This window comes from Cydia splendana, unplaced genomic scaffold (genome assembly GCF_910591565.1).
Source record: "Cydia splendana unplaced genomic scaffold, ilCydSple1.2 scaffold_42_ctg1, whole genome shotgun sequence".
NCBI classification, from domain to species: domain Eukaryota; kingdom Metazoa; phylum Arthropoda; class Insecta; order Lepidoptera; family Tortricidae; genus Cydia; species Cydia splendana.
The window spans coordinates 275,585-563,942 of record NW_026946887.1 but is presented as its reverse complement, the minus strand read 5'-3'; the positions used below and the strand labels follow the sequence as shown (position 1 = coordinate 563,942).

General features: G+C 41.7%; 4 protein-coding genes across 5 annotated transcripts in view; 2 read left to right on the top strand and 2 right to left on the bottom strand.

Moving 5' to 3' along the window:
• Positions 1-60,211: 60,211 nt before the first annotated feature.
• On the bottom strand, positions 60,212-237,490 carry LOC134805569 (uncharacterized). The gene is made up of 2 exons (XM_063778844.1): positions 237,369-237,490; positions 60,212-63,391 (listed from the first exon to the last, which is right to left on the bottom strand). The coding sequence occupies exons 1-2, from the start codon at positions 237,383-237,385 to the stop codon at positions 60,409-60,411; spliced, it is 3,000 nt and encodes a 999-aa protein (XP_063634914.1). The 5' UTR covers positions 237,386-237,490; the 3' UTR covers positions 60,212-60,408.
• LOC134805556 (uncharacterized) lies at positions 151,269-162,905 on the bottom strand. The gene is made up of 5 exons (XM_063778833.1): positions 162,715-162,905; positions 159,862-162,032; positions 157,920-158,112; positions 156,624-156,719; positions 151,269-151,450 (listed from the first exon to the last, which is right to left on the bottom strand). The coding sequence occupies exons 2-5, from the start codon at positions 161,815-161,817 to the stop codon at positions 151,269-151,271; spliced, it is 2,427 nt and encodes an 808-aa protein (XP_063634903.1). The 5' UTR covers positions 161,818-162,032; positions 162,715-162,905.
• LOC134805574 (uncharacterized protein K02A2.6-like) lies at positions 180,365-184,822 on the top strand. Of its 2 annotated transcripts, none has more exons than XM_063778850.1 (2): positions 180,365-181,545; positions 181,914-182,052. In XM_063778850.1, exons 1-2 carry the CDS (start codon positions 180,565-180,567, stop codon positions 181,917-181,919), a joined length of 987 nt encoding a protein of 328 aa, XP_063634920.1. In that variant the 5' UTR covers positions 180,365-180,564; the 3' UTR covers positions 181,920-182,052. The 2 variants fall into 2 exon arrangements, with proteins under 2 accessions (XP_063634920.1, XP_063634919.1); XM_063778849.1 differs by having other exon boundaries at positions 181,416-181,545; positions 181,914-184,822.
• A 48,399-nt stretch (positions 237,491-285,889) lies between the features above and the next one.
• The window catches only part of LOC134805572 (uncharacterized), a 5,681-nt gene continuing 3,212 nt past the window's right edge, over positions 285,890-288,358 (top strand). The window contains exon 1 of the mRNA XM_063778848.1: positions 285,890-286,671. Within this exon, the coding sequence (XP_063634918.1) occupies positions 286,320-286,671 (352 nt within the window). The 5' untranslated portion in view covers positions 285,890-286,319. The remainder of the gene's footprint in view (positions 286,672-288,358) is intronic.

Sequence of the window (288,358 nt, the reverse complement as noted above, 5' to 3'; positions counted from 1 at the left end):
CATTCCAAACTTGCGAACCCTAACGATTAATAAAAGACTTTTTAATAACGAAAATATCACCAAGTTCCGAAATGAAATTCAAAATATTAATTGGAATACACTATTTTCATACGACAATAACGCCAACGAAAACTACAACAAATTTCATAAAATACTAGAACTAGCTCTTAATAAATGTATTCCTAAAAAAATCACGAAAATTAAACTAAAACCTAAAAACACATTTTTAACCCCGGGGATAAGAATCTCATGTAAAAACAAAAGATTGTTAAAACTCCTTGTATCTCAAACCAAAAGTGAGGTACTTCGCTGCCACTATAAGCAATATTGTAAAGTATTAAAAAAAGTTATAAGCAAATCAAAAAAAATAAACAATAAAAATAAACTAGAAAAGTCGAGTAACAAATCACAAACTATGTGGAAAATCGTCAACTGTGTAACGAATAAAAACAGACCACAAAGGAAAAATAATCTCCAAATAAAGAGCCCAGATGAAACAGCAGCAATAAATGAACCAACACAGATAGCTAACACCTTCAATAACTACTTCTCGACCATGGGAAACATTCAATCAACAGCTAAAAACAGAGCGCCGTTAACGAATGCAATAAATAAATCATTCTTTCTCAGCCCGACAGAACCTAAAGAAATACAGTCAATAATAAAAAATCTAAAAAATAAGACCTCATTTGGCATAGATGAACTTCCCTCCTCCTTGATTAAATCGTGCGCGGATATTTTAACTCACCCACTGACATGGCTTATAAATCAATCATTTTCGGAAGGAATTTTTCCTGATGTTCTTAAAACCTCAGTAGTAAAACCTATTCATAAAAAAGGTGACAAACAAGACATAAATAACTATAGGCCCATTGCGCTTCTCTCGACAGTAGCAAAAATATTTGAAACAGCAATGATAAAACGACTCTACTCTTATTATGAAAAATTTAAAATACTGCATGATAACCAAGATGGATTTAGAGAAAACCGTTCTACTACTTTGGCTATTTACAAATATGTTCAGGGTATTATAAATGAAATAAACAATAAAAAATACGCTGTGGGACTCCTGCTCGACATGAGCAAAGCTTACGATAGAGTTAGATACGACATTTTATTAGATAAATTGTACAGCACCGGAATCAGAGGAGTGGCTCATAAATGGTTCAAGTCCTACCTTAGCAACCGCGTTCAATTAGTCCAAATAGAACATACAGACTTCGAAACTGGCCGCATACAAAATTACAGATCCGATAGAGTCACCCAGACGGGCTCGATCCCCCAAGGTAGTGTCTTGGGATGTATTTTATTCTTAATCTATATAAACGACTTACCAAATGCAATAGAAGACCAATGCGCTCTCTTCGCAGATGACGTTTCGGTGTTATTCTCGTGTTCTGATAAAAATGAAGCTGAAAATAAACTGACTATAACAATGGAAAAAATTGAAAGCTGGTTGGATATACATAATCTTCAACTAAATCTAGAAAAAACCAAAATAATCCAATTTAAACCCCACCAAAAATCAGCATTACCAATCACTTTTAATTACAATAATACAACATTAGAATCTGTTAATTCAGCTACCGTACTGGGTATCGATCTAGACACTAACATGAACTGGAAATCACACATCCAGAGACTGTCAAAAAAGCTGTCCTCCTTTTTATACGCACTACAACACATCAAACGGGCGACAGACTTCCAAACTGCCCTCTCTGTATACTATGCATACGCGTATTCAAGAATGACTTACGGTCTCGTTTTATGGGGGAATAGCACTGACATGGATAAGATCTTCATTCTCCAAAAGAGATGTGTTAGAATATTAACAAATACTGATCAAATGGAGTCGTGCAGACCTCTCTTTAAGAAACTCCAAATACTTACTCTACCGTCAATGTACATCCTCGAGTCAAGTAAATTTGTTAGGAAACATACAGAGTTGTTTACTCCGACAGCACCAAAAATCAAAAGGAACAATCGAAACTTAAATAAACTTCAATTACCCCTCTCAACACTAAAAATAGTCGCATCCAGCCCTCACTACATGCTAATTAAAATATACAACCACCTACCGAACTCCCTAAAAAATATTCAAAAACAGCCGATATTTAATAAACACTTAAAAACATTCTTAGTCGACAAATGTTACTACAATGTGAATGATTTTTTTAACGATAAACACGATTAATAATGTTAATCTATATGCATGTTAGTCTTAAGTATTGCTGTGCCCTTGCAGGGTGTCACATGTAAACTCACCTACTTATAAGCTCCACCTAATAATGTGTAATGTGATTTGCAATAAACATTTTGAATTTGAATTTGAATTTGAATTTGAATTAAAAAAAAAACGGGCAGGCTGCATCAGCATTGCAGTCGTCGTGGAGTAGGTACAGTCAACGGTAAAAATATGGGTGTACAAATCATCTCAAAAATATGTCCCATAACTCTTATGTCAGTGAATTAAGAACTATGGGACATATTTCTGAGTAAGTTGTCTACACCCATCTTTTTACCGTTAACTGTACCTACATGAAACTTTTATACGTGTACATGTACCCATCTAATAACGAAGGGTCGTAGGGATCAAGTAAGAGAGTGAGGGTACGTAAGAACATCTCCAACGTAGGCTTTCGATTTGACCTAACGCGGAGGCCCTTAAAGTCATGGAAAAAAATCTTGCTTTCGGGCTTGCGGCCAGCCGATTTTTTCGACATAGGTTACTGATTTTATAGCGAATTTTGCTCTCTTGCACGCCAGATTTGTCGGCCAAGCCGAGTTGCTCCTTAGCCGCGATCCTGAGACCTAACTGTCAAAGTGTTATAAGGGGCCCCGTGAAGGCCGAAAACTAAAAGCATCCTATCAAGTAGCGCTTTCGAGTGAAGCCAAAGAGCGAGCAGTAGAAGAGTCGTGATCACATGCATAGATTCTATTTCAAGCCACTCTTTTGCAGTTCGGCGTAAGGTCTTATGCGAGGTCTTCTGCCTTATGGAAAAGTTGATCTTCTGCCTTAATTACACTTGGGCGTGGATCCAAATCCAAGCTTTCCTCTTTCGCAGCTGGGCGTTCTGCCTTGCTCACACTTCACATTCACTTGGTCAATTCCAAGCTCTGCTTTCTTGTATCTTTTCTGTATGAAAACAACCTCGCTGAGACCCTTAAATATCGAGCCCTATGCGAAGCTAGGCTGATAGAAAACTGTCCCATCCCTTCTCTGTATGAAATCCTGGATTCGCGCCTGGTTGGGACTAAAAGCAAAATGTACAACTGTCTATCAAATTGCGTTTTTTATATCGAAAAATTTTCGCGCTCGCTTCGCTCGCGTTTACAATTACATTATGAGATATGATAAAGGTGACATTCGGGTGGCGACTGCAGCAGCATTACTCTGTTGCAACGTTACTGCTGCAGCACTGTCAATTTTCGTGATAAAATTGTGTGACTGATTTCCATACTAAAAGACAAAATGTACAACTGTCTATCAAATTGCGTTTTTATATCGAAAAATTTTCGCGTTTGCTTCGCTCGCGTTTTCAATAACTTTCTAAGATATGGCGACTGCAGCAGCATTACTCTGTTGCAACATTACTGCTGCAGCACTGCCAATTTTCGTAATAAAATGATGTGACTGATTTCCATACTGAAAGTAGAAATGTACAACTGTCTATCAAATTGCGTTTTTATATCGAAACATTTTCGCGTTTGCTTCGCTCGCGTTTTCAATAACTTTCTAAGATATGGCGACTGCAGCAGCATTACTCTGTAGCAACGTTACTGCTGCAGCACTCTCAATTTTCGTGATAAAATTATGTGATTGATTTCCATACTAATAGAAAAAATGTACAACTGTCTATCAAATTGCGTTTTTATATCGAAAAATTTTCGCGCTCGCTTCGCTCGCGTTTTCAAAAACTTTCTAAGATATGGCGACTACAGCAGCATTACTCTGTTGCAACATTACTGCTGCATCACTGTAAATTTTCGTGATAAAATTATGAGACTGATTTCCATACTAAACGTAAAAATGTACAACTGTCAATCAAATTGCGTTTTTATATCAAAAAATTTTCGCGCTCGCTTCGCTCGCGTTTTCAAAAACTTTCTAAGATATGGCGACTACAGCAGCATTACTCTGTTGCAACATTACTGCTGCAGCACTGTAAATTTTCGTGATAAAATTATGAGACTGATTTCCATACTAAACGTAAAAATGTACAACTGTCTATCAAATTGCGTTTTTATATCGAAAAATTTTCGCGCTCGCTTCGCTCGCGTTTTCAAAAATTTTCTAAGATATGGCGACTACAGCAGCATTACTCTGTTGCAACATTACTGCTGCAGCACTGTAAATTTTCGTGATAAAATTATGAGACTGATTTCCATACTAAACGTAAAAATGTACAACTGTCTATCAAATTGCGTTTTTATATCGAAAAATTTTCGCGCTCGCTTCGCTCGCGTTTTCTAAACTTTCTAAGATATGGCGACTACAGCAGCATTACTCTGTTGCAACAGTACTGCTGCAGCACTGTTAATTTTCGTGATAAAATTATGTGACTGATTTCCATACTAAAAGTAAAAATGTACAACTGTCTATCACATTGCGTTTTTATATCGAAAAAATTTCGCGTTTTCATTCACTTTCTATGATATGGCGACTACAGCAGCATTACTCTGTTGCAATGTTACTGCTGCAGCACTGTCAATTTTCGTGATAAAATGATGTGACTGATTTCCATTCTCAGCTGTAATGCGGCAATGAACGTCACTCAACTTACCAAAAAAAATCAATGTAATCTCGATGACCCTAGGGAGAGGGGGCACCATGGTCTAGAAATGCTTAGGGCATCAAAATATCTTAATCCGGCACTGGTCGTTTGCGGAGTCAAACGATTTGGGACTCGCATTTTATACGCGTTACCATGCCTTCCCGAAAAAAATCGAATCATTCGCGAAAGTCTCGCAATGCATTGGCTTACAAGGGGCACGTGGTCTTCCTCAGGAGTCTGAAGAAGACCACGGTGAGTGGGTGGCGCTCTAGCCAGGCAGGCCGCTTCGCTTTCGCTCGCGCGCGTATACCTTACTGTATCGTCCGATATACAACTACTTACTACTCTGTCGTTTAAATCACGTGTAAAATTTGAATAAGGGCGAAAAAAAATATTGATTTTGGAGTGTAGTTTTATTTAGTGGTACCTAATTGTAAAATATTTTATCTGGACTACAGTCCTCTAGCATATCCATCTGTCAACTTTACTTCAAGTTCCGCCTCCAGGGGAGAGGGAGAGAAATTAGGATTAGAAATTAGCCGCTTACTGACACAGACCGAATTCCACGCGGGCGGAGCCGCGGGCACAGCTAGTTAGAAATAAGTATGTATACATACAATTTAAGCAACTGTTTTTTTTTGTAGATTCTGATTGCTAGACCAAGATCTACAACTACAAGCATAGTTTAACTGATAACCTTAACTTCATATATATGGGTCAATTCTTGACTGTGAAATATGTGATCTTAGAAAAGGGTATAGCCGGATAAGCACGGCCGTTTGCCCGTAGCGAAATAATTAATTTCCTTTTACTGGATTATTAACCTATATATATATATATATATATATATATATATATATATATATATATATATATATATATAGGACTCTCACCAAAAAGTAAGCTTCAAATGCTTCAGGTTTAAAAAAATAGCAAAAAAAGAAAAAACATTTTTATTTTATTACAGCCAAAGTACTAATTCGATTTCTTTGTAATTTGGGTATGTTGTATATACAATTTAGGTCGCTTTCTAAAAAAATAAATATTGAATTATCACTTGAAGAAGTAGTAAAAAATTGAGTTGAATTTTTAGAAAAATAAAAAAAAATTACGTGCTAGATTGCGACAGTTGCCAAAGGTCATTGGGCGTTTTTGACCCGCTTCACGAATTTTCGCGTACAGAGACCAAACTGGTTTTAAAATAGAGAATTTAATCTCACTTTTCTAAATATGTTTTTTTTTTTATGTATCACCCGGCAGAAAAAAGTTATTCAACAGTACGAGATAGTGTTATTAATGTTTTTTCTTTCAGCATTGTGCAAAAGTGTGGTTCATGCAGCATGATAAACGTTTTATAGCACAATGGCAAATGAAATGTTGTCAATTGCGGCTGTTGCCGGGGTGGTCTCCTCTGCAGTTTTTGCAGGTGGCCTTCTGGTCTAGAGGGGGCGTGCATTGGCTGGCCCAGTGTGGTTCGGCGCAGCGAACGCAGGCGAGCTGTCTGTGACATCCATGTGATGAGTGCCGGAAGCCCTAGCAGCAGTGACATTGCGCGTGCCCCTTCTTTCCGCGCCATGCCTCCACCTTGACACTCCCTCATGTGGAGAAGCTCCGACATCCCGTAGATGCCCATGTGCAGCCCGGGCGGCCCCGTCTTGCGTCTATCCGTTTGGCGTGTGGCCCAGCTTCTCCAGGGTTTTCTTGATATCTTTAATCGGTGTGAAGGAGGGGAGACCCCTGCGGTACTCCGCCTCGGAGCGGGGCTCGAAGAGTATCCCAGCCCCCAGCGGTGTGGTGAATGGTGATTCCCCCTTTATTTCGCGCCTGCTGCCGTTTTAGACGAATTAACAATTGATTTTGATCAAGCAGAATAAAAATATTGTTTTTTTAGAACTGGATTTTATTTTTTTTTCCCTTTGGTATTAAACAATATAACATTCCTCTTGATGTTAAACAATATAACAACAGCAGCGCAATATAACAGCAGCTATTCAAAGTATTTCTGAAATAATTCCAATAGTTCTGACTTAATTCATTGCAAAAATGCTATAAGGATAAGAAATGATTTTTATTTTTTTCTCAATTCTCCCATGGCTTGCAAGAATGCGACTCATACCACTGTGTAGCAGATACATTTACCTACATACCTAGCCCTATTTCGTTTGTGTACGCTGTGGGTCATATATCCGAACAAAACGCCCAATGACCTTTACATAGATATTTCATGTAGAATTTAATAATGTTTAACATACTTATATTTTTTTCAAAACTTAAAATCTGGATTAACAGTGTGAAAAACTCGAATTTGTAACATCCCATAATACTTTCTCTTCATACAAGCAAAGCTAATTGTAAGTAGGCTAATCAACGAATAAAGTATATTGTGAACGCAATCTTTTCGAATTTGAATTTAGAATGTGACGTATACCTTTCCATACAAAAAAAAAAAAATTTGTACAAAAAATGAAAATGTTATGTAATTTTTTGTGACAATTATAGATGTTACAAATCGGCTACAAATAGTATTATCTATGAAAAGGGACCTTATTGTCGATTGCGCTTACGACACTAACATCGATGAGCACAAAACGTAGTAGTTTAAAATTGGGGATTCTGGCCCAGTTTAGTTATTTTGATTTCCAATTTTGCAATTAAGTTTCTTTGATTACTGGAACATTCAATGTTGCTGTCTATCCAATGCGGAGGTCAATTTTGGTTATGTGACGCTGATGAACTTATCAGTCATCGGGTTTAAAGGTCCCTTTGTAGTTTTTTATAAATAACTCGTAAACGGTGACCTGTAGCAAAAATGTTCTGATACATAAGTAATCTGCGTAAAATTGTCTACATTAAATATTCTATACACTTTTTCGCTAGGATCAGTATTTAAAAAAATATTTAAGGTAAAAAGTTAAATATGATCAATTGTTAATATTTTTTGTAAATAACTCGTAAACGGTGGCCTGTACCAAAAAATGTTCTGATACATAAGTAATCTACTTAAAATCTACTCACACCAGAGGATGCTGAAGACCGGACGCTTAGCTAAAACGCTAGGTTGAAGGAGAAGAAGATTGATCCTAGCGAAAAAGTGTATAGAATATTTAAGGCGCTCTTATACTCGAGTTTTACGTTTTCAAGGGGGTGAAGCAGACGAGTGGTAGAACGGGCAGGCGGGCGCCCCGCGCGGCGCACCGCACCATTCCCGCGCAGCACGTCTACGTCCTTATTCTGACGACATCGGTATTCTGAATCGTCAGTTCCGGGATTTTTAGTTCGGCAATTAATATTGAAAAAGATTTATTAGTAAATTCGAATTTTGATGAGTACTTAATGAAATTAAAAACCGGACAAGCGCGAGTCGGACTCGCCCACTGAGCCCACCGAGGGTTCCGTACTTTTTAGTATTTGTTGTTATAGCGGCAACAGAAATACATCTGTGAAAATTTCAACTGTCTAGCTATCACGGTTCGTGAGATACAGCCTGCTGACAGACGGACGGACGAACGGACGGACAGCGGAGTCTTACTAATAGGGTTCCGTTTTACCCTTTGGGTAGGGAACCCTAAAAATGGTAGGTAAGACGGTGAGGTCGGTGAGTGTACCTAAATAATTATTAATTATATGTATACAATATGAGTGTATACTTGACTGATCATGTTTTTGTAAAAATCGATTTCGACTGGCAAAACATATTAACCGGGCAACCGGGTTTTTTAACCTAATTAGACCCCGCTGAATCCGAAATTGCCGGTTGATTGATCGAATTCTTGACTGGAAGTGAGATAGTTGATATTAAAGGTCCCTTTTTTTTAGTTTTTCGTAAATAACTCTTAAACGGTGGCGCATAGCTAAAATTTTCTTAAACATAAGTAACCTGCATAAAATTGCCTACAAGAAAGATTCCGTACAATTGTTCGCTAGGATCAATATTCAAAGAGATATTAAGGCGGGAAAGTTAATTATAATCAATTTTTGAAGGTCTCTTTTTTTAGTTTTTCGTAAATAACTCGTTAACGGTGGCCAATATAAAAAAAAATGTTAAACGTTAATAATCGACACAACATTTTCAATAAAAAAGATTTAGTACATTTTTAGCAGGGATCAATATTTAAAAAGATAATAAAGAGGGAAAGTTAATTATAATAAATTCTAAGGTTCCTTGTTTTTATTTTTTCGTTAATAATTTGAAAAGTATGACTCATAGCAAAAACAAATTTTACACAAATAATAAACATAAAATTTCCTACAAGAAACATGTAGAACACTTTTCGCTAGGATCAATATTTAAAAAGACAAAGCATCCGGTAAGTCAATTATAATCAATTTTAAAGTCCCTTTTTAGTTTTTTGTAAATAACTCGTAAACGGTGTCCCATAGCACAATAGGTTTTTATGAATAAATAATTTCCATAAAATTTTCTGCAAAAAACATCTGAACACTTTTCTCTAGGATCCATATTTAAAACGATATTAAAGGAAGAAAGTTAATCACATTCAGTTCACAGGTCGCTTTTTTTTCGTAAATAACTCGTAAACGGTTGCAACGGGGGCAGTTGTAAAAAATATTATACGTAAATATTGAACATAAAATTGTCCACAAAAAAGGTTTTGTACACTTTTTCGCTACGATCAATATTTAATGAGGTATTAAAGGGGGTAAGTTAATTATAATCAATTTCCAGGTCCCTATTTTAAGTTTTTCGTAAATGACTCGTAAACGGTGGCCCATAGCAAAATAGGTTCTTAATTTAATGTTAACTTAACGTAAACGTAACCCCTTGGCTAAAAAGTGGCCTCCATGTTTAAAATTCATTTGTTTACGTAAGATGTCCGTCTTTGGGTCACGAATTTACATGTGTGTACCAAATTTCAACTTAATTGGTCCAGTACTTTTGAAGAAAATGGGCTGTGACAGACGGACAGACAGACAGACAGTCGCACGAGTGATCCTATAAGGGTTCCGTTTTTTCCTTTTGAGGTACGGGACCCTAAAAACTAAAAAAAGTGACATGTGAATTGATTGTAATGAACTTTCTTCCTTTAATATCGTTTTAAATATTGATCCTAGAGAAAAGTGTTCAGATGTTTTTTGCAGGAATTTTTATGTAGATTATTTATTCATAAAACCTATTTTGCTATGGGACACCGTTTACGAGTTATTTACAAAAAACTAAAAAGGGACTTTAAAATTGATTGTAATTAACTTATCGGCTGCTTTGTCTTTTTAAATATTGATCCTAGCGAAAAGTGTTCTACATGTTTCTTGTAGGAAATTTTATGTTTATTATTTATGTGTGATCAACAGGGTAAAGACCGGTAGTGATCACCGAATCGTAAGAGGCACACTGAATATCAATATTAAACTTGAAAGGTCCAGCCTGATGAAGTCTACGCTCCGACCTACTCGAGCCCATGTTCAAAACCCCGAAAGCTTTCAACTCGAGCTCTCTAACCGCTTTGCTTGCCTAGAGAACTTGGCTTCAGTGGACGAAATCAACGACGGGCTAGTGGAAACTGTCCACACAGTAGGGTCTAAGTTTTTTAGACCCCGCCGTAAAGATAGACCTCAGAAATTGACCGAGCAAACCTTAAACCTCATGGCTGAACGACGCTCGCTACAGTTGCAGTCTCCCGATGACGCGGAGTCATATAGGCAGCTCAATAGACGTATGTCTAAGTCCTTGCGACATGATCTGCGTCTCTTTAATACTAACCGTATTAAAGAGACTATTGAGCGAAACCAAGGCTCCAAAGTGTTCGCAAAGGACAAAGCAACGCAAGCAAAGCAAGGGTCTATTGGGCAAAGCCAGCTGACAAAGCTGAAACGGGAAGATGGCAGCATAGCGTCGAGCAAAGCGGAGGTTTTAGGTGAGATCGAGAGGTTCTATGGACAGTTATACACTTCGATCGCAAAGCCCGTTGACAGCTTGGTAGGAGGTCCAAGAGCCAAGCTGTCCCGACATTATACCGAAGATATCCCGGACATCAGTCTGTACGAGATTAGGATGGCCCTGAAGCAGCTTAAGAACAACAAGGCGCCGGGCAAAGACGAAATCACTTCAGAGCTTCTGAGAGCGGGTGGAACACCGGTACTTAAAGTCCTCCAGAAGCTCTTTAATTCCGCCTTGTCCGAGGGCATAACGTTAACGCCTGAAACATGGAATAGAGGCGAGGTGGTGTTGTTCTTCAAAAAAGGTGATAACAACCTATTGAAGAACTACAGACCCATCACGCTTCTGAGCCATGTCTATAAGCTGTTTTCAAGGGTCATCACGAACCGTCTCGAACACAGACTTGATGACTTCCAGCCTCCCGAACAAGCCGGTTTCCGAAAAGGCTATAGTACCATAGACCACATCCATACGCTGCTGCAAGTTATACAGAAGACCGAAGAGTATAACTTGCCATTATGCTTAGCGTTTGTGGACTATGAGAAAGCCTTCGATTCGGTGGAAACATGGGCGGTGCTTGTCTCTTCAGCGATGCCATACTGACTATCGGTAGTTCGGTACATCGAAGTGTTGAAGTGTTTGTATAATAACGCCACCATGTCGGTCCGAGTACAGGAGCAGAGCACGAGGGCGATTCCATTGCAAAGAGGCGTAAGGCAGGGAGACGTTATCTCTCCGAAACTGTTTACTGCCGTAATGGAAGACGCCTTCAAGCTCCTGGAATGGGAAGGACTTGGCATCAACATCAACGGCGAATACATCACTCACCTTCGGTTTGCCGACGATATCGTAGTCATGGCAAAGTCGATGGAGGAACTCAGCATGATGCTCGATGACCTCAACCGAGTTTCACAACGGGTGGGCTTGAAAATGAACATGGACAAGACGAAACTTATGTCAAATGCCAATGTTGTGCCCATCCCAGTCTCTGTTGGGAACTCGGTACTCGAAGTTGTTGACTCGTACATCTACCTAGGACAAGTAGTCCAATTAGGTAGGTCCAACTTCGAGAAAGAGGTCAACCGCCGAATCCAACTCGGTTGGGCAGCATTCGGGAAACTACGTAATGTCTTTTCGTCCGACATACCTCAGTGCCTCAAGACGAAAGTCTTTAATCAATGTGTGTTACCAGTGATGACTTACGGCTCCGAAACGTGGTCTTTCACTACCGGCCTCATCTCAAAACTCAAAGTCGCTCAACGAGCTATGGAGAGGGCTATGCTCGGAGTTTCTCTACGTGATCGAATCAGAAATTAAGAGATCCGTAGACGAACTAAAGTCACCGACATAGCCCACCGGATTAGCAAGCTGAAGTGGCAATGGGCAGGCCACATTGCACGCAGAGAAGATGGCCGATGGGGTCGAAATGTGCTCGAGTAGAGACCACGGACTAGCAAGCGCAGCGTAGGACGTCCACCCACAAGATGGACAGACGATCTTGTTAAGGTCGCCGGAAGACGCTGGATGCGGGTCGCTTCCAACCGGCACGTATGGAGGTCCAAGGGGGAGGCCTATGTTCAGCAGTGGACGTCTTATGGCTGAGATGATGATGATGATGATGATTTATGTGTAAGATTTGTTTTTGCTATGAGTCATACTTTTCAAATTATTAACGAAAAAATAAAAACAAGGAACCTTAGAATTTATTATAATTAACTTTCCCTCTTTATTATCTTTTTAAATATTGATCCCTGCTAAAAATGTACTGAATCTTTTTTATTGAAAATTTTGTGTAGATTATTAGTTCATTTTTTTTATATTGGCCACCGTTTACGAGTTATTTACGAAAAACTAAAAAAAGGGACCTTTAATATCACATATCTCACTTCCAGTCAAGAATTCGATCAAGCAACCGGCAAATTCGGATTCAGCGGGGTCTAATTAGGTTAAAAAACCCGGTTGCCAAAAAGTAATATGTTTTGCCAGTAGAAATCGATTTTTACAAAAATGTGACCAGTCTAAATTATTCAATTTGATTAATTTTATAGCCTTTTAAAATATGTTTACACAATTTATCAATCGTGACTGAATTCCGGATTGGTTAGATGGGTGTGTGCCTTTGCTGCCCAACTTGTTATAAAATGACAATATGACGGACGAATGTCTGAAATGTCACCGTATTTAAGAATTATTTTGCTTTTCTTCGTAAGTATGTTGAAAAACATTGTGTGTATAACATATTTGCATATTTATACTGTGATTACCCATTTTATGAAACGTCCGCTAAACTAGCACAGGTCCGACGCTGACAGTGGTCACGGGCGTACTGGCGTGAGGAATAGGCGCAAGGTATTGCCGCGTAGGGTGTAATTTAGTAGGCAAAATGTTGAATTCATCAAATGATGAATGAAAAAATTAACGTATCAATAAAAGGACAAGCAATAATGAAGATTTACTTAAAAGCTATCGACTGAAGTAAGTTTCATATACATTTTCGTCCTAGTACTTCTAACATAAGGAAATAAAGACAGTGTTAGGCATGTTTTCAACTTAAGATTCTATCGAGAAAATAATGAGCCGTCGTGTTTCTGACAAGCAATAACGTAGTTCAAGGACTTATACATGCCCGATACCCCGTCGTTAGATCATAACATCGTGATGCATAATGATAGCTACAAATCCGCAAACTATGTGCATATCAATCTTATTACACCCCGCGACGTTGAAACGGCTTTAAAGAAACTTAAAGCTCAAAGCTCAGTTGGACCGGATAATATTCCACCTTATATACTAAAAGGATGTAAAAATCACTTACTACAGCCAATACTGTACATTTTTAACTTATCAATTGCGACTGGTGTGTATCCTAAACGGTGGAAGCTCTCTCGAGTAACTCCAATTCCTAAATCTAGTAACACTTCAAGTGTAGAAAACTACCGGCCCATAGCCATACTATCATCATTAGCGAAGCTGTTTGAATCTGTCCTGAAGGCATTGATTTCTCCACAGCTAAAACCATTCCTTTGTGACGCACAGCACGGCTTTAGGTCGAAACGATCAGTGGACTCCAACCTTTTGACGGCTACCAACATAATTTCAGAACACTTAGATAGAGGGACACAGGTTGATGTCCTCTATTTTGACTTCAAGAAAGCCTTTGATCAAGTCGATAATGACATTTTACTTGGAAAGTTGTGTGCCATTGGTTTTTCACCTCGATTGTTAAAATTGTTTGCCAGTTACATGCGCGGCAGGCAACAATTCGTAAAACATGGTTGTTTTGTTTCATCCACGTACTCTACGCAATCCGGAGTCAGTCAAGGATCTATTCTTGGCCCTCTGCTATTTGGCATCATGATCAATGATCTCGAGTCAGGTTTGAAACAGAATACTACGTGCCTTTTGTACGCAGACGACTTAAAGCTCATGCATGGTGTCAAACAAATGGCGGATTGTGATGCGATGCAAAGAGACATCAATGCGGTTTTGCAATGGAGTATTTCGAATAAACTGCAATTCAACGTATCCAAATGTTGTGCGATGTCCTTCACTCGCTCCCCAAAGCCTTTAATTGCACAGTATGTACTTGGATCAGAAGTCATAGCCCGCGTAACAACTGTCAAAGACCTGGGTGTTACCTTTGATGTCTCTCTTACCTTTCATGAACACATAAAAGGATTAGCTGCCGATTGTTATAAGCGACTTGGTTTCGTTATCAGAAATGCGCGCGAATTTAATGATCCTAGAGCTATCAAACTGCTCTACACGGCTCTTGTGAGAAGTAAGCTTGAAGCGGCAAGTATTGTTTGGAACCCAGCTGAAAGCACATACGCCCTTCTCGTAGAAAAAGTACAAAAAACATTCCTTAGGTTCTTATATAAAAAGTTGTACACTTATTATCCATTTTTATATCCGACCAAGTACTTATTAGGATCCCTAGGTTTTAACTCCTTAGCAGTAAGGCGGAATAACAATCTCCTAGTGACAGCATGCGGAATTTTACGGGGCGATACAGACTGTCCTGAGCTGATAGGAAGAGTTGTTAGACTCGCTGTTCCATTTGTGCCCAAAAATCTCCTTAGACCGCGAATTCACAACCTTTTGGCAGTACCAACTACACGCACTGTAGCTCATAAAAACTCACCAGCTGTGCGGGCTCTAAGGCTGTTGAACTCGCTTCTGTCATGGGCACCAGAATGTGATATGTTTGCAAGTCGATGGATGATTGTGTGTCAGATGTGTCTGCGGTACTGTGAGATGATGGACGAAAGTTGATTGTGATATTTGTGATCTGATTTTCCTAAATTGTGTAAATACATTATGTATTCTGTAATCTGATGTGTACAGTGATTTGGTCTCGACTGTAATGCTGTATATTATGTTTTCAAATAAATAATAATAATAAATAATAATACATACTAGAAAATAATGCATGAAATCCTTGTAAAAGTCTGTAAATATGGTGGTGGTAATCAAAGAAACTTAATTGCTAAATTGGAAATCAAAATAACTAAAATGGGCCAGAATCACCAATTTTAAACTACTACGTTTAGTGCTCATCGATGTTAGTGTCGTAAGCGCCATCGACAATAAGGTCCCTTTTCATAGATAATACCATTATTGAAGCAAAAACGTTAAGCGCAACGACACCATAAGTCATTTTGTTGAAGTGTTTAGTTAAATGGTTGTACATGATCTTTTATATATTAATGCGAGAAAGATGTTTGGGAATGCAAGTTTATTGACATTATATATATACATTATCTAAGAAATTTTCAGTGCGCCACGAAAATAATCAGTATTTATTTAAATTAATGATATAAATAAGCTATGTGTAAAAACTATTTCAGTGGTTTGGACAGAATTATGAGATAAAAAGTTAATAATACGTGATAGGACGTACTAAACTAATGATTTAGGTTAAGAACTCAGGCACAAAACCTTATTGTTACCCTTAAAAGTTGGAAAAGCAATTTCAATTTTGTAGGTTATATACAATAAAATGGCGGTCAATGTTAAAAAGCAACGTGAACCGTTAAAATTCTTATATGCAGCATACGACTATTATATATCTGTTCAAGTTAATTAATATACGATTGGATGTTTACGCCATCTACTATGTAATCACAATAATTTTAAAGTCTTAATTTTGCATGTGAACCGTTGAACATATCAATCTTATGTATTAAAACTCATTACTGCGAATAGATGGCGTTACGGGTCCTAAAAATCATCAAGCATAGTTGTTTACTTTAATAAATTGTCTTGCACTACCTATCTGCATGAACGCTGCATTTTTAATTCTCCCACACCTCTCATCGACCGGTACAAAAGTGGTCCTTACCGAACGGATATAAGAACTATATTAGTGTGACATCGAAATTAACCTCAAATGCTGTTTACGTTTTTACAAATTTAAATGGTTTTAAGTAGAAATTAAAGTGAAAAAACTGTATAATAAGTGATAAATAGACTTGATAAGTGTATACAAACGTTGGTGTGTGTATATCTTCACTATGGAAGACTATATAAAGGAACAAGAAAACGTGTACGCGTTGTTGACGAAAACTATTTCAAATTATAAGAAATCACCGAAACAAAGATTAACTAGTGGTTATGTACAGTTACGGATGGAAATATTGACCGAATATTGGAATCAGTTTCACAACAATCATATGGAAATGTTGAAATTGGTACCTAAACAAGATCGCGGACAGTATGAATATTTCACAAAAGATTAGTGGTATTATCTATGAAAAGGGACCTTATTGTCGATGGCGCTTACGACACTAACATCGATGAGCACTAAACGTAGTAGTTTAAAATTGGTGATTCTGGCCCATTTTAGTTATTTTGATTTCCAATTTAGCAATTAAGTTTCTTTGATTACCACCACCATATTTACAGACTTTTACAAGGATTTCATGCATTATTTTCTAGTATGTATAAGTCCTTGAACTACGTTATTGCTTGTCAGAAACACGACGGCTTATTATTTTCTCGATAGAATCTTAAGTTGAAAACATGCCTAACACTGTCTTTATTTCCTTATGTTAGAAGTACTAGGACGAAAATGTATATGAAACTTACTTCAGTCGATAGCTTTTAAGTAAATCTTCATTATTGCTTGTCCTTTTATCGATACGTTAATTTTTTCATTCATCATTTGATGAATTCAACATTTTGCCTACTAAATTACACCCTACGCGGCAATACCTTGCGCCTATTCCTTACGCCAGTACGCCCGTGACCACTGTGTAATCAAATTGAATAATTTAGACTGGTCACATTTTTGTAAAAATCGATTTCTACTGGCAAAACATATTACTTTTTGGCAACCGGGTTTTTTAACCTAATTAGACCCCGCTGAATCCGAATTTGCCGGTTGCTTGATCGAATTCTTGACTGGAAGTGAGATATGTGATATTAAAGGTCCCTTTTTTTAGTTTTTCGTAAATAACTCGTAAACGGTGGCCAATATAAAAAAAATGAACTAATAATCTACACAAAATTTTCAATAAAAAAGATTCAGTACATTTTTAGCAGGGATCAATATTTAAAAAGATAATAAAGAGGGAAAGTTAATTATAATAAATTCTAAGGTTCCTTGTTTTTATTTTTTCGTTAATAATTTGAAAAGTATGACTCATAGCAAAAACAAATCTTACACATAAATCATCATCATCATTATCATCTCAGCCATAAGACGTCCACTGCTGAACATAGGCCTCCCCCTTGGACCTCCATACGTGCCGGTTGGAAGCGACCCGCATCCAGCGTCTTCCGGCGACCTTAACAAGATCGTCTGTCCATCTTGTGGGTGGACGTCCTACGCTGCGCTTGCTAGTCCGTGGTCTCTACTCGAGCACATTTCGACCCCATTGTAACACGGCTGTTTTGAAAGGGGGTAAAATAATAAATGAAAAGCTCCGGCTTGTGGAAAATGGAAACAGCCATGTTAACAAAATAAAATTAAATCAAAATTAAATTAAATAGACTAAACGGAAACCTTGCTGCAGGAAAGCTAGGAGGAGAAACAATTAAACAAATTTATATCTAACAAACTTTATTAATCTAATCATTTACTGTTAAATGCTCAGTGGTAAGCTGGGTCGCTTCACAGGTTCTAGTTATAAGGGATTACACCCATTAATTAAAAACTAAAAACTAAATTTCGAAATACCTAAGTTTTATGCACCAGAACTTTCAAAACTTCAAACTGAATAAAATTAAATTATAATTAACCATTTTAAATTTGTAGTTGGTGGCGGATGCCACTCAAAAGTTATGCAACAGACCGACCTCAAAAACTGCTGCTGGAACTGCAGCAGCGGGGAGCGAACTCGCCTTTCCCCGGGAAGCTGGCTGCTAACCTGGTTGGAGCCGGCCGCTGCAGATGGCGTGGTACAGATCCCACAGCCTCATTTTACAACTTCTAAACATCTTCAAATGAATTCCAAAAGAAATCGAAAGCTCTTCCAAAAAAATTCACAAGCTCCCGGCTCCTGTAAACCGAGAAATGGATACATTAGCCGACGCCTTAATCGCCGCTAAAGAAAATATGAAACAATTGGAAATTTAGCTCACCGCACTGGAAGCTGTTAGGACTTCTGGCGGAGCACTCCCAACCCTCGAGCAGGAGTCAACTCTGTAAAGAACCAAAAACCTGGTTAAGGACGAACCCACAACGTTTCGCGCCATTGTGGAGTTGATCACACCTAAATTCCATTTGTACTTACTCAGTGGAGCACACCGAAGGACTCGAGCTGCTTCCAGCATTTCGACCAACATGGCGAATGTGTGGTCTCCCCACAAATAGTACTCATGCGAGCGTGCGTCCCCGGAGGGGTCCACACATCAAAAGTGCATGTCATCTCAAAATGACCTCCTCATATGTTGAGTACAAAAGGCCAAAACAAAAGTAGGGTGCCAATCCCTTGAAGACACAAATCCTACGAAAATTCTGACTGATTTATTTAACAATTCACTCCTGAGCCTAAGAAATATATTTTACCAATAAATCTAATAAAGTTTCATTTCAGAGCAGATTTTTTGGAGTCTGTAATTCCTATGTTTTATTTAACATCTAAATTCTCTCTTACCTAAAAAACATATCTAAATCATACAAAGTTTTCCTGGAGTGACAACCTAAATATCTCAAGTTTTAATTATTTTTACTCGTATGACAACCCCAACAACAGATAAGCATAAAGAGGTGCATCTGAATGCAACAGATTATGCAAATAAGTGCAACCAATCGAGTTAGTTTGGGATATTGTTAAAATCATCGAAATAAGAAAAGGAATTCAACCCAAAAATATTAATTTAAAATTTAAGAAAATGTCTACGTTACACCATCGGCCATCTTCTCTGCGTGCAATGTGGCCTGCCCATTGCCACTTCAGCTTGCTAATCCGGTGGGCTATGTCGGTGACTTTAGTTCGTCTACGGATCTCTTAATTTCTGATTCGATCACGTAGAGAAACTCCGAGCATAGCCCTCTCCATAGCTCGTTGAGCGACTTTGAGTTTTGAGATGAGGCCGGTAGTGAAAGACCACGTTTCGGAGCCGTAAGTCATCACTGGTAACACACATTGATTAAAGACTTTCGTCTTGAGGCACTGAGGTATGTCGGACGAAAAGACATTACGTAGTTTCCCGAACGCTGCCCAACCGAGTTGGATTCGGCGGTTGACCTCTTTCTCGAAGTTGGACCTACCTAATTGGACTACTTGTCCTAGGTAGATGTACGAGTCAACAACTTCGAGTACCGAGTTCCCAACAGAGACTGGGATGGGCACAACATTGGCATTTGACATAAGTTTCGTCTTGTCCATGTTCATTTTCAAGCCCACCCGTTGTGAAACTCGGTTGAGGTCATCGAGCATCATGCTGAGTTCCTCCATCGACTTTGCCATGACTACGATATCGTCGGCAAACCGAAGGTGAGTGATGTATTCGCCGTTGATGTTGATGCCAAGTCCTTCCCATTCCAGGAGCTTGAAGGCGTCTTCCATTACGGCAGTAAACAGTTTCGGAGAGATAACGTCTCCCTGCCTTACGCTTCTTTGCAATGGAATCGCCCTCGTGCTCTGCTCCTGTACTCGGACCGACATGGTGGCGTTATTATACAAACACTTCAACACTTCGATGTACCGATAGTCAATATGGCATCGCTGAAGAGACAAGCACCGCCCATGTTTCCACCGAATCGAAGGCTTTCTCATAGTCCACAAACGCTAAGCATAATGGCAAGTTATACTCTTCGGTCTTCTGTATAACTTGCAGCAGCGTATGGATGTGGTCTATGGTACTATAGCCTTTTCGGAAACCGGCTTGTTCGGGAGGCTGGAAGTCATCAAGTCTGTGTTCGAGACGGTTCGTGATGACCCTTGAAAACAGCTTATAGACATGGCTCAGAAGCGTGATGGGTCTGTAGTTCTTCAATAGGTTGTTATCACCTTTTTTGAAGAACAACACCACCTCGCCTATATTCCATGTTTCAGGCGTTATGCCCTCGGACAAGGCGGAATTAAAGAGTTTCTGGAGGACTTTAAGTACCGGTGTTCCACCCGCTCTCAGAAGCTCTGAAGTGATTTCGTCTTTGCCCGGCGCCTTGTTGTTCTTAAGCTGCTTCAGGGCCATCCTAATCTCGTACAGACTGATGTCCGGGATATCTTCGGTATAATGTCGGGACAGCTTGGCTCTTGGACCTCCTACCAAGCTGTCAACGGGCTTTGCGATCGAAGTGTATAACTGTCCATAGAACCTCTCGATCTCACCTAAAACCTCCGCTTTGCTCGACGCTATGCTGCCATCTTCCCGTTTCAGCTTTGTCAGCTGGCTTTGCCCAATAGACCCTTGCTTTGCTTGCGTTGCTTTGTCCTTTGCGAACACTTTGGAGCCTTGGTTTCGCTCAATAGTCTCTTTAATACGGTTAGTATTAAAGAGACGCAGATCATGTCGCAAGGACTTAGATATACGTCTATTGAGCTGCCTTTATGACTCCGCGTCATCGGGAGACTGCAACTGTAGCGAGCGTCGTTCAGCCATGAGGTTTAAGGTTTGCTCGGTCAATTTCTGAGGTCTATCTTTACGGCGGGGTCTAAAAAACTTAGACCCTACTGTGTGGACAGTTTCCACTAGCCCGTCGTTGATTTCGTCCACTGAAGCCAAGTTCTCTAGGCAAGCAAAGCGGTTAGAGAGCTCGAGTTGAAAGCTTTCGGGGTTTTAAACATGAGCTCGAGTAGGTCGGAGCGTAGACTTCATCAGGCTGGACCTTTCAAGTTTAATATTGATATTCAGTGTGCCTCTTACGATTCGGTGATCACTACCGGTCTTTACCCTGTTGATCACACATAAATAATAAACATAAAATTTCCTACAAGAAACATGTAGAACACTTTTCGCTAGGATCAATATTTAAAAAGACAAAGCAGCCGGTAAGTTAATTACAATCAATTTTAAAGTCCCTTTTTAGTTTTTTGTAAATAACTCGTAAACGGTGTCCCATAGCAAAATAGGTTTTATGAATAAATAATCTACATAAAATTTCCTGCAAAAAACATCTGAACACTTTTCTCTAGGATCAATATTTAAAACGATATCAAAGGAAGAAAGTTCATTACAATCAATTCACATGTCACTTTTTTTAGTTTTTAGGGTCCCGTACCTCAAAAGGAAAAAACGGAACCCTTATAGGATCACTCGTGCGACTGTCTGTCTGTCTGTCCTTCTGTCACAGCCCATTTTCTTCAAAAGTACTGGACCAATTAAGTTGAAATTTGGTACACACATGTAAATTCGTGACCCAAAGACGGACATCTTACGTAAACAAATGAATTTTAAACATGGAGGCCACTTTTTAGCCAAGGGGGGTTAGTTAACATTAAGAACCTATTTTGCTATGGACCACCGTTTACGAGTCATTTACGAAAAACTTAAAATAGGGACCTGGAAATTGATTATAATTAACTTACCCCCTTTAATACCTCATTAAATATTGATCGTAGCGAAAAAGTGTACAAAACCTTTTTTGTGGACAATTTTATGTTCAATATTTACGTATAATATTTTTTACAACTGCCCCCGTTGCAACCGTTTACGAGTTATTTACGAAAAAAAAGCGACCTGTGAACTGAATGTGATTAACTTTCTTCCTTTAATATCGTTTTAAATATGGATCCTAGAGAAAAGTGTTCAGATGTTTTTTGCAGAAAATTTTATGGAGATTATTTATTCATAAAAACCTATTGTGCTATGGGACACCGTTTACGAGTTATTTACAAAAAACTAAAAAGGGACTTTAAAATTGATTATAATTGACTTACCGGATGCTTTGTCTTTTTAAATATTGATCCTAGCGAAAAGTGTTCTACATGTTTCTTGTAGGAAATTTTATGTTTATTATTTGTGTAAAATTTGTTTTTGCTATGAGTCATACTTTTCAAATTATTAACGAAAAAATAAAAACAAGGAACCTTAGAATTTATTATAATTAACTTTCCCTCTTTATTATCTTTTTAAATATTGATCCCTGCTAAAAATGTACTAAATCTTTTTTTATTGAAAATGTGTCGATTATTAACGTTTAACATTTTTTTTTATTGGCCACCGTTTACGAGTTATTTACGAAAAACTAAAAAAAGAGACCTTCAAAAATTGATTATAATTAACTTTCCCGCCTTAATATCTCTTTGAATATTGATCCTAGCGAACAATTGTACGGAATCTTTCTTGTAGGCAATTTTATGCAGGTTACTTATGTTTAAGAAAATTTTAGCTATGCGCCACCGTTTAAGAGTTATTTACGAAAAACTAAAAAAAAGGGACCTTTAATATCAACTATCTCACTTCCAGTCAAGAATTCGATCAATCAACCGGCAATTTCGGATTCAGCGGGGTCTAATTAGGTTAAAAAACCCGGTTGCCCGGTTAATATGTTTTGCCAGTCGAAATCGATTTTTACAAAAACATGATCAGTCAAGTATACACTCATATTGTATAACATATAATTAATAATTGTTTAGGTACACTCACCGACCTCACCGTCTTACCTACCATTTTTAGGGTTCCCTACCCAAAGGGTAAAACTAGGGCTTGCAAATATTCGAAACTTCCAGGTATTCGAATATTCGACTTTTACTGACGAGATATTCGAATATTCGAATAATTATTCGAATATTTAAAAAAAATAAGAAAAGGAACGAAAAATCGGTTTATTATAGTTTTATTCAAAAGCTTTTTTCACATATTGCTAAAATTAATGATATTTTGCAGAAATCCACTTATTGACTAGATTTTATCATCCTACTCTGAAATACCCACGTTTATAAAAGCAAGTAAGTACCTAAAACGCAAAAATTAGACATTTCCAATATTTCTTGATAAAACTTTTTATTATAAATGCGTCGTTGCGTGAATTAATATAACTTTAACCATCCAAACACGTATGTAAGAGAGAAAACATTTTAGTAGGTAATCACTAATCATTTTCTGATTTAAATTAACTTCTTGTCGTTAAGAAGCCTGTAAAATGGCCTTTAATTCCATTGTATTTTGAATCTTTATTGACTTTATTAGTCTTGGCAAGTTTAGTTTTGATTCCTAATGGTCGGCTGTTATATAATAAGTTATATAATTGGTATTGGAATATTTAAGGGAAAAAGTTGGCTGACTACGGGGTGGATTATTCGTTAGCTAAAGGTGCATGGTTAGATTACCTAGTTCGGTAGGTTTGGTATGATCAAATTTGTGAATTGCGATAAAGGGCAAGGTTTAGACTTCGAATATTCGCTTAAGGTACGCTTTTATTCAATAAACAAAATTATCCTTTATCTTAAAACTTACGTAAAGTTACTTGTACCTAGAAAAAGCATTAGCCGCACCGTAATAAAACATACTTTTTGATTTCGTTTCCTTTTGAAATTGAGTTAGGTTCTTAGGTTTAACTGTATTCACGAAGCCTATTGAGAGAAATACAGTAAAAACATTATTTCCTTCGCATTTGGGTACCTACGGTTCCTCATTCACTGTTAATACCCGGCAAAATACACAGAAACTGTAACTATAACGGATGAAAATAGATTTTACCTAGTAATAAAAAATATTCGAATATTCGAAACCTGAGCGGCCGAATATTCGAATATCAAAACAGGTCGAATATTCGACATATTCGAATATTCGAATATTCGAATATTCGAATTGCAAGCCCTAGGTAAAACGGAACCCTATTAGTAAGACTCCGCTGTCCGTCCGTTCGTCCGTCCGTCTGTCAGCAGGCTGTATCTCACGAACCGTGATAGCTAGACAGTTGAAATTTTCACAGATGATGTATTTCTGTTGCCGCTATAACAACAAATACTAAAAAGTACGGAACCCTCGGTGGGCTCAGTGGGCGAGTCCGACTCGCGCTTGTCCGGTTTTTAATTTCATTAAGTACTCATCAAAATTCGAATTTACTAATAAATCTTTTTCAATATTAATTGCCGAACTAAAAATCCCGGAACTGACGATTCAGAATACCGATGTCGTCAGAATAAGGACGTAGACGTGCTGCGCGGGAATGGTGCGGTGCGCCGTGCGGGGCGCCCGCCTGCCCGTTCTACCACTCGTCTGCTTCACCCCCTTGAAAACGTAAAACTCGAGTATAAGAGCGCCTTAAATATTCTATACACTTTTTCGCTAGGATCAATCTTCTTCTCCTTCAACCTAGCGTTTTAGCTAAGCGTCCGGTCTTCAGCATCCTCTGGTGTGAGTAGATTTTAAGTAGATTACTTATGTATCAGAACATTTTTTGGTACAGGCCACCGTTTACGAGTTATTTACAAAAAATATTAACAATTGATCATATTTAACTTTTTACCTTAAATATTTTTTTTAATACTGATCCTAGCGAAAAAGTGTATAGAATATTTAATGTAGACAATTTTACGCAGATTACTTATGTATCAGAACATTTTTGCTACAGGTCACCGTTTACGAGTTATTTATAAAAAACTACAAAGGGACCTTTAAACCCGATGACTGATAAGTTCATCAGCGTCACATAACATAAATTGACCTCCGCATTGGATAGACAGCAACATTGAATGTTCCAGTAATCAAAGAAACTTAATTGCTAAATTGGAAATCAAAATAACTAAACTGGGCCAGAATCCCCAATTTTAAACTACTACGTTTTGTGCTCATCGATGTTAGTGTCGTAAGCGCCATCGACAATAAGGTCCCTTTTCATAGATAATACCACATATTTGGTAATGAACGCGTCTACACGTGTTAAGGATTGACAGGAATTGTGCCACAGCATCGCCCGCGCGTGGCGGTGCTGGCGCAGCACTTGAGATTAGATGACATCATGAGATGATGTGGTTTGTGCCACTGCAATGGTATAATGCCAAGAACTTACTGGTTCGGACCATATACAAATAATAATAATGTTTTAATTTGTCTGGGTGTTACGAAAGTTCCGCAATTGGTTTCAAAAGGTTGCACTACAATTTAAAGTGGATAGGTCCACCTCCTCTACTCTTACTCAAAGAGTCTTTCATCGTCAGTCAAGAGGTTTTTACACTCTTATTAGAAGATCGTGTGTATAAGTACGAAAGCATTAAAAACTCACAAATCGTGCTAAGTCTAACAATAAAGCACAATCCATTACCAGCGCGCGAACCATAAAATCTTCAGTTTGGGAATCAGCTTGCCACCAGAAAGAGTGAACATTAAACAACCTACAATTACTAACCTTTATTATAATTAGCCTAAAAATTATAGGTGAAGGCATTTTAATTATTCAAAGATTAAAAATCTTCTAAAATATCCTACTTGGTAGACGGATTTTTAGTCTACGCACAACATCATGGTGAGATGCCATCCACAACAACTGGAGTTGTCAGCATCACTTTAAATTCATAATCATCGCCTCCATACGATTGTCACCTGCGTGTCAGTGATTCTGTTCATTCGTTACATTCGCTTGCATGACTGACAAGCATATAATATAAGCTTGGTTGACCCGGCACCAGCTTAATTGGCAAGTTTTCAGTTATCTGTGGGGAGTAGTAAATTTAGCAGAATAATTGACACTTAAAATAGGTAGGAGCCTACCATTTCATATAAGAATAAATTAAATATCTATTCAGGACATATTAATAGTATAATATGGTTGTTTTTAAAGCAACCCTCACCTGAAACTAATCAGTAAGGAAAGATGTATTATCGGCTCAGTTGAAACTACTGCTAGGTTGTTGAGAGTTGTTACTAGTTAGTAACGCATACATTAAATCATGAAGTGTTGTATTTTCTTCTTCACTTTCTGACGCTACTTTCAGGCAGAGGAGTACTCGATTCGAAATACATCTCAATTGCTTCCACAAATAAGAACATCATGTTTATAATTTTTAGGACTTTTTTTTACGGAACATGTTGTCCTTATGTAATGATAGCTCATTAACAAATAAACCTGGTATACCTAGTCAAGAACTATTAATATCTAAATAATGTCAATATCGTATTCTAGTGGGTACCTATACAAACATTTGGTTATATGTCCACATTAAAAGTCATATTACATTACATCTGGCCTATGATGTAACTTACCAATTTACATTAAGTTGTTGGAAAATACAATAAATCAGAGAGGACCCAAGCTTTTCCAATTAGTTACAAATTTTAAACAGTGTATGGGCCGGTAGTGCTATATTTGTGTTAAGCAGTAAATAAGTATAGTAGTAATATCATTACATCATATAACAAAACCTTTTTATCACCTAGTGGGCTATTGTAAGGAAAGCATCAGGTAGTTTAGATGGGTTTAATGTAAACTCACTCGAGGAGGTTCACGTTACACGCATCAGAGCTACTACTTCAGATAGTGGTTACACTTAAATTTGTACGACCTACAAGTACCTACTTATGTCTTTAATTATGATTTTAGGGACAGTCTTTCAACTAATAGTCACACAGTTGTGTTTCTTAAAAGTTAAGTAGTTTTATAGTCGCAATGGATAACTTATGTTGCCAGTCAGTGCTAACAATGGTCTCTTCTATCGGTAATTACAAATAAGGAAAATCTAGTTAAGGTTTGACGCAAACAATCCTTTAGTATATCAATACGGAATAAATTTGAAGCCCATATTCTTATCATGTGATTTTTGCATAAATTTAAATATTATCAGTCACAGTACGCCCGGGCCAGCGCCGGCAGATTTTTAAACACGTCTCATAATGTGGTTCAAGCGAAGGCACGGACACCTAAATAGAACCGTTTTTCCCCCGAAGGGTAAAAAACGGATATTTAGGTTCCTGCCGAAGCTTGAACCACACCTAAGGGCCTTGCCGGCTTATGTGGTACTGAAGAGAAAGCAGCCGAGCGCTGGCAACCGGGCAACATTAGTACTCGGGTAATTCATAATTCATAATTCATAATAATTCATAATTTATTGCATAATAATCATGTGGTACAAGACAGATATTACATTAGGGTAAGTTCACACATGAACCCTGTTAGGGCACAGCAAATGTTTCTTAAAACTAAACTATAACTAGGACGTGCAGTGCAGGCACATATATGTACATAGTTTAAAATAAACGCATTTTGATACTTATGTTCAAGGCATAAGAATAAAAGCTAATATTTATTATTTTATACTTATGTTATTACATTAGTTACCTACCATTGATTTATTATTATTAATTTGTTTTTAAATACACTCCCATAGTATCATTAATAAATTAGCATTAAGAATATTTAATTCAATTCATCATTCATTAATAAATCAGCATTAAATATATTCAATTCATCAATTTATCATTCATTCAATAATATTATAGGTAAGTATATTCAATTTAAATTATCATTATAAGTTATTATTTATTTAATTATTTAGGTATATTTAATTTAAATTATCAATATAAGTTATTATTATTTCATTATTTATTTAATTTAAGTTATTATTATTTTATTTAGGCAAAGATTCATCATTCAGGTACTCGTCTATGGAATAATAGCATTTATTTAGCAGCAAATTTTTTAGTTCCCTTTTGAACACGTTGTCTTGAATTTCGTTTATAATTTTTTCGGGTAGTTTGTTTGCTACAAGTATGCATCGATAGTAAGGGCCTTTTTTAAACATTTCTAATTTTGTTGGGGGTAGTTGTATTTCAATTTTATAATTTTGCCTTCTTTGCGAGTTAACAACTTTTTTAGTGAAAAAATGGGAATTGTTCCTAACAAAGAGTGCCGCTTCCATAATATATATAGAGGGCAGCGTGAGAATGTTTAATGCAGCGAAGTGCGGTCGACAACTGTCTGGTATCTGCGTGTTGGTAAGTATGCGAATACATTTCTTCTGCATCAGGAATAGTTGATTGGCATCAGTGCTGGCCCCCCACAGAATCACACCGTACTGGAGCCTTGCGTGCGCAAAAGCGAAATATGCTGACATCGCGGTTTCCAAGTCAGTGTTGACCTTTAGCACACTTAACGCGTATATAAAGCTCGATATTTTTGATTTTATATTTTGAATATGTGATTTCCAATTTAAATTTGTATCTATTTTAATTCCTAGTAATTTAAATTCTTTTACTTCCTCTATATTTTCGTTTTTTGTTTGTAATGACATTTGCAGTGGTTTTTTTTGAAAAGGCCGAAATTGGATTATTTTAGTTTTCTTTAAATTAATTTCAAGATTGTGGTCTGTAAGCCACTCCGTTATGGTTTCTGTAATTTGTGGGAGGCGCTCGTTACACTCGGTACTATCTGCGCAATTTAACAGCAAGGAGACGTCATCCGCAAACATCACACATTTGCGCGATAGATGGCGCTACTAGTTGATGAATTCACTAGATTAGGGCTGAGTTACAAGGGTGTTATCTCATAATGTGGTTCAAGCTTCGGCAGGAACCTAAATATCCGTTTTTTACCCTTCGGGGGAAAAACGGTTCTATTTATGCCCTTGTTGTACACTCTGCTTTTCACTTCGATTGCGAGGAAAATATACAAAAAATCAAATATTTTAGGTTGTTTTAACGTATTTATTCAAGACTAAAGAAAATTGTTCTTGGGCCGGTCGGAGGCGCGGGGCACGCCGATCGGGAGAGCGCCGGTCGAGGGCGCGCCGGCAGGGCTGGCAGTTTGTATGGCAGAATTTGGACTTTATTGCTAAGTCAATAAGGGTCGTAATAGATGATTTTACTTTATGCTCTGGAGCATAAAATGCGATTTTATGTCGTCTACGCACGACATAAAGGTGCACTTTTTGAGCATGAGAAGTTGTAACAGCAGTGTTACAGGGTTAGGATAGGTTTCTTAAAAGAGCTAGTATTTTAATGCGGAACTCTAAAAATATATTCACACGTCGCAAGTTCTTTGAAATCGACCTAATATAAACACAAAATCATAGGTTTGGTTTCATGTTGCACTTTTTCGGCGCGCCGCTCTTAGGATATTTGATTCTTATCATAAGTACGTTAACTAAAACAAAGAGTTCTGTTGCAAGTGCGTATTAAAAGGGCGTAGGTTAATTATAATAAGGTGACACATACGTCGTCTAGTTAAAATCTTTTACTAATCGAACTCATAAATGACGTATGTTAATGCAAAATGTATGTACATAATGTCTTTCTGTTACGTTAACTAATTCGTGTGAATATTATTGTTTTAAAAAATAGACCTCTAGGAGGGCAGCCGGGATTTGAAGCTCGAAAGGACTGGCTGAATACGCGTCGTGACATTTAGCCAGAAATTAATTAAATTGTGCGATTCAGTAGTTAAATATTTGCTAGGTAAAATTTTCATATCTAGAATAGGTAAAGTTCTAAAAGTGGTTTATAATGACAATAAACTCTGTGTAAAGATTTTAAGTGTTAAAACTCTATTTCTTTTATAAGGTGTTTTTATTTTATAATAGAGTAAAGTGTATTTATTGTCTAATAGAGTCAGTGAAGTCAGGAAGTGTTTATATTTATCTATAATTTAGTTATTAAGAGTAATTTAATCCTTTTATCCCCTTAGGTCGTCACGTCATGTGTTCGTTGTATTTTTTAGCTGAGTACAGCGTGTTTCAAAGGGTTAGGGAAGTCGTCATGCAGTGGACGATTTGTACGTAGGACATAATAGATCTCTTCTGCAATGTTCCTGAGCTGAGCGAGCGAGCGAACGAGAAGAAGATTATAGGGAGCCCTTCTGGCTACATTCGTATCTCTTTATTTAGATAGTATTTATTACATTTGGTATGAAAGCGGATAAAACACTCATAAAATCACTTTTATCATGATCTGCTTGCATGAATTGAATGTTGGCATTGCAGTGAAGTTGTTTTGAAGGAAGAGCTTAATTTAACACCATATACCATACAATACAATCCATAATTTGGCTCTTTCCGACAGAATGACGAAATTGTAGTGTCACGCATTTGATTGCTTCTTTGATCCTATTATTTGTGATGAGATAGTGAACCACAATAAAAAACTATTTAACACACATCATGTATTTTGTGCATCACACACACAGAAAACATGTACACACACTCGAAACACACCACATTACACTAACACATACACAGCTGACACACCACACGTTTAGTCTATCTGCATACACACATTTAGGTACACTCGGAATAAGGTCGGTGGCTGAGAGTAGCTCCTGCCGGCTGGACGCCGAAACTGGCTTTGGCCTGAAGTATCTGACGTGTCAGTGCTTCAGAAGTCCGAAGCCTCTACACCACACACTAGGTACACAACCAAGGCCTGAGTTGTTTATATTTTCTGTAACATATCGCTCTGTGGGTTCTGGGATGTAATCACTCGATTATACGGACCTTCGGCATCTGCGTCGATTAGTGGAAGTAGAGTGACAATGCAGGCCAATTTAAGGGATCCGCAGTACAGTGAATGTTGTAGAGTATAAATGATATTCAGAGCACCTTGTACAGATCAACACACTCACTAGCTTTGTCACAAATACGCGAGCTTCATGCCGTTTTAGGGAAGCGTAAATACCGCAGCGCGTAGATTGCTTAGCGTAATTTAAAATTGCATTGTGCGTAATAGTACATTATTGTCGAGGCTCGGAAGTATCTACTTGCAGGCTGAGGATTCGTTTTAAACGGACGACCTTGGGAGTCCGTTTAACTGAATCCGAAGCCAGCAAGTAGCCTTCCAGCCGAGTCATATATAGTGCTTTTCTCAAAAATGGTGCAAGAAATATAAATATAATAGAAATATTTTACAGAAGCAACATTCTTACGTATAGTTGGTCAAGCAGATCTTGTCAGTAGAAAAAGGCGGCAAATTTGAAAAATGTAGGCGCGAAGGGATATCATCTCATAGAAAATTTGAATTTCGCGCCTTTTTCTACTGACAAGATTTGCTTGACCATCTATATATATTTTCACAGAAAAAAGTAGAAAGAATTGAAAAAGATTGCTTTGCCACCTTTTTATTTTTTAAATTTAAAAATAGAAGTGTATTTTTCTGCCGAAAATACGCCAACCTATTTGAGACAGCTAAATAGTCGCGGTACCAACATTATAATAATAAGTACTAATCATCTGTTTGGCTGTTTAATGGGCCTGTGCCTTCATTTGATATGGCAAGACAAGACTGCGCCACACCCAGCCGGGGACATGCCCGCTCCAGTCTAACCGGCATACCAGGGGACGAAATTTGTGAGGAGTGACACGCTCTGGGATGGGAGAGGGATAGAATCAGCCGGCTATGCAGCCTCAAGCCAATATTGGAATGTAAGAGGGGTAGGTTATGTCGTCCAAGGAGAGCGTTGGTGACATGCTGCGCGTCGTTTCCGCTTCGGTCTTCGAGATATCTTGTATCAAGTAGGGTCGATGTCGTCTTGAGGTGCCGTTTGCTCGCTGTCGATTTCGTCCAGTTGATATATTTCTCTTGCTGCTTTGATGAATTCGCCTTTGTCGTCTGCCATGTTGATCCACTCACATGTGCGTCCACCGTCATACAAGTTTGTTCCTAGGCCACTGGCAGTGAATGCATTAATAGCACTCGACACAATAAACTTAATATAAAATAATAATAACGCACACGCACTCAACACTTTCAACGTAGCAATTAACACATTAAATTGTTTACATTATTTTAGACAATTACAGCATCAGATGTCGACAGTAGTTTAATCACGCTAGGGCACGCTAGGACACATAAAACCGCAAAAACACATCGAGATTGCACACGGACATACAAATTTACTTCAAGCATAAGAAACTTGCACTATCACTTTAATTTAAAAAACACGAATTCAATAAAAAATAGAGAAAAATATTTTAATAGAGTGTCACTTGGATTGACTGTTATTTGAATGTGATTTGGTAGTTAGGGCTAAAGACCCATGACACCCTCTTCCCGTTCCGGTACCTATCTTATCCATTTACGGTCATACTTGGTATCTCTTTGTTTGCAACTCGTATCGATATTATAAAACAATTGTTTGGTATTATTTGAAGTCTCTACCAGCATCTCTATAATATTCCTTGCGCCCCGGCGTGGTGAAAGTAGCCGCGCCGCGTACCCTTTTTTTGCATTTATTGCAACTGCACATGTTGTGATGGGCTAAGACCCTTTAAGCGGTGACCGCTTTGACTTTTGCGGGGCTTTGTATTTTGATTCGTTTGTTTGAGCCGACTCTCTTCCGTATTTTGCTCGCCTTTTACAACCCTTTACAATCGCCCAATGTGCCTCACACTCGTTGTATTATACATTGAGATCAGTGGGTTCCGTAAGAGGTCCCTTCGTTCCCTTACTCAATGGCCTCTATCCTAACCCAGTCAAGTACGAGTAGGGAGGAATAAAATAAGGTTGCCGCTATATACATCACGCACATGAGACCGCCACAACAGTATCTAAAGTAACAACTTCCACCAACCAAACTTGTGCGAAGGAAAATAATTCGTGTACTGAACCCACCGAGCTTGTCCCAGATATGCACCGTCCCTCGTGACTCGTGAGAGCCCTATAAATCGTTAATTTAGAATAAAATTAGGATGGTATTTTAACGACGAAATTAACATAGAGTTCGTTTATTAACCTGCGTCTTTCGGTAGACTAATAGTTGCCTGTTTTTGGGCAAGGGTAAAGATAGTTATCTACATTTGCTCGTTGAAAGACAGCATATTATAGGTACTCAACATAGTTCAAACACTGCTTCTACTACCTGCTTAAAACAAACATATGCAATTATGCAGACTCGAACCACATGACCATGTTATTTAGAGGTAAAATGGAAAGCTCTCACCAGGTAACTTGTACTCTTGTCTTGACTTCGCTGAGGTTTAACTTCGGCGTATGCGCAGGGATTTTACACATTTTAAAATCATTATACTTCAAACCGGCATTTCTCGGGATAAGATATTTTAATAGAATCGAAACCGAAACAAACGAAACCCGCGCGGTCAGTTAAATAAAAAAAGAAACACGGTCCGGCCCGCACATCTGGCGACAAAATGGTATTGCACCGTACACCATTGAAAAACCTTCCCGGGACGCGTCCGACCTCGGTGACGGTCAAAACAGAACTCTGGGCCTGTGCCTTCATTTGATATGGCCATATAAACTTTTAAAAACTTTGGAATTCGACAAATAATGGAATTTGTATGCAACATTGCAGTCCCAAAATCAAGACTGCAATGTTTTTAACTTTTTAATTTTCGACTGACCATAAACTCCGCACTTCGCGACCTATTTTTTAAACGGCAAAGTTGACTTTGCCGTCCATTTTTGAGAAAATATATTTTAAGAACGTCAGGAAAGCGAAGAATGAAGAAGTATGAGTAGGTGTGATGGTTTGGTTGTTATTTGGTTTAGCTAGGTTTGTTTCCTGACGGTTTTGAAGGGCGCGTAGACGGGCATGTTCCATTCTCAACGTTACGCGAGGCAGGGGTGTAGGATGGCAGGGAGCCCTGGACATTCAAAAATAAAGTAATAACTTAGGTTCCCCATTCTAGACCTATGGTCTGTTTCACAAGGTCCCTTTGAAGTCGGGCTTTTATTTCAGATTGTTGTTGCTTTGCTGTGTGACGGGCTTATATTTAAGTTAGAAGTAAGTTACTAGTTATTAAATTACAACATTGTAAATCTACATGTAAAGTCAGGTAATTAAATCAACTAATTAATTTTATTCCTTAGCCATGCTGTTTTCGGTGAGTTGCATGTTCATTTATGTAGTTAGATTTTATTCTCTTATTTCTTTTGAGCTTACGGGTAATTTATTTTTTTACGTTTACTTCGTTTTGTTTATTTACGTACAAATTTATTGAAATACGGATGATCTTTCAATTAAGTATGGATGGTTAATACTGACGGTTTATTTTGCGTCAGTATAAACATTTTTTTATGCAATATTTATTATTATTATTATTACGTACTTGCGATTACATTTTTATAAACGGATGTCTATTGCGACAATTTTATTTTATTTAACGGTTGTTTCATTTTTTTAAATTTGTTGTTCTTCATTCGTTTTATTTATAGAAAATTAAATAGTTATTTGTTTTACAAGGGGGCAAAGTTGTTGTTTAACCGCTCGTGCTAATATTGATACCCGAGCAAGCGAAAGATTCCAAAATTGAACCACGAGCGTAGCGAGTGGTTCGAAAATGGAATCTTGAGCGTTGCGAGTGTTTCAAAGCACGAGGGTTAAACAAAATTTGCCCCCGAGTGAAACACAACATTTTTCACCACACCAATCCGAAGCAAATATTAAATGTAAAATATCAAACAAAATCAAATCCAAATGAATGTTTTTAAATATTTATCATCCAAAATCATCATTTAAAAGTCAATTCTACCAGCAAACATAAGAAAACAACCCAACATTTGCATTTGATTACTTTGCCTCACATGTGAATAAAATGCAACTTTGCTATCAGTTTTTGAAGTGCAAAGTAAGCCTTTCCGAGCTGGTGTGGAGAAAATCAATTTATTTCAATTTTAATTATACGTCGATTTCATAAAGATATTTTATCACAACGTAGAGGGTCCTACATTTTGAACTAGACGATCACTAATATTTATGGATGGCCAATATTTAATTAAATTATTTCCTTGAAGCATTAGGGTTAGTGCTTTTACAAAGTGAAAATACTTTTTTCAATGATGGTCGGCCGCCATCTTTTCCTCTCTTTTTCGACCCGTTTCCCTCTCCATAAAACCAGTGAATTCGTATTCTGCAGACCACGAGAAACAAATCCATACCAGTTTTAGGTATTTAGAAGAGATGTCGACGACGCGGGGGCGGGGGCGGGGGCGGGGTGCCCCCACCCTCGCCCTCGCCGCCGGGGGCGGGAACCGGCCCAACGGCCGAACGAGAGACTCATTCACAATTCAAACGACTTCCCGGCGTCTCATCCTCCGCACGAGCCCCCACCGCCGCCCGTACTTTTTTCAACCGACGAAAAAACGGAGGAGGTTCTCAAGTCGACGCGTATATATATTTTTTTTTTTTTTTTTTTTTTTATGTATGACCACGCATAACTTTTTACAGAGATGTTCGATTTTGATAATTATTTTTTTATTGGAAAGGGTATACCCCGAAGTTGGTCCCATATAAATTTGGAAAAAAAAATCCACCCTTAAGGGTAGGAAAATAGGGGATGATTGATTTTTTTTTCACTCACCGATTGTAACGTATGACCACGCATAACCTTTTACAGAGTAGTCGTAATAATAATAAAAAATTGGAAAAAAATCCTACCCTAAGGGTGGGAAAATAGGGGTAATTTATTTATATTACAGAACAAAATAATAGTTAAAGTAGGATTATTAATATAACAGTTAATAGCTAAAGCAAGGTAGGTAGCTATTTTAAAAGTAATCAAAAATTAAGCATGTAAAAACTCCAAAAATAACAGATTGTAAATATATAAATACGCAGATTTGTGTGATTGATTTCAGAAGTATGTATATACATAGTTCATAGGTATTCACTTGCGTTATTGAAGACAAAATAATTATTTTTTTCTTTTCAGTGTGCTATTGTTTTTGTTGGTCGACTCGTTTCGTGTTAGTGCCGGTTTTTTTATTTCCTTTTAGTTTTTTTTCGGCGGTTATTTTTAAACAGACAACTAGGTTTCTCGACCTTTTTAGAGCACCGTACAAAACTTTGTTCACGGTGCTCTTATGGGATCACTTCCGTCTTGCAAATCAGTTAAATGCGTTTTTCACTTCTCATGCTCAAAAAGTGCACCTTTATGTCGTGCGTAGACGACATAAAATCGCATTTTATGCTCTAGAGCATAAAGTAAAATCATCTATTACGACCCTTATTGACTTAGCAATAAAGTCCAAATTCTGCCATACAAACTGCCAGCCCTGCCGGCGCGCCCCCGACCGGCGCTCTCCCGATCGGCGTGCCCCGCGCCTCCGACCGGCCCAAGAACAATTTTCTTTAGTCTTGAATAAATACGTTAAAATAACCTAAAATATTTGATTTTTTGTATATTTTCCTCGCAATCGAAGTGAAAAACAGAGTGTACAACAAGGGCATAAATGTCCATTTTTACCCTCGTCTACTATTTTGGTCTACGCTTCGCTTAGACCAAAAAATTGCCTCGGGTAAAAATAGGTCACTTTATGCCCTTGTTGTACAATCTACTATTTCTCAAAGACCGTTTTATGTAGGTACCTAACATTTGGAATAGTTATGGCAATTACCATCACTAACACTGTGAATAAGTCAAAACTGCTTATTTCTGATTTTAGGGGGAAATTTAGGGGGTTAGAGGGGTAGGCTGAATTTTATTTTCAATTTTAAGAATCGTCTGAGGTACCATTAGAAAGCTTGCAAAAAATTGAGTCGATGGACTGATTTTGACTTCATTTTAGAGTGCAGTAGTTTCGATAAAAAATGCATTTAAAGTTGCAAGTTTTCATACAAAATTTTTCACCCCTGTCCTGGCGATTTTCGCGAAAACTATAGCTATCAGGCAGCTGACCAGTCAATATCCAACCAAAGCAAGCATGGAGACGGCGGGAAAATTATCATTTTAACTTTATTAGTTTTTCAACTGCAGCCTGATCTTTGGTTGCTTAGGGCTAGCAAACTCATGCTTACACTGGTCATTCATATTAGGAAGTAGTTTTAGCGAGAAAGAACCTTACTTAAAACTTTGGCATTGAAATTTATGACTTATGTCGTCAAGAATTATTCTAAATCTTTTAAGATGTTGTGTGTCGCCGCTAAAGCCGATTATTTGTCTAAAAAGATCCTAAATTCCAGCGATAAAGTCAAAACTGTATGGCAAGTTATCAGCAATGAAACTGGAAAACGTAAACTGAAGGATCCGCACTACAACCTACGAATTGCTGACACTTTAGTAAGTTCCGACCGTGAAGTGGCAGATCATTTTGATCGGTTTTTCTCGAATATCCCGGTAGAAACAACAAGATCCCTTAATTCATCGCCAGACGTCGCTGAAGAAATTTTGAAGATAAAAGTGGCAGAATGTACAGAAATCTTCAAATTTTCGTATGTCTCTCCGAATATAGTTCTTAAGACTTTTAGGTCTTGATGGTTCCGGCCATACCTATCTAGTTTAGTTTTATTTGTTAGTTTTTTGATACATGTCATTTCTATATATCGTAAAATGGAACGCATTAATTAGCGACAGTACGTAGGGTAGTTTTTTCGAATATTTTGACGTTTATAAAAGCCAGTTGAAGGTAGATCGATTTGATGGCTGCTCATTACCGTATGCGCAAGCTCGTTCGTCGTGATAAATCAAAATTACGCTAAAACTGTCGATTTTGTGTGCTAAAAACCCTCGCCCCAGCTGCTCCAGCATCAGCTCGCCAATGGAGAGTGTCGGTACCGACCAGCAGTTCGGCGTGCAGAGACGGGGTGAGTTGGCTTTCGATTGATTCGCTTTCACTGGCATTAGATCGTTTAATTTCTCGTCAAATACAATTTCCCTGCTCGAGGGCGATTGTACATTTGGTCCTTCGAACCGGATCCTCCTAAAACTGAGAACAGCTCACCTGTCTCGGGGCCAGGAGTGACGCTGAACCACTTTCGTTTCGTTAGAACTGTCGCTAATTTCGTCTCGTTACCATATCGTTAATTTTCGTTTCGCTTTTCGTATACATACATTACATCGCACAATACATAGTTACATTCTTGTACAAATAATCTTAGTAATTGTTTAAATATCGCAAAGGTAATAAGCATCGAACTCGAAGCCATTATTCCTCCAAAGTACAATAATAAGCAATCGTTTAGCTGCCTACAGATATAGTTGCTTTAAAACGCCTAAAATCCTATAGAAATACAGTTATTTTATCATATTACATTGAAATTATCGAATTTTAACCGATCGAATTGATGATGCAATCATATTACACGACCAAATTAAATAGGTATTGAATTAATATTGACACCGTCGGAATAGAATACATCTAAATTTAGTCGGATAATATTTGCACCGCGTGCCATTTCTGATTGCGTAATATTATAACCTATACCTGAGTATACAATAGTGTTGATTTGGAGACTAAGAATAGCGATAATTACATTTAGTTATTGTTATTTTATAAAGTGAATATAATACCTAAGATAAATTAGTAATATTTTGCCTACGTATTTAGTCTATACAAATATCGTGCATTATTATTGAATAATGTCCACAGATAGTTGTCCATTGATATTCACATAAATCACATAGTTAATCCTAATTAATACTTCACTTGTTACTTTCTGCTAAAATACTTGCCTACTTACGTTACGTACTCATAATTCGCGCAAAGTATTCACGAACTTATTTATAGTTACTTAAGGTCTATTTTCCAACGGCAACACAACACGGTGCTAACTGTATTGTTATTGTAAGTGGTTACTTACCTATTAGTATTTTCGTTTCGTCTCCTCCATTCGTAATCATTCGAAAAATAGTTAAATTGCAAGTCTTACTTCTAATCGTTTAACCATTTATTCTTATACTAGCTGTGCCCGCGGCTCCGCCCGCGTGGAATTCGGTCTGTGTCAGTAAGCGGCTAATTTCTAATCCTAATTTCTCTCCCTCTCCCCTGGAGGCGGAACTTGAAGTAAAGTTGACAGATGGATATGCTAGAGGACTGTATCCACTGTGTCCCGATAAAATATTTTACAATTACCTTATTAAGCCCCAAGAGCCTAGGCTCTTAAATAGAATTAGGCTCGGGGGCTAAAGAGCTAAATAGCCTTTTAGCCTTTTAGGCGTCAAGAGATGAGGCGAGCCCTAAAAAAAGAGCTAAAAGGCTCGAGTCCTTTGGATCACTACCTTTATCATATGTTAGAAAGTCATTGAAAAGGCGAGCGAAGCGAGCGCGACAATTTTTCGATGTAAAAAAACGCAATTCGATAGACAGTTGTACATGTTTACTTTTAGTATGGAAATCAGTCACATCATTATATCACGAAAATTGAATGTCACCTTTATGATATCTTAGAAAGTTATTGAAACCGCGAGCGAAGCGAGCGCGAAAATTTTTCAATATAAAAAAACGCAATTTGATAGACAGTTGTACATTTTTACTTTTAGTACGGAAATTAGTCACATCATTTTATCACGAAAATTTACAGTGCCGCAACAGTTACGTTGCAACAGAGTACCTAATGCTGCTGCAGTCGCCACCCGAATGTCACCTTTATCATATCTTAGAAAGTTATTGAAAACGCGAGCGAAGCGAGCGCGACAAATTTTCGATTTAAGAAAACGCAATTGGATAGACAGTTGTACATGTTTACTTTTAGTATGGAAATCAGTCACATCATTATATCACGAAAATTGAATGTCACCTTTATCATATGTCAGAAAGTTATTGAAAACGCGAGCGAAGCGAGCGCGAAAATTTTTCGATATAATAAACGCATTTTGATAGACAGTTGTACATTTTTACTTTTAGTATGGAAATCAGTCACATCATTTTATCACGAAAATTGACAGTGCCGCAGCAGTAACGTTGCAACAGAGTAATGCTGCTGCAGTCCCTGACCGAATATCACCTTTATCATATCTTAGAAAGTTATTGAAAACGCGAGCGAAGCGAGCGCCAAAATTTTTCGATATAAAAAAACGCAATTTGATGGACAGTTGTACATTTTTACTTTTAGTACGGAAATCAGTCACATCATTTTATCACGAAAATTGACAGTGCCGCAACAGTAACGTTGCAACAGAGTACCTAATGCTGCTGCAGTCGCTACCCGAATGTCACCTTTATCATATGTCAGAAAGTTATTGAAAACGCGAGCGAAGCGAGCGCGAAAATTTTTCGATATAAAAAACGCATTTTGATAGACAGTTGTACATTTTTACTTTTAGTATGGAAATCAGTCACATCATTTTATCACGAAAATTTACAGTGCCGCAGCAGTAACGTTGCAACAGAGTTCCTAATGCTGTTGCAGTCGCCACCCGGATGTCACCTTTATCATATCTTAGAAAGTTATTGAAAACGCGAGCGAAGCGAGCGCGAAAATTTTTCGATATAAAAAAACGCAATTTGATAGACAGTTGTACATTTTTTCTTTTAGTACGGAAATCAGTCACATCATTTTATCACGAAAATGGACAGTGCCGCAGCAGTAACGTTGCAACAGAGTAATGCTGCTGCAGTCCCTGACTGAATATCACCTTTATCATATCTTAGAAAGGTATTGAAAACGCGAGCGAAGCGAGCGCCAAAATTTTTCGATATAAAAAAACGCAATTTGATGGACAGTTGTACATTTTTACTTTTAGTACGGAAATCAGTCACATCATTTTATCACGAAAATTGACAGTGCCGCAACAGTAACGTTGCAACAGAGTACCTAATGCTGCTGCAGTCGCTACCCGAATGTCACCTTTATCATATGTTAGGAAGTCATTGAAAACGCGAGCGAAGCGAGCGCGAAAATTTTTTGATGTAAAAAACTTATTTTGATAGACAGTTGTACATTTTTACTTTTAGTACGGAAATTAGTCACATCATTTTATCACGAAAATTGACAGTGCCGCAGCAATAACGTTGCAACAGAGTACCTAATGCTGCTGCAGTCACTACCCGAATGTCACCTTTATCATATCTTAGAAAGTTATTGAAAACGCGAGCGAAGCGAGCGCGACAATTTTTCGATATAAAAAAAACGCAATTCGATAGACAGTTGTACATCTTTACTTTTAGTATGGAAATCAGTCACATCATTATATCACGAAAATTGACAGTGCCGCACCACTAACGTTGCAACAGATTACCTAAACGTGCTGCAGTCGCCACCCGAATGTCACCTTTATCATATGTTAGGAAGTCATTGAAAACGCGAGCGAAGCGAGCGCGAAAATGTTTTGATCATTGATATAGAATAAGAACTGGATACCCAATCAGCCGCAAAAAATGGCCCCGCAAAAGTAACGTTTAAACAGATCACGCGTTACTTTTTCGTTTAGTCTTGTATAGACCGCTCAAATGTGAAGTTGTCAACAATGTCGTAAAATGGTCGTCAAAATATGCAAAAATAACAATGATAAAATAAGGAAAAAGCTTGGAATGTATTTCTTTCGGTTAGTTCTTTGGATAGCATTACATAATTTATGTAATCTGGTGGTAATTTCATGGTTTTGTATAAATTATTTTGTTAGTACCAAAGAAGGGATGTGAAGGAACAAAAATCTAATGAGTCGATGTGAGGTCAATACTTTTTTTATTTTTATATGGAATTCGTAAGATATAATATTATGTTTAAATTCAAGATTTCCAAGAAAACCTATGCGACGTGCTGAGTGTACTGCTATTATAGCAAGAGATAGGGGTGATGCAGTTTTAAACAAGGCAAAACGGCACTTGTGTGTTCGGCGCATTTCCCTGTTTCCGACATATACACGACCAATAAGGGCTTACATCGACTAACTGTAAATGTTAAACCTGTCTGAACACAGTGACAACCACAGGAATTTCTTGATAAAGACCATAACCAATCAGTACCAGTAGCGACCTGAATATCCCCGTGCACTATATTGCAAAGAACGAAAGTGCGAAGATTATGTAGATCTAAAATACACAGTTATTTAATAAGTTGAATTTGTTTCAAGGAAAATAGTATTTAAAGACGTACCTATATATACTTACTTATTAAAAATAAATTTGTTTTATGTAACTTAAACGGGTTGTTACCATGAATTAATTTTATTTGAACTCCCGATCAAATTAAATTGATTCATTTATTACTTTGGTTTTTCTGTACAGTAATACCTATTAAAATGTACCAAAGGGACTCCATTCGTTCATTATTCTCATTTGACGTTGTTTGACGTAAATACAAAGGTGAAGTTACGTTTAGTGCCATCGGACTTAAAGTTTTAACAGTGTTGGTACTAATGTTTACAAATTTGACACTTAATGCTTACGACAGTAAGTTCTTTTCCGTACAAAACATTTATCTTGACTCAAAATTTACGTAAGCGTTTTTATCATCAATGCAAATTTGCCGCTACTGTCATTCTGACCCACATTTTGTTGACGTTTTTGTTCCGCTCTGTGTGTCTATTTCTAATATTAAGTCAGTGGTTTTGATATAAAAAACGCATTTTGATAGACAGTTGTACATTTTTACTTTTAGTATGGAAATCAGTCACATCATTTTATCACGAAAATTGTCAGTGCCGCACCAGTAACGTTGCAACAGATTACCTAATGGTGCTGCAGTCGCCACCCGAATGTCACCTTTATCATATGTTAGGAAGTCATTGAAAACGCGAGCGAAGCGAGCGCGAAAATTATTTGATGTAAAAAACGCATTTTGATAGACAGTTGTACATTTTTACTTTTAGTATGGAAATCAGTCACATCATTAGATCACGAAAATTGAATGTCACCTTTATGATATGTTAGAAAGTTATTGAAAACGCGAGCGAAGCGACAATTTTTCGATATAAAAAAAACGCAATTTGATAGACAGGTGTACATTTTTACTTTTAGTGTGGACACATTATTTTATCACGAAAATTGACAGTCCTGCAGCAGTAACGTTGCAGCAGAGTAATGCTGCTGCAGTTGCCAACCGAATGTCACATCTATACATATAATAAAGCTGAAGAGGGTCGAAAGTCTGTACATGGAAGATATTTGAAAAAAAGTTGGCTGGGGAGACTTAGAATTGATAACAGAACACGTTCCAACAGTTTTTAGAATTTTTGTCTGTTTGTCTGTTTATCTGTTTATCTGTTTGTCTGTTTATTTGAACGCGCATCACGTGAAAACGGCTGAACGGATTTTGATGAAAACTTTACTAATCTGTCGAGAAAATCCCCGGCCAGGTTATAGGCTATAAAAATTCAACCCCTAAAAGGGGGGGTAGCCACAACACTCGATTGACTTAAGTTTGCCCCTAAATCGTATGGCGCTACTTAGGAAGGAGGGGCAAACTTTTTTCAAATATGTGCTAACACTATAGAGTACCCTGGTAAACTACCAGATGGCGCTGAATTTAATACGATGTGACATAAATAAGTCACCGAGGAAGGATTTTGCCAAATTAACTCTAAGTTTAGAAGACCCCTTTTCTAAAATTTCAATCAATCGTACGGATATCAACAAATTTAATTGAATAATTGTGTTGATTTAATAATACAACAAAATTAAACGACAGTAAATTAATTGCCCCTCATTGCACAGTGCCATCTTTTGGGGAGCTGAGTAAACATTAAGTAACCAAGAAAACTAAAAATGAGTTTACATAGTTACGTAGTGGTAAAATAAACACACATATCAACACGCGTATAATTGCATAAAATTATTTATTTTCTCCGTCATGAATTATACCTAATTGTAATTATATCGCATCCATATCAAATCCATATTCATACGTATCGCCTCCTTAAGCACTTAATAATGGCCACGAAGTTGGGTACTTTGAAAAAAAAAACATTGACCTCTGTCATTTGCAGTGCCGGATTTTCTTTTAAGCAAAATAAGCACTTGCTTAGGGCACCATTGTCTAGGGGCACCAAAAATTATCGAAAAATTTACGCGTTCGCTTCGCTCGCGTTTTCAATAACTTTCTAAGATATGATAAATGTGACATTCGGTTGGCAACTGCAGCAGCATTACTCTGCTGCAACGTTACTGCTGCAGGACTGTCAATTTTCGTGATAAAATAATGTGTCCACACTAAAAGTAAAAATGTACACCTGTCTATCAAATTGCGTTTTTTTTATATCGAAAAATTGTCGCTTCGCTCGCGTTTTCAATAACTTTCTAACATATCATAAAGGTGACATTCAATTTTCGTGATCTAATGATGTGACTGATTTCCATACTAAAAGTAAAAATGTACAACTGTCTATCAAAATGCGTTTTTTACATCAAATAATTTTCGCGCTCGCTTCGCTCGCGTTTTCAATGACTTCCTAACATATGATAAAGGTGACATTCGGGTGGCGACTGCAGCACCATTAGGTAATCTGTTGCAACGTTACTGGTGCGGCACTGACAATTTTCGTGATAAAATGATGTGACTGATTTCCATACTAAAAGTAAAAATGTACAACTGTCTATCAAAATGCGTTTTTTATATCAAAACATTTTCGCGCTCGCTTCGCTCGCGTTTTCAATGACTTCCTAACATATGATAAAGGTGACATTCGGGTGGCGACTGCAGCACGTTTAGGTAATCTGTTGCAACGTTAGTGGTGCGGCACTGTCAATTTTCGTGATATAATGATGTGACTGATTTCCATACTAAAAGTAAAGATGTACAACTGTCTATCGAATTGCGTTTTTTTTATATCGAAAAAGTGTCGCGCTCGCTTCGCTCGCGTTTTCAATAACTTTCTAAGATATGATAAAGGTGACATTCGGGTAGTGACTGCAGCAGCATTAGGTACTCTGTTGCAACGTTATTGCTGCGGCACTGTCAATTTTCGTGATAAAATGATGTGACTAATTTCCGTACTAAAAGTAAAAATGTACAACTGTCTATCAAAATAAGTTTTTTACATCAAAAAATTTTCGCGCTCGCTTCGCTCGCGTTTTCAATGACTTCCTAACATATGATAAAGGTGACATTCGGGTAGCGACTGCAGCAGCATTAGGTACTCTGTTGCAACGTTACTGTTGCGGCACTGTCAATTTTCGTGATAAAATGATGTGACTGATTTCCGTACTAAAAGTAAAAATGTACAACTGTCCATCAAATTGCGTTTTTTTATATCGAAAAATTTTGGCGCTCGCTTCGCTCGCGTTTTCAATACCTTTCTAAGATATGATAAAGGTGATATTCAGTCAGGGACTGCAGCAGCATTACTCTGTTGCAACGTTACTGCTGCGGCACTGTCCATTTTCGTGATAAAATGATGTGACTGATTTCCGTACTAAAAGAAAAAATGTACAACTGTCTATCAAATTGCGTTTTTTTATATCGAAAAATTTTCGCGCTCGCTTCGCTCGCGTTTTCAATAACTTTCTAAGATATGATAAAGGTGACATCCGGGTGGCGACTGCAACAGCATTAGGAACTCTGTTGCAACGTTACTGCTGCGGCACTGTAAATTTTCGTGATAAAATGATGTGACTGATTTCCATACTAAAAGTAAAAATGTACAACTGTCTATCAAAATGCGTTTTTTATATCGAAAAATTTTCGCGCTCGCTTCGCTCGCGTTTTCAATAACTTTCTGACATATGATAAAGGTGACATTCGGGTAGCGACTGCAGCAGCATTAGGTACTCTGTTGCAACGTTACTGTTGCGGCACTGTCAATTTTCGTGATAAAATGATGTGACTGATTTCCATACTAAAAGTAAAAATGTACAACTGTCCATCAAATTGCGTTTTTTTATATCGAAAAATTTTGGCGCTCGCTTCGCTCGCGTTTTCAATAACTTTCTAAGATATGATAAAGGTGATATTCGGTCAGGGACTGCAGCAGCATTACTCTGTTGCAACGTTACTGCTGCGGCACTGTCAATTTTCGTGATAAAATGATGTGACTGATTTCCATACTAAAAGTAAAAATGTACAACTGTCTATCAAAATGCGTTTATTATATCGAAAAATTTTCGCGCTCGCTTCGCTCGCGTTTTCAATAACTTTCTGACATATGATAAAGGTGACATTCAATTTTCGTGATATAATGATGTGACTGATTTCCATACTAAAAGTAAACATGTACAACTGTCTATCCAATTGCGTTTTCTTAAATCGAAAATTTGTCGCGCTCGCTTCGCTCGCGTTTTCAATAACTTTCTAAGATATGATAAAGGTGACATTCGGGTGGCGACTGCAGCAGCATTAGGTACTCTGTTGCAACGTAACTGTTGCGGCACTGTAAATTTTCGTGATAAAATGATGTGACTAATTTCCGTACTAAAAGTAAAAATGTACAACTGTCTATCAAATTGCGTTTTTTTATATTGAAAAATTTTCGCGCTCGCTTCGCTCGCGGTTTCAATAACTTTCTAAGATATCATAAAGGTGACATTCAATTTTCGTGATATAATGATGTGACTGATTTCCATACTAAAAGTAAACATGTACAACTGTCTATCGAATTGCGTTTTTTTACATCGAAAAATTGTCGCGCTCGCTTCGCTCGCCTTTTCAATGACTTTCTAACATATGATAAAGGTAGTGATCCAAAGGACTCGAGCCTTTTAGCTCTTTTTTTAGGGCTCGCCTCATCTCTTGACGCCTAAAAGGCTAAAAGGCTATTTAGCTCTTTAGCCCCCGAGCCTAATTCTATTTAAGAGCCTAGGCTCTTGGGGCTTAATAAGGTAATTGTAAAATATTTTATCGGGACACAGTGGATACAGTCCTCTAGCATATCCATCTGTCAACTTTACTTCAAGTTCCGCCTCCAGGGGAGAGGGAGAGAAATTAGGATTAGAAATTAGCCGCTTACTGACACAGACCGAATTCCACGCGGGCGGAGCCGCGGGCACAGCTAGTTTATCATATCTTAGAAAGTTATTGAAAACGCGAGCGAAGCGAACGCGTAAATTTTTCGATAATTTTTGGTGCCCCTAGACAATGGTGCCCTAAGCAAGTGCTTATTTTGCTTAAAAGAAAATCCGGCACTGCAAATGACAGAGGTCAATGTTTTTTTTTTCAAAGTACCTAACTTCGTGGCCATTATTAAGTGCTTAAGGAGGCGATACGTATGAATATGGATTTGATATGGATGCGATATAATTACAATTAGGTATAATTCATGACGGAGAAAATAAATAATTTTATGCAATTATACGCGTGTTGATATGTGTGTTTATTTTACCACTACGTAACTATGTAAACTCATTTTTAGTTTTCTTGGTTACTTAATGTTTACTCAGCTCCCCAAAAGATGGCACTGTGCAATGAGGGGCAATTAATTTACTGTCGTTTAATTTTGTTGTATTATTAAATCAACACAATTATTCAATTAAATTTGTTGATATCCGTACGATTGATTGAAATTTTAGAAAAGGGGTCTTCTAAACTTAGAGTTAATTTGGCAAAATCCTTCCTCGGTGACTTATTTATGTCACATCGTATTAAATTCAGCGCCATCTGGTAGTTTACCAGGGTACTCTATAGTGTTAGCACATATTTGAAAAAAGTTTGCCCCTCCTTCCTAAGTAGCGCCATACGATTTAGGGGCAAACTTAAGTCAATCGAGTGTTGTGGCTACCCCCCCTTTTAGGGGTTGAATTTTTATAGCCTATAACCTGGCCGGGGATTTTCTCGACAGATTAGTAAAGTTTTCATCAAAATCCGTTCAGCCGTTTTCACGTGATGCGCGTTCAAATAAACAGACAAACAGATAAACAGACAAACAGACAAAAATTCTAAAAACTGTTGGAACGTGTTCTGTTATCAATTCTAAGTCTCCCCAGCCAACTTTTTTTCAAATATCTTCCATGTACAGACTTTCGACCCTCTTCAGCTTTATTATATGTATAGAAGATTAATTCTCACAAGAATTACTTTCGCACCTGTTGTAGTCAGATAAATTATTCTTCGCAAATATTATTTAATATTTTTAAGTTAAGTTGCGTATTCGATAGTATAGTGTCGGGTGGACCTTATATCATAGTACATAAGGTTGAAATTTGTTTGTTCTACTTATCGATTTATATCTCAACCATGGTATAATAATATACTCCGCCTGGTACTCCATTCCGAGATTCGCGTATGACCTAACTGACACGCGCCTACGTCATCATGCTGTTTACAGGTTCTCAAACTTTGAAATGTGGGAGAATTTTAACCAACGGTAAAAATTATTTTAACGGCATTAATTTTAAGTTATTCATGTAGAAACATAGTAAAATAAAACAAATCTAATGTATTAAATTAAACTTTATTTGTCTATACAAGACAAACGTTTAAAAAACTAATTCACAGTTACACATTAATTACCAAGCTTACGACGTGAAAAGTTTGGAAAACACTGCGACTGCTAACACTGAGCGAGAAGGAAATAACAATTAACACGCGTTCGACAAGGATGACGGTCAGGGCATGAAGTTATCTAGATCCGAATTGTCAAATGTGCACAGCGCTATCCTGTGTTGCCACTTAACATAAACATAACATAACATAAATCTTTATTTGCAATAGATATAGTATTTTACAGATCTTAGGCTAATACAGATATACAGGTCCATATATCTAGACTTAAATAAGTCATGCAAATCTTACTTTTTTACTCGCTAAAATAACCTAGATGTTAAGTACTTTATTATTTATTAAAATATTCAGTGGTACTATAAAAACATTTGTTAACCAGCCAAGTAAATAATTTGTACCTTAATTTTTTGAGGGGTAGTTCTCTTAATTGCTCTGGTAAATTATTAAATATTTTAATGCACATGGCGTAACAATTTCTACCCCTCATTGCAGTGTGCATTTTTGGGAGCACGAGTCTATCCGGATATCGTGTGTTGATGTGTGTTACCTCTCTTTTCTTTGTGAACATTTCATTGTGTAGCTTAACAAATATACATACTTCATAAATATACATTGAGTGTACTGTTAGTAAGTTTAAGCTAACAAAATATTCCTTGCAGGATGTTGGTATGTGAATGTTGGCAATTGCTCTTACACATTGTTTTTGCGCTAGAAAAGTACGATGAATGTGTACAGAATTTCCCCATATCAATATCCCATATCGCAAGTTGGACGCTACAAAACCATGGTATGCTCTTAAGGCGGTGTTTTTATCCGCTACTCTTGTTAGTCGCCATAGGACATATGCAAACCGATTAATTTTAGAGCAAACCTTGTCAACATGCTGTTTCCAACTACAATGATCATCTAGGACGAAGCCAAGAAAAGTAGTACTATCGCATTCTTTTAAATTGTGCCCATTATAAGAAACAGTGAGATTCATCTTTCTCCCCCTTTGGTTGATAAATTGAATATATTTGGTTTTTTCCAGGTTCACTTGCAGATTATTAGCTTTAAGCCATTGTATTATGTCGATAATGCCAGTAGTATAAACAGAATTACCCGAAAGTCTGAAATTTCTTTCGTGAATCGGAAGATATTGCTAACGAGTAATTAAAAATGACGTGTTATTGTAAAATTTAAGCTAAAATACATATAAATGAAAATTATAAAATTATAAAGAAATATTTTAACTTATTAACCATAGGTACTTATGTACCCATGTAACATGTTATGTTGAAATAAAGTGGCAATGTTATTGTGACGTAGGCCCGTGTCACTCTGGGAATGGAAGACCATGTTTTATTAGACCATGATCTCAACTAATCATGTCTAAAGCACTTGCTCGTCGCAATTTGCAATTAAAACGCGAAATATCGATCAAACGGATCGATGAATGTTTAGCGGCCGGGTTGCAAGCTAAGGTGGATTCCTCGCGATTACCGTTGTTTATGTCTAGATTTAGCAAAATAGATGGCTATTGTTCTAGCTTTGAAACCCACCACTTGAAACTCATTTCGGAAATAACAGATGTGAACGAGTTAGATCAGGAAGATGACGTACGTCAAGAATTTGACGACAAATATTTACAAATAATCGAAATTCATACTTAGTTGTCAACCGCGACTACTATCGAGGGCGAGACAAATAGAACCGATTTGTCCGTTAAGTTGCCGCGTTTGAATCTTGTCCATTTTGATGGCAACATTAAATCATGGGGAACATTTTACGACATGTTCAACACAATGGTACATCAAAACAAACGATTGTCAAATATTGAGCGGTTTTCGATTTTGATTTCACTCCTTTCGGGTGAACCATTGCAGTTATTGAAAGGGTTTCCTTTATCGGATAACAATTATTTAGACGCGTACGCGGCTTTGATCGATCGATATAACAATAAACGAAAATTAGCCTTCCGTCATTGGGAAGAAATTCAGAACGCCTCGTTGAAATCTAATTCGCCTAGCGAGTTGCGCCGACTCGTAGACACTTTCAAAGAAAACATCGCGGTTTTGAGAAACCTGAAATTTCCCGTCAACGATTGGGATTTTCCATTGTTTTATTTATTGATCAATAAATTGGATCAGGATACCCGTCGTCGTTTTGAACTGCAGAACGACAACAAGGACGTACCGTCATTCGACTCGTTGTTGGAATACGTGAGTAAGGCCGGTCAAGCGTTAGAGCTCGCCGACCTCACAGAGAGCGCCGCCGCCCCCGCGGCACCCGGGCGCGCCGCGCGCGCTCCCGCCGCGCCGCGCACCGCTGCCTGGCGCCCGGCGCAGGACCGCGCATGGTATAATAATATACTCCGCCTGGTACTCTATTCCGAGATTCGCGTATGACCTAACTGACACGGGCCTACGTCATCATGCTGTTTACAGGTTCTCAAACTTCAAAATGTGGGAGAATTTTAACCAACGGTGAAAATTATTTTAACGGCATTAATTTTAAGTTATTCATGTAGAAACATAGTAAAATAAAACAAATCTAATGTATTAAATTAAACTTTATTTATCTATACAAGACAAACGTTTGAAAAACTAATTCACAGTTACACATTAATTACAAAGCTTACGGCGTGAAAAGTTTGGAAAACACTGCGACTGCTGACACTGAGCGAGAAGGAAATAACAATTAACACGCGTTCGACAAGGATGACGGTCAGGGCATGAAGTTATCTAGATCCGAATTGTCAAATGTGACAGAGCTATCCTGTGTTGTCAGTAGTGTAAACAGAATTACCCGAACGTCTGAAATTTCTGTCGTGAATCGGAAGATATTGCTAACGAATAATTAAAAATGACGTGTTATTGTAAAATTTAAGATAAAATACATATAAATGAAAATTGTAAAATTATAAACAAATATTTTAACTTATTAACCATAGGTATAATGTACCCATGTAACATGTTATGTTGAAATAAAGTGGCAATGTTATTGTGACGTAGGCCCGTGTCACTCTGGGAATAGAAGACCATGTTTTATTAGACCATGGGACCGCGCACCTGCGGGCGCAGCCTATAAAACGCTAGTCACCACTAGCGCCACCTCGATTGAACCGTCTTGCGTGTTATGCAAGTCGAATCATGATCTTGCTAAATGTCTTGAATATCGGAACAAGACGCCTCACGAGCGCTTTTCTGTTGTCAAGGACAATCGGCTTTGTGTTAACTGCTTACGTTCTGGATACGTAGTTAAAACTTGCCCCTCGAAGTCTCGTTGTCAAAAGTGTAATGTCGCCATCACACTACCATTCATTTCGATGTCGATAGCGGTAATTCCAAGGTCAGCGTCGGTACTTCGTCCGCGACCAACGCTGGCGCCGTATAAGTTCGGTAGTTATCAAAAAATTCGTATTGTCATCGACAATTGCAGTCAGCCAAACCTTATTACGCGACGTTGCGCGCAGCGGCTTGGACTTCCGATACGACAAAAAAATACATCTATCGAGGGTGTATGTGAAGTATCAACGATGTCAACTTCTTGTACCACTCTTAACATTCGCAGCATGAAATCTGATTTCGAAGTGTGCGTCGAAGCCTTTGTTACACCCAAAATCTGCAGCAATCAGCCTGCAGTAAAAATTGACATAGACCGGTTGTCATGCGTCAACGCATTCGAACTCGCCGACTCAAATTTTGATAAACCTGGTAGCATTGACGCCTTATTGGGTGTGGATGTATTTTGTCAAATATTTTTGGGTAATCGCCACGATTGTGACGATGGACCCACAATCTTTGAGACCAAACTTGGCTGGGTTGTCATGGGAAAGGCCCCTTGCGCAACTTCCCATTCCCAAACTTCATTGTTTTGCTCAATGGATTCGCTCGATACCCAAATTCGAAAATTTTGGGAAATTGAAAGTCTCCCTAACTCATCGCTCTTGACCGACGATGAAGTCATGTGCGAGAAAATATTCGCCTCGACTCACGCACGTGACTCGAACGGGAGATATATCGTACATTTGCCGTTTCGAACCGTCGATCCTCGTTTTGGCGACTCGCGCGCCCTCGCCGAACGTCGCCTGCTCTCCCTCGAAAAGAGACTCTCTCGTGAACCGGAACTCCGGAGAGAATACAATGACTTCATGCGTGATTATCCCGATGCTGGTCACATGGACCCAGTTGCACCCCAATCAGACGGGCGTGCTTATCACTTAGCACATTTCTGCGTGCTCAAGCCCAGCAGCGCCACTACCAAATTAAGGGTCGTCTTTGATGGTACTGCTCAGCCTGCTGGAGGCCCTTCGTTAAATGATCAGTTGCTCGTTGGACCAAAACTACAATCTGATCTCGTTTCGATATTACTTCGTTTTCGTTTACATGCGGTTGTTTTCACAGCCGACATTCGTCAAATATATCGACAAATCTTAGTCTCTCTTCCCGATCGAGACTTTCAACGCATCTTGTTCAGGTTCTCGCTCGATGAACCTATCCTAGAATTTCGTCTGAACACCGTGGCCTACGGTATGTCTTCGTCCAGTTTCCTCGCAATTCGAGCCCTGATTCAATTGGCCATTGATGAAGGCAAAGATTACCCTCGTGCAGTTGACGTCCTCAAACGAGACATTTACGTCGATGACGTGGTGACAGGCGCTGAGTCTGTCGAATCAGCTCTCGATCTTAAGTCACAGGTTGTCAAAATCCTAGAGAAAGGATGTTTTGAACTCCGCAAGTGGTCGAGTAATTGTCCCCGTCTGCTCGAGAATCTCGACCCAACCCATTGTCATAATAAGACGCTCTCTTTTGATTCGGAACCGACATCCCCTCTTAAAGTGCTCGGTATGGAATGGAACCCGTCCAGTGACGCGTTCACTTTCACAGTCAACGCGCTTCATGAAAAGTGCACAAAACGAAATATTCTTTCGGAATTGGCGCGCATCTTCGATCCTCTTGGGTTTCTTACACCCTTGACACTCTCGTTCAAGCGCATAATTCAAGACCTCTGGACGCTTGGTTTAGATTGGGATGTGGTAGCACCCCCCAACATCAGCCAAAATTGGCTTCGTTATCGTTTAGATCTCGACTTATTGTCGTCTCTCGAAATACCTCGATTCGTTCCAACCACAAAGTCTTGCAGTGTTCAGCTGCATGGCTTCTGTGACGCTTCGGAGGCGGGATATTCTGCTGTCATTTATTTTCGCATTCGACATGGCGATGATAGCATCACCATACATTTGATAATGTCACGCTGCAAGGTCTCACCTTTGAAACGCACTTCTATTCCCCGATTGGAACTGTGCGCTGCAGTTTTGCTGACAGACCTCGTTGAACACGTGAAGGAAATCTACGGCGGAGACGTCAAATTTGAGGATATATTCTGTTGGTCCGATTCCACTGTGACACTCTCTTGGTTACGTTCGCCATCACATCGCTGGAAGACTTACGTCACCAACCGCGTAAGTTACATACAAGACAAAATACCCGCTGGTCATTGGCGCCATGTCACGTCAGAAACCAATCCGGCCGATTGTGCCTCTCGCGGTGTCACCGTTCGAGAACTCGTGAAAGTCGTGAATCATCCTTTATGGTGGACAGGTCCCGATTGGTTGGCGCTTGACAGTAGCTGTTGGCCAAGGTCACCGTTGTCTATCGAAGTACAATCGGATTTGTTGGAAGAACAAAGGGTTCCCAAACAGACCGTATTGTTCACTGCCGTCAACCAACTTGACGACTTCTTAGCTAGACATTCGAGTCTCAATAAGGCTAAGCGTATTGTTCACTGCCGTCAACCAACTTGACGACTTCTTAGCTAGACATTCGAGTCTCAATAAGGCTAAGCGTATTGTCGCTTACGTTCATCGTTTCGTACATAACTGTCGTAACCCTGACAAAAGACGTTTCGGCCCACTTGTTCAATCAGAACTCGATGGTACCCTTACTAGTTTAGTAAAGTTAACTCAAGAAAAGTCATTTTCGAATGAGATTAAATCTCTAAAGGAAGGTAAAAAATTGCCTAAACTATTCAGAAAACTCAGTGTTTTTATCGATAAATCCGGTTTGTTGAGGGTGGGCGGTAGGCTGGTTCACTCTGAACTCGATTATGATTGCAAGCACCCTTTACTGCTGCCCAGTCAGGATCGCATGACACAGCTCGTCATCGATCAAGTACACAATGATAATCAATATCCGGGGTTACGCACGCTAAATTTCTTGATTGCACAAAACTTTTGGATCCTCGCTTCTAAGCGCGTGGTTAGTTCTTGCCTATCGAAATGTGTGAAATGTTTCCGCTCTAATCCAAAACCCTTGATGCCCCGTATGGCAGACCTCCCAAAAACTCGAATTTCGCAAGTAAAGCCTTTCTCGTGTATCGGTATCGATTTTGCGGGTCCTTTTCCCACATACATTAAACGCTATCGTGGAGCCAGGCCTTTTAAAACACACGTGTGTTTATTTATATGTTTTGCGACCAAAGCGTCACATATAGAGCTTGTTATAGGACTGACCACCGAAGCTTTTCTCGCTGCCTTGCGTCGATTTATCGCTCGCCGTGGCCGTTGCCAACGCATACATTGTGACCGGGGTACGCATTTCGTAGGCGCTTATAACGCATTACTACCTCTCATGCAAGACGCAGCATCTCGCGAGAGTATCGAATTTTCTTTCAATCCACCAGCCGCATCCCACTTCGGCGGCCTGTGGGAAGCCAACATTAAATCGTTTAAAACACATCTTGCTCGCGTTGTAGGGAATCAAATCCTAACTTATGAGGAATTTCTTACGGTGACCGCCCAAATTGAGTCGGCCCTTAATTCGCGGCCACTCTGTGAGATGAGTTCCGATCCAAACGACATGTCGGTGTTAACACCCGGACATTTTCTCACTTTAGAGCCCTTGACATCACTTGTAGATACTTCGACTAGCGATACAAACACTTCCATTTCGAGTCGTTGGCAGCTTGTACAGAAACTCCATCGTGATTTCTGGAAGCGATGGCATTTGGAATACTTGCATACGTTGAATCAGCGCGCGAAATGGCACTCGGATATTGATGAACCCAAGGTGGGCACATTAGTATTGATTAAAGATGAACAACTGAAGCCACTTCATTGGTCTCTTGGTCGTATAGTATCTTTGCATCCGGGCAAAGACGGGATCTCCCGTGTAGCTACGGTTCGAACACAATCAGGTCTAATGCAAAGACCTCTGGTAAAGTTGTATCCTTTACCTATAGACTAGTTTATTCGTAAAATACTTCGTATATTGGTGGGCGGAATGATGGTTCCGGACACCATACCTATCTAGTTTAGTTTTATTTGTTAGTTTATTGATACATGTCATTTCTATATATCGTAAAATGGAACGCATTAATTAACGACAGTAGGTAGGGTAGTTTTATCGAATATTTTGACGTTTATAAAAGCCAGTTGAAGGTAGATCGATTTGATGGCTGGTCATGACCGTATGCGCAAGCTCGTTCGTCGTGATTAATCAAAATTACGCTAAAACTGTCGATTTTGTGTGCTAAAAACCCTCGCCCCAGCTGCTCCAGCATCAGCTCGCCAATGGAGAGTGTCGGTACCGACCAGCAGTTCGGCGTGCAGAGACGGGGTGAGTTGGCTTTCGATTGATTCGCTTTCACTGGCATTAGATCGTTTAATTTTTCGCCAAATACAATTTCCCTGCTCGAGGGCGATTGTACAGGTCTTTAAATTTAAAGAAAACAGAAGATCTTTGGGGCCTGTCTGTCAAAGTATTAGATTCCATTATTGAGTCAATTACACCATACTTAGCTGAGATTTTCAACAGATGCATTGATGCTGGAATTTTTCCAGATATTATGAAACATAGCAAAATTATTCCTCTGTTTAAATCAGGAACAAGAACAGACCCCACGAACTTTAGACCGATTTCAATACTACCGGCATTAAGCAAAGTGTTCGAGAAACTTATTCTGAATCAACTATTGTCACATTTCAACAGAAACAAACTGCTTGATAGCAATCAATTTGGTTTCACCAAAGGTCGATCAACTACTGACGCCGGTGCGGTACTTCTAAAACACATATTTGATGCCTGGGAAAAAGCTCAAGATGCTGTTGGAATTTTCTGTGATCTGTCAAAGGCATTTGATTGCGTTGATCACGAAAATTTAAAGAGAAAATTAAGCCGCTATGGGATAAAAGCTAGTGCCCTTGACCTGGTCTCATCGTACCTTTCGGATAGAACTAAGCGAGTAGTTATTAATGGAACTCAATCGGCGGGGTCCCCGGTAGCCCTCGGAGTGCCTCAAGGTTCAATTCTTGGTCCCTTCCTGTTTTTGGTATACATTAATGACTTACCAAAAGTTGTGCAAGATAGACATGATATAGTGTTATTTGCAGATGACACTTCCCTTATATTTAAAGTGGACAGAAAGGAAAATAGCTTCGAGAGCATTCATGACGCGCTATCTACCATAGTAAACTGGTTTACGGCAAACAATTTGCTTTTGAACGCCAAGAAAACCAAATGCATCAAGTTTACGCTACCTAACGTCAAGCAGGTAAATAACAGCAAGATTAAAATAAAAGGTGATACGCTGGAATTTGAGGATCGAACTGTTTTCCTGGGAGTCACTCTAGACTCCAAACTGCAATGGCATGCACATATAGGCACTCTAGCCGGAAAACTTAGTTCAGCAGCCTATGCAGTGAGGAGAATCAAACAGCTAACAAACGTAGAGACGGCCAGGCTGGTGTACTTTAGTTACTTCCATAGTGTTATGTCGTATGGAATTCTGTTGTGGGGAAAAGCGGCAAACATTCAGACAATATTTGTGCTGCAAAAACGAGCTGTACGTTCCATCTATGGACTGGGCGCTCGAGTATCCCTAACAGAGAAATTCAAAGAAGTTAACATTCTTACCGTTGCATCTCAATACATACTAGAGAATATTATGTATGTTCGGAAAAACATCCACGAATTCAAGGTTAACAGTGATATCCATAACTATAAATCATAATAATCATAATCATAATCTTTATTGCTTGTGAGAAATGGGTTACATTGCCAGTAATTACTATTGTAACAATATTTCACGGAATCACCAAGACTCTACCTTTACAGGTGTACAAACAAATATTTCCTATGTTACCTACATAACAAATGATGTCAAGTATTAATACAATCATAAATCACAATCTTAAGTCTTATTAACAACACTAGAAACAAACATAAACTTGCTGTGCCCGCCCACCGCCTCCGTAAGGTTAGTACGTCTTTCGTCGGGAACTGTACACGTTTTTATAACAAAGTCCCCACTGATGTAGTGAATTTACCACTTCACAAATTTAAGTCGCACATTAAGCGCTTCTTGTTAAGTAAGGCGTACTACACTGTAAATGATTTTATAAACGATAGAGATGCCTTTAAGCCGGTAGCTTGATTTCATTAGTATAATAAAAGCTAAATAAATATTGATTTTTTTTTACATTGTGAATTAAATATGCTAGTGTCCAGTAGAATTGACACATGAGACAATCATGTTCTCGCTTGATTAAATTGTTTAATTTAATTTTAGTTTTGGACACTTGGAGACCTTATACATCTCTAAGTATTTATTTATATATTTTATTTTTATTTTTGATTGTACATACCTATATTTTTAATGTTTCTGACACTTAGAGACCTTTACATCTCTAAGTCAACTTAGGCTAGTAATTATGTGAAGCTATACTGTCTTTTTATGTAACATGTAACATACGAGCACAAAATGCCGTGTCTTACAGCTACATGTGGGCGTTTTCACTAAATCGTGCACCAGATTGAAAATTACGACTTAAAAAAAAAACATGTTTTTATGCTGAATGTTCTAATCTATAATGAAGTTTATTTTCTAAAGTTACTAAAACTGTGATGAGTCCCACATAAATACGCTTAGTTTTTTAATTATTGATAAACTAACCTGACAGTGTAGTCCAAACTGGTCAGTTTTGTAACAATCTAATTTTTGTTGACACGCTTTAACTACAAAAGTAATTAGCAATATTTTGCATTTCTTTTGCTGCAAATGACTTATATTTTTATATAAACAGGTCGTTTCATAAAACAAACAGTTATTATTGCCTGAAAATAAATTTTATTGTCAGTTTTGTAACGATTGATACCATTATGTTATTTATTTTGTTTATTTCGATAAATATTCTGAAAAAATCGTTCATAGTTGCATTTCTTTTAATGTATATTTTTAGGTAGTTCTCTATAAAACAAAACTTTGGGTTAAAAGCTTAATAGAAAACGAAATAGAGACCAAACAAAGCAACTGAGCAAGTGGGACAGTTACAAAACTGACAAGCTCAAAATTCTTAGGCTGGGATTACATGATGCGGTAAGGTAATGAGAAACTGTAAATATATTAATTCGTTTTATTATAGGACAATGCGATAATTATTTAAGAACATAATCAGTCTTACGTACCTACATAGTATACGTACTTTGAATTGGTTAAGTATGTTATACTTAGCATTACTAATGATTAATACTGCAATTTACTTATTTAGGTACAGTTTCTAAAAAAATAATCTCACTATTAACGACAGTCATACTTTAGATGTCAGTCATATTCTTAATATTAGATGAGAAAACTGCAAATATATTAATTCGTTTTATTATAGGACAGTGCGGTAATTATTTAAGAACATAATCAGTCTTACGTACATAAAAATACTTCGAATTGGTTAAGTATGTTATACTTAGCATTACTAATGATTAATACTGCAATTTACTTATTTAGGTACAGTTTCAAAAAAAATAATCTCACTATTAACGACAGTCATATGTTAGATGTCAGTCATATTCTTAATATTTTACTCTTAGTATAAATCTCACTTTTTTATATAAATTAGTTAACCAATTATTGTAATCAGTCTTTATTTGAGCTACATTTGACACATATAAGTTACCACAAAAGTAATAGTCTAAATCAACAATTAAAAAAACATTCAGATTCTGTCGAAAGTATCGAGTATTGCTTTACTTTCCAGTATGAAAAATCAAATGTTACATAATATCGACAATACTGTCAACATTTCTCCGTAGCAAAAATATACGTATTTTTAAAACACAAAACTATAAACTCTTAGAAAAATCAATACTAAAAGAGCACTTTTAGATGCCTACACTTCACCTCAATATATACTAGCGTGAGTATTCAAATTCGTAGATGATCAACTCAGAAAAACTTTAAACAAAATACACAGCAGTAATTTAGGTATACTGATATACAATGATATAACAAAAATAAACATTTTTTATAGAAATAACCAAAAAAATCGTAGAAGGCAAGAAGTTGTATCTTAGGAACCAACATTTCAAAATAATATTTTGTGTCTTTTTCACCCCTGGCAAAGGTCCGTATCAAAAAAGTTTGTACTTTGTTAAGTAGAACTCAACGTATTAAGAGGAAATGGATAATAAAGATTTTTAAATTGTGTTTAACAGATAAAGCATAATGACATAGTATTAGAAGCTCTTTTGAAATGGACCCTATCGTACCTACTAAGTTAAATAATCTCTGATAACAAGCACCTATTAACATGGAACATTGTTATACCTACAATGTGCTATAAACTTTCTTCGTACAATCAAAAGATCATTAAACGTTATTTAAACTCTTATGGCGTTATTCATAAATCCTAAACGTCTGTCAAAGTTAACACGTTGATGATCGTCGTTTGCCCCCATCTTTCGCTTTGATATAAAGAGGGACAAACGACGATCATGAACGTACTAACTTTGACAAACGTTTATGAATAACGCCATTAATATATATACTTAGTTAAAACACAAATACATATCAGTCAAATTATGCCTTGTATATAAATTAGTAATTTAATTAGTACTTATGAGAATTAAAATAATCACTATTATGACTCAATTATTTTTTAACACACACACAAAAAATTATTCATTACAAACCTCACATTCATCGCTTGTAAAATGGTCATAAACACAATAATTACAGAAATGGCACCAAAAGTATGAGCTCAGTAATAAATACACAATGTCCGCTTGGTTCATATACAAAGTGAAATGTCTGGGCCATACAGTGTTCATTAATTCTCTTCGACATCCGAAACACTTCTCAGCAAGTGTGAAGTGAGTAATGGGCCAAGGCCATTTTATGTCATTAATATATATCTCCTCTAAGTCGGCCATAGTTAGAATTTTGTCCACGTCACAAAAGATTACCATATTGATGTACAACAGTGTTGTATGGACAATCGTCGATACCTATTCGATTTGGTACGAGGTATTAACCTGAAACAAAGAAACATATGATGTAATATTTTTTCGTTCTGTTGATAACTAGTAAATACTAATACTGCTATTACTCAATACATGCAACTAAATTGCTAACTCACCTTCCAGACATGAATCACATATATAATCAATGCCAAAGTTGCCATCAATACAGTCAGTACAGTACCATTTTTGGCAAACTATACATTTTCCTTTTTGTCCCAAGATAGAGGTGAGACATTTGTTACAATCAAGAAAACTAGTCAGCAACCGCTGCGGACGTTTTCTGCTACTGGTATTTTCAGTAACTTGTTTACATTTCATTGATTCCTGGGTTGTTTTATTTGTGCTTGTAACGACTTTTTCTACAGCCTGTAAAGCGGCTGACTGATCCTTTTTAATTCTACGTTTGTCGGGTATTTGTTTTTCTTCACTGGGTGACTTCAATTCTCTTTTAATGTTCTGATTTTTTTTAGTTAATCGTGTCTCTACAATTTCTACTCTCTGATGTAAAAACTGTTTTCTGGTTCTATTTTTGCTAACATGTTTCTCAAGCTCTTGTGTTTCTTCAGTGTGTTTAGTATTGTCCAGTAGTGGGGTCTTTTGTTTCAGATTTTTTTTAGCTGAACGTGTAGTTACTTTTTCTACGGCCTGATGCAAAATCTTTTTTTGCGGATGACATCTACTTCTACAGCGTTTGTCAGGTTCGTTTTTGACGTGTACGGTAATGTCAGGTATCGGACTTTTCCTGTTTGATATTGTTTCAGCCATTGATGTCTTGTCTGTTTCCAGGATATTAACTGAAATTTCGTCAATAGATATTAAGTCAACCTCTGGTGTCTGTTTCGCTAGTTCTGCCATGTCTTCACGGACCGGTTCTATCTCTACAGGTAGACTTTCATGATTTTCTTCGACATAAATGACTGGTATGTCGTCGATGGTGTTACGTTGGCATTGATAATTACTATCCTGATTATTCCGAAGCAAAACATTGTTTTCGTGTCCCAAAGGAAATACGGCATGGTCAATCAATTCTGGTGTATCATCAGTAAAAGGTTTAACACAAATATCTACCAAGTCCAAGGGTAGATCAGGCTCTGGTACATTGTCATGCTGGTTATCAAGTGTTATTGTTTCACTTATGTCGTCAGTCAGGTTTTGTTCAGGGATCACTCCCGAAGCACAAGACAGACTACTAGACATTGCCGTCTTAGCAATTAAGACGTCAGACGTAGTCACGGAATGTGGTTGTGGTGAAAAACAGCCACATTGTCCCTTCATATCCCCACAGAAGCAACTAATATGCCTGTATTTTATTTTAAACGGTACGCCATTGTCGCTGGTCATAATTTGATGCAACTGCATAGTTCCTTTTAGCACTGGCAATGTAGCAGGTAAAATATTCGATATGCGGTCGATTTCGCAATCGTCAATGAGAAATACTTTGGTGATTCTTAAACTTTGCTTCAACAAATGGTGCGCGTCTTTTGCATCGACAACATCATTACCGCAACAAACCTTTTTGTCCAGAGTACGTTTTACAGACCCTCCGATTCCGTCTGCAACGTTTTTGCCATGACCAGCCTCATAAAATGACCATGTCGTATATTTGAGGCCATATTTAGCTGTAAAGTAAGCTAATAAATAAAAATTTTTTTTTTGACGGTATTGTGATGATGGCCCGTCCGAGAAAAAATGGATTACTGTCGTATCCGGGGTTTTTTGCTTGATCATATCAATTATAGGAATTAAGTGTGCCCAAATTGCTCCTGGCTGATGACTCGTGTTATCCGATATGGTGCAAAAAGATTGCGAGTAGTCTTTCCAGAATACCATGCCTGTATGCAAGGATATTTGACGATTAGACGCTCCATAATGCATAGATTGGACTTCGTTCGCCAGCTTAGCATCGTAGTTTTCGGAAAAATCACAAACAATTAGGGCTTCATTTTGTTTTAATCCTGTTATAGCCTTTTGGTACTGTGCTTGCTGGTGAATCATATTAAAGTGATGTTTCTTAAACAATACCAAGTCTTTTTCGTACTGATTTTTCAAGTCATTTAAGGTTCCAGTTTTCGTAACCTTTGCTGTTTTTTTAGTACGCATTTCTTTAGTAGTTTCGCCATCATTTTTCTGATAGATATGATCTACTCTTTCCCACTGTGACCATTCGACTGGTTGATCCAATTTGTCATCACTGGTTACTTCATAGACAACATTTATGTCTTTGCATTGTCGGCATTTATTCCACATGCAATTGTAATTGTTAGTGTCACAAGATACTTTGCTCATAATTTCTTTAATGCCACCAGTGACTAATCCATGTTTGACCATTGCAGTGTGCAAGAAACCGAAGTTACTATGCTTGATGCACAAGCACGTATTTCTTGAGCTTAAACCAGGCGACAGGACATAAAATGGTTTGTGCTTGTAAAATGTCGTGAAACCATAACGCCCACCTTCACTTTTATATTTTTTGAACGTATTAACCAGTGTATCCAATAAATAACGTATCTGAACCTTTTCTTTGTTTTTAGTCCGTGTTTCTTTTTTCCCTGCCGTATTACGGCTGACGTCGTCTTTCAAGTAGAATTGCGTAATTTCTTTTATATCAATTCGTCGTATTTTTTTTGGCTTAGCTCTGGGTTTAAACTTCAGTCCTAGCATTTTCGAGACTAAGTTTTTGTTTTCCGAATTCCTTACTAACTTTTGCATAACTGTTTTTTCGTTCTTGCTACAGTTACTCTGATATGTTTTTTTTATTGTGCTTTCTAAAATTTCTTGTCTTGCTTTCAATTTTTCTAACTGTAAGTTTAGATTATCGATGGTTTTTTGCATTTCTTTTTTGGCCCTTTGATATTTTTTTCTATTAGTTTCCTTCTGAGTGATAATAATACTGTTATAGGCTGTGATACGCCTACATTTGTTTGATAAAAGTTTACATTTCTTTCGCAATCTTTTAAGCATCTTTTTGTTGGCAGGTTGTCTACTCGTGCCATGAGACGTACTACAATTTTCATTCGGGTCTAAATTCTCATCTTGTACAGTTTCAGTAACCATTTTATTCTTTTTTTTCATCCGACTTGCCCTTTGATATTTCTTCCAGTTCTCTCTTCTTTTTTCAGCTTCCTCTATCGTTAATTGTGCAATTTTCTTTTTGGTGAACCTAATTCGATCTACATTTTTTTTTGTTACTGATTCTAACTTTTCAGGGTCTTGTTTTAATCGTTCTCTATACCTCCGAGCTCTTTCTGCACCACTAAGAGGCATGGTGAGTCCGGAAAACCTAAAATATACAAAACCGTGTTATGGGCGTTTGAATGAAAAAAAAATCGATCAAGTACGAGTCAAACTCGCACTGGAAGGGTTTTGTACAGGGTGGTCAAATAACAGGTATACACTTTAGTTTTGTAATTTTATTCTATGAAATATAAAAAATATTAAGTATTAAATGTCGTTACGTTTTTTTTATTCTGTAATAAAAAATAGATAGTAAATATAAATAACAGTTACTAAACGTGACATTATACATGAAATAATTATAACACGGATCGTTCACGTACTAAGTCGAAAATGCGTAAGTACGTGAGTGATCCGTTTTATATATGTAATAAGTATGTCTCAACCTCACGGTAGTTTTGTTAATACAACTGACATTTTATATTAGACTGACTGTTTTGTGATACCAAAAAGAATAGATAGTATAGAGGGGTCCTGTCATTGTAAATTTTGTAGTCACTGTAAATTTACTGCCATCTATCGACACACGACTAAAACTCAAAATGAAAACGTATAAAGTTATCAAAAAATGTATATATATGGATAAATAATTTTATAATTTTTATATCATTTTGATCCATGTTCATTCACTGATATCTATGTGTTAAAATTGTTAAATATGAAACGGTGTCGTCACGCCATCTAGCCGAGGATAGGCTAAAGGTGTGTGCGCCACCTATTCGAGAATGACTTTTACTTGAATTCCGAGGCACGTTTTTTCCTTAGACTTTATTCGTCTTATACGAAGTTACATATGTCTTTGGTGATACTAATCCAGTTTGTTTGATGACAGTTTGTGTTTGTGACAGTATTAAATACGGTGACATTTCAAAAATACGTCCGCTAAATTGTCACTAAACCTTCACATTCAGCCACGATTGAACATTTTGTGTAAAAATATTTAAAACGCCAATTAAATTAATCAAATTAAATATTTTTAAGCATAAACAAAAATATTAAATAATAAAGGTAAAAGGTAAAGGTAAAAGTTAAAATCCTTTTTACCATGACTTTAAACAAAGTATTTTACTTATAACTTACATGGTTCTTACGATATAGTGACATAATTAAAACAAAAAAGCTATAACTCCCATGGGAGTTAAAGCTTTTTTTTCACAATCCATAACTCCCGCGGGAACAATAATAGGCCTTTGTCCTTCAATACACCTGCATGAAATAAGGTATTTTTCGAGCAAGTGTGCATGATGAAAAAACATTAGATGTTCGCGATGGTGGTTCTACAATCAACATACTGTATTGTTTTGTTTGTCGTCTTTACTGGAAATAACTGTACCTACTACGACGATTCTAACTACATACTACCAAAGACATATGTAACTTCGTATAAGATGAACAGGAAATCAAGAAATAGTCATTCTCGCATAGATGGCGCACACACCTTTAGCCTATGTTCGGGTAGATGGCGTGACGACACCGTTTCATATTTAACAATTTTAACACATAGATATCAGTGGATGAACATGGATCAAAATGATATAAAAATAATAAAAGCATTTATCCATATATATACATTTTTTTGATAATTTTATACGTTTTCATTTTGAGTTTTAGTCGTGTGTCGATAAATGGCAGTAAATTTACTGTGACTACAAAATTTACAACGACAGGACCCCTCTATACAATCTACCTATACTTTTTGCTACTACTAAACAATTATCAATAATCGTCAATATTTTGATAAAATCTCGTATTCATGACCAAAATATCAAACTTTATATAAAAATTAAAGTTAAAACGCCCTAATAGTATGTATTCAACTCATGCGTTGTTACTACATTTTCATTCTGTGTTATTTTTTCAAATTACTGACGATATTGAGATTTCGAATGGAACGCCCATGTAATACCACCCTATAGACGTCAGTTTTGTAACATTGTCGGTCAGCCTATACGTAACGGAGCGATTTGTTACAAACCTGACGTCACGTTTTTCTACTTTACTACAATCATAATTTAACACTGAACTCATCTTAGATACTATATTTATGTTTTTATAAAAAAAACAGTTGCGAGATTATCAATTTCCATCTATAATATATGAGCATTATGTAAAAGCTAATATTATTAAAGAAAATTGATCACAAACCTGACTGACGAAACGTGTACGGTCTGCAGTCCACTGACACAAGCTCACTTTACAACTTCCTGTCGCGTACTGGCGGTTTAAAATTGTTTGCGGTCTGATCACGTGTTATTAATGTTGCCATTCCCAAATTTTAATGTGGATTAGTAGAAATTTAAATGTAGTTTTGATCGTTACAAACCTGATGTGTCAGGTGGCATAACTTTCAAGTAATGTTAATTTGATTTAGTTTTTAATTCAAAAGCAGCAAGGTTCAATTCAAAACTTTGTTCATGTCCCCCGTAAGACTCTTTAGATTCTAGGTAACATATAAACTCGACAGCTTTAGTAGAAAAAAATTGCACGATGTGACTTGCAAAACCTTCAAGTTAGGGTGGGACACGTCAAAAACCGTTATTTTAACTGTTTAAAAAATATATTATAATTACATTATGCTTATCTTAACTAAAACTATTGACGAAACCATTAGTTAAATATGTGTTCTATGGGTATAAATTATTAAAGTCAGGAAAAAAGAATACATAACGGAGTAAAATATTTATGAACACGCGGGACATCATAAAAACGGGGGGTGTCCCTAAAAGTGAAAACGCCCATGTTATTACTATTTTAATATTAATATAGGCCGGTAGCTTGAACATGTCATGCTCGCTTAAAAGTCTTTGCTTACGGTGGCGTCGTTGATCGGGTCGCCACTTTCCCGAATGAAGGTTGAGGGAGGCGATGGCTGAGATACGCGTCATACTCGTGAACGGGTGCTGTTTGTGGAGACTGGTCTGTTTAAGCTAACACAAGCTATTATACTTAGTAACTTTATTTTTATTAATTAATTACAGTGAGACGCCTCATTCTGCTCTCGTATGTTTCTTTTCTCATAATGAATGTACTAATTATACAGGATATTGACTCTTGGAGACCCTATACATCTCTAAGGATAACTTGATAAACTATATAATCTTATAGTTCTGACACCTAGAGACATTTACACCTCTAAATATTATAGTTTTTTTTTGTGTTTTGTATCTGTATTTTGTATGTAATTCGACATTAAGAGACCATATACATCTCTTAGTAATTGTAATACGTTAGATTGAATTGTTAGTTTTATTTTATAAAATTGTTGATGTTATTATTTTTGCTTGTATGTAAATTCAATGTTGACGTGTAAAAGTGCCCTTGTGGCCTATTTGCTGAATAAATGTTGATGTTTGATGTTTGATGTTTGATACAAAGTTTAATTCTACTTACTTACTTTTGTGGGATATTTCATTTTTTTTCTGAATAGCCTACTATAAGTATGAAAGAGAAAAAGATCTACAAAATACAACCTTGTTATAATGCAAATAAGTTTAAATTTCGAACGGGCTTTCCAACCAATGGACTATCTCAGTGTGCTCAGTAAGAATCATATTTATTATTGGAGTTTATCTGTAAAAATTTAAATTAAGAATTCCGTTCTTCACTGTCGTTGTGTTTTTTTTTTCACAATAGAGCACATAGAGTTATTAAGCGTATAGAGATAATAAAGTCATTTAATATTTATTAACAGCTATGGCCTATCTATAAATTTTACTGAGAGTATCTGATTCATCGAAACAATATTCCTTTTCATTAAGTAGGTACCATTACATTTATGTATTAATTGTATACAGTGTGTATTAATTATTGTATACAGTATGTATAATTGTATATTTTTGAACGGATCGGTGAGAGCAGCAACCAGATCCCGTTCTGAATGAATGAATGAATGTTTCTTTATTCAGGCAATACTTATACCTGTTAGTTCTGATAGTAGTAGTTTTGTTCTGTTAGTTCTGTGACGAAAAAATAATTTTGGATGACCGGTATAGTATATGACAGTTAAAATTCAGTTTTTGGGAACAAAGGTAAAGTTGACGAAATATAAAGTAGGCCGATCTCAATGATCACACTTGTTTGAGAGATCGGCTAACTTTATAAGTTTATATTTCGTCAACCTTACAGCCAGCGACAAAAATGTCAGTTAAGATTTGGTATTATGGTAGAACTGGGATTCATGAGTACTGTGGTGTATGTGTACTTATGTACTTATTCTTATTATATAAGCTATGTATCAATCATGTAATCGAGTTAGTCTGTAAGTTGTGTTTGACCAATAAACACATGTAATCAATATTCTATTTTATTTATTAAAACGTCCATCCGTACATGGCGACCCTTAGCCAGTCGCCACGCGCCGCGCGTGTTTCCTTAGAAAGTCAGTGATCGGACCATATACAGCGTCGCGCGTGTTACCCTTAAAAGTCAGTGATCGGACTAAATATGTGCACCACGAGTGATCAGATATTGAGACGATTTGCAGCCTCATTAGAACAATTCATATTTTCGGCGATATTTAGTGGAACATCGGCAGCGTCACTTTATAGACTGTGTTCAGGGTTATCGTCGCAAATACAAACTGTTCAGCGTACTATTGAAGATGGGCTCTTCGACTTCGACGGATAAAAAAGAGGAAGTAATTATTGCCCAAAACGCAGCAGGGGGCAGCAATAATGCCGATTTGGAACAGTTAAAATTTCACGCCTGTACCACCAACATTATACTAGCCATCATATTGTTAATTGCATTGTTGGTGATGCTATACGGAATTTACAAAATTTATCGAAAATGTCATAAGAAGATGATTCAACGAGAAGTGAACCACCATGTCATGTTCCGGAGGTCTTTAAGGAGAGACAAGCGATCAGCCGACGACGGTGTTTAAGGACAGCAGCGCCCACCCGCCCCGATTGCAGTGATTATGCAGGTGATGGTGTCATAACAGTGAGTGAGTGATCAATTTATATTAGTGCCTCAATTAAAAATCTAATCGGACTAGTGAATCAATATTTTTTTTTTACAATACAAAAAATAAACTAATGTTATGTAATGGTCGATGAACTTTCTGGTGTGTACGAGAGTTTAAAAAAAATTAAGGACAATACTTCAAAGTTAGCAAAGGACAAAAGAACATTTAAAACATTACAGAAGTATTTAACAAGTGCCACTGAGTTGTATAAAACATACCTTATATGTTCTGAGACTGTAGATAAACAAATATCAAAAAATTTAATAAAGGGCAGTGATATAATTCTGATTAAAGAAATATGTATTAGAATAGAAAACTTATATTATAAAATAGAAGAATTTTGTACGAAACAGGGTATTGAAAGCGAAAACACGATGGAGAAATTTAATCTTAAAACAGCGGTGTCTTTGTTGCCTGAAATAACAGACGACGAGGACAGCGTTAAAAAGTTAATCGATTCCATAGAATTATACAGTGAAATGATTGACGCAGACAGTCAATCACATTTAATTAAATTCATTTTAAAGACTCGGCTCACAGAAAGCGCAAAATTACGTTTATCGTCTTCATATACTTCATGTAAGGACCTCGTAGCTGACATAAAAGTGCATCTATTGACAAAGAAATCCCCAACCGCGCTTCACTCTCAACTTACTAAAGAAAGGCAGGGGACCAGTACTATGATGAGTAGTAGATGAGTATGGTAAGAGAGTAGAAAAAATATTTGTAGATCTAACAATATCGCAGGCCGACGGCGACAGCAATGCCTACAGCGTCTTGAAACCAATTAATGAAAAATTAGCTATTAGATGCTTCACTGACGGCCTGAGATCACGTAATTTAAGTCTCATATTAACAGCTCGCGACTACACATCCCTAAAGGACACCATAAGAGCTGCCAAGGACGAGGAGTTGTCAACTTCACGGGCGCAGCCACAGGAGGAGATGTTTTTGGGAGGCCGAGGAAGACCACCAGGTGAGTATTACACTCGTCCATTTACAGGCCGCGGCAGGAACACATGGCACAATCAAATAAGTAGGGGTCAACCAGGGTACGCCTACTCACACATAACTCGAAATGATTCGAGTGCGACAAATAGTACGGGCAGCCGCGGGCGTCCGCACTATCGAGGACACGTGTACCGAGGCAATCGCTACTCGCGTGGCATCTATCGCGGTAATTATAGGCAGCCTGCCGTGAATTATATTGAAGACAACAATCCGCCTACTTTAGGCGAGACTACAAATAATTCCGCGCAAGAAAATACTTCAGAATTTTACAACAGACAGTAACTATTATGAATCCCAGTTCTACTAAAATATGTTTTCTTTTAATAACTGATTTACAATAAGTACAAAATTGTGCGGTAAAGTAGGTTTATATTCAAATTATACGCAATTCTTTGTAGCAACTCCGCCAAGTGGACGAAAACAGGTACTGGACGGTAAACTGACGCAATTACCCTACTTGTACTAAAACTTAGACATTTATTATTACTTATTTCTGTGACTTATATGAAACATGAGCAAATTGATTAGGTAATACTTTACGTTAATTACATTTTGTATCAGAAACAAGCCTAAACATCAAAAACCGAGAAATGCCGAATCACACACTTAATTGAAATATTATTCCTTTTTGAGTCGTGCCTGCCCAGTCTACAAGTTTAAAATACAACAATTGCGACTATATCAAAGATTATCATGAGGTTGTATGTATACATTTTTGACGGATTTAGTTTTTCATGCTCGAAGTTGCTTGTCAACTCTGACGTATATTAAATTTTCTACTATTTTGGTGTTTGAAAGAATCAATAATCATCATATATATAAAATCGAAAAACCAGAACGGGATAAAAAACGAGGGAAGAAGCGAGATGGCGCCTTACAAATTTCTAAAAAAGTTTTTGACACGTTTCTCAAATACGACGCACGTATGATAAGAAAAAACTGTTTCAATCTATTATCTAAATATGGGAATAGACTAGAGCATAAAAACTATCGCTTTCGATACGTATTTAATTTACAATAAGCTAAAGAAATTTTCATAACAATCTTTATTTTACTTATTTTACGACGATCGGCCGTTTCTCGGCAACTCTTTCTCGTTTCGTTTCTGTGGTGCTACAGACTAGACCAAATTATTCGTAAGTTAAAGTAACCTAAATTATGTTTGTCATGTTGGTATACAGTTATTTCGGCGTTTTTTTACACGAAGTAAAATAAAAAGTGCCGTCAACCTCAACCTTAGTCTATAGCCTAATATACGAGTGACTTATGCCATATATGACTTATCATTATCAATCAAATAATATTATCATATTATTAATAATTTGTATTTTGTTCTTTTAAATTTCTTTTTAAGTTATGTTATTCAGATTGACTTTCACTTGCTATTCGTCCGGGGAACGGGCTGCCGAGATGGGCCAAAAATACAAAGTTGTTAGTAAGTTATAATGTAGGCAGATAAAGAAAGATTCAGATATTTTTGAGCGACCTGATGAAAATAAGCAAATGTAAAGTCAGCAGTCAGCCAAATATCTTAATATAACTTTGTTGCCATAGAAACAAGGATGTGTTCCGATATAGTGGCGAAATATTGAGAGACCAAAGCTAGCCGCTTTAGTGGCTCGGAAACTTCGAGAGAATGGGAGAGGATCGTGCCGTGAAGAGAGCGTACTTGGGACAACAAAATGGGAGACGCCCGAGTGGACGTCCTAGGTACCGCTGAAACGACGTAGTTGCTCAAGACCTGCTCAACCTCAACCATGGCGTTGGCGACTGGCGAGAGCTATCGCAAGACCGAGAAACATGGCGTGATCTGGTGTCGGAGGCCAGGACTCACTTTGGGTCGTTGCGTCACCGTAGCCGTAGTAAGTAATGTTAATATCCAGAAAGGGGAATGGGGACTACCTACGTTTGTATGAAAAGGCGATTTATGATCGGTGGTCGTCCATATTCGTCTTAAGGCGGAAATTAATCTAATTAACGTTTTTGCAACTAGGCTTATAAAAATAAATAATAATTTTATGTTGAAACAAGTTTTAAATAAATACCTACGTAGATGAAAAAATACAATCTTGCCTTTTATCAAATCACATAATTTTTTGAGAAATTTGCGAATTAAGTTATCCAAATAACGGCTACAAATAAGAAATCCCTATCACAGTTATACTTAAACCCTGGCAGGGTTGAATACATAATAATGTCGGTATTTAAACATAAGACAAACTTTTTATTTCATTTACGCGAGCGGAGCTGCGGGCCCGTCTAGTCATCATCATCATCCTGGCGTCAATCCCGGCTGTGCCCCCGCGCGGGGCGCGAGGACCCGGGGTCCGCCTTCCGACTCCTTCGTGTCCACTTTGCCCAATCTTCGGCGTCCCTGGTGGTGAGTCCGTTGGCACGCATGTCCTCTTAACGACATCAAGCCATCGCTTCTTGGGCCGGCCTCTTCTTCCCGTACCGGGAGGAGGCGGCATGGCCAGGCATTTGTTACCCACGTAACTTGCCGGTCTGCGCGAGACGTGGCCATACCACCGAAGGCGGCACTCTTGCAGTTTGTCTGCGATGTCACGGACGCCAAGACTACCCCGAATTTCGGACGCGATCCTTGCGTGAAACTCCGCACATCCACCGTAGCATCTTCATTTCCGTGACACGCAGTTCCTGCTTGTGTTTGTGCGGGCCCGTCTAGTATCAGATAATATTGAAAATGTTCAGACAAGTGGAAGAATATACTTCAATATGTTATGGATGCTAGCAAGATGTAAAAACAACAGTTTAGCGGAATGTCAGCTTACGAAATGGTTTGTACAAATTACAGAGAAATTCAGAATAATTTGTTTCTACTAGAAATGTGCCTTCACCGAACGTTTTAGATAAACGGTAGACCTATTATATTATATAAACGTTCTTGACTTCGGTTGGCCGAAATGGGACTCTTACGATTTTTTCTCATTTTACCTCCAAGATGAGGTTGATCATTAGTGCTGGAAAGCCGTAATTTGGTATGGATATATAAATCAATCAACCCGACAAGGTGGTAAATAAAATCTCTAATCTCTAAAAAATATATCTAAGGTAGAAGCTTTATAATTATAACTTCTACATTACCTATATATACCATACCTAGCCCAGAGGCCTTTAATAACAATCCAAACTCCAAGGTCCCAGAGCTCCCAGACATTACTTATTTCCACGTGAATAAAATGTATGGGATCAATTAGTATTAGTATCCAAACTTAAAACCGCCTAGGGATTCGTGGTACGGTGCTCTGAACACCGTAGTCTTGACTTCGTGCTTGGCCAATTATTTATTTCTGGAGACACGGGAATTCTCAACCAGGATTTCTCGAGTTTCTCGAGAAATCTTGAAAGTTTCAAAAAACACCATGTTACTTTATAGTACATTACTATAGAGGCCGGGAAACGAAGGGTTGCAAGCCAAGTAGATATAGACGGATAGGGATACGCGGCCGGCAACCCTGTTTCTCGCAGAGATTTGTATAATGCTTGTATGGGCTGCTAGTGCCACATACACCATGTCGTATATAGCTCTTAATCATGTATGTTTTGTATTAATTTTAAGTGTTTTTATATTTCTACTTTGTGTGCCCATTTAATTATTGCACTAATGTGTGTCTATTTTTATCACTGTAACTTGTGTTGATGTGCCTAATTTTAAGTCAATCATTGTTCCTAATAAATCATATTACCCTTTCCCTAATTATGTATAACATGTAATAGAATAAGCAAGCATTGGTTGACTAAAGCAATTACTGACTCTGCACGTAACACCCACGCCTTCAGTAGGCGTGGCCTAAGTGCCTACGGTGGGGAGCGCGCCTATATAACGCCCACACCCTGGGTGCCTAGACACTCATCTACAAGCATCAACAGAGGCAACAGCCTCCCAACACTCTACAAGTTTTCTTATAACTAAATAATGTGTTATCATTAAATCCCAACACATCCCGGTAATGGTGGCGGTAACAAGGAGGTAACCTGCAGCAGTCCAGCCAGCGTGTCCAGTCGCCGTGTACGTTCCTGACTTTTATGGTCGCTCGACAATTATGGTCCTTCGTTGCCGAATGAAGAAAGAAACACGTACGCGCTGAATTTTAAGTAAAGCTATACTTGATTCAGAAGAACAAAGAAAAACGAACGCGCTGAGCCTCCCGAAGTTCGCTTCGGCTCAGGCCCTACCTAACTACCTTTCCATAACCCACCATTACCGGCTTGCCGGCGGACCGTGCAGTGTTGTAGGTTTTCCTCCACTCAAGTGTCCTGGCAACTTTCGTTGCTGACAACTTTCGTTGTATTTGTCACATGGTGATACCATCACACTGCTTTCGAACGCTCTAGGCACTGCACTTAGCCATTGCGGGAGATTCAGTGCACCGAGGGATCCACGCTTAGGGGCACTGACGTTGCGCTCGGTAGCGTCAGAGCATAGGCGTTAGGCAGGTAAATTTGTATATAGTTAGGGACCCCCCGCGTGTTTCAAGTGTTGTGTTGTGTGCGTAAAAATCAAGAAAGAAGAAGATGTCGCTACAGGACGGAAGAACTCTTCGCTCACGCAAGCGGGACCCGCCTGTCCCCACGCCTACCCCCTCGTCGGGCAAAACTACGTCCGGCGAGACCAATACGTGGAGCAAAGGCACCAGTGGCAACCGGACAACTAGTGGTGAAAACAAAAATGAGTCGCTACACTCAGACAAGCGTCATGACGATACAGTGGTAGTTCGCAGTCGGTCGAATACTTTAGTGCCACCCGTTGTTGCGCCGCCGCCGCGAGCGCCGTCTGTTCGCGATTCAGTTAGGTCTGTTCGCGAATCGGTAAATAGGGACCGCGATGACGAATTGACCGTGCTTATGGCCGAGCTCGAGGTTCGTAAAGCCGCTCTAGTCGTCGCTAAGGCAGAGTCCGATACTGCCAAGTTGAAGCTGCAGATTGCCCAAGTTAAGGCGCAGTCTGTCAGCGGCAGTGTCGCGTCCGAAGCCGACGCACGAACTAGAAGTTGGGTAGAACGACAAGCTAGGCTACAGCGCGAGATGAAAACGTTAAAATCCCGCCGCCGAAAGAGACCGCGCCGCGCGCCGCCGCCGACCGGCGGGCTAGCAAACCGCAACCGCGATTTTTAGAGGTACCGCACGGTACCTACTCGCCAATGTATCACAAACCGCCAGAGTTACCTGCATTCGGCGGTGATATCACCGAATGGATATCATTTAGGGCAGAGTTCGAGGACACGTCGCCCATGTTTAGTGCCGTCAATAACGTAAGTCGAATTAGGCGCGCACTTAAGGGTGAGGCCCGGACGGCCGTAAAATCAATAATGTACACAGTTCAGGATCCATACGAAATTATGGAAGCGCTAGAACGGCAATTTGGCGACACCGAGGAAATTGTACTTACGGAGCTGCATAATATCAAACGCATGCCGCGTTTCTCTGAAGACAGTGCTAATATCTCGTCATTCGCCGCGCATATCGCGAACGCCGTCGCCACCATAAAATCATTAAGTCAAGAAAAATATTTGCACGCGCCTGAACTAGTGAACAAAATAGTGGACAAATTAAATTTTATAGTGCGTTACGAATGGGCCAAGTATAGGCAGACTAATTCGGAAACTCACGGCTTAGTCGCGTTATCTGAGTTTCTCAACGAAATTAGTACTGCGGCCAAACGCGTAAACCGTAGACCGGCTAATAGATCGCGAACTGTAGTGAACACGGTGACTTTTGAGTGCGAACCTAGGCGGTCGAGCAACGCTCCCTCTAGGTCCCGCGCCCCCGCGTTCTCCCGCGACTGTAGCACGGACTCGGAGTCAAACGCATGCCGCGTTTCTCTGAAGACAGTGCTAATATCTCGTCATTCGCCGCGCATATCGCGAACGCCGTCGCCACCATAAAATCATTAAGTCAAGAAAAATATTTGCACGCGCCTGAACTAGTGAACAAAATAGTGGACAAATTAAATTTTATAGTGCGTTACGAATGGGCCAAGTATAGGCAGACTAATTCGGAAACTCACGGCTTAGTCGCGTTATCTGAGTTTCTCAACGAAATTAGTACTGCGGCCAAACGCGTAAACCGTAGACCGGCTAATAGATCGCGAACTGTAGTGAACACGGTGACTTTTGAGTGCGAACCTAGGCGGTCGAGCAACGCTCCCTCTAGGTCCCGCGCCCCCGCGTTCTCCCGCGAATGTAGCACGGACTCGGAGTCAGATTTCCACGAAAATTACCCACGCGAAACGGAGATTAGATCGCGCAGTAAACCTACTATCGCACTAGTCAAGCCACGCGAGAATAATACCTAACAATAAAAAAAAACCCGCGTCAATCGGAGCTAGACCCAAACAGATATCGTCCGTCCCTGTCTCGCGCAGTACGTGCACCATATGTAAGAGCGGGAACGAGCACAAAGTTAGTACGTGCTCAAAGTTTTTAGCTGCGACGATATCTGAGCGATGGAATTTAGCGAAGGGTGCTAGATTGTGCTATAGATGTTTAGACGCGAATCACCATAGGCCGTTTAAGTGCAAGTACGTCGCGTGTGGTGTAAATCAGTACGAAGCCGGACATAGTAAGCTATTACACGGACTGAACGCGACCGCGCCCGCGAACGGTAATAGTACTCCGGCCGTATCTGTAAACAATATTAGACTCCCGCAAACGTATCTCAAAGTCATGCCTGTAGAGGTGTCGGGACCTTTAGGTACCGTACAAACCCTCGCGCTACTTGACGAAGGCGCGGCAATGACTTTAATGCTGCACGAGACAGCAGATAAAATCGCGCCTCGCGTACGCGGAGAGACGTTAGAAATTGAAGGTATAGGCGACGTAGTTAGAGACCCCGATTCGTACTCGCTACAGGACGCAATTAGGGGTTTTTGTAGCCGACATATGGAGTTAATGGCGGTGCTCACGATAGGCGATATAGGTATAGGTTCGCAAGGCGTGTCACGTGGTACGCCTTAGTCGACAAGTGCGAACATTTGTCAAAAATCGGGGACGAGTTAAGTTACCCGACGTCAGTACCTACTATCGTGATAGGCCAAGATAACTGGCACCTCATCATTTCTCGGCAAGTAATGGACGGCCCGCCTAACCTTCCCGTCGCGAGTCTAACCAGATTAGGATGGGTATGGGATGGGTACTACATGGCCCAGACCAGACCGAACGCGTCGCGCCCCGGTAAATTTTGTAGGGCACGCGTCCTAAAACCGCGGACGACGAAGCTTTAGAGCTTATGAAACAGCATTTCGACATAGAATCGTTAGGCGTTTCGCAAAAGTTGCCTCGGGCCGATCCCGACCAACGCGCGCTAGACTTATTAAAAGCCACCTGTGATAAGATACCAGGGGAGAATAGGTATCGAGCGGGCTTAATATTATGGCGAACCGACGACGAAAAACTCCCCGATAACCGAGCGCAAGCATTAAAGCGGCTATTCAGTCTAGAACGGAAACTAGACCGCAACGCAAAGTTGAAAGCCGAATATGCAAAACATATGAACAATTTGCTCGATAAAGGTTACGCGGAGAAAATGGACTAGCCATGCACCGCCCCTCGATTCACCCCGGATGTGGTTCCTTGCGCATTTCCCCACTCTTCACCCGCAACGCGGTAAAATGCGGTTAGTTTGGGACGCGGCTGCCACAGCCTACGGACGTTCGCTGAATAGCGCGCTGTTGGCCGGCCCCGATCTGTTAGAGTCACTTTTTGGCGTATTAGTGCGCTTCCGCGAAGGTAAAATCGCGGTGGTAGCCGACGTCAAAGAGATGTTTTTGCAGATCGAAATTATAGAGCGAGATCGCGATGCGTTACGTTTCGTTTGGCGGGGGGAGGACCGCACCTCTCCACCGCAAGAATATAGAATGAAGCGGCTTATATTTGGATCAGCAGCGTCGCCGACAACCGCGTTATATGTCAAAAACGAAAACGCAAAAACGCATAGTACTGAATTGCCGATCGCAGCTGAAAAAACAATTAAAAATACGTACATGGACGACATGTTAATCGCCCTCGACACGTCCGAGGAGGAAGCCAGACGCGTAGTAAACGATATTTACGAGCTAAACATGCGCGCGTCATTCGAACTCCGCGGGTTCGCTTCGAACCACCCTGCGGTAATTGCTGACGTAGTTAACAGCAAAGAGGAAACGTCTTTGTTAGGCGCGAGCGAGAGCGTAAGTACCTTAGGTTTGAAATGGAATCACAAGCGTGACACCTTAGGTTTCAATGTGAACTTTCGTAATACGCCCGAAGACGTACTTAACGGTCAGAAATTACCTACAAAGCGACAGGTAACGAGTAGCGCGATGTCGATATTCGATCCAATCGATTACGTAAGCCCCATATCCGTCTTAGGCAAGGCGTTAATGCAAGAGATATGGCGGACAGGAATCGGTTGGGACTCGCCTATACCCGTCTCACTCGCACCCGCGTGGCGATAGTTCATCGATAACGTACAACCATTACGAGACTTAGAAATTCCGCGACACGTGCCCGCATTTAATAGGGAGGCATATATGCATGTTTTTTGCGACGCGAGCGAAAAAATATATGCCGCGGCCGTGTATTTAGTTAGCGTGAACCCCGAGGAGACTAGAACCTCCGCGTTAGTGGCCGCTAAGGCCCGCGTTTCGCCTCTCCGGGTAGTTAGCATTCCGAGGAGGGAATTGCAGAGCTGCGTACTAGCTACTAAATTAGCGGAAACTGTAGTCAAGGAGTCAGACTACGTAATAAAGGACAAGTATTTTTGGTCTGACTCTAAAACGGCGCTCACGTGGATACGTTCGGACCCACGTAGGTATAAAACGTTCGTAGCACATAGGTTAGCGGAAATCGAGAACACTACCACCCCCGCCAACTGGCGCTGGGTGCCGAGTGCAGCTAACGTGGCTGACGACGTGACTCGCGGTATACCTGCGCAATTCGGAGTGAACCACCGGTGGTTCATAGGGCCCGATTTTATACGTAAACCCGAAGAGCATTGGCCGACCGAGAAAGCGCCTGCGCCCGTCGCCGATACGGGCGAAGAACGCGTTAGCAAACTCGTATGCTCAGTAGTTGTCGCGAAAAATAAGTTTGGGTACCTGCCGGAGGTATGTAGGTTCTCAAAGTTCGTACGACTAGTTCGCGCCACCGCCAGGGTTCTGGTTGCCGCCGAGGTTTTCAAAGCCTCATTGCTATCTAAGAAAACAGATACAGAAATAAATAAGGGGCATTTAAATTTAGCAGAGATATTGCTAATTCGCCGGAGTCAACATGCTGCATTTCCAGAGGAGATTAAGCTACTGGAAACTGGGCGGCCTCTACCGAAGAAGTCTCCGCTGCGTAAGATAGCAGTACAACTTGATAAGAACAGAGTCATCGTGCTAAACGCTAGAATTGACAAAGACGTGCACATGTTCTGCACGCGAAAGAAGATTTCGTCAAGCTGCTAATACATCATTTTCATGCGCTCTTCGACCACGGTAACCACGCAACCGTCATCAACGAGTTGAAGCAGAGATATTATTTTATCGGGCTGGCGGTAATATTCGCTATATAGCAAACAAGTGCCAATGGTGTCGGACCTATAAGGGAACCACACTCAAGGTTCCTGTAGGCGACCTCCCGCCAGAGAGGCTCCAGGCAAATCAACCGCCATTTACCAGTACCTGCAGCCGTAGACCTGTTTGGCCCTATGCAAATCACTATAGGCCGCCGCCGCGAAAAGAGATGGGGTGTACTATACACATGCCTCACGACACGCGCTGTGCACTTAGAGCTTGCCGCCTCACTTTCGGCATCCTCTATGATACTTTCCTTGCGCAGAATGATAGCGCGATGCGCCACGCCTACGGTTCTTTACTCTGACAACGCCACCAGCTTCTACGGCGCAGAACGGGAACTGGCAGAGGCCAAAAAGACGCTGCCCGACACTTTAAAGCCATTTTTGATCGAGCGAGCCATAACCTGGAAAAAGATACCGCCCGGCAACCTTTCCGCCGGCGGTGCATGGGAACGGCTCGTGGGCAGCGTGAAAAGGTCACTAAAAGTAACACTAAAAGAGAGAGCACCTCACGAAGAAGTTCTGCATACATTACTGCTAGAAGCCGAGCACATAGTCAACTCTCGACCGTTGACACCAGTGAATCCAGACTTAGACAGCGAAGCGCTGACGCCGAACCATTTTCTCATCGGTCGATCGAGCTCCATGACACCACTGGGCGTCTTCACAGATGCGACTATGTCACTCTCGTCGTGGAAAACAGCGCAGACCTTAGCCATTTTTGGAGGCGCTGGGAACGAGAATACCGACCCAGCCTCCTCCCTCGGTCCGGTGCTCATCAGAACGTGAAGAAACTACATGTAGGCGACGTAGTCATCGTAGCGGACAGCTCCATGCCACGAGGAACATGGCCTAGAGGCGTAATCGCACAACTCTTTCCCGGCCCTGATGGCCACGTAAGAGTAGCCATTGTTCGCACCCGCGCAGGTGACGTCCGTCGCCCAGTTTCCAGGCTTATACCTATATACTCCTCGCATATAGACGGTGTTGACACACGTGGGGGAGATTGTCGTATATAGCTCTTAATCATGTATGTTTTGTATTAATTTAAAGTGTTTTTATATTTCTACTTTGTGTGCCCATTTAATTATTGTACTAATGTGTGTCTATTTTTATCACTGTAACTTGTGTTTATGTGCCTAATTTTAAGTCAATCATTGTTCCTAATAAATCATATTACCCTTTCCCTAATTATGTAAAACATGTAATAGAATAAGCTCATTGGTTGAATAAAGCAATTACTGACTCTGCACGTAACACCCACGCCTTCAATAGGCGTGGCCTAAGTGCCTACGGTAGGGAGCGCGCCTATATAACGCACCAGGCTAGGGGTCGCGGGGTTGGGATAGCGTTTGGAAACAGCAGCGTTCGGACGTCTACTACAACTTCGAGATTCAAACCCTATTTGTTGGAAATAAGGCTTTGAATCATTCGGCCCGGCAGCCGCCGGAGGGGATTACTCCTAATCAAGAACCATCGTCGTCGGTGTGCCCTCGCCGCATCTCCCGATCCCGGTCCCGCTAAAACGGACGCCCCGGGCTAGGGAATGCGGAGACTGGCTTAGCTGGCGGCGACGAGCGTCACGAGTCCCCAAATAAGAGCCCTCGCATGGAGGGAGAGAGAAGCAAACATGTGGGTAGATCGCGATCTCGATCTCGCGGTCTACCCGCAACATCAAGATCGTCATCGCGGAGGCGGGGAGCCTCACCGATGCCGCCGGTGGACATGGAGGGTAGTCTGGGAGCGGGATTTTTCCCACTACCCCCCCGGATTTGACCCCGGCTCACTGGAGGGTAGCGTGGATTTCGACTTCGCCGAATTCACCGCCGGCGACGCCCCCGCATCCCGACCTGCTACCCCCGCGCCCGCGGGGCCTGAGCACGTAGCTACCACGGAAACAGCGGACCAGCTACTTCCGGAACCGACAACGCGGCCCTTCTCGCCCGTGTCGCCCGCCGGCTCCCCCGAGTCCCCGATGGACCTACTACAATCAGACACGATTGTAGTAGCCCATATGATGGGGACTGAACTGGCATCGGCGGGCCTGAAGGCGTGGATGGCCGCCTACATCCGCATCTCCTCACATAGTATGGGGATGCACACCGAGCTCCAGCCCGAGGACCTTCCGTTTTTGGAATTCCTGAGGGCCAACCCGGCCGTCCTGAGGCCGCCAAAGAGACCCGTCGAGAGCCCCGAGCAGGGGCAGCACGAAAAGAGGCATTGCAGCTAACCTACGCCACCGAAAGATTCAAGATTGCGCCGCCGGTCCAGGTCGGCAGGAGGCGACGCACCACCAGCCGCACGAGAACACCAACAGCCCGCACCAACGATAGCCCCCTGGAAGGCCCCATCTCCCACTTCAATCATGGCGAGGTGCAGCCTGAAGGGGGTAGTCCAGAGGAGGCTGAACGTATTCCCGCTACAACCAGAGGAGCCCCCAGCCCCCGCACACGCGGAAGCCCACCAAGAGGAAGCCCCCGCCAGCGAGGTCCAGCAGCCCCAACCTAGCCCCCCCCCAGAGGAGCTACAGCAGCAACAGCCGTCGGGCCCCTCAACCGAGGAGCCCGTACAACCACAACAAGGCCCCCCACCGGGGGAGCCCAAGCCCCAGCGAGCCACCACCAGGAGACAGCATTAAACCCCGGGACCCAAGCCATTGGAGCCCGCAACTGAGCATCCCAGCAAAAAGAAACAGGGGCCCCCGTCGGAGGAGCCCCCCTCCACCTCCAAGCAGCAGGCCACCACAATCACACTGGCCACAACCCCGCAGGGCCCAGCACCAGCGGAGCCCCCACCAACCAAGACATCATATGCGGCCACAGCATCTCAACCCACCCAGAAGAAACAAAAGGATGCCCCCGCCGCAAAAGAGAGCACCCAGCAGCCGCCCCCAAAGAAGACCAAATACCCCAGCATCGTGGCGCCGGTGCTGCCAAATTGGGGAGCAATAGTGCAAGAGATCGCAATAAAACTGGGCCGAGCCGTCAACGCCAAGCCGGTGGGACGCGGTTTGCGGTTCACGCCCAGGACCGAGGAGGAGTACAAGACGGTCTACGACCACCTTGACCGTCTTGAGAAAGCCATCGAGTGGCACGTGTACGCACTGGACGCCGAAAAGAAGATGAAGGTGGCGCTTCGAGGCCTCCCTGCTGACACCCCACTCGAGGACATCAAGAAAGCATGCGAAGAGCTTGGGTTCCCTGTGGAATACACAAAGCAGATAAACGCCAGAGGAGGCAGGCCGGGCTGCGTCTATTTCCTGCAGCTGGCCGGGCCCCCGCGAGACCACACCGCAATCTACAGGGTCAGCGAGCTACTATACCTGAACTGTATTAAAATAGAGGCATGGAGAGGAAAGTCTGGCCCCCCGCAGTGCCATAGGTGCCAGGGGATCAGGCACCATTCCAAGGGGTGCCACAGGCCGCAAAAGTGCGTGCGCTGTGCTGGCCCCCACCCAGCATCAGAGTGTGACCGGCCGAGAGACCAGCCCTGCACGTGCGCCAACTGTGCGGGGCCTCACCCGGCCAACTACAGAAGATGTCCCGTGTTCGTCAAAGAGGCCCGTAATTGGAAGGCGGGCACCAATGCGCACACGGTCCCTAAGAAGGCGGGACCGGAGACCAAAGCAAGCGTGAAGAAGCCCACAGTGGAGGAGTCGGCGCCGGCCTCACTTATGGCGCCGGCCAACGCCCCCACCCAAAGGGGCGCACCACCAGAACAGCCTGCAGGCTCCAAGGCCCAAAAGAAAAAGAAGAAGAATAAGACGCCCCCCCCCCAGCACAAAAGCCGCAGCCGAAGCCCCACCCGCTGCTCCAACACAGGCGGAAGGGTGCCAAGATCTCAAATCAATCAATCAAATCAAAAATATACTTTATTCATGTAGGCCTAGCAACAAGCTCTTATGAATCGTAATTAATCTTAATCTAATTATACTTCCTATCCAAATCCAAGACAACAATATAATTTACTGAGCAGCAGTACATGGAATCATGCCGTCCTTGTCACACATTTTAGAGATATAATATTTAAAAAACAAGTTCGCACTGTCCCTCTCACTCGCTACGCTATCATCCCCCGCCATCCCACTCCGACACCGCTCCTCAGATACCCGTCATTACATGTTTTTGTGTTAGTCCGAGTCACACGTATTTTCGCCAAAATAGTGTTCCTCTAAATATCTGTGTGTGTGTTTCGATTGATGAAGTTAGGGTGAGTAATTTTAATATGTCTATTGAGCGCTGAATGATAATAATGATAGAATTAAAACATTATTTGTACTGCCAGCCGCCGCCGTACCCCCGAGCGAAAAATTAATGTTTTTTCGGCACGGCAAGTCTAGTCTCGTTTACAATTCTTGACATGGCTGGTATACTTTAATTTGTAATCGTATTTTCATTTAGCGTGATAAACTCATTACCTAAGAAATCAACTAAGTAAGTAATCTTTGCGTTCGTACGAAATCACTTGTTACAACTACCTTCTTTTTAGAATAAAATAAGTACGGAGCTATAAATAAATCACAAAATGACCTTTAACCCAGTTATATGACTAATTCAAAATCCAAAGGTTATAGTAATATGTAGATATTACTTACATTTCATGTTTTAAATTAAAAATGGTACATTCATACTATGTAATGTTCGCTCAGTAAATTGTTTACGAATGCGAACACTATATTATTATATTATATTGACATGCTTTCGCCTACAGATTTTATATACTGTATACTAGTTAAGTATACAAACCATATCTGAATTGAATAAACTTTATATAGGTATTTATACGTACTACGTAATCGTTTCAAGAAAACGGCCCTTACCATGTCCTATCTACCCTACCGTGTAATAAAAAAGATAGGTAACAATATTAATCCTTGCCGATTGGTAATAAGTGCTTATGAACAGTAGCAAATGTGTCTTTGTGCAAATATACATATTCTGTAACCAACAAGTTTAATAACCATCTTATGAAGATACCTACAGGTACCTACATTTATATGTAATATGAAAAATTCCATTAAATACACAATCTATAAGATACTTGAAGAATAGTTTGACCGACTGTTTAAAGTGTTTAATGCCAGTAACCGATGTATACAACCAGCACGCGCTATGCGTGCTCCGATACCGACATAGTGAATGGATCGTAAGGATTAAAACGGATTAGGTACTTCTTTAATCGCACATCGCGGTATCGTCGAGTCTTGGGTCCAGTCGGTGTGATCGCCTCCCTTTGCTCATCAGTTAATCTCCTACTTTGTGATAACTAGACATTCTTGATTGACAGTATTAAGTACCAATGCTATAATAAGCTAAACATCACATAGCCAGTTATTAGTTACTTTCTACAATAGTACCTACTCTGTACGTGTAAACCTCATGAATGTGCTTACATAATTTTTATTTAGACACTTGCACATTATCAACTCAATGTAATTTTAGAATGAAATAAATGATGGACAGAGTATAGGTACTTGATTAGTGTAATATTATGGACTACGTCCAATAATAATACTGCGCTAGTACAATAGCGTCGAGGATCGTTAACCCATGCGTAAATCGTATCGGAAATATAAGTAAAACCTTCTAATGACAACTGGGATTCAGAATTTGGTAGTTTAAGTAGAGTGAGTACTTTACATGCTTAGGTAAACTATGCAACAAGATGATCATCAAACAGGTAGGTACTCGGTATTAAACGTGTTACCAAATAAAAGTCAATGACAAAAGGAGAGTTTATAATATTGCACATTAATTAACACGTATAAATTAAAATTCATATCACATAAATATTTAGTTAAAAACGAGATTAAAAGCAAAATTTCTCCCACTTTAATAGTGAAAAGGCTATCATTACTCCACAATCATTGTGTTGAGAGCTCCGCCTTCACAGCGTTGAGGTTATATTTACCCCACTTTAACAGTGCAGAGGCTATCTTTACTCCACATTAATTGTGTCGAGAACTCCGCTTCAAGAGCGTTGAGGGTAAATTTGCCCCACTTTAATAGTGAAGAGGCCATCATTACTCCACAATAATTGGGTCGAGAGCTCCGCTTTAACAGCGTTGAGGCTAAATTTGCCCCACTTTAATAGTGAAGTGGCTATCTTTACTCCACATTAATTGTGTCGAGAACTCCGCTTTAACAGCGTTGAGGGTAACTTTGCCCCACTTTAATAGTGAAGAGGCCATCATTACTCCACAATAATTGTGTCGAGAGCTCCGCTTTAACAGCGTTGAGGCTAAATTTGCCCCACTTTAATAGTGACGTGGCTATCTTTACTCCACATTAATTGTGTCGAGAACTCCGCTTTAACAGCTTTGAGGGTAACTTTGCCCCACTTTAATAGTGAGGAGACTATATTTACTCCACAGTAATTGTGTCGAGAGCTCCGCTTTCACAGCGTCGAGGTTAAATTTTCCCCGCATTAATAGTGACGAGGCTATCTTTACTCCACATTTATTGTGTTGAAGATTTATGATGATTATTGCGTAATATCTAAAACTACATAATAATGATTGACTCGCTCTTCGATTGCTTCGGTCATTTGGCTCATCGGTCGCTTCGCTCTTCGGTCGCTTCGCTCTTCGGATGCTACGCTCTTCGGTCGCTTCGCTCTTCGGATGCTACGCTCTTCAGCCGCTTCGCTCTTCGATCACTTCGTTCTTCAGTCACTTCGTTCTTCGGTCTTTACGCTCTTCGGTATGTTTGGTCTGCAGACGCTTTGCTCGTTGTAAACTGAGTCAAAGATATATAACGTTGCTCCACTGTAACAGTGTTGATGCCAATGTAATGTACTTGTCATAGTCTGTATCCAGATCTTTATGTTGACTCCACTTTAATAGTGATGTGACTGTGGCTTTACGTATGTGAAATACAGAGGAGATTTTAGTTATGTTGAAGTAATTTAATTGGTATTAATGCAGGCTTAAATCCTGGTAACAAAATGTACACAAACTGTGCTGTATGACGAGTGAACAATATATGGAAAGTGATATATGTAACCCTTTAAACGATTTTGCATTCAATATTTGACCTGCATAATATATATAATATATACCATCTCAACGAGCCCAATTTACCTACTCGTAACAAATCCAGTACGATTTGCTTACTGGTTATCTCGGCTCTAAACTTCAGGGGACCGTCGTCGCCGCAACTAACAAGGGCTGCGCCGTGGTTGATGCATACATCCCACGACGCGAAATCAACGCTGGAAACCTCAGCTGAAAACCAATATGCACAATTGTACAACCTTGCAACCAGAGTTAAATGCTGTAACCTGTTACATGAATCGCTTTCGCTAAATAGCTAGATTGACAATCGCAATAAAGGATTGATATCCTTAAACAATAATAAAATTTAATATTGTCATTAATTTAAATGCTCTAGGTTGTCATATTGTCTTGCTGTACAGTTATAATAGGGTATTTTCCTACTTTTTTTGAACTGTCAAACGTAACGGTTTGCTAATAATATGGAATTTACATAAAACATTTACATCGTGACGTCACGGTCAACTCACCTAATTTTTATATTTCTATCTGATTTATTAAATAGAACTTGTGTTTAAAAATAACTCCTATCTGTGTTTTTCTAATTATTGTTGGTTGTGTAGGTATCACAAGAATACTGTGCACGCTGCACAGTCTTATTGTAACGTTAAAAAATGTTACTATAAGTTACTCCTTGAAAGTTAAATTTCAAGTAAATGACTTATATTTTGTTCACAAATATAATATCATAATTTAACACCTACCTACACTACAATCTACCAAAGTTTACTTACCACTTGTATCACGTGTAGTCGTCATCGGTCAGATACGTAAAGAAAGACGACTTATTTATTAATAAAGGTAGTCTATCTATATATATTATTTAGCTATTTACATATTGTTTGAGAATGTGACTGTCTCATTTCAATCAAGGACAGAGAGAATCATACTATCTTTGTCTTACACTAGTACTAGTACCCGAAAGAAAAGGATAAGTATAGTTTTCCTGGTTGTTACTGACCGACAAATTGGTTTGACCAACTATATAAATCTATATTTTAAAGCTGAATTATAATTGAAAATTTGAAAAATGATAAGTTTCAAAACAATACCTACAGGATTTTCTACTAGTCGTTGTCCGGACTTAGTCTAAAAGTATAGAAACTTGATTTCAATGACAACCTTGCAATGAAGAAAAATCTCCTTTACCCACATTTATAAGCTGTGTATAGAAGAGGGTATTTATTGTTGTATTGAATATTCATTGCAAAGTGTCATAAAGTTATATTTTAGTGTCAATACTTAAAAAGACACGCATTCATAGTTAAATCATAACGCATAAAATAATTACATCCAGTGAGTGGTTGGAAAAATCTAAATGATACAAAACGTCTTATTTATAAGTATAGTGTCTGACAGGAAACACACATCCTCAACCGTTGAAGTTATTATAATCTTGAAAATTAAAACATTGTATACTCGTATTTTAATGAAATTGAAATATCAATAATATAATGGGTCCAATATTGATTGAGAGCTAACTAAAGATTGAACACACCTTTCAATGGCGTAATGGTTTAAGTACATAAGCAATGGCAAAATTACATTTAAACAACTTACCAATAGCCCACAATGTAACCAAAGAAAGTTTTATACCTACTTTTTTGTTTTTTACTTTCACCACAAAGGAATATTGATTCAAGTAATTTAAGAATAATAATTTCAGTTAATTAATGACGCCCATCATTATAATATAATATTATTATGATATATATATCTACATAAAATTACATTTGTAGGTAGATACATAATTACAATTTATTGGTATAAATTAATATGTACCTCTTATGAGACACCGTTGTTCTCTTCAGCTGAAATCAGTAATATCAGTAACGGTATACGTAACTTACTGATTTGATATCGATATTTCATTTTATTTTCGCATCTGTATTTAGATACAAGGCTCTGAACATCTGCTCAGTAAATTATATTGTTGTCTTGGATTTGGATAGGAAGTATAATTAATAATCAAACGAACTTACCTGTGAAGTTTGATTACAATTATACGAGTATCCAAATCCAAGACAACAAAGTCCCGCCCCCCAACCCCGAAAATAAAAATAAAATAGTCTCCGTGCATAACACAAAAAGTTTCACTCTGAAATAATGACGGGTATCTGAGGAGCGGTGTCGGAGTGGGATGGCGGGGGATGATAGCGTAGCGAGTGAGAGGGACAGTGCGAACTTGTTTTTTAAATATTATATCTCTAAAATGTGTGACAAGGACGGCATGATTCCATGTACTGCTGCTCAGTAAATTATATTGTTGTCTTGGATTTGGATACTCGTATAATTGTAATCAAACTTCACAGGTAAGTTCGTTTGATTATTAATTATCAGAGCAATTTATTGATGTTAATATTATTCCATAATAAAATTGGATTATTATACATATCAAATTTAACACTAAGAATTTCACAAAAGGATCGTCAAACATTAAAAAGATTGTATAAAAAAATACTAGTCTAGAAATCTAGAATAAAATCTAAATGTCAAAAAAAAAGCATAAGTAACAAAAGAAGTAGATAGTATTACATCGGAATATCCATTTCCTCATCAATAATCAAATGTACCTAATAAATAAATAATCATTTCGAATAACAATTAATCCCACGTTGTAATATCATTCATGTAGTCTTGTGTGGTATAATAAGCTTTAGAAATAAGTTTACGCTTTACATAATTCTTAAATTTATTAATAGATAATTCAGTAATATGGTTTGGAAGTTTATTATAAAATCTTACACAATTACCCATGAATGATTTTTTAATTTTATGGAGCCGAGTGAAGGGCACTGCGAGCTTATGTTTATTTCTAGTATTAATATTATGAATTTCACAATTTTTCCTAAAATTTACAATATTTTTATGTACATACAGAATATTCTCATAAATGTATTGACAGTGCACTGTCATTATGTCAATTTCCTTAAATTTATCTCTAAGTGAGTCTCTATGGTTCATTTTGTATATTGCTCGAATAGCCCTCTTCTGCAGAACAAAAATGGTATTTATCTCTGAAGCACCGCCCCACAGTAAAATACCATATGCCATAATGCTATGGAAGTAACTAAAATATACTAATCGAGCTGTTTTCACGTCAGTTAACTGACGGATTTTGCTCACTGCAAAAGCTGCAGAGCTCAGTCTATTCGAAAGAGTAGCAATATGGGGACCCCACTGGAGTTTAGAATCTAAAGTTATACCAAGAAAAACTGTACTATCAACTAATTCCAATTCCTCATCCTTCACAATGACACTTGTTTGCACATGCCTTACGTTACTACTAGTGACAAACTTAATACATTTAGTCTTTTTCTCATTTAACAATAAATTATTAACATTGAACCAATTTACTACTTTTGAAATGGCATTGTTTACATCATTGTAAGCTTGTTGCTGTCGTTTGACTTTGAAAATAAGTGAGGTGTCGTCTGCAAACAATACTATATCATGGTGGGTCTTAACAAGGAATGGCAAGTCATTTATGTAGATAAGGAACAGGAAAGGTCCCAATATTGACCCCTGTGGTACACCCATAGAGACCAATGACCCAGGTGATCGCTGTCCATTCACATCGACCCTTTGTATTCTACCATTTAAGTAGGACTTAAGTAAATTCAGTGCCGATCCTCTAACTCCGTAATAATGAAGTTTCCTGATTAATGTTTCATGACAAACACAGTCGAAGGCCTTAGATAAATCACAGAAGACACCTAAAGCATCTCGTGACTCCTCCCAGGCATCGAAAATATGCTTAATTAGCTCAACACCGGCATCGGTTGTTGAGCGACCCCGTGTAAAACCAAACTGCTTATTATGCATCAAATTATTAACGTTAAAATGTCGTACTAATTAGTCAATTGAGAAAGAACTAATTTTTCAAAAATCTTGCTAAATGTTGGTAGCACAGATATCGGTCTAAAGTTAGTGGGGTCAGAGCTGCTACCAGATTTAAATAAAGGAATTACTTTACTATGTTTCATTAGATCAGGAAACTCGCCGCAATCAACACTGTTGTTAAATATAACTACCAAGTCAGGCGCTACAATTTCAACTAAGGATTTGACAGCATGGACAGAGACTCCCCAGAGGTCATTAGTTTTTTTGACATTAATTGATTTAAACGCCTTTATTACATCTGAGGTACAAACATGTTCAAAATGAAGGTCTCCACAACACTCTGGAGCGTTATGTTTTAATAATGTAACAGCAGATGAGGGTGATGAATTTAAATCCTTAGTTGTGGATACTGGTACCTCGGTGAAAAAATTTTCAAATTCTGTAGCTACTTCGAGCAATGATTGCTGCCCTACTCCGAGCCGCAGCAATTCAGGGCCCAGAGGCGGTCCAGAACGCCCGACAGAAGACTGCATTACCTCCCCAGCGCGTTCAACCGTAGCCTGAGAGTGGTATTTTGGAACGCGCAATCGCTGACCAGCAAGGAAGCCCTGCTCCGAAACTTCCTACATGAGCAGAACATCGACATATTGCTGGTCAGTGAAACGTTCGCAAAACAAGACCTGAAGATGGGGGGCTACGTGGTGTACCAGCGGAACGAGATTAACCGAGAGGGACACCCGTTCCGCGGATTGGCCGTGATGGTCCGTCGCACCATCATCCACCAGCCGGTCGACTTTGTGCCCTACGACTCCTTCCAGGCGCTCGGAGTCGACATCAGGGTGGCAGATGGAGACCTCCGGCTGTACTCCATATATAGACCACCATCCAACTCCACCGGCAGCACAAGAGCGGAGCTTCGAGCCTTACTCCAGTCCCCAGGGCCGACCATCCTGGCAGGGGACTGGAACGCAAAACACACGGCGTGGAATGCGTCAAAAATCGATACAGCGGTAAGAGCACTGTACAACGTGTTCCTAGACGCAAACTACGACATCACAGGACCTGAAGAACCCACACACTACTCGGACGGCCAGAGGTCCTGTGACATCATAGACTTCGTGGTGCACAAGTAGTGCAACAACATCTTGCACCTGGAGGTGTTACCGGATCTACCCTCGGATCACCGCCCGGTGCTGATGACAATAGAGGCCGCCCCCAACTCCGTCCCAAGGAGGAAAGCGAAGAGGATAACCAGCTGGGAGACCTTCGCCGAAACCCTTGCCAACCTTCAGACCGGACCCGTCTCCACCGCTGAGGAAGTAGAGGCCGCAGCAGCTGCCATCACCAGCAACATCCAGCAGGCGCTGGAAACCTCGTCGCGCACCATCCCCGCCAGCCAGAGGTGCAAACCCCTGCCGGCGGCGATTAAGGATCTTATACAGTAGAAGCGCCAGCTGAGATGGCAGCACACCCGCTGCCCTACCATGAAAGCAGAGCTCAACAACCTCGTGGAGCGGGTTAAAACTGAGCTCCGCCAGAATGCAGCAGCCGAATGGGAGACCCACATTGCCAGCATAGACGAAGACGTGCCCTCAATACATCGTCTGTGCAGGCAACTGGGAGAAACCAAGGAAGCAGTCAGTAGGCCACTCATGGACGCAGGGGGGACACTGTGTTACAAGGCCGAAGAACGGGCGGAACTGTTCGCAGACCACCTAGAGCGAACGTTCCAGCCCAACCCATCAACGGATGCAGCCCACGTGGAGGAGGTGGAGAGGCAACTGACAGGGTACTTTGAGCCACCGCTGGAAGCTGAGGAGGACCCGGTCTTCTTCACACCCAGCCAAGTTAGACGCGCAACCAGACGGACCAACCCGAAGAAGGCCCCGGGCGCCGATTCGATCCCGAACATGGCACTTCGTCACCTGCCACAGCACACCATAGTGGCGGTGACCCGCCTGTTCAATGGGATCATGCGCTCGGGCCATTTTCCGGAGACCTGGAAACTTGGCCGGGTCATAATGCTGAAGGACAGGAGAAGACCGGAGAGCTACCGGCCTATCACACTGCTCAGTACCCTGTCGAAAGTCTTCGAGAGGCTCCTGCTCGGAAGACTCCAGCCGCACATAGAGCCGAGGCCGGAACAGTTCGGCTTGCAGCGTCGCTTCCGGTCGGAGCATTCAACTGCTCCGACCGGAAGCGACGCTGCAACTAACAAGAGTCCTCTCCTTCATGGCGGAGAAGATGAGCCGGAAGGAGCACGTCGTCGCGGTATTCCTGGACATGGAGAAGGCGTTCGACAAGGTCTGGCACGAGGGCCTGCTAGCCAAATTGTCAACGTCTTCGGCCCCACGCCGAGTCATCCGCGTCGTGAGCTCCTTCCTCACCAACCGGCGCTTCCAAGTGGCAGTTGAAGATGCCACATCTTCAGCACGCCCAATCCTCGCGGGAGTCCCACAAGGAAGCTGCCTGTCGCCCGCCTGCTACGCCTGGTTCACCGACGACGTCCCGGTGGTCGGCGACGTCAAGCTGGGTCTGTTCGCGGACTACGCAGCGTACTATGCGTCGTCCATGTCACCACACCACGCCGCACGCAAGATCCAGCGCCAGCTTGACGCCCTATCCGAGTGGCTGACCAAATGGAGGCTCTCGGTGAACGTGACGAAGACGCAGGCGCTCCTTACAGGAGCAACCCATCACCCGCCGCCACTCAAACTCCTGGGCGAGGAGATACAATGGCAGTATACGGCCAGATACTTAGAGGTCACCATCGACAGGGGCCTCACAATGAAGAAACACACGGAGGAGGTGGTGAGACGAGCCAAAACGGCGCGTACCCTGCTTCGTCCAGTGCTCCACAGCAGCCTCCCCATCCGCACGAAGCTGGGGATCTATAAGACGTACATCAGATCGAGGCTGACGTACGCGTCTCCTGCCTGGTATGCCAGGACGGCCGAGTCAAGCAGGCGGAGACTCAAGAGCGCAGGAGACGCTCAGCCTCCGAGCAATAGTCAGAGCCCCACGCGGAGTGCGGAATGTCACTCTCTACAGGGACTTCAAGCTTCAGAGCCTGGATGAGTTCGTCGGACATCTAGCTCGCAGGATGTTCGAGAGAGCAGACTCGTCCCAGCATCCACTGCTGCAGGGTATAGCCCCCCTCCACGCCCGCCCCCCTGACGCCCGTCGTGCACGAGCCCAACCGCGCGAGCTCGTGCCGCCACCAGACCCCTAAGTTCCACAAAGCCGCAGATTGGCCAACATGACCACAAAGCACATGAAAACTTGCTTGAACTGTTTAACACCCTGTGCGCCAGCCTAGGTTTACAAATAGCGGACAATGATGTGCGAGCCTGCCGTCGTGTAGCGAAAATCAATCCTTCCTCACCCAGACCCCGCAACATAATTGTGACATTGGCCTCACCCCGACTGCGTGATACCTTGCTATCTGCTGCACATAGATTCAACAAAGCTAACTCATCTGTCAAACTCGGCACCACTCACATGGGTCTTCAGGGTGATCATTCCAGAATTTATGTTGCCGAGCACCTATCGCCAGAATGCAAAAAATTACATGCAGCAGCCCGGAGCTTTGCTAAAGACAGGGGATTCAAATATGTGTGGGTCAGGAACAGCCAGGTTTACATTAGAAAATGTGACAACAGTAATGCTGTACATATTAGGGATGAAAAGTCATTTAATAACTTTGACAGTAGTGATAAGCAGGTATGATTTACATCTACAAATGTTTTTGAGTATACTGTCACTCTTAGTTTGTCCCCATTGCTCGTGAAGCCTTGCTCTTGGTGGTAAAACTGCCTGGTACCTATTTGAATTGATTTTGTTGAGTTGGATCAAGCAATGCTTATATAGTTAACAGTTAGTTGTTTATAATGCTAAAATTAGATTTAAGTTCTACACAATACTTGATAATACTTACCTATAAACAATATTATTATTATTATTTTTTTTTTTGCTACTTCTACTCAGTTGACCTGCTTACCCAGTATATACCTAGCCTTACACTGACTAATGACTTTTTTCTTAATTTTGATACTTAAGTTATTATTTAGCTGTTCTTTGTGGTCTGATTGATGCTATGTAACAATGAATATATGAATAAACTATTGAGTAATGGTGCTCACTGGGAATAAGGTATGTTGTTATAGGGTCTACATTGTAAATGTGCAAACATAAATGCAATAATACAAATACATATATTTTTTGTCAGATAATGGAGAGTAAGTACCTATCGCACAATGTGAATTTTCCTGTTGTCTATTAAAACTGTTTTCATTGTATTATCTTTTTGTTTTTAAATTATTGATGTTGCCTGAACTGAGCATTAGTGTGCTAAGGTACAGTACATGTGTCCTTAACGTTTATAAATGTTGTTTTTTCAGAGTCTCAGGATTAGTGCCAACTTGTTACTAGTGTGTGTGTTTTTTTTTTTGGAATATGTCATGATAACTATCAGTACCTACATATTACATGCTGTGTAGACATTTTTAGCTTTAGGTGATTATGTACAATTATTTGATAGGGCTATAATAATAACTGAATTTCATGTAGCCATGTGATTGTCATGCAGGTCTATGAGTACGATGTGTGTTTATTGTTGTTATTTCTAGCATAATATAATTATATCTTTTTCTTCTCAGAGTGTAATATTCGCTGATCATAAATATGAAAGTGTGTTCATGAGACAATTTATTGTAATTTAGGGTGTGAAAGTCTAATTTTAGGTATTTACCTTACTGGATAAATAATTACATTTAACTTGTTATTTACAATACCCATAGTAATGTGAACTGTTTCCTCAAGTACCTAGTCACAATAATTAAACATGTTCCTTCTATTACATACCAGGGGTTTATTCTTTGTTTTCTGACTGTGGTTAACGAGCTGTTGTGCCGTTGTAATCAATCTCTGTTTAACATATAATATAAGTACATACTTACCTAAAATTATAATTCGATTAATTTGGCTGTGCATCTCTAGATATTTAATGTGGTTTTTTACCTTTTCCTTTGTTGACTTTAATTAATGTCCCTCCCAGTAAGTTTGGACTGGTTGCAATACATACAGTAAAATTGTAACTAACCACTTACTTTTCTTAACTTACTTTCTTTCTTTGTTTTTCATAGTTATGGATATGCTTCTTTAGACATGCCCTATTTTTATTATCAAAATGTTAACAGAATTAGGTCAAAGCTGCCAGAATTTTATGTCTCTATATTAAATTCTAACTATGACTTTGTATGTCTTTCTGAGACAAACTTAAATAAAGGTGTCTTTGATGCTGAAGTATTTGATATGCGCTATAAGCTGTACAGGAGAGACCGTGATAGTACTTGTATAAATAAAATAGAAGGTGGAGGTGTCTTAATAGCTGTTAAAAAACATTATAATGTCATCCGTCAGGTTTCTTGGGAGAGTAGGGTGGAGGATGTTTGGCTAAGTATTTTACCAAATGATGCCAGGGGGGACTATTGGCATGTGTGTGTCTGCTATTTGCCACCTGACCTGCCCATTAATGAACTACAACTTTTTTACCATAACATTCAAAATATTTTCTTAAATGCTAAGGCCGGTGACAAATTTATTTTTATAGGCGATTTCAATACTCCCTGCATCACATGGGTACGATCAAACAACTCTAGTAATTTTATACCACAAGATCCATTAGATGCTAAAGCAAAACTACTTTTTGAAACTATATCACTGTGCTGTTTGTCACAATATAACAATGTGCCTAATCATAATAATAGATTTTTGGATCTTGTTTTATCCAATGTTGATTTAGTCAAGGTTTATGGTGCTGCACCAATGAGTAGGCTGGATGTGCATCATCCTTCTATTGTGATTGATGTAAATTTCACTGCACATGGAAAGGTTATGGATACTTGTCATGTTGAGCGCCTTAACTTTAATAAATGCAATTTTAGGGAGATCAAGATGGAGCTAGGTTCGACTGACTGGTCAGCATTATTGTGCTCAGACGACGTCAATGAGTGTGTTCGTGTATTCTATAAAAAATTAAATCTAATTATAAAGAAGCATACGCCACTGCTAAGAATAAAAAATGTTGCAAAATTTCCTTCGTGGTACACTAAATCATTAAAGCGTAGTCTTAAAGAAAAAAACAAATATCATAAACTATACAAGTTGTATGGTAATCCTAGAGATTATGATTCCTTCTCCCTGTTACGTGCTAGATGTAAGAGCATTATCGAACAATGTCATAAATCGTTTTTGTTATCAGTTGAGAATGGTCTTAAGGTTGATATTAAATCATTTTGGCGTCTTGTTAAATCTAAAAAGGGTAGTACATCTATTCCGCAGACCATGAAATATGGCCATAGTACGTCCTCCGATGGTCAGGGCATTTGTAATCTTTTTTCTGAGTACTTTGGTTCTGTCTTCGAACATCACAGCCCTGCTGACTTAGCCGGTTTGACTTCTCTTCCCCTTGATTTGAATAGACCCATCCTGTCAGACATCTCTATTAGCCGAACTGACATATTGAAAAAAATTAAATCTCTAGATGTTGGTAAGGGAGCCGGTCCGGACGGGATACCTGCCTCGTTTATCAGGGAGTGTGGTGAGGAGTTGAGTGCTCCTCTCTATATTTTATTTAATAAATCCCTTTGCACTGGTGTATTCCCTAATCCATGGAAGATCGCGCATATAGTGCCGATATTCAAATCTGGTGACAATTCGTCTTGTGAAAACTACAAGCCTATAAGCATATTGTCCTGTATAGCTAAACTACTTGAATCTATGGTACACACATTCCTGTTTAACCATGTCAAGCCATTCTTAGCTGATCAGCAGCATGGTTTCGTTAGTAGTAGGTCCACAGTTACTAACCTTTTAGAGTATAAGCACTATTTGTGCAACGTTTTCGCAACACGAGGTCAGGTAGACTCCATATACACAGACTTTTCGAAGGCGTTTGATAAGGTTGATCATAATATTCTCTGTCACAAGATTGAGGCCTATTATGGCATTCATGGTAGCCTTCTTCGCTGGGTTCATTCTTACCTTCAAAACAGAAGTCAGCTAGTCGCCATCAACGGGTTCCTTTCTCCTGAGCTCCCCATAACTTCGGGCGTTCCTCAAGGGTCTCACCTGGGCCCGTTGTTGTTTGTCCTATTTATAAACGATCTTGCTGATTGTTTAACATGCCCCTGCTTACTGTATGCAGACGATCTTAAATTTTTTAAATCTATTAATGATATGAGCGACTGTTTAATGTTACAAAAAGATCTTACACAGATATCAGACTGGTGTCATCGAAATCATATGTATCTAAATGTTAGCAAATGTCATGTAATCTCATTCTCGAATAAGAAGTGTAAACTCATTTATGACTATGAGCTATCGGGACAGAGTCTTGACAGGAAATCAGTCGTCAAGGATCTTGGAATACTGTTTGATGATCAACTAAGTTTTCGGCCACACTATGATTATATAGCTAGTAGGGGCAGGCAATTGTTGGGTTTTATCTGCAGAATAACCAAGGGCTTCAGGAACCCAGATAGTATGCTTGTATTGTTTTTCAGCCTGGTGAGGAGTGTACTGGAGTATGGTTCCCCTATATGGACCCCGCATTACTCTGTACATAGCATCGCTATAGAAGCGGTACAGAAGCAATTTTTGAAAGTTCTTGCGTGTAGATTTAAACTGGGACGTACATACAGATCGTATACTAGTCGACTAATCAAGTTCAATATCCCCACACTAGAGGCTCGTCGTAAGATGTTTGACTTTTTGAATTTATATAAAATTGTACACTCAAAAATTGACTCTCCTGCACTATTATCATCCATTACCTTTAACACGCCTAGATTTAGAGGTCGTAACACTAAACTTTTCGCACTTAGAGTGTACAAAAACAACACTTCATTCTATAATCCAATCACAAGAATGTGCCGCCAATATAACGATTTAATAGCCGGGGATCATCGCGGTAGGGGCACTGATACTGATATTGATATTTTTGACCCTCACATCGCTAGGTTTAGGAAGTGCTTGGCTGGCGTCCTCTTCCCCTCTTCTCCCACTTAACTGATGACATCTGCCTTAATCCTCTAAGTTTGTTTCAGTGATGTTTAATAGTCTTTATAATGTAAAGTTCGTTACTCGTTATATTGTAATGTTTAGATAGTTGTTTCTTCTCTGATATTTTTCACTGTAGCTATAGGAATATGGTGTTAATTAGTTTGTAATATTTCCGCTCAATTGTAAAACATGCTGTGTACACTTGTTTTGGATCTCGTGCTAGATTTAAGCCATAATGTGCAATTGTATTACTTACCCATGATATTGTACGATGTCTGTTTAGTGTACCTAATAAAGTAAAATAAAAAAATAAAAGCCATGATGGCCATCAAGAAGAAAGAAAAAGAAGAAGAAGAGAAGAAAAGGCCGACACCTTAAACGTTGGCCCCAACAGACCGGGCTGTTGTCACAGCCCGCGAAAGAGACTGCCAAAATGGGCGAAGCCCAGATATGGCCACCTCACACCCCTCAACAGGGGAGTGTAAGAAGACAGAGCGCGCGTCGCGGGGTTGGATAACGGCCGGTGGTGACAAAGCTGGCCCACACATGATACACAGCCGTCCTCAAATGACGAGCGATCGACCGCCCCACAAGGTGGAGCGCGACCTGATTCAGCCTCCGCAGCCGGAAGGCGGAAGAGGCCACTCACACCCCCTCAAAAGGGTGTCGAAGGAAACCCACTACTATATAACGCCCACACCCTGGGTGCCTAGTCATAGTCACTGACTGGGAAGTCGCAACTGTGACGTTGACGGGACCGCACGCGCTTGAGCTAGCTCTCGAGACTTACGCACCCTAACCAACTCACTAGTTGACGTGTGTTAACGCCAGTGTTTGTACAGACTAAGTATTAGTGTTAGTGTGCCCCAGTATCGAAAAGACCACTTTCGCAGTGATCGTTTGCTGGCGGATACCTAACGGTGACAACTAAGCCTCAAGCGTTAGCAGTGGCCGTTTGTTGGTGGATACCTAACAGTGACAACTCAAACCACAAGCAGGGCGAGAGCCCGGACACATCCGGCGCTAGCCATACCAGCCTGTACTCACGACTGTTGTTAATTTCAGGTCAACACGCCCAACTAGCAAATCTATGTGCTATAAAAGTTGAGAGCACGTTTTTATTTTCGCTTTTTGGTGCTATAAACGGTGTAAAAACAGTCGAGTAAAAGTCCTGTAAGCGTTTACTCAACGCGAAAAGGCGCACTTATACAGACTAAAAGTGTTATAAAAATCGAGTAAGCGCTGTATAAGAAGCAAATCGATGCTGTAAGAGTTGAGTAAAAGTGGATAAAAGCACTTCTAGTGTTTTAATAGAAACGATAGTGCTTTTACTCGACTATTTGTTCTATAAACATTAGCAATTTACTATTACTCAGTAAAAGTGTTCTATAAAAGCAGCCGCACTGCTTTTTCTCAGCAAAAATGTTTCGTAAAGGTAGCCGGATTGCTTTTACTCGGCATTTTAAATGTGTAAGAGTGCAGTAAATGCTTTTATTCAACTAATATGTGCTAAAAACGATCTCAGGTAAGCGATTATATTTCAATTATTTGATTAAGTTTGAGGCCTAATCGTCTTCACGTGTCTAATAAAACAAAAAGGTACTTAAGTATTTTTTACTGCTGTCATCCATGACATTTATTTTACCGTGATTGTGTACATAAGTTTTTACTGTCTGTAAGTACACGTAATACAGTAAAACCCAGCGCGAAAAATACTTTATTGATAAAACCAAAGGCACTGGTTCATATATATTCATGGGCCGCCTATTTTCTTAAATTTCAATAAAAAAATATTAATAAAAATAAGTAAACATTTGCTTACACGATCTAGTTTCTGTTATATCTCATTAATTCGACTATAAGTCGAGTAACTGCGTTTACTGCTACACTTATAGCACATGATGTCGCCATGTTTATGGATTTATAGTCCGATGGCCGACTGCACGAAACCCTACCTGATAAAAAAATTGAAAAATCCTACTCTGTAGGGGTAGCTGACTTTTAGCAGCTTCAACTGCTCTTGGTCGGCCGTGGCTTAACTTGGCAAATTTTGCGCAAATGGCAAAAAAGTGGTACAAATATTCATCAAAAAAACAAAAGTGGTCAGCTACATCCTGTGTTGGCAGGTTCCTGTGTCCGACCGAATTTGTGGTACCAAGTGAGCTACAATTTACCTCATCGAAAAATAGAATGTCACTTGTATGGTAGGATAGCTGCCATTGACTTTTTTTTTAATGCGGACGGACTGAAAACGCTGTCAGGCTAAGGTGAGGCCGACCAAGACATATGTCAACAAATTTAATGTAGGTATTACAATCAGTTGTTTTGATTCTATTTTTCGATGAGGTAAATTGTAGCTGTCACGTGGTACCACATATTCGGTCGGACACAAGAACCTGCCAACACAGGATGTAGCTGACCAGTTTTGTTTTGCTGTCCTCAAAGGCAGCTATCCTACCATGCAAGTTTCATTCTATTATACGTTGGGGTTTTTTTTTATGAATTTTGTGCCACTATTTTGCCATTAGCGCAAAATTTTCCAAATTAAGCCGCGGCCGACCAAGAACAGTTGATGCTACTAAAAGTCAGCTACCCCTACAGAGTAGGATTATTCTATTTTTTTGTCAGGTAGGGTTTCATGCAGTTGGCCACCAGACTATATTGAAACATCAACATGGCTGACTTGTGCTGTTAATGTAGTTCAAAACTCTTTAAAAGTACTCTAAGCTGAATACATTTTGAATAAAACCTGTAAATACACTTCAGCTCCTATAACAGCGGTTTGAACCCCATTACCCGAATTATGATATAAGCGCGCTGTTACAGCAGCATTGTTGCCAAATGGTTATTTGATTGCTTTTAATAGGCTTTTATAGCAACAGAGAAGAGAGTTAAGTAACAGTTGTATTAAAGCGCCTTATTCAGGCAATTAGCTAATCTATAGCTGTTATATGCTTTTAATAGAACAATTATGCTGAATAAAAGTGATTTAGTAGCGCTAACTCAGCATTTATTAAAAGGTGGAATAAAAGTGCTAAAAGATAGTGCTATAAACGTTTATACGACATGATTATAGCACTAATTAGCGAAAATTGCTAAATAGTCGAGTTAACCGCTATTATACGATATATTGGTGCTTCAACAACCGTAACTCGGCTGTTATACGATTACAGGCTGAGTAAATCAATTCTTATACGACTATTTTGCTAGTTGGGCGCCGACGCCGCACACACACGCCTTCGCCATGGTCATCCATAAGGACGCCTACCAGGGCGATGGAGGCCGTTTTGGAGGAGGACACAGCAGCAGCAGCGACTCCGGCGCAGGTGGTGGAGCCCCCGGTCGTTGACCTGCTCCTACTCGCCGGTTTCACGGGCGAACCAGACAGCAACGGTCCAAAACGTCTGCCCGCTTTTGGAAGCTACACAGAGTCAACAATGACAAGCAATGGCTCGGAAGAGTTCATTGACATTGTGGACTCTGTGGAAGGTTCCAGTGAGGGCTCAGACGCTGAAGACCAGCGCAACTCTGAGTCGCCTGTGATCCGGGAGCCGGAACAGACAGCCGACAACGGGGACCTAACACGTGGTGATTTGTCACGTGGCGATTTATCGCCGCTTGATTTAACACCGCGTGTTAGATATTCACCACGTGCCGAGAGCCCGCTGCCGTCGCAGCCGGCCGGCAACCTCATCACGCCGGCCAACACACCACAACGCCCGCCGCCAGTCGCCTTGCCGGCCTCAGGCTGGCCTCGAGATGACCGCGGACGCCTGGATGGCGATATTCGAGAAACTCGATAGAGTAGCTCGGGGATCGCTAGACAGTTGCGCCCTCGGTCCGCTCGAGGCGGCCCTCCTCTCAACCCTGTTGGCGCACTCTGGGGCGCGCCAACAGACGAGACGGCGGGAAGAGGACAGCCCGCCGGCACAGGAGGAGAAGCGGGAATGTAACCGCATCACTCCTGTGTCGCGCGGTCCTACTCAACCCACCGTCTGCCCACAGGTCTCGCAGCAGCAGCAGCCGATGGACACAGCCGTGCCATCCACACCCGCCGCCGGAGGCTCACACCAGCCACCGCCACGTAAAGTGCTGCTACCCACACCGGTAGCAAACACATCCGCGGCCACAACAAAAGCGCCAGCTAAAGCCTCCACTTCTTTGCCCGCAGATACCGCAGCCAAGAAGCAGCCGGCCAGCCACAAGCCGCCCCAGATCCTGGTCGAGGACTTCCCAGACTGGCGCTAACACGTGGCCAACATCAACAAATGCCTAGGGTTCCCGGCCACAACCCAGGCCGCCGGCCTAAAGGGCGTCCGCTTCTACCCCAGGTCCGGGGTAGAATATATCAGGGTCATCAAGTACCTGAAGGAGCAGCGCAACCTACACCACAAGCTCGAGTTCGTCAAGCACCCGGAGAAATCCGCCATTCCGATGAAGGCCGCTATCCGCGGCCTCCCACCGACAACAACGGTCAAGGACGCTTGCGCCGAGAAAGGATACGAAGTTTCTCACGCGAAACTTATATCCGCAGGTCGAGCACGCGGAGGCAGCGTGTTCTTCGTGCAGCTCGCCGGGACGGAGCGAGACAACGCAGGCTTACTGGACCTCACCAACCTGGCCGACATCAACACCAAGGTCCGGGTCGAGCCTTAGAGAGGCAAGCCCGGGCCACCGCAGTGCCACCGGTGCCAGGGCTTCAGGCACTCCTCACATGGGTGCCACTGGGCAGTCCGGTGCGTCAAGTGCGCACTGGACCACCACTCGAGCAAGTGCACGCGGCCCAGGGATCAGCCGGCCACCTGCTGCAACTGCTGGGGGGACCACCCAGCCAACCACAGGCAGTGCCCCGAGTACCTCAGGGAACTGAGGAACTGGCGCGCAGGCACTCGCTCCCACACACGCCGTCCGCCCACACGCCGAGGCCCTACACGACAACCCCAACCTGGTAGAGGAATAGAAAAGAATTCAAATAACAGAGGGGGTACTTGTTGTATATGGTTTCGAGCAGTAGCAGGGAGTATGCATTGAAACACCTTAATATGTGTGATAGTATAAGAACGTATATTCTCTAAATGCCTGCCTATATATATGTCGCAGTAAGATAGATAAAGCCGTTATATTGTTATAACCCTAGGGATATAATTATATGACGTAACATAGTTATATGAAAGCGATTCATTACTATCTTACTAGGTATATAACTATAATACGTCTTTAGTTTAGTGATATAGTTATATTACTGGATTAAGTTTAGTGAAATAATTGTAGGTAGGAGTGCGGCGGTGCGGCGGAACCGCCGAAACACCACACCCTTCGGCCAGAAGTCCGCGCTTGCGATGGTGTCCTGCAGCGGCCGCGGCACGCGCACCACAAATGAACTGAAGTGCACATAGTGACGCGACTGTAGCTGGTGCACCCTCAGCGTGTAGCCAGTCTTCCGGCGGACGTACTCCACCACCTCGTCGGCCACGGCGGAGTAATGTAGGCGTGACACGTAAAGCGCCTTACTCGGTGTCGCAATTCGTAGGCCAGAATTAACCGGCTCCGCAGTGCCACACAGAGGCTTACGAGGCGCCCTGCGCGCCTTGTGTTTCCTTTCCACCAGTGTGAATCCCTCCTTATCCACATCGGTGCGGGAGGACTTCTCCTTAAGTGGAGCCCGTGCTTCATTCACCTAGACAGGCGGGTTGACCCGGTTAGCTGCGACAGGCTGACCGGCGACGTCAGCATATGCACGCTGACGTGACTTCGAGGTGACAGGGGGCGGTCGCACGCGCGGGGGGCGCGCGGGCGGTGCAGCGGCGCGTGCGGCACATTTTACCGTGTCAGCAACACACAAACTAACCGACTCAACATGAGTGTCAGGTCGATGATCGTTCTTGAAATTTGAAGCCGCCGACCGAGTTGGAGCATTCCGCAAACTTGTGATTTCGTTGCGCAATTCGGCAATAGTGACTAGGCTGGCTTCAAACTTAGAGATAACTTCCGCTAATCTTGTTTTTAGGGCCACGATTTCCTTTGACAAGCAGCGAACGTCGACCTGATCCGGATCACACGACGGCTGGATAGAAGTACCCGTCGCCATAAACTCCGGAATCCGGTCTTTATTCTCCCTCAGGATTTTCTGTATATCCTCAAGGGACTTCTTCCCGGCTTCATCCCCTCTCCGGTGAGGTACATAGGTGCCGACGATCCCAAGGGATTTGCACAGCACTTGCTTTGCTTCGCAGATGTCTTCCACGGTGAAACTCGACGCACGCGAATTCATCTGGACAGCAGTCGCCGCATCCATCGCTCCTTCCTGCACCAGCTTGTTTTTTAGTTGCAGGAAGGCGAGGAACTCATTCACGATGGGTTGACTCGGTTCGGAGAGACTCATCGCGTATATTTGCTAGCGGCGGCCGAGCCGCGCTAATTTCGCAATTTATTAATTTAATTACTCATCAACGCGTCTACGTCGCTGCGCGCATTGAACTCGACTCAATATAACTATATCACTAAACTAAAGCCGTATTATAGTTATATACCTAGTAAGATAGTAATGAATCGCTTTCATATAACTATGTTACGTCATATAATTATATCCCTAGGGTTATAACTATATAACGGCTTTATCTATCTTACTGCGACATATACACGTTAGGTTGCGCTGACACAAGCAATACGCGTTTATGTCGCAGTAAACCAAAGCGTTACTGCTAAACACTAAAACTGGCTAATCGCCATATTACAGAATAGAAAGGTGTTTATTTCTCTAGTTTTAGATTAGATGATTAGATTAGATGATTTATTTCATGAAAGACAATTACATAATAAGTTTGCATTGATGTCAAAAATATAAGAATTTCTATCATGATCGTCAAAGTAAAATAAAATAAAAATGAAAATAATAACAATAATAATGAAATAAGATTATAGCTCCAATAAGGATTGTCAACACAATTAAAATAAGAGTAAGTAGGTAAATACTTACAAATCCAAAATATAAATTCACAAACAAAATACAAATAATATCTCCCAATAAGAATCGTCAACACATAACAATATAAAAAACAATAACATATGTAGTATCTCCCAATAAGGATCGTCTTTATGATAAAGAAAACAATGTCAATAAGAAACAATAAGAATAAAACAATTTATGAATCAAAATGTCATTTCCATTCCAGTTTATTGTTACATTATATGTCCATCAGGTCGGTGGTCTGTTCGGCCTGTGGGTGTGACAGCTACTTACAATCTGCCTATGTTTGTCTGAAAGATCTGTATAAGTGTCATGTTGTTTGTACTGTGTGCTTGTTAGTGTGTGCGTATAGAATAAATTTATATAAATTTAAAAGTTGTTTCGTTTTAGTCCTGTCTTATAATTATTCTTACAACTAATTTCCTATAATCTATGGGGACGTCTAGCGGTCGCTCGCTTGCTGAGCTGCCGACTCGTCTTTTTAGGGTTCCGTACCCAAAGGGTAAAACGGGACCCTATTACTAAGACTCCGCTGTCCGTCCGTCCGTCCGTCCGTCTGTCACCAGGCTGTATCTCACGAACCGTGATAGACAGTTGAAATTTTCACAGATGATGTATTTCTGTTGCCGCTATAACAACAAATACTAAAAACAGAATAAAATAAAGGGTGTACCCTTGTTTTGCCGACAAGCTTTTCATCGAATATTATATATCGACAACGATTCATCGAAACGTTAGTACTAATAATATTGTTTGGCGTTATTTTGTTTCATATACTATTTATTTCAATTTTTCTTACTGCGTAGAAATACTATTCAACGAATATTACTTGATCGCTAATTCGTTTCAAATTATTTTAATTGGCACAACTACTAAACATTGCAATTCATTTGTTCGACGTATTACTTTAATACATTTTTATATGTCGTACTACACATTTATAGATTTTTCTGTTGTAAGAATTTTAGATTTAGGTTAGGTTAGAACTGCGACCCCACACAGAAACGAACGGTTATCAAAGTCGGTTTAGTTTAGGTTAGAACTGCGACCCCACACAGAAACGAACGGCTATCAAAGTCGGTTTAGGTTAGGTTAGAACTGCGACCCCACACAGAAACGAACGGCTTTCAAAGTAGGTTTAGGTTAGGTTAGAACTGCGACCCCACACAGAAACGAACGGCTTTTAAAGTTCTTCGAAATCTTTCGAAAGCATTCGACCTAGTGTCGTATGAAAAACTATGGGAGAAGCTGCAGAAGCCGGGTCTTCCTCAAGAACTGATAAGGCTGTTAAAATATTGGTACAACAATCAGTATAACTTTGTGAGGTGGGGGATGTCGGTCTCGGAAGGTTATAGAGCTCAGTGCGGAGTAAGGCAAGGGGGACTTACATCTCCACTACTGTTCAACATTTATGTTAATCAGCTGATTGTCGAGCTCAGCAGCACTATGGTCGGCTGCTCGATCGGTGGCAAAATGGTAAACAACATAAGTTACGCCGACGACATGGTGCTGTTGAGCCCGTCGGTCAGTGCTATGAATAAATTGTTAAAGGTGTGTGACACGTATGCGGAGTCTCACGGGCTCATCTATAATATTAAAAAAAGCGAGATACTCATCTTTCGAGCTGGTAATAAGACCCTACCTATAGTTGAGCCGGTGACACTCGGCGGTGTTGCCTTGAACAGAGTGTCCAGTTTTAAATACCTGGGACATGTAATTACCGAGACTCTAAAGGACGATGCGGATGTTGAAAGGGAACGCAGGGCACTGGCAGTAAGAGCTAATTGTTGATTCGCAGGTTTGCGCGTTGTACAGTGGAGGTCAAGAAAACATTGTTCATGTCGTATTGCCAATCATTCTACACGTGCAGCCTGTGGATCAATTATACGAAGCGCGCTTACAGTGCTCTGCGTGTCCAGTTCAATAACTGCTTCAGGATGCTGTTGGGGCTACCACGCTTTTGCAGTGCGTCAGGCATGTTTGCGCAAGCACGAATGGACGATTTTCATGCCATAATGAGGAAAAGGATCGCCTCTCAAATGTATCGCCTGCGGGGTAGCACCAATAGCTTGCTGGTAGATATAGCGGAGAGATGGGACTGTCCGTTTCTTAGTCACTGGGCGTCTGCTCATCGTCCCGTGTACCAGGACCCCAAATGAGGCTATTATTTAAAATATGTGAGACCTAGGTTAAGATCTACTAACACTAGTAATGTAAGTCTGTACATAACTAACAATTTATGGGCAAATTGGCCTGAAATAAAGAGTTTTATTATTATTATTATTATTAAAGTAGGTTAGGTTTTTTTTTTTTTCCTATGCTTCTACCTCCAACATGATCGGAGCCTGTATTTTCTGGTTTCTCTTTCATGCCAGTTCTCGCTTATTTGCTTCTCGCACTTTCATTCTACATACGATTCTTTCTTGCATTCATCATCTTTCTTACTTTTTTGGGGGTGGGATTCCCACCTATATCTCTATCTCTCTATACTATATATATTCTAACTATTTGTTTATTTATTTTCATTTTCATGTGATTCGGGATGGGTGGGTGAATCAATTTCAACACATTTCTTTTATTGTTTTACAATTTTTTTCACATTTCTTACATCTATTTCCGTTAAACTATATTTATTACATGTTCTTAGTACTATTTCTTATTGCTTTATATAACATTTTATGGTTAACATTAATATAATCATTATATTATGTAAACATTATTTATGAGCTCTCGTTTCGTTTTGCTACTTGTTTACAATTTTTTTCACAATAGTTTAAGAATTCGTCTCTGTTAACTGATGTTATTAACTCTTTCATATTTGCTAGTTTTAAGTTTAAGTTTAATTTCATTTCCAGGTCAAACCGCATTTGGTCATGGACAGGACACTCCAGCAAGATATGCGGCACCGTCTCCCTGACTGCGGGGTCACAGATGCACGACGGGCTCTCTTTACATTTAAAGCGATGTAGGTATTCCGAGAACCCGCCGTGGCCCGTCATCAGTTGGGTTCTTATACCCGTTGGCTGTATTTTCCGTACCATTTTGTAGACATTTACTGCGTCCGGGAAAAATAATTTTGTTCCAGAGGCGGTGTCGCTATCGACATATCTCCGGTTCCATTCCTCAATCGTTGCCGTTCGAATGGCTCGCTTTACAAATGAAACCGGACACCTGTCGTAATTTGGTTTTCGCTTTGACCCAACGGCGGCCTCCTTTGCCAACACATCCGCCCTCTCGTTCCCTTCCAGTCCGGCTTGAGCCTTTATCCAGTGCAAGGTTACCATTTTGCCCTGCCGGGATGAGGTTCGAAGGTTATCCCTGGCTTCTACTGCTAGAGGGTGGAAGCATTTTCGATTTTGGATTGTTTGGAGGGCCGCCATTGAGTCACTGTAAATTCCAAAGGTCTTTTCCCTGCTCGCTGTGATCTCTCTCGTAGCTTTGCACAGCGCCAAGAGCTCAGCCTGGTAGACAGTGTATTGTTCGGAGAGAGCAAGTTTGTGGGCTTCGATCTCAGTTTCGCCTTTCCATATGGATAACGCGGCCCCAACCTTGCCCCCAATCTAGCTCCCATCCGTAAAGATGCGAACTTGGTAATTACTGTAGTTGTCTACTTGTTGTTGGTCTACCAGACTTATGACTTCCAGGTCGCTGTGCTCAGCCGGGTGGGGTGCTTCTATGGCCGAAGACATCCGTTCTACCTCCCGATCCAGCAGTGCCGACTGGGGCACTCCTTTCTTTGCCTCGTACAAAGAAGCCGCCTCTTGAACTCTGAGGCCCAATGGGAGCATCCCAGCGAGCAGCAGTGCTGAGTTTAGTGAGACTGTTCTATATGCCTTGCAGATCTTTTGGGCAAAACCTCTTTGTACGGTGTTAAACTGTTTTATCACTCCTAGTTTTTTGGCGGCGGGTGCCCACGCGCTTGAGGCATATAGAACGACCGGCTCCACTGCCGCCGTGTAAATAGTGCGGATGACCTCCGGGTGCAACCCCCAGCTTACACGGGCCGTCCGGGCCAATTTTTTATACATATTAAGAGCCTTCCTACAGACGCCCGCCACATGCTGGTTGAATGTTAGCTTGTGGTCGATGGTGAGGCCCAATATATTTATTTCGTTTGACATGGCTATGTTCACCCCGCCCATGCTCAGGCGTGGTTAGGGCTTGCAATTCGAATATTCGAATATTCGAATTTGTCGAATATTCGACCTGTTTTGATATTCGAATATTCGGCCGCTCAGGTTTCGAATATTCGAATATTTTTTATTAGTATAAAAAATCTATTTCATCCGCTGTAGTTACAGTTTCTGTGTATTTTCCGGGTATTTACAGTGAATGAGGAACGATAGGTACCCAAATACGAAGGAAATAATATTTTTACTGTATTCCTCTCGATAGACTTCGTGAATACAGTGAAACTTAACTCAATTTGAAAGAAAACGAAATCAAAAAGTATGTTATTTTTACGGTGCGTAAGTTTTAAGTTATAAAGGTCATTCTGTTTATTCAGTGCAAGCGTGCGTTAAGCGATTTTTTGAAGACTAAACCTTGCCCGCACTTATCGCAATTCTCAAATTTGATCATACCAAACCTGCCCAACTAGGTAATCTAACTATGCACCTTTAGCTAACGAATAGTCCACCTAGTAGTCAACTAACTTTTTCCCTTAAATATTCCAATATTATATAATTAAGTCGACCTTTAGGAATAAAAACTTGCCAAAACAAACAAGTCAATAAAGATTCAAAATACAATGGAATTAGGTACATGCCTTTTTACAGGCCTCTGAGTGACTACAAGTTAATTTAAATAAAAAAATAATTACCTACTAAAAAAAATATCTTACATACCTAGGTGTTTGGATGGTTAAAGTTATATTATTTCACGCAACGACGCATTTATAATAAAAGTTTTATCTAGAAATATTGAATACGTCTTATTTTGGCGTTTTACTTGTTTTTATAAATGTGGGCATCTCATAGTAGGATGATAAAATCTAGTTAATTTCTGCAAAATATCATTAGTTTTAGCAATATGTGAAAAAAGCTTTTGAATAAAACGATAATAAACCGATTTCTCGTTCTTTTTCTTATTTTTTATAATATTCGAATAATTATTCGAATATTCGAATATGTCGTCAGAAAAAGTCGAATATTCGAATACCTGAAAGTTTCGAATATTTGCAAGCCCTAGGCGTGGTGCATCGAATTTTAGTTGTTTTCTAGTTATTACCATTGCGCATGTTTTGTGTGGAGCAAATTTCAGTTTGTGGTCGATGCCCCACGTCCGAACATGTTCGAGGGTCGCATTTGCCTGCGTTTCTATGTCTAGGGCCGTGTCGCCATCGAAAATCAACAACACATCATCCGCGAACGCCTGGCAGAAGACTCCGTTCTGCTCCAGTTTTCTCAGCAGAGGGTCCAGGACGAGATTCCACAGAATGGGTCCCCCTATGGATCCCTGGACACACCCCTTGTTTGTGTCTTTGTTGTATTCTTGTCCAGCGTATCTCACTGTTACTTTCCTATTTTCTAGATAGCTGTCGATGGTCCGTCTCAAGTTCATCGGGCAGTCTTCTTCTGACAGTCTCGTTTTTATGGCAGGCCACCATGCGCTGTCGATGGCTCCCTCTATATCCAGTGATATCATGGTAAGCAGCTTTCTTGCTTTTAATTTATCTTGTATGTGCTGCATCAGGTCATAAAGGGAGTCTTCGGTGCTTCTTTGGGGCATAAAACCGTACTGCTTAGGACTGATTTTTGGTAGTATATGGTGCTTGAGGCGGGCCACCAACATCTTCTCATATATCTTGCCCAAGACAGGCAAAAGCCCAATCGGCCTGTAAGATTTGGGCAAAGTATAGGACTCCTTACCGGGTTTTTTGAGCACTAGCACTGTGGCCTCTTTCCATATCTTTGGAAAGTAATAGTGTTCAAGGCACTTATTTAATAGTGCCAGGAAGAAGTCGGGACTAGGGCTTGCAAATATTCGAAACTTTCAGGTATTCGAATATTCGACTTTTTCTGACGACATATTCGAATATTCGAATAATTATTCGAATATTATAAAAAATAAGAAAAAGAACGAGAAATCGGTTTATTATCGTTTTATTCAAAAGCTTTTTTCACATATTGCTAAAACTAATGATATTTTGCAGAAATTAACTAGATTTTATCATCCTACTATGAGATGCCCACATTTATAAAAACAAGTAAAACGCCAAAATAAGACGTATTCAATATTTCTAGATAAAACTTTTATTATAAATGCGTCGTTGCGTGAAATAATATAACTTTAACCATCCAAACACCTAGGTATGTAAGATATTTTTTTTAGTAGGTAATTATTTTTTTATTTAAATTAACTTGTAGTCACTCAGAGGCCTGTAAAAAGGCATGTACCTAATTCCATTGTATTTTGAATCTTTATTGACTTGTTTGTTTTGGCAAGTTTTTATTCCTAAAGGTCGACTTAATTATATAATATTGGAATATTTAAGGGAAAAAGTTAGTTGACTACTAGGTGGACTATTCGTTAGCTAAAGGTGCATAGTTAGATTACCTAGTTGGGCAGGTTTGGTATGATCAAATTTGAGAATTGCGATAAGTGCGGGCAAGGTTTAGTCTTCAAAAAATCGCTTAACGCACGCTTGCACTGAATAAACAGAATGACCTTTATAACTTAAAACTTACGCACCGTAAAAATAACATACTTTTTGATTTCGTTTTCTTTCAAATTGAGTTAAGTTTCACTGTATTCACGAAGTCTATCGAGAGGAATACAGTAAAAATATTATTTCCTTCGTATTTGGGTACCTATCGTTCCTCATTCACTGTAAATACCCGGAAAATACACAGAAACTGTAACTACAGCGGATGAAATAGATTTTTTATACTAATAAAAAATATTCGAATATTCGAAACCTGAGCGGCCGAATATTCGAATATCAAAACAGGTCGAATATTCGACAAATTCGAATATTCGAATATTCGAATTGCAAGCCCTAGTCGGGACTACATTTTATGGCTTGGACGCATATGTCGGCGGTGCTTAGGTTAGGTTAGGTTAGGTTAGTAGGTTACCCCTTCGAATTGCTGTCACCTTGCCGTGGTGAAGGGGCTTGCGTGCTCCAGTGACCCTCAGGGCTATGCCGGATAGGGCCTCCCAAGCCGGACAGGCCTGAGGAGAGGGGCTAGACTAAGAACAGCACACGGGTGGCGGCTCCGCGTGTCCCTCTGAAACCAGCAGAGGGCACAGTGCGAGACGCCAGGTCCCACTGGGACGGAGTTGGAGCTCCATACAAGAGCCTCCGCGCGATATTGTGGCTACGGCCACCGTCGGGCAACTCGTAACCCGCACTGAGCGGACCGAGGACCTCCCTCACTGAACGGAAGGTCACGTGGAGATAACCACTATAAAAAATCCCCAATTCCAAGGTGTGGCTGGCGTGCCGATGGGATGCATGGCTGGGGGGAGCCCAGTCCCGAACGTCAGGAGAGGGGCATACCTCTTTTAAAAATAGCAAACAAAATGAGTGGCTATAAATGGGAAATACTACCCCAGGAGGTTCCAATCCTCCGTGTCACCACAGAACGGGCAAGTACCCGCGCTGTGGTGACATGCTGTCCACCGTATTCTGGGGGGGCAAACCACTCTAGGATGGATACAAAACACGACCATGGCAAACGTTTAATGGAAAATGATGCTTGTGACACGATTTTAAGGGTACGAGGAGGAGGGGACAAGGACGGCGCAGAGGCGTCTGGCGCGACACCGTCTCCGAAACCCCCGAGGATGGAGTTCCGCCCAGTTCGGGACAGGTGCGGGCGATTGATGCGTCACGCTGCCCCCGATGGGGAGGACAGAGAGGAGGAGGCGCCCGTGGTACCGGCGGAATATGTGCGGTCACCCACGCCAATCCCCACAAGGGTGTTCTGTGGGAGAGGGGCTCGCGCGATATTCCCGTCAGGAAGCGAGGAATTCTTCTCCCCTGGGAAGACAGACATGCGCGACCTGCCTGGCGAGGACGTCTACTGGTCGCCGCTTCAAACAGACGCCGAAAGTGAGACGGCTGACTCCGACGGCTCGTTGCAAGTTCCAACCTCTGACCCGACCCGACCCGGGGAAGTGAGGAAGCGGCTGCTGAGCGAGGAGGACGGGTCGGGGGCATCAAGTGATGATGCTTCCGCTCCCGTCTCCGGATCGAGGCCCGGCCCCGGCCCAAACAAGAGAGGGCGGGGAACTCGCGTGGGTGCGTCCCGGGCCAAGGCCAAATGCCCGAGGGCGGAGCAACCACCCGAGACCGCCCCGCGGCCCGCGGAGGTCACGGCGGGGCTCTCAACGATGGCGGCCCTCCCGCGCAGAGGATCTCTCCCAGACTTGAGGGTCGTTCTGTCCCGCTGCGACAGCGAGCCGGTGGAACGGGCACTCGCTCGCAAGAGCGAGCACGGCATGGGGTCGGAAGTGGCGGCGGCCCCTAATGCAGAGGAGCAGGAGGCGGCGAGCACGACGTTGATGAGCAACGAGCATGATGATAGACGGGCCGAAGTGGACTGCTGCTCATCGAGCGACAGCGGGCAAGGACGACTCTGGAGGGGTCGTGACCTCGGCGGTCAGGGGTCGGACACCGAGGTGGCTGGCTTACGGCGGTCACCCACAACCCACAGTCAGAGAGACAGGACAATTTCTGGCTCCGTCTTGCCCGATGCGCCGGAGAACCTTTCAGCGGCTGAGCTCTCTCAGCGAGTCCAGAAGAGCCTTGAGACGATAGCCCTGGTTGCCAAAAGGTCCGGCAACCTGAAGGGCACTTGTGTGAGAGCTCTAAATGACGCTGCCGTCGTGATTAAGGATGCTTTCGAGTGCCTCGTGGAGCGCACTTCCTCGGAAGAGACGAGGCGACTGCAGGCGCAAAACAACAGCCTTCGCATCCAGCTGACTGAGGTTATGGCTGAGGTGGCACAGCTGAGGGCGGACTTCCGGGAGCAATTCAGGAGAGTGTCCCCAGGCCCGTCTCAACGAACAGAGAAGACGCAGCCAACCACCAGCTCCCGCAAAGGCGCGGCAGCGTCCTCCGACATGGAGGACATGATGAGCGCCATGACGGCGCAAGTGGGGCTGGCGCTGGATGCGCGGCTGAGAGCTTTGGAGTTGGAGGGCAGGCTGCTGCCAGCACGGCCGATGCGGCCCCCACTTGCTGCCGACTTGGGAAGCGGCTCTGAGCGGGACCCTCCCCTTACCCGAGAGCTGGAGACTGCTCCCGAGACGAAAAAACCTAAGGGGAAAAGGACGAAGAAGACACCGGTAACGGCGACTGCTGGCTCCAGTGGCAAAAAAGTCATAGATGCCACGAAAAAGCCACAGCCTGCTCCAGCTCCACAACCAAGAGCGAAGAAGACCGCAAAAACGCCTGCAAAGAAAAAAGGCGGGACTGGGACCCAGTCGGCAAACGAGGTGTCCACACCCCGCTCGCTGCCACCTGCCCCCGCTACCATGAAAGAGGGCTGGAACGTGGTGGCGAGAAAGGGAAAGAAATGGAGGACTGCCCAGAGTGCTGCCCCACCGCAGCCAACAGAAAAGGCGAAAGCCAAAAAGCTTAAGCCCCCACGAACGGCGGCCGTCGTACTCACCCTACAACCGGAAGCTCTACAGAAAGGTGTTACATATAAAGAGGTGATCACCGAGGCTCGTACCAAGGTCCAACTAACGGACATGGACATCCCTGGTGGATTGCGCTTCCGCCGGGCGGCCACTGGAGCGTGCATTCTCGAGGTCCCTGGAGTATCTAGTGGAGATAAAGCCGACAAACTGGCTGAGGCAATCCAGCAGCAGATCGGCTTGGAGAAGGTACGGGTGTCCAGGCCCTCAAAAACCGTCGACATCCGCGTCACTGGCTTGGACGAGTCAGTCACAAAAGAGGAGGTGGTCGCTGCTGTGGCAAAAACCGGAGGTTGTACCGTGGACATGGTGAAGGCCGGAGAAGTACGCCAGGGATTCTCTGGGCTCGGTACTGTGTGGGTACAATGCCCCATCTTGGCCGCAAAAAAGGTCGTGGCCGGGGGTCGTCTATTGGTAGGATGGGTCTCTGCGCAGGTCAAGCTGTTGGAGCAGAGGCCACTTCGTTGCTTCCGGTGTCTCGCCAATGGACACGTGAGAGCGCAATGTCAGGCGGAAACTGACCGGTCCCAAAGCTGCTTCCAGTGCGGCAAAGACGGTCACAAAGCGGCTCAATGCACCGCCCCACCGCACTGTGCTGTATGTGCGGCGGCCGGGAAGCCGTCTGGGCACAGGCTAAGCAGCAAGGCGTGCACTGCACCCAAAACTGCTGGGAAAAGAAGGAAGACCAAAGCTGCTGATGGCCCCCGGGCCCCCTCGCAGTCGGTCGAATCGCCGGCCATGGAACAGGCCGCGACGCAACATGAGGAAGAACCGATGGTCGTCGGGTAAATGGCCACCGTCGAATTTCTGCAGGGAAACATCAACCACTGCGCCAAGGTTCAGGATCTCCTCTACCAGAGCATGGCGCAGTGGTCGATTCACATCGCCGTAGTAGCAGAGCCCTATAAAGTGCCTGTCAGAGACGACTGGGCCGGGGATCTTGACGAAACTGTGGCAATAACTACGCGGAGCGCTGCTGGCTCCAGTCCGTTTAAAAGCGTAACGAAGGGCCACGGTTTCGTTGCGGCGGTCTGCGGAGATTTGGTGGTGGTCGGCATATACTTCTCCCCGAACGTTAGCCTGGCCGAGTTCGAGAGATTCCTCGTGGAGGTCGGTGCTCTCGTTGGTCGGCTGCACCCCATGCCGGTCATCGTGGCTGGCGACTTTAACGCGAAGCATGCAGCGTGGGGATCCTCAGTGTCAGATCCGCGGGGACGAACTCTTTTGGATTGGGCAATTGCCGCCAACCTAGTTGTCGTGAACCGTGGGACGGCAAACACATGCGTGCGCCAACAGGGCGGCTCCATTGTAGACATCACGTTTGCGAACGCCGCCCTGGCCAGCCGTATTCATGGATGGGAGGTCCTGGTGGGCGTCGAGACCCTATCGGATCACCGTTACATTCGGTTTGGAGTCTCTACGCTCCCTAGGCCCCCTCTCCCTAGTCCGAGTGACCCGGTCGAGAGCGGCCCGCGTTGGGTACTCAAAAAACTCGACCGGGAAGCCCTAGAGCTGGCGGCCATGGTGCAAGCATGGCCAACGGTACCGGAGGAGATGGTCGATGTCGAGGCGGAAGCCACATGGTTCCGCAACTGCATGACGGAGGTCTGCGACGCGGCCATGCCTCGAGTCAAGGCCTTCTCTCCACGGCGCTCCGTGTACTGGTGGTCTCCAGATCTTGCGCAGTTGCGCGAGGAGTGTGTGCTCACGAGACGCCGGTACACGCGACAGCGAGGTCGGCAGCAGAGAGACGAGCGTACAGAAGCGGCTCTATACGCAAAATATAAGGAGGCAAAAGTGGCACTAAAAGCCGCCATTGCACGAGCCATCGACCGGTCACGCGAGGAGTTTCTGGAGACTCTGAATAGGGATCCATGGGGGAGGCCGTACAAGCTTGTTAGGCAAAAGCTTCGACCTTGGGCGCCCCCGCTGACGCAGAGTCTCCAGCCTCAGTTGCTGGACGACGTAGTCGAGACTCTGTTTCCGCACAGGCCTCCACAACGTCCACCGCCTATGGCTCAGCCCAGGGCCGCTGAGAGGCAGCGGGAAGAGGAAGCAGAGACGCCACCCGTGACCGAGGAAGAGCTGGGAGCGGCGGTCCTAAGGCTGCGGGCTAAAAATACAGCACCTGGGTTGGACGGGATCCCAGGTCGAGCCTGGGTGTTAGCCATGGAGGCCCTCGAGCCACGGTTGCGTCGACTTTTCAGCACATGTCTGGAGCAAGGCTGCATTCCTGACGCCTGGAAAGTCGGTCGGCTGGTTCTGTTGCGGAAGGAGGGTCGTCCTGCGGAATCACCGTCGGCCTACCGGCCCATCGTGTTGCTGGATGAGGTCGGCAAACTCTTTGAGCGGATCATTGCGAGCCGCCTCACCAAGCACCTAGTAACGGAAGGGCCCGACCTGGCCGATTGCCAGTACGGATTCCGCAGGGGCCGCTCTACAGGCCATGCGATCCTGCGGTTGAAGGAATTGGCGGAAGAGGCAGTGTCCCAGGGCGAGGTCGTCTTGGCAGTGTCGTTGGACATCGCCAACGCCTTTAACACCCTCCCCTGGGATTGCATCAACGAGGCGCTGCTGTACCACCAAGTGCCCCACCATCTTAGCCGCATAGTAAAGGCCTACCTGCTGCGGCGGTTCGTGGCCTTCCCCGGGCAGCATGAGTGGGGGCGTCGGGAAATGGTGTGCGGTGTTCCGCAGGGGTCGGTGCTGGGGCCACTCCTGTGGAACATCGGATACGATTGGGTGTTGAGGGGAGCACACCTGCCCGGGGTCAGCCTGGTGTGCTACGCCGACGACACACTTGTGACGGTGCGGGGCGCAACTCACAGAGAGGCCGCCATCCTTGCTACGGCGGCAGTAGCCCAAGTAGTGGGCAAAATAAGACGGCTGGGGCTGGAGGTCGCCCTGCATAAATCCGAAGCCATCTGCTTCTACGGGCCCAGGAGGGCGCCCGGGCCCGGGGCACATATCGTTGTGGGAGGTGTCCAGATTGCGATCAACTCGACGATGCGTTATCTGGGCATCACGCTGGACAGCCGTTGGAATTTTGAGGCTCACTTCGAGCGGCTGACACCAAAGCTGCTGGGGGCGGCCGGTGCGCTCGCGCGGTTGCTTCCGAACCTCGGCGGGCCGAAGAGTTCGTGCCGGCGGCTTTACTCGGGTGTTGTTCGCTCCATAGCCCTGTACGGAGCCCCAGTGTGGGCCGGCGGCCTCAGAAGGCAAAATATCACCAAGCTGCGCCAAGCGCAACGGGTGATGGCCACGAGGTCGATACGGGGCTATGGAACGATATCTGGCGAGGCCGCATGCGTGCTGGCCGGATCCCTGCCATGGGACTTGGACGCGAGAGCCCTTGCGTCAGTTTTCTTCTGGCGCGAGGAGGCGCGGGCCCGGGATTTCTGGCCAGTACCGCACGAGATTGAGGCCAAACGAGAAGAGCTCTCTCGCGAGGCAATTGAAGAGTGGGTGAACCGGCTCGAGCGACCAAGTGCGGGAGTCCGGACAATTGCGGCGATCCGACCGGTCATGTCCCAGTGGCTAGAACGACCGCACGGTGCTCTCACCTTCCGGCTTGTGCAGATTCTCTCGGGGCATGGCTGCTTCGGGAGATATCTGCACAAAATTGCCGGCAGAGAACCAACGGAAGAGTGCCACGAATGTGGCGCAGCAATCGACACCGCACAACACACACTGGAGGAGTGCCCAGTGTGGGGGCCGGAGCGAGACGACCTGATTGCAAAAGTGGGGCCGGACCTGTCGCTGCCGGCCGTGGTCAAGGCCATGGTAGACAGCGAAGGTTCATGGCAAGCGGTTAAGACCTTCTGCGAAGACGTTCTTCAGCAGAAGGAAATGGCGGAACGCGCCAGAGAGTCCGACCCAATGGCCGACCAACGGCGCCGCAAGCGTGCTCGACGCAGACGGCTCGCACATGACCGCCGCCTGCCTCCGTAGGTTGACCGCAGGATGACAGGCACGGGGACGCTTGTCATCCGTCACACACGTGGTCCCTGAGAGGGTGACCGTACTTGATACGGTCCACAGAAACGAGGCCATCAAGGGCCTCCGGAGGCGATGGTCCGCCAACACGGACCGGTGCTGGTGGTGCTGTAGAAGTAAAGCGCGAGCGTTCCTACAGCCCACCGTTACAGCACAACCCCCCACTCGGGTGTCCGAGTGGGCGGGGAGGTGAACCCCGACGTGGCGCGTCCCCAGGTGGTGGATAGGGGAAAGCCCCGTCTCGTCATCGAGCCGGGGTAGGACGTAGTCCCGCGAACCAAACACCGGGGGGGAATTGGGGGGGCTTTCTGCCCGAGAATGGCTCCCGGGCCCGAGATCCCGGGCCCAGTCACCACCAGTGGCGACAAAGCAGACTCCCTTGCTGCCAAGCTGAGCAAAAAGCATTTTTCCAACGAAAAAAAAAAAAAAAGGTTAGGTTAGGTTAGGTTCCCCCCCCCCTCGAAGTGCTGCCACCTTGCCGTGGTGGGGGGGCTTGCGTGTCTCAATGATCCTCGGGGCTACGCCGGACAGGGCTACCCATACCGGACAGGCCTGGGGTGAGAGACCAGACAAAGAGCGGCACATGACGGTTCTCCCCGCGTCCCTCTGACGGAGCAGAGGGCGCAGGGGAAGTACATAGGGTGGGCGGGCCTGGCCTGAGATGTGTGTGGATCTCACGAGGCCAGGTACCCGCGACGGAGGCACGCACGGTGGTGGTGCGCGTGCACCGTGTTTGAAGGAGCCCTAATATTGGGCAGCGGCCGCCTTCGAGCGGCGTGGGATGGCGGGCCTTCAAGGCTCGCGGCGCGACGGGTCTGACAGTTGCAGTCATGCGACTGCTGGGTGAGTTTCGGCTCCCCGTCGGGCAACCCGTAACCCGCACTGAGCCGGCCGGGGGTGCTGCTCATTGAGAGTAGCACCGCGTGGAAGAAAACCACTATAATAAATTACCCCAATCCCAAGGTGAGCAATCGCGCCGATGGGATGCGTGGCTGGAGGGAGTCCAGTCCCGAGCGTGCGGGGGAGCTCACCCCTTAAAAAAGCTAATCATGGAGATCAGCAACTTTAAAATTCTCCGGGCGGGTACCCAATCCCGTTCACTCGCTTCGGCGGGTGAGAGCCCCGTCGTATACGGAGGGGGCAAAAGTTGCTTCGTGGGCCGGCGGGATGCCGGCTCTCGTGAACACGACATTGGCTACGAACAAACGGAACTCGATTACGCAAGCGATATGGATATTTTGCGGATGAGGGGAGGAAACTCTGAGGACGAGGAGGAAAGGGTCTTTCTTCCGCGAAGCTCCTTGGCGCGTTCGCCCGTGCAGGGGCCTGTCCCTGCACAGGCGAACGTGTCACAGCACAGTCAATGTGTGGACTATCCAAGCCCACGCATTGACCTCAGCTTGCCCGAGCTGCAGATTCCTCCGTTTGGAGGGGTTGACGTCCTAACAGCGGCAAAGGACAGGCAGGGCCGCTTTATACGGCGTGCGCCAGGTGCAACTCCGAGCACCGCCACAGAAGTAGGGGCAAGACAGGAGGAGCCACGCGCACTACTGGCGCTCGAGGGAGGCCGTGAGGCCAGGTTCGAGAGGGTCGCCAAAGTCCTCCTGACCCGAATAGACCCAGGGATTCTAGCGGGAAGTGGGGGTGACTCGGACGGCACCATGTACACGGTGCGGTCCAGCCCGTCGCCGGTGATTTCCCCCCCCCCTAGTCGCCATGGGAGCCCGACCACGGAACGTCAAGGAACCGACGTGGAGGGGAAGGCTCCAACGGGCAACCCCAAAAACCGGGGAAAGGGAAAGGGAAAGGTGCGCCCACGGATGCCGACCCCACTCAAACCCGCGGGCCTAGTGCCAATTTCGGACGTGGAGACAACGGAGGGTGAAGAGTACGGTAGGATGTGGCAGGACCGCCCAGAAAAAAGACCTCGACCATCCGACTCGGACTCTATGCCAGGCTCCAGCGGAGATGAGGGGCGCCGTTCAACCGGCAGCGGGGGCTCATCCCAAGCCTCTAAACGCCGGGGCCGCCCCCCCACGACTGGGAATTACATGGGCATGGCTAAGGCAAGAGAAGCTTATAACCGTGCCCTCCGGGAAGAGGCTCGCCTCGAGGCGGAGAAAGAGCTGGAACAAATGGAAATCCGAACGCGGCAAGGGTTCCGCAAAGACACCATTCCTCGGCCTGGGGCAAACCCCGAAGAAGAGCCCGGCATACGGGACCTGAGACGACAGGTCGCGGATAGTGTGGCTGTCATCGAAAGGGTGGCAGCCACATCAAAGAATCTGAAGGGCCCGTACGTCCGCCGCCTAAAAGACGCCTCGTCGGCAATCACGGATGCGTTTGCTGAACTCAGCCAACGCACAGCCACCGAGGAAACGACGCGGCTTCAGGCCGACAACGACCGGCTGAGGGGGGAGATGGCCAGTCTCCGAAAAGAAATGGCCGAAATTAAGGCCCAAATGGAGGCGATGCGTCAGCAGGGCAGTGCTGCATCCTCCCTACCCGGACAGGATAGGAGTTCGAAGACGGTGGCCGAACAGAGCAAAACCTCGGCGCCTCTGACGAAGGAGATCTGCCGCGTGGTCATGGCCCAGGTGACGTCGTACCTGGACGCCCACATGACCACAACCAAAGACAGACTCCTCCCTCCGTCCGGCGGAGAGACTACTCAGAAGGAAAAAAGGCTCGCGGGCGCTTCCTCGAAGGCCCTGGTCCCGCCTACGGTGCCTGCAAAGGGACCTTCCTCCTCAGGCTCTGTGGGGAGGAAGAAGAAGAAGAAGCCCCGGAAGGGAAGCTCCGCCCAGGAAATCCCGGCCCCGGTAATGCCAGGCTCCGCCGCTGCTGCGCTGGCGCCTGCACCTGCCACGTCAACCTGGTCCGAGGTAGGAAAGAAGGGGAAAAAGGGAAAGCCCAAGGGTGCAAAAAAGGAGGTGAGCCCGAATACGAACAAGGCTCCACCAAAGAAAGCCCGGAAGCTTCGCCTTCCTAACACATCAGCGGTGGTGCTGACACTGATACCCCAGGCCGATAGCAGCACGAGCTACGCCGCCGTACTCAGCGAGGCTAAAAGCAAGGTCGACATTGACTCGATGGGGATCGCGGGTGTTCGGATCCGAAGGACCGCCACGGATGCCCGCGCCTTCGAGATCCCCGGAGCGGCGAGCGGCCAAAAGGCAGATGATCTGGCCGCCAAACTGCGGGAGGTGCTGGACCCTGCCCTGGTCCGTATATCTAGGCCCACCAAATGCGCGGAGATGCGCATCTCGGGCCTGGACGACTCCGTACTTTCCTCGGAAGTGGTGGCGGCGGTAGCAAAGGAAGGTGGCCGCGCAGAGGAGGACATCAAGTCCGGGGAGGTCACGCTCGGCCCTTCGGGGTTGGGTACGGTGTGGCTGCGGTGTCCTATCGCAGCTGCCAAAAAGGTGGCGCAGGGCGGACGGGTCCGCGTGGGGTGGGTGTCGGCGCAGGTCAGACTGCTCGACAGTCGGCCCACGCGATGCTTCCGATGTTTGGAAGTGGGACACGTGCGTGCGAAGTGCAAGTCGGAGGTGGATCGGAGCCTTATATGTTACCGTTGCAGTGGGACGGGCCATATCGCGCGTGACTGCAATGCCACCGCGCATTGCTCATTGTGCGCCGCTGCGGGCATCCGTGCAGACCATAGGGTGGGAAGCAAAACATGCAACCCACCCAAACGGAAGAAAACTGCTGCAGGTGGCCCCGGAGCCTCTGCGCAGCCAAGTCCCCCACGAAGGCCTGAGCCCGGGGTCGAGGAGGATCGGACAGCCAATGGCTAGGAATGGCCGTCCGGTATCTTCAGGCGAATATCAACCATTCCGCCAGAGCTCAAGACCTCCTGCTCCAAAGCATGGCGGAGTGGTTGATACATGTCGCGGTGGTGGCAGAGCCCTACTCTGTGCCCCCGAGGGACAACTGGGCTGGTGACAGGGATGGCCTAGTAGCGGTTGTCACGCAGGCCCAAGCTAATGCGCCGCGTCACCAAAACGTCACCAGAGGCCACGGCTTTGTCGCCACACTATTAAGAGACACGATGGTGGTCGGGGCGTATTTCTCGCCAAACAGGAGATTGGCCGAGTTCGAGTCATTCCTGGATGAGGTGGGCTCTCTGATCGGCAGCAGTCGCCCGGGGCTGGTGCTCGTCGCGGGAGATTTTAACGCCAAGTCCACGACATGGGGATCCCCAGCGACGGACGCGAGAGGGCAGGCCATGGAAGAATGGGCGGTCGAAGTGGGGTTGCAGATCCTCAACAGGGGGTCGACACACACGTGCGTGCGACAGCGGGGCGGGTCAATTGTGGATCTAACAATGGCCAGGCATGGTCAGGCAGGCATGGTCTGTTCCCTGAAAGAGGTGTATGGCAACCGCCAGCGATGGGTGGGAACGCTACCAGCACTGCGGTAGAGGAGGACATACCTCCTGTCACAGAGGGGGAACTCGGGGCAGCGGTGTTAAGGCTCCGGCTGAAAGACAGCGCCCCCGGACTTGACGGTGTGCCCGGACGTGTCGTGGTGCTCGCGCTTGGTGAGCTGGAGGAGAGAGTGAGGGCCCTTTTCCACGCATGTCTCCAACAAGGTCGGTTCCCGCGAAGCTGGAAGACCGGTAAGCTCGTCCTTCTTCAGAAGGACGGGCGCCCGGCTGAGTCGCCGTCGGCCTATCGCCCCATAGTCTTGCTTGACGAGATGGGCAAGCTCCTTGAGCGAGTGCTCGCGGCCCGTCTCGTCAGACACCTCGGGGAGGTAGGACCCGACTTGCACGAGTGCCAGTACGGCTTTCGGCGGGAAAGGTCGACCATTGATGCCATAGCGCGGTTGAGGGTCCTCGCCGATGGGGCAGTCTCACGGGGTGGAGTGCTGTTGGCAGTGTCGCTAGACATAGCGAATGCCTTCAACACTTTGCCCTTTGAGACTGTCAAGGAGGCACTGAAGTACCACGGTGTGCCCCACTATCTCAGAATAGTAGTCGAGGACTACTTCAGAGACCGGGCCATCACATACCCGACTCAAGCTGGATGGGCAAGCAGGACGGTCACGTGCGGTGTCCCACAGGGGTCAGTCCTCGGACCACTCCTGTGGAACATCGGGTACGACTGGGTGCTTCGCGGTACCAACCTGCGGGGCGTCAACGTACTGTGTTACGCTGACGACACTCTCGTCACCGCAAAGGGGAGCACCCACAGGCAGGCCGTCCTGCTCGGCACAGCAGGGGTAGCTCACGTGGTGAGTCGCATTAGGGCCTTGGGACTCGAAGTGGCCCTCAACAAGTCCGAGGCTCTCTGTTTTCACGGGCCTCGAAACGCACCGCCTCCTGGGCTGGAAATAGTGGTCGGGGGAACCTCCATCGCCGTCGAGTCGACGATGCGGTACCTAGGCATTGTCCTCGACAGTCGGTGGAGCTTCACTGAGCACTTTGCGCGGAAGGCGCCAAAATTGCTGGCCGCAGCCGGAGCACTCGGGGGACTGCTCCCGAACACCGGGGGACCGGGCAGCACATGCCGCCGCCTTTATCAGGGTGTTGTGCGCTCCATGGCACTCTATGGGGCCCCAATATGGGCAGAATCCCTGAACGCTCGGAACGTGGCCCTGTTGCGCAGACCCCAACGGGTTATAGCCACAAGAGCGATACGAGCGTACAGGACGGTCTCCTTTGAGGCGGCGACGTTGCTGGCCGGCAGCCCACCATGGGACCTGGAGGCTGGGGTCCTGGCGGCGGTATATTGGCAAGTTGCGGAAGAGCGGGCGGCGGGAAATCGTCCACTTCCGGAGGAGATCAAGCTTTGGAGGGAGGAGGCCAAGGATGACCTTCTCCGGAGGTGGGATGAAAGGCTAGAAGCCCCGAGCGCAAGCCGCGAGGTGGTGGGCGCAGTACGCCCAGTCCTTAGGGACTGGTTGAAGCGCGACTTCGGGCCAATGACGTACCACTTGACACAGGTACTTACTGGGCACGGTTGCTTTGGTAGGTACCTGTGGCGAGTGGCACGACGAGAGGACACAGCGGTGTGCAAGCACTGTGACAGAGGTGAGGAGGACACGGCGCATCACACCCGCGCCGTATGCCCTGCGTGGGATGAACCGAGATCGGAGATGGTTGCGGTTCTTGGAGCAGACCTATCGCTGCCGGCAATAGCCAGTGCGATGGTCCGTAACAGAGGCACCTGGGAGGCGGTCGTCGCGTTCTGCGACGCTGTCATGTCCCTAAAGGAGGCGGCGGAGAGGGAGCGAGAGGACGATCCCCTCTCGCTCCCTATCCGCCGAAAAAGGACCGGGCGGAGGCGGGCCGCGTATGACCGCCGCTTGCCGCCCTAACTGGGACCTCGGGCAGGAGATCGGGGGGTCTCCTGCCGAGAGTGTCCCGAGGCGGATAAGGCTCAAAAAGTGCACACCTAGGAGGGACAGTGGCAGTGGCAAAAGCCGCAATAGCTGAGCCCGCAAGGGCGACACGCACATGGCAGGGCCGAGGTAAGCGCCAAGCGTTCCCTTAGCCCTACCTCAGGCGGAGCGAGGGTACACCGAGGGGTTTTAGTGGGTAGGCCTCCCTCTAAGGGAGGAGAGTCCCACATAACTCCCGACCCCCCCCCCCGGGGGCGGGAGTATGCGTAACGCATTTCCCCTCGTAAAAAAAAAAAAAAAAAAAAATTAAAAAAAAAAAAGGTTCCCCCCCCCCCCTTCGAATGCTGTCACCTTGCCGTGGTGAAGGGGCTTGCGTGCTCCAATGACCCTCAGGGCTATACCGGATAGGGCCTCCCAAGCCGGACAGGCCTGAAGAGAGGGGCCAGACTAAGAACAGCACACGGGGGGCGGCTCCGCGTGTCCCTCTGAAACCAGCAGAGGGCACAGTGCGAGACGCCAGGTTGGGTGGAGTTGGAGCTCCATGCAATAGCTGCGACAGGTGGCTTGGTCCACCTGGCGCGATGTTGTGGCTACGGCCACCGTCGGGCAACTCGTAACCCGCACTGAGCGGACCGAGGACCTCCCTCACTGAGAGGATGGTCACGTGGAGTTAACCACTATAAAAAATCCCCAATCTTAAGGTGTGACTGGCGTGCCGATGGGATGCATGGCTGGGGGGAGCCCAGTCTCGAACGTCAGGAGGGGGGCATACCTCTTTAAAAAATAGCAAACAAAAAAAATGAGTGGCCAGAAATGGGAAAAACTACCCCAGGAGGTACCAATCCTCCGTGTCACCACAGAACGGGCAAGTGCCCGCGCTGTGGTGACATGCTGCCCACCGTATTCTGGGGGGGCACACCGCTCAAGGACGAAAACCGATGACCAAGGCAAACGTTTAATGGACAATGATGCAGGTGACACAATTTTAAGGTTGCGAGGAGGAGGGGACAAGGATGGTGCAGAGGCGTCCGATACGTCACCCACTCCAAAACCCCCGATGGTGGAGTTCCGCCCAATTCGGTACAAAGGCGGGCGTTTTACACGTCACGCTGTCCCCGATAGTGAAGACGGAGAGGAGGAGGCGCCCGTGGTACCGAACGAATACGTGCGGTCACCTACGCCAATCCCCACGAGGGTGTTCTGTAAGAGAAGTGCTCGCGGCGGGCTGGAAATGCTCCCGTCAGGTAACGAGGAATTCTTTTCCCCCGGAAAAGTAGACATGCGCGACCTGCCTGGTGGGGAAGTTTACTGGTCGCCGCTGCAAACAGACGCCGAAAGCGAGACGGCTGACTCCGACGGCTCGCTGCATGTTCCCTTCTCCGGCCGATCCGGGGAAGTGCGGAAGCGGCTGCTGAGCGAGGAGGACGGGTCGGGGGCATCTGATGGTGATGCTTCCGTTTCCGGAGCAAGGCCCGGCTTCGGGCCAAATAAGAGAGGACGAGGAATTTGCGTGGGTGCGGCCCGGGCCAAAGCTAAACACCCGAAGCCGGAGCAACCACTCGAGACCACCCCACAACCCACGGAGGTCACTGCGGGGCCCCCGATGACAGCGACCCCCTCGTGGAGAAGATCTCTCCCGGACTTACGGGTGGTTCTGTCCCGCTGCGATCTCGAGTCTGTGGCCCAGGCACTCTCTCACAAGAGCGGCAGAATGGGGTCAGAGACGGCGACCCCTAATGCAAAAGAGTGGGAAGCCCGCGTGGGCGACAGAGAGGTGGATTGCATATCCGATGCGGAGAGCGTGGCATTGTTGAGCTCTGAGCCAGCTCACGGCAACGAACATGGTGATAGACGGGCTGAGGTGGACTGCAGCTCATTGAGTGACAGTGACCACGGACGACTCCGGCAAGGTCACAATCTGTCACAGGGGTCACAGGGGTCGGACTCCGAGGGGGTCCCCAGGAAGAAAGTCCAGTCCAAGTTTAAGCAAGGACGCAGTCGGCCCTCTTCCACAGGCTTTGGACTGGCCTCGCAAACGTTGGAGGATTTCCGCCGCAAAGAGGTAGACAAAGCTAAAGCTGACGCGGAATTAGAAGACATGACCATCCGCATGCGGCCAATGGAAGAGTATGGAGACGCACATGGTTCTGACATAGAAGACCAGCTTATGTCAGCACTAAACACACAAGTGCTCGACAGCGTGGCAGTTGTAAAAAAAGTCATTGCCACGTCAAAGAACCTGAAAGGTACCCACCAGAGGAAGCTGAAAGATGCTGCCGCTGCCATCACGGATTTTGCCCAGGTGATGCTGGCCCGCACCACCACGGAGGAGACGAAGAAACTGCAGCGGGTCATCGCTCGGCTGGAATCGCAAATGACGGATCTCCTAAAGGATCAGACGGAGTTAAGAAACGAGCTGCGGCTCGCAAGAACAGCTCCTCCCTCTCAGATCCCGGCATCACAAGCACCACGTGTGATGAAGGGAAATATCTCCCAAGAGGAAGCTGAGCGCGAAGTGATGGTTAGCGTGGGGAAAATGATAGACGCCAGGCTAGAAGCATTGGAGGATAGGCTCCTCCCAACTAAGACGGTAAGGCCAATACTGGTCTCAGACAAGGCAAAGCAGGTTGCACCACAGGCCACCAGCACCGCGGATAGAAGGCAAGCAAATCCACCCCCCACGAAGCCCTCGGCTGGCTCAGCTCCCAGTGATCTGCAACCAGCTACGGCTCCCACTAATAACAAGAAGCCGGCGAAGAAGAAGGGCAAGAAAGAAGAGAGGACGGCGCAATCCGTGGAAGCCCCACTGGAGTCCCGCGCATTGCAGCCGGCCCCAACAAAAACAAGCAGATGCTCTTCCAGTTCGGATTAGTGCATTGTGCTAGCTAGACGTGTGACCGAAGCGCATTGTCTAATTGCAATTAAGTTAAACAACAGGTTTCTTATCGCACCGGCCGGCTGCCCGGCAGCCGAACACGTGTGCGCATCTATTGTTTGTACACAAGTAGTGATGAAGTGTAATCGGATTTATAATGGGTGACAAATATAAAGGACACGAGTTGTACAATGCTAGTCATAACGATAGTGTAACATCGACACGAAAAAGTAGTGAGACAGACCTAACTAATGAGAAGATGGATTACCTACCTATAAACGACAGTGGAAGTGTAGAACGACCTGAAAAACGAACGAGGGATGAGGAGGAAAATCAGGATCAGGAAGGGGAGTGGAATCTAATTGATCGAACACGTAAAAGATTAGATAGAAAGAACTCTCGAAGTCCAATTTTGAGCGAACGCATCAATACGGATAATATCGAAGTATGCGTAACTAACAAAGAAAAGATGCCAAAACAAATCGCACTATCCAAGATTCTGAAGGCTAATAACATAACGGGTGTACTCCAAGTTAAGTATGTCAATTTATATAAACTACGCTTAATATTCGATACAGACATAAGTGCGGACAGGTTTTTGAACTCGGGAGAAATTAACAAACTTGGGTGGAGGTGCTACAAGTCTTCAGATGTGGGAATATCTTACGGCTTAATCAGAGATATAGAGATAGAAATGTCAGATGAAGATATTACAACTAATATTACAAGTGACATGGAATTAATAACCGCGAAACGTTTAAGTCGTAGGTCAAATGACGAGGGCGGCTGGGTTAAATCAGAAAAGGTGCGACTAGGATTTAAGGGCAATACGTTACCACAATACATTTATATGAATGATTTAAGAATAAGAGTGGAACCTTATGTATTTCCAGTCACTCAGTGTTCAAAATGTTGGAGGTACGGGCACACATCAAAGGTATGCCCGTCAAATAGACTTGTTTGCCCCAAATGTGGAGGAAACCACCCTTACTGCGAAACTATAATCTTTAAGTGTGTAAACTGCAGTATGAATCACATTTCGTTGGATAGGAAATGCCCGGTATTCTTAAAAGAGAGAAAAATAAGAGAAATAATGAGTGAACATAACCATACTTACCAGAAAGCATCAACGCTGTACTCTCCACCTTCTCCGCCTATTCATCAGCCCGCTTTCCGTCCCGAAATAACATCTGAGGTTTCAACCGCCAGAGGCTACGCGTACGCGGCTAGCCAAGAACCGACAAGACCACCAAAATCTAGAGAAACTCAAGAAACTCGGGAATCTGACAACAACGGCTCAGTTGTACGCACGCAAGCGATTATACATCACGAAAACACGCAGTCGCAAAAAACCAAACGCGCGAAGAATACAGGGAATAAAAAGCCAAAACAACGCGATAATGTCGATACAGATGAGTGGGATATGTCGTGTTCGGAAGATACAACTGAAAATACAACGGACCAGAAAGAAGAATCAACAACTAAACAACGAAAAACTAAGAGAGATAAATCGATGACATTTAGTCAATTACTGGATAAGATAAAGGGAATATGTTTTTCACCAGAGGAAACTGTAAAAGCTAAATTCGGCAACATAATTCAAGTATGCATTCAGTGGGCTATTAACTACTTATTAGAAAACATCTCGGAAATACCCTTATTAAGTTATTTAGCACATTCAAGCAATTAAGCATTTTGCAATGGAACGCCCAAAGTTTAAGAAATAAAATATTGGAGTTAGAATTACTACTTCGCCAAGAAAAAGTACATATTTGTATTATTAGTGAGACATGGCTACATCTTGACATTAATCTATACATATAATAAAGCTGAAGAGGGTCGAAAGTCTGTACATGGAAGATATTTGAAAAAAAGTTGGCTGGGGAGACTTAGAATTGATAACAGAACACGTTCCAACAGTTTTTAGAATTTTTGTCTGTTTGTCTGTTTATCTGTTTATCTGTTTGTCTGTTTATTTGAACGCGCATCACGTGAAAACGGCTGAACGGATTTTGATGAAAACTTTACTAATCTGTCGAGAAAATCCCCGGCCAGGTTATAGGCTATAAAAATTCAACCCCTAAAAGGGGGGGTAGCCACAACACTCGATTGACTTAAGTTTGCCCCTAAATCGTATGGCGCTACTTAGGAAGGAGGGGCAATCTTTTTTCAAATATGTGCTAACACTATAGAGTACCCTGGTAAACTAACAGATGGCGCTGAATTTAATACGATGTGACATAAATAAGTCACCGAGGAAGGATTTTGCCAAATTAACTCTAAGTTTAGAAGACCCCTTTTCTAAAATTTCAATCAATCGTACGGATATCAACAAATTTAATTGAATAATTGTGTTGATTTAATAATACAACAAAATTAAACGACAGTAAATTAATTGCCCCTCATTGCACAGTGCCATCTTTTGGGGAGCTGAGTAAACATTAAGTAACCAAGAAAACTAAAAATGAGTTTACATAGTTACGTAGTGGTAAAATAAACACACATATCAACACGCGTATAATTGCATAAAATTATTTATTTTCTCCGTCATGAATTATACCTAATTGTAATTATATCGCATCCATATCAAATCCATATTCATACGTATCGCCTCCTTAAGCACTTAATAATGGCCACGAAGTTGGGTACTTTGAAAAAAAAACATTGACCTCTGTCATTTGCAGTGCCGAATTTTCTTTTAAGCAAAATAAGCACTTGCTTAGGGCACCATTGTCTAGGGGCACCAAAAATTATCGAAAAATTTACTTTCTAAGATATGATAAATGTGACATTCGGTTGGCAACTGCAGCAGCATTACTCTGCTGCAACGTTACTGCTGCAGGACTGTCAATTTTCGTGATAAAATAATGTGTCCACACTAAAAGTAAAAATGTACACCTGTCTATCAAATTGCGTTTTTTTTTATATCGAAAAATTGTCGCTTCGCTCGCGTTTTCAATAACTTTCTAACATATCATAAAGGTGACATTCAATTTTCGTGATCTAATGATGTGACTGATTTCCATACTAAAAGTAAAAATGTACAACTGTCTATCAAAATGCGTTTTTTACATCAAATAATTTTCGCGCTCGCTTCGCTCGCGTTTTCAATGACTTCCTAACATATGATAAAGGTGACATTCGGGTGGCGACTGCAGCACCATTAGGTAATCTGTTGCAACGTTACTGGTGCGGCACTGACAATTTTCGTGATAAAATGATGTGACTGATTTCCATACTAAAAGTAAAAATGTACAACTGTCTATCAAAATGCGTTTTTTATATCAAAACATTTTCGCGCTCGCTTCGCTCGCGTTTTCAATGACTTCCTAACATATGATAAAGGTGACATTCGGGTGGCGACTGCAGCACGTTTAGGTAATCTGTTGCAACGTTAGTGGTGCGGCACTGTCAATTTTCGTGATATAATGATGTGACTGATTTCCATACTAAAAGTAAAGATGTACAACTGTCTATCGAATTGCGTTTTTTTTATATCGAAAAATTGTCGCGCTCGCTTCGCTCGCGTTTTCAATAACTTTCTAAGATATGATAAAGGTGACATTCGGGTAGTGACTGCAGCAGCATTAGGTACTCTGTTGCAACGTTATTGCTGCGGCACTGTCAATTTTCGTGATAAAATGATGTGACTAATTTCCGTACTAAAAGTAAAAATGTACAACTGTCTATCAAAATAAGTTTTTTACATCAAAAAATTTTCGCGCTCGCTTCGCTCGCGTTTTCAATGACTTCCTAACATATGATAAAGGTGACATTCGGGTAGCGACTGCAGCAGCATTAGGTACTCTGTTGCAACGTTACTGTTGCGGCACTGTCAATTTTCGTGATAAAATGATGTGACTGATTTCCGTACTAAAAGTAAAAATGTACAACTGTCCATCAAATTGCGTTTTTTTATATCGAAAAATTTTGGCGCTCGCTTCGCTCGCGTTTTCAATACCTTTCTAAGATATGATAAAGGTGATATTCAGTCAGGGACTGCAGCAGCATTACTCTGTTGCAACGTTACTGCTGCGGCACTGTCCATTTTCGTGATAAAATGATGTGACTGATTTCCGTACTAAAAGAAAAAATGTACAACTGTCTATCAAATTGCGTTTTTTTATATCGAAAAATTTTCGCGCTCGCTTCGCTCGCGTTTTCAATAACTTTCTAAGATATGATAAAGGTGACATCCGGGTGGCGACTGCAACAGCATTAGGAACTCTGTTGCAACGTTACTGCTGCGGCACTGTAAATTTTCGTGATAAAATGATGTGACTGATTTCCATACTAAAAGTAAAAATGTACAACTGTCTATCAAAATGCGTTTTTTATATCGAAAAATTTTCGCGCTCGCTTCGCTCGCGTTTTCAATAACTTTCTGACATATGATAAAGGTGACATTCGGGTAGCGACTGCAGCAGCATTAGGTACTCTGTTGCAACGTTACTGTTGCGGCACTGTCAATTTTCGTGATAAAATGATGTGACTGATTTCCGTACTAAAAGTAAAAATGTACAACTGTCCATCAAATTGCGTTTTTTTATATCGAAAAATTTTGGCGCTCGCTTCGCTCGCGTTTTCAATAACTTTCTAAGATATGATAAAGGTGATATTCGGTCAGGGACTGCAGCAGCATTACTCTGTTGCAACGTTACTGCTGCGGCACTGTCAATTTTCGTGATAAAATGATGTGACTGATTTCCATACTAAAAGTAAAAATGTACAACTGTCTATCAAAATGCGTTTATTATATCGAAAAATTTTCGCGCTCGCTTCGCTCGCGTTTTCAATCACTTTCTGACATATGATAAAGGTGACATTCAATTTTCGTGATATAATGATGTGACTGATTTCCATACTAAAAGTAAACATGTACAACTGTCTATCCAATTGCGTTTTCTTAAATCGAAAATTTGTCGCGCTCGCTTCGCTCGCGTTTTCAATAACTTTCTAAGATATGATAAAGGTGACATTCGGGTGGCGACTGCAGCAGCATTAGGTACTCTGTTGCAACGTAACTGTTGCGGCACTGTAAATTTTCGTGATAAAATGATGTGACTAATTTCCGTACTAAAAGTAAAAATGTACAACTGTCTATCAAATTGCGTTTTTTTATATTGAAAAATTTTCGCGCTCGCTTCGCTCGCGGTTTCAATAACTTTCTAAGATATCATAAAGGTGACATTCAATTTTCGTGATATAATGATGTGACTGATTTCCATACTAAAAGTAAACATGTACAACTGTCTATCGAATTGCGTTTTTTTACATCGAAAAATTGTCGCGCTCGCTTCGCTCGCCTTTTCAATGACTTTCTAACATATGATAAAGGTAGTGATCCAAAGGACTCGAGCCTTTTAGCTCTTTTTTTAGGGCTCGCCTCATCTCTTGACGCCTAAAAGGCTAAAAGGCTATTTAGCTCTTTAGCCCCCGAGCCTAATTCTATTTAAGAGCCTAGGCTCTTGGGGCTTAATAAGGTAATTGTAAAATATTTTATCGGGACACAGTGGATACAGTCCTCTAGCATATCCATCTGTCAACTTTACTTCAAGTTCCGCCTCCAGGGGAGAGGGAGAGAAATTAAATAAATTAAATTTTTCGATATAATAAACGCATTTTGATAGACAGTTGTACATTTTTACTTTTAGTATGGAAATCAGTCACATCATTTTATCACGAAAATTGACAGTGCCGCAGCAGTAACGTTGCAACAGAGTAATGCTGCTGCAGTCCCTGACCGAATATCACCTTTATCATATCTTAGAAAGTTATTGAAAACGCGAGCGAAGCGAGCGCCAAAATTTTTCGATATAAAAAAACGCAATTTGATGGACAGTTGTACATTTTTACTTTTAGTACGGAAATCAGTCACATCATTTTATCACGAAAATTGACAGTGCCGCAACAGTAACGTTGCAACAGAGTACCTAATGCTGCTGCAGTCGCTACCCGAATGTCACCTTTATCATATGTCAGAAAGTTATTGAAAACGCGAAAACAGAAATGATGGATATGGAGGGGTATGTATCTTGACTCATTATTCTATTCAAGCGCAGCAATGTCCAATAAGTACATTAAACTATGACATTGAAATGATACACGTTCAACTATACAATTGTCACGATGTAAGTGATATTGTTGCCATATATTGTCCACCGAGTATCAATACATCGCAAAATGATTGGGACCACATTTTTTCACAATTTAAAGAAAAAACTCTGATATTGGGAGACTTCAATGGACATCACTCAAATTGGTCAAATAAATCTAACCAGAGGGGGACGCAAATCTTCGACAGCCTGATAGATTATAATTTCATTTCATTAAAATGATGGTCAACCGACTAGACTAAAAATGGTAAATGGGAGGCTGCAGAGTTCATCTCCAGATATTTCGATAGCATCAACAGATTTAGCCCTAAAAACAGAATGGACAGTTACAAATGAATCTTTGGGCAGTGATCATCTTTTCATCAAAATACAAATGAAAATGAATTACTCTGTCGATATAAGGAAAACGCGCAACTTTAAAAATGCTAACTGGGACAAATACCAAAACTATCTTGATAATATCTTCTCCAATTTCGTGTTGTCTGACAGTCCTCAAGAAGCATATGATCTATTCTTAAAACATTTAAACATAGCGGCTGACCTATATATTCCAAATATTAAATTTAATCGGAACCCTACAACCAATTTTACCCCAAAACCGTACTGGAACACGGAGCTTTCAAGAGCGGTGGCCGAAAGAAGATTAGCATTGGCTCAATTGCGAAGAAATCCGACCCCGCAAAATCTGGATAGGTTAAAAGAAAAAACTCGAATTGCTCAACTTAAGATAAGAAAGGCTAGAAGTCAGAGCTGGCAAACATTTTGTTCATCAATAGATAAATCTACGTCCTCTAGCGATATGTGGTCTCGTATGAAGTGGCTAAAAGGCATTAAGTCAAACAGGGCTTATACAGATAGTGAAAAGATCGACGATCTACTGCACAGCTTAGCGCCTGATTATGTGTTACCGGCAGCCCCAAGTTTTAAGTCTAAGAACTTCCATCTAAGTGCCGAGATTTCACGCCAAGAACTTGACAGCTGCATGAAATCAAAGGATACCGCCCCAGGATGTGACGATATTTCTTATTCTATGTTAAAGTATTTACCCGATTGTGGCAAAGAAATCTTATTGCGTCTGTACAACATATTCTTTGAGAGTGGCTATGTTCCGTATCAGTGGCGAGATATTAGGGTAGTGCCCATTCCGAAACCTGGTCGTAACCTACAATCCGCCAATTCACTTCGCCCAATATCATTGATATCATGCATTTGTAAGATTTTTCATTCTATATTAAATAAACGTCTCGAATGGTACTTTGAAAAAAATCTGAAGTTTGCTGAGGTTACTACCGGGTTTAGGAAAGGTCGCTCATGTGTTGATAATTTGAGTCGCTTTGTGACTGACGCGCAATTAGGAAAAGCAAAGGGACTCATGACTGTGAGTTGTTTTATAGATCTAGAAAATGCATACAATAATGTCGACATATCTTATTTGGTAAACAAACTAGACAATTATGAAGTAGGAGCTCAAATATGTAATTATTTGTGGAATTTCCTTAAGGAACGTATACTCAAATGTTTAATATCAGACACTTATACCATCAGACATACCGGTCGAGGCTTGGCGCAGGGTGACCCTCTCTCGCTTTGTTATTTAATATAGCGACGATTAACATCTGCAGAGAAATAACCAATGTAACAGTATCGCAATATGCTGATGATTTCGTTTTATACACTGCTGCCAAGAACGTCAATGATGGTATATTTAGGATACAATCTGCTTTAAATATGTTGAATTGCTTATTAAAGGAAAAGGGGCTATCAATTTCAGGGTCTAAGAGCAAAATATGCGTTTTTGGCAAACTTATAAAGGCCGAGCCAATAAACATTAGCGTAAACGATTCAGCCTTACATGTAGTTGATAATGTTAAGTACTTAGGGTTGTGGCTTGATCGCGGACTAAGATGGAATCGACACATAAATGAAATAACACAAAAGTTGACTAAATTTATCAATATTTTTAAAGTTCTCACAGGACCCCGTTGGGGTGTACATCCTAAACACTTAAGGCGATTATATATAGCTCTTATACGTAGTCGATTGGATTACGGTAGTTTCCTTTATGACACGAGTGCAAAATGTCACTTATATAAATTAGACAAAGTTCAAAACCAATGTATGCGAGTGATTGGTGGATTTATCAAAAGTTCTCCTATACATGTAATGGAAAATGAATTGCATATCCCCCCATTACACATTCGTAGATATTATCTGGCTGGTAAATATTATTTAAAATCTAAATCCCTTTTAAATAATCCTACAATTGATTCAATTTGCAATTTATCTCAAATTCTTGGCTCTCGACAGTATGGCATTAAAATACCTCTTTTAGTTTCGATTCACAATTATCTAAAGGATGTCCTAATTCAGTCAAAAAAACAACTGGAAATGTTTGCATTAAATACTTGGGTTAGTAACATAAATATGTCTGATGTCATTAAAATCAATTTAGAAACCATAACACAAGCCAAAAGACTATACGACAAAAAACAACTCAAATCTAAATGCACACAATATTTGGACAAAACATATGGGTTGCACTACAAAATATTTACAGATGGATCCAAGAATAAGGAAATATCGGGTGCCGCTTTTTATGATCCCCAATGCAAGGTATCGGCTAAGTTTAAAATATCAACCAATATCTCAATTATGCAGATCGAACTAGTTTCTATTTCAGAAGCATTATCTTGGATTGAATCAGTGGATGGAAAACATTTTGTAATCCTGACAGATTCAAGAAGTGCCCTTCAGCACCTGGCTCGATGCACCTCGAATATTCGAGGAGCACCGATAGCCTATTCCATCCTAAAAACAGTTTACACGTTGAAACAACACAATAAATCGATTACCCTACAATGGATACCGTCCCATATAGGTCTCACAGGTAATGAGGTGGCGGATATTTTAGCAAATGAGGCGGTTAGCGATGGAATCCCGTTGAGCATAATACCTACATTTATGGATACAATTCACCTAGTCAAAAAACAATGTAGGCAAATATGGAGTGAATATTTTGATTGTAGATCGTTAGATAAAGCGATCTGGTATAAAACGATCCAGCCACAACTTTTAAGGAGTCCATGGTTTGAAGACTCGTGCATGGGTCGGCGCGAATTAGTTTTAGCATTTAGATTACGTTCCGGACACATACCATTAAATAAATTTACGTATTTGATGAAAAAGGTGCCGTCGCCAAACTGTGACGAATGTGACATTTTGGAGGATGCATACCATGTCATAATGGAGTGTGTCCGAAACGAAAGGGAGAGAAAGGATATAATGAACGAAACCTTATTTGAAGTTGGGGGTTGCAACCAAATTTTGGGGCACCCACTATCTGAGGATGCAAAATGTGTATATAAACTTGTTGCCTTAGGATTAAGTAGAAGATAATGTTACATTTAATTTTGTATACGTACAGAGCGACATCGTCACAAAAGTGACTAAGCTCTTTAAATAAAGATTAAAAAAAAAAGCAGATGCTCTTGCCAACAAATTGAGGGAGAAGCTAAATAATGACATTGTCCAAGTGTCCAGGCCGACAAAATGCGCTGAAGTGCGAATCTCGGGACTGGATGACTCTGTCACGCCTGAGGATGTCAAGGATGCCGTGGCCAAAGTGGGTGGGTGCATCTTAGCCCAAATCAAGTGCGGTGAAATCCGACAGGACTTTTCTAGCCTTGGCTCAGTATGGGTTCATTGCCCAATTACGGCGGCCAAAATACTAACCGAGGGCGGCCGCCTACTTGTGGGATGGGTCTCGGCAAGGGTACAGCTGCTGGACCAAAAGCCTATGCGCTGCTTCCGCTGCCTCGAAGCGGGTCACGTGCGCGCGCAGTGTAAGGCTGAGGTGGACCGAAGCGATTTATGCTTTCGCTGCGGCTAGGGCTTGCAAATATTCGAAACTTCCAGGTATTCGAATATTCGACTTTTACTGACGAGATATTCGAATATTCGAATAATTATTCGAATATTTAAAAAAAATAAGAAAAGGAACGAAAAATCGGTTTATTATAGTTTTATTCAAAAGCTTTTTTCACATATTGCTAAAATTAATGATATTTTGCAGAAATCCACTTATTGACTAGATTTTATCATCCTACTCTGAAATACCCACGTTTATAAAAGCAAGTAAGTACCTAAAACGCAAAAATTAGACATTTCCAATATTTCTTGATAAAACTTTTTATTATAAATGCGTCGTTGCGTGAATTAATATAACTTTAACCATCCAAACACGTATGTAAGAGAGAAAACATTTTAGTAGGTAATCACTAATCATTTTCTGATTTAAATTAACTTCTTGTCGTTAAGAAGCCTGTAAAATGGCCTTTAATTCCATTGTATTTTGAATCTTTATTGACTTTATTAGTCTTGGCAAGTTTAGTTTTGATTCCTAATGGTCGGCTGTTATATAATAAGTTATATAATTGGTATTGGAATATTTAAGGGAAAAAGTTGGCTGACTACGGGGTGGATTATTCGTTAGCTAAAGGTGCATGGTTAGATTACCTAGTTGGTATGATCAAATTTGTGAATTGCGATAAAGGGCAAGGTTTAGACTTCGAATATTCGCTTAAGGTACGCTTTTATTCAATAAACAAAATTATCCTTTATCTTAAAACTTACGTAAAGTTACTTGTACCTAGAAAAAGCATTAGCCGCACCGTAATAAAACATACTTTTTGATTTCGTTTCCTTTTGAAATTGAGTTAGGTTCTTAGGTTTAACTGTATTCACGAAGCCTATTGAGAGAAATACAGTAAAAACATTATTTCCTTCGCATTTGGGTACCTACGGTTCCTCATTCACTGTTAATACCCGGCAAAATACACAGAAACTGTAACTATAACGGATGAAAATAGATTTTACCTAGTAATAAAAAATATTCGAATATTCGAAACCTGAGCGGCCGAATATTCGAATATCAAAACAGGTCGAATATTCGACATATTCGAATATTCGAATATTCGAATTGCAAGCCCTAGCTGCGGCCAGTCTGGCCATAAAGCGGCCACGTGCTCTGCCACGCCACACTGCGCTGTCTGTGCAGCGGGCGACAAACCAGCAGAGCACACGATCGGAAGCAAAATGTGCGTTGCTTCCAAAAATAATAAGAAGGGGAAGAGGAATGGCGATGGCTCCCGGGGACCCTCGCAATCCGTCCACCCACCCCCCACTGTTCTGGCCGGGGTTGAGATGGCAGTGTCAATGGAAACAATATAATGGCACTAAATTTCTTGCAGGCGAATCTCAACCACTGCCTACGAGCTCAGGACCTTTTGCTCCAGAGCATGGCGCAGTGGCTGGCACATGTGGCTATCGTCTCCGAGCCCTACTTTATCCCCCAAAGAGACTTTTGGGCTGGGGACCAGGATGGTACGGTTGCGATAGTCACGCAAACAGCTGCTGGCTCACCACCTTTTGAAAAGGTAGAGAAAGGAAAGGGTTTCGTGGCTGGGCTCCTCGGCGGCATCACAGTAGTCGGTGTCTATTTTTCGCCCAATAGAAGCCTGGCTGAATTTGAATCCTTTTTGGCAGATGTGGGGATGGTTATTGGTCGAAGCCACCCACGCCCCGTGCTTGTTGCCGGCGATCTAAACGCCAAATCCGTGGCGTGGGGATCGCCGTCAACGGACACTCGTGGACGCGAACTGGAGGAATGGGCAATCGCAACAGGGCTGGCTGTGCTTAACCAGGGGTCGGTTGACACGTGCGTGCGACAACACGGTGGCTCCATCGTGGACGTGACGTTCGCCAACGCTGCCCTAGTGAGACGTGTCCAAGATTGGCAAGTGCTCGAAAATGTGGAGACTTTGTCGGACCACTGGTATGTCCAATACAAGGTCTCCGCGCTCCCAGATGCACCAAGTGGGCCGATTAGTCAGTCGCTGCCTGGTGATGGACCACGATGGGCGTTAAAACGCCTGGACAGAGATGCGCTCGTTCTTGCCGCTGAAGTTCAGGCATGGAACCCGGTCCGAAGAGATCCAATAGACGTGGACGTAGAGGCGCAGTGGTTTGGCGAGGCCATGATAAACATCTGTGATGCAGCTATGCCACGGTTTAAGCCCTTCCCTCCTAAACGACAAGTCTATTGGTGGTCTGTGGAGCTCGAACAGCTTCGTAAGTCCTGCGTCGTGGCGAGGCGTCTATACAGCCATCAGCGAAGGAGAAGGCTCAGAGATACAGTCCGGGAGACAGAACTGTATGTACTCTACAAAGAGCGTAAAAAAGCCCTTCAGCTTGCAATAAAACAGGCGAAGGAAGCCGCTCACCATGAAATGTTAGAGACGCTAAATAATGACCCGTGGGGGCAACCATATAAAATGGTCCGAAGCAAACTCCGCTCCTGGTCTCCTCCCCTAACGCGAAGTCTCGAGCCGGAGTTACTACGAGACGTGGTGGAAGCACTTTTTCCGACCTGCGATAACTTTGTGCCCCCCGCAATGGCATCACCATCCGCAGCGAGAAATGAAGAGGAAGAAGTACCCGATGTTTCTGAAGGTGAGCTCGGAGCAGCTGTGCTAAGGCTGAAGGCAAAAAATACAGCCCCGGGCCCGGACGGCATACCCGGTCGAGCCTGGGTTTTGGCCCTGGGCCCACTCGAACCGCGTATGAGAGCGTTTTTCAGCGCATGCCTGGCACAGGGGCGGTTTCCTCGGCCGTGGAAGTCGGGGAAACTCGTCCTACTGCGAAAGGAGGGGCGACCAGCAGGCTCGCCCTCGGCCTATAGACCCATAGTGCTGATGGACGAGGCCAGGAAGCTGTTTGAGCGCGTGGTGGCTGCTCGACTCGTGCGGCACCTCGTCGGAGTGGGACCGGACCTCAGTGACCACCAGTTCGGATTCCGCTAGGGCAGGTCCACCATTGACGCTATTGCGCAGGTGAGGACCCTGGCGGACAGAGCAGTGTCCCGGGGTGAGGTGGTGTTGGCGGTGTCTTTGGACATCGCAAACGCGTTCAACTCCTTACCCTGGGCCACTATCAAGGAGGCACTACGGCGCCATGCTGTGCCTGAGTACCTGCGGAAGACGGTAGAGGATTACTTCTCCGATAGAGCCGTCAGGTACCCAGCACTCGGCGAGTGGAAGGAGAAGGAGCTGTCGTGCGGTGTTTCACAGGGGTCGGTCTTGGGACCCCTCCTGTGGAACATCGGATATGACTGGGTGCTACGGGGGGGCAACCTGCCGGGGGTCAGCGTGCAGCCTGCGTGCTGGCGGGGACTCGACCCTGGCACCTAGACGCTGAGGTTCTGGCCGATGTTTATTGGCGTGTCGCCGAGGCGCGGGCCAGGGGAATCCAACCACTTCTGGAGGAGGTAAGGCAGTGGAGGCTTGACTCCTGCCTACTGCTCCTTCAGAAGTGGAAGGAGAGTTTGGAGGCGCCGAGCGCGGGCCACTGGACCATCGGAGCCATCCGGCCCGTTTTGGAGAGGTGGGTCGGACGAAAGGAGGGGTTCCTCTCCTTCCACCTCACACAGATCCTCTCGGGGCATGGCTGCTTCGGGAGGTACCTGTCTAGGAGGGCAGGACGGGAACCGACGGCAGAATGCCACGAGTGTGGCGACGCCGAAGATACGGCGCTACACACGCTGGCGGTGTGTCCCGCGTGGACTGAGCAGCGGGCCGCACTCGTGGCCGTAGTCGGAAATGACCTCTCCCTGCCAGCCGTAGTGGAAGCCATGGTGGGCGGCGGGAGATCGTGGAAGGCGGTAGCCTCCTTCTGCGAGGTTGTGATGACGCAGAAGGAGGCAGCCGAGCGCGGTAGGGAGGAAGATCCGGCCTCCCAGCCAATGCGCCGCAAGCGCGTGGGGCGGCGGCGGTTGGCTTACGACCGCCGACTGCCCCCATAGGGGTGCCAGTGGGCGGCAGGCTCGGGGACGCCTGTCGCCTACACAATGGTCCCTGCGTGGATGGGTGCATCATAGGACGCATCCACTGATGAGGACAGAGAGGACTACACAACTCTCTTGAGCCGGGTCCGGAGTCCGGACGGCCGCTGGCGAGGTCGCGGAAGCGTGCTTTGGCGTCCCTGGGGCCTCGCCCTATAGCGTGGAGGCGGCAAACAGAGGGGTTTTTAGTGGGTACACCATGGGTAGGGAGTCCCACATAACCATCGGGGCTCGTTCCCCCGCTTCGGTGGTATGCGTAACGCATTTTCCCCTCTTAAAAAAAAAAAAAAAAAAGGTTAGGTTAGGTTCCCCCGAGGGACAACTGGGCGTGACAGGGATGGCCTAGTAGCGGTTGTCACGCAGGCCCAAGCTAATGCGCCGCGTCACCAAAACGTCACCAGAGGCCACGGCTTTGTCGCCACACTATTAGGAGACACGATGGTGGTCGGGGCGTATTTCTCGCCAAACAGGAGATTGGCCGAGTTCGAGTCATTCCTGGATGAGGTGGGCTCTCTGATCGGCAGCAGTCGCCCGGGGCTGGTGCTCGTCGCGGGAGATTTTAACGCCAAGTCCACGACATGGGGATCCCCAGCGACGGACGCGAGAGGGCAGGCCATGGAAGAATGGGCCAGCCCTGCTCTCGCACGGCGCGTAATGGGGTGGGGAGTGAGGGTAGACGTGGAGACGCTGTCGGATCATCGCTACATTCGATTCGATGTCTCCACGTTCCCTGCCACTCCAAGGGGTGTCGGTCGACCCACTGCGGGGGAAGGGCCGCGCTGGAAACTGCGCAAACTCGACCGAGAAATGGCCAAAGAGGCAGCGATTGTCGAGGGGTGGCAGGCCGGGCCTAGGCCCATCGGTGAAGTCGACGCCGAGGCGGAGCGGCAGGTTGCTGCTCTCCAGCGCATATGCGATGCAGCAATGCCCCGAGCAAAGGCGACTCCGCCGCGGCGCCGGCTTTACTGGTGGCGCGAGGAGCTTCGTGAGGCACGAAGCGGATGCACAGCTGCGCGCCGCCAATACACCAGGAGCAGACGGAGAAGGATGCGCGATCCGGCCAGGGAGGATGAGCTCTACGCCGCCTACCGAGCCAAATGCCACGCCCTGCAGGCAGGCATCGCACAGGCTAGGGAAGCGGCGTGGAAGGAGTGGCTGGAGACGCTGGACCGGGACCCATGGGGACGCCCTTACAAAACTGTAAGGGCAAAACTCCGGCCTTGGGCCCCTCCGCTAACCAGCAGCCTTGAGCCGGACCTCTTAGGACGAATCCTTACTGGTCTGTTCCCTGAAAGAGGTGTATGGCAACCGCCAGCGATGGGTGGGAACGCTACCAGCACTGCGGTAGAGGAGGACATACCTCCTGTCACAGAGGGGGAACTCGGGGCAGCGGTGTTAAGGCTCCGGCTGAAAAACAGCGCCCCCGGACTTGACGGTGTGCCCGGACGTGTCGTGGTGCTCGCGCTTGGTGAGCTGGAGGAGAGAGTGAGGGCCCTTTTCCACGCATGTCTCCAACAAGGTCGGTTCCCGCGAAGCTGGAAGACCGGTAAGCTCGTCCTTCTTCAGAAGGACGGGCGCCCGGCTGAGTCGCCGTCGGCCTATCGCCCCATAGTCTTGCTTGACGAGATGGGCAAGCTCCTTGAGCGAGTGCTCGCGGCCCGTCTCGTCAGACACCTCGGGGAGGTAGGACCCGACTTGCACGAGTGCCAGTACGGCTTTCGGCGGGAAAGGTCGACCATTGATGCCATAGCGCGGTTGAGGGTCCTCGCCGATGGGGCAGTCACACGGGGTGGAGTGCTGTTGGCAGTGTCGCTAGACATAGCGAATGCCTTCAACACTTTGCCCTTTGAGACTGTCAAGGAGGCACTGAAGTACCACGGTGTGCCCCACTATCTCAGAATAGTAGTCGAGGACTACTTCAGAGACCGGGCCATCACATACCCGACTCAAGCTGGATGGGCAAGCAGGACGGTCACGTGCGGTGTCCCACAGGGGTCAGTCCTCGGACCACTCCTGTGGAACATCGGGTACGACTGGGTGCTTCGCGGTACCAACCTGCGGGGCGTCAACGTACTGTGTTACGCTGACGACACTCTCGTCACCGCAAAGGGGAGCACCCACAGGCAGGCCGTCCTGCTCGGCACAGCAGGGGTAGCTCACGTGGTGAGTCGCATTAGGGCCTTGGGACTCGAAGTGGCCCTCAACAAGTCCGAGGCTCTCTGTTTTCACGGGCCTCGAAACGCACCGCCTCCTGGGCTGGAAATAGTGGTCGGGGGAACCTCCATCGCCGTCGAGTCGACGATGCGGTACCTAGGCATTGTCCTCGACGGTCGGTGGAGCTTCACTGAGCACTTTGCGCGTGTGATGTTTGAGAAAAGATACTCAGATTGATTAACTTTGCACTTTATTATAATTTTGTTTTACATTCAGTCGGCCATTAATGAATCACCACACGGTTAATGAATCTATAAATCAGATAGCAAAGCCTTAGTTCCCCTAATTGCGCCTTAAAAAAGAAATTGCCCGTAGCACCGGCTTCAGGTTGTGACGTTATTAACAACGTAAACCTGGGGTCACCATGCGCTAATGACCGAAACAATGTACCAACGGAGCAAGTATTACATACTCCACAGGATAAACCGTCCCAAATTCCGGCAAGTGGGGAACCTATAACCATGGCTGATATGCTTAAATCGGAGCGGGAGTGGAAAGAGCCAAAGGATGACGGTTGGATAGTGGCAAAAGGAAGCAAACGTAACAACTCACGTAAAAAACGATTAGAGGTATGTACAGGGAGGGCCCAAAACGCGACCGCAAGTAAGTTCAGAGCGGCGGAAACAAAGGTTCCTTTGTTTATATACAACGTTCACAAGGACACCACTGAAAGTGATATTCTAGAATATATTTTAGAAAATACCCAGGTGAAAGTTAACTTGATCAAGATAAATATGAAACGAGACAAAGGCTATAATTCCTTTAAATTATGGGTAGCAAGAGATAAAGTACACCTGTTCCTAAATGCACAATTATGGCCTGAGGATATATGTTTTCGACGTTTCGAATACTTCAAGAGCAGCGCTGTGATCGGTGACTCATCAAATATAAATAAATAATGGAAAATACGGTCCCTACGTGTAAATTAGTCACCTTTAATTGCAAGAACGTTAAAACGTCTGTAAATGAAATTAGAATGCTATGTGAAAAAGTAGATATAATATGTCTTCAAGAGCATTGGCTTTTACCAGCGGATATTCCATTCTTAGGAAACATACACACAGACTTTGCCTACACGGGAACATCAGCTGTTGACGTCTCAAAGGGAGTGCTGCGCGGGCGGCCGTATGGAGGTGTAGCTATTTTATGGCGCAAGTCCGTATTTCCGAGCGTCACCGTAATTTCGTCGGATAATAACCGTGTGGTTGCAATAAAAGTGCAAACGGCCGACAGTGTTTTTGTAGTGACAAACGTCTATATGCCCACGAATTGTGATGATAACTTACCGTTATTTATACAGTGTTTAGGTTCGTTGAGTGCTATAGTGGAAAGTTGTAATGCTGAATGTGTTTACATGTTTGGAGATTATAATGCCCACCACACGGAGACTTTTGGTAAGGAAATGTTATCATTTGCTGTCGAACAAATGTGGATGTGTGCGGACTATGAGTATTTACATGTGAACTCTCAACATTTTACATTTATAAGTGATGCTCATAATAGTAAGAGGTGGCTTGACCACTGCCTTGTTACGTGCTCCGCTTGGCAAACAATAACAAATGTTTATATTGATTATAATGTCTTTTCGTCAGATCATTTTCCGTTAATTGTGGAATGTAACCTAAATGTAATAAGGTCTAAATTGGAACACCATGAGTTAGCTAATAATAAAGTTATATGGGGTGATAGGGACTTGCAACATATAGAACAATATACAAAAATGTGTCATAACCAATTACGAGAAATTGACTTTCCTTCTGATTTGAGTCAATGTGCGGATCAGATGTGTAACTGTGAGTCTCATAGGCAGATAATAAACGAGCTGTACGTAAAAATAACTCAAGTAATGACACGTGCTGCGACCTTGACCCACAGCGGCCGGGTAAACAAAAGTAGGAAAAAAGTAGTAACAGGGTGGAATCTTCATGTTAGTGAAGCGCATAGGGAGGCCAGGCGATGTTTTGAGTTGTGGGTTTTGTATGGTAAACAGTCGGGTGGGCACTTTTTTGATCAAATGCGTAAAACTCGGAGAACATTTAAAAACAAACTAAGGTGGTGTTTAAAGAATCAAAATCAAATCAAAATGGATATCATTGCTAAGCAGCACGACAAAAAAGATTTTAAATCCTTTTGGAAAAGTACGCAAAGCCTCAACTCAAAGCCTTGTCTACCTACGAGTGTGGATGGGATAAGTGATCCTAGGGACATTGCCAATCTGTTTATGCGTCAGTTTAGAATACAGGCTGCTAGTACCACTGAGATTGCGTATGTGGGGCAGTGCGGGGGGCGGGGGGTGGGGATGCTCGATGCTGAGCAGGCAAGTGGTGACTCGCCGTTGGTGTATTTCTCAACTCGGGAGGTGTCCGACTTAATAAATAACATGAGGCGTGGGAAGTCACCGGGGCACGACGGGCTTAGCATCGAGCATCTTCAACATGCTGGCGTACATCTCCCACGAGTTCTCAGTATGCTTTTCAACCTCTGCATCCGGCATAGTTATTTGCCTGCGAGTCTCATGCGTACACTGGTGGTGCCCATTGTTAAAAACAAAACCGGGGACGTATCCGATAGGAATAACTATAGACCCATATCGCTGGCTACAGTAATAGCAAAGGTGCTTGACGGTCTTCTTAATAAGCAGCTCGACAGGTATTTGCATTTACATGATGCTCAGTTCGGGTTTCGAGCCGGTCTCTCGACGGAGAGCGCCATCTTCACCTTAAAGGAGACCGTCAAGTACTATACTCAAAGACAGACACCAGTTTATGGATGCTTTATGGACTTATCCAAAGCCTTCGACATGGTTTCCTATCGGATACTGTGGGGAAAGTTGCGGGCCACTGGCATGCCTAAAGAGCTGGTTGACTTGTTCAGTTACTGGTATGAACGGCAGGAGAATTGTGTAAAGTGGGCGGGAGCGGTGTCCGACAGATACAGACTGGAATGCGGAGTGAGGCAGGGGGGGCTAACCTCGCCTAAGCTTTTTTGTCTGTATGTCGACGAGCTGATTGCCGGACTCAGCAACACGTATGCGGGATGTTCTATAGATGGCCAAATGGTCAATAACATTAGTTACGCGGATGATATGGTGTTGCTGAGTCCGTCAGTCAGTGCACTTAGAGACCTGCTGCGCAAGTGCGAAACCTATGCCGATTCACATGGACTGAAGTATAACTGTCTCAAAACTCAGGTTATGGTTTTCACAGTGCGGGGCAGGTCTTTAGACTATGTGCCGCCCATCAAATTGCATGAAAAAGAGCTGGAGAAGGTTGACCGGTTCAAATATCTAGGTCATATTATCACGAGTGACCTAAAGGACGACAGTGATATAGAGAGGGAGCGTAGGGCGTTGGCTGTTCGGGGGAATATGCTGGCTCGCAGGTTCGCGCATTGTACAGGGGAAGTAAAAAGAACCTTGTTCAAGTCCTTCTGTCAATCGTTTTACACCAGCGGCCTGTGGGTTAGTTACACTCAGAGAGCACTCAACGCCTTACGAGTCCTCTATAATAACATGTTTAGGGTCCTGATGGGACTCCCTAGATTCTGCAGCGCATCTGGAATGTTCGCTGACGCCCACGTAGAGGACTTCCACGCCGTAATGCGCAAAAAAATAGTGTCTATTAGAAGCAGAATCCAGGGTAGTCCCAACAGCATTCTAAATATGTTAGCGGATAGGCCAGACAGTCTTTTGCAAAGACACTGGATGTCCGCACTAATAAACCCCCATATTGGGGATGTTTATTATATAAACTAACCCAGTACTGCACATAAAAAAATAAAATTTTGAAAATTTTGTTGTTCTAAATGTGAACTTTAATAGCTGTCAATAGAGTTGAATATTATATCCGCCATAAATGGCTTCGTGTGCGGTAAGGGGTTAAATAAAATACCTGTATAATTTTAGTATAAGTACCTATGTAAGTACAATTAACCTAGTTTATAAGTAGCAGATTAACAAATGTGGACTGTATTTGTCTGAATAAAGAAATTATTTATTATTATTATTATTATTAATGTCTACGTTTTTTTACGAACGAAGAGCGAGACCACGCGGCGCGAAAGAGACCGCATATTCGGTTGCGTTCATTATGGATGCGTTCTCACACTCTTCCCGCCTTTAATACTTAAGTAAGGGTACAGCTTAAACCTAACATATTAAATATGATACAGAATTGTAACTTATTCTACACATCACAGTTAACATCTTGCTCTCCACATTCAAGCATTTGGTTAACGTGTCTTTTACAAACCGAACCATTGACATCAACTAAATATGTTGCTCCGGGTACAGACTCCTGGACTATAATTCCCTTAATCCATGGTTTGCATCCCTTCCTGTAATCTCTAACCATAACACTCTGTCCTATTTTAAAATCTACACTGCGGTCACCACTACTATAATTATTTTGTTTGATTTTATTTTCATATTGTATACAAGATACAGGAGGTGGTCGCAACAGTGAAAATCTGTTCCTCAGCTCTCTCCCCAGCATTAATCGCGCTGGCGTCACGCCATTGCTTTTGTGCGGTGTGGAACGATAATCTGCCAAAAAGAGATTCATTGCTGTTGTTATGTTGTACCCACTGTCCATTATTTTAGTTATATGACTTTTAAATGTTTCCACAAATTTATCTGCAGCGCCATTGGTGGCTGGATGGTAAGGTGGTGAGAATGTATGTTTAATTTGAGTTAAATTACAAAACTGTTTAAATTCGGCGCTGGTAAAACTTGTGCCATTGTCTGTAACCAGCTGATGTGGGTAACCATACCTAGCAAATAAATTTTTAAAAATTTCTATGGTGGTTTTAGTCGTTATATCATTCATGATAAAAGCCTCTGCCCATTTTGAATAACTATCAATAATTACCAGAAACATCTTTTTTTTATATGGTCCAATAAAATCGGCATGAAGTCTGTACCAAGTAGATGGCGCTACTGGCCACAATTTTACAATTTTTGTTGGATTTTTACTATTGCTTAGACAAGCCATGCAGTTTTTGGTAATTTGTTCTATCTGTTTATTGAGTTCAGGCCACCAAAAGTATGACCGGGCTATTTCTTTCATTTTTACAATCCCGAAGTGGCTTTTATGTGTCTCCTGTAATACCTTGTCTTGTAGTGAATGTGGAATTATGATGCGATAGCCCCAAAATAGGCAACCCCTATCTGTACTAATTTCATCCTTTCGGTTGAAGTATGGTAATAAATTAGGATCTGTCATTTCCTTACTTGGCCATCCATCTACTAAATAACGTATTACAGTTGACAAATTACAATCTTTTATTGTTTCTTTCTTTATTAATTTCCAATCTAGCACTTCCAATTCGCTACTATCTGTATAAAATGTATTCCCTATATCCCCTTCTTTACATAGTTTATGTAATTCTACATCATTTTGGCTCTCCTCAACGGTGCGAGACATATAATCTGCAGGGTTAAGGTTTGTTTTAATATGTCTTATCTTATATTTAAATGCAGACAAAAATATTGCGTAATGTCGAATGTCAGTTATCGTCGAATACTCGTCCCGAACGGTTGCTACGTGCGGCCTACCGTGTGACTCATTTGTTTACGTCGTGTTAAATCATATCGCGTCACTTAATTATCGACCTAACTACATTGTAACAGAGTTGTTTTGGTCAGACACCCGTTTCTGTATATTCGAATTATCATAATGAACTGTGCTAAGTGCCGTCTTGTAGTCACGGATGGAGTAAATTGCAGTGTTTGTAAAGGGATTTTACATTATGGATGTGCTGGCATCGCTGAGACTACTTATCGCAAAATGACGAGCGATAAAAAAGCAAACTGGCGGTGTGTATCCTGCCGTGCTGGCAATAATCTCGCAACAGACGTCGTACCGGCCGAAACTCAACACCCGTTGGACCCTAGTTCAGCACCAGCTGCGTCTGGTGCCTCGTCAGCCGAGTTGCAGCAAGGTTTTGCCTCCATCCTGAAAGAGATCCATGACTTTCGCGACGAATTTCGTTTAATAAAAACCGACCTAGTAACTTGCAAGGATGGTATCCAAGAGATTAATACGAAGTTAAATGAGATGGAATCTCGAGTGTCTTTTGTAGAGGATAGTGTAAGCCAAATGAAGGAAAAAACCGAGCTCGTGGCTAAGTTACAATCCGACCTTAATACAGCGACAAAAATGTTAACCACCCTCCAACAAGAATTTGATGCTCGAGAACAATACTCTAGGATTAATAATATTGAAATCTCTGGCTTGCCCTTCAAAAAAGGAGAAAATCTGAATAGCATCCTTCACGATATGTATACTGTAGTAGGGCTGACGTTTGAGGCTCATCATATCGACAGCATACAGCGAGTGCGACGTTTCCAGACTGCTGACGACAACGAAGGCGGTGACAACGACCGGGGGCGGTCGTCGAAAAATCGCGAACCGGCTGTTATCGTAAAGTTTACCAGGCGTGTTTATAAGGACCAGCTACTATCAGCAGTCCGTGCGCGCAAGGGCATCACAACATCCTCCATTGGCCTTAACGGGCCGGCATTGAATCTGTATTTGGGCGATCATCTCACTCCGGCCAGCAAGATGCTGCTAAAACGCGCACGGGACCTCAAAAGGGATAATAAACTCGCGTATTTATGGATTAGAGACTGCAAGATCCTAGCTAGAAAAACCGAGACGTCTAAAGTAATGGTTATAAACAATAATTTCGATTTTAATAAAATAAAATGACTGTTCTACGTTTTAATCCTAAAATCTGTTAATATAAAAACTAGTTTAACGCCTTATAACTCTTTCCTTGTTCGTGACACGAATATGTGTTTTATATCTATTGAAATTTTCCTTATAAGCACCGAACATATGCGTTTTAAATGTACCACCTGCACTGCCTATCAAAAAAAAGTTATTGTTTTGTTTTTGTCGCCCGATTCACAAATAAAAGGTTACCCATACTTTTTGTTTAATTCACTACGTCTAACTAATATTACTCTCTGGTATTTAATGACAAAAAGAACGTATGTAAGTAATAATAGTCGTGTAATTTGTAACTTTCATCACGAGTACTGCTAATATGATTGGTTACTACCAAAACGTACGCGGACTACGTACAAAAACGCAAAGTTTTTATTCACATGTGTCAATGTCTGACTATGGTTTTATTTGTGTTGGCTGAAAGCTGGTTAAATTCTAACTTTTATGACGGGGAACTGTTTGATAATAGGTACATCGTGTATCGCTGCGACAGATCTGTGGACTCGAGCGGCATGGCGCGTGGTGGAGGGGTAGCGGTAGCGGTGCGCCGCGAGCATCAGCCCGTTCGCCTGGACTGGCCTTGCCCATCGCTTGCCGCCTCCGAGTGTGTCTGGGTATCAATACCGTTATCGCAGCGCGGCACTCACACGTCTCTAAATATCTGTTGTGTTTACATCCCGCACGGGCCGCAGTATAAAGATACTTTAGAAAGCTTTTTCGATATTTGTAGTCAATTAATAATAGAAAATCCCAATGATGTTTTTCTCGTAACAGGTGACTTTAATATCTCAGACGCTCAGTGGGCTACATCTGACAGTTCTAAAATGGAACTAATTGGGGGTACTAATACTTTGCATGTACAGTTACTTAGCGAGTTTCTATCATATTCAGGTTTAAAACAGTACAATTGTTGCCTAAACTGTAATCAACGAATCCTGGATCTTATTTTTTGCAATAAAAACTGCACAATATCGGCAAGCGACGATCCTTTAACACCGGAAGATTTGCACCATAAGGCTCTTCAAATAGAACTTAATATTGTTTACACGATTCCTCTTAAACCAGCCCCTACCTTTGTATATCGTTTCTTCGATGCAAACTTCAATGAAATAAACCTCGAGTTATCTAAAATCGCCTGGTCAGAACGCTTTTCGGGCCGTACTTTGGACGATTGTGTTTCGATATTTTATAATATATTAAATAACTTAATTGATAGACATGTTCCTAAGGTCCCCCAACGGTTCTCTTGTTCTAAGCCCCCATGGTATACCAAACCGCTTAGAAGATTGCTGAATGAAAAAAAGAAATACCATAAGCTGTGGAAGACGTACGGTAACCCTTTAGACCATGACACTTATAAACTTTTAAAGAAAAGAATATCAAAATTGGAGCCCGAATGTTACAAAAATTATATTAGTTATACTGAAACTAAGATTAATGCTAACCCTAAATTCTTCTGGACTTATATAAAATCTACGTTTTCTAAAAGAGGTCTTCCACAGGTTATGCAATATAAGGGTGTGGCAGCTTCAAGTGGTACACAAATTTGTAATTTCTTCAATGAACACTTTCACTCAGTTTTTGAAAAACCAGCTAGTGGTTCCTTTGATATAAATAACCTCCCATTAACAAGTGACTCAATTTTAGACATTGATACAATTTACATAACCAAAGAATTAGTTTATAAATATCTTAAATCCATAAATGTAAATAAAGGGGCCGGTCCTGATTCTATACATCCTGTAATAATCAATAAATGCTCTCCTAATTTAGTAGAACCCGTTACATTACTTTTTAAAAAGTCCCTTACAGACGGATGCGTGCCCTCTTTGTGGAAACGTGCACTAGTCACTCCTATACCTAAAGGTGAAATTAGCCATGACATAGAAAAATATCGACCAATCTCGAAACTGTGTCAATTTGGTAAGATTTTGGAAAAAATTGTAACCGATCAGTTATCCACTGCCATACGGCGTCACATTATTCCAAACCAGCATGGTTTTATTAAGGGCCGGAGTGTTGAATCCAACCTTATATCCTACACGGAGATCTTATTGGACGCACTAGATAATAACTATCAAGTAGACGCTGTGTATACTGATTTTGCCAAGGCCTTCGATAAGGTTTGTCATGAACGCTTACTGTTGAAGCTTTGGCATATCGGTATACACGGCGACCTTCTCCGATGGATAAAATCTTACATAGAGAATCGTTCGCAGGCTGTGGCAGTGGGTGGATATACTTCTCAGTACAGGCCCATTACGTCTGGTGTTCCACAAGGGTCTCATTTGGGGCCTTTGTTGTTTGTCATATACATCAATGATATTTCTGCATGCATAAAAAATTCAAACTTACTGTTATATGCTGACGATGCAAAGATATTTAGAGTCATACGTAATGTGGACGACTGCAAAGCCTTACAAAAAGACTTGGATCTTTTTGAGACTTATTGTATTGATAATAAGTTGTCTATAAATCCAGACAAATGTTCCGTTATAAGTTTTAGCAGGAAAAGGAATAGTATTAATTTTGATTATAAACTTTGCGATAAAAAATTAGGTTGTGTTCACCAGATTCGAGATCTCGGTGTCATAATGGACTCTAAACTCACTTTTATACCTCACATTGATGACTTGTTAGGTAAAGCATTTAAGAAGTTAGGATTTATACTACGCGTAGGTAAACCATTTAAGAAACTTTTAACTTATAAGGTATTATTTAACAGTTATGTTCGTAGTCGTTTGGAATTTGCAAGTGCTGTGTGGAGCCCACTGTATAAAATACATAGTGATAGGATAGAAAGAGTTCAAAAAAAGTTTGCTAAGACAATAGAATACAGAATTAGAAATAAATACTCGGATTACGCCACCGCAATGAGAGTACATAATATAACATCCCTTAGTTATCGCCGAGAACGTACCGATATCTTAACCCTTTATAAAATTATTAATAATATTATTGATGCTCCGTTTTTATTACATTCATTTTCCTTCAGAGTCCCTCGACGTTGTGAACGTGCTTGCAGGAAAAAACCCCTCTTTTACATCCCCCGTAGTCGGACTGCTTACGCAAAAAATAGTTTTGTTAGAAGGGCGTGCAGGTTGTACAACGAAAAATTTCTGAGCCTTGATATTTTCTGTGAGAAACTTAATAGATTTAAAACACTATCTATGCAGTGTAATAACTAATAACCCAAATGTTTAGATTGGCGCTATAACGAAATAATCTCAGTATTAGATGTTACTGCTTTTTATAATTTCTTTATTAATAGTTAACAAATCCTGAGAATTCAGTTTGTAAACAATTAGTAACAATACCATAAGGTTGTTATAATACTCTTATATTTTTATTCTCATAATTTTTTTCTTTTCTATTTTTTTTTTGTGTTTTGTTTTTGCACGCACAAATAGCTCTGTTTTACTATGTAGAAACTACTTAATAAGCATGATGTTAAAATATTTTCATTAAGGAAACTGTAAGTCTAGTTTTAAGAAAAGTTCCAGTGTTATATATAACTATAAAAGACTGTTTGTTTCTTAAATAAATAAATAAAAGTAATGCTGCAATCTTTTAGCAGCCATTTTTGGTATTGACTTGTTAGGACCAAATATTCTGACTAAGGCTGCATTGTCTGCTTCCAGTTCAAAACTGCGCCCATAAGTATAGTTATAAAATTTAGTCACACCAAATATGATTGCGAGCGCTTCTTTATCTATAACTGAATACCTTTGTTCTGCTAAACTCAGTTTCTTACTAGCAAATGCAATTGGTCTGACAGTACCATTTGACTCCCTGTTAGGGCTTGCAAATATTCGAAACTTTCAGGTATTCGAATATTCGACTTTTTCTGACGACATATTCGAATATTCGAATAATTATTCGAATATTATAAAAAATAAGAAAAAGAACGAGAAATCGGTTTATTATCGTTTTATTCAAAAGCTTTTTTCACATATTGCTAAAACTAATGATATTTTGCAGAAATTAACTAGATTTTATCATCCTACTATGAGATGCCCACATTTATAAAAACAAGTAAAACGCCAAAATAAGACGTATTCAATATTTCTAGATAAAACTTTTATTATAAATGCGTCGTTGCGTGAAATAATATAACTTTAACCATCCAAACACCTAGGTATGTAAGATATTTTTTTTAGTAGGTAATTATTTTTTTATTTAAATTAACTTGTAGTCACTCAGAGGCCTGTAAAAAGGCATGTACCTAATTCCATTGTATTTTGAATCTTTATTGACTTGTTTGTTTTGGCAAGTTTTTATTCCTAAAGGTCGACTTAATTATATAATATTGGAATATTTAAGGGAAAAAGTTAGTTGACTACTAGGTGGACTATTCGTTAGCTAAAGGTGCATAGTTAGATTACCTAGTTGGGCAGGTTTGGTATGATCAAATTTGAGAATTGCGATAAGTGCGGGCAAGGTTTAGTCTTCAAAAAATCGCTTAACGCACGCTTGCACTGAATAAACAGAATGACCTTTATAACTTAAAACTTACGCACCGTAAAAATAACATACTTTTTGATTTCGTTTTCTTTCAAATTGAGTTAAGTTTCACTGTATTCACGAAGTCTATCGAGAGGAATACAGTAAAAATATTATTTCCTTCGTATTTGGGTACCTATCGTTCCTCATTCACTGTAAATACCCGGAAAATACACAGAAACTGTAACTACAGCGGATGAAATAGATTTTTTATACTAATAAAAAATATTCGAATATTCGAAACCTGAGCGGCCGAATATTCGAATATCAAAACAGGTCGAATATTCGACAAATTCGAATATTCGAATATTCGAATTGCAAGCCCTACTCCCTGTTTGAGATCACCGCTGCCACCCCCACATCTGATGCATCACATGTTAATATTAAGGGCAGATCTGGATCATAGTGTCTTAAATTTTGAACTGAAGCAAGTTTTAACTTGATTGCATTAAATGCTTGTTCACACTGAGGTGTCCATTCAAATTTATTTCTCTTTGTACAGTCATATAGGGGTGTTAAAATGCTAGCCATATTCTTTAAAAAACGCGAATAATAATTTATTTTGCCTAGAAATGATTTCAATAATGTTAAATTTGTCGGCGGCGGTGTTCTCAGCAGAGGGTCAATATTTTTTTTTATTACACTTATTCCATTACTATTTATTCTATAACCGAACACATCAATGTGGTTCTGAAAAAACCTACATTTTTCTGGTTTAAGTTTAAATTCACACTGTTTTAATTTTTCTAGTACTTTACATAGTGTCTCCATGGTGGATTCAAGGTCTTTGCCTGACATATAGATATTGTCTATAAATACTATTACATTAGGAATGTTTGCCAATTTGTTGCTCATTAGTCTTTGAAAAGATCCTGGGCCGGTGTTCACACCATATGGAAGATATTTGTATTTAAAAGTTCCTAACTCTGTCACAATTGTAGTGCATTCTTGTGACTTTTTGCTTAGTGGGGCTTGCAAATAAGCCTCTTTCAGATCTAGTTCGCAGAAGTATTGTCCATCCTTTAAACAATTAAAGATTTCTTCTACATGTGGTAGCGGATAATGGTCAATCTCTAGGTTAGGGTTAAGGGTTAGCTTATAGTCTCCACATAGACGCACTGACCCATCGGGTTTGAGAATTGGAACAACTGGGGTTCCCCATTGACTATGTTCTATGGGTTCTATTCTTCCATTAGCCAATAATCTAGAGATTTCATTTTTTACCTTGTCTCGAAGAGAAAAAGGCACCCGCCTTACCGGTAGGCATTTGGGAGTGGCACCTGGTTTCAGTTTTAAAGTTATTTCCTCGCCTTCAAAGTTTCCCCAGCCAGGTGAAAATACTTCTGCGAACTTCCTTTTAATTAATTGTTCAGCCTCTGAAACAGTTTTAGTCAGGTTACATTCTTGAGTATTAAAGTATTGTGATTTTTTTTCTTCTTGGCCCTTTAATTTAAGTGGCCATTGCTTTAGTTGGTATAACCAATCCCGACCTAATATACAAGGCATCACTTCTTTTCCTACAAAACTAGTAGATTTAATACAAATTCCGTTAAATGTTATTTTAAGATCCTCAATAATACCTATGGGTTGTGACAAACTTTGGTCAAAATTTTTAAAAAGTGTGTTACACCTTTTTATTTCTTTGTGTGTGTTAATGGGATTATTTTACTTCGATATTTTAAAATTATGTGGACTGTATTCAACGAATTACGAGACGAGACACGAAACGATATACGATACGAACTTAGGACAGGCTAGATCAATTGTGGAAAGCACTCACCTTGCTGAGCTGTAGATGACGGTGCAGCTCTCGGTGGTGGCTGGTGTAGGATGCTCAGACCCTGGGCTCGTCCAGACTTACCCCGAATCCGAGTTACCTGAACCAGCGTGGACACCGAAACGGAGCAGGAGCAGTGCTTCTTTCAACTGATTAGCCGTCCACAAGGATTATACACAATTTACAGATGAAATTGAATCTTTTAGATGAAACGAGACGATAATATTCGAAAATAATAATTAGCGCAGCGAGGCGCGCTCCGACATCTTACATTCGCGATACGAGAAGAAGGAAATATATATATTTTTTTTAAAGTTTGAACGATAATGTTGCCAGGCGAAATTATTTTAAGACTACAATCCTTAACATTTTCCGCTCACCAAAATACAACGTATTTTCCACAAGTTTGTACCATTATTGTCAACTGAGGATAAGATAGAATCGATATGGCTTAGGGTTTATTTTCCTATTACTATTTTTTTTTTCTTTAATCTAAAGCTACGATAAAATTAGTACTTATGACTATAAGATAGTGAATTAACACTTTAGTTTTGCAAAGGTAAGGGACACAGTTTAACTATCGGACGTTTAAGTTCGCCCGATTCTGTGCGAACTGTGACAACTCGACAAATTCCGTCACTCCCTGGATGGAGTTGTACTACCCGGCCAATTTTCCACTTCATGGGGCTACATTGCTCATTGACAATAAGCACGAGCGTCCCGACGACAATGTTTTTCTGGCTATCGAACCATTTGTGGCGCTGCTGCAATGTGTGCAGATATTCGACGTGCCACTTACGCCAGAAATCCTGATGGATCTTTTGTAACAATTTCCATCTCTGAAGTGGACCTAATTTCGCATCGACCATGTTGCTTTCAGGCAATATGGTGAGCGGCTCCAAAGTAAGGAAATGTCCGGGGGTCAACACTGACAGGTCGTTTGGGTCTGAGCTGACAGGGGACAAAGGCCGTGAGTTCAGCATCGCCTCAATCTGGGTCAACATGGTATAAAATTCCTCGAATGTAAGGCGCTGAGAACCCACGACGCGAGCGAGATGTGTCTTTACTGACTTTACATCAGCCTCGGCTAACCCCGAGAAATGTGGGCTGCCGGGCGGGTTAAAAACGAAATTTATTTGTTCTGCACGTGAAGCCTTGGCCATGAATTCTTGGAGCATATTGGATGCGCCAATAAAGTTTCTACCCTGATCCGAGATCAACCTAGAGCACCGGCCGCGGCGCGAAATGAAACGGCGCAGAGCTGCGAGATAAGCCTCTGTGGTGAGCTCTGAAGCCAGCTCAAGATGTACTGCTTTGGTGGCAGTGCATACGAAAACACAAATATACGATTTAAATGTGCGTAAACCACGGCCCCGGGCCAAACTTGTGTCAAAGGGACCAGCGTAGTCTACTGCCGCTGACGAAAATGGTTTGATTTGATTAATGCGAAACGATGGTAAATTGCCCATTATTGGCGGAGATGCCACTTTAGGCCGAGCGCGAAAACATTTCATACAAGATGAAATAACCGAATTTATAGCCCTTTTTGCCGAGAGAACCCAGAATTCTTGGGCTAATAAATTTTGCAACGTTTGCAATCCAGGGTGCATAAACCGGTGATGGTAATCCTCAATGATCAGCGTAGTCAACCTATGATCACGAGGCAATAACAGTGGATGTTTCACATCGAACGACAGGTCTCCTTTAGAAAGGCGACCGCCCACCCTGAGCATTCCACGCTCATCCACAAACGGCGCCAATTTCCGCATGGGTTTCGATAGAGAGTGGGTCGACTTATCTGTCAACAAGCACCGCAATTCTGAGGCGAAGGCTCGCTCCTGGACACGTTTCACGAGAAAATGAAGAACTTTCGTAATTTCTTCAGACGACAGATTCGGATCTGTGATTTTCGACGATGATTTTTGCAAGTTATGCATGAACCGAAAACAATAAGCGAAAATACGCAATATGCGTTGTAAAGACGAGAATCTGCTCAACATGTTGTCAATCAACGATATATTAGAGTCTGTGAACAAACTATAGATTTTTTGCTCGTTCGAAGCAGCTTGATCTGAAAAGATCTCAGATTGCGGCCAAGATTCTTGAGTATTAGACAGCCAAGTAGGCCCCGCCCACCATAGCGTATTCTGGATTAAATCAGCAGGTAACAAACCGCGGGAGCCGCAATCTGCTGGATTATCCGAACCAGAAACGTGGTGCCAATTTTCAGGGGGAACGTTTTCTTGTATATGCGCAACCCTATTAGCCACAAAAGTTTTCCACTTTGACGGACACGAACGAATCCAAGTCAGCGCGACAGTAGAGTCTGACCAAGCCTGGATATCATCAAAGGTGTGAAAATCTTTTAGAGCTTCGGTAAACGAGACAATCAAGTCCGACAACAAGACAGCAGCTAACAGCTCGCATCTCGGAATAGAGCATTTACGAAGGGGGGCCACCTTCGTTTTAGCGCAACAAAGACGCACGACAACGGATCCGTCATTTTGAACGACACGACAATAAATGACAGCACAGTAACCCTTCTCCGAGGCGTCACAGTACCCGTGAAGCTGTAACGATACGAAAGATACAACCAATCTACGGGGAATGGACAACGAGCTCATTTCGGCCAATTGCGATTTGAATTTACGCCATTCTTGAGCGATAGCGATAGGAACCTCGTTGTCCCAATCGACACCAGAAACCCATAGAAGTTGAATTAAATATTTTGCGAAAAATACGACAGGCGACAATAGACCTAGAGGATCAAAGATACGAGCGATGTCCGAGAGGATCGATCGCTTCGTACAACGACAATCATTCAAGGAGGTCTTGAATGTGAAAGTATCTTCCTTAGGAAGCCACGACAAACCGAGAATTTTTAACGATAAATCATGGACGTTTTCGAAATTGTGAAGTTGATCTGAATACAGCTCTGAACCAGGCAAGCTGCCTAAGAATTCAGGGCTATTAGAGGTCCATTTGCGCAGATGAAGCTGAGCAGACGATAATATTTGCACCAACTGTTGTCGTAACACTAACGCATCCTCGACTGAGTCTGCACCTGAAACGACGTTGTCGACATACGCATCCCTAGCCAACACTGCAGCACCTTGAGGAGCACGAGACGAAAACTCCTTTGCTAATTTCGATATGCACCAGAGCGCCTGATATGGAGCACAGGACACACCATAGGTCACTGTGAGCAAACGATAATCTTTCACAGGGTCATCAGGTGACGGACGCCACAAAATGCGCTGATAGTCGCAGTCCTGCAAATCGACAAGGAACTGCCGGTACATTTGTTTGATGTCACCGGTGAACACTACTGCATGCCATCGAAAACGAGCCAACAAGTCAAATATGTTATTTTGCAATTTAGGGCCGGCGAGCAGTGTATCATTCAAGGACTTCCCTGAAGAATCTTGGGCGCTGGCGTCAAAAGCACAACGAAGAGGAGTAGTGGAGGAGTCAGGGCGCAAAATTCCGTGGTGGGGGATGTAATAAAACTGACCTTCAGACGACAAGGGAGGATCAACTTCCACCATGTGACCGCAACTAAGGTAGTCATCCATGAAATTGACATAAGCTGTCCGAAACTGAGGATTCAATTTGAATTTCCTCTCTAAATTTAAGAGACGCTTGAGAGCTATCTCACGACAATTTGAAAACCTGGGTTTATCCTGAGGATCGACATAAGTTAATGGTACTACCATCCTACCCTCAGGAGTGCGACAATATGAAGTTTCCATTTGGTTTTCACACGACATTTCTGATTTCGACAAAACGATATTTTTGGGAGGATCTACACTTTCCAGTTCCCAGAAGCGCTTGATATTATTGTCTAACGATAGACTCGACACGAGATAGCACCTCTGAGTATCACCTTCTGAACCTTTATGACAACGAGAACGAGAAGTGTTAACGTTTATAGGGCACTCACCCATCACCAACCAGCCGAAAACAGTGCGGACAGCTATGGGCTCATCTGCGTTGCCCTTGACAACGCCAGATTGTAGTGCAGCAGCGAAAAGGTTGACGTTAACCAACATGTCTATAGGTCCAGATTTGTGAAAAGACGGATCAGCGAGATCTAAATCCTTCAGATGCCTCCAAGAAGAGACATTCAGTGGTTCTGGTGGCATATCATGACAGATCTTGGGAAGCACGAACGCTTCAAACGAAAATTTGCATGAGGAGTCCCCATTCGATGGAACTATCTCACAATCGACAATTCCAAAAGTGTCAGTCGACGAAAGACCAACACCGTTCACCGTTGGTGAGTTATTTCTAATTGGTATTCCCAGTTTTTGAGCGCACTTCAATGATACAAAGTTACAAGCAGAAGCATTATCCATCAGCATTCGGATTGGCACAAAATTATTAAATTTATTTTTTATCAGCACGATAGCTGTCGAGAACAAACTTGGTGCATTTGCATTATGCACAGCCAATGCCACTTGGGTCGGCTGAGCTGTTGGTTCCAACTCCTTATCCTTATTGAAATGCAATAATGTATGGTGTCTGTGCTTACAGATGCCACAAGTCACCGATGATTTACAATTTTTAACCGAGTGGGATGGCCTACAACAAAGTATGCAAAGTCTCCTCTCCTTAACCTGAGCAAACCTTTCCAATGGCTGCAGTTCCAAAAATTTAGTACAATTGTCCAATTTGTGTCCCGGTGCGGAACACATGGCACAGTTGCTCACTGGCGGCACAAGGAGAGCAGGCTTAGCCTTATTCGACACTGGCTTACTATACACTGGTTTACTAGTTAATGTTAACGACTTACCAACACTGTTCTCTAATGCTTGGCTCCGCTTTTCAATAAACGAAATTAATTTCTCATAACTAGGAATTTCTGTGTTCGATTCAAGTTGCAACTCAAAAGCTTCCTTACTACTAACATCTAATTTTGACCAAAGTGCATGGAATAACATAAAGTTCCTGTCAGGCAATTGATACTTTGATAAAATTTCTAAGTTTTCCTTAAAGGTTCGACATACTCTAACTAATTCCGATGCAGTCTTGGACTTCGCCGCCTCACAGTTTAATATTTTTTCATAAAATATACTGGCAATAACTCTTTTCTTCTCAAAATGTAATTTTAGTGTGTTATAGGCCATTAAATAATTTTCATCACATAATGGGTAATTTTTAATTAAGTCAAAAGCATGGCCGGTCACACTCGACAACAAATAATGCAACTTTTCTACTGCCGGGATATTTTTACTGTGAATCAGCGAGTCAAAGATCTGGATGAATGACACCCAATTCTCAATTTTCGAATCGAAAGGAACTATATTAATTTTAGGTAATTTAACACTCGAACTTGAACCGCAACTGTCACTTTTATTTACCACATCAGTCTTCATTTCCGCTAAACGTATTTTTATGGATTTTACCATTTGTTCGAACTGTGAAGATATTTCTAATTCACTTGACCTATCACCAGCTGAAATCGCAGAAAGCAATTCAATTTGAAAGGCATGAAATTCACTTTCAAGTTTAATTACATCTTGTAAACAGTAACCTTGCAGATCGGAACTCTTTATATACTCCATCCGCACAAACGCATAATCCCGACCTACACGGCTCTTGTCGAAACTTTCGGACGAACTCGCACCATTTGTCATGTTTATTTTGTAAAATATGTATACTAATTCACTAAAACAACAACAAAACTATTTGATTCGATAACACAGATATGATAAGGTTATGATTTTCAATTGACACTTGTCAAAAAATGACAGCTAAAAGTTGCGTTCAGAAACGTAACTAATTCGACACAAAATTTTAGTTTATGAACTAAACGCTCGATAGTTTAACTAACGGAAAAACACCCAAGCCCAGTGTTTCAATCTTACCCTCCAATGTTTTTATGATTTTACAATGAACAATTTATTGACGAAAATTGGTTTTTAAAGCGAAAATAACCACGGTCACCTTACAAATTATCCGGATCGTGGGACCAAAAAATTTTAATGGGATTATTTTACTTCGATATTTTAAAATTATGTGGACTGTATTCAACGAATTACGAGACGAGACACGAAACGATATACGATACGAACTTAGGACAGGCTAGATCAATTGTGGAAAGCACTCACCTTGCTGAGCTGTAGATGACGGTGCAGCTCTCGGTGGTGGCTGGTGTAGGATGCTCAGACCCTGGGCTCGTCCAGACTTACCCCGAATCCGAGTTACCTGAACCAGCGTGGACACCGAAACGGAGCAGGAGCAGTGCTTCTTTCAACTGATTAGCCGTCCACAAGGATTATACACAATTTACAGATGAAATTGAATCTTTTAGATGAAACGAGACGATAATATTCGAAAATAATAATTAGCGCAGCGAGGCGCGCTCCGACATCTTACATTCGCGATACGAAAAGAAGGAAATATATATATTTTTTTTAAAGTTTGAACGATAATGTTGCCAGGCGAAATTATTTTAAGACTACAATCCTTAACAGTGTGGGAAATATTTTTTTACATAATTGATAGGTATTACAGTCACCTCTGACCCACAGTCAAGTTCAAAATCTATTTTTATACCATCTATGTCTAAGGTTAAATATTGTGCAGGTATTTTACTTACACCTAGTGACTTTACTTCATACTCTTGAAACAAAGGTGCTAAGGAGCCATCAAAAATGTCTTCATTGCCTTCATCTTCTGGTTTGTGCTCGTCCGTTGAGACCATGTTAGTGGACCGTTGCATCTTGTTGTTCGGGCACATCTTATATATATGCCCCTGTCGTCCACATTCCGAACAATATTTCTTCTGAAGTGAACACTCTGCACGGATATGATTGGTTTTTCCACAGCAATAACACATTCTTGAATTTGCACCTGTCAGTCCGCCCCGGCCTTGTCCTCGTCTGGTATTTGTGTTTCTATAATTAACCGAGGTGTTCTTAAACATTGGTGTTATGTTTTTTGATTCTGTAGTCTCTGTGGTCTTCAAAGCTGCTTCAATGCTGCGAGCCAAGATAACTAATTTTTCTAGTGATAATTCTGAATTTTTCAACAATTCAAACTTTATAGGATTTGAAGTCAATCCGTCAATAAATTTTTCTTTTATTTGATCTTCCATGTCCTTGAATCCGCATGTTCTAGCAATTTTCCGTAATTCTGTGATATATTGATCAATCGATTCACTTGCCGTTTGGTTCCTCTTTCTGAATTCAACTCTGTTAATTGATGGAGCTTTTGTATTTGTATAATTTTTCTTTAGGAGACTGCACAACTCATCATATGACTTTGTCAGTGGTGATACTGGTTCACAAATGTTAAGAATATTATCGAAAACAGTAGTGGTTAATTTTGTAATTAGTAGTGGCACTTTCTTTTCTTCTGGAATGTCGTTTACTAATAGTAAGCATTGCAATTGCTTTTCGAATGCTTCCCAATTTGTGCCATCGAACGGTTTGACATTTGTGTCGTTGTGTGACATTGTTTTCTGTGTTTTTCTGTGTCTTGAGATTTGAGTTTTTCGCTTATGAGTTTTCGAAGTTGATCCACGGTCTTATTAGTACTGTCAAGTTTTAGGTGGCTCACTAATTGTAATAGTTATTCTTTGTTACAGTAGTAAATATAACCTCTTTTTCCTTTGTTTAATTCTTCGATGATATCTTCAACACTACTATCTTCTGTGATTTTACTCATTAGTCTATTTTGTAGGTTACTTTTTCACATGAAACAATAGACAGTCACGCCGGTTCGAGTACTGGGTTCGACATAACACTTATTTTATGATTTGTTCACTGCAATTATTTGATTTTTCTTAATTTTATTGAACGTCCTCGTCGCCAGTTGTGATGTTTGAGAAAAGATACTCAGATTGATTAACTTTGCACTTTATTATAATTTTGTTTTACATTCAGTCGGCCATTAATGTCTACGTTTTTTTACGAACAAAGAGCGAGACCACGCGGCGCGAAAGAGACCGCATATTCGGTTGCGTTCATTATGGATGCGTTCTCACAGCGCGGAAGGCGCCAAAATTGCTGGCCGCAGCCGGAGCACTCGGGGGACTGCTCCCGAACACCGGGGGACCGGGCAGCACATGCCGCCGCCTTTATCAGGGTGTTGTGCGCTCCATGGCACTCTATGGGGCCCCAATATGGGCAGAATCCCTGAACGCTCGGAACGTGGCCCTGTTGCGCAGACCCCAACGGGTTATAGCCACAAGAGCGATACGAGCGTACAGGACGGTCTCCTTTGAGGCGGCGGCGTTGCTGGCCGGCAGCCCACCATGGGACCTGGAGGCTGGGGTCCTGGCGGCGGTATATTGGGAAGTTGCGGAAGAGCGGGCGGCGGGAAATCGTCCACTTCCGGAGGAGATCAAGCTTTGGAGGGAGGAGGCCAAGGATGACCTTCTCCGGAGGTGAGATGAAAGGCTAGAAGCCCCGAGCGCAAGCCGCGAGGTGGTGGGCGCAGTACGCCCAGTCCTTAGGGACTGGTTGAAGCGCGACTTCGGGCCAATGACGTACCACTTGACACAGGTACTTACTGGGCACGGTTGTTTTGGTAGGTACCTGTGGCGAGTGGCACGACGAGAGGACACAGCGGTGTGCAAGCACTGTGACAGAGGTGAGGAGGACACGGCGCATCACACCCGCGCCGTATGCCCTGCGTGGGATGAACCGAGATCGGAGATGGCTGCGGTTCTTGGAGCAGACCTATCGCTGCCGGCAATAGCCAGTGCGATGGTCCGTAACAGAGGCACCTGGGAGGCGGTCGTCGCGTTCTGCGACGCTGTCATGTCCCTAAAGGAGGCGGCGGAGAGAGAGCGAGAGGACGATCCCCTCTCGCTCCCTATCAGTCAGTGGCAAAAGCCGCAATAGCCGAGCCCGCAAGGGCGACACGCACATGGCAGGGCCGAGGTAAGCGCCAAGCGTTCCCTTAGCCCTACCGCAGGCGGAGCGAGGGTACACCGAGGGGTTTTAGTGGGTAGGCCTCCCCCTAAGGGAGGAGAGTCCCACATAACTCCCGACCCCCCCACCGGGGGCGGGAGTATGCGTAACGCATTTCCCCTCGTAAAAAAAAAAAAAAAAAAAAAAGGTTAGGTTAGGTTCCCCCCTCGAAGTGCTGCCACCTTGCCGTGGTGGGGGGGCTTGCGTGTCTCAATGATCCTCGGGGCTACGCCGGACAGGGCTACCCATACCGGACAGGCCTGGGGTGAGAGACCAGACAAAGAGCGGCACATGACGGTTCTCCCCGCGTCCCTCTGACGGAGCAGAGGGCGCAGGGGAAGTACATAGGGTGGGCGGGCCTGGCCTGAGATGTGTGTGGATCTCACGAGGCCAGGTACCCGCGACGGAGGCACGCACGGTGGTGGTGCGCGTGCACCGTGTTTGAAGGAGCCCTAATATTGGGCAGCGGCCGCCTTCGAGCGGCATGGGATGGCGGGCCTTCAAGGCTCGCGGCGCGACGGGTCTGGCAGTTGCAGTCATGCGACTGCTGGGTGAGTTTCGGCTCCCCGTCGGGCAACCCGTAACCCGCACTGAGCCGGCCGGGGGTGCTGCTCATTGAGAGTAGCACCGCGTGGAAGAAAACCACTATAATAAATTACCCCAATCCCAAGGTGAGCAATCGCGCCGATGGGATGCGTGGCTGGAGGGAGTCCAGTCCCGAGCGTGCGGGGGAGCTCACCCCTTAAAAAAGCTAATCATGGAGATCAGCAACTTTAAAATTCTCCGGGCGGGTACCCAATCCCGTTCACTCGCTTCGGCGGGTGAGAGCCCCGTCGTATACGGAGGGGGCAAAAGTTGCTTCGTGGGCCGGCGGGATGCCGGCTCTCGTGAACACGACATTGGCTATGAACAAACGGAACTCGATTACGGAAGCGATATGGATATTTTGCGGATGAGGGGAGGAAACTCTGAGGACGAGGAGGAAAGGGTCTTTCTTCCGCGAAGCTCCTTGGCGCGTTCGCCCGTGCAGGGGCCTGTCCCTGCACAGGCGAACGTGTCACAGCACAGTCAATGTGTGGACTATCCAAGCCCACGCATTGACCTCAGCTTGCCCGAGCTGCAGATTCCTCCGTTTGGAGGGGTTGACGTCCTAACAGCGGCAAAGGACAGGCAGGGCCGCTTTATACGGCGTGCGCCAGGTGCAACTCCGAGCACCGCCACAGAAGTAGGGGCAAGACAGGAGGAGCCACGCGCACTACTGGCGCTCGAGGGAGGCCGTGAGGCCAGGTTCGAGAGGGTCGCCAAAGTCCTCCTGACCCGAATAGACCCAGGGATTCTAGCGGGAAGTGGGGGTGACTCGGACGGCACCATGTACACGGTGCGGTCCAGCCCGTCGCCGGTGATTTCCCCCCCCCCTAGTCGCCATGGGAGCCCGACCACGGAACGTCAAGGAACCGACGTGGAGGGGAAGGCTCCAACGGGCAACCCCAAAAACCGGGGAAAGGGAAAGGGAAAGGTGCGCCCACGGATGCCGACCCCACTCAAACCCCAAGGCCCCAATATGGGCAGAATCCCTGAACGCTCGGAACGTGGCCCTGTTGCGCAGACCCCAACGGGTTATAGCCACAAGAGCGATACGATTAACAATGCGTCAAAATGACGACGTCAGTTAATCGGGTCCTCCAGGCGAACATAAACCACTGCGCCGGGGCTCAAGATCTCCTCCTGCAGTCCATGGCGCAATGGTCGATAGATGTCGCCGTGGTCGCCGAGCCGTACTATGTCCCTCCCAGCCACAACTGGGCTGCGGACCTGGACGGCTTAGTGGCCATTATAACAAAGGCAGGGGCAGCGGGCATACCGCCCCCTTCCACCTTGTCGAGAGGTCAAGGCTATGTGGCTGTCCTCTGGGGCGAAATCACCCTGATTGGGGTATATTTCTCCCCCAACCGAAGAGTCTCCGAGGTTGAAGCCTTCCTCGGCCAGCTAGCGGCTCTCGTCGGCCAGACCCAACCGCGCCAGGTAGTTGTCGCGGGTGATTTAAATGCCAAATCCAGGTCTTGGGGCTGTCCCGCAACAGATATTCGTGGAGATCTGTTAGAGGAGTGGGCGAGTACGTGACTGGAGAGTGCTAGAGACGGTGGAGACACTATCAGACCATTTCTACATCCGGTTTGATGTCTCCACGTCCTCCGGAGACACTACAGACACAGATCGTCGTCCGAATGGCCGTGCTGCGACTCCTTCCCCTCGCTGGGCACTGACCAGCCTAGATCGCGAAGCGGTAGAAATAGCGTCCCTCGTACAGGCCTGGTCAACATCTCCTGGGCCTGTGGAGGTCGAGGAAGAGGCAGCCTGGTTTCGTGAAGCTATGTCACAAATTTGTGACGCAGGCATGTCACGAGCCAAGCCACGGCCTCCGAAGCGTCAAGTGTACTGGTGGTCTCGAGAAATCGAAGAACTTCGATCCCGCTCCAACAGGGCGAGACGCCAGTACACACGGTCCCGCCGACGAAGGCAGACCCGAGACGTTGAAGAAGAGACGCGGCTGTACAACGCCTACAGAGAGGCAGTCAAGGCGTTGCAGCTCTCCATCTGCGAGGCGAAAGCGAGCGCCAGAGCGGAGCTTCTCGAGACGCTAAACCGAGATCCATGGGGGAGGCCGTACAAGGCGGTCAGGGGCAAACTGCGCCCCTGGGCCCCCCCCTTGACGGAGAGTCTCGAGCCTCGACGGCTGGAGGTGGTTGTTTCCAACTTGTTCCCAAACATACCGGAACACCACCCAAGTAGCACAGATAGCTCTATAACTACTCACTTTTAGTTCTATCTAACGCTCTGTGCGTATTAAGACACTTATAAGAGCACACTCGTGGTCCTACAGCTGTATAATAGATCTCAGTGATATTTATATAGCTTAGGGCCGATTAAAAGCTGCATTACGGCTCTGAAAACTACCATTAATACGCAAAGAGTGATATAAAGGTATATTTGCTACGACCCTATACAGCTTTAAGGGTTTTCAAATGCTTTAACCGTTATAAGGTCTGTTTAGTGGATAAAATTACGCCATGTGCTGTATAAGGAGGTAATTGTGGACTTTTATTACGTTGACTTATTAAGGGAGCACAAGTGAACTATTATAAAGCTAATAGACGTATAATGGAACACATGTGGCACATAATACAGCTTGTCGCTTAACATGTTTACCACTAAGCAGCTTTTATTACACTGACTTTTAAGGGAGCACGAGTGAACTAATATGAAGCCAATAGACGTATAATGGAACACATGTGGCGCATAATACTGCTTATCGCTGAACGTGTTTACCGCTAAGCAGCTTTTATTACGCTGACTTTTTAAGGAAGCACGAATGAACTATTATGAAGCCAATAGACGTATAATGGAACACACGTGGCGCATAATACAGCTTATCGCTGAACATGTTTACCGCTAAGCAGCTATTATTACGTTGACTTTTAAGGGAGCACGAGTGAACTAATATGAAGCCAATAGACGTATAAATGGAACACATGGGGCGCATAATACAGCTTATCGCTGAACATGTTTACCGCTAAAGCAGCTTTTATTTCGCTGAATTATTATAAGGGAGAACGAGTGAGCTATTTTGAAACAAATAGACGTATAATCGAACACATGTGGCGCATAATACGGCTTAGCGCTGAACATGTTTACCGCTAAGCAGCCTATTATACTACCATTGGGACTGTCTGCATAGCGGCTGTTAAAACGTTCATAAGATGCCTTATAACTGTTTAGAGGTTCACTAGTGTATCGAAATAGCGACTTGGACTTTATAGTGGTTCACTTAAGTATCTTTATCAGATATATAACAGTCGTATGCTGCATATAAGAATTTTAACGGTTCACGTTGCTTTTTAACATTGACCGCCATTTTATTGTATATAACCTACAAGATTGAAATTGCTTTTCCAACTTATAAGGGTAACAATATGGTTTTGTGCCTGAGTTCTTAACCTAAATCATTAGTTTAGTACTTCCTATAACGTATTATTAACTTTTTATCTCATAATTCTGTCCAAACCACTGAAATAGTTTTTACACATAGCTTATTTATATCATTAAAATAAATAAATACTGATTATTTTCGTGGCGCACTGAAATTTTCTTAGATAATGTATATATATAATGTCAATAAACTTGCATTCCCAAACATCTTTCTCGCATTAATATATAAAAGATCATCTACAAACATTTAACAAACACTTTAACAAAATGACTTATGGTATCGTTGCGCTTAATGTTTTTGCTTCAATATAAATATGTTCACCTCTGCGTTCGTCGTCACTATACTAAATATAATAGCTGATTTTTAAGGCAGAGGTGTAAAAGTATGTTATTAATTATCTTTTATTCAGCCCAATGTCAATATTTCCCGGTATTAGGGCGCACATGTGACATATTAGCTGAATAAAGGGTAACTGGTGGTCTCTTACCCAGCCAATATACACCTCTTATAACTCCTGTTACCCCTTATAATTCCGTTAAATTGCTGCTACAACGCTCTTAAGTAGCTATGTGAACTTAAGGCTGCCTAATTTGTGCCCATTTAAGAGTTATAAAAGCTGAAAAGACGCTTATACAGCTCTTATGCAGCTTTTATATTACAGCTTCAAGCGTATTCGTACTTCATTATGCGGCTGCTATACAACTAGTCTGTGCTACTTGGGCAGCCCCCAGCAATGGCACCTCCTCATCAGCTCGTAGGGTATGAGGTTGCGGAAGTCGGGGTGCCTCCGGTAACGGAGGCAGAGCTAGATGCAGCCGTGCTGAGGCTTAAAGCTAAAAACACGGCACCTGGTCCAGATGGGATCCCAGGACGCGTCCTGGCTCTGGCGCTGCGGGCCCTGGGGGAGAGATTCCGCGGGCTACTGGACGCCTGTCTGCAGTCCGGCCGATTTCCGACCATCTGGAAAACCGGCCGGCTCGTCCTCCTTAAAAAAGATGGGCGTCCCGCGGACTCTCCATCAGCCTACCGTCCGATCGTGTTGCTCGACGAGGCTGACAAGCTCTTCGAGCGTATCATCTGCTGTCGCCTCGTCGAGCACCTCCGGGGAGTGGGACCTGACTTGTCCGAACATCAGTTTGGATTCCGAGAGGGCAGGTCGACCGTAGATGCGGTCGCGCGCATCAAAGCCCTCTCGGATGAGGCGGTTGACCACGGTGGGGTTCTGCTAGCGGTGTCCTTGGATATCGCCAATGCCTTTAACACCCTGCCGTGGTCGTGCATTAGGGAGGCGCTGAAACACCACAAAGTGCCCCCCTATTTGTGCCAAATTGTCGGGGCCTACCTTTCGGAGCGGTGCGTGGAGTATCCGGTCCGGGCCGGCGGGCTAACAAGGTGGGAGACATCGTGCGGTGTTCCACAGGGCTCGGTCTTAGGGCCGCTCCTGTGGAACATTGGGTACGACTGGGTGCTGCGGGGGGAGCTTCTCCCGGGGTCAAGTGTGACTTGTTATGCAGATGACACGCTAGTCACGTCCCGGGGGACCTCGTACCGGGAAGCAGCACGCCTCGCCACCGTGACGATAGCACAGGTGGTGAGGCGCATAACGATGCTGGGTCTGGAGGTGGCGCAGCACAAGTCCGAGGCGCTCTGCTTCCACGCTGCCCGAAAGGCGCCACCTGAAGGATCCAGCATCGTTGTTGGTGGCACTCGAATCAAGGTAGAGTCCAACATGAAATATCTTGGACTTGTCCTTGATTCCCGGTGGAGCTTCAGCGAGCACTTTGTCCGCCTGACCCCCCCGACTAATGGCAGCATCGGCCGCACTGAAGAGGCTGATGCCCAACATCGGGGGGCCGGAGGTTGCGAGCCGCCGTCTGTATATGGGGGTGGTGAGATCGATGGCCCTGTACGGGGCGCCGATCTGGGCGGTGAATCTGGCGGCCCGAAATGTCGCCCTGCTGAGGAAGGCTCAGAGGGCGATGGCCATCAGCGTTGTACGCGGGTACCGCACAATCTCGTACGACGCGGCTTGCTTATTAGCGGGAACGCCTCCCTGGGATCTGGAGGCGGAGGCCCAAGCGTCTTTGTACGAGTGGCGCAGAGACCTCCGGCTGCAGGAGTACCATCCAGCGCCCAGGGAAGTAGAGGCGCAGAAGCTCCTCGTCCGGCAGTCCATCGTCCTCCAATGGGAGGAACAACTAGCTGGACGCGAGGAAGGACACAGGACTGTCGAGGCGGTCCGGCCGGTTCTACAAAACTGGATGGAGATAGAGCGGGGCTCGTTAACCTTCCGTTTGGTGCAGGTGCTCACGGGTCATGGCTGTTTCGGGAGCTACCTGCACCGGTTCGCAAGACGGGAGGTGACGGCCGAGTGCCACCAGTGCAGCTGCGCCGAGGACACGGCGCAGCATACCCTGGAGGAATGCCCAGCCTGGGCGGGGCAGCGCCGTGATCTCGTGGCAGTGGTGGGGGACGACCTCTCCTTGCCAGCCATAGTTAAGACTATGACCGCCGACGAGAGGTCGTGGAAAGCGGTTCTCTCCTTCTGCGAGGATGTAATGTCGCAGAAGGAGGCAGCGGAGAGGGAACGGGAGGCTGACCCAGCCTCGCACCCGATCCGCCGCAAGCGCGCAGGGGCCCGGAGGAGAGCGTATGCCCATCTCCTTCCCCCTACCTAGCGAGGTCTGGGCAGCGGCGCGGGGGCGTCGCTGCCCATTACATAGGCCTCGCAGAGAAGGCGCGCGTGGTATGCCCACGCGCCTTCTGAGGAGGCAGGGGTAGAAGTTCCTCTCTAGCCCCCCCCAGAGAAGGACCCGCCGCATGTGGTAGTGGCGAGCGGCGCCGGCGTTGTCACGGTTGCGTACTTAAGAGAACCCGTGGCCACGCCCAATTGGCGGCGCGCAGGCATACCGTTGGTTTTTTAGTGGGTAGCGGCGCCTTTGCCGAGTCCCACATAACCCGCATTTCTCCCCCGGGTGTGTGGGCATGCATAAAGCATTTTTCCAACGAAAAAAAAAAAGAAACAAAAGGTTAGGTTAGGTTTTGGACTTGAAAAGGTAGAGAAAGGAAAGGGTTTCGTGGCTGGGCTCATCGGCGGCATAACAGTAGTCGGTGTCTATTTTTCGCCCAATAGAAGCCTGGCTGAATTTGAATCCTTTTTGGCAGATGTGGGGATGGTTATTGGTCGAAACCACCCACGCCCCGTGCTTGTTGCCGGCGATCTAAACGCCAAATCCGTGGCGTGGGGATCGCCGTCAACGGATACTCGTGGACGCGAACTGGAGGAATGGGCAATCGCAACAGGGCTGGCTGTGCTTAACCAGGGGTCGGTTGACACGTGCGTGCGACAACACGGTGGCTCCATCGTGGACGTGACGTTCGCCAACGCTGCCCTAGTGAGGTGTCCAAGATTGGCAAGTGCTCGAAAATGTGGAGACTTTGTCGGACCACAGGTATGTCCAATACAAGGTCTCCGCGCTCCCAGATGCACCAAGTGGGCCGATTAGTCAGTCGCTGCCAGGTGATGGACCACGATGGGCGTTAAAACGCCTGGACAGAGATGCGCTCGTTCTTGCCGCTGAAGTTCAGGCATGGAACCCGGTCCGAGGAGATCCAATAGACGTGGACGTAGAGGCGCAGTGGTTTGGCGAGGCCATGATAAACATCTGTGATGCAGCTATGCCACGGTCTAAGCCCTTCCCTCCTAAACGACAAGTCTATTGGTGGTCAATATGGGCAGAATCCCTGAACGCTCGGAACGTGGCCCTGTTGCGCAGACCCCAACGGGTTATAGCCACAAGAGCGATACGAGCGTACAGGACGGTCTCCTTTGAGGCGGCGACGTTGCTGGCCGGCAGCCCACCATGGGACCTGGCTGGGGTCCTGGCGGCGGTATATTGGCAAGTTGCGGAAGAGCGGGCGGCGGGAAATCGTCCACTTCCGGAGGAGATCAAGCTTTGGAGGGAGGAGGCCAAGGATGACCTTCTCCGGAGGTGGGATGAAAGGCTAGAAGCCCCGAGCGCAAGCCGCGAGGTGGTGGGCGCAGTACGCCCAGTCCTTAGGGACTGGTTGAAGCGCGACTTCGGGCCAATGACGTACCACTTGACACAGGTACTTACTGGGCACGGTTGCTTTGGTAGGTACCTGTGGCGAGTGGCACGACGAGAGGACACAGCGGTGTGCAAGCACTATGACAGAGGTGAGGAGGACACGGCGCATCACACCCGCGCCGTATGCCCTGCGTGGGATGAACCGAGATCGGAGATGGCTGCGGTTCTTGGAGCAGACCTATCACTGCCGGCAATAGCCAGTGCGATGGTCCGTAACAGAGGCACCTGGGAGGCGGTCGTCGCGTTCTGCGACGCTGTCATGTCCCTAAAGGAGGCGGCGGAGAGAGAGCGAGAGGACGATCCCCTCTCGCTCCCTATCCGCCGAAAAAGGACCGGGCGGAGGCGGGCCGCGTATGACCGCCGCTTGCCGCCCTAACTGGGACCTCGGGCAGGAGATCGGGGGATCTCCTGCCTGACGAGAGTGTCCCGAGGCGGATAAGGCGCAAAAAGTGCACACCTAGGAGGGACAGTGGCAAAAGCCGCAATAGCCGAGCCCGCAAGGGCGACACGCACATGGCAGGGCCGAGGTAAGCGCCAAGCGTTCCCTTAGCCCTACCTCAGGCGGAGCGAGGGTACACCGAGGGGTTTTAGTGGGTAGGCCTCCCCCTAAGGGAGGAGAGTCCCACATAACTCCCGACCCCCCCCCCCGGGGGCGGGAGTATGCGTAACGCATTTCCCCTCGTAAAAAATTTATTTGTAGGAAGCATCATCTCATTCCGTTGCATACACGCCGTGAAATCTCAGACATAGTTTACATTCTCAATATTATAAACGGAAATATTGATTGCCCTGAGTTGTTGGCTGAGCTCTCTTTCAGTATTCCATCCAAATCTACAAGAAATTTTCGACCCCTTGCTGTTCCAAATGCTTCGCGTAACTACAGACAGAACAGTTTTTTGATACGTGCTAGTAAATGTCTAAATAAACTCACGAAGGAGCATGACATCGATATTTTCAACAGCAACATCCAAACTGTGCGGCGTATCCTGACAGAGGAGTTCTTTAAATGAGCATGGCTTAGTGGAATGTGAAATTTCATTGTGCTGTGTTTTTTCTTTTTTTTTCCTTTTTTTCTTTTGAATCTTCTTTAGTAATGCGAATTCAAAATTAGTTACTCTGCCTTTGGCGTTGAAATGAATGTATAGTGCAATAGTGCTAACCACCAATTGTTTTTGTTAATCTGTATTTCTTTTGAATCTTCTTTAGTAATACGAATTAAAAATTTGCTACTCTGCCTTTGGCGTTGAAATGTATGTGTAGTGCAATAGTGCTAACCACCAATTGTTTTTGTTAATCTGTATTTACTGGTGAGAACCTGTAATTGGCTTCTTGTATCACATTTATAAAACCTATTAACATGTTAACAGCTGTTGGATCTCCGAATAGTAATAAATAAAAAAAAAAAAAAAAAAAAAAAAAAAAAAAAAAAAAAAAAAAAAAAAGGTTAGGTTCCACGGACCTCCCCGGCACTCGCGACGCGTGTCCGTGGCTGGAGAGTGCTAGAGACGGTGGAGACACTATCAGACCATTTGTACATCCGGTTTGATGTCTCCACGTCCTCCGGGGACACGACAGACACGGATCGTCGTCGTCCAAATGGCCGCGCTGCGACTCCTTCCCCTCGTTGGGCCCTGAACAGCCTAGATCGTGAAGCGGTGAAAATAGCGTCGGAGGCCGTACAAGGCAGTCAGGGGCAAACTGTGCCCCTGCCCCCCCCCCCCCCCCCCCTTGACGGAGAGTCTCGAGCCTCGACTGCTGGAGGTGGTTGTTTCCAACTTGTTCCCGAACAGACCGGAACACCAGCCCCCAGCAATGGCACCTTCCCATCAGCTCGTAGGGTATGACGTTGCGGAAGTCGGTGTGCCTCCGGTAACGGAGGCAGAGCTAGATGTGTGGAATATTGGGTATGATTGGGTCCTACGAGGTGCAACTCTGAATGGCATAGATCTCACCTGTTATGCCGATGACACCTTGGTAACAGCTCGAGGAGCCAATTTTAGGCAAGCGGCTATATTGGCAACAGCAGGAGTCGCGCATGTCGTTAGCCAAATTCAACGGTTGGGATTGAAAGTGGCCCTACATAAATCGGAAGCTCTGTGCTTCCATGGGCCCAGAAATGCTCCTCCACCCGATGCATAGTGGTAGGTGGATCCAGGATAAGCATAGAGTCCAATATGAAGTACCTCGGTCTCGTACTCGATAGCAGGTGGACATTCCGTGCTCACTTCGAACACCTGATGCCGAAACTGCTGGGAGCAGCTGGCGCATTAGGGCGTATACTTACTACTAGACAAGGCGTCATGTCGACGGCTCTATATGGGAGTCGTGAGATCCATGGCCCTATATGGAGCACCAGTATGGGGTGATGTACTGAAGAAGGCGGAAATATCTCTCTTGAGAGCACCGCAGAGAGCTATGGCCACAAGAACCGTACGCGAGTATCGAACAATTTCTTTTGAAGCAGCATGTGTGCTGGCTGGGTCTATTCCCTGGGACCTCGATGCAAGAGCCCTCGCAGCGGTCTACCGCTGGCGCGAGGAGGCACGTGAGGGAGGTGATCCACGAGCACCAAGAGAGAGCGAAGGATGGCGCGACACAATCCGCCTTGAAATGATACAGATTTGGGAGCATCGGCTGGCCCATGCTAGTGCGGGCCATAAAACCATCGAGGCTATTCGCCCGGTCTTAAAACAGTGGCTTGATCGGGACCACGGCCCTATGACTTTCCGGTTGACACAGATCCTTTCGGGACACGGCTGTTTCGGATGGTATTTACACCAAATAGCGGGGAGGGAACTGACTAAAGAATGTCATCACTATAGGAACTGCCCAGAGGAGAGCGCCCAGCATTAGGGCTTGCAATTCGAATATTCGAATATTCGAATATGTCGAATATTCGACCTGTTTTGATATTCGAATATTCGGTCGCTCAGGTTTCGAATATTCGAATATTTTTTATTACCAGAAAAAATCTATTTTCATCCGCTATAGTTACAGTTTCTGTGTGTTTTGCCGGGTATTTACAGTGAATGAGGAACGGTAGGTAACCAAATGCGAAGGAAATAATGTTTTTACTGTATTCCTCTCGATAGGCTTCGTGAATACAGTTAAACCTTCAAAGAAAACGAAATCAAAAAGTATGTTTTTTTTACGGTGCGGCTGATGCTTTTTCTAGGTACAAGCAACGTTACGCAAGTTTTAAGTTAAATTCTCATTCTGTTTATTGAGTACAAGCGTACCTTTAGTCTAAACCTTGCACTTTATCGCAACTTGCAAATTTGATCATACTAAACCTGCCCAACTAGGTAATCTAGCCATGTACATTTAGCTAACGAATAATCCACCCAGTAGTCGGTCAACTTTTTCCCTTAAATATTCCAATACCTATTATATAATTTATATCATAAACCGACCATTAAGAATCAAAACTAAACTTGCCAAGACAAATACAGTCAATAAAGATTTAAAATACAATGTTATTAAAGGCCATTTTACAGGTCTCTGAGTGACTAGAAGTTAATTTAAATCAGAAAATCCTACAATTTTTTTCTTTTACGTACGTGTTTGGATGGTTAAAGTTATATTAATTCACGCAATGACCCATTTATAATAAAAGTTTTATCTAGAAATATTGAAAACGCCTAATTATAGCGTTTTACTTGTTTTTATAAACGTGGGCATCTCAGAGTAGGATGATAAAATCTAGTCAATTACTTAAGTGGATTTCTGCAAAATATCATTAGTTTTAGCAATATGTGGAAAAAGCTTTTGAATAAAACGATAATAAACCGATTTTTTTTCCTTTTCTTATTTTTTTTAATATTCGAATATTCGAATATCTCGCCAGAAAAAGTCGAATATTCGAATACCTGAAAGTTTCGAATATTTGCAACCCCTACCCAGCATACGCTGGAGCACTGCCCTGCCTGGGATGAGGAACGCCGAGCGCTTACGGCTGCAGTGGGTAGCGACCTCTCGTTACCTACTGTAGTCCGCAGGATGGTGGACAGTGACGCGCTTGGAGGGCCGTGCTTAAGTTTTGCGAAGCGGTAATGTCAAAAAAAGAAACGGCGGAGCGCGAAAGGGAAGCTGACCCTGCTTCTCAACCTATGCGTCGCAAGCGAGTAGGGCAGCGGCGGTTGGCGTATGACCGCCGTCTCCCCCCTTAAAGGTACCTGTGGGCGTTAGACTCGGGACGTCTGTCGCCTACACAAGGGTCCCTGTGTGGGCAGGCGTGCCGCTCCGGCGGTGCGGCCACAATGAGGAACGGAGGAACAGTTCCTCCCAAGTCGGGTCCGAAAAATTCGGACTGCCGCTGGCGAGATTGCGGAAGCTTGCTTCGGTGTCCCTGTTGTTAAGTACTGGATATACGCACGGGAGGAGACGCGCGGGCGGCGGGCAGCACGCGACGTCATCGCGGCAAGCCGCGAGCGACCCGCGGCCCACCACTTCGCTTTACCTACTTCACCGGCAACGGACGAATACCGAATTTAATTTTATAATTGTTTGGCCGGGCTTTTTCATGTAATTAAGGCGAAATAAACCAGCCTATTTTGATACAGTCCGCGATTTTATTTCTACGTCCCAGTAGGACCCTAACACCTGTGACCTCGCCTCAGAGCGTAGAGGTGGCAAACAGAGGGGGTTTTAGTGGGTAAACCGCACACGGGAGTCCCACATAACCACCGGGGCCCGTCCCCGCGCCCCAGTGGTATGCGCAACGCATTTCCCCCTCTTAAAAAAAAAAAAAAAAAAAAGGTTCCACGGACCTGCTCGGGTGTCCGAGTGGGCGGGGAGGTGAACCCCGACGTGGCGCGTCCCCAGGTGGTGAATAGGGGAAAGCCCCGTCTCGTCATCAAGCCGGGGTAGGACGTAGTCCCACGAACCAAACACCGGGGGGGAATTGGGGGGGCTTTCTGCCCGAGAATGGCTCTCCACGCGTCCCTCTGAATAAGCAGATGGCGCAGTGGATGAGCAGATAGTAATGGTATGTGGTGTCAATCGGGTCACTGTTTTGCGCGCGAACGTCCGGGGACTCTCCCCCCGTAGGCACTGGAGGGGACTGGATGGGCCCCTGACACCTCATGGATGTGTGTGGTTGCCGGTTTGGGGAGCCTTCTGCTCTTCTGACATTGCCTAGCTGTCTGGAAGGATTGTGCATTGGGCTTCTGTGAAACCCAATTGCAGATCCATTTCTCCGGGCGGGTCGGCGGTGTTAGCGGATCGGGAGGCTCGCGCGTCGGATGCCGCGCGTATCTGTTGCGCGTCTGGGGGGCTGTTGGCCTCCAATGGCGGCTGCGGGGGACATATTCCGGATCCTCGCCCGCGGAGCAGTTCCTTGGTTGATACCCTGAGGAGTGGCTGCGTAGCTATGCCAGTGTTCCCCAGGGCTATGCCGAATAGGGCTTCCCATATCGGACAGGCCGGGGATGAAGGGCCGAGATAAATGGCGGGTGGCTCCACGTGTCCCTCTGAGTAGCAGAGGGCACAGTGTGAGCCGCAAGGTCCCTGTTGGGACGCTGATGGGACCCATTAGGAATTCCCTCTGGCGGGGGGAGGAGTGGGAGTGGCTTCGGTCACTAAGCGCGGCGGATCCGTCTCGCAGTCTGCAGACGGACTCTGGCCTTGGCCATCGTCGGGCAACCCGTAACCCACACTGAGTGGGCCGGGGATTCCGCTCACTGAGAGGGAAAGCACGTGGAAGAAAACCACTATAAAAATCATCCCAATCCCAAGGTGTGTCTGACGTGCCGACGGGATGCGTGGCTGGAGGGAGTCCAGTCACAAGCGTCAGGGAGGGGCATACCTCCTTAAAAATAGCAAACAAAAAATGAGTGGAAACGAAAATGGAGAACTACCCCAGGAGGTTCTAATCCTCCATGTCGCCACAGGACGAGCAAGCGCCCGTGCTGTGGCGACATGCCGCCTTCCGTATTCTGGGGGGGGCAAACCACTCTAGATTCCAAAACGACGACACTGGCAAATACTTTATGGACACCGATTTGCAGAGTAATTTGGTTTTGAGGCTGCAAGGAGGGGGTGATGGGGAGAATGGTGGTCCGGCAGAGGCAGAGGCAGAAGCTTCCACCAGGCCCCCCAAAGATGGGTTCCGGTCATTCCGGGATGCCCAGGGGCGCTTTGTGCGCCATGTTGAAGACGTGCCTCCGGGGACGGCGGTGGACTCCGCACGCTCTCCACCCGAACCAGCTAGGGTGCTTAGTGTAATGTATGTACCTACTTAACCTAACGGTAGTTGTCATATCCTCATATCGCGGTGCATTCAGATGCGCCCTCTGTAGGCAGTTTAGTCTCGTAATAAATATCTAAGTGACCGGACGTGTGTGTGTTTCATTTGTTCATACATCTCAGTGGCGAACGAGGATTGGATTTTAAAACCCAGAATTGGCTGGATGTTGTTTAAAGATGTCAGTGGGGAAAATAAAAGCGTTCGAGGTTTCGACAGGCAAGTGGAGTACTTATGTGGAGCGCGTGAATATGTATTTCAAAGCCAACGACATCAAGGGTGACTTGCAGTTGCCGACCTTGATTGCCGTTATGGGAGAAGAAGCATATGAGCTCCTCAGCAACTTGACAAGTCCAAAGAAACCAGGAGACATGACTTATGCGGAAGTTATTAAGATAATGTCTGAGCACGTCGAACCAAAGCCATCTTTTATGGCGGAACGATACCGGTTACGTCAGAGGCGACAGGGAGATAAGGAGACGGTCGCTCAGTATCTAACGGACCTTAAAAAATTAGCCAAGCATTGCGAATTCTCCACGACATTAGAGGAAAATTTGCGGGACCAATTGGTGTGCGGTTTGAAGAATGACACAATTAGACAACGCCTTTTCGCAGAGACTAGCTTAACCTATACCAAGGCCGTACAGCTAGCCCTTTCGTTGGAAGCCGCGGAGAAGGACGCAGCAATGGTGGAACGTCCGAGTGTGAGCGAGAAGGGCGATGCGGGAGAGAGAGCCGAGACGGTACATGCGCTCACATCGTGGCAGCCGCGTGGCGGTAATGGCGTTAACAAAGTAATTTGTGCAGTGTGCGGAAGGTTAGGTCACCGTGACGTCCAATGTCCTTACAAAGATTTTCAGTGTAACAAATGTGGTAAAGTAGGTCACTTAAAACGCGTGTGTCCGGCAAAGATGGCAGGTGGTAATGGCAGCAGCAGCGCCCGTGGTTCGGGCGGCGGCGCTCGTGGGTCGAGCGGCGGCAGCGGCGGCGGCGCCCGGCGCCCGGGCACCGGCGGCCGCAGGGGCGCGCGGCGCCCCAGTCGCGCCATACACCATGTGCTGGCAGAGGATGACGAGACTCAGTATGAAGAGGAGGGTACGTCGGGGTCCGACGTCGAAGAAGCAGACCTGTATCATCTTTGCCTAAACGATTATAAATCGGTAAGCCTATCGTTATGTGTAGATGATGAAGTCATGTCTATGGAGATCGACACAGGGAGCCCTGTGTCGTGTATAAGTAGTGATACTTATAATAAGTATTTTAAATACAGACCATTGGAACAGTTTCCTTTAGTGTTAAAGGTTTATGATGGACGCCGTGTTAGACCCTTAGGGGTCATAAGACCCGTGGTTAGATTTAAAAACCGGTTGAAAAAGTTAGAACTTTTTGTTGTTGAGGGTGGCGCTAACCCAATACTAGGCAGACAATGGCTAGCAGAATTACAGATTCGGGTTCCTAGGATTTATAAAGAGTGTTTATTCAACTTTAACGAGCCCCTTAACAATGATTTATGTACTTTACTCGACAGATATAAGGAGCTGTTTAGCGGAGGACTCGGGCGGTTTAGTGGTGGAAAAGCGACACTCCGAGTGCGTGAAGGGGCTACGCCGGTGTTTTGCCGCGCGCGGCCGCTGCCGTACGCGCTCCGCGACCGGGTCGAGGCGGAGCTGGACGAGATGCTGCGCTGCGGCGTCATCGAGCCGGTCGACACGTCGGAGTGGGCCACGCCGCTGGTACCGGTACGTAAAGCTGATGGGGGTTTGCGAATCTGTGCAGATTACAAAGTGACCTTGAACCCCGCCTTACTGATTGATAGGTATCCGCTTCCTAAGATAGATGATCTTTTAGTGAGACTCAATGGTGCCCGCGTATTTTCAAAAATTGACTTGACACAGGCTTATAATCAGGTGGAGTTGGACGACTCTAAAAAGTATACCGTCATCAACACACATAAGGGATTATTCAGATATAATAGACTAGTTTACGGATTGTCTTCCAGCCCTGGTATATTCCAGCGAATAATGTCCAATTTGTTGAAAGATCTACCTCAAGTAGAAGTATTTCTCGATGATATAATTATTGGTTCCGCGGACATAAATTCGCATTTAGTGACATTAGAAAAAGTTTTGAAACGGCTTCACGATCATGGAATGAAATTAAAGAAAAGTAAATGTTCTTTCTTATTGGAAGAGGTACAGTACTTGGGATATGTAATTTCAAAAGACGGAATTAAAGTAGATCCCACCAAGATAGAAGGTATCCTTAAGATACCTCGACCTCTCAATGTGACAGATTTAAGGTCATTTCTAGGGGTAGTTAATTTTTATGCTCGATTTGTACCGCATTTGAGTACCATTTTATCCCCCTTGTATGATTTACTTAGAAAAGGAGCTGTATGGAATTGGAATGAACGTTGCGAAAAATCATTTAAAAGTATTAAGAAACTGTTAGTGAGCGCGGAAGTGTTAAGTCATTACGATCCTAACAAACAGCTGACGTTGACCACTGATGCGAGCAGCCGCGGCATCTCCGGCGTGCTGACACAGCCCGGGGACAGCGCGGACGCGGGCGGTGCGCGCGAACGACCAGTCGCTTATGTCTCGCGTTCTTTAAATGAGGCGGAACGTAATTACTCTCAAATAGACAAAGAGGCGTTAGCAATCGTATTCAGTTTACAGAAATTACATCAATTCCTTTATGGCAGACACTTTACATTACGAACGGATCACAAACCGCTCGTTAGTATTTTTGGTTCCAAGCAGGGTATTCCCGCGATGGTGGCTAGCCGATTGCAACGGTGGGCGATTAAACTTTCCGCATATACTTATGATATAGAGTACATACGCACCGATGCAAATGGCGCAGATGGCTTGTCGCGCTTGCCCGTGCCGATCAAAAATGCTGACTCGCTAGACGGCCCGCCGCCCGAGCAAACGTATTTACATTTCGCTCAAAACGAATTGTTATTAGATTATCATGATGTTAAAAAAGAAACACAACGCGACCCGACCTTGAGCAGAGTGTTAGGGTATATACGATCCAGTTGGCCGACTGACGTAGAAATCCGAAATTTACAACCGTACTTTAACCGTAGGCTAGAATTGTACGAAGAGTTAGGATGCGTAATGTGGGGCCATCGGGTGGTAATACCAGAGGGTTGCCGAGATAGGGTTTTAAGCGTGTTACATGAGAGTCATATGGGAATCGTAAAGACGAAAGCTTTTGCCCGGAGCTACGTGTGGTGGCCGGGCATAGATGAGGCGGTGGAGCGCACGTGTCGCGATTGCGGCGTGTGCGCCGCCGAGGCGGAGGCGCCCGCGCGCCATGCGCCGTGCCCGTGGCCCTGGCCTTCGCGCCCGTGGACGCGGGTTCATTTAGACTTTTTAGGACCTCTTTATGGAATAACTTATTTGGTTATGATTGACGCTCGAACAAAGTGGCTCGAGGTATTTCCAGTAAATAGTACCTCGGCTAATAACACCATTGAAAAGTTGTGTGAAGTTAACGCTCGATGGGGTTTCCCTAGACAAATAGTTTCGGATAACGGCCCTCCGTTTACGAGTACACAATTCGCGACCTTTTTAACACAAAACCGTATTGAACATGTACACTCAGCTCCATATCATCCTGCTTCTAATGGGGCAGCAGAAAATGCGGTTCGAATTATTAAACGGGTTATAAAGAAAGCCGTGCGACAGAAACACAATGTTAATTTAGCTATCAGTAATTTCTTATTACATTACCGCAATACACCACACTGCACGACAGGCGAAAGCCCAGCTACGCTTATGATGGGTAGGCAGGTTCGTACACAATTAGATGTACTGCGTCCAGATTGTGAAGATAGGGTGCGTAAGGCACAGAGAAAACAAGCGGACATTCGATTAAGCCCCAATCGTGTTCTCCAATCAGGTGATAAAGTATGGATAAGGCAATATCAGGGTGATACAAAATGGCTTCCTGGTCGTATTACTCAGAGGACCGGGACTACGGACTACACAGTGTGCGATAACTTAAATAGGGAGGTACATAGGCACGTTGATCAGTTAAGGCGGCGATCAAGTATATTAACCTGCCCAGGTGACTCATCAGCTTTGCAGGTACCTCTGCCCGAACCGGTGGCATATACTGAAGACGCTATTCCTGACCGTGCCGATGCCCCGTTAGCCACAGGTACGCCGCAGCGCAGTCATCAAGGTCGGCCATCCGCTTCGAGCGGAGCGAGTCCGGGTCCGAGCCGAGCGTCTGACGCGCATTCCGTAACGCCGCAGGCCTCGCCAAGGTCAGACTGTAGCGAAGATCTCTTTTTGTCGCCTACAGCAACTTCCACCCCACCATCTAAACCGCCCCAGTTACCTAGACATGTCAGAGAATGTAGACTAAAAAACCCACCAAAATATAAAATTTAATTAGTATTACTTTTTTTTATTTTTTTTTATTATTCACTATATTTTGTGCCATGTTACGTTTAGTATACGGTTGAGTACCACTAGTGCCAAATTAAATTTTTACAAACAAATGTACTTAAGCATTGCACGTGAAAGATTAGGTAATAAGATGTTACCATTGTGATCGTATTGTTAAATAAATACCTAGTTTAAGCTAATTTTCTCATGTGTATTTCTATAACTGTATGGATTATAATTACACATAAGTGTTATCATTCATGACGGAAATACTAAGTATGTATTGTCAGAAATACCTAGGTAAATCAAGTGCCTAAACAATTACGTAGTTGCGATTTATATTTAGACTTTAATACTGTAAATTATCGTAATATACTTACATGTATACCTACTTGAACATCCGATAACTCCCTTATTCATAAAAAAAACAGAATTTCCAATAATAGTTTAAACAATAGTCTATTACAGCTTCTAATGACCCCATCTCAAATAAACAAGATTTAGTATGTTAATATCACTCAGTAACTGAATTATTATTGTAGACACATACATACTATAGATGAAAATTTATGAATGACGGTGTTATCGAACCTTTAAACTATCTATAAGTGGGTATATATTCATAGTAGTTAAGTTTTCCTTGTATGTATACAATGCTATTTCTATACTTACCTTAGATTTAAGATTCACCTAAAAATATTGATTGGTTTACTTACTGTTCTCGTGCACAATAACAATGTTGGTGTTGCATTTTTTTTTTGTGTTAGATTGTAAACTTACCGAGTACTAGGAAAGGAGAAGGTATGGTGTTCCTAAGTAGTTTTAAATGTTTAAATAACGTTTTAAGAAGAGAGTGATGTAATGTATGTACCTACTTAACCTAACGGTAGTTGTCATATCCTCATATCGCGGTGCATTCAGATGCGCCCTCTGTAGGCAGTTTAGTCTCGTAATAAATATCTAAGTGACCGGACGTGTGTGTGTTTCATTTGTTCATACATCTCACTTAGTGAGAGACGTAAAGCCGTAGTGCGACTAGAACGCATTACAGAAAGGGTCGTTGGTGGCACTCGAATCAAGGTAGAGTCCAACATGAAATATCTTGGACTTGTCCTCGATTCCAGCTGGAGCTTTCACGAGCACTTTGTCCGCCTGACCCCCCGACTAATGGCAGCATCGGCCGCATTGAAGAGGCTGATGCCCAACATCGGGGGGCCGGAGGTTGCGAGCCGCCGTCTGTACATGGGGGTGGTGCGATCGATGGCCCTCTACGGGGCACCGATCTGGGCGGTGAATCTGGCGGCCCGAAATGTCGCCCTGCTGAGGAAGGCTCAGAGGGCGATGGCCATCAGCGTTGTACGCAGGTACCGCACAATCTCGTACGATGCGGCCTGCTTATTAGCGGGAACGCCTCCCTGGGATCTGGAGGCGGAGGCCCAAGCGTCTCTGTACGAGTGGCGCAGGGACCTCCGGCTGCAGGAGTACCATCCGGCGCCCAGGGAAGTAGAGGCGCAGAAGCTCCTCGTCCGGCAGTCCATCGTCCTCCAATGGGAGGAACAACTAGCTGGACGCGGGGAAGGACACAGGACTGTCAAGGCGGTCCGGCCGGTTCTACAAAACTGGCTGGAGAGAGAGCGGGGCTCGTTAACTTTCCGTTTGGTGCAGGTGCTCACGGGTCATGGCTGTTTCGGGAGCTACCTACACCGGTTTGCAAGACGGGAGGTGACGGCCGAGTGCCACCAGTGCAGCTGCGCCGAGGACACGGCGCAGCATACCCTGGAGGAATGCCCAGCCTGGGCGGGGCAGCGCCGTGACCTCGTGGCAGTGGTGGGGGACGACCTCTCCTTGCCAGCCATAGTTAAGACTATGGTTGCCGACGAGAGGTCGTGGAAAGCGGTTCTCTCCTTCTGCGAGGATGTAATGTCGCAGAAGGAGGCAGCGGAGAGGGAACGGGAGGCTGATCCAGCCTCGCACCCGATCCGCCGCAAGCGCGCAGGGGCCCGCAGGAGAGCGTATGCACACCTCCTTCCCCCCACCTAGCGAGGTCTGGGCAGTGGGTCGCTGCCCATTACATAGGCCTCGCAGAGGAGGCGCGCGTGGTATGCCCACGCGCCTTTTGAGGAGGCAGGGGTAGGGGGGAGCCCCCCCTAGAGAAGGGCCCGCCGCATGTGGTAGTGGCGAGCGGCGTTGGCGTGGTCACGGTTGCGTACTTAAGAGAACCCGTGGCCAGGCCCCATTGGCGGCGCGAAGGCATACCGTTGGTTTTTTAGTGGGTAGCGGCGTGTGTTTGCTGAGTCCCACATAACCCGCATTACTCCCCCGGGTGTGTGGGCATGCATAAAGCATTTTTCCAACGAAAAAAAAAAAACAAAAAAAAGGTTAGGTTAGGTTAAGTTGAGGTGGAGCGGGGTGCGGGATTGGTAGACCTCCTCGTGGTGCACCCTGGGCAGGGGAAGATAGCCGCTCAGTTGCGCGCTATTCTCCCCCTGCGAACTACCAGTCACAGAGTGGTTATGGCAGTCGAGTCTTCTCCTGCGTTGGCTTTAGTGCCGTGTTGTTGTGGATGGCTGCTCCCGAGATGCCTCAGCTAATCTGAGGTGTCAGGGGATGCAGCCGTCTTGGAGGTGGTGCGTTTGCATCGTTTGTTGTCGGGGCCCGGTTCAGGGCCAGCGGCCGCTTGGAGGCGTGGGATGGCGAGCCTTCAAGGCTTGCGGCGCGGCGGGTCTGGCGGTGTCGACTGAGGAGCCGGAGATCGCTCCCAGACATCCGCGTGTCTTTAACCCGCTGTGACTCTCCAGCTCCGAAGAGTAGCTGCACGCAGTTGCAGACTGCGTCAGTAAAAGAAAAAGAGACGGAAGCCTGTGGGGGTGAAAACGAGGTAAATGTAGGAGAGTCAGCTTTGAATGACTGGCATAGAGATGAGCGAATTGAGTCAGACTCGGCCATGAGCTGCGACTCACTGAGTGACAGTGACCGACGGTTTTGGCGGAAACGCAATCTGAGCGGTTCTGGGTCGGAATCAGACGGGACCGCCGAGAACAAAAAGACGCAGCCCACATCGAAGCGGGGTCGTGGTCACGCCATAACCACTGGCAAGTACGCGGGTATGGCCAAGACCCGAGAAGCTTACAACGCAGCACCTTTGCTTCCCTCAGTCCAGGAAAGGGCACAAAGAAGGAGGCTGAGGCGGAGCTGGAAAGCATGACCATCCGCATGCGGCCAACTATGGAGCGAAGTGTGGCGTCTGGTACAGACGTAGAGAGCCAGCTAATGTCGGACCTTAACAAGCAAGTTCTTGACAGCGTGGCCGTGGTTAAAAAAGTGGTAGCTACGTCCGGGAACTTAAAAGGCACCTACCAGCGGAAGCTGAAGGATGCGGCCACTGCGATTACTGATTTCGCCCAAGTGATGCTAGAACGCACCACCACGGATGAGACCAAATTGCTACAGCGGACTGTCTCCCGTCTGCAAACACAAATAGCGGACCTTCAAAAGGAACATGAAGAACTCAGAAATGAGCTGCGACTCGCTAGAGCAGCCCCGTCCCCGTTGACACCGGCCTCACAGCAGTCGCTCGTGGCACCATCTAACGTGTCCCAAGAGGAGGCCGAGCGCACGATAATGATGAGCGTGGGCACAATGGTGAACGCCCGCCTGGAAGCCTTAGAGGACAGGCTCCTTCCAGCTAAAGCTGTGCGGCCACCGCTGGCCGCAGATAAAACAAAAAAGACGGCCCATGCCCAACCTGCATATCAGAAGGACAACAGGCAGGCTGCAACACCTCGCCCAGCCCCGACGGTACAATCTACCGCTGGACCTAGTGGGTTAAATAAATCAAAGGCACCCAATGGTCTGCAACCATCTTCTGCTCCTGGGAATGAGGGGAAGAAAACGACAGCAAAAAAGGGCAAGAAGAAGAAGGGAAAGACGGCTCAACCTGCGGATGCACCGCGTGAGCCTCGTCCATTACCGCCTGCTCCGGCTAACGTGGACGAGACATGGACAAAGGTGGTTAAAAAGGGCACAAAGAAGAAGGCACCAAGTCCTCCAACGCAGCAAGCAGCCCCCAAGAAGGCACGTAAACTGCGCCCTCCACGCTCAGCGGCGATTGTCCTCACGCTGAAGCCGGAAGCTGAGGGAGGTAAAACTACCTACGGGACATCCTTAAGGAGGCTAGATCTAAAATCGACTTAAAGGAACTACAGATCGAGGGAGTCCGGTTCAAACGAGCAGTCACAGGGGCTACCATTATTGAGGTCCCCGGGGCGACCAGCAGCGAAAAAGCAGATGCTCTCGCTGATAAATTGAGGGAGAAATTAAATAACGAGGTTGTCCAAGTCTCCAGGCCTGCAAAAACCGCTGAAGTCCGTATCTCAGGGCTGGATGACTCTGTCACGCCTGATGATGTGAGAAAAGCCGTGGTCAAAGTGGGTGGGTGTCACTTAGACCAAATAAAGTGTGGCGAAATCCGCCAGGACTTCTCAGGCCTAGGTTCCATTTGGGTCCGCTGCCCAATTACGGTGGTTAAAAAGTTGACTGACAGTGGCCGACTGATTGTTGGATGGGTATCGGCAAGGGTCCAACTGCTGGATCAAAAGCCTATGCGTTGTTTCCGCTGCCTTGAAGCAGGCCATGTCCGCGCGCAGTGTCAGGCTCAAGAGGACCGCAGCGACCTGTGCTACCGCTGCGGCCAGTCCGGCCATAAGGCGGCCACGTGCTCTACTGCACCGCACTGCGCTGTTTGCGCGGTGGCCAATAAACCGGCAGGACACACAATTGGGAGCAAGACATGCTCTGCTTCCAAAATCAACAAGAAGGGGAAGAAGACTGGCGATGGCTCCCGAGCCCCCTCGCAATCCGTCCACCAACCTGCCAATGATGCGGCCGAGGGTGAGCAGGCAGCGCCAATGGAAACCACATAATAATGGCGTTAAAATTTGTGCAGGTGAATCTCAACCACTGCCTCGATGCTCAGGATCTCCTGTTTCAGAGCATGGCGCTGTGGTTGGCACATGTGGCTATCCTCTCCGAGCCATACCACATCCCCCAAAGGGACAACTGGGCTGGGGACCACGATGGCACGGCGGCGATTATAACTCAAACAGCTACTGGCTCACCGCCCTTCGAAAAGGTGGAAAAAGGGAAGGGATTTGTGGCCGCGCTCCTTGGTGGCATCACAGTAGTCAGTGTTTATTTCTCGCCCAATAGGAGTGTGGCCGAATTTGAAGCCTTTCTAGTAGAAGTAGGAGCGGTTATTGGTCGCTGTAATCCGCGTCCCGTGATTGTTGCGGGTGATTTTAACGCCAAGTCCGTCGCATGGGGATCTCCAGCAACGGATGTACGTGGGCGGGAACTAGAGGAGTGGGCGGTTGCGGCTGGTCTGGTGGTTGTCAATCGGGGTTCTGTCGACACATGTGTTCGAATACAGGGTGGTTCCATTGTCGATGTAACCTTTGTTAATGCTGCCTTGGCCCGTCGTATTCAGGGTTGGGAGGTGCTTGAGAGTGTAGAGTCCTTATCCGACCATCGTTACATACAGTTCAGGGTCTCCGCACTCCCAGGTACTCTGAGCGGTCCAATTAGTCAGTCACTGCCAGGTGACGGTCTAAGATGGGCACTAAAACGCCTAGACAGAGAGGCATTGGTTCTTGCTGCTGAGGTCCAGGCATGGAACCCGCCTCCGGCGGATCCAATAGATGTAGACGAGGAGGCGAAATGGCTCGGCGAAGCAATGTCGAACATTTGCGATGCAGCGATGCCCCGAGCCAAGCCTCTTCCTCCTAAACGTCAGGTCTACTGGTGGTCTCCGGAGCTCACGCAACTCCGAGAGTCATTTGTTGCGGCGAGGCGCCTTTACAGTCATCAGCGAAGGCGCAGGCTCCGGGATCCTGAACTGAACATATAGAGAGCGTGCAAAAAGCCTGAAGATCGCTATAAAGCAGGCAAAGGAGGGCTCATATCGGGAAATGCTCGATATGTTAAATAATGATCCTTGGAGGCGACCATATAAGATGGTCCGAAACAAACTTCGCCCTTGGGCTCCCCCCCTAACGCGAAGTCTCGAGCCGGATCTACTGCGAAATGTGGTGGAAGCGCTGTTCCCGGCCTGCGATAACTTCGCACCGCCAGCAATGGCACCCCCCGCTGAAATTGAAGGTGACGAGGAGGAGATACCCGACGTGTCTGATGATGAACTTGGCGCAGCTGTGCTAAGACTTAAGGCCAAAACAAAGCCCCTGGGCCTGACGGCATACCGGGTCGCGCCTGGGTCTTGGCCAGTAAGGCTCTGGAATCACGAATGCTGCAAATGTTCTCAGCTTGCTTTCATCAAGCCAGGCTTCCACGGCAGTGGAAGACAGGCTAGCTGGTTCTCATAAAAAAGGAAGGACGCCCGGCAGATTCTCCATCTGCCTACCGCCCAATAGTGCTGCTTGATGAAATTGCGAAGCTCCTGGAGCGCATAATAGCCAGCCGTCTCATCAAGCACCTCGCTCGTGTCGGACCTGATGTGGCAGATTGCCAGTTTGGTTTCCGCAGCGGCCGTTCAACAGTGGGCGCCATTCAGCGTGTTAAGGCTCTCGCTGACGAGGCGGTGTCCCGAGGCGAGGTAGTCTTGGCAGTGTCCCTGGACATTGCCAATGCCTTTAACTCGTTGCCTTGGGGCTGCATTAAAGAGGCGCTGCGGTACCACCAGGTATCAGAATAGCCAGCGGCAAATGCCAAGAGGAACAGGTGACGGTTAGAACAATAAGAATGACACGTAGTGGGTCCGGCTCAGTCATCGTACGCTGCCCGCTAACAGTGGCTAAAGTGATCGTTACGGCGGGACGCATTATGCTCGGGTGGTCAGCGGCACGTGTGGAGGCTATGGAACAGCTACCCTTACGCTGTTACCGCTGCATGGGGACGGGACATACGAGGCCCTTGTGCCCGTCTCTAGTGGATAGAGGCAGCTGGTGCTATAGATGCAGCAAACCAGGCCACAAGAGCAAAGACTGCACCGTGACGGCCCCCTGGTGTGCCGTATGCCACCACGCTGGACTAAAGGCGGGACATGTGATGGGCGGACAAGCTTGCACCCCACCACCAGTTAGAGGGAAGGAGGCCTGCACTGCCGGTCCCATGGCTGCCGCCGCAGCCGCCCTACCGAATGAACCTGAAAATCGGACGGAACGACAGCTTATGGAACATTAATGCCTCTAATACAAGATGCTGAGGTACTCCAATGTAACGTAAACCACTCCGCTCGTGCACATTGGTCGCGAGCCTACCCCAGCCTGCCATCAATGTGGTGAGACAGATGACACGGCCCAGCACACCCTCGAGGTGTGCAATCACTGGGTCGTGGAGCGTAGTGCGCTGGCGGTAACCATTAGGACGGATGATCTCTCGCTGCACAGCGTCGTGGCGGCCATGTTGAACAGCGAGAGATCCTGGGAGGCAGTGTTCTCCTTCTGCGACACCGTTGTCTCGCAGAAGGAGGCCAAGGAGAGGGAGCGGGAGGAAGACCCGAATGCGCTCCCAATCCGACGCAGAAGACTGGGAAGGAGACCCAGGCGGTATGCCATTTTGAACCGTGCCATACCCCAGTAGGGCAGCGGGTAGGGGACCCGCATAACACGACCCTACACGGGAGGAGGGAGAGATAGTTATGCGTTTGCTAACTCTCCCCGAACCTGATGGTATGTCCCGGTTAACCGGGCCAGGACTGCCGGGGGGATGTCTTGGTGACATGCTCGCGACCCCATTGCATCCCCCTATAACGGCACGGACGGAAAGGCCGCAGGGGTTTTAGTGGGTATTCCCCTCCCCTCCCTCTGAATAGCAGAGGGAGTTACGGGAGGGGCGAGTCCCACATACCACCCCCCAATGGGCATCCCCAGCCCGGGGGTGAATGCGCAAATGCATTTCCCCTGCGTCAAAAAAAAAAAAAAGGTTAGGTTGAGGTGTTTTAGTGGGTATTCTCCTCCCCTCCCTCTGACTAGCAAAGGGAGTTACGGGAGGAGCGAGTCCCACATATCACCCCCCAATGGGCCCCAGCCCCGGGGTGAATGCATAAACGCATTTCCCCTGCGTCAAAAAAAAAAAAAAAAGGTTAGGTTGAGGTAAAATTTGAGAGGTAGAAGTGAGGGAGTTTTGCGAATTTTTGTGGTTAGATAAAGTTAATTGAGTACTATTTTATACCGTTGTTCTTTTCCAGCTTTTCCCTAGATTTCTATACTATTTTCAATTTCTTTCACTTTACATATAAATTCACTATTTCACTTCAGGCACTTTTTCACTTTAAAAAATTCACATCTTCGTTTTCTTACTTTGTTCGTTTCGTCTGTTAATTTTGGGTCCGCTTTTTGCTTTACAAGGAGCTGTTTGCCCCATATCGATCCGACTTATGGTTCGGGAGATAGTGGGGTTCAAAGTTCACACGTTCTGTAAAAAGTTTACCCCATTTGCGGTTGACGACGTTAGGAGATTTCACTTTCAAAAAATCATATCTTCTGTTCTTCTGTAAATAAATTCTTTCTAGTAGGTTATTTAGATTAAGCTGATTGTAAGAAATGCAAATCCATTTGAATTATATTTTTAAAGTGTATAGTTTAGTAGTTATTAATTTTTTAAAGGATTGCTATTCTAAAATTTCAGGCGTCGTTAAACGCAAACATAAGTTGGTTTTTGTGTTGGAAATTTAATAACTTGTAATATATGACATATTTTTAGTTCAAAAAATTATTAGTAGGTAGCACATACTTAGAGCTATTTTTAGACCCTAGTTCGAGATCTGTAGCTCAACCAGGAGTGACGCTACATCCCGTCGCATAAAATAATTTTAAGTTTGTTTTTGCTGTTTTGGTTCTGCTGCGACTCGCACTTGACCAAAATAGTTAGGTTAGGTTTTTGGGTTTTTCACCTTTTTTGGGCGAATTCCACCCATAAGGGGTGGTTTTCGCGTGGTAAATATATAGATAACCCCGCGAAGGGGCTGAATCCGGAGGGGGCTCCAAATACGGGGCCCCATAAAGGGGCTTTAGGGGCGGTTTCTCCGACCTCGCCCAACTGGGAGGAACCTATGGAGGGTCAGGACATGGCCGAGGCCGCCTCCACCAAGAGGCCCCATGAGGGGGACCGGAACCAGGAGGACCTGGACTATGAGGCTAATGTTGGGAGCGGGCCTAAAATTAGCACCTCGCTGAGGGGTAGGGCCAAGGCCATGGGGAATAGACGTGTGCGCCGCGCCGGCGCGCCGCCGCCGCCGGGCTTTTTTGCCACGCCGCCGCCGCCGATAAACGATCGGCGTAAAATCGGCGTGACCTTGAGTGTTGTTAATTAGCTATTCCATGTTGGTATTTGGATTACAAATTACAATATGGATTTTTTTGTATTATATATGTTACAGTTGTCAAATATACATCAATTATTAATTAAATGAATCAGAATAGCCAGTTTCAGAAACTATTTGACACACCAATTAAAGTAACTGAGTAATTCTAAGTATTCACCGTCAAGACAGATGAGGGAGCGATAATATGAAGTAGGATTTTTTCCTGTTAATTGTGATTGTGAATTCACATTGCCTCACATACGAAGGCAGAATGCTCCGTCATGAAAACACAATTAACTAGGCAACGAAAACACAGATCTCTACATGTGAGTGCAGTCCAGTAAAAATCTGAGGACATTAATGTGCGAAAACTCTCGAGACCCTGAGTTTCCTAAAAAAAGTCGTGTGCCAAAAATGTCGAGAAATAGAAAGAGAGAGAGAGACAGAGTGACAACATTATATATTCGCTGTCAATCTGGCGAACAGCGCAAATACTTGCCCCGCTGAAATGTGCAAGCTGTAAATGGGTGAAGCAACTTTTTCTTGTCACTCATTGCTATGGTTACAGTCACCTGGGTCACTGGGGCTTTCAGTGAACCAAACATTTTTGTAGTAGTTATAAGCCCTTTCCATATTGGGCCATCTAACAAGAATGATAATTGAATTGAATTGAAAGTCTTTATTTCAGGTCTGTTGGCCCATATTTTGTTATTTTGTTAGTTTTTGTTTTGGCAGTATAATATGAGTTGGTACAAAAGTTCTAGTAACAAACTTTGCTACTTGTCGTCTACCTTATGGGAACAACAACAAGAAATACATCAAAATGGCGGCTCTTCTGAAGAAAATTGAAGATGAAAGTTCTGCAGAGGTCGTAAAATCAATCATTTCAAGACCAAAGTAATAGTAGTAGACAGGGCAAACATACACCCGGTTACCTTTTGTGCGCGCTCTGTGAGCTAGTTTGTATATTATGGGTTGATAACCAGTGCCGGTGGTTGCACTGGTTCTGGTTATCAATTTAACCCAAAGGTTGCGGTGGAGATACGCCGCAGAGCTGGCATGGCTAAGAGTGCTATGGCTAACCTCGACAATATCTGGAAAAACAGAGGTATTCAACGTGCAATCGATCCTCAGCAATGAGAAAACGAGAAAGAAGATACGTCTCAGTGAGCCTGGAGCCTGATACGACAAGAAAACCATTAAAAGGAAGCCATATAGCAGTCCACTATATCTAGCACATTTAAAGGATATGTGGAGTTTTGTTTTGTTAAAGTACGTCATTTTTAATAGGATAAGCCATGGAAATCGTGAGAAAACGGAGAGTTACAGATCGGATCAAAGGTCATTGGGACCAGGTAACCCCTTAATGCAAGCCAGTTACTAGGGAAATCAAGTTATTATACCTATCCTATATTCATTTACAAACCCTAATTCACTCACAGCCTATTCAAATTATACGTAGTTCACTGACCAACAACCTGGATTGATCAAATTTCCAAGAAAAACAACAAATTAATGATTTTCCTTAAAAAAACCTGAAAGTCAAGGTCACGCCGATTTCACGCCGAAAACACGCCGCCGCCGCCGATTTTTTGGCAAACGCCGCCGCCGATCATTATTTAATCGGCGCACACGTCTAATGGGGAAGAAAGGCTCCAAAGGCCACTTTACTGGCTTGGCAGCAGCCAAGGCCAGACTGAGGGCCCATAAGGAGGACTTCCTTTTGGAGGTGCTGGACAGCCAGGAGGTAAAGGGGGTTGTTCTCCCTTTCCCCCCCCTTCAGACAAGGTCCCAGGGGGACAACAAGGGGGACAATAAGAAGAAGAAGGATAAGGAGCCCCGGAAGCTGACCCCGTCCCCGTCTCCAAAGACATGAGAGAACGCAGCCCGCCCCTATACACAGGGACGGACTACATCGAAATAGTGCGGGAGGCGACCCAGACTGTCCTACAGGCTGCCGGGAAATCCGGCAACCTAAATGGACAAGTCTGGGGCAAAATGAACCAGGCCTGCCGGGACATCTTGGCGGCCACTGACTGTCTGGCAGACAGAGAAGAGGACGAGGAGTTGCGAGCCTTAAAGGCTGATAATAAGAGAATGCGGGAGCAACTTGCCCAATGTCAGGCGGAGATGAAGGCCCTTCGTAGAGCTTTCTCTGAGAGGGAGACCCAGCCCATAGCACAGGTCCCGACGGCTCAATTCGACCAGTCCCCGACGGGCTTCGCTGAGGCCCTCAAGGAGGCCCTCAAGGAACTGAAGGAGAACCTGAAGCGGGATCTTACAATTACTATGGGAAACATGATCTCGGCTCGCACGGACTATTCCCCTTAGCCAGTCCCCCGTCCCCCTCTCGCGGCGAACAGGAATAAGATGACTGCGAGCCAGCCCATACCCCAGCCGGAACTTCTCTCTGGGGTGCCCTCAAGGGCAGTGACACGTGCGCCGCCCACTAGGCAGCCTAAGGCCCCTGCGACTCAGCCTTCGGCACCAGCGGCACCAGCGACCAAGAAGAGGGCTAACTCTGCTCCTAGGCAGAAAATGGTGAAGGAGCCCAGTGCCTCCCCACCCTCACAGCCGGCAACAACAACACAACAGCCTGCAGAGTCTTGGACGCAGGTTGTCAGAAAGAGCAAATCTGGCAAATCCGCCAAGCCTTCTTCCCCCCCTGCCGCTCCAGCCCGGAAATCGGCACCTGCGGGCCCACGAAAGCTGGTTGTGCCCTCTACGGCTGCGATCGTGGTGGCTTTGAAGCCGGAGTCTGAGGCGACATACGCCTCAATCATGTCTAAGGCCACCACATCGGTGAACCTTGCTGATGTGGGTCTAGAGCACGTCAAGGTCCGTAAAACAGCTGCTGGAGCCAGGATAATTGAGGTGTCCGGGTCGGACAATGGCAGGGCGGCTGACGAACTCTGCCGAAAAATCACGGATGTGATTGGAGAGGAAGCCCGAGTATATAGGCCCACCAAAATGGCGGACCTACGCATTTCGGGCCTAGATGAGGCAGCCACTCAGGAGGCGATCGCTAGAGCAATCGCTAAATTGGGCGAATGCTCACTGAATGAAGTTAAGGTGGGATCTATTAGGGCCCAATATAATGGGACAGGGTCGGCGTTGGCACAATGCCCTATAACGGCAGCCAAAAGGGTCACCGCAGCGGGTCGACTTCTAATAGGTTGGTCCTCGGCCCTGGTAGTGGCGCTGGACCCAACACCAATGAGGTGCTTCAGGTGCATGGGCACGGGGCACACCAGAGCACTGTGCCCATCGCCAGTAGATAGGAGCAGCCTCTGCTTCCACTGTAGCAGACCGGACCACAGGATGGCGGACTGCAAGGCGGAGGCTGCCTTTTGTTCGGTGTGCCATGCGGCCAAACGTCCAGCGGGGCACATAATGGGGGGCTTTTCCTGTGCGCCCCCACCAGCAAAAGGCAAAGAGGCTCTTCTGAAGGCCCAAAGAGCCCCCCCAAAGCGTAACGCCGACCAACCGGCCTGTGAGGGACAAAATATGGACATGTAATGCCAGTACACCCACATCTGGACATCTTACAGTGTAATGTCAACCACTCCGCTCGTGCTCAAGATCTGCTCATGCAATTCACGGCGGAGTGGGGCATCTCCATAGCGGTGGTGGCAGAGCCATATTTTGTTCCTCCTCAGTCAAACTGGGTAGGGGCCACAGACGGCAGGGTGGCCATGATGGTACCGGCGGTGGGTGACTTTCCACTCCTTACGCCAATAGCCCGAGGCCGGGGATACGCAGCGGAAAAATGGGGTGAAACTGTAGTCGTAGCGAGCTACTTCTCCCCCAATAAACCGCTTCGCGATCTTGAGCAATTCCTAGAAGAGATCGGGAATATTGTGAGGAGAGCGAGCCCCAGCCAGGTGCTCGTATTGGGCGATTTTAACGCCAAAAGTGAGGCTTGGGGCTCGCCCCTCACAAACCCAAAGGGAGCTGCCCTAAGAGACTGGGCGGTGGCGACGGGCTTGGCTGTCCTGAACCAGGGCAACGCCAATACATGCGTGCGACGGCAGGGGGGGTCTATTGTTGACATATCGTTTGCGACCCCTGCCATTGCCGCGCGTATAACGAATTGGCGGGTCCTTGAGGAGGTGGAGACCCTGTCCGACCACCTCTATATACAAATGAGGGTCCACAATGTGCCGGTAGTCCCACCGATGCCCGGCCGAAATGGTTTCCCTAAGTGGACCATAACAAAGCTGGACCGCGAGATGGCGGACGAAGCCGCAATGGTTGAGGCATGGAATAACCCTCCTCCAATAGCGCTAGGAGTGGATGAGCGTGCCTCACGGCTCCGCGAAAGTCTGCAGAACTAACTAGCGGTGTCCACTGACGAGGCGCCACTAGCGACATCTATACATTTGATGGAGAACCTTTAAGAGAACCTCCTCTGACTCTGCGGATTTTTTTAGTACTACTCAGTAGCGACATCTATTCATTTCATAGCGGATGGTTTTGGAACTAACTAGCGGTGTCCACTGACGAGGCGCCACTAGCGACATCTATTCATTTCAGGGAATCAACAACTCACATACAAAGTCTCGTCATCTAGCGGGAATCATTAGGAACTAACAAGTGGGTGCACTGACGAGGCGCCACTAGCGACATCTATACCTTTAAGTGATTTAACAACTAACATACAAAGTGGCGCCATCTAGCGGGGAGCGGATGTTTTCGGAACTAACTAGCGGTGTTCATTGACGAGGCGACTGCACTAGAGACATCTATACATTTTTTAGAGAACCTTTAAGCGAATCAATAACTCACATACAAAGTGGCGCCATCTAGCGGGGAGTAGTGTGAACTAACAAGCAGCGCCATCTAACGGATCTTTCCGAAACTAACAAGCAGCGCCATCTAGCGGGGATATTTGGAACTAAATAGTCACTACCTTGCGCATACAAAGTGGCGCCCCCTATCGAAAAAGTTTTGGTCCAAAACCGGCACAAACACACTACTACCATAAAATTGATACACACCGTAAATATTGAAATAGCATGTGGATTCATGCTTACAATTGAAAAAAAAACTTACTTTTCTTAAAAAAAAACATACACTTAACCAAAATCTTCTTAATCTTAAATTTAAATATTTTACTTAATTACAAACACGTCGACTTACTTTCACCCCCCGAACCACACTGAGCGACGGCGCAAACGTTCGAGTAATGGCCGCGACAGCCGCGTTAAAACGAAATAAGGCGCAGAAGTTTAAACCTTACGCCCTACAATAGTGAAGTAATTATTAAGTAGTAGTTTTACTTGATCCTTGTAAACGTAGTTAAAGTAATTTCTCTCAAATTTGAATACTATGTGAATTTGTGTTAAACCACTACTCGACTAAACATTATTTCCCGCCAAATAGCGTAACTGCAAGAATTTCACTTTCATGAGCGGCAAACACGTAGCAACCTACACTTGCGTCAGAATTACGGAGGTTGTAAATAACAAAACTAGAAATTGTATGGAATTCAAAGTGCTGTAAATACAATGATTTAAATTATTGAGTTTTTTTTGCTATTTACTGCGTGTTTGCTGAGTAAATTTCAAGAAAAACGAGAAAATTTGTGTTCCTATTTTCCCCATTTTTCATCGTATTGGCACGTGGTTTCGACCTATCGACGCAGAAAAAATTGGAGATTCCAAAAATGCAATAAATTTTTTTTTGACCCTGTGTGGGTTACTACGTGTTTGCTTTTCGGCGTCGATATGTGGTTTGTGACGGTCGGCTAGAGATTTTAACTCGAGGAATTTACCTTTGAGACCTTGCGCATTTAGGTGCATTATACGCAGCTTTTGATATCGATTTCTGCGATTACTTGTTGAGAATTTTTATGGGAATGTCGTGTTGTAGCTGTAACTGGGGTAATACTTGTTTCATGATTGTATGTAGCTCTTGGTCAAGTTGTATGGAGCCCATGCTGTTTTCCTTGTTTGCCATCTGTTCTGGCTGCACTGGTTTCTGATATTTTGGTTGTGCTTGGGGTGCTTGGTTGGGCGGCGGTGGAAATTCTGAAGTGGAAGTTATGTTCGCGTATGAGGGTCAATTTTTGAAGAGGTTGTTTTTTCAACATTTGTATGGCAATTTTTTATTTTTGGAAAATCAGATTTATAATCATCGCTTTAGAAAGGGTTTTTAACAACAAAAAATATACTGTACGAGGCACCACTCTACTTTTTATAGTTAGCTAGGACTAGGATATAGTTTTATATGGACGTTTAAATATCGACATTTGTATGGCACTATTTAGCGATTTGTAAGGCGTTTTTGACATGTATATAGCATTTTTTCGACATTTTATGGCAGTATCAACATTTTATGGCACTATTTATTGTTTTTGTGGCATTTGTAAGACCCTGACAACATTTGTATGGCACCTTTTCGACATTTGTATGGCAGTATATCGACATTTGTATACCACAATCGACATTTATATGGTAAAAATAGCCGTACAAATGTCGCCATACAAATGTTGCCAATAATATTTTTTTGCGATATTTCCTACACAATATAACCGATTCACTTATTTATTTTACGATATATTATAACACTGTATTTGTAACTGTTATTGTAAAATACACATTTTTATTTCGACTGTATACCAACATATTAAGCGTCCATACAAATGTCGTTGTAGTTGTACCAAAATATATCGAAAGAGATTCTTGCCTGTTTTTATATAAATAAAGCTGCTTCCACGTCCACATTCGATGTTGATCGACGCCCAACTAACCGCACTATTGCGTCGTAAATTTAATTTAACCGTTATTTAATAGACAAAGAAAATTTTGGGGGGTATATTTAAGTCATAACAAAATAAGTGCCGCGCGGGACCACGATAAAAAGGCTTCCTTTGTTTTATTAAATAACGCATAAAATTATCGAAATTATTACATAAATTCTTTAGAAAATGCTCTTCATAAAAATATAAAGTTATTCATAATACGTTGCCTACATCCAAAGTTATGATTTTTTTATTGGGTGTGTGCCGTCACTGGGACACGCAAAAAACGGCAAATTTCGCCGTTTTTGGAACTTCAAATGCGATTTTGTCAGAAACAAATAATATTTAAGGTACAGTTGTACATTATATTTAAAGTTCACAATACATTGGATGAAAATATATACATACCCAGTCTTTTAGTCCTATGGACTTCGAGTTATAGCCGTGGAACAGCAAAAAATGCCTATTTGAAAATTGACCCATGAGTGATTTTTCTGACGGTATTTTTGCACTGCAGCATGTCTGCGTTCAGCTGCTTCTCTTTGCCTCCTTTCTTTTTTTTCATTTTGTGCGATTTGGCGCTCTATTGCTTTCTGGAACTTCTCGCATTTGGCTTGGTTAGCGCCATGGCCCGGTTTTTTGCATGCTGTGCATATTTCGATCTCTACGCCTTCTTCGTTTGGGGATTTGAAAGTGGGCTGTTTCTTTTCACCGTGACACGCCGATGTCGCATGCGTGAAAAGAAAACATCTCTTACATTGTACTACTCTCTTCGGATCGTCTTGAAATGTGGGGCGTTCGGGTAGTAATGAACACTAAGAAAGTCTGCTGAATACTGAACATATTTATTAAGTAAAATCGGGCTTATATACTAGTGGTCTACGTGAGTGATATTTAGGTGACCTTTACATAAATGTAATTATAATTATTGTTCATTTTAATAAAATATATATTCTATTTCTTAAATGTCACATGACGTGTTGACTGTAATACTCATCACGTCATGTGCCTACCCACAGTACACCTTCCCCGTTTTTTTTTTGAGACAAAAATAGGTAATTATATATTTTTGTCGTAAATACAGTTTAAGCAGTTTATATTCCTGGGGATTTATACTGAAGGCTCCGAAGTACGCATGCTTAGTTGTCTTCATAAGCGTGGCGATTTCATCTTATGACAGGGCACCATCAAAGATAAATAAGAGTAAGTTACCTTTGATGGTTCTCATCTTGATTGGTCTCACACCGATACATCTCTCCATTTCCTCAAGGCATGCCTCGTTCGTCTCGTCGTAGATGTTTGTGTTGAGCACTACTTTTTTTGGTGAGTCTGCTGAGCTTTAGGGACACGAGCCACGAAGCGGAGTCCATCGTCAAGTTTCCTCAGATCTTCTATGATTATTTTTCTTATATCCGCGGATCCGCGGCGTATACTCGAATCGTGATAGTCCTTTTGTTTGGAGCCATAACGTGTCTTGCTCCATGTTCTGAGCTTATTTTTGGATCGTTGATTTTTTTGACATCCGTTACTTATAATATACTAATATGAAGGGTTATGGAGGATTTGTAGCCTGAGGCGGAGTCGGGTAGAAAGGGTAGTATAATGGTACGGAATAAATAGACCAGAGTAGGTATAGTAATGAGCCGCTTTATTTGATTGCTTGCCTATTTTATACATATGTAGTTATGCTTACACAAGCAATATGCGTTTATGTTACAGTAAACCAGAGTGTTACTGTTAAATACTAAAAGTGGCTAATTGCCATATTACACCTCCCCCGAAAGTTCCTCTCACCGCCGGGGTGGCAGAAGAAAAAATTTAAACGCATGTTACTTGTTTACAATTTTTTCTGAAATCAATAAAAAAAATTAATAAATTTATATAAATGCAAACAATCTTTATTTAGCTTGATTTTATGTGTCGTAGGTGTCGTAGTCCTTAAAAAAAAATCGTTGTCTTTTAATAAGAAAATAATATCTCCACTTAAAATGTTATCATCTCTCAAACGTTAAAATATTGATTAACTATCTTCTTGTTTAAAACATTTACCTACTCTTCATCTTTAAAACATTTACTCTTCAACTGTAAAACATTTAAAAACATTTGGTATTTGACTTTAAAATATTCACTCTCGCTGTTTATAGTTACGGTACCCTATAGATCTCGTAATAAAAATAACTAATGCCGAATTAAGACGGAGTCCTATACTCCTAACAAAATCAATGGGAATGGTTACCCAGGGCATGGTCACCCTATATTCATAACTATACGTGGGATTGGTTACCCGAGGGCATGGTCACCCTATAAATCAACAATGGGCTACGCTCCCGTGCGTACCCGTGACTAACTATCATCTCTCCACAATGAGCCATAACGGAATGTCTGCACTGGGAACAATACGATAATATCGGCATATCAGGCCAGGCTGTACGGCTCTGCCTGTACCTAGAGACACAAATACATTAAGACAATAAGTCTCCTACAACTTTCACGGAGGATACTGTATATCACACTATGATCAAGTACGAAGGACTAGTGCTCTAGCTAAAAGGTCACATAATACGAATGTGCCTATAACTCCTAAAAATACTCCTATCTATGTACCGTTTGAAAAAAAACTTTGTTACTAATTAAAAGAAATAATAATTAACCCTTCGCTGCGTATCAGATGATCAGTCTGATATGTGGCTAAGGTATTAATCATCCCTAAGAACAAACTACTGTTTTTGTTGTAAAATTTTCTAAGTGTGGGTATCAAATTTCATTCACTGAATATTTAAACTTGCTATAAATCGACGCGCGGCACGCGTCCTACTTGCGTTTTGCTGACTCGCGCACCTATTACTCGGCGCGTGTTGATGATTGCGACATAACTAATTGAGGACACTATTCGACACCTACAATTTATAATTTATGATCTATTATGTTAGAAAATGTATTTTATATATTTTTCATTTTTAGAAATTAATGGTTTTTTTTTTTTTTTTTTTTATGTTATAGTCAGCAAGCGAGCAGACGAGCCGCCTGATGGGAAGCGGTCATCGTCGCCCATGGACATAAGCAACATCACAGGAGCCACTTCAGCGTTGCCGACCCTTGAGAACCCTAAATACCCGCTACACGCGCGCTACGCGGGTTTGGCGACATTATGAAATTTTAACTACCAGCGATAACGTATTAAGAAAATTAAAAAAAGGGAATGCTACAATAGTATTATGCTTCACGAATTCTATAATTTATTTTGATTTATGATAACTAACGGAACTTACTTGATGAGTACTTAACGTATGAAGACTTAACGGTGAGGTTTCCCTATAACTCTGTGGTTTCCTCTGGGAGTGGTGGACTCCGGGGGGTCCACACTCGTCCTCTGTTGGGATCGTGTGGCGCCGTCTCTTGGAGGGCTTGGAGATGGCCGAGGTGGTACGCCTCGCTGATGCTTCGCCGGGTGGCCTCGTGTGGTGGTCTTGGCGGTGCTAGACGCACCGTCCTCATCCATCGTCGGTGTTGGGCGCGGGCTGTCCTTCGCTCCTCTTGGTTGCGCTGCGCTAGGCCTGGTTCCTCTGGGTTGCGCGGTTCCTGCCGTTGGTTCCGCGGTTGCGGCGCGACCCTTTGCGTAGGTCGGACGATTAGGGCGGCGGGTATGCTTTCTTCTGTTACGGCTGCTGGCGTTGTCGCGGCTGGTGGTTCAGAGGGCGTGTTTGTCGCTGCTGCTGTTGGCGTTGTTGGCTCTGGTGCTAATGGAACCGGTGTCCCTATCGTCATTGCCAGGTTTACGGTTCTTTCCACTGTCCGCTCTTGCCCGGTGACGGTGATGCGCAGGCTTTGTAGAATTTGTAGCGGCCCCACTACGTGGATGTTCACTCCTTCGACGGTAAGCTTGATGGCGGTCCCGGTCGTGGCGTTCATCTTCTTTTTTAGTCTTCTGGTTTTTGTTTGATCTGATCTGACTGCGTTTCGTTTATGGCAGGGTCGCCATATACTATCCTCCATAACCCTTCATATGGGTTATGGAGGATTTGTAGCCTGAGGCGGAGTCGGGTAGAAAGGGTAGTATAATGGTACGGAATAAATAGACCAGAGTAGGTATAGTAATGAGCCGCTTTATTTGATTGCTTGCCTATTTTATACATATGTAGTTATGCTTACACAAGCAATATGCGTTTATGTTACAGTAAACCAGAGTGTTACTGTTAAATACTAAAAGTGGCTAATTGCCATATTACAATAATTATGTCAGGGATGTGAGTGGGTGGTCTAGGTACTAGGTAGGTCTATTCTGCGGAACTTCAAGGATTGCAAAGTCATACCAGGGAAACCGCTAACCACGCAGCACAGACTTCTGGAGGGCTGTTTACTGATGCCAAAGTGGAACCAACAACCAAAGTACATAAAAAGGGAACCCCGCATAAAATGGTACAACTTACACAAGTCAGATGGCAACTCATTCATTAGTCAGATCGATTCCTACTTAATAGAGACCCTACATCATCAGAAAGACAACGACACCCTCTGGAACGAATTTCAAGAATTTTGCTTAAAAACCGCCAAAACAACCTTAGGCGTCACCAAAGGAACACTTCGGATTAATAAGGATCCTTCCTGGTGGAACGAGTATCAAGTCTCAATTAAAAGAAAAGAAAGCTTATTTCAAGAAATGGCAGGAAACAAAATTGGAAGCCGATCTTGGAAGCTTGGAATATATAACTAGGAAAAAGAGGGCTAAAAATGTGTCGCAATATTAAGAGCAATGTCCAATGATCACTTCTACAAACAATTAGAGAACGCAAAAACAGATACTGAAATTTTAAAATTAGCAAAATTTAGACATAATCAAACAAAAGACATAAAACGTAACAAATACATCAAACACTCCTCTAGCAACTTGTTAACCACAGACAAAGAGATCAACCAGAGGTGGCGAGAGTACTATAAAGCAATCCTCAATGAAGAGTTTCCACGGGAACCGCTATTAGAACTACCATGCGCACAAGGTCCAATTGAAGCCATTGTAGCCCAAGAAGTCAAAGCTGCTATCCAAAATATGAAAAATGGAAAAGCTACAGGACCTGACGAAATTCCTGCGGAAATATGGAAACATCTAGGTATAACCAGTTGTGGACCAGACGATCTGCCAGCCCAGTTTCTGATAAATTGTGCGAAAACTATCGTTGTGCCCGTAGCTTTATTATTCAAACGCTCTTTCACTGAATGTAAGGTTCCAGCACTATGGAAATCCGCCTTTATCACTCCGGTCCACAAAAAAGGCCCTAAAACAGACTTAACCAATTACAGGCCGATTTCCAAATTGTGCATCATTTCCAAAGTACTTGAAAAGCTAGTTTACAGTCAAGTCTACGGAGCAATCAGAAATTGCTTCAATCCAAATCAGCATGGTTTTCTTCAACGCAGATCTACGGTCTCTAATCTGATATTGCTTAATAACTACGTCACAAGTGAAATGGTCAAAGGAGCCCAAATAGATGTTATCTATACTGATTACAGCAAGGCGTTCGATAGAATTGATCATAAATTGTTAATTCTAAAGCTGCATAAAATGGGCATTCATGGTGACTTGCTGCGATGGTTTTCATCATATATTGACAATAGATCACAGGCTGTTGTCGTTAACAATTATATATCAGGCTGGGTGACCGTTCCAAGTGGTGTCCCTCAAGGATCGTTACTGGGACCTCTCCTCTTTAATGTATTTGTTAACGACATCTGTGATTGCTTTAGATTTTCTAATTTACTCTGTTTCGCAGATGATATGAAAATCTATGCTAAAGTAAAATCTGCTCATGATTCTGTCTTTATGCAAGAGGACCTTTCGCGCCTAGCTTCCTACTGCCAGTTAAACCGATTGGAACTTAACCCATCCAAATGCTTTACATTAACCTTCTCTAGACAGCGATGCATAATTCCAACTACATACATGATTGAAGGTCAACAGCTGCAAAGAGTCCAGTTAATGAGAGATCTGGGAATTATTCATGACTCTAAATTATTATTTGACTCCCACATTAATGCTGTCATATCTAATGCCTCCAAAACACTAGGGTTTATCATGCGTAGCTCCCAACACTTCATTGAAGCTAAAACTATTAAAATTCTTTACTGTACATATGTTAGGAGTAAACTTGAGTATGCATCACAAATTTGGAATCCCCGATATCATACTTATATTGATAGACTAGAACGCATCCAGAAGAAATTTATCAAGTTCCTCTGCATTAAACTTAAATATCCTTATGCATCCTCCAACTATGTCAATATTTGTAGGAAGCATCATCTCATTCCGTTGCATACACGCCGTGAAATCTCAGACATAGTTTACATTCTCAATATTATAAACGGAAATATTGATTGCCCTGAGTTGTTGGCTGAGCTCTCTTTCAGTATTCCATCCAAATCTACAAGAAATTTTCGACCCCTTGCTGTTCCAAATGCTTCGCGTAACTACAGACAGAACAGTTTTTTGATACGTGCTAGTAAATGTCTAAATAAACTCACGAAGGAGCATGACATCGATATTTTCAACAGCAACATCCAAACTGTGCGGCGTATCCTGACAGAGGAGTTCTTTAAATGAGCATGGCTTAGTGGAATGTGAAATTTCATTGTGCTGTGTTTTTTCTTTATTTCTTTTGAATCTTCTTTAGTAATGCGAATTCAAAATTAGTTACTCTGCCTTTGGCGTTGAAATGAATGTATAGTGCAATAGTGCTAACCACCAATTGTTTTTGTTAATCTGTATTTCTTTTGAATCTTCTTTAGTAATACGAATTCAAAATTTGCTACTCTGCCTTTGGCGTTGAAATGTATGTGTAGTGCAATAGTGCTAACCACCAATTGTTTTTGTTAATCTGTATTTACTGGTGAGAACCTGTAATTGGCTTCTTGTATCACATTTATAAAACCTATTAACATGTTAACAGCTGTTGGATCTCCGAATAGTAATAAATAAAAAAAATAAAAAAAAAAAAAAAATAACTGGAGTGCAGTGGCTGACCAAGTTGTTTAACGGGATTCTAATATCTAAGAAAGTCCCTGAAATATGGAGGACCAGCAAACTCATACCTTTCTATAAGAATAAAGGGGATGTAGCTGACTGCGGGAATTATAGAGCTATCAAGCTCACATCTCATACCCTTAAGATCTGGGAGAGTGTTCTCGTCAAAAGGTTAACAAAAGCAACAAACATCACACCAAACCAATGCGGATTCACCAGCGGTGTGAGTACCACGGATGCCATCCATTCAGTCTAAATACTTATGGAAAAATACAAGTCTCGGAAACAACATTTACATATGGTTTTTATAGATCTCGAGAAAGCGTTCGATCGGGTACCACAAGAGCTTATCTGGCACGCGGTGAGAGCGCAACTGGTACCAGAATACTTCATCGAGCTGCTTAAAGATGTGTACCATAATGTATCCACAAGAGTGATCAGTCCATCAGGATCAAGTGAAGCTTTCGAGGTCAGAGTAGGTGTCCATCAAGGCTCGACCATAAGCCCTCTACTATTTAACTTAGTAATGAACTATATTACTGCAGACATACAAAAACCAGCGCCATGGTCATTACTATATGCCGACGATGTAGTTCTTATAGCTGAATCGTTGACAGAAGTACAATAAGGCCCCATTTTCACCACGGTGACAGGTGCGACAATTGTAAAACATCACTGTTGCTGACGTCACAGGCATCCATGGGCTACGGTTACCGCTTACCATCGGGCGGGCCGTATTCCTGTTTGCCACCATCATTGTATTATTAAAAAAAACTTTATTATATCGGAAAAAAACAGATATTTCTCTTGCTAAGTTTATGACAATTGTCACAAGAAACACGACAATTGTCACGAAATTCCGACATATAACTCATTTCCTGTCAAGATTCACCGACAATTCTACAAATATGTCGACTAGAAAAAATAATTCTTGTTTCACAACATAATTGTAATACATACAATTGTAGCAAAATGCCTGTCATGTTTGTAAGTATTTCTATAGAAAATATTTTATAAAATTGTAATATGTCACCTGTCGCTTGACAATTGTCGCTCGACATATGTCACTGACAATTGGTGAAATTGGGGCCAGACCTTACCGCTTGGCAGGAGTCGTTAGAAAAAAGAGGGCTGAGAGTTAACAGACAAAAGACTGAGTACATGTATTGTGGTTTTTCTGGAACCAACAGAGGTACAATCCCATGTCCAATGATCGATAACACACCTCTTCACAGAGTAGAACAATTTAAGTACCTTGGATCTGTTGTAGCACCAGAAGCTTGTGTAGAAAAAGACATACAACATAGAACCCAAACGGCCTGGTAGAAATGGAGGACATTGTCAGGCGTCCTATGTGACTCCCGTATGCCAATTAGAATAAAAGGCGACGTCTACAAAAGGGCAGTCAGACCCGCCCTCTTATATGGTTCAGAGTGTTGGCCGATGAGGAAGACAGATGAACAAAAAATGCACACAACGCAGATGAAGATGCTACGTTGGTCTGGAGGAGTGACAAGAATGGATAAAATTAGGAATGATTATATTCATGGTACGTTTAAGGTCGCAAATATACAAGTAAAACTCAGAGAGAACCGTATGCGCTGGTATGGACATGTAATGAGGCGGGATGATGACCACATGACAAAAAGGGTTATGAGAATCGAAGAGAAGAAGAGAGGACCCGGACGACCACCAACAACCTGGCTCCAAACAGTCAAAAACGACATGAAGCTGTTGAACGCAACAGACGAGACAACCCACAACCGTGAGCTGTGGCGCAAGATTACTAGGAGGGCTGACCCCAAATAAACTGGGACAAAAGCCAGGAGAAAGAAAGAAGAAAGATGTGAGTGGGTGGTGTGATAACTCTCGGTGGCCGCTGGGTTGTTGCGGCATTTGAAGTGAAGGCATCTCTCTTTCTTTTCTTGCGTTTCGGTGAAGTAATATTCGCTAAGGCGTTATTTTCTTCCCTTTCCAAATCATCTTTGTGGTCCTCATCTTCAGTGGGTAGCGAGGAGAAGCGGTTGTTTATTGTTATGCCGGGCGGTCGCTGAGAGGCGACGGCTGGGCTGACGGAGCGTGCCCGAGTCATCGCCTGCATGCGCTAGCGGCGGGCTGAACTTGGTATCGGCTTGTAGCGGCAGCCTTAACTTGGAGTCGGCGCGTAGTATCGTCGAGCCGTTCGTGTTGATATTTTTCATATCTCATGCTCTGAAAGTGGGTCGTTGTTGTTCTAAAAGGTGCGCAGAAAGTGATACGTTTATGCTCTAGCGCAGAAAAGTGGTGTACTCCTCTGCGTCCCCGTCCCACGAACAAATGAGTGCATACAAAATGCAAAAATAGTGTCTTTATTTCCTCATCTGGAACAATTGGTAATTGCATAATTTTACTAATCCCACGTTGATCCTTTTTTTATCAAAAATGATGTAAGTAAATTGTTAAAAACAAATTATTCTTGATTTCTTTCGTTGAATTCGATTTACTCGATTTCATAAGGCGGGAACCAAAAGGAATACACCAAAAATATTTTTTTAAACCTTACACTTGCATAAATGAGCAAAGGCAGAATCTTATACAGCCACAGTTAAACGTTTGTACGATATTAAATTGGTTTTTAAAGTTATTTAGGACTATATTCATAAAAATAAAATAAAATACAAGATAAAAATTTCTTATATTATTAATTAAATTGTTATTTAATATTTAAAATACTTTTATTATGCTATTACGCGGTGCGGCGCACCAAGGTCGCGGTGCGGTCCGTTAGTCTGTTGCGGCTTTTAGAACGAAAAAGTATAAAATTAAAAAGTTAGAGGCAATCCCGCTGATTTTCATACTATAATGAACAAATCATTTTAAAATTACTGCAGTTTGTTAAAAAATGTGTGTTTTCATAAATATTGCAATCTAAATGATTTTCGCTAGGGGTTATTAATCTTCACACATGTAAAGTCTCCGATTGCAAGTAAGTCTTAAGGAAAAAAATCATGGCCGTAGGTCTATTAGGTATTTCAATTACTGATTTTGCGAAATTGCCTTGTCTTGTTTGGTTTCCTCGCATTCGATATGAAAAGTAGAGTGTTTAACTCGGGTGAAAGGCACCATTTCCGTCTCGGACTATTGGCGCTCTCACTGCGTTCGAGCGCCAAACTACCTCGACAGAAATGGGTGCCTTTCAACCCTTGGCTAACAATCTTCTATTTTTCGCGAGGGTACGCGGGTATGTCGGCGCTGCGCGCGGCGATAGCGGTCACAGTGCTGGGGTGCTGGGTGTATAGATCTTGGTAGTCGAGCCACTAAATGCTTGTCGTGGCGTTCGGCGATTGACAAAGCGGGACCCACTTATCGCGGGCGTAGTACTTGGTTGGGTATCGGGCATTTGTTTATATTCCGATATTACTTTGTTTACCATGCCGCATTCACAGGTTACATTTTTTTCACTTTGAAGTCCCATCTTCTCTTCTTCCTCGCGTTATCCCGGCATTTTGCGACGGCTCATGGGAGCCTGGGGTCCGCTTGACAACTTCACTGTGAAGTCCCATAATTGGCATATATTTCACATTTATCTGTTTATGGCATTTGCGGCAGTCTCTCTTATTTATTTTACAGAAATTAATGTTGCACGCGTAGATATTAATTTCATTTACACTGTTCACTATAGCATTAGAAAGAACTTGAAAGAAGGTAAGCGATCTTGACATGTCTTTTAATTGAAAAACGCTTTTTAAACATCAATAACTATTACTTATGAAAGCAGAAGAATATAAATAATCGTATTAGATTCATAATTAAGAATAAGAATAATTTATTGAGAAAACCTTATTGCTAATGTTACATTATGCGTGAACTTTTACATTTTACGTACATTGTTACGTGCGCCTGAACTAGGAATATAATCCTGTATCTCAGGCAAAGAGATAATATACTAATTTAAAGAACAATAAAACAAATTAAAATCATGAACATAGAAACATGAATAGGTATTGAATTATCTTACACTAAGTATTGCTGTGTCAGTGTCACAATATAAAAATAATAATAATTGTTACAATATTTGCCGTAACTTATTTTTAAAATGTGTTTTTCAATTAAAAGACACATCAAGATTGTTTACCTTATTTCTAATGCTAAAAAAACGAACTATAGTTGAAAGATAAAAAGACATGTCAAGATCGCTTACCTTCTTTCAAGTTCTTTCTAATGCTAAAAAAACGAACTATAGGTGTCCGTTTAAGATATTTGGTGAGATTTTCAGAAAACACTTAACAGCACTTCTCTTTGTTGTAAATAATTAACGCGTTTATAAATATTTAACTTGTATAACTAACTTTATTATAATAAAAAATAAGCCAGTACATAAGACTGAATTATGTCGTGTCACGATCGGCGCTAGTAAGGACTGACATTACATTTGTGAAATGAAATGAAATGAAAATGAAATGAAATTTATTATTAATAACAGAGTTACAAGTCAATACATTTTATCATACATTAATATCACAATATTAAATTATATTTATACAATATATTTTATAAATTAATTACATTTACATATGTGTACATGCATCAGTGCATTGATGCGTGTTTGCTCGTCAATAATTTCAGGCGCTATGATTTGCATTCCTTCCATCATCCTCTCCTGAATGCAAACCCATTGCAGCTGTGAAGGTACTAAGCTTCAGGCGAGGCAGTCCTTTGGTAAGTGCATCAGCTATCATGCCATTGGTGCTGATATATTCGACGCTTACTTCTCTGGCAGCAATCTTATCCTTCACAAAATGGTATCGCACGTCGATATGCTTGCTCCGAGCATGATAGGCACCAGAACCTGAAATACTAATAGCGCTCTGATTATCACAGTACAAACTTATTGGCGTACCTGAAGATTTATGCCAGAAATCATCTTCAAGTTGTTTAAGCCAAAGCGCTTCTTGAACTGCGGAGCTCATGGCCATGTATTCCGCCTCAGTAGATGAGAGTGCCACTGTGGCCTGTTTTTTAGAGTTCCAACTTATGGCAGCACCCTGAAAGATAAAAATATATCCTGTGCAGGATCTTCTGTCTAATGTGTCACTGGCCCAATCTGCATCACAATAGCCAGTTATGTTATTGCTGTCTTTCTTGAATGTGAGTTTTAAGTTAATTGTTCCTCTTAAATATCTAAATATTCTCTTGACAGCTGCCCAGTGCTCAGTTGTCGGACAATTATTAAATCTGCTTACAGAATTGACAGCAAAAGTTATATCCGGGCGTGTACCCTGTGATAAGTACAGTAAACATCCCACGGCTTCTTGATAGGGTATGTTTCTTTGAATTTCATTTTCATTTTCAGCTTTCTTTAACTGAACGCCAGCTTCAAAAGGTGTAGGTACCGGCTTGCAATCATACATCCTGAATCTGTGCAATATCTTCTCAACATAAAGTGATTGGTCGAGGGAAATTGTATTCAGATTGTCACTCTGCGTTATTTTAAAGCCAATAAATTGTTGAGCTGGACCGAGATCTTTTATTTTAAATTTTTCTCCCAATTTTTCTTTAATAAACTTAACAGTTTTTTCGTTGTTGAATAGACAGAGTATGTCATCAACATATACTGCCATAAACAATATATCATCTTCACTTTGAAGTCTATAGTATATGCAAGGATCTACGTTTGATTTCTTTAAACCAATTTCTAAGAGAGCAGCATTTAGCTTTTTATTCCACTGTCGACTCGCTTGCTTTAAACCATACAGGGCCTTGTTAAGTCGACATACTTTATTTTCTACTTCATAACCAGGTGGTAACGCCATGTAGATTTCTTCCTCTACATCACCTTGGAGAAATGCTGTGATCGCATCCATCTGGTGTATTTTTAAGCCATATTTAGCTGCTAGGCCAATGAGATATCTTACCGATGCATAGCGTACCACTGGAGCGTACACTTCGTGATAATCAATGCCTTTGGTTTGTTTAAAGCCTTTAATGACGAGGCGCGCCTTGTAGCGAGCAATGTTGCCAACGTCATCCCTTTTAGTTTTAAATACCCACTTGCAGGAAATAATTTTCTTGCCCTTTGGTAAATCTACAACAGCCCATGTGTTATTTTCAATTAATGATTGATATTCATCTTCCATTGCCGTTTTCCATAAATTTGCATTTTCACATTGTAGGGCTTCTACATGGTCTTGAGGATCATTATCCAACAAGCTCATTGCTGATTCAGAGCTGAAACATAAAAATGAAGTCGACTCTATGTTATCAACGACATCATGGCGTCGACGAGGTCTCAAATTGATACGACGCACTTCAGGGCTTATTACAGTGACGTTTTCTAAAGGAACATATGTCTCATCCATATCACATGGGTCTTCAAATACCTCGCTTAAATCCTCATTATTCTCGGTGTCACTTGATTCACTGCTATTTTCTTCATTATTAGGCTGTTGTATGTTTTCCTCTGTTTCAAAATATATTGCCTCATTCTCATTATTCTTCATTGTACTTATTTCTCCATTCACCTTTTTATGAGCTTCATTTTCTTTAGGCAATTTTCTTACTTTTTCAATTTCGCATTTATCAATAGCTTTATATTGTCCAACTGTCTCTTCCAAAAATACTACATCACGGCTCATTATTATTTCTTTACTTTTTTTATCAACAAATCGGTAGCCTTTGGTACAGTCACTGTACCCTACGAATATTAGTTCTCTAGATTTTGGATCAAGCTTGTGTCGCTTCTGTTTCGTAATGTGCACCATAGCCCGGCATCCAAATATTTTCATGTGGCTTAGGTCGGGTTTTGATCCAGTCCATAATTCTTCTGGAGTGACTTCAGGTAGAGAGCGACAAGGGGATCTGTTGATGATGTATGCGGCTGTGGCTACGGCCTCAGCCCAGTACTCCGTCTGTAATGAAGCATTAAACATCATGCATTTAGCCCGTTCTACCAGAGTACGGTTCATCCTTTCGCTCAATCCGTTTTGTTCTGATGTGTAAGGTACGCTTGTTTGATGTTTTATCCCGAAACTCTTCAAACATTGACCAAACTTATGATTTTTGTATTCTGTTCCACAGTCTGTTCGAAGAATTTTTATTTTCATATCTAGTTCATTTTCAACTCTACTTTTAAATTCTAAAAACTTCTCTAATACCTCTGTTTTTTGTTTCAGGAAATAGACAAATACTTTTCTGGAATAACCATCTATAAATGTTAAAAAGTACCTTGCACCTCCGATAGACTGTTTCTCCATCGGGCCGCAGAGATCAGAATGAATAACTTCAAGCAGCTTTGTTGCCTGAGAACCTTCATTCTTGAATGGTTGCCTGGTCTGCTTTGCTTTTAAACATGAAGTACAAGCATCTGGTTTTCCCTGTGGAGATAACTTTACACCAAGTGTATACTGTGGAATTTTCTCTAAGTCACTGTAATTAATGTGACCTAGACGCTGATGCCAGACGTATTTGTCCTCTGTTGTGGCTGTCATTGCATGCCCACTTGGGCCGGTTATTAATTCATAAGTATTATTTACTTCTTTTGCTTTTGCCACAATATTTCCATACTTGTTGACTATTGAGCATCCATAGTCATCAAACTCAACTCTATTTCCACTTTTAATAATTTGGCTCAATGACAGTAAATTTTGGGCTAATTCAGGAATGAACAATACATTCTTTACCTGTATCTGATCGAACTGTCCTGAAATTTTACTTGGTACCCGGATGGTCACCGTTCCGCAGTCTTTGACTTTGAGTATTGTCTTGTCTGCTCTTGACAGTCTGAACAGGAGGAGTGGTTTTAGTCTCTAGCCATTCATGCATTATCATATGGTATGAACAGCCAGAATCGACCAGCCAACTGTCATCATAATCAGAGTTGCCGATAGTCGCTGAAAAAGCGGCAACATAACTTGTTTGTGCTTTTTTCTTCTTTTTTATTTTTAAACCAACAATATTTCCCGAAATGTCCATAATTGTTGCAATTATAGCAACGGGGGCCTTTAGATTTCACTGAGTGACTCTCCTTGCTTTTACTGAACCGATTAGGATATTTCTTTGACTTTGCATAAAAAGCGGTAGTAGTATCTGCTGATGTTTTTACTTCTTGTAGTAGCTTAGTCTTAATCAGATCTGCACTAATTTTTATGCCTGAGCTCTCTATACCCATAATCATTGGTTTGTATTCATCGGGCAATCCAGCCAACATTAACGTCCCGAGCCACTCATCACCGACACTGAAGCCTATGTTTCTCAACTTGTGTGCTGCCGACATAATTTTATTAATATAATCTTCAATGTTTGTACTTGATTCTAGGTTGGTATTTATCAAATCTCTCAGTAGCCCAACTTTTCTTAGTAAACCTGAATCTTCAAACGCTTTGCACAAATTGTCCCATACCTGTTTTGCCGTTGTTGCTTCTTGCACATGTACATATAACTGTGGTTCGATCGAGAGTATTATTTTAGATCTCGCTTTTGTATCTTTTTTCTTGTCACTATAATCTGCCGTAGTGACACTTTCATGCAAGTCTTCATGTTGCAAATACGCTTTCATTGCAAACTTCCAAGTCGAGAAATTATCTCTTCCAGTTAATTTTTGTATTGTTAATGTATTTGTAGTCATCATTTTATAATTTTTTTATAGATTTGAGCTGAAAAAGATCTTAGTTTTTTTTTACGCGGCAATTGAGGTTATGTTAATTTTACTTTTACTTTTGTTATCACTTTTATTACACTGTACTTTTCAAAAACTATATCAGGCAGGGACGGCCCATAACCTGTTGTAAATAATTAACGCGTTTAACTTGTATAACTAACTTTATTATAATAAAAAATAAGCAAGTACTAAGACTGAATTATGTCGTGTCACGATCAGTGCATTGATGCGTGTTTGCTCGTCAATAATTTCAGGAGCTATGATTTGTATTCCTTCCATCACTCTTGTTACAAAATTTACAATTTAATTGTTTAATCTTAGTTTGGAGGCCCTGCCACTTAATTTTTAATTAAGTTGATTTTTTCGCAGTCCCAACAGGCAACGGTGTATTGTCCTTCACAATCCGGTGAAAGTTCACTTGCGGTGCACGCGGTGCAAACCGCGGTAACTACGTCCTTGAGGCCCGCGCTAGACGAGTTGGTACTAGCGATTAAGTCTCTGACTAAGTCTGGCTAATACCCAGACTTAGCCCACCCCCTCTCACCAGCTGTACTCTCTTACGGCCTTTCAGAGAAAGAGTTAAGAGTTGTATACTGGAATGCGCAGTGATTAAATGGTAAAACTAATGATCTCCGCAAATTTCTCCACAGTCAAGACATCGACATCATGCTGATCTGCGAGACGCTGCTGAGGCCGTCATCGAGGCTCACAGCCAACGGGTACATTGTGTACCGACTGGACCAATCCAACCCCAACACTGGAGTCATCTGGCAAGGCCTCGCCATCTTCATAAAGAGGACCATCATCCACCAACTGGTGGACATCGATCAACCCACGGCACTGTCCGCGCTGGGGGTAGATATCAAACTGCAAAGACATAATCTGCGCCTGTTTGCTATCTACAGACCCTGCGGACACTGCCCAGTGGAGGAGATGCGCGCCGACCTCAAGCGACTACTGGTGGACTCCCCCGTGCCGACCATCCTGGCCGGGGACTTCAACGCCGAGCACCCCGCTTGGAACCCGTCCGCGCACTCGGTGCCGGCCAACACCATCTACCGGATCGTAGAGGACTACGATCTGGAAGTGGGCGGGCCGTACGAGCCCACCCACTACCACGACGCCAATGTGTTCAACAGAGGCCCCACCATCGACTTTGCGATCTCTCGCGGAGTCAATGCTCTTATGCGGCACCAGGTATTCCACGATCTCTCCTCCGACCACAGGCCGGTGCTCCTGACCATCGCAGACCAGCTGACGACGAGACTCAGCAAGGGACCCGGACGCCGCTACGACTGGAAGGCTTTTTCGGAAGCCATGGTAAATACTCCCCGTACAGGTCCCATCTCAACCGCAGAAGAGGTCGACACAGCAGCAGCCACAATCACGGAGGACATCAAGGCGGCCCTCACCGAGGCCGGCCGCACGATCCCGCAAACGGACCGGCGCGCACCACTCCCAAAGCCGCTTCAAGCGCTTTTGGAGAAAAAGCGCTGGTACAGGAAACAGTGGCAAAGGACTAGGGCTCAGTCGGTCAAGACTGAGCTCAATCGTCTTGAGCGACTGTCGAGGGACAAACTCAGCGAACACAGAGCTGTAAGCTGGGAAGCCCATATCGACAGCATAACTTATAGCGTTCCTTCTATCCACAGGTTATGCAGACAACTCAGCGCGACGCCCGAGCCGATTCGGCCCCTACTGGACGACACTGACGGGGAGCTAAAGTACGCAGCTAAGGACAGAGCGGAAATACTCGCTCGCAGCCTTGAGCAGCAATTCAGGCCCAACCCCGTCACCGACCCGCAACACACAGCGGACATCGTACAGCACGTCCGAGATTATCTCAACGTGCCAGTCGAACCACACGATGATCCACTTTACTTTTCTCCTTCACAGGTCCAAGCATCCATCAGACGCTACTGCAACCCGAAGAAGGCGCCGGGCCCCGACGACATCCCGAACATGGCGCTCCGCCACCTGCCGTTAAACACCTTAGCGGCAGTGGCGCGCCTATTCAACGGGATCCTGCGGTCGGACCACTTCCCCGTCATCTGGAAGACCGGGCGGGTCATAGTCCTTCCCAAACCGGGGAAGGACAGAAGAAAGCCGGAGAACTACCGGCCCATCACGTTGCTATGCAACTTATCAAAGGTGTTCGAGAGGTTGCTGCTCCGGCACCTCTCGCCACACCTGTCACCCAGGCCGGAGCAATTTGGTTTCAGGTCTCAACACTCAACGACGCTGCAGCTCACCCGTGTACTACACCACATGGGCATGTCGCTCAACAAGAAGGTGTACTCCTTCGTCTCACTGTCTCAGGTGCACTCCTAGTCGCAGTCCTCCTAGATATGGAGAAAGCTTTTGATCGAGTTTGTCACGAAGGTCTAATATACAAACTTTCTCTGTCCACAGCCCCCCGCCGCATCGTAAGAGTCATCGCTTCATTCCTGGCAGACCGACGCTTCCGCGTTCAAGTGGAAGGTGCACTGTCACAGGAACGCCCGATACAGGCAGGCGTCCCTCAGGGGAGCTGCCTGTCGCCCGTGTGAGAAAAGCGAATATAATAGCTGTCTAAGTAAATAAGGAGAATCCCCACTTTAAATATCAAACTTAAAATAAATAATTTGAACTGATTTAAACTTTCACGATTATTAAACATTATCAAAACTACACAACGGGACTTAATCGCGTATTTAAGTTTTAAGATTTACCTCCGACGGTTTTAAGATTTACGCCGTCCTCGAAACGTCGGAGGTAAATCTTAAAACTTAAATACGCGATTAAGTCCCGTTGTGTAGTTTTGATAAATAATCAATATTACTTCTATTCTCATTACTGCCTAATAACACTATGTTTGGTGTATAATTTAGGCATAACTTGTCGTTAGTTATTTATTTACCTTGATTCAAAGTACTTATATACAACTGCTAAAACAATCACTGGTTGTTATTGGAGTTATAAGTAGCATAAATAAAATAATAAACAGATGTAATTGAAAATAAAACTGTTCATTAAAGTCAATAATCCTATTTATTCACCTTATCATCAACAACTAATAAATATAAGTACTAAGAGTAATTATTCACTAAGAGATGATTGAATTAATTAATCCATCTAATTATCAAGTAAATACTTAATTATTATAATACATATTAATAGTTATCAACATAGTATTTACTTAACTTTCAATATTCCTTTGGCGACGATTAACTTAGTGCTGATGCTCAAAGCAGAATGACCCAAATGAATTTGGTCGGGCCTTTTTATGCCCATCGCTAGCCAGCCACTTGCACCTGGTTAATCATGCCACTTGTCATTCCAGAAATGACGTCACAATCGTGGTTTCTCATGTACCTCGTCCATTTATCGAAATATGCAAAATAAAATGATTATAATATCTTTTCATTAAATTCCGTTATACATAATTACTAATCAGTAATAAATACATAATAAATCACTTAAAAGTAATGTACAAATCTTAGTAGTAAGTTAACTACTATTTTAAAGTTACCACTACCCCTGTTTCTCTTGTCAACCGTGGTTTCGTATCGTACCCACATAAATCACCAATTATAAACTTCACGTGAAGTTGTGTTTAAGTGTTTAAATAGTTCAATATATTATCAACATTGGACCTCAAAGAGAAACAGGTCAGTTTCATACGTAACACAATTTGTACATAGGGTAATAATATTCTAACACGGCCATACTGACTTGTACTTCGTTCCCGAAGTACACCTCATTATGGTCTGTTAGGTAAGTATTGTATGATCACCTGATATGTAGTTATAATATGTAGATATAATATGTAGTTATAAAAGTTAATTTCATATGAATGAAAGGTAAAAAAATATATTTTTATCGCGTTGTACGGCATGGCCATTTTTGTTATTGTCTTGTCTTGTCAAATGTCATTTTCAGCTACTGCCATAGACAGTAGACAAGATGGCGCCGGTCGCTGCTGCAAAGGCTGCGTTCAGCTTATGATAGGGCCGTGTCGTACGGCTGCGTTCGTGGCCCACAAATGGTCTCGCCGGAAGATCAGCGCTGGCTATCGGGTCAGTATTATGCTGAGGCGAGCCCATTTCGTGGTAAACTTTAACGCTTACCAACTTTATTAATATTTGTAGTTTTTAGTTATACTCTTGTATGTAATCTTAGTTTTAAGTTTATCACGAATAAAATGCTTGATTCTGAAAATGCTTGATTCTGATCATACAATTCGGATACCCATTAGGTACTATAGTTTGGCCAGGGACTGTCTCATCTCAAACATCATAGAAATAATCACATTTGTCTTCTTCTTACGCTGGTACTAGCAGCAAAAAAAAATTAAGCATGTTTTTTTTTCTCCTCACTTAAAAGTTGGATTTGCCAGTCTCTTTTTTTTTTGTAAACATGTTTTTCATGTACATTTCTTTTTTTTTTTCAGTATTTTTTTTTTCAACCATGTATTTCCAACTTTATCTTAAGATGCATCATTTTAAATCTTTGTGTACGATATGATAGCTCCTTCTTAAATAGTCTACCACATCGACACTTGGCCAACAACATGGTGTGATATGATCGCTCCTTCTTCAATAGTCAACCATATCAACACCTCGACAAGATAGCTCCTTCTTAAATAGTCTACCAAGTCGATATATAGTTAACACCACGGTGTGATAGGCGCTCCTTCTTCAATAGTCAAGCATATCAACACCTCGACAAGATAGCTCCTTCTTAAATAGTCTACCAAGTCGATTACATAGTTAACTACACATGTAATATATGATATTGATCGCTCCTTCTTCAATAGTCAACCATATCATCACCATGACAAGATAGCTCCCGGTTGGGCAGTCTACCAAGTCGAAACTCAACCAACAATATGTGATATATGATTGCTCCTTCTTCAATAGTCAACCATATCATCACCATGACAAGATAGCTCCCGGTTGGGCAGTCTACCAAGTCGAAACTCAATCAAAAATATGTGATATATGATTGCTCCTTCTTCAATAGTCAACCATAGCATCACCATCATCGTCAGTCATATGACCAACCAACATACATCTCTTTTTTTTCTTTTTTTTTCTTTTTTTTTTAATAGATAAATTATGTTAAGTATATAAAACTTCTTAGTCCCATAGCAAGCTCAACTAGCTTATGTTTTGGGCACTAGAAGACTATAGAGATGTATAAATATATTTATGCATAAGTATATATAATATGTTACATATTCATACTTATATACATAACAATCATTCATGGCTAAGAAACAAATCCTTCCTTTACACACAAATAGATGTACCCACAGGGTATCGAACCCGGGACCAGGCAGTGATATCTCTATTTCTTTCTTTTTTGTTGTTTTTTTTTTTATCTTTAATAAAATATTAATATTATTGTACAATTTTATACAGATCAGCCTAGTCCCACAGTAAGCTCCAAAAAACTTGTGTTGTGGGTACTAGACGACGATATATTCGTATATAATATAATATACACATACATACAAATACCTATATACGTAGAAAACGTCCATAACTCGGGAACAAATATTTGTGATGAACACACAAATAAATGCCCTTACCGGGATTCGAACCCGGGACCTCCTGCTTCGTAGGCAGGGTCACTACCAATTAATCTGACAAATGAAAACGGCAAAACATGAAAGTTACCAATCCCAGACATCCAATCTCCCTAAAACTTACTAAGTTCTTGTGTACTGTAAGTTTACAACCATAGTAATAATGGTTTTATCTACACACATATCATAAACTCTCTATGATACCTTCAAAATCCGTAAATAATGGCCCACATTACGATAAACTGTTTTGTTACAGCAAATTTCTTATCTGTGAAAATGTGGTAATAGCTTCATTACTATATCAAAATCGATTTGGTAATGACATTCAAATTTCGAACATCTCTGGAAAAAAAGGCAATTTGATTTGACCCCTATTCTAATATCAGTCGAGATGACGTTTTATTCGAAATCAAATGACAATTGCATACAATATTGACAAATCTCGCTTGTAAGTTGGTATCGGACGATATGGTAATCGACCCCGACTCTAGTTTGTCTTTGAATTAAAAAAAAAAACTACGGATGCGTGACATGCGTGAAAAAAGTTTTCATTTGCCGCCATTTGACGTACAGTTTATCTTTTAATTAGTTTGTAAGTAAAAAATAATTTGTTTTGTTGTTTTTAAAGTAACTATAACTCTGAAGAATTAACTGAGAAGAGAGAATTTAGATGTTAAATAAAACATAGAAATTTCAGAGCCCCCTTTTTGGAGTCTGTAATTTCTATGTTTTATTTAACATCTAAATTCTCTCTTACCTAAAAAACATATCTAAATCATACAAAGTCTTCCTGGAGTGACAACCTAAATATCTCAAGTTTTAATTATTTTTACTCGTATGACAACCCCGACAACAGATAAGCATAAAGAGGTGCATCTGAATGCAACAGATTATGCAAATAAGTGCAACCAATCGAGTTAGTTTGGGATATTGTTAAAATCATCGAAATAAGAAAAGGAATTCAACCCAAAAATATTAATTTACAATTTAAGAAAATGTCTACGTTACAATACCCCCCTCCCCGATTTTAAGGTTCAACGTAGGTGAACCGCTCGCTGTCCTCAGCGACTTGCACCACTAAAACAAAATGAGGGCCAGAAAACAAATCCTACGAAAATTCTGACTGATTAATTTAACAATTCACTCCTGAGCCTAAGAAATATATTTTATCAATAAATCTAATAAAGTTTCATTTCAGAGCCCCCTTTTTGGAGTCTGTAATTTCTATGTTTTATTTAACATCTAAATTCTCTCTTACCTAAAAAACATATCTAAATCATACAAAGTCTTCCTGGAGTGACAACCTAAATATCTCAAGTTTTAATTATTTTTACTCGTATGACAACCCCGACAACAGATAAGCATAAAGAGGTGCATCTGAATGCAACAGATTATGCAAATAAGTGCAACCAATCGAGTTAGTTTGGGATATTGTTAAAATCATCGAAATAAGAAAAGGAATTCAACCCAAAAATATTAATTTACAATTTAAGAAAATGTCTACGTTACACGCGATATAATCCCTTATCATTCAAACACAATAATGTAAAGGCAGACCTAATGCCAAAAGTCATTCTAAGTCTAGAATGTCTAAGTGGTACTGACATATATGAGTGAAACAACCGTCTAGTTCGCAAGCTAGTTTATTACTGGTCAAGCAATCGGCGCAAGCGCCCTATAACTACGTATAGGTATGTACAAATACACATCATCCCTTCACCACTATTTTAAAACTAAGTTGATAGGTAACATGAGTATCAATAACTAAATATGTATGCATAACTAAATTGACACATCATATTAAATTTAAATAACTAAAGCTTATAATCTACCTTTTTTCTGGGGCGCAAATTATGTCGCATTTGGCACTCGTCTAAGACAGACGTACTAATTTCGCGCGGTGCGGCCGCGCTCGGCAGCTGCGCCGGCGACGCCGGGGGCGTGGCGACAGCGGGCTCGTTCGCAGACGGCCCACGCTCACCTGTCTCTCCCTTGCACTCTGCCCACACTTCTTTCCCCGCATCATCTGCACTCCGTTCCGCCACAACTATTTCAGCGGAATGTGGTGGGCTATCCACCGCAGAATCGATAGGTAAAGTTGGCATACTGCTTGAAATAGACGGGGGAGGAAATGAGGGCAACGGTATTGGATCGTTAGAGTTATCATTTTTCCCTTTAAATAAATTGTCAATAGCTTGACCTTTATATTTTAAAAGTTGATCCACATGTCTTATACAGATCGTATCGTATTTGTTTACATATATTTTAAACATCTTATTTCCTATTTTGTCTTTAATTTTACCTAATTCCCAACTTTCTTTCCTTGCACTGTACCACCGGGCCCAAACTATTTCATCAATTTGAAATATTCGCTTATGCGTGCAAACAGCTGTTGCTGTGTCATTATTGTAACAGTTTAGCTGTTATTTAGTGTTCTAGGAAGTAAAACAACTAATACATAATAAAAAACTATATTAAAAATAATAAAAAAAACGATTTTGTAAAATTAACCAAATTTGAGGGTAGATTAAATTAATAGATCTCAGAGGTGGTTCCGTAGACAATTTAAAGCGAGCCCGTATTCACTTGCACAAACTCATGAACGAGTGCCACTCCCCTGCTGTGCGCTTGGTGCTATGGTGGTTGCGCATGTAAGTGGTGGTGACGTCACAGCCTTGAGGTCTTCACGGGTCAGCAGGGCAGCAGGTGGACTCCGGAGCCAGTGTTGGAGGCGTAGGTGGTAGGACCCCTGGAATTTATCATTATTGGACATTTAGTAAAATGTCCGATTTTGCGTTACTGCCTGCAACATTTTGCCGCGTGAAGAGAAAGCGCAAGATGAAAGTGCAGAAAGAAGGAAGGCAAGCTCAAAGCATTAAATAGTGATCAGTGATGTGGTAGAAGTATACAAAATCGGCTCAGTACTATGGAGTAAGTACTTATGCAGTAAAAATTATTAAATTCAAAACATGTAAATGTGGAATTTATATTGAAAAACAATTATGTTAAGCATTGGCAATTAAGTTTTACTCTAGTTGTATTTAACCTACACATTTACTTGGAAATTGCAAATCATGATTTCACTTTTTAGGCAAGAGGGTAGAAATTCGTTATGTTACAAGGAACAAAGGAAACCAATTGTACAGAATTACTGCGGCGAAGCGTAATAAAAGGATCTTAACTACAATTAAGCTAAACACACACCTTATTAGGAAGAAATAACTATCTAATGATACAATTAGCACATAGTAGCTATAAAATATAATTTTGCAACACTCACCCGAGCGGGGGAAAACACTCACGCACAAAATAAATTTAGAAAACGATAGTTTCTATTGCAAATTATTAATTTTCCGACGGCACATTTTTGGAGTCTTGCTTGAGACCGTTACAATTTAAGATGGAGCGAACACATCGCGCCGCCGCGGAAGTCCAAATGAACGAGCCATATGCATGAACTCCCCTCGCGCCCCGCGATGACGATACATACGTCACATACGTGTTTCGCGATGGATAAGCGCCTACATTGCTACATGAGCAATAATATTACAGTAGAATTATTTGTTTAGTTAGGCACTTATATTTTAGTTTTACCTTTTATAATTTATTTAGTTTTTAAGATTATTCTTAGTACCCTTTATGACAAAATTGATCAATCAGGGAGCGTTGAAACGCTAACGTTACATACCCCCCTTGATTGGGAAGGGTTTTACCTAGGGAAAATCCTCTATCGCTATACTGACTCATTAGCTACCCGCCCTAAGCACTAATTTGCCACATTCTTCACTCTTTCATACCAATCTGTCATTCTTCGTCTTTTATAACGCCGTTGCATATCATAGTATGCTTCCAGCCTCTTCCATGCAGAGTAATTGTACTATTTTACTTTTACTCGCTGGTAGCCAATAGTGGATGTTAAAAATATTTAGTGGTCTCACCTCTCTTTATTCTTGCTTCCTAACTGGAGTTTTAATTCTTAGATAAATAAAATGTGTATTTAATGGTAGAAGAAAATCAGTAGGTAGATACTGTATTTCTTTTTAAACCAAGAGTTTATAGTGATGGACCTGGTAGAGGCTTCCACCCTGTACCCTTAGTCGGAGTATTCGTGAAGAAGTTGATAGTTATAATAGGAACGCATTATACTAGAGTGAGACCAACGCAGTTGTTTTTTGAATAGAAATAAATACCCTTAGGACAACTCAATTAAAGGCTTTAGGACCTGTAGTTAGTAAGTTTTAAATCTTTGATGTGCCAATCACCCAAATTATTTCCATATTTATCGCAAAGTACGTATACTAGTGGTGACTTTTTTGATACAACCCGACATTCAATAAATTTAGGTGCTAGTTTCTTGGCAAACCTATTGTCTTTATCGCTCTGATAATAGGTACGCTTCCAAACGGTGTCGCCGACACTAAATTCGGCCTGCTTACGCCGTAAATTATATGTACAGATTCTCCTATATTACCTCCCCTGACACCGACTTCGTACTCTAGTTCAGCCTTTTGCAATGAAAGATATTTAATTTGGTAAGACATGTTTAGCCCGTAGGTGCGTGTTGCAATTTAACGAAGAATAAAAGCAGAAAATGATTACCCAGAAGAATACAGAAATAGAAAGAAGCAGAAAGAAATTGAAATCAACTTAAAAATTAGGTAGTTAACAGTGATCAGCAAAATGTGGTAGACGAAGAAAATCTCAAAAGTAAGAGGTATAAATATCATTAACGATTTTACCAGCACGATTTTGATGATCACTGGGAAAGAAGACTTATAACTAAAGAAGCAACCAACACCAAAGATTACTAGATAATACTACAGCAAGCACAAGTGAATACGGCTCGAAACCTATTATTGGGCGCCAATGTAACAGTTTAGCTGTTATTTAGTGTTCTAGGAAGTAAAACAACTAATACATAATAAAAAACTATATTAAAAATAATAAAAAAAACGATTTTGTAAAATTAACCAAATTTGAGGGTAGATTAAATTAATAGATCTCAGAGGTGGTTCCGTAGACAATTTAAAGCGAGCCCGTATTCACTTGCACAAACTCATGAACGAGTGCCACTCCCCTGCTGTGCGCTTGGTGCTATGGTGGTTGCGCATGTAAGTGGTGGTGACGTCACAGCCTTGAGGTCTTCACGGGTCAGCAGGGCAGCAGGTGGACTCCGGAGCCAGTGTTGGAGGCGTAGGTGGTAGGACCCCTGGAATTTATCATTATTGGACATTTAGTAAAATGTCCGATTTTGCGTTACTGCCTGCAACATTTTGCCGCGTGAAGAGAAAGCGCAAGATGAAAGTGCAGAAAGAAGGAAGGCAAGCTCAAAGCATTAAATAGTGATCAGTGATGTGGTAGAAGTATACAAAATCGGCTCAGTACTATGGAGTAAGTACTTATGCAGTAAAAATTATTAAATTCAAAACATGTAAATGTGGAATTTATATTGAAAAACAATTATGTTAAGCATTGGCAATTAAGTTTTACTCTAGTTGTATTTAACCTACACATTTACTTGGAAATTGCAAATCATGATTTCACTTTTTAGGCAAGAGGGTAGAAATTCGTTATGTTACAAGGAACAAAGGAAACCAATTGTACAGAATTACTGCGGCGAAGCGTAATAAAAGGATCTTAACTACAATTAAGCTAAACACACACCTTATTAGGAAGAAATAACTATCTAATGATACAATTAGCACATAGTAGCTATAAAATATAATTTTGCAACACTCACCCGAGCGGGGGAAAACACTCACGCACAAAATAAATTTAGAAAACGATAGTTTCTATTGCAAATTATTAATTTTCCGACGGCACATTTTTGGAGTCTTGCTTGAGACCGTTACAATTTAAGATGGAGCGAACACATCGCGCCGCCGCGGAAGTCCAAATGAACGAGCCATATGCATGAACTCCCCTCGCGCCCCGCGATGACGATACATACGTCACATACGTGTTTCGCGATGGATAAGCGCCTACATTGCTACATGAGCAATAATATTACAGTAGAATTATTTGTTTAGTTAGGCACTTATATTTTAGTTTTACCTTTTATAATTTATTTAGTTTTTAAGATTATTCTTAGTACCCTTTATGACAAAATTGATCAATCAGGGAGCGTTGAAACGCTAACGTTACATTATCACTGTTATCAGTCGCGCTCGCGGTACTGTCTGAGGGTAATATTAAATCAAGACGAGTTCTCAGCTCCCGGCCAAACATAAGTTTGGCCGGAGTTTCCCCGGTAGTACAGTGCACAGAATTCCTATAGTCAAACAAGTAATTCAACAATTTTTCATGTACTACGTGTGAGATTACATCTTGTTTTAAAATATATTTTAACATTTTTTTACATGTGCGAACAGAATTTTCCGCCTGACCGTTACTATTGGGGTGATACACCGGCGAATTCATATATTTTATACCATTGTTAGAACAAAATGACCTAAATTCAGCGCAATGAATTTTTACATCGTTATCCGATACTAAAACTTTAGGTATACCGAATACTGAGAAAATGTACTTTAATTTCGCTATTAATGATTGTGTGCTAGTACCATTTGGCATGTGTACACATTCCATCCATTTACTATAAGAATCGACCACAATCAAATATATTTTCCGATACCAACTTACAAGCGAGATTTGTCAATATGCAATATGATATTTGTATGCAATTGTCATTTGATTTCGAATAAAACGTCATCTCGACTGATATTAGAATAGGGGTCAAATCAAATTGCTTTTTTTTCAGAGATGTTCGAAATTTGAATGTCATTACCAAATCGATTTTGATATAGTAATGAAGCTATTACCACATTTTCACAGATAAGAAATTTCCTGTAACAAAACAGTTTATCGTAATGTGAGCCATTATTTACGGATTTTGAAGGCATCATACAGGGTTTATGATATGTGTGTAGATAAATATTTTTATTGGAAATTGGTGTATGTTACTTCTAATATATTTAATTATGTAAAATAGGTATTGTGACGTGAGTGTCATTATGTTGCAATTTATGAAGAGTTGCCTAGCGGGGGTTCCGTGTGGAGCATATGATATAATTCGTACTGCACGTTTTTGTAAAATGAATACACGTTGCCATTCCGCAGCTGTGCCCCAGAACTCTAGACCGTAGCACATCACCGAATGGAACAGCGAGAAGTAGCTAGTCCTTAGCTGCTGGTGGGGCAAGATTCGGGCCAATCTGCTCAATGCGAAACATGCACCAGACAACTTGCCACACACAACATCTATATGCACGTTCCACTTCAAGGCCGCGGGCAACGTCACGCCTAGAAACTTGGTGCTATTTACCTGAGGAAGGACGGCTCCGTCCACGTTGACACTTAGTGGGCGCGGGGGCCTACCCCCTAGGCTTATGTGCATCACTTGGGTTTTATGTAGGTTTAAAACTAAACCATTAGCAGAAAACCAACCTTGTAGCCTACATATCTCCGAGGCTATAATATTCTCAAGAGACGGAATTGTGTTGGCGTTTATAATGTCACAGGCATCGTCAGCAAAAATATACATTTCACCATTTACGATTTTAGGTAAATCGTTAACCTGGATCAGAAAGCACAAATTTGCTAAGGACGAACCCTGGGGAACGCCGATATCGATATTCCCGCCATCAGATTTAGTACGGCCATTATTTATAGAAACGCATTGGTGCCGCTGACAAGATAAGATAAGATAAGATAAGATAATCATTTATTGCATAATTATAGGTGTTACAGAAAGGTGGATTACATAATATGTATTTTAGTGGACTCACTATAATTTGCCTGTCAGGCGTACAATATTTGTTTACTTAAAATCTATACAAACTAATAACTATACCTACTTAATCTATATTAACTATTTACAATGTTTGTAATTGCCATATTTCTCCTTTTTAGCCTAGTTTTACCTAAGAAGAAAAAATAAGGCAGTGCTATCAACTATCCTATTATATAGTGGTTGAGAAATCTATATCAAAAAAATCATTAATATTGTAAGGCATCTTCTTTTTCAATACGTATACTAAAGATTTTTTAAATGCCTTTGCATCCTGATCTTTAATTGAGTCAGGTAATTTATTAAATAATTTCGCAGGAAGTCCAGCATTAACTTAAGGCTAGGGCCACGAATACCAATATGTTCGAGTTTTTTTTCTAGTACATTGTGATTACAGAGGTCGAATGTCCGTGTATTAAAGGTCATCTGCTTCCAGAAATATATACAGCCTTTGATTTGTAAATCAATGTATTCTGCTTTTCCAATTAATTAAATTTATATTATTTTAACAAAGAACCAGCCGTTACATCTCGATCATCTTGCCTCTCTAGAATACCCGCCTGTTATTTTTTTATTAAAAATCAATTCTTACCCACATTTTATTTGTTTTATTTTTAAAGATTGCCAGTGTTGCTAACAGACGGCCATTCTGTTGTAGGAATGTCCCCATTCCGGTTAATGCTCGGCCATTCTACACAAGGCGTATGGCCTCATACAATTATTTTATATCTCTTAACAATCAAGAATTTATTTACAATAAACACATTAACAAAACTAGTATTCCAAAATGTAACTTTAATCTTATACAATACATCATTAATAAGCATATAAAAAACTAAAATGAAATAAAACTTTCTATGGCAATGTATCACTTTGATATAACATAACGTTCATTATGCAAGCAATTATTTCAGAAATTGCACTCATCATCGTCGATTTAATCACACAATTCTTCAGCGTAGACGTCGCTTCTTTGCGAGTGTGCACGTCACCGTCGACGAGATCACGCACTCCTTCTTATGTGTACACGTCACCGTAGACGAGATCACACACTCCTTATGTGTACACGTCACCGTAGACGAGATCACACACTCCTTCTTATGTGTACACGTCACCGTAGACGAGATCACACACTCCTTATCTCATGTGTATCCGTCACCGTAGACAAGATCACACATACCTTCTTTGTTTTTAATGTGTATCCGTCACCGTAGACAAGATTACACATACCTTCTTTTTTTTTATGTGTGTCCGTCACCGTAGACAAGATCACACATACCTTCTTTGTTTTTAATGTGTATCCGTCACCGTAGACAAGATTACACATACCTTCTTTTTTTTTAATGTGTGTCCGTCACCGTAGACAAGATCACACATACCTTCTTTTTTTTTAATGTGTATCCGTCACCGTAGACAAGATCACACATTCCTTCTTACTCACGTCACCGTAGACGAGATCACACATTCCGTCTTATGTGTACACGTCTACGTAGACGTGAGGACACACTCCAAACACTGAAAATAAACTCATGTCAGTTACAACTGGTAATACAATTAGTAGCAGACTACTAACAATTTCTTTTTCGTCACTTCTCCACTCAACAGTAAATAATTATTTCATACCGAACAATAAAATGAGGATAAGGTTATGATTCCACATTTAGCGTCAAACTTCTACTTTAATTTGCCTCACTAAACCTTTTTCATTTTCATTTTTAAATGTTGCGGCATTAAAACAACTAGCATTTACTGCATAACAATTACAATTTATAGAATACCATAAAAACTCAGTCCCATTACTGTGTTTTTCCTCACAAGCTTGATAATAATTTACTTCAATTTTTAACACTCAAATAGAGAAATATTGTTGTTTATGGTGATCGGAATATAGACACTCTAAAAGATAATTCATCTACAAAGGAGCTATCAAGTATAATGAGAAGTTTTAACATGGCAATGCACATAAAAGCACCAACTAGGATTTATGTATTAATGTGTGCGTAATGCTAACTGACACCCACCAACTTGAATTATCAGATTATGACCTGTCACCTTAAACATTAATGAAATCAAGACTGGTACGACCTGGATTGAACTGAAAAGGATTTATTGTTGATTTAACATTCGAAAGTTTCATGATAGTATAAAGGCTCTGAGGCTCTCTTCTTTTGTGAAGTTATTAGCTCGAACAACGCTCAGGAAGCGTTTAATTATCCTGTGTCTTATTCAGACTTTTTTCGATCTGTGTTTTCCCATCATTATCATTATCATCATCATCATCATCGACAAAAGGGAATTAAGAGGTTATCTGCCAAACAATAAACTCTTCAAAAATATGGTAAGATATTAAAAAAAATGTATACACAAATTGCAATAGCAAATATATATGTCGAATACCGATGGTCCTAAAAGGCGGTGGGCGCGTGGGGGTAGTACGATAATGTATTACTTCACAGCTAAAACAGTATGCTACCATTGCTACCAGTGCATGAAATAAAAATTAGGACTCGTTAACCATACTAGTGCCTACTATACTTCAGTACTAAGCTATTTTTAACTCTAGGGAGCGATATGAAAGTAAAAGAAACCGTTTAAATCTTTATTCAAGTTAAACTAGGCCGGCTTCAACCCTACATATCTGACCTGAGAAGATTTAGCCCTATATGGGACCGGCAACAAACTCAGAGGGACAAATCTTTTCAAAACAAGTTAAAACAACACATAACACATCATTTCTTTATTTCACAAAAGTAAGCTTCTAATGAAACATAAGAAATCAAAATATCACTTGAAATAAAACACTTAGCTAAATGATTAAAGAACGCGGGATTCTATAAGCTATCAGAATAATCCTTCAGGTATAAACCTTCAGGAACGTAGCGAGTTAGGCACGAGGTTGGCTAACGAGTACGTCCGATCTCTAGCGCGGTCCGATCAAGAAGAACTACCAGCGGCGGAGCCTCTCCGCTCCCGCCTCAGTCAAGTTGGCAAACCTGCTCGACCAGTCTACCAACATACCGACAAAAACGCCAACTCGTGCCTACGCTCACTCGAGAGAAACCTCTCGACGTTCCAAAGCCTTCTCCTGTCATCTCAGTTCAACAACACGCCAATAGATGGTGTTACTCTCTACGCAACTTTATTTCAACAATGCACCAATAGACGGAGTTACTCTCTACACAACTTTATTTATTTTGTTACAACCAAATAATACGTAGCTCAACATTGCTAATCGATTTTATACAGGCGTCTAAAATAATGAACTATAACGCTGCAATACGTCTTTCTGGTGTCAGGGTCCGACATATATGTATCTTCTAATAATAATATATAAATGTAAAGCAACCTGGAATGTCATATACCCACGCAGGTACCAAATTTAGATCAGACAACAGATATAATTACTTTAAAAATGAATTATAAGATCTACCAATAATAATTAGTAAGATATAGGTAATGTACTATCCTACATTAATCATTTTATCGATTAAGTAATTTTAATAAGTTAATAACCAAACTAAATGTTGAGAATAGTCCATAATACGATGTTCTTAATGCCAACAGTAGTTGAGTAATAGTAAAACTTTTGGTATTGACGATATTTCAACCGAACTAGTGAAGTTAAGTAGGTTATTTTTAAGCAGACCTCTTGCTCATGTACATTTATCCTTCAGTCAAGGCTTTTTCCCAGAACAGCTTAAAGCTTCGTTTGGCGATCTTAAAGTAACGATCCCAATAATTACAGATCGTAGTTTTACAGTGTAATTACAGCACAATAGTGATTGTCCCAATAATATCAAAATTAATAGAAAAAGCTTTTTATTAACAAAAGACAATAATAACTTCCTTACTAAACATGATATTTTACACCCTATTTAATTACACAAACGGGTCTACCGCGATATAATTTCATTGTTTTTACCTTTAATTCCGACGTTTCAGCTGAGTTGCACCAGCTGTGGTCACGGAAAGACTGACGTCCCAACAAATGTCAACGGAGATATTAATAAAACACCACTAAACTACCCGAAATTAGTTTATAAAAATGTTCGGGGTAGACAAAGAAATTGCAGCTACCCGTTAAAGTTTAATGTTTATTGTCCACGGCACGACACGCAACACTCACAGTATCCGTACACTGGTCCGAAGACTACTACTGGATACAACTATAATTTCAGTTAGTGGTCAAGATCAAAGTATGTATAAAACAGATATTTATAATGCCTTATCTGATACTAAATATTGGATAGGAAATTAATATGCTTCTTATTAAGCTCAGAAAACACAATTTATGCAATTCACTCATATGGAACAATACCTCGACAGCTCAACATTCATATAAATGACTATGCATTTCATAAAACAGGTAACATAAATTAAGTTCTTTGGTTTAAATTTCGATTCATTTTTAAATTGGAAGGACCATAACCACTCTGTCATAATGTTCAAGACTTGACCATTTCGTCTTGGCCTGCAAAAATTACGACTATCTGTTTCCTACGAAGCAGTGGCTTATCACGGCTACGTCTCATCATACTTTAGCAAATGCTCCTATGGGGATCAGTTGTAAACCACTATTTAAATATTACTGTAAATCTGGCTTTTATGTATGTATATACTCAAAATCTGTAATTTTCAAAAATCATATCCAAAATATTTCCAAGACCTTATGGTATGTGCTCCGTCAACCCAAGAGCAAAATATCTTACACCATCCACGCTGTATGACAGACATGCAGAAAAAATGCTTATATAAAGATATACAATAACTATACCTGTTCACATAATCACTTGGGGCCATAAGTTTAACAAACTTCTATTGGACTGGCTTCTAGATCACTGCTTTTATAATACTCGTAACATTACCTACTGATTATGTTGCTCATAAGGGGTGAACCAATTTTTTTTTTTTTACTATTTGTAGGTACTCGCTGTGTGATAACTAAATGTTACTTTGTTTTAATTACTGTTGTCTATGATATACCTTGGTGGTATAGTTATTAAGTATACCTATTCTTTAATGTTCATTTATGTTTGCCATTTTGGCTCATGTACCTCGTAGTTTTATAAATGTAACTATGTTAATTTCTTATTAACGGTGTACTGCATGCTGCTTATAAACAGCTGAAGAAGGTGAAACGATTACACACTTAACCCAAGACACTTATTGTACCCTTTTTCTGCTAATAAATCATTTCTATTTGTACTCTCTTTTACTACTACGTTCGAACGTCTCATTTAACCTGTCAGCGTCATTTCGATAGTATGATGGGAAGATCATGAGTATTTTATTTTCCATTTTTGTATTATCGTTCGTAAGGCTACCCTGTGACAGCTTGAAGCGAAATCCAATGGAGAAATAAAAAGAAACATTATAGTGCTCATCAGCGTCATCAGCAGACTTATGATATCGGAACCAATCATACCGTCAATAACTAGATACATACGTGTATCATTAACAAAACTTTACAGGACCTGATACTGGACCATACTGGGCATATCTATCCAAAAAAATAACAGTCTTCTAATTGTGGTCCACCGCATGTAATTTCCGAAAATCAAATTACATTCGTGAAGTTCGGTTTTAAGTACTTATGGTGCTAACATTCGTTCAAAATTGAGTAAAGCTATGCATTTTTATTCAGTATTTACGTCCTAATTTACATGGCGCTATAGGTTCAGCTTGTAAGTTAGTCTCTAATAACATATAAGGTGTACTAAGGTACTGGACTGGACAGCGCTCGTCCGCGACTACGTGACCCACAACCGCGACTAACAACTTCTCTATTCAACTGCAAGTGACACAAAGGAGCAAAGCAACGATTGCAATACAAGGAGCTACAAAAGACTTTTTATCGCCCGCTCAGAAGCCAAAGTGCAAATTGCAGCCGCCTACAACTCACATAGAGCCACAACACCAGCTGCCCAACACGCATTATACGAGTATAGCAGCAAAAACAGCTACTGTAAGTTAAAGTTATAGCAGAACCTCTTAACCAGTTTTATGTCACCTCAGCCTGGCTAAGCTAAGACTATGCAACCATTTTACAGCCATTCTATGTCTAAAGGTTATAAAGTAGGTACTGAGTGTCGCCTAATTGTCTGCTGGGTTTGTATTTACACATTTGATCCTCAAAACAAACCTGATCGACTGATACATTAATTAAAAATTGTCATCCCCATTACTAAATTATTCATTGAAATATCAGCTTTATTGTGCAGACAAACGATGCAAGTTGTAATGACCTTACTGTATAAGATGTAACGTTAGTCTACCATACATTTCTATATTGATCAAGCTCACCGATCGCTGCATCACGGAAAACCCAAATAATGCTGATCCTCATTCACGTGTAATGGCCGTATATCACATGGGGTCAATTAACATCCCAACTATTTACTCAGCCTGTAATCGTATAACAGCCGAGTTACGGTTGTTGAAACACCAATATATCGTATAATAGCGGGTAACTCGACTATTTAGCAATTTTCGCTAATTAGTGCTATAATCATGTCGTATAAACGTTTATAGCACTATCCTTTAGCGCTTTTATTCCACCTTTTAATAAATGGTGAGTTAGCGCTACTAAATCACTTTTATTCAGCATAATTGTTCTATTAAAATCATATAACAGCTATAGAATAGCTAATTGTCTGAATAAGGCGCTTTAATACAAGTTGTGATGAACACACAAATAAATGCCCTTACCGGGATTCGAACCCGGGACCTCCTGCTTCGTAGGCAGGGTCACTACCAATTAATCTGACAAATGAAAACGGCAAAACATGAAAGTTACCAATCCCAGACATCCAATCTCCCTAAAACTTACTAAGTTCTTGTGTACTGTAAGTTTACAACCATAGTAATAATGGTTTTATCTACACACATATCATAAACTCTCTATGATACCTTCAAAATCCGTAAATAATGGCCCACATTACGATAAACTGTTTTGTTACAGCAAATTTCTTATCTGTGAAAATGTGGTAATAGCTTCATTACTATATCAAAATCGATTTGGTAATGACATTCAAATTTCGAACATCTCTGGAAAAAAAGGCAATTTGATTTGACCCCTATTCTAATATCAGTCGAGATGACGTTTTATTCGAAATCAAATGACAATTGCATACAATATTGACAAATCTCGCTTGTAAGTTGGTATCGGACGATATGGTAATCGACCCCGACTCTAGTTTGTCTTTGAATTAAAAAAAAAAACTACGGATGCGTGACATGCGTGAAAAAAGTTTTCATTTGCCGCCATTTGACGTACAGTTTATCTTTTAATTAGTTTGTAAGTAAAAAATAATTTGTTTTGTTGTTTTTAAAGTAACTATAACAAAAGTTTCGTGTAAAATGTACGATAAAGATATTTCGGAGACGCCATCTCATATCCGCGAGTTCCGCCAGAGAGGAAAGTGCCCCAATGTCGGCTGTAATATGAGGTTAGTGAATATATCATAGAAAGTTTATAATATGTGTGTAGATAAAGCAGTGTATGTAACTGTACATAATTAGGCATTAAAACACTCGTGTGATACTATTATGAAACTCATTTCATTCGTTTCATAAACCCACACTCGTATTTTAATGCCTTTCATTATGTAGCAGTCACATAAACTACTATTACATAATTCTATTTGAACTTCTTATAACCCTAATGTAAAACTCCGTTCGGCTATCCTTCAAACAACTACTCTACTCAGTGATCAGAATTCCATATAATGTATTCGATATTAGACGAAAATTTCATGTTTACACATAAAACTACACATTACACATCTATGTTACATGTTATCATGTAGACTTATAAAGCCAACAAATTTATCTCTCTTTTTTTTTCGTCTCTTCCGTTTTCTTGCCCTCTTTTTGGAACTGTTACTTTAGAGCTTCGATCGTAACTGTATTTAAAGCTACCTACACCTATTTAGCAGATTGAACTAGTTCGCAAGCTAGTTTATTACTGGTCAAGCAATCGGCGCAAGCGCCCTATAACTACGTATAGGTATGTACAAATACACATCATCCCTTCACCACTATTTTAAAACTAAGTTGATAGGTAACATGAGTATCAATAACTAAATATGTATGCATAACTAAATTGACACATCATATTAAATTTAAATAACTAAAGCTTATAATCTACCTTTTTTCTGGGGCGCAAATTATGTCGCATTTGGCACTCGTCTAAGACAGACGTACTAATTTCGCGCGGTGCGGCCGCGCTCGGCAGCTGCGCCGGCGACGCCGGGGGCGTGGCGACAGCGGGCTCGTTCGCAGACGGCCCACGCTCACCTGTCTCTCCCTTGCACTCTGCCCACACTTCTTTCCCCGCATCATCTGCACTCCGTTCCGCCACAACTATTTCAGCGGAATGTGGTGGGCTATCCACCGCAGAATCGATAGGTAAAGTTGGCATACTGCTTGAAATAGACGGGGGAGGAAATGAGGGCAACGGTATTGGATCGTTAGAGTTATCATTTTTCCCTTTAAATAAATTGTCAATAGCTTGACCTTTATATTTTAAAAGTTGATCCACATGTCTTATACAGATCGTATCGTATTTGTTTACATATATTTTAAACATCTTATTTCCTATTTTGTCTTTAATTTTACCTAATTCCCAACTTTCTTTCCTTGCACTGTACCACCGGGCCCAAACTATTTCATCAATTTGAAATATTCGCTTATGCGTGCAAACAGCTGTTGCTGTGTCATTATCACTGTTATCAGTCGCGCTCGCGGTACTGTCTGAGGGTAATATTAAATCAAGACGAGTTCTCAGCTCCCGGCCAAACATAAGTTTGGCCGGAGTTTCCCCGGTAGTACAGTGCACAGAATTCCTATAGTCAAACAAGTAATTCAACAATTTTTCATGTACTACGTGTGAGATTACATCTTGTTTTAAAATATATTTTAACATTTTTTTACATGTGCGAACAGAATTTTCCGCCTGACCGTTACTATTGGGGTGATACACCGGCGAATTCATATATTTTATACCATTGTTAGAACAAAATGACCTAAATTCAGCGCAATGAATTTTTACATCGTTATCCGATACTAAAACTTTAGGTATACCGAATACTGAGAAAATGTACTTTAATTTCGCTATTAATGATTGTGTGCTAGTACCATTTGGCATGTGTACACATTCCACCCATTTACTATAAGAATCGACCACAATCAAATATATCGTCCGATACCAACTTACAAGCGAGATTTGTCAATATGCAATATGATATTTGTATGCAATTGTCATTTGATTTCGAATAAAACGTCATCTCGACTGATATTAGAATAGGGGTCAAATCAAATTGCTTTTTTTTCAGAGATGTTCGAAATTTGAATGTCATTACCAAATCGATTTTGATATAGTAATGAAGCTATTACCACATTTTCACAGATAAGAAATTTCCTGTAACAAAACAGTTTATCGTAATGTGAGCCATTATTTACGGATTTTGAAGGCATCATACAGGGTTTATGATATGTGTGTAGATAAATATTTTTATTGGAAATTGGTGTATGTTACTTCTAATATATTTAATTATGTAAAATAGGTATTGTGACGTGAGTGTCATTATGTTGCAATTTATGAAGAGTTGCCTAGCGGGGGTTCCGTGTGGAGCATATGATATAATTCGTACTGCACGTTTTTGTAAAATGAATACACGTTGCCATTCCGCAGCTGTGCCCCAGAACTCTAGACCGTAGCACATCACCGAATGGAACAGCGAGAAGTAGCTAGTCCTTAGCTGCTGGTGGGGCAAGATTCGGGCCAATCTGCTCAATGCGAAACATGCACCAGACAACTTGCCACACACAACATCTATATGCACGTTCCACTTCAAGGCCGCGTCCAACGTCACGCCTAGAAACTTGGTGCTATTTACCTGAGGAAGGACGGCTCCGTCCACGTTGACACTTAGTGGGCGCGGGGGCCTACCCCCTAGGCTTATGTGCATCACTTGGGTTTTATGTAGGTTTAAAACTAAACCATTAGCAGAAAACCAACCTTGTAGCCTACATATCTCCGAGGCTATAATATTCTCAAGAGACGGAATTGTGTTGGCGTTTATAATGTCACAGGCATCGTCAGCAAAAATATACATTTCACCATTTACGATTTTAGGTAAATCGTTAACCTGGATCAGAAAGCACAAATTTGCTAAGGACGAACCCTGGGGAACGCCGATATCGATATTCCCGCCATCAGATTTAGTACGGCCATTATTTATAGAAACGCATTGGTGCCGCTGACAAGATAAGATAAGATAAGATAAGATAATCATTTATTGCATAATTATAGGTGTTACAGAAAGGTGGATTACATAATATGTATTTTAGTGGACTCAGGCGTACAATATTTGTTTACTTAAAATCTATACAAACTAATAACTATACCTACTTAATCTATATTAACTATTTACAATGTTTGTAATTGCCATATTTCTCCTTTTTAGCCTAGTTTTACCTAAGAAGAAAAAATAAGGCAGTGCTATCAACTATCCTATTATATAGTGGTTGAGAAATCTATATCAAAAAAATCATTAATATTGTAAGGCATCTTCTTTTTCAATACGTATACTAAAGATTTTTTAAATGCCTTTGCATCCTGATCTTTAATTGAGTCAGGTAATTTATTAAATAATTTCGCAGGAAGTCCAGCATTAACTTAAGGCTAGGGCCACGAATACCAATATGTTCGAGTTTTTTTTCTAGTACATTGTGATTACAGAGGTCGAATGTCCGTGTATTAAAGGTCATCTGCTTCCAGAAATATATACAGCCTTTGATTTGTAAATCAATGTATTCTGCTTTTCCAATTAATTAAATTTATATTATTTTAACAAAGAACCAGCCGTTACATCTCGATCATCTTGCCTCTCTAGAATACCCGCCTGTTATTTTTTTATTAAAAATCAATTCTTACCCACATTTTATTTGTTTTATTTTTAAAGATTGCCAGTGTTGCTAACAGACGGCCATTCTGTTGTAGGAATGTCCCCATTCCGGTTAATGCTCGGCCATTCTACACAAGGCGTATGGCCTCATACAATTATTTTATATCTCTTAACAATCAAGAATTTATTTACAATAAACACATTAACAAAACTAGTATTCCAAAATGTAACTTTAATCTTATACAATACATCATTAATAAGCATATAAAAAACTAAAATGAAATAAAACTTTCTATGGCAATGTATCACTTTGATATAACATAACGTTCATTATGCAAGCAATTATTTCAGAAATTGCACTCATCATCGTCGATTTAATCACACAATTCTTCAGCGTAGACGTCGCTTCTTTGCGAGTGTGCACGTCACCGTCGACGAGATCACGCACTCCTTCTTATGTGTACACGTCACCGTAGACGAGATCACACACTCCTTATGTGTACACGTCACCGTAGACGAGATCACACACTCCTTCTTATGTGTACACGTCACCGTAGACGAGATCACACACTCCTTATCTCATGTGTATCCGTCACCGTAGACAAGATCACACATACCTTCTTTGTTTTTAATGTGTATCCGTCACCGTAGACAAGATTACACATACCTTCTTTTTTTTTATGTGTGTCCGTCACCGTAGACAAGATCACACATACCTTCTTTGTTTTTAATGTGTATCCGTCACCGTAGACAAGATTACACATACCTTCTTTTTTTTTAATGTGTGTCCGTCACCGTAGACAAGATCACACATACCTTCTTTTTTTTTAATGTGTATCCGTCACCGTAGACAAGATCACACATTCCTTCTTACTCACGTCACCGTAGACGAGATCACACATTCCGTCTTATGTGTACACGTCTACGTAGACGTGAGGACACACTCCAAACACTGAAAATAAACTCATGTCAGTTACAACTGGTAATACAATTAGTAGCAGACTACTAACAATTTCTTTTTCGTCACTTCTCCACTCAACAGTAAATAATTATTTCATACCGAACAATAAAATGAGGATAAGGTTATGATTCCACATTTAGCGTCAAACTTCTACTTTAATTTGCCTCACTAAACCTTTTTCATTTTCATTTTTAAATGTTGCGGCATTAAAACAACTAGCATTTACTGCATAACAATTACAATTTATAGAATACCATAAAAACTCAGTCCCATTACTGTGTTTTTCCTCACAAGCTTGATAATAATTTACTTCAATTTTTAACACTCAAATAGAGAAATATTGTTGTTTATGGTGATCGGAATATAGACACTCTAAAAGATAATTCATCTACAAAGGAGCTATCAAGTATAATGAGAAGTTTTAACATGGCAATGCACATAAAAGCACCAACTAGGATTTATGTATTAATGTGTGCGTAATGCTAACTGACACCCACCAACTTGAATTATCAGATTATGACCTGTCACCTTAAACATTAATGAAATCAAGACTGGTACGACCTGGATTGAACTGAAAAGGATTTATTGTTGATTTAACATTCGAAAGTTTCATGATAGTATAAAGGCTCTGAGGCTCTCTTCTTTTGTGAAGTTATTAGCTCGAACAACGCTCAGGAAGCGTTTAATTATCCTGTGTCTTATTCAGACTTTTTTCGATCTGTGTTTTCCCATCATTATCATTATCATCATCATCATCATCGACAAAAGGGAATTAAGAGGTTATCTGCCAAACAATAAACTCTTCAAAAATATGGTAAGATATTAAAAAAAATGTATACAGAAATTGCAATAGCAAATATATATGTCGAATACCGATGGTCCTAAAAGGCGGTGGGCGCGTGGGGGTAGTACGATAATGTATTACTTCACAGCTAAAACAGTATGCTACCATTGCTACCAGTGCATGAAATAAAAATTAGGACTCGTTAACCATACTAGTGCCTACTATACTTCAGTACTAAGCTATTTTTAACTCTAGGGAGCGATATGAAAGTAAAAGAAACCGTTTAAATCTTTATTCAAGTTAAACTAGGCCGGCTTCAACCCTACATATCTGACCTGAGAAGATTTAGCCCTATATGGGACCGGCAACAAACTCAGAGGGACAAATCTTTTCAAAACAAGTTAAAACAACACATAACACTGTAACATGTCACAGGCTCCTTTCCATGTTAACATTATATGTGAACATAGTATTGTTTTATTTTTAAGTCGGTTAAATTTCCAATATTGTGTCCCACGGTAATTTAAGTATTTATATTTCTTCTCATATCTCAAGTGGGCCATTTCGTCTGAAATTCCAGAAACAAAGTTTGGAGGGCCTAGTAATTTATAGTAAACCAATATATTAAGATATCTATTCATAAAATAATTTGAACTTTATTTCAATGTCATAAAGCTTTATAGTTTAAAAATCTGTTAAAAATCAGTTTGGTTTCTTATGTTTCAAGTGCGTAGACTCGTATTTCACACGTCGTCGTAAATATGAATGAATAATGTTTGTTTTGGTTAAAATATTCTATGCAAAATTGAACCATATTATAAAGAATTTAGAAAGGGGCGGAGTTCTACAATATGTGCTCATATAGAAAAACAAACGGTGGTTAGAATAAAAACTGTAGTGTCAATCCCATAGGCGTAAATAAATAGTTTAAACCACACCCAAAAGTAGGTCAATTTGGACCTTATTTTAATTAGGAAATAAGGTGTAATTAGTGAAAGGACTGTACGAAATTATGAAATTCAGTATTGGTTATGGGGAAACCAATGACGTACAAGGAAGTGGGAAATAGCAGGGATGACGGGATCTAAGGTAGGGATCAATAGAGCCCCTTACGAGATCATTCGTCGTGGCCTTCCGCAAACCGTCGGACGTCGGTTCTCTAGCTAGGTCTATCTAGGTTACCTATATTGTGTCCTGACCTGGACTTTGCTAGTTTCTCATGATGCTGGTAGAGTTTGGATTGGAGCATAATATAGTGTAATTTGTTGTGGGGTTTTACTTGAATAACTTTAAAGAAGTACATTTAAAATGTGTTAATTTTAGTGTGTTTAATTATTTTAGTGCTGTTTATTGATTTGTGGTTCAGACAAGTGCTAGTATTTAATATTGTACTAGTAAAGTTTAAATTATAAATCAATAGACTTATTAATATTGTAAAGTTAGTATTGTTCATAGTGGTTTTGTAATTTTTAGTGAATTTTAATTATTTATTGATTTGTGCTCAGACAAGCGCTAGTGTGTGAGAACATACTAAGTGAAGTTTAAGTTATAAATCAATAGAGTCTTAAAGATTGTAAAGTCTTGAGTTGTTTCCAGTGAAAATTAATTAGTTTGTGTTTTAATTGTGTTTAATATGTGTAGTGTTTTGGCCTGGTTTATTTTAGTGATATTTAGCACTGAAATGAACTTGGTTGGAATACTCTATATATTAATTTAAATTTAGTTTCGTGAGTTATTTCGTATCTTTCTTATGGGGTAGAGAGAACTAGTTCGATCCAACATAGTGTTGGGGGGTTAGTAAGTTGGACGGGTAACCTCACGGTGTCAACTATAGTGGCAGTTTATGTCCTAGGAGACTTCAACGCTCATCCGGGCGAGTTGTTTTGTCGTGAGTTACTGCAATTTTGTGAGACACAACACTGGTGTTGTGTTGATATGGACACGCTCGGAGATGACTCGAGTACATATACATATACCAGCGACTCGCATGGTTGTAACAGGTGGTTAGACCACTGCATCGTCACTGAGGCAGCGCGAACTACCGTACGGGACATACAGGTAAAGTACGACGTGTATTGGTCTGACCACTTGCCGCTAGTGATCGACTGTGATTTGAATAAGTTACAAATTAATTGTAGTGTAGGTGAATCTCACAATGTAGGTGTGGTTTGGGGGGAAAGAGAGGAGTGTCAAATAAAGATATATCATGATGAGTGCCATAACAAACTGAAACTACTTGACTTTCCTTTCGAACTTCGGGCATGTGCAGATTCTTTATGTAGCGATTCTAGTCATAGAATTATTTTGGATAAAATGTATAGTCACATAGTTACCACACTGTCAGAGGCAGCTCAAAAGGCGAGTAAACCAGCTTATGGTAAGCGTAGGGCTCGTATTGCAGGTTTGAATAAGTATGTGGCGGAGGCTCACAGAGATGCGCGGCTTAAATTCTTGGTTTGGGTATCAGAAAATAGACCCCGTCAAGGGTCAGTGTATGACGAGATGTGTGAAAGCAGAAGGCTTTTTAAATCCAAGCTGAAGTGGTGCCAGGATAGACAGGAACAAATAAAAAGCGATATCCTGGCCGCAAACCGGGCAGCGAAAGATTTTAAAGCCTTCTGGAAAAACACGAACAAGTCTAACCCTCGACCGGGTGTCCCGGTGAGCGTGGGAGGCACGAGTGAAAAGAAAACAATAGCAAACAACTTTAGGCGCATTTTTAATGTCAATCCTCTTCTACAAATAAATACAGTCGAGGTGGGCAATGTTGAGACCGTTCCAGGCGGTAGTACCATAAAGATTACAGCTAAGGAAGTGGAGTTAGTTATAAAACAGATGGTCAGGGGTAAATCGCCTGGTCATGACGGTCTCAGCATTGAACATCTCAAATATGCCGGGGTACATATGCCGCGCATTCTTGCTATGTTCTTTACACTATGCTTAAGACACTCTTACCTGCCCGAGCAACTCACAAGAACAATAGTAGTTCCACTGGTGAAAAATAGAACAGGTGACTTGTCGGATCCAGGGAACTATAGACCAATCTCACTTGCAACAATAGTGGCGAAAGTGCTTGACAGTTTGCTTAATGCACAACTTTGTAGACATATAGAGTTGCACGACGCGCAATTCGGGTTTAGGCCAGGCCTGTCAACGGAAACCGCTATATTGTGCCTTAAGCAGGCTGTCAGGTACTATAGGGACAGAAACACGCCAATATATGCATGTTTTTTGGACCTATCCAGGGCGTTTGATCTGGTTGCGTACGACATACTTTGGGATAAAGTAGAAAAAACAGGTTTACCGAAAGAATATATTAATCTTTTAAGGTACTGGTACAGCAACCAGATCAATCGGGTGAGATGGGCAGGAGTAGACTCTGATGAGTATAAGCTTCAGTGTGGTGTGAGGCAGGGGGGGCTTTCCTCACCTGTCCTCTTTAATTTGTACATGAACGAGTTAATCGGGGACCTCAGCAGCATGCGTATAGGTTGTCATATTGGTCAGGCTTGCTTTAACAATATCAGTTACGCCGATGATATGGTGCTGCTGGGACCCTCGGTTGACTCGATCAGGAAACTACTTGCGAGGTGCGAGGCTTACGCTGAGCGGCATGGTCTTAGGTACAATGCAGGAAAAAGTGAGGTGTTGGTATTTAAGGCACGAAAGTATAACCCGACCACTGTACCTAAGATCGTGCTGGGAGGCATACCTCTTAAGGTTGTAAATGAATTTAAATATCTAGGTCATGTAATTAATAATGAACTAAGAGACGATTTAGACATAGAAAGAGAAAGGAGGGCAATGTCTATAAGGGGCAACATGCTTGCCCGCAGATTCGCACGTTGTAATACGCAAGTTAAGCTGACGCTATTTAGAGCGTATTGTCAGACGTTTTATACGTGCGGGCTGTGGGCAAGTTTTACACAAAGGGCCTACAACACGTTGCGAGTCCAATACAATAACATCCTTAGGATGCTGTTAAGGCTGCCGAGGCACTGTAGCGCGTCAGGCATGTTCGCCGAGGCGCGAACGGACGACTTTTATGCCATTAGACGGAAAAGAGTGGCGTCATTACTACGACGTGTGCGCGGCAGCACTAACAGCATGCTGAGGGCGTTAGACGAGCGCCTCGACTGCCCGCTCACTAAGTACTGGGCAGAACTAGTCATAGGTAGGTCTAAGTAGATATAGGTTACTAACATAGTGTTAAGTCTAAAAATGTTACTAACAAAATATGGATCGCTTTTGGTCTGAAATAAAGAATTTTTTTTTTTTTTTTTTTATTTATAGTCCAAATTACTAACTTGCGGTGTTTTTGATAAAACCCAGGTGGGGACCTGGCAGTTCCTGCATTCATTAAGACAGGGTCAACTCCCTAGGATCTGGAAGATTTGGGTTGTCATCTAGACTTCTTAAAGAAGCCAGATTCTAGTCCAATTATCCCGTATCTATATACTTATATATTCACTTTTATATTACCCCTTTCCGGCCTTACTTCTGCTGTCCCAATCCACTGTGTGGAAGTATGGCTAGCACACGGAGAAATAGGATTTTTAGGTCTAAAACGAGGTGTCTCCACTCGTCTTAGTTAGCTATAGCATAGAAATTACTCATTGCACATCGAGTAATTACGCGAGTAAATTAAATGTGCATCCCGGGATGCTAGTTTTCAAATATATCGGTAGAATAGTTGGATAGATTAGCTGTTAGGTTAGGGTTTTTATTTATCAGGTCTAGGGCTTTTGTAGGATTGATCTAGATTTATAATTTTAATATATCAAAGCCATTAGATATTTACAGTAGGTAGCTAGGTTCCTTTTCGATACATTTATGGCTATTTTATTGTATTTGTTGTTCATTATTATGGGTTTATGGGTTAACTTCAGTTTAGCGTTAGCTAGGATGTAGTTTGGGGTTAGGGTTTGTTAGGAGTTTATTACATATATTTATTTATGACTTATTGACAAACTTGACTTACTTATGACATGACTGTATATATTTGGTCCCTTGCAACGCTACTGGTAGAAATATATTGTGGGAAAAACTAAAGTTAAAAACCACAATATAATGTAGTATTGTAGAATCAATTTGCTTACAAAGAAATATTTGTTTTGCCTGTCCCTTAGCAGTTTGTATGACGATTACATTCTGTTTTCTACAGATTATCTGTGATTTTCACACTTGACCTTTAAAAATATAAGGTCATATATTATCATAAAACCTTATTTCAATGAGAGATTTATCCGGGCTCAGATCAAGGCAGATGCACGATCGTAGATTATTTTGGTCCGAAAGTGTGATTCAGAATGACTACAATTAAAGTTTGGATAATATCATTTCATTGAATATTAAAATACGTATACTACAAAATTACAGTATTCTGGAGAATTTGAGTGGATCAAATACAGCTGCTCTACTACCAGTATTTTGTTATGTTAAATTGTCCCTTTGAATGTCCTCTCATTGTTGACGAAAAATGTCACAAAATAATGACATGGTCGAATGATGGAATAGGCCTGTCATTATTAAAAGATGTCCCTTCTGGACCACAATATAGTTCCTTCAGAACTGGGGCGGGGATTCTGACCTGCAACTGGATGATGATCACGGGTGTCGCGGAGGCGGAGCGATATCTATACCCCAAAAACAAAATATTGTGACATTTATTAGTATTTGTACTTTGACCAACTGACTATTACATTTGACAGACTTTACTTACATTGACATACTTTACTGACAATTTAACTATGACATTCTACAGACTTATTTGATTTTGACATACTTACTATTGACTTATTGATTACATCTTATTACAGACTTAATCTGATTAAGTCAAACATTACTATAACTTGCAATGATATTTCTTATTACTCTGACATAATTCACGGTTTAATAATTATTTAACAATATTAGGATTTATAGGCGTATAATACATAACTCTTTCTTACTATGCGAAAAGGATTTTGGTTACTATTAACGGTTACGACGAAGGGTCCTACATAAACACTAAATGATCATTTGGCCAATCTACTGATCCAATTCAAGATATTAACTTATTTAATTGGAATTTATTTAGGTTATTTACATTATTTTATAATAACTAGTAAAGGTAATTACGGATTGCGTTATTTTAAAGGGTTTTTAGGATTTTAGATTTTCTTATTGGAATTTTTAGTATTTTAGGTAGGTCTAGGTCTAGCTAAGTAGGGGTAAATTAGGGTTAGTTGAGGAGAGAGGTGGGAGAGTGTTACAATTGGTGCCGTAGTGACCAGGATTAAGTTTATTATTTTATAATAATTCGTATATTTGTTAAAATTGTTGTCTGAGACCAGGATTAAGTTTATTATTTTATAATCATTCGTATATTTAATGCGATTGGTTCCATGAGACCAGGATACAGTTTAATATATTATGTATATTTTATAATAATTCTTATATTTATGTAATTATGCCGCGAGTCTATTTTAATTTGGGTTTTATTATTTTGATTAACGTTACTAGTTTTATTGTTTCATTTTGATTTTGAGTTACATGTCTTGTTTTGGATCAAAGTTGTTGTTATAGTTGATTTGTGTAAACGGTCGATTATAGCAACACAATTGTTGACGTGAAGACGGATAGCATATTTTGGAATAGAGTTATTGAGTGATTGAAGAACTTTTTTTTAATGATTTTATTTCTATAAAACAATTTTTATGCGTATGCCATGTTAGTCATAGCTTGTACAAGTGTTTTACGCGATTAAATACTAGAACTTATGAAAATATATTTTGGTCTATTTATAGAATTGTTTTATGAATAGTAGTTAGCTAAAATTATTAAAGTTGTATACATGGGGAGGCGTACATAGTAATATTCTAAATGTAATTTGATATTTAGTTAGCTAAAATTATTAAAGTTGTATACATGGGGAGGCGTACGTAGTAATGTTTAAAATATTCTAAAATTGCTGGTTTTGTTGTTATTAGATTTCGATATGAATTTTATGTGTACAATGTAGATTTTAGAAATTAGAGACACAAGTCTATATATTTATATTTTATTTCGTCTATCATAAATTAAACAAGGTTCACTTAGCGTAAAGTGATCTCATGTTAAGTTTTGCCATTAGGTTGTGTAATAATTAGTTCATCAAAATATAATGAAAATAAATTTATGTTTCGTTACGTTTATATAAACTAAGGCATATTAATATAAACTAACGAAGCCTTAATTTGTGTTGAATTTGTGTTGACGTCAATTACTTCATTACAATAAATAAAATCTGGGTTCGATTCCTAGATGCTGTATAGCTTATAATAGGGATAGTTAAAGTCAGAAAACATTTTAATACGTATATTTTAGTATATTTACCTACTTAACAAAACACAACCATTATCATTGCTAACTGGCAAGGTTGAATGAAGTTTTGCTGTTTCGGGATATTTATGCGTTCAATATTACAGTTTCATTAGGACAATATTGACATCTTTGTAGTTTCAGTCATTTACTAAAAGTTGAAAAAATACAGGTAAATTTGATTATGATAGCATTGCGATTGAACATACGTAGATAATGTGAATTACCTGTTTTTGCAGCAATTTTAAAACGGCATCATTCTATTATTTTGTTTGTTTTCATAAATAAAAGTTAATTAGGTACTGTTGAAATTCAGTCAAATACTACACATGATATTATTAAACAAAATTATACATAAGTGATTATCATTTAGGTATAAGTTCATTTTGTTGCCTTAATTTACTTTGTAACTTTGTGTCTCGTGTTTCTGTTTCTTTAAATCATAAACATACATACATACATACATACATATATTATTTAACACACTCTCGTCAATGCGTTGTTTGGTATAAATACTCGATTAAAGTGTGGTTTTATATAGTTTTAAATATTATACTAGAGTTAGTCATTCAGAGGTATTACTAGTTTACCTACTTATCGTACACTTAATTTTGGCTTATTAGGAGACCAAAGGTTAGGTTAGTGTGTATGAAACTGATAATGTAAAAACAGCAAAGTACGTAAAATAGTCACGTTGAAATAAGTTAATACGTTATTTTGACTCTGTATGTTTGTTTCATTTGTTATTGGCGTCACTCGAGACATTCTTAAAAGTTATCGAGAATAGTTAGACTGATTACAAAAACATGTCGCGCCGGCCACTTGACTGAAATTTGAGTTTAGAGTTGAAGTCATTCGTAGAATTACAAAAAGTGTTGTGCCAAACCACTTGAGGGTAACGTGAGTGTTGTTTTTGTTATCGTTCAAAGGTAAAGTTTGAATGTTTTATTTTTTATCATGTAAGGTATTCCTTGCTATTGCGTTTAGTATGAATTCAAATAAATTTTAAAATTACTTACCTACATATTTATGGGTCGGTTTTATGCTTAGTGCTTTAGGATAACATTATTTTAATAGATTCATTACATTTGGTTACGATAATAGTCTAATTCATCAAAGTATAGTAATAAATTGTATACATACATAATTGAGTATTAACGTCAATTACTTATTTTACAAAATACTGTATCGGGTATTATCACTCAATCTTGTTATTAAACAAACTTTTTTTTTTGACAAAGTCCGTAGGATAAATGCATTGACTTATAAATTATTTGGTACAAACGGGCTTTACGAACATAACGAAGTGGGCTAGATAATTGGTACGCAATGGACTTTGTGTATGTTACGTTGCGGTGCATATTCGCTCGGGGTTATATGCATGGGTCTATCTATTTATTTTTGAAATCATTGAGTAGGTATAGAAATGTGTGACTTACTCGGTCGCGATGAAGCTATTGATTTATTTTTTATCTAGTGTTTATTGAAATGGCTTATTACTTTTTTTATTATTGTTCTTATATGTAAACATAGGTTGTTAATAGTATTACAATTTCTGAGCTAGAATTGTAAAAGCGAATAATTTAAAATATAAAATGACAATAAGTATTTTAAAGTTCAACGTTTTTATGGCACCTATATAAAAATCGAGTTGCATAGTATATAATAATTACACGTTCATTTATTTTGAGACTTTACCTTTTCAGGTATACATACATTTTTCACATACATGTTTACATTATTCACATATATGCTAGGAATATTTATGAGTAAATAGTACAGTAAACATTTTTCTATAAGCCACAATTTTGGGTTGACTTAAATAGTTTTATATCCACAAACAGGTAATTTGTGAAGCTTGTGACACTTATAATAAGGGCGTTTTTACAGTTGGTTTAGGTAATCTAGGTTTCCATTTAGATCTAATTACGTGTGAATTTAATAAATTTAGACTAAATTAGAAATAAATAATGAAATTTCAATAAATAATTATGTACGATATATTGGTCAATAAGTAGGTTAGGTTAAAATAAAAATAATATTAATGTATTACATATTACATTACAAACATATTATTTATTCTTTATTTACGTTTTGAATTTTTAGTAATTTCTAAATGTAATCACATTAAATTGTTTCTTTTCATGTTAATGACATAAATATCTACTTAATATTATTTTGTCAATTTCAAATAATTTCAAAGTTTAACATGTTTATTATTATTTTGCTAAGCTCTCCATAGTTATATTTTATAGCAAGTAGATGTACTCGTAGTTTAGGTTTTTATCACAAGATGTTATAAATAAATTGGACGGTATTTTCAAATGGGTAATAGAGTTAAAAAAATAAGTAACTTTTTTACTATAGATATATTGATTTTGTGTTTGCTAATAGTAAATTTTCATATAAAGATTACATATTATTAACATTTCTTTAAATTTAATTGTTTTACTAGCGAAAGTTTTGTTAGATTTTCAGGGGTGTAAGAAAGTGAGAATGTTGATGCATAAATATGAAGAATGCGTGGTGAAACAAAAAAAAATGTATACAGGGCCCTGAGAAAATAGCAAGACTAAATTCAAAACACTTTCTTTTGACATTCTGACTGGAACACTACACTATACAAGGGAGGTAACACGGTAGTTTGGAGTTAGGTTAGGCTCGCTAAAAAAAAAAGAGCATACTTGCAGATTTAAAACTGCCGCCGTGATATCTCTACACTACACACAACATCAGATCTAGAACTCACACACCCATCATTAATGTGACGTCATAGTGCTTTCTTCATATGGAAAAGCATAATGCGAAGTGAGCTTAGATTCTATTTAACGACGATATGTATTATTATTTAGCTCATTTCGAATCAGTTTATTGATTAGTTGTGCTTTTTTATTGGTCAGTACTATTTAGGAATTTTATACAAAATAATGTTTATAATAAATTAATTTATTTAGCGCTTTATTATAGAAGCGAAAGGTTAAGCAAAAGTTTAATCTTTTATTTTTAACGTCCCGTTAATGATGTACATGCACCTGACTGGGAAAGGCTTTTTGAAGATTTAAGTCATGAGTTACGGTGTTGGAATTAAATCTTTTAAAGAATAGTGATCCCTCGAGTGGCATAGAATGCTCCTTGGTAAAAGGTTCAATCTTGTCTTAAAAAGAGATACGTCAGTTCCTTTCTTGGTCGCTAAAATATAGACATAAAGTCGGAAACGTCGTATGTATCATTAGGATCGATAGAAGGTTAGGACAAATGTCCTACAAGCACAACTTCTATTTTCTTGTTGAGGCAAGCTGAACTGGTTGCGTTTTTTAATTGTTTATTTCTAACATATCTGAACTTAGAAACTTATTCTTTCAGAAATGTTCATTCTTTAGTTTGGTTTAAACACACACCACACACAGCCGCAACAAAAAAAAAGGCACACACAGAAGGGAAGAATGTTAAAAGGGTTCTTATTATAATTTAATTGCATTATTTTTGATTACGATTATTTTTACTTATTTTGTTTTGTTTCGAAAATTTACTTTCGCAAATATATAGTTAATATATTTAAGCTACAGCAAATTTTGGGAGGCGATTGTAACATGTCACAGGCTCCTTTCCATGTTAACATTATATGTGAACATAGTATTGTTTTATTTTAAAGTCGGTTAAATTTCCAATATTGTGTCCCACGGTAATTTAAGTATTTATATTTCTTCTCATATCTCAAGTGGGCCATTTCGTCTGAAATTCCAGAAACAAAGTTTGGAGGGCCTAGTAATTTATAGTAAACCAATATATTAAGATATCTATTCATAAAATAATTTGAACTTTATTTCAATGTCATAAAGCTTTATAGTTTAAAAATCTGTTAAAAATCAGTTTGGTTTCTTATGTTTCAAGTGCGTAGACTCGTATTTCACACGTCGTCGTAAATATGAATGAATAATGTTTGTTTTGGTTAAAATATTCTATGCAAAATTGAACCATATTATAAAGAATTTAGAAAGGGGCGGAGTTCTACAATATGTGCTCATATAGAAAAACAAACGGTGGTTAGAATAAAAACTGTAGTGTCAATCCCATAGGCGTAAATAAATAGTTTAAACCACACCCAAAAGTAGGTCAATTTGGACCTTATTTTAATTAGGAAATAAGGTGTAATTAGTGAAAGGACTGTACGAAATTATGAAATTCAGTATTGGTTATGGGGAAACCAATGACGTACAAGGAAGTGGGAAATAGCAGGGATGACGGGATCTAAGGTAGGGATCAATAGAGCCCCTTACGAGATCATTCGTCGTGGCCTTCCGCAAACCGTCGGACGTCGGTTCTCTAGCTAGGTCTATCTAGGTTACCTATATTGTGTCCTGACCTGGACTTTGCTAGTTTCTCATGATGCTGGTAGAGTTTGGATTGGAGCATAATATAGTGTAATTTGTTGTGGGGTTTTACTTGAATAACTTTAAAGAAGTACATTTAAAATGTGTTAATTTTAGTGTGTTTAATTATTTTAGTGCTGTTTATTGATTTGTGGTTCAGACAAGTGCTAGTATTTAATATTGTACTAGTAAAGTTTAAATTATAAATCAATAGACTTATTAATATTGTAAAGTTAGTATTGTTCATAGTGGTTTTGTAATTTTTAGTGAATTTTAATTATTTATTGATTTGTGCTCAGACAAGCGCTAGTGTGTGAGAACATACTAAGTGAAGTTTAAGTTATAAATCAATAGAGTCTTAAAGATTGTAAAGTCTTGAGTTGTTTCCAGTGAAAATTAATTAGTTTGTGTTTTAATTGTGTTTAATATGTGTAGTGTTTTGGCCTGGTTTATTTTAGTGATATTTAGCACTGAAATGAACTTGGTTGGAATACTCTATATATTAATTTAAATTTAGTTTCGTGAGTTATTTCGTATCTTTCTTATGGGGTAGAGAGAACTAGTTCGATCCAACATAGTGTTGGGGGGTTAGTAAGTTGGACGGGTAACCTCACGGTGTCAACTATAGTCCAAATTACTAACTTGCGGTGTTTTTGATAAAACCCAGGTGGGGACCTGGCAGTTCCTGCATTCATTAAGACAGGGTCAACTCCCTAGGATCTGGAAGATTTGGGTTGTCATCTAGACTTCTTAAAGAAGCCAGATTCTAGTCCAATTATCCCGTATCTATATATTTATATATTCACTTTTATATTACCCCTTTCCGGCCTTACTTCTGCTGTCCCAATCCACTGTGTGGAAGTATGGCTAGCACACGGAGAAATAGGATTTTTAGGTCTAAAACGAGGTGTCTCCACTCGTCTTAGTTAGCTATAGCATAGAAATTACTCATTGCACATCGAGTAATTACGCGAGTAAATTAAATGTGCATCCCGGGATGCTAGTTTTCAAATATATCGGTAGAATAGTTGGATAGATTAGCTGTTAGGTTAGGGTTTTTATTTATCAGGTCTAGGGCTTTTGTAGGATTGATCTAGATTTATAATTTTAATATATCAAAGCCATTAGATATTTACAGTAGGTAGCTAGGTTCCTTTTCGATACATTTATGGCTATTTTATTGTATTTGTTGTTCATTATTATGGGTTTATGGGTTAACTTCAGTTTAGCGTTAGCTAGGATGTAGTTTGGGGTTAGGGTTTGTTAGGAGTTTATTACATATATTTATTTATGACTTATTGACAAACTTGACTTACTTATGACATGACTGTATATATTTGGTCCCTTGCAACGCTACTGGTAGAAATATATTGTGGGAAAAACTAAAGTTAAAAACCACAATATAATGTAGTATTGTAGAATCAATTTGCTTACAAAGAAATATTTGTTTTGCCTGTCCCTTAGCAGTTTGTATGACGATTACATTCTGTTTTCTACAGATTATCTGTGATTTTCACACTTGACCTTTAAAAATATAAGGTCATATATTATCATAAAACCTTATTTCAATGAGAGATTTATCCGGGCTCAGATCAAGGCAGATGCACGATCGTAGATTATTTTGGTCCGAAAGTGTGATTCAGAATGACTACAATTAAAGTTTGGATAATATCATTTCATTGAATATTAAAATACGTATACTACAAAATTACAGTATTCTGGAGAATTTGAGTGGATCAAATACAGCTGCTCTACTACCAGTATTTTGTTATGTTAAATTGTCCCTTTGAATGTCCTCTCATTGTTGACGAAAAATGTCACAAAATAATGACATGGTCGAATGATGGAATAGGCCTGTCATTATTAAAAGATGTCCCTTCTGGACCACAATATAGTTCCTTCAGAACTGGGGCGGGGATTCTGACCTGCAACTGGATGATGATCACGGGTGTCGCGGAGGCGGAGCGATATCTATACCCCAAAAACAAAATATTGTGACATTTATTAGTATTTGTACTTTGACCAACTGACTATTACATTTGACAGACTTTACTTACATTGACATACTTTACTGACAATTTAACTATGACATTCTACAGACTTATTTGATTTTGACATACTTACTATTGACTTATTGATTACATCTTATTACAGACTTAATCTGATTAAGTCAAACATTACTATAACTTGCAATGATATTTCTTATTACTCTGACATAATTCACGGTTTAATAATTATTTAACAATATTAGGATTTATAGGCGTATAATACATAACTCTTTCTTACTATGCGAAAAGGATTTTGGTTACTATTAACGGTTACGACGAAGGGTCCTACATAAACACTAAATGATCATTTGGCCAATCTACTGATCCAATTCAAGATATTAACTTATTTAATTGGAATTTATTTAGGTTATTTACATTATTTTATAATAACTAGTAAAGGTAATTACGGATTGCGTTATTTTAAAGGGTTTTTAGGATTTTAGATTTTCTTATTGGAATTTTTAGTATTTTAGGTAGGTCTAGGTCTAGCTAAGTAGGGGTAAATTAGGGTTAGTTGAGGAGAGAGGTGGGAGAGTGTTACAACACATCATTTCTTTATTTCACAAAAGTAAGCTTCTAATGAAACATAAGAAATCAAAATATCACTTGAAATAAAACACTTAGCTAAATGATTAAAGAACGCGGGATTCTATAAGCTATCAGAATAATCCTTCAGGTATAAACCTTCAGGAACGTAGCGAGTTAGGCACGAGGTTGGCTAACGAGTACGTCCGATCTCTAGCGCGGTCCGATCAAGAAGAACTACCAGCGGCGGAGCCTCTCCGCTCCCGCCTCAGTCAAGTTGGCAAACCTGCTCGACCAGTCTACCAACATACCGACAAAAACGCCAACTCGTGCCTACGCTCACTCGAGAGAAACCTCTCGACGTTCCAAAGCCTTCTCCTGTCATCTCAGTTCAACAACACGCCAATAGATGGTGTTACTCTCTACGCAACTTTATTTCAACAATGCGCCAATAGACGGAGTTACTCTCTACACAACTTTATTTATTTAGGTGTCCGTGCCTTCGCTTGAACCACATTATGAGATAACACCCTTGTAACTCAGCCCTAATCAAGCGAATTCATCAACTAGTAGCGCCATCTATCGCGCTACCCAAGTAGTAATGTCACCCGGTTGCCAGCTCGCGGCTGCTTTCTCTTCAGTACGCTTTTGTAACTCAGCCGAGCAACACGTTTACAAAGCAAGTTTAAAAAGATCAAGAAATTTAAATCGTAAAAATATTTTGAAAACCTCCGACTTCGTGACATTCCGCTCGGTGCCCATGGCCCAGCGACGAGACGCAGTGACCTTCCTACAGGCACCGTCACAAAAAGTACACGGGTACTTACGCCTCATGGCCTCGTCCTGTGGGACAACAAGCGTCGTCCCGTGAGACGACATGGCGTCGTCCCGTGAGACGACATGGCGTCGTCCCGTGAGACGATATGGCGTCGTCCCGTGAGACGACATGGCGTCGTCCCGTGAGACGATATGGCGTCGTCCCGTGAGACGACATGGCGTCGTCCCGTGAGACGACATGGCGTCGTCCCGTCAGACGACAAGCGTCGTCCCGGGAAATGACATGGCGTCGTCCCATGAGACGACATGGCATCGACCCGTGAGACGACGAGTCGTCGTCCCGTGAGAGGACAAGGCGTCGTCCCGTGACACGACATGGCGTCGTCCTGTGGTATCGTCCTGACAATGGTATTGTCCTGACAGACGACATGGCAGCGTCTTGTAAGACGACGAGCATCGTCTCGTTAAAAGACCTTGTGACATTCCGCTCAGTGCCCGTGGCCCAGCGATGAGACTAAGTGAGCTCTAGCCATCACCATAAATAGAATACCTACGGGTATAAATGGCACACGGCGTCGTCCCGTTGGACGACAAGCGTCGTTGCGTGAGACGACATAGCGTAGTCCCGTGACATCGTCCTGTGGGACATCAGGCGTCGTCCTGTAAAACGATAAGGCGTCATCCTGTGATACGACAGGCATCGCGATGAGTTACGTCCTCATGTGAGAAGACATTGCGCCATCCTGTGGTATCGTCCCGTGAGAGGATATTGCGTCCCATAGGACTACATTGCATTGTTCCATAAGACTACATTTTGTCGTATCGTGAGACATTAATGCGTCGTCCTATGAGACGATATCGCATCGTCCTATGAATCGTCCATTGAAATGACGTTGTCTTGTTATACAAAAACCGTTGTCTCATGGTCTACCATTAATACGGTAGCGGACGTCTTATTGGTCGCTTTATCGTTCGATGTCTGCACGGTGGGCCTCGCATTTAAGATCTGCATGGTCATGAACAATGCACGACTTAGTTAGTGGCGTCATCATCAATGTAGCCGACCAAATGGTTGTTGGGTTATTACCGGGTTGATGATGAAAACTATTACTTGTACCAATATTTTAACTTTATTCATTTGTTACAAACATTATAACAACCAATTTACAATCAATTATTCAAGACGTCTTCACTCTAACTTGTCCGTACTCGAACTGGCCACTTGTCACTGCTATACCGGCCTTTTTATAACAATTCAAAATGGCGGGACCCAGTGACAAGTATGAGTCAATTGATACTCTTTTATAAGCTAATCATAAATAAAAGTGAGAATGATCAAAATATAAGCTATTAATAAATAATGATCCTTACAGCTCGGCCATCCTGTTCGAGGCGAGACCCTTCGCCAAACCTTAATATAAAATAGTTAAAATGATAAAAATAAAGACCAATTTATGAAAATAATGAATCAAAATGTATACATTAAAACAAACCAAGATTCACTGATCCAATATTACTATGTGAATGATATTTATGCACATAATATGCATATTAAATAATAATAAGTAACAACAGAAAATAAAATTACAAACACGTAATACTCATGTGCACTCATGATTTCACGATATACATATACTATTAATAAGATTATAATTATAATGTGTAATATTGTTAATTATTAGGCATTAATAAAATGATAATTAGGAAATAGGTGGCCGATACCAAAACATAATATTATTAATCGTTCAAATTATGGTTTTCGAAGAATTTTTACAGGTCTGTTATCAAGGTTAAAGAAACTATATGTCAACATAGAAACGAATAAATTTAATTAGTTCGGCCTGCAGAAATATATTAAACAATAGAAAATTCATACGATAAGCGTAATAGACGGTACACTATGTTTCATTATCTGTAAGATTACGCAATCTAGCATTATTAAATTTTCTTTAACACTTGTTAAATTTCAATAATTATGATTAAGAAATATAATATAATATACGTACACAACACCATTCACTTTTGCACGTAAATATTCAAACCGCTATACATGGATCACTTCCCCAACAGAAGATAGTTGCGTCACCGCGGGTTGCGCCGTCTGCCTAACCGACGCCACGTTCTCATTAACTGCAATGGTGCCACCGACCACGCAAGTTCTGCCCACTGCGATAGTGCCATCGACAAATCTGAAGCTATCCTGGATGAAGATGCCGCCAACCACGCTGATGCTGCGCAACACGGGGCACCGGATCTCGTGCCGCTACTAGCCGCAGCTTCGCGTGCCATGATGCCAGCATTCGAAGACTCTGCGGTGTAGTCAACGATCGTTACGTACTTCTGCGTAGAAGCACCTTAGTTCTGCTAAGGAACAGGAATATCATTACCCTGGCCATCTCACCTAGGCACTCCTGGGTCGGAAGTGATTCCACACCCCGACCCTCTCACCTGGGCACTCCTGGGTGGTAATGGAATACCAAACCCTGGCCCTTTCACCTGGACGCTCCTGGGTCGTTCTGAAACTTTCAAGACTTTCTTTAGATATATGAAATTAAAACTTCCTTTTTTTTAATTATTATTGAATACTCGTTTTTTGTTTCATTTATTTATTTAATCGTTATATCGATTTAAGCATGTTATGAATTTATTGTTTCACGTTTCAATTATTTTAGTACATAAACGACATGGCTACCAAATTGTACCTAATTTGTATTAATTATTATAATATTTGTAAATAAAATAGTCCACAATTCACTATATCATGTATTGCGCAATAAGGTTTAATAATGAAAATAGGACATAAGTGTCACATCTCTATAAAGAATGCATGGTTCTGATTTTATATCTTCGGGCCCAACCCGTAGTTGACATGAATGCAATCATAATTATGCCGAGATATAAAAACATCTTGATAATAATAATGTGACAGATTATGTTTTTTTTTTCTTTTTTTTTTTGGGCTACTGATTATCTGATGATATAATATGTTGATTTAAATTAACACAAACTTTTGATATTACTTCGAACGTTACCTGTTGCCAACGATTTTTTTTATTAAGATATTATGACTGAATTCGTTTGAAGAGTTTAATTGATAAGAAATTAATCTTATTGTAGAGGTAGTTCTATTGTCCTTTAACCTGCTATTATCAACAGTCAAAGTTTTATATTTTAATATGAATGCGACCGACTAATCCTCATTTGAACTGCTTACACGCCTTAGGTCATAAATATAGCCATTAAAGATCCATCAAGTAGGTATAAGAACATAAACTAAGTAACCGTTAGGTTTTGTAAATTTGAATGAACGAATGAATAATTTTATTACAGAAGTTCATAACTTCATTACAAGAACAAATTCCTCATCACATAAAATGGATTTAAACATCAGACATAAACTAGTTAATTAATTATTCCACATGAATGATGAACATCTACATTGCGATTTATTTTTAAAAGTATTTGGTCATTATAACAATACTCTTAGCGAATCTAGATCGAATAATAGTCATGTTACAAAGTGACTAAGAAATACTATGTTTTTTTTCAACAGGTTTTATCTGAACCAACAAGTTTATTATTTTAGTTGAGTTTGAATACCAAATATTTAATTTCCAGCTATAGTCGTGTTTTTTTTTAAAGGAAACTAAAGTCTAATAGGTATTACGGTGCATTTGTTATCCTAATTCCGTATTCGGACATATCTAAAGAATTAATGATAATACTAATTAAATCAGATTCGACAATTAATGCATGTAATTATGTATGTATGCTTGGAGTATGTTTATTATTAAAATTATTCTGGCTATACGAAAATAAGACTTATTAATAAATTAATTCGTTAGTCACAAGGAAAATATTATTACTGTTATAATTCACGTATAAAACCCTGGACACAATAAAGTGTGGGTATATAGAATACAGTTTATCTTGCATATTATTTATAATACTATTTTACTAGATCGAGATATTCGTATTATCGTAATTAAGGACCGTTTTCTGAAGCCTCATTAAATAAAAACTATATATTTAATTTTTGTAAGTTTATAACTTGTATTGAAATTGACATTCAAATAAATGGGACTTTCTTATGAATTATCGATTATCGAACACGGTATTAGAATATAAAAATATGTAAATTCACATATGCATAATAATCATGTTTAATTGTCAAGTAATATTGAACAGTTTGACAGTATATTAAAAGCGAAGCACCTTATCAATTATTATTTTATATATAAAAGTTCATAATGATGTTGTACTATGGTGATTGAAATAATGGAAGAAATGACTTCCCGTGTAAATTTAAAAGCTTTACTTATGAATTAAACATAACAACATTTTATTTCTTTTGCAGAGAATTTACCGTATATTCCTCAGTAATACACATTGGTTTTATATATATTTTACATTATGAATGTCTAATCTCTATGGCTCACGCGCCCAGCCAAGTTCAAGTTGATAAGAAAACAGGTATCATTAATCTACGCGTGTATCGATTTCCATTACATGTAATTTTATATTTACGAACGAGCGATAATCGTTGTTTCCTTTATTAATCAAGTGTCGGTTTCTAATTCCTTCGTCTCTTTTTTTTAATTTGTGAATATAAAAGTATTATTAAAATCTTAGGATTTTAGCAACTCGTGTATAACACACATAATATGATATTTCATACCGTTTTAATCTAAACTGCATTCAGATGAGAACTCAACATATTAGTAATAGACGTGTAGAAATTTTATTAATTTTTCCTTGCTTATTATTATTACTGTTTATTATGTTTTTATGATTAAATTATACTGATATATGGTTGACTAATTATTTTAAATTGTTGTAAATATATTTATGAAAGTTGGAATAAAAGTCTAGCGCATTCATCCACGCGCGTCAAAGTTTCACACGTTCATCCACGTGCGTTAAAGTCTCGCACGTTCATCCACGTGCATTAAAGTCTCACACGTCCATCCACGTGCGTTGTATATTGTGTATACCTACACAAACACATCGATTCCACAAGATTAAGATGGCGCTTCCTATCTACTGATACTAGCGTCTGGACATACGTCATCGACTCTTTACATGAAAACCACTCAACGTATAGCTATGTATAGCTCTGACTACATATGACTCTACATATGACTCTACATATGACTCTACATATGACTCTACATATGACTCTACATATGACTCTACATATGACTCTACATATGACTCTACATATGACTCTACATATGACTCTACATATGACTCTACATATGACTCTACATATGACTCTACATATGACTCTACATATGACTCTACATATGACTCTACATATGACTCTACATATGACTCTACATATGACTCTACATATGACTCTACATATGACTCTACATATGACTCTACATATGACTCTACATATGACTCTACATATGACTCTACATATGACTCTACATATGACTCTACATATGACTCTACATATGACTCTACATATGACTCTACATATGACTCTACATATGACTCTACATATGACTCTACATATGACTCTACATATGACTCTACATATGACTCTACATATGACTCTACATATGACTCTACATATGACTCTACATATGACTCTACATATGACTCTACATATTACGCATAAGCGTAGTTTCCAACTTTACAGTTACTACACGCAACTTTCAAAGATATCCACAGAATACACTATTATTCCAAATTAAGGTCCTTTGTTTTTCATTTAGGTAAGTATGATTTACTACTATTACAGAAACAAACAAAAATAATAAAATGTAGCAAACGTTACTGTCAGATAAAACACTGAAATTATGATTCACATCCTATAAATAAAGGGGTATAAATAAGGGGGGAGTTTCTAAATGTTTAAAGTATGCGTATCTCGCAATCAAATATTATATCAAATAGTTAAGCATATCGATTTCCCATCGACCTCGTATTTCTCCATGATCATCATGGTAACACACATAGATTTATATACATTGATTAAGTACTCGTGCCAAAATTACTGGCCCTTACAAGGTTGTTATGATAAAGCTGATTACATTAGTTAGTCATAAAATTTAGACATGATGACATAAAGTTATACAGTCTAAACAAAATGTGACCTGTTATTAAATTGAATCCATTGAAATTCAAGTTCACGATATCTAGTATGTGTAAATTGACACAAAAAATACTTTAATGCTCTACGCACAAAGTTACGAGTTACGTATGTTGAGGAGTGGGCAATAGAAAAACAATAGAAGCATATTACATAAGTATATCGTGTATTCAACAAACGACATACGCTCCATAACCTGGAGATTCAATATAGATGTATGTCCATACCAGAGTTGGGCAAAATTAGTTAAATTGAAAAAAAATGAGAATGGTAACGTTAGTTTTAATAACGGCAACTTATTTTGTAAAATTTATCATGAGTTTACCAATTAGCTTGAATTCGATATGACACACTTATGATTTTATCATCGATCATGGTTTGAAAATATTTTAATTATTCGAGCAGATGGTTATTATGGTTACTCAAACTAACGTTTTAGTTGATACAGTTAAAATAAGGTTCGTTTTACGACCGCTACTTTATTCCTTATTAAATCATGTGACTAAGCTTTATTTTAGTTTAATCACAGATTGCAATCATAAGTGCCCAACTCTGATTCATACTATTATTACGTTTAACATCCAACATGTCATAGAGGTGTTGTATTTCCATACAAGAAGGGAGATAATTATAAACACGTGTTCTAGTCATTTAGCTTCATCGAGGCTAGGCTTTTTAAGTAATGCTGCGTTGGATAGCGTCGCTGAATGAAAACCGGTATCAGTATAAAACCACTAGGTTAAAAAAAACATTAATAGCTAATAGCATTAAGTACACAAGTTACATAACGTAACCCTGCATTATGGTGTCCAATTTGAACTTAGATCGACACGTCATTTTCTTTTCTTGTGCGCATTGATTCGCAATATTATGAATAAACTTACATAGTGATCAGAATAATTTTAAAGTGGAGTTCCGAAAGCTCATATATTATAATGCCCATCATTCTAATAAAAGCAATCTCTTAGATATGCATTCGTAACAATACTAAGTTATACACTGACGCAAATCGCGTTTAAAAACTTCGTACTAGAGGCATTGCTAATACAAATGCATCAGGGGTTTACTTCGGAGGTATTCAATTGGCAAGATTTTATTTTTAGTTTACTCATCGGTTTCACGTTTCCAGTGTATTCATACAATTTTAGTAACGCAAACTGACCTCCAAAGGTCGTATCGTAAATCTTAATGTACATAAAACAATATCCTACTATAGTCTGCTACTACAGTTTTACTATGCTATCTTGCTACGCAACAAAACTAAATAATGAGTCCTTAGCCTGAGCTTGATATAATCGATGTGGTACACCATCATACAATCGAGTTTGATAAGATAGAAGCATTATAATGACATTTGATCTAATTTTCACTAACTCATATGTAATATTCAAAAACGCTTAAATGGCTTGGCTTAACTGTAAATTTTAAATTTCGTATTTTTATTATAAGCGAGACTACCTGTCATCCGTTCGTACGTTCTTTCTACACATACATATACCAAAATTGGGCAAATCATCATCATTATCTTATACAGTATATTTAATACAGACATGACGGTAGGTTATCAAACCAATTTTATTTAAAATAAAAGGGAGTTAATAAAAATATAAAAAAAACTGACTTACCATAATTTAATACACTTTCCGATAAACATAGTTTACTCACTGATACAAACGAAAAAGAAAAGAAAACCTTACGTTCGTGCGGCGTGGCAAAAATCCTATCGATTTTTGTTGGATCCAACTTCTGAGTTGTTGGGTTATTACCGGGTTGATGATGAAAACTATTACTTGTACCAATATTTTAACTTTATTCATTTGTTACAAACATTATAACAACCAATTTACAATCAATTATTCAAGACGTCTTCACTCTAACTTGTCCGTACTCGAACTGGCCACTTGTCACTGCTATACCGGCCTTTTTATAACAATTCAAAATGGCGGGACCCAGTGACAAGTATGAGTCAATTGATACTCTTTTATAAGCTAATCATAAATAAAAGTGAGAATGATCAAAATATAAGCTATTAATAAATAATGATCCTTACATGGTGTGTCACCTTTTAAACCGACGAGCAGCAGAATTTCTATTAGAGGGTTTGGCGCGAAATTGATAACGAAATGCAGTTACAGTAATTGTCTCAACCTGCCAGGAAAAAGGAAGGTTTCCGTCTTGGTCGTGTACAAATGTTGGTCTGGGTCGATAACAAACAATTCTCGTGAGATACCAAACAAACCAAAAATATACATTCTGAGGATCATAAACTGTATGACTAACCGGCCATGAAAAATAGCAGTTAAGAAACTGTGAAAAGGGAAAAGTACGAAGTGAAAAACCTTGTGTTATACTTTGCCCAACTAGATCCTATACCAAAAAGAGAGAGGGGGAGGCAAGAAAATTGACGTTAGCCTTAAAGAAGGAAAGAAAACTAAAACTCTCTCTTCTGAATAGGAATACCAATTCATTTACGGCTCTGTCATAGGCTAACAAGAGATATCTCTTTATTGCGGCTCTAAGCCTGAAAAGAATAGAGTTTATGATACTCATATATATTAGTGAAAAATCATCGCACTAAATCCCTCTTTTGAATGATGAATGACTAGTCAGGTTGATAGTATCTTTGGGAATACTGAAGCATCTCCTGTATACTCTCTAAATATTGACCATTAGCTAAAAAATTGCGGCCTGTTACAAAGAGAAATCTTTTACTTACTTTAAATCGTCTACTATGTAGCTGTGAAACAGAGACCACTAAACTAAGAGTAACACGTAGAAAACAGCAAGTACCTTCCATCGCATTCCGTCCAATAGACCGAACTGACAAAGGCATTTATAATGTAATTAGTGCTCTATTCACATCAGTCAGGTAGAAACTTGTGAAATTAGGTTCAAAATTCAAGTAACAAGCTCCACTTCGGAAGATTATCTAAGCAGTGGGTTGTCAATCGACCTGCCGTTGGTATAACAATCATACATCATAAAACGTTGACCATAAACGTTACATAGTTCAATTTCAAAGGAAATGAACTCTTACTGGTAATATAGCTATCGGAAACAGACGGTATTTGTAGGAGGTGCTTTCACAGAATGTCTAAAAGGACCAACTAGTAAAATATTAAATTAGTATGGTAATCCGCATAGTTACTCATGATTGTTCAATAGGTGAAACATCGGTTTCTTTAGTGGTAAATGTTATGCCTATGTAGAAGATGAAGCGCCCCTTCAAGTTATGTAAATAAATAAAGAATTTATGAAAAGATTTTTCGGTAGTTTAGTTAGAGTGGAGTTACTGATTCTGTTTCGAAAAATCGCGAATTGAATTAGAGGTGAAGCCGCCTAAGAGAACTAAGGTGTCGAACCAATAGCCACGGTCCACGGCTTTACATCTAAACGATGATTGTTTAATTTCTCCAAATATACAAATTAAAATGAAGTCACTTCAGAAACTTTGAAACCATGTGGACTGCGGGGCAAGCCAACGTACATACAAACGTACAACGTACGTAAACGTACACACATGCGTAATATGTAGAAAATATTTGCAGGCAGTCACCGATAGCAGATACCGGATTCTGAAAGAACACGGATCAGAAATATGCTTCTTTCGATTTCCAGATGAGAGGTTTCCTTTGCAGATAAGGAAGTACTCACGTGATTTTATAAAAGAACAACAACATACGGTGGTTCAGGAAAAAATGCAAGATCTAAGTGAAATATGATCCCAGTAGTGACTCATGACTACAAATATGTTCGCCGGTTAAATAGAGCCTGCAATTTACTCTGAAAATCAACACTAGTTCTGCTGTCATTGCCGGATCTAAGTACAATAAGCTTAGCTGAAAGGTAGTAGTCCAGGGTTTACAGAATACTGTTGTAACAGGTCTCGTAGGGCATGTAATTGGAAACGTCATCGTCAATGCAATCAATTAGAGTTCCAGGTGTAGTACCCTACAAAATCATCGTGTCTTGGTTATAGGGCAGATGCGCTGCTAATCGAATTACAGCATTAGTTGTGAAGACAACTACAATTCATATATTTATATATTCATGATAATATGCTTATATCATTAAATACAGTAAATATGAGATGTCAGTAGACATATATCAACGTTACGTCAGGCGTAGCTCACTCCGCGATTTCGTCGCGTCGCTACAAGTACATGCGGCCCACACCAATTTTGGTACCTAGCACTAATAGTTACCGCGCACCGCTATGGAACGGACGCGTGCTCGCGCTTGCGCCACCTTGCGGTCATAATCTGTCGTAATAGTACATACTATTATTTATTCTATGGTTACGTCAAGGTAGTGACATGAATATAATATGTCGCAGAAAGGCCTAGATCATCAATTAATTGTTTATTTGTGGGCATCATGATGCCTAATTAACCCTAGGGATCCCTCAAGATCATCAAATGATACACAACTTGATTGCACGAAAGCCGATAAACAACATACAACGTCCTTGTATTGCTAAATTTCTAATCAAAAGTACCTACAAATTAATAATAATAATAATTCAGCCTATATACGTCCCACTACTGGGCACAGGCCTCTTCTCACTCGCGAGAGGGCTTGGGCTATAGTCCCCACGCTGGCCTAATGCGGATTGGGGCTTCAAAGTACAAATTAAATAATCAAATTAATATTTGGTAATGAACGCGTCTACACGTGTTAAGGTTCGACAGGAATTGTGCCACAGCATCACCCGCGCGCGCCGGTGCTGGCAGCACTTGAGATTAGATGACATCATGAGACACCCGTGGTTTGTGCCACTGCAATGGTATAATGCCAAGAACTTACTGGTTCAGACCAATATACAAATAATAATAATGTTTTAATTTGTCTGGGTGTTACGAAAGTTCCGCAATTGGTTTGAAAAGGTTGCACTACAATTTAAAGTAGATAGGTCCACCTCCACTACTCTTACTCAAAGATTATTTCATCGTCAGTCAAGAGGTTTTACACTCTTATTAGAAGATCGTATGTATACGAAAGCATTAAATACTCACAAATCGTGCTAAGTCTAACAATAAAGCACAATCCATTACCAGCGCGCGAACCATAAAATCTTCAGTTTGGGAATCAGCTTGCCACCGGAAAGAGTGAACATTAAACAACCTACAATTACAAGCCTTTATTATAATTAGCCTAAAAATTATGGGTGAAGGCATTGGAATTATTCAAAGATTAAAAAATCTTCTAAAATATCCTACTTGGTAGACGGATCTTCAGTCTACGCACAACATGGTGAGATGCCACACAACAACTGGAGTTGTCAGCATCACTTTAAATTCATAATCATCGCCTCCATACGATTGTAACCTTCGTGTCAGTGATTCTGTTCATTCGTTACATTCGCTTGCATGACTGACAAGTGACAAGCATATAATATAAGCTTGGTTGACCCGGCACCAGCCTAATTGGCAAGTTTTCAGTTATCGGTGGGGAGTAATAAATTTAGCAGCATAATTGACACTTAAAATAGGTAGGAGCCTACCATTTCATATAAGAATTAATATCTATTCATGGCTTACTATTAATATGGTTGTTTTTAAAGCAACCCTCACCTAAAACTAATCAGTAAGGAAGGATGTATTATCGCCTCAGTTGAAACTACTGCTAGGTTGTTGAGAGTTGTTACTTGTTAGTAACGCATACATTAAATCATGAAGTGTTGTATTTTCTTCTTCACTTTCTGACGCTATTACTTTCAGGCAGAGGAGCACTTGATTCGAAATAAATCTCAATTGCTTCCACAAATAAGAACATCATGTTTATAATTTTTAACACATTTACGGAATATGTGACGTTCCACGGCAAAAGGTACCTTATGGCGGCTGGCGCTTACTTCGCATAGCGCCGCAATAATATTGCAGCGGCATTAATAATAGCGTAAGCGCCAACCGCCATAAGGTACCTTTACCCGTGGGACGTCACATATGTTGTCCTTATGTAATGATAGCCCATTAACAAATAAACCTGCTATACCTAGTCAATAACTATGTATTAATATCTAAATAATGTCAATATCGTATTGTAGTGGGTACCTATACAAACCTTTGGTTATTTGTCCACATTAAAAGTCATATTACATTACATCTGGCCTATGATGCAACTTACCAATTTACATTAAATTGTTGGAAAATACGATAAATCAGAGAGGACCCAAGCTTTTCCAATTAGTTACAAAAATTTTAAACAGTGGATGGGCCGACAGTGCTTTATTTGTGTTAAGCAGTAGATAAGTAGTAGTATCATGTAGTGGTAGTAGTAATATCATGACATCATACAACAAAACCTTTTTATCACCTAGTGGGCTATTGTAAGGAAAGAATCAGGTAATTTGGACGGGTTTAATGTAAAACTCACTCGATGAGGTTCACGTTACACGCATCAGAGCTACTACTTCAGATAGTGGTTACACTTAAATTTGTACGACCTACAAGTACCTACTTATGTCTTTAATTATGTTTTTAGGGACAGTCTTTCAACTAATAGTCACACAGTTTTGTTTTATATAAAAAGTTAAGTAGTTTTATAGTCGCAATGGATAACTTATGTTGCCAGTCAGTGCTAACAATTGTCTCGTCTATCGGTAATTACAAATAAGGAAAATCTAGTTAAGGTTTGACGTAAACAATCCTTTAGTATATCAATACGGAATAAATTTCAAACCCATATTCTTATTAAGTGATTTTTGCATAAATTTAAATATTATCAGTCACAGTACGCCCGGGCCAGCGCCGGCAGAGGTTTAAACACGTCTCATAATGTGGTTCAAGCGAAGGCACGGACACCTAAATAGAACCGTTTTTCCCCCGAAGGGTAAAAAACGGATATTTAGGTTCCTGCCGAAGCTTGAACCACACCTAAGGGCCTTGCCGGCTTATGTGGTACTGAAGAGAAAGCAGCCGCGAGCTGGCAACCGGGTGACATTACTACTTGGGTAGCGCGATAGATGGCGCTACTAGTTGATGAATTCGCTTGATTAGGGCTGAGTTACAAGGGTGTTATCTCATAATGTGGTTCAAGCTTCGGCAGGAACCTAAATATCCGTTTTTTACCCTTCGGGGGAAAAACGGTTCTATTTTGTTACAACCAAATAATACGTAGCTCAACATTGCTAATCGATTTTATACAGGCGTCTAAAATAATGAACTATAACGCTGCAATACGTCTTTCTGGTGTCAGGGTCCGACATATATGTATCTTCTAATAATAATATATAAATGTAAAGCAACCTGGAATGTCATATACCCACGCAGGTACCAAATTTAGATCAGACAACAGATATAATTACTTTAAAAATGAATTATAAGATCTACCAATAATAATTAGTAAGATATAGGTAATGTACTATCCTACATTAATCATTTTATCGATTAAGTAATTTTAATAAGTTAATAACCAAACTAAATGTTGAGAATAGTCCATAATACGATGTTCTTAATGCCAACAGTAGTTGAGTAATAGTAAAACTTTTGGTATTGACGATATTTCAACCGAACTAGTGAAGTTAAGTAGGTTATTTTTAAGCAGACCTCTTGCTCATGTACATTTATCCTTCAGTCAAGGCTTTTTCCCAGAACAGCTTAAAGCTTCGTTTGGCGATCTTAAAGTAACGATCCCAATAATTACAGATCGTAGTTTTACAGTGTAATTACAGCACAATAGTGATTGTCCCAATAATATCAAAATTAATAGAAAAAGCTTTTTATTAACAAAAGACAATAATAACTTCCTTACTAAACATGATATTTTACACCCTATTTAATTACACAAACGGGTCTACCGCGATATAATTTCATTGTTTTTACCTTTAATTCCGACGTTTCAGCTGAGTTGCACCAGCTGTGGTCACGGAAAGACTGACGTCCCAACAAATGTCAACGGAGATATTAATAAAACACCACTAAACTACCCGAAATTAGTTTATAAAAATGTTCGGGGTAGACAAAGAAATTGCAGCTACCCGTTAAAGTTTAATGTTTATTGTCCACGGCACGACACGCAACACTCACAGTATCCGTACACTGGTCCGAAGACTACTACTGGATACAACTATAATTTCAGTTAGTGGTCAAGATCAAAGTATGTATAAAACAGATATTTATAATGCCTTATCTGATACTAAATATTGGATAGGAAATTAATATGCTTCTTATTAAGCTCAGAAAACACAATTTATGCAATTCACTCATATGGAACAATACCTCGACAGCTCAACATTCATATAAATGACTATGCATTTCATAAAACAGGTAACATAAATTAAGTTCTTTGGTTTAAATTTCGATTCATTTTTAAATTGGAAGGACCATAACCACTCTGTCATAATGTTCAAGACTTGACCATTTCGTCTTGGCCTGCAAAAATTACGACTATCTGTTTCCTACGAAGCAGTGGCTTATCACGGCTACGTCTCATCATACTTTAGCAAATGCTCCTATGGGGATCAGTTGTAAACCACTATTTAAATATTACTGTAAATCTGGCTTTTATGTATGTATATACTCAAAATCTGTAATTTTCAAAAATCATATCCAAAATATTTCCAAGACCTTATGGTATGTGCTCCGTCAACCCAAGAGCAAAATATCTTACACCATCCACGCTGTATGACAGACATGCAGAAAAAATGCTTATATAAAGATATACAATAACTATACCTGTTCACATAATCACTTGGGGCCATAAGTTTAACAAACTTCTATTGGACTGGCTTCTAGATCACTGCTTTTATAATACTCGTAACATTACCTACTGATTATGTTGCTCATAAGGGGTGAACCAATTTTTTTTTTTTTACTATTTGTAGGTACTCGCTGTGTGATAACTAAATGTTACTTTGTTTTAATTACTGTTGTCTATGATATACCTTGGTGGTATAGTTATTAAGTATACCTATTCTTTAATGTTCATTTATGTTTGCCATTTTGGCTCATGTACCTCGTAGTTTTATAAATGTAACTATGTTAATTTCTTATTAACGGTGTACTGCATGCTGCTTATAAATAGCTGAAGAAGGTGAAACGATTACACACTTAACCCAAGACACTTATTGTACCCTTTTTCTGCTAATAAATCATTTCTATTTGTACTCTCTTTTACTACTACGTTCGAACGTCTCATTTAACCTGTCAGCGTCATTTCGATAGTATGATGGGAAGATCATGAGTATTTTATTTTCCATTTTTGTATTATCGTTCGTAAGGCTACCCTGTGACAGCTTGAAGCGAAATCCAATGGAGAAATAAAAAGAAACATTATAGTGCTCATCAGCGTCATCAGCAGACTTATGATATCGGAACCAATCATACCGTCAATAACTAGATACATACGTGTATCATTAACAAAACTTTACAGGACCTGATACTGGACCATACTGGGCATATCTATCCAAAAAAATAACAGTCTTCTAATTGTGGTCCACCGCATGTAATTTCCGAAAATCAAATTACATTCGTGAAGTTCGGTTTTAAGTACTTATGGTGCTAACATTCGTTCAAAATTGAGTAAAGCTATGCATTTTTATTCAGTATTTACGTCCTAATTTACATGGCGCTATAGGTTCAGCTTGTAAGTTAGTCTCTAATAACATATAAGGTGTACTAAGGTACTGGACTGGACAGCGCTCGTCCGCGACTACGTGACCCACAACCGCGACTAACAACTTCTCTATTCAACTGCAAGTGACACAAAGGAGCAAAGCAACGATTGCAATACAAGGAGCTACAAAAGACTTTTTATCGCCCACTCAGAAGCCAAAGTGCAAATTGCAGCCGCCTACAACTCACATAGAGCCACAACACCAGCTGCCCAACACGCATTATACGAGTATAGCAGCAAAAACAGCTACTGTAAGTTAAAGTTATAGCAGAACCTCTTAACCAGTTTTATGTCACCTCAGCCTGGCTAAGCTAAGACTATGCAACCATTTTACAGCCATTCTATGTCTAAAGGTTATAAAGTAGGTACTGAGTGTCGCCTAATTGTCTGCTGGGTTTGTATTTACACATTTGATCCTCAAAACAAACCTGATCGACTGATACATTAATTAAAAATTGTCATCCCCATTACTAAATTATTCATTGAAATATCAGCTTTATTGTGCAGACAAACGATGCAAGTTGTAATGACCTTACTGTATAAGATGTAACGTTAGTCTACCATACATTTCTATATTGATCAAGCTCACCGATCGCTGCATCACGGAAAACCCAAATAATGCTGATCCTCATTCACGTGTAATGGCCGTATATCACATGGGGTCAATTAACATCCCAACTATTTACTCAGCCTGTAATCGTATAACAGCCGAGTTACGGTTGTTGAAACACCAATATATCGTATAATAGCGGGTAACTCGACTATTTAGCAATTTTCGCTAATTAGTGCTATAATCATGTCGTATAAACGTTTATAGCACTATCCTTTAGCGCTTTTATTCCACCTTTTAATAAATGGTGAGTTAGCGCTACTAAATCACTTTTATTCAGCATAATTGTTCTATTAAAATCATATAACAGCTATAGAATAGCTAATTGTCTGAATAAGGCGCTTTAATACAAGTTGTGATGAACACACAAATAAATGCCCTTACCGGGATTCGAACCCGGGACCTCCTGCTTCGTAGGCAGGGTCACTACCAATTAATCTGACAAATGAAAACGGCAAAACATGAAAGTTACCAATCCCAGACATCCAATCTCCCTAAAACTTACTAAGTTCTTGTGTACTGTAAGTTTACAACCATAGTAATAATGGTTTTATCTACACACATATCATAAACTCTCTATGATACCTTCAAAATCCGTAAATAATGGCCCACATTACGATAAACTGTTTTGTTACAGCAAATTTCTTATCTGTGAAAATGTGGTAATAGCTTCATTACTATATCAAAATCGATTTGGTAATGACATTCAAATTTCGAACATCTCTGGAAAAAAAGGCAATTTGATTTGACCCCTATTCTAATATCAGTCGAGATGACGTTTTATTCGAAATCAAATGACAATTGCATACAATATTGACAAATCTCGCTTGTAAGTTGGTATCGGACGATATGGTAATCGACCCCGACTCTAGTTTGTCTTTGAATTAAAAAAAAAACTACGGATGCGTGACATGCGTGAAAAAAGTTTTCATTTGCCGCCATTTGACGTACAGTTTATCTTTTAATTAGTTTGTAAGTAAAAAATAATTTGTTTTGTTGTTTTTAAAGTAACTATAACAAAAGTTTCGTGTAAAATGTACGATAAAGATATTTCGGAGACGCCATCTCATATCCGCGAGTTCCGCCAGAGAGGAAAGTGCCCCAATGTCGGCTGTAATATGAGGTTAGTGAATATATCATAGAAAGTTTATAATATGTGTGTAGATAAAGCAGTGTATGTAACTGTACATAATTAGGCATTAAAACACTCGTGTGATACTATTATGAAACTCATTTCATTCGTTTCATAAACCCACACTCGTATTTTAATGCCTTTCATTATGTAGCAGTCACATAAACTACTATTACATAATTCTATTTGAACTTCTTATAACCCTAATGTAAAACTCCGTTCGGCTATCCTTCAAACAACTACTCTACTCAGTGATCAGAATTCCATATAATGTATTCGATATTAGACGAAAATTTCATGTTTACACATAAAACTACACATTACACATCTATGTTACATGTTATCATGTAGACTTATAAAGCCAACAAATTTATCTCTCTTTTTTTTTCGTCTCTTCCGTTTTCTTGCCCTCTTTTTGGAACTGTTACTTTAGAGCTTCGATCGTAACTGTATTTAAAGCTACCTACACCTATTTAGCAGATTGAACTAGTTCGCAAGCTAGTTTATTACTGGTCAAGCAATCGGCGCAAGCGCCCTATAACTACGTATAGGTATGTACAAATACACATCATCCCTTCACCACTATTTTAAAACTAAGTTGATAGGTAACATGAGTATCAATAACTAAATATGTATGCATAACTAAATTGACACATCATATTAAATTTAAATAACTAAAGCTTATAATCTACCTTTTTTCTGGGGCGCAAATTATGTCGCATTTGGCACTCGTCTAAGACAGACGTACTAATTTCGCGCGGTGCGGCCGCGCTCGGCAGCTGCGCCGGCGACGCCGGGGGCGTGGCGACAGCGGGCTCGTTCGCAGACGGCCCACGCTCACCTGTCTCTCCCTTGCACTCTGCCCACACTTCTTTCCCCGCATCATCTGCACTCCGTTCCGCCACAACTATTTCAGCGGAATGTGGTGGGCTATCCACCGCAGAATCGATAGGTAAAGTTGGCATACTGCTTGAAATAGACGGGGGAGGAAATGAGGGCAACGGTATTGGATCGTTAGAGTTATCATTTTTCCCTTTAAATAAATTGTCAATAGCTTGACCTTTATATTTTAAAAGTTGATCCACATGTCTTATACAGATCGTATCGTATTTGTTTACATATATTTTAAACATCTTATTTCCTATTTTGTCTTTAATTTTACCTAATTCCCAACTTTCTTTCCTTGCACTGTACCACCCAAGTAGCACAGATTAGTTGTATAGCAGCCGCATAATGAAGTACGAATACGCTTGAAGCTGGAATATAAAAGCTGCATAAGAGCTGTATAAGCGTCTTTTCAGCTTTTATAACTCTTAAATGGGCACAAATTAGGCAGCCTTAAGTTCACATAACTACTTAAGAGCGTTGTAGCAGCAATTTAACGGAATTATAAGGGGTAACAGGAGTTATAAGAGGTGTATATTGGCTGGGTAAGAGACCACCAGTTACCCTTTATTCAGCTAATATGTCACATGTGCGCCCTAATACCGGGAAATATTGACATTGGGCTGAATAAAAGATAATTAATAACATACTTTTACACCTCTGCCTTAAAAATCAGCTATTATATTTAGTATAGTGACGACGAACGCAGAGGTGAACATATTTATATTGAAGCAAAAACATTAAGCGCAACGACACCATAAGTCATTTTGTTAAAGTGTTTAGTTAAATGTTTGTAGATGATCTTTTATATATTAATGCGAGAAAGATGTTTGGGAATGCAAGTTTATTGACATTATATATATACATTATCTAAGAAAATTTCAGTGCGCCACAAAAATAATCAGTATTTATTTATTTTAATGATATAAATAAGCTATGTGTAAAAACTATTTCAGTGATTTGGACAGAATTATGAGATAAAAAGTTAATAATACGTTATAGGAAGTACTAAACTAATGATTTAGGTTAAGAACTCAGGCACAAAACCATATTGTTACCCTTAAAAGTTGGAAAAGCAATTTCAATCTTGTAGGTTATATACAATAAAATGGCGGTCAATGTTAAAAAGCAACGTGAACCGTTAAAATTCTTATATGCAGCATACGACTGTTATATATCTGATAAAGATACTTAAGTGAACCACTATAAAGTCCAAGTCGCTATTTCGATACACTAGTGAACCTCTAAACAGTTATAAGGCATCTTATGAACGTTTTAACAGCCGCTATGCAGACAGTCCCAATGGTAGTATAATAGGCTGCTTAGCGGTAAACATGTTCAGCGCTAAGCCGTATTATGCGCCACATGTGTTCGATTATACGTCTATTGGTTTCATAATAGCTCACTCGTTCTCCCTTATAATAAGTCAGCGAAATAAAAGCTGCTTTAGCGGTAAACATGTTCAGCGATAAGCTGTATTATGCGCCCCATGTGTTTCATTTATACGTCTATTGGCTTCATATTAGTTCACTCGTGCTCCCTTAAAAGTCAACGTAATAATAGCTGCTTAGCGGTAAACATGTTCAGCGATAAGCTGTATTATGCGCCACGTGTGTTCCATTATACGTCTATTGGCTTCATAATAGTTCATTCGTGCTTCCTTAAAAAGTCAGCGTAATAAAAGCTGCTTAGCGGTAAACACGTTCAGCGATAAGCTGTATTATGCGTCACATGTGTTCCATTATACGTCTATTGGCTTCATATTAGTTCACTCGTGCTCCCTTAAAAGTCAGTGTAATAAAAGCTGCTTAGTGGTAAACATGTTAAGCGACAAGCTGTATTATGTGCCACATGTGTTCCATTATACGTCTTTTAGCTTCATAATAGTTCACTTGTGCTCCCTTAATAAGTCAACGTAATAAAAGTCCACAATTACCTCCTTATATAGCACATGGCGTAATTTTATCCACTAAACAGACCTTATAACGGTTAAAGCATTTGATAACCCTTAAAGCTGTATAGGGTCGTAGCAAATATACCTTTATATCACTCTTTGCGTAATAATGGTAGTTTTCAGAGCCGTAATGCAGCTTTTAATCGGCCCTAAGCTATATAAATATCACTGAGATCTATTATACAGCTGTAGGACCACGAGTGTGCTCTTATAAGTGTCTTAATACGCACAGAGCGTTAGATAGAACTAAAAGTGAGTAGTTATAGAGCTATCTGTGCTACTTGGGCACCGGGCCCAAACTATTTCATCAATTTGAAATATTCGCTTATGCGTGCAAACAGCTGTTGCTGTGTCATTATCACTGTTATCAGTCGCGCTCGCGGTACTGTCTGAGGGTAATATTAAATCAAGACGAGTTCTCAGCTCCCGGCCAAACATAAGTTTGGCCGGAGTTTCCCCGGTAGTACAGTGCACAGAATTCCTATAGTCAAACAAGTAATTCAACAATTTTTCATGTACTACGTGTGAGATTACATCTTGTTTTAAAATATATTTTAACATTTTTTTACATGTGCGAACAGAATTTTCCGCCTGACCGTTACTATTGGGGTGATACACCGGCGAATTCATATATTTTATACCATTGTTAGAACAAAATGACCTAAATTCAGCGCAATGAATTTTTACATCGTTATCCGATACTAAAACTTTAGGTATACCGAATACTGAGAAAATGTACTTTAATTTCGCTATTAATGATTGTGTGCTAGTACCATTTGGCATGTGTACACATTCCACCCATTTACTATAAGAATCGACCACAATCAAATATATCGTCCGATACCAACTTACAAGCGAGATTTGTCAATATGCAATATGATATTTGTATGCAATTGTCATTTGATTTCGAATAAAACGTCATCTCGACTGATATTAGAATAGGGGTCAAATCAAATTGCTTTTTTTTCAGAGATGTTCGAAATTTGAATGTCATTACCAAATCGATTTTGATATAGTAATGAAGCTATTACCACATTTTCACAGATAAGAAATTTCCTGTAACAAAACAGTTTATCGTAATGTGAGCCATTATTTACGGATTTTGAAGGCATCATACAGGGTTTATGATATGTGTGTAGATAAATATTTTTATTGGAAATTGGTGTATGTTACTTCTAATATATTTAATTATGTAAAATAGGTATTGTGACGTGAGTGTCATTATGTTGCAATTTATGAAGAGTTGCCTAGCGGGGGTTCCGTGTGGAGCATATGATATAATTCGTACTGCACGTTTTTGTAAAATGAATACACGTTGCCATTCCGCAGCTGTGCCCCAGAACTCTAGACCGTAGCACATCACCGAATGGAACAGCGAGAAGTAGCTAGTCCTTAGCTGCTGGTGGGGCAAGATTCGGGCCAATCTGCTCAATGCGAAACATGCACCAGACAACTTGCCACACACAACATCTATATGCACGTTCCACTTCAAGGCCGCGTCCAACGTCACGCCTAGAAACTTGGTGCTATTTACCTGAGGAAGGACGGCTCCGTCCACGTTGACACTTAGTGGGCGCGGGGGCCTACCCCCTAGGCTTATGTGCATCACTTGGGTTTTATGTAGGTTTAAAACTAAACCATTAGCAGAAAACCAACCTTGTAGCCTACATATCTCCGAGGCTATAATATTCTCAAGAGACGGAATTGTGTTGGCGTTTATAATGTCACAGGCATCGTCAGCAAAAATATACATTTCACCATTTACGATTTTAGGTAAATCGTTAACCTGGATCAGAAAGCACAAATTTGCTAAGGACGAACCCTGGGGAACGCCGATATCGATATTCCCGCCATCAGATTTAGTACGGCCATTATTTATAGAAACGCATTGGTGCCGCTGACAAGATAAGATAAGATAAGATAAGATAATCATTTATTGCATAATTATAGGTGTTACAGAAAGGTGGATTACATAATATGTATTTTAGTGGACTCACTATAATTTGCCTGTCAGGCGTACAATATTTGTTTACTTAAAATCTATACAAACTAATAACTATACCTACTTAATCTATATTAACTATTTACAATGTTTGTAATTGCCATATTTCTCCTTTTTAGCCTAGTTTTACCTAAGAAGAAAAAATAAGGCAGTGCTATCAACTATCCTATTATATAGTGGTTGAGAAATCTATATCAAAAAAATCATTAATATTGTAAGGCATCTTCTTTTTCAATACGTATACTAAAGATTTTTTAAATGCCTTTGCATCCTGATCTTTAATTGAGTCAGGTAATTTATTAAATAATTTCGCAGGAAGTCCAGCATTAACTTAAGGCTAGGGCCACGAATACCAATATGTTCGAGTTTTTTTTCTAGTACATTGTGATTACAGAGGTCGAATGTCCGTGTATTAAAGGTCATCTGCTTCCAGAAATATATACAGCCTTTGATTTGTAAATCAATGTATTCTGCTTTTCCAATTAATTAAATTTATATTATTTTAACAAAGAACCAGCCGTTACATCTCGATCATCTTGCCTCTCTAGAATACCCGCCTGTTATTTTTTTTATTAAAAATCAATTCTTACCCACATTTTATTTGTTTTATTTTTAAAGATTGCCAGTGTTGCTAACAGACGGCCATTCTGTTGTAGGAATGTCCCCATTCCGGTTAATGCTCGGCCATTCTACACAAGGCGTATGGCCTCATACAATTATTTTATATCTCTTAACAATCAAGAATTTATTTACAATAAACACATTAACAAAACTAGTATTCCAAAATGTAACTTTAATCTTATACAATACATCATTAATAAGCATATAAAAAACTAAAATGAAATAAAACTTTCTATGGCAATGTATCACTTTGATATAACATAACGTTCATTATGCAAGCAATTATTTCAGAAATTGCACTCATCATCGTCGATTTAATCACACAATTCTTCAGCGTAGACGTCGCTTCTTTGCGAGTGTGCACGTCACCGTCGACGAGATCACGCACTCCTTCTTATGTGTACACGTCACCGTAGACGAGATCACACACTCCTTATGTGTACACGTCACCGTAGACGAGATCACACACTCCTTCTTATGTGTACACGTCACCGTAGACGAGATCACACACTCCTTATCTCATGTGTATCCGTCACCGTAGACAAGATCACACATACCTTCTTTGTTTTTAATGTGTATCCGTCACCGTAGACAAGATTACACATACCTTCTTTTTTTTTATGTGTGTCCGTCACCGTAGACAAGATCACACATACCTTCTTTGTTTTTAATGTGTATCCGTCACCGTAGACAAGATTACACATACCTTCTTTTTTTTTAATGTGTGTCCGTCACCGTAGACAAGATCACACATACCTTCTTTTTTTTTAATGTGTATCCGTCACCGTAGACAAGATCACACATTCCTTCTTACTCACGTCACCGTAGACGAGATCACACATTCCGTCTTATGTGTACACGTCTACGTAGACGTGAGGACACACTCCAAACACTGAAAATAAACTCATGTCAGTTACAACTGGTAATACAATTAGTAGCAGACTACTAACAATTTCTTTTTCGTCACTTCTCCACTCAACAGTAAATAATTATTTCATACCGAACAATAAAATGAGGATAAGGTTATGATTCCACATTTAGCGTCAAACTTCTACTTTAATTTGCCTCACTAAACCTTTTTCATTTTCATTTTTAAATGTTGCGGCATTAAAACAACTAGCATTTACTGCATAACAATTACAATTTATAGAATACCATAAAAACTCAGTCCCATTACTGTGTTTTTCCTCACAAGCTTGATAATAATTTACTTCAATTTTTAACACTCAAATAGAGAAATATTGTTGTTTATGGTGATCGGAATATAGACACTCTAAAAGATAATTCATCTACAAAGGAGCTATCAAGTATAATGAGAAGTTTTAACATGGCAATGCACATAAAAGCACCAACTAGGATTTATGTATTAATGTGTGCGTAATGCTAACTGACACCCACCAACTTGAATTATCAGATTATGACCTGTCACCTTAAACATTAATGAAATCAAGACTGGTACGACCTGGATTGAACTGAAAAGGATTTATTGTTGATTTAACATTCGAAAGTTTCATGATAGTATAAAGGCTCTGAGGCTCTCTTCTTTTGTGAAGTTATTAGCTCGAACAACGCTCAGGAAGCGTTTAATTATCCTGTGTCTTATTCAGACTTTTTTCGATCTGTGTTTTCCCATCATTATCATTATCATCATCATCATCATCGACAAAAGGGAATTAAGAGGTTATCTGCCAAACAATAAACTCTTCAAAAATATGGTAAGATATTAAAAAAAATGTATACACAAATTGCAATAGCAAATATATATGTCGAATACCGATGGTCCTAAAAGGCGGTGGGCGCGTGGGGGTAGTACGATAATGTATTACTTCACAGCTAAAACAGTATGCTACCATTGCTACCAGTGCATGAAATAAAAATTAGGACTCGTTAACCATACTAGTGCCTACTATACTTCAGTACTAAGCTATTTTTAACTCTAGGGAGCGATATGAAAGTAAAAGAAACCGTTTAAATCTTTATTCAAGTTAAACTAGGCCGGCTTCAACCCTACATATCTGACCTGAGAAGATTTAGCCCTATATGGGACCGGCAACAAACTCAGAGGGACAAATCTTTTCAAAACAAGTTAAAACAACACATAACACATCATTTCTTTATTTCACAAAAGTAAGCTTCTAATGAAACATAAGAAATCAAAATATCACTTGAAATAAAACACTTAGCTAAATGATTAAAGAACGCGGGATTCTATAAGCTATCAGAATAATCCTTCAGGTATAAACCTTCAGGAACGTAGCGAGTTAGGCACGAGGTTGGCTAACGAGTACGTCCGATCTCTAGCGCGGTCCGATCAAGAAGAACTACCAGCGGCGGAGCCTCTCCGCTCCCGCCTCAGTCAAGTTGGCAAACCTGCTCGACCAGTCTACCAACATACCGACAAAAACGCCAACTCGTGCCTACGCTCACTCGAGAGAAACCTCTCGACGTTCCAAAGCCTTCTCCTGTCATCTCAGTTCAACAACACGCCAATAGATGGTGTTACTCTCTACGCAACTTTATTTCAACAATGCGCCAATAGACGGAGTTACTCTCTACACAACTTTATTTATTTTGTTACAACCAAATAATACGTAGCTCAACATTGCTAATCGATTTTATACAGGCGTCTAAAATAATGAACTATAACGCTGCAATACGTCTTTCTGGTGTCAGGGTCCGACATATATGTATCTTCTAATAATAATATATAAATGTAAAGCAACCTGGAATGTCATATACCCACGCAGGTACCAAATTTAGATCAGACAACAGATATAATTACTTTAAAAATGAATTATAAGATCTACCAATAATAATTAGTAAGATATAGGTAATGTACTATCCTACATTAATCATTTTATCGATTAAGTAATTTTAATAAGTTAATAACCAAACTAAATGTTGAGAATAGTCCATAATACGATGTTCTTAATGCCAACAGTAGTTGAGTAATAGTAAAACTTTTGGTATTGACGATATTTCAACCGAACTAGTGAAGTTAAGTAGGTTATTTTTAAGCAGACCTCTTGCTCATGTACATTTATCCTTCAGTCAAGGCTTTTTCCCAGAACAGCTTAAAGCTTCGTTTGGCGATCTTAAAGTAACGATCCCAATAATTACAGATCGTAGTTTTACAGTGTAATTACAGCACAATAGTGATTGTCCCAATAATATCAAAATTAATAGAAAAAGCTTTTTATTAACAAAAGACAATAATAACTTCCTTACTAAACATGATATTTTACACCCTATTTAATTACACAAACGGGTCTACCGCGATATAATTTCATTGTTTTTACCTTTAATTCCGACGTTTCAGCTGAGTTGCACCAGCTGTGGTCACGGAAAGACTGACGTCCCAACAAATGTCAACGGAGATATTAATAAAACACCACTAAACTACCCGAAATTAGTTTATAAAAATGTTCGGGGTAGACAAAGAAATTGCAGCTACCCGTTAAAGTTTAATGTTTATTGTCCACGGCACGACACGCAACACTCACAGTATCCGTACACTGGTCCGAAGACTACTACTGGATACAACTATAATTTCAGTTAGTGGTCAAGATCAAAGTATGTATAAAACAGATATTTATAATGCCTTATCTGATACTAAATATTGGATAGGAAATTAATATGCTTCTTATTAAGCTCAGAAAACACAATTTATGCAATTCACTCATATGGAACAATACCTCGACAGCTCAACATTCATATAAATGACTATGCATTTCATAAAACAGGTAACATAAATTAAGTTCTTTGGTTTAAATTTCGATTCATTTTTAAATTGGAAGGACCATAACCACTCTGTCATAATGTTCAAGACTTGACCATTTCGTCTTGGCCTGCAAAAATTACGACTATCTGTTTCCTACGAAGCAGTGGCTTATCACGGCTACGTCTCATCATACTTTAGCAAATGCTCCTATGGGGATCAGTTGTAAACCACTATTTAAATATTACTGTAAATCTGGCTTTTATGTATGTATATACTCAAAATCTGTAATTTTCAAAAATCATATCCAAAATATTTCCAAGACCTTATGGTATGTGCTCCGTCAACCCAAGAGCAAAATATCTTACACCATCCACGCTGTATGACAGACATGCAGAAAAAATGCTTATATAAAGATATACAATAACTATACCTGTTCACATAATCACTTGGGGCCATAAGTTTAACAAACTTCTATTGGACTGGCTTCTAGATCACTGCTTTTATAATACTCGTAACATTACCTACTGATTATGTTGCTCATAAGGGGTGAACCAATTTTTTTTTTTTTACTATTTGTAGGTACTCGCTGTGTGATAACTAAATGTTACTTTGTTTTAATTACTGTTGTCTATGATATACCTTGGTGGTATAGTTATTAAGTATACCTATTCTTTAATGTTCATTTATGTTTGCCATTTTGGCTCATGTACCTCGTAGTTTTATAAATGTAACTATGTTAATTTCTTATTAACGGTGTACTGCATGCTGCTTATAAACAGCTGAAGAAGGTGAAACGATTACACACTTAACCCAAGACACTTATTGTACCCTTTTTCTGCTAATAAATCATTTCTATTTGTACTCTCTTTTACTACTACGTTCGAACGTCTCATTTAACCTGTCAGCGTCATTTCGATAGTATGATGGGAAGATCATGAGTATTTTATTTTCCATTTTTGTATTATCGTTCGTGTTAACGCTCCATCCATGTGTGCGTGCGCGCACACATACACGCTCCATCTACGCGGTGCCGCGGCCGGCGGCAGCCGCCATTCTCCGATCCGTTGCGACGCCGACACCACGTATCGCTCGGTCGCGCGTCCATACATTTTCTCATTTCCAAAAACCATGTAATTTAATCGCTCAGTACATTAAAAGTTGTAAAAGTCCAAATTGTGTCGACTACGTCATTTCACAAGAACCTGCGCCAACAGATTCGAGCCGGATGAGGCTTTGGAATCCACTATCTAAAGGAGGACAAAGGAATTCATCGGCGCGGTCGAACAAAGGGGTCGACATTTTGGACACGTGGAGATCTGGAGATTCAACCAAATTCAAGAAGATTCAGCAAGTCTGTACCTGAGTCTACAATATTTAAGCAAGAATATACCAGGAAAAGGGTTTGCAGTGGCATTTGTGTGAGTTCGTTCCAATTATTTCGTTTTAATTTCACTTCACTGTGCCTTTCATACAGAGTACTGTGCTCTTTTCCATCGAAACCACTATCTAAAGGTTTCATATCAATCTAAAATCCCAATTAGTGCTATAATTCCGTCTATTGCCTATTTTAACTAAATATTCTTTTGGAATCGAAACTTAAATCGATCTTTTATTTCTATAAACTATCAACAAAAGTAGCTTCAGTATCTTGTTTTCAGAGTTCTAGAAGACTGTTTTGCCTCTATTTGTGCCAATACAGAACAATAATTGAAAGTTTAGCTAATTTTTATTCGAACATTCCAGAACCGGCGAGGGGTCAAAGTCCACAGTCTCGCCGGCCGCCTGCCTACGTGACCGCGCGTTGTCTCGAGTAACGGGACTTCGGGCGTGGCTTGTTCGCACGTTTGCTTGACTATCCTTCTGCCTGCTTAATCACGCTTCGCATAAAATTTAAGTATATTTCCAATAGTTTTCACTCTTTTGCACAATATTTGACTTCATTTACCGCGTGTTTAATCATTGTTTTTCTTACAGCTGTAGGGCAGTTTGAGATTTATTTCGTTTTCACTCTTACATAGTAAATAGCATTTTAACGCAAGCTTCAATAATTGCAATATTTTTCGTTCAATTAATTAATTTTTTCTTCATTTAAACTTCATAATGGACAATTTAAAATCACTAAAGAAAAGCCGAGCAAGCTTCAAAGCAAAGCTGACTGTTTTCAAAGATTATCTAAATGCTTTGCTACCTAGCAGTGAGCTTAATAGCGTACAAATGCATGAGCTTACCATGCGACATGCCAAAATGTCAGAAATGTATAACGATTTCGATTCCATACAAAATGATATAGAAAGCTTGACGGAAATTCCAGATGAGGAGTACGCAGAGCGGACTTCCTTCGAAGCCCGGTACTTCGGCGCCATGGCTGCTGCGCAAGACCTGCTCAGCAAGCATGCCGCGCCCGCCGAACCTGCCTCTGCGGTGCACGACAGTGGATCGGTGGCGGGATCAGGTGATGCTGTATTCTCAAGTAAGCCAAACATTAAACTTCCAACAATTCATCTCCCGACTTTCTCTGGTCGATATCAGGATTGGCTAGAGTACCATGACACTTATAAATCACTAATACACGATAACACATCCATACCTAAAATTCATAAGTTCCACTATCTAAGGAACTCTTTAAAAGACAGTGCGTCGTTAATCATTAAATCACTAGAGTTTTCAACTGAGAATTATGATGTTGCTTGGGACTTGCTGTGCGAGCGTTTCAATAACAATCGCATTTTAGTAAATAACCATATTCAAGCTTTGTTCAGTATAAAGCCAGTGACTCAAGAGTCTTCTAAAGCCTTGCGTAGTATGATAGACTGGGTAAATAAAAACCTAAGAGCCTTAAAAACATTAAAATTACCTACTGAACACTGGGATATTCTAATTATCCATATGATGTCTAGTAAGCTTGATTCAGTCTCAATGCGCGATTGGGAAACCGAACGTAACAAAATTGTAGGTATTCCCACGTTTAGTGATTTCACAAATTTCTTGAAGGGTCGTGCGGACCTCCTTGAAACCATGGAAGAGGCTCAGAATCAATCAAAGGTTCCTCGTAGGCACAGTGACGTCACGCACAACCGCCCAAGAACATTTGTCGTAAATGACTCTCTTAAACAAAAACAACATAAATGCCCTGTATGCGCAAACTATCACACTATATACCAATGCCCTAAATTCAAAGCTATGCCTATAGAATCGCGCATCGAAAAAATAAACCAGTTAAGTCTTTGTACTAATTGTCTTCGCGCAGGGCACGACGAACAACGCTGTCGACTTAGTTCATGTCGTTTGTGTACCAAACGTCACAACACTCTGTTACACATTAACACTCAATCCACAGAACCACTGGCTAGCAAATCATCTACTAAAAGTGACGGTGTCTTACCTGGCGTGCAGGACCAATCTAAACCTGCACAAGACAACATCACACTATCTTCTATACATCGCAGCCAAGCTCTTCTTTCCACTGCTATAATCAATGTTCAAGACCACTCTGGTCAAACACACAAGGTCCGTATTATGCTAGACAACGGATCAACTATTTCATTCATCACAGAATCTTTACAAAAACAATTAGGGATACCCAGTTATTCCACATTTACCTCAGTTAACCTACTGGAGGACAAAACAACAAAAGCCACTAAAAAATGTGACGTCACTATATCGTCACTATACGATCGCAATTATACAACCGATGTTGATTGCTACGTTTTATCTCGGATCTCCGATCTCATACCTACTAATCCAATTAATTGCAATGCTTTCGAAATTCCCTCTCACATCCACCTCGCGGACCCATCATTCTCGGAACCGTCAGAGGTGCAGATGCTGCTGAGCGCTGACATATTTTGGGATGTACTTTGTCTAAATAAAATATCCCTAGGCAAGAATCTACCATTACTAGTCGAATCAAAACTAGGGTGGCTAGTAGTTAAATTACAAAACTCAAACAAAACAAAACAAAATACAGTCCACTGCCATTTCTCTAATACAGAGCTAGATCACAAACTAAACGATTTTTTTGATAATGATGGTTTCTCTAATATCGAAAAGGTGTATAACAAATCTAAATCTGATAGCGAGTGTGAACGAATCTTTACAAGTACTACCACGCGCCACTCGGATGGGAAATTCATTGTAAC

Bases quoted from the DNA above. Each gene is read 5' to 3' on its own strand.
- LOC134805556 (XM_063778833.1), bottom strand. From the start codon at position 161,817: ATGTGTTCCGCACCGGGACACAAATTGGACAATTGTACTAAATTTTTG. The intron at 158,113-159,861 runs GTATTTTTCGCA...ATGTTGACCCAG, and splicing joins TAGGTCTATTGTCGCCTGTC to ATTGAGGCGATGCTGAACTC. The intron at 156,720-157,919 runs GTAAGTGGCACG...AAACTGTTTCAG, and splicing joins GATCCATCAGGATTTCTGGC to AGGCTGAACAATTAATTAAA.
- LOC134805574 (XM_063778849.1), top strand. From the start codon at position 182,062: ATGCTGCGCTGCGGCGTCATCGAGCCGGTCGACACGTCGGAGTGGGCC.